Source organism: Aulostomus chinensis, chromosome 9 (genome assembly GCF_037954235.1).
Source record: "Aulostomus chinensis isolate RoL2024-O1b breed Wild chromosome 9, RoL_Achi_v1.0, whole genome shotgun sequence".
NCBI lineage: Eukaryota > Metazoa > Chordata > Actinopteri > Syngnathiformes > Aulostomidae > Aulostomus > Aulostomus chinensis.
Genome location: NC_141328.1, coordinates 17,475,737 through 17,685,972, shown reverse-complemented (window position 1 = coordinate 17,685,972; position 210,236 = coordinate 17,475,737). Strand labels below are relative to the sequence as shown.

The window sequence follows — 210,236 nt, the reverse complement described above, 5'->3', positions numbered from 1 at the left end:
CCAGAGAGCACAGCTAAAGAGCCGGATGTCTCATTAGAGGTAACAGCTAATTACATGTTGTAACTTTTTCGGAGGCTACGAGTGGATGATGAACAAGCGTATGTAAATACCTTTGTAAATGTTGATAGCTACAATGCCTGCGGATCTGCTCCCCACAACAGGAGCATTAATCTGGCTTTAATTAGTTTAAGTTTTCTTAAGGAAATTTTTCACTCTTGACAGAAAAAATATGTAGAACCTGCACGGGGCTGTTTTAAAAGCAGTAAGTGCCCTGAATTTGCAAGGTTTTATCTGGATTCATTGCCTCAAACAGTTGCCTTGTGTATCATTACCTCTCAAACATTTGTGTACCCAGACACATTCAGGGCCCTCTCTTGGTGTTGGCACAGCGTTCTGCGCCTTCATTCACACACGTAAGGCCCGTAGACTCAGGTTCTGACTAAACAATGCGCGGGGGGGGGTTTGCATTTAGCAGTGTCACAATGGGGGGTGGAGGGGGGGGGGGTGCTGCTGATGCAGATGGGTGCTGTTTTCAGGTTTCTCAACCCAATTCAGAACTGTGTCTTATTTCTGACTCTGAAACATACTTTTATTTTTGCGGGGAAACCAGTTTCCTGCTTGAATCCGGGAACTGTATCAACACCTGCAGGTAGCATAAAAAAAATGTTCCTCTCTCATGAGCATAACCCATGTGTTCTTGTTGTCTTTGGTTTCCTCTGCTTTCCTCTGCTCTGTTCTCTCCTTGATGATCCTAGATTATTTCATCGGGATTATTAGCAATGTTGAGTTTATTATTTTTGCCTTCCAGTTGTGCTGTGGATTGAGGTGACAGAGTTGTCGTGCTGTTGTCCAGATCTTACCTGGGTTCCCAAAGTGTTTGTTGCTAGTTCTTTGTCCCCTTTGCAAAGCTTGGCTTGGGTAATGTTGCAGCCAATCACGTTTTAATGTTGGCCTGATGAGGAGTAAATGGCGAGGGGGGGGGGGCTCTAATAAAGAAATTGGCTTTTTTTGCATTTAGTATGACGTGAAAGAAATTCTGGTGTTTTTTAATTTAGACTCGAGGACGCTAGCTATGGTTTTTGAATACGAATGTCAAAAATCAAATAACACAAAGCAAATTCAGTACCTGGGGATTATTATTTGAGTTTTATGATGTCACACTTCAGTGCTGCCTGTCATCATCACTTTTGCCGCTGAGTGTTACAGTAAAACTAGCTTGTACAAACATTTGGGGGAAAAAAAAACCCAACCCAGAATCCCACTCCTGCTGTGATCTCTCTTGCTGTATTGTGCCGTTTCCCTAAAAAAAAAAAAGTGATTAACATGGTAGAAACCTGGTAAATTGCTTTGTGGTCTCAGTGGCTCAGTATTGCCATGTGCAAAATGTGTTTTGTGCAAAAAGTGATTAGGGAAATGTTTTGATGAATGATCAGAAAGAACTGGACACAATGGAGGACTGGACTTGCTCAGATGTCACGGTGTGTGTGTGTTGGGAGGTATGAGCACTGACAGGTTAGATTCAGTATATTCTTATTTATGTTATATGTTTTATACCCATAACCTTTTACTTTAGTCATGATTGTGTATAGAAACATGTGCATAAACCCTTTCAGTGAAACACACACGCGCGCACGCACACACACATGCACACACGCACACACACACACACACAAACTATGCACTCCAAAAAAGTCAACCTCCAATGACACTAACAACAGTTATCAGCCCAGTTTCTAAAAACTGTGAATTGAGATTATAGAACAGATGATTAAAATGACCAAAGTTTATGAAAAGTCAGAAAAAAATATACATTTGCTTGGATTAAACTTTGAAATTGCGAGCTGATTGTATTCAGGCGTAATCGTAGATCAGATAACACATTCACTATTCCTTTTAGAACAAAGTGGAGCCTTCCCTATTTAAGGGAATTTTACCCTTCAAATGTAAATTTCCAGACAATTGAGATGTGAACAAATTTTAAAGGAATTGTTTAACATTCTGGGAACATGCTTATTTCCTGCCCCAAGGGTTCGAGGACTGTCTGTCTGCTGGGCTGTGGAGCCTGGAGGTGATTAGCATAGCTTAGCATAAAGGCAGGAGGTGCAAAACTACATCTATTTTAAGCCACACTCCTGCTCTTTAATTTGTACAGTATTGTAGCCAAGCCAAAACTTTCCTTGCCGACTTTTTAGAGAGATTTTTGAGAAGAATGGGCGGCACGGTGGTGCAGTGGTCAGCACTGTCGCCTCACAGCAAGAAGATTCCAGGTTCGAGTCCCGGCTCCAGCACAGGATCTTTCTGTGTGGAGTCTCCATGTTCTCCCTGTTCCTGCGTGGGTTCTCTCTGGTACTCCAGCTTCCTCCCACAGTCCAAAGACATCAAGAGGGGACGAGGCTGATTGATACTCTAAATTGACCGTAGGTGTGACTGTGAGTGTGAATGGTTGTCTGTCTCTATGTGTTGGCCCTGTGATGGACTGGTGACCTGTCCAGGGTGAACCCCGCCTCTCGCCCGTAGCCGCTGGGATAGGCTCCAGCCTGACCTGCCCCCACGCGACCTTTAACTGGATAAGCTGTAGAAAATGGATGGGTTTTTGAGAATAATTTAATTCAGCTCATGTAAACCTTGTGTTAACACACACACACACACACACACACACACACACACACACACACACACACACACCTCTCCTATCGAGTTCTTACCAGTCGCCACACACCATAAACTGCTCATCATAAAAAGTTGAGAAATGTTGGCGTTACAGAGCTTTTCTCTTTCCGGCTTGCATTTATTCCATTTTTATTCGGTTTACAGCTCAGTTTTTGCTTGACTGGTGGGACTGCGATTATCGACAGAGGATCCAAAAGAAAATGTGCAAGGCTCTAGAGAGAAGTTTGCCTCAAAGGCTTTCTGTCAGAAAGTCAGCCAGAAAGCCTTTGTAGCTCACTGCTGTGTGTAATTGATGTTCTAACCCCAAACCAAGATCTTTTTCTTTTCTTAACCAAGCAGTTTTGATGCCTGTGCCTGACCAAAAAAAAAAAAAAAAAAAGGAAATAAGAAACAAGTCAACAAATAAAAAAAATTTGAAGCCAACATTTCCAACTAGAATTTAGACTCTAGTCTTAAACATTCATGATTCATCACCTGACTTCCAAAATGTTTTCTGGGAGAAAACTTTCTGCCAGTCATATAGCATTTCTGGTATTAAGCTAACTTCTACCATCTGTGTAGTTGGCAACTTTAAAGTTACCATAAAACTCCACGTTTAACTATTACACCACCCAAAAAGTGTATTTTGGCTTCAAAGTACTCACAAATAGGTGTCTTTGAGCTCTTGAGAATGTTTTTTTTTTTTCCTCCTCACTTTTTTTGGGGACTCCAGAATGCAGAAAGAGGCAGCCATGTATACTAAGCTTCATGGAGACTGATTGCTAGCAAAACTGTCCAAAAAAGTACATTTGCAAACCCTAGAGCATGTCATTTGGTATAGTCCGCGTCATCTGCAAATAATTTGATTTGAGCTAAAAACAAACACCATATATAACATCCTATGAACTCTATAACTCTCCATTTTGGTGCTCATGAACGGTAGCACCAGGTGTGACCAGCTGGCGCATTCAGCTGAGCCAACTTGTTAGCGTAGGTACACAGGAGTGACAAACCGGAAGTGTTGCAGTTTGTTTTTAGCTCAAATCTAAGTGTTTGTGGATTGGATTGAGTACCCAACTGGATAAAGGAGATGTGGATTATACCGGATGATGCGCTTGAGTTTGTAAACTGACATTTTTGGACACTTTGGCTGTTGTTTTGTTTATTTAGCTTCAATCTAAATATACATGGCTGGATATGCATTCTGGAGACACGATAGAGAGACGCAAGAGGGGGAAAGTGCATCTTGGTGAGATAAAAACACGGTCTGTATACCAAGCTAGCTTACTCACCTCCCCCTAGCTCTGGTTCCATACTGACAGCACGCGCAGACATCCAGATCTTCTCTTTTACGCTGCAAAAGAAAGCAAACCTGTCTAGTTCCCAAAATGTCAAACTATTAATTTCATCTTGTAACTGCACATAATAACTGAGGTCACAGCGTTGACCGGTCCGTTTTTCTTCTCATCTCCAGGTGGTAATTGAAATCATCACACGGCAGCCAACCCCAGAGGCGCCGTGCTGTTCTGTTGTTGGTGTTAGCGTGAGGTGCTTGTTCTCCGCCACAGATGTACAAATTTATAACATGATTAATGCTACTTGATAATCCCTCGAAAGACAAACAAGATTAGACTACTGCCTGTTTTACAGGAGGAGGAGGAGGGGTTTTCTGAGGTAGAGAGATAGAGGAGGGACTTTCCAGTACTACTTTGCTACTAGAAATCCTATCAGAATTACTCGAAGGACTCTGTACTTCCGCCAAGTTCTGAGTAATTAAGTCTCAGAAATCAATAAAAATGGTGCAGCCAAACTGTAATGGGGTCTTCCTTGGCACAGGGGCAATGCCAAGACTGATAAAAGAGTAGTGTTCTGAACCTGATCTGAAATGTTATGTTTCTTGCTTTGCCCTTCGATCAAGATTCACCCTGCATCACCCTGCTGAAAAACAGCAAACAGATGCAGGGTGAAAAACACCAGAGGGTATAATCCTAATAATTGTGGCTGTCACTTTAATCCGTTGACGTGTTTTTTGGGGGTAAAACAAGACAAACGTGTATCAGAGTCCAGGACAGGAAGTGGTTGGTGTTGACAGGTGATGTAATGAATACATAGAGGGCTGCCTCCCCTCACCAAAGCCTGACACTCACACTGAGACACCCGAAAGACACAGAAACATCAGAAAGGTTAAAGGTAACGCTGTGTGGAGCAGAATCCTGTCTACATCACTTCTCTTGATAATATAAGGCGGCTCCACGGATTGACCATCTTTAAAGTCGTACGATATTTAGAACCGATGCGCGAATTTGGCTTGTTTATTGATTTTTTTTCATGTTTTAGCAAAGCGTTAAGCAAATGTAAATCATCTTAAATAGAAGCCAAAGGTTTAAGGTTTTTCTTTTTGGTTTTGTTGATTTTTTTCATGTTTCTATGAACAGTAGAGGCTTAGAAATTTAGGTTTCAAGAGAATTCTACCACAGCTTTTCCTCTGGTTTTTTTTTGGGGGGGGGGGGTGTTATGTTGTTAGGTCCCATTGGTTTAACAATAGAAATGTCGGACAAACTGTATAGTACTATTACTTGTTTGTGCACACTTCACTCTCCATTTTCACTTTGTACCTTTACAATGACTTCCCCTCATCCAGTTCTCCACCACTGCTGGGGTATCATGTTGTTGGTTCCATACGTTCCTGCATCTACACGATCTGAAGTAGCAGTGCAATTCACTGTAACGTGTTTCTGACCCTAGCAGGGCCCTGGGCCCTGGAGCTGAGTGCTCTTGGCCCCTAAAGTCCAGTTTGTTTGATGAGTGGGTTTACATGCAGCTAATTTAGGCTATTTTAATTGGACTACTGCTACTAGCCAGGTATACTAACGCTTCCTGTACGATGACAGTCGGACTAACGTGTCCGGGTTTTATTTATTTAGCCAGGCACGGTTCAGTGAACGGGACTCCACTGCAGCTCAGGACCCTCAAAATAAAGTTGCAAGAGATTCACAGCGACCGTTTGAGCTGAAATCCAACTTCTATTTCAAGAAGTTCAAGTGCTGTTTATCTCTCATCTAGGAATGAAAGCCTTTATTTTAACCTCCACCTCCTGTGAGCACCACTTCGGGACCCCTGCTCTACGGCTTCACTCTAGAATAGTTCATCTCTGCCACCTTCAGAACTGGTTTCAGGTCAGTTGTTTTGAGTGGTGTTCTCGGGAACAAACAACATCATGTGACAGCTGATGGGCGGAGGAGAGGAAGGGGAGGGGCTTGTGCTTGGGCACGCTATCATACCTCATGTAGCTTATTTAGCATTTGTACGGTGTTTTAGAGTGTCAGGGCATCAGTGTGATTATATGCTAGCATCGGTGTGGCTGTCAGGCTTTGGTTTGCTGAGCAGTGCAGTAGTTCAGTGCCTATACTAAATGTGAGGTAGTGCCTCGACTATGAACCCTGTTCTATAATAAAATATTTTGACTTGGTGTCTGATTCTGTATGTCCTGTGTACTTTTTTTTCTTTTCACCTCCCATCCTCCTTCCATAAGCATGACTAAGAGTGTGGAGTGGGACGGTAAAGACGAGGGAAACGTCCATTTCCTTTTCTATCAGTGAGAAGCATGAAGAGGCAACTGTCATCAGAAAAGTGTCACCTGATCCATAATAGATGAAGGAGACATCAAAGAGCCACTTCAAAGGTGGAGGATGCAGTGAGATCTTCTATTGAGAGGGAAAAATTTGAATGAGCATTTCTTTTTCTGTATTAACGACTGGATGTTCCTCTGCTACGGTCAACTGCCTTGCCAAATGAACTGAGGGAACAGGCCGTCTCTATCTCTCCCTCTCTCACACACACACACACACACACACACACAGAGTGAGTTATTTTGAATACAAGCTGCCATCTCTCCATCTTCAGAGGAGCAGGAAGACTTTTGACAACCAAAGCAGCCAGAATGAACTTTCTTGCACTCAGAATCCATTGAGCATCACTCACCTTTTCTCAGCTTCCGTAGAGATAAATGGTGAGGCACCGCTGGCGACTGTTGCTTCGCCTGTCTAGTCTTGCATTCAAACTTAGTTCAGTTTACAATGGGAAGAGCAGAAATTTCACTGCTCAAATATAAAAAGTCACAGTCGAAGCTTTAATTTCGTACCGAGGCGTAAAAAAAGCAGGCTCCTCATCTCCAGCCAGCGGTGACAACTGCTGCTGTTACCGGATGTCTCACTGAGTAAAGCAAATACTTCTGTAGGAGGTGCAATACTGCCCAGAATATTTATACTTAAGTATAATGTACTTTGACTTTTCTGCCCCAAAATTTCAGATTTTGTATTTTATTATACTGGCCATTCCATTTTGAGATTAGGGGGAGTTTAAGGTCTGGCTGGAGTCTGGTAGACATGCCACGTTTGGTATAAATATTTTAAGGCCCAGTGTGTAAGAGTTCTAGTGCCATCTAGCGGTGGAAAGAGAGATTACTCACCCCTCCCTAAAGAAAAGGCCCAGTAGGGGGGTCGCCTGTGTCCCCAGCGCTTGAGAGCCAGCAGTTTCAGGCACCTGTAGGTTAGGGACAGCAAGTCTGGGACCCCTCAATAATGCATCCTCTGAATTAATCACAAAGTTGGGTCTGGAGGCCAGCTTTGGCAAGCCAGATGTAATAAATTAACGAAAAATCATAAAAAAGGAAATATTCCAAATCACTGTTGATGTTTTTTGTGAAGTAAACTGCTCTTTCTACAAAATTGTTGTTTCATGATTTCATTAGGCGGTACATTTCATCACTGACACACAAAGGGAGAGAAAGAAGAGGAACCACAGACGGAGGCTCACAGACTGCCGTTAGCTTGATATATAAGCAAACATCGCTTAAGTAATAATCATAACATTCTTATTTCTGTGGTGATTTAATGAGTTTGTCATGGAGGCAACGCTGCAGTCCTGACATGAATACAAAGCAGGACAGAATTAAACCAGAAGAAATTCTTTTTACCCATAAATTTCCACATCTTTGAGGAATCCTGGCATGACATGGCATCCTCTATAACATCCGTCTACACGTGAAATAAAGAAAGAAATTTGTATCGTAATTTTCCAGGATGAATTTGACTTAACGAACGATGGGCGCTGTGGTTTGAAATCAATTTGACATTAATCAATTTTACTCTTAATATTCAAATATTTTTGAAGCTAATTTTTATGACTTTTCCAAAAACTTTTCCCCGACTGAACATTTTTCAAATTCCCTGACTGTTCCAGGTTTTTTCACAAACCCTGTCCGGCGAAAAAGCAGCGATGCTCACTAATGAGGCCGAAGACAAGTCACAGAGTTTTTACACACATTATAAAAACGGAAACATTAGAGACAGGAGAGTTCAGGTACCTGTGACCCTTTTCACCTTCTCTAATGAGTCCGCTGAGGGGCAGAGCTCACACACCCATCAATCCATATCCTGTCGCCAGTGTACACGGCCTACAGCTGAAGATCCAGTCACCTAATTGATCTCCTGACAGTCTCCCTGGTGTCAGAGCAGCGATGTAGTTTCTCTGTAACACGCTAAATCATCCCGGCTCATGTTGTCGGGTCGTCGTCATGCAAAACACCACCGCAAAAACTCTTCCGAGGTTTATTTATCTCCACTGCCTCGGAAAATAAATACGTGAGACACGTTTTTGATGTGTAAGACTTAATATTCAGCAGCATCAAAGTAACAGATAACCATGTGATGTTACAGTATTACAGTGCATCCTCATCGCTTTGGCTTACAGAACACAATGCAACACTAATGACTTGCTACATTCCTTCTGTAATCTGATGCTAAACAAAAAAAAGTGTATTTGCCTTTCAAGTATTCACAAATAAGTGTCTTGCACTCACAGAGCTCCTCGTTCATCAAGAAAAATGCTTTGTACATTGACCGGTGGAGTTTTGCGTCCAGCGTGAATTAGATAAATCAGCTGAAGTAACTCAAGTTTGTTGTGAGAAAAAGACATTTTGCCTACTAAGAATGTTGGATTCAGTCCCGAGTCAAGACGAGCGATGGGACACACAACCCAAGGTATGTTTTTTTTTAGTTTTTCTTAAGGTTCACTGGAAAGCAAAAGTAAACATCAGCGTCTGTGTGTGTATCTAGCTGGAGCACCAGTAAAGCCTAATTTTTCTGTACTGTTAGTGTTTGGAAGTTATTTCTTAATCTAATATTTCTCTGACTTTGACATAAAATGCTTTCTTTGTGTGTGTGTGTGTGTGTGGGGGGGGGGGGGCGCCAGGAGACAGTTCCTAGCAGCCAGCATGATTCCATACTTTCTGATGCGTTTAAATGAAATCAAATTCAGCGAGACACGAATTTATGACCAGATCTCGTTGTGCGCGCTCTGTGTTTAGAGGTGGGCACTGGGGCGAATCCGCAGCCGCTGCTACCGTTCTTCCTGGTCTGTCAGCACACAAAGGGAAACACGGGAATCATCAGTCTTCCCCACCGCCGTCTGCTACAGAAACCTGCAGGGCCATTGCCCACAATCCTCTCTCACATATACTCTTAAAACTCCGAAACTAAAAGTGCAGCATCATTCAGTGTTCCACTCTCAAAACTACAAACTGGGGGAAATCGTTCAAAAGCCTGATCGACCCGGGGGGTGGGGGGAAACATGTCCATACGGCAATTTATCACAGGGCTCCCCCCCCCCCTCAATACATTATTGATTGGCAGCTCTTAGTATTGATTTTTTTTTTTTAAATATGAATCATAATCAACGTCTTAGTCGGATTGTAAATAGGTGTCGCACAGCAGCTGCCACGCCGGGGCTGGTCGGTCAGAAGCTGACAGAAGTGGCGGAGAAACTTAAATCGCCTGGAAAATTTGAAGTGAACGACTGGAGGTACATCCACTTCCAGATGAAAAAAGAGGGAATAAAAAAAAAAACAGTTGGATGCAGAAAATGCAATTTTCAAACTTTGTCTCGCTGCCATTCGATATTCAGGGAGCACAAGCAACTTGCAAACTCACCTAGCTAGAAACCGTACCTGTTCTATGGCAAGATGTGGTGCTACACGTCAGCACCCACCTCCTACGGATGAAGAGACTCAGGACATGAGCAGAGCCTCATGGACGAAGATTACCTGCACGTTCATGAATGAAATCCGTACTGGTTTTGGTAAACAGCGATTAACGCATCGCAATTAGTCGTTTTCGAACTGCAAAGCCCGGGAGGCTTTGCAATTTGTTCAAGTATTCCCTTTTCATTTCTGAGTGGAAGTGAGCAGACGACAGCGGAGGAAAGATGCATGGACGCTTATGAATCCCAGCGCAGCAGGGCAATCAGTCAGAGTCCTCAACGCCTTCACAGAGTCAGTCCACGCCGGGGCTTCATTAAAGTCCAAAGCAGATCAACGCTGATGGGCTCTTTGGATACGGAAAGAGTCCCGGGACCCAGAAGTGAGCGGTTAAACATCCAGGTTCCCCCGAGTCAGCGGGATCTTCGACTGGTGAGTGGTTGACACTTTAACAGTAAGTATTTACAATTTCTGTTCTACGGACCAAAGCACTTCAGTAAGTACCACAATAACACTGCTTGTTTTTTGATTAAAAAAAACAAAACATCTAACAGAGATTATTTTGACTGATATCGTGATATGATTTGCGTTATTAGAGATAAATGTTCGTTTGGCATCACTATTCTCTCCAAACGAACATGACTTCACCATCCGGTGTTGAAGAGCGGGGGAAAAAACGTTGTCTTTTTCTAATACACTCTTATAATTCGCCTTTGTAAATGGGATATTCATGGGGATCCGTCATCGTTTTGCCAGGTGGAGGCTTCAGACATTTGAATTATGTCAGATGAACCCTATGGAAAACAATTTATGGTTTTTATCATGTTTTTGTTTTGTTCTTTTTAACCCATGACACTCCATACGTGTTTTGAGGACTAAAAAGAACTTCACCGACCTTCCACTGGTGCGAGCCGGAGTAACTCATGACTGACTTTTCACTGTTGGGTCGACTATGTCTTTGAAGAGTTGCAAAATGAGACTGTAAATGCAGAAGGAGGGGAAAGTCTTGTGTCCTCAGTATCAAAAATCACAAAAACTGGGGTTCAATTTTGGAGATTAGGTAGCTGGACAACACGTCTCATCAGCCTCTGCCCGCTGCAAAGCTTATCCTCGGCAATAATCTAAAATGAAATCCAAAAATCCCACCAGCCTTTGGTTGAGGGAACCTATGGTGATGCTAACTTCCAGGATGGCCGACAAATATGCCGCCGACATGCTCACGTCCTTTTACTGCTGCCCTGAGTTACGATCATACTCTTCCAAGAGCATGTAGTTTTAGTTTTGTCATCCACGCACCTCTTCCTCCATCTGTCACTTTCTTCCTCTTGTTCTTTGATGATTTACAGTCCTTCACCCAACCCTCCACAGCCTGTTTCCAATCGTTCTGGCAGGGCGTGAACGTCACAGTCCAGGAGGGGAGGACAGGAGCTAGGGCGCCCCCTGCTGCAGATTCCGCTCATAGTTTTCCTGGCAGATGCGGACCCGCTGGGTGAAGTAGCTCGGGTCAGAAATAGCAAGCAGGAGGTCGGTTTGGACCAGGGTGATGTCATAGAGCTCGGAGATGCAGGCTGTACGAGTGTCAGTGCCACCTGGGTCCAAGAAAACCTGAGAAACACACACACACACACACACACACACACACACACACACACCAATTATCTGCTGGGAAAACACCTTTTAGGGTTTACCAGATGAGTCTTGTTGTTGCTAGGTTACACTTCACATCTCGTCACAGTGAACATCAAGTATCTGTACTTTATAGATGTTACTGTGTGTGTGTGTGTGTGTGTGTGTGTGTGTGTGTGTGTGTGTGTGTGTGTTCATGAGAACATACTGGAGGTTTCCAGCAACAGCGGCAAAATCACCAATGAAGCAGCTTGTAGCAATTACGCCTCAAAACTGTGGAACACAGCAGGGCCGCCGCTCGCTGGATGTTCATAAAAGAATGCTCAAAAGTCATTTCTTTACTTTAGCCATTAGCTAGCTCTGCACTTGCTTTGTGCTACACTTTCTTAATGCAAGCGATCATTCTAAATGGTACAAAAGGTGCTGTAAAAATGAAAGTCTATTATTAAAAGCTCAATAATCAACAACTGACTCTAGTCGAGCTACTTCCTGGTTTGGCTCTCATCTGTGGTCCAGCAGAGGGAAGAATGTTCTGCTAGGGGCTGCATGTTCTGACACACACAAAATAACACTGAATATCATTGTGTAAATGTGATAGCAGTGACGAAGGCGGACAAGAGCGTGGCGTGCGGCGCGCGGTTTCACAAGCTTGTCAACAGGTTCGGAGAGGTGAGAGAACCTTGGGGTGAATGATTGTATCCTCATCGTTCTGTCGTATGTTGTCATCGATGAAGATGTGTTGAACGTGCTGATCGAAGGGGTCCACCCACAGCGGCTTCCCCCCTCGGATAGAGAAGTTATTCGTGAGCCACCTGAGAATGAGACACAGATAGAGAGGTGGAGAAGGGGCCGGAGGAGGGGGGGGGGGTCACCTTGACCTTGAGGAGTTTAGTACGCACCAGTCAAAGTGGTCCTGGAAGCCCCCCAGCCCCTGCGCTGAGCTCAGGTACTGGTACAGACCTCTCTCCCCGTCACGGGTCGACAGTCTGTCGTCGCCTCGGCTCAGAACGATCCCTCGCTTGCTGCAGCGGATCTTGCCGGGAGTCGTGTTCACACTCAGCTGAGCGGGAGGAGAGGGAGAGGACAGCTCAGAGTCTGATCTCAGAACCAAACCGTTGTCTATATTTCCAAAACATTTTAGAAAGACAATCGTTTATTTCCTATTCTTGATTATAAATAACAAAGAGAAAAAAAGAAGTCATCTTAAATTACCGGGCCAATGGTGACATTGGTGTTTGATGTTCTTTATTCTTTTTGTATTCTTAAGAAACTCATGACATCTGCCGATACTGACGATGCACCGATGTTATTGTGGGACCCTCATTTACGGTCCAACTGACTCGTAGACTCAGTCTATTCCAAAGTCTGATGAAGTTGTTTAAAATGACAACGGTGATATGGTTCTTATTTTCCCTCTGTTCTTCTTTCACTGAAACCTCTTTATTTGTAACACAGTAAAGTGAAATCTCAATTCTAACCTTATAAAAAAAGGTTATCGGTGTTTTGTGGTGGACAATATATTGTTTACTTCCGAATTATCTGTTTATTTTGCATGTTTATACTTTTTTTTTTTTAAATAAATGGGCAGCATCTATAGTTTAAGGCACTACTGGGCCCCACTGAGAGGCAGAGTGAGAGCATCGTCTAATTTTTAAGACCACTAATAATTATTTGCGGTCACCTTCAGCTCAGGGAGGTCTGGGAAGAGTGGATGAGCCCCCTGGGTCAGCACCCTGGACACAGCGCTCAGCACACGAGGTAGGTCAGTCCCAAACGTACGGAACAGGATGGCGAATTCCCGTCCTTCCTGAGCCAGGTCTTTGAGGAGCTGGAAGAAGGAGGGCAGGATCCAGTGATACAGTCGGCCATCTTCTCCTTTTATACACAGCTCTCGGTCTCCCTGCAGGGGACGGGTGCGCACACACACACACGCACATCCAGTCACTTCCTTCAATTATCTTAATCATGAAAATAATTAGTCGCTTAATCAAAGATCAAAATCCTCCTCAGTAGCAGCCATGTACATTTGTTGTTGTTGTTTTTTTTTACTTTTTTAAGACATTTCGTTAATTTGATTAAAATTTAATAGAAAAACGGTTCAAAAGACTCGGCCCAAGCTTGGTTACTACCAGGTGCCCAACTAAGGGCTGGGTGTTGGCTGATAAATCCAACAGCACGGCGAAGCCTTGGATCCCCAGTTCCCTGCTGGTTTATTTCCATGTGAATAGTTAAGGGGAACTGATACTGGTTAGGTTCCTCTCACCTTGCAGCCGGGGCATGTCTTTCAAAATATTTAAGGTGGTACAGAGATGTTGTCACAATATACAGGTAACTTCCTGATTTTATGTATTTCTTGGACAAAATAATATTTAAGATCAAAATTTGGACTTGTTTTTGCAATGAAACACTGAAGCAAGCACTACACTTTCATGTGACGTAGACGATCCCCTCAAATGTAAACGCTGTCCAGAATGTTCCACGTTACTTCAACTTTTGGGAAAAATGATGTTGACATGACGACTATGAGAAGGTTTAAGTCTCAGATCACAGATACACCTTATCGAAGGATCTTGGCGGCCGATCCACTCTCTCTTACTCGCCTTGATGTCGTCAGGCCAGCGGAGCAGTTTCAGGTGCTCATCCAGGACCCCCCGAAACCGCCTCCCAGCAGCAGAGGTGAACCCAGCTACTGCTCCAAACTGAGAGTAGTAGCTGACAGCGCCCTCGCATGGGGGGAGCAGCGAGGGAGAGTCACTCAGCCATTCCCACTTTCCTGTAAAAAGAGGTTCATGTGAATGCTTCGAAATGCAGAAGCTCGGTTCACAGAACATTACCTGGCTCGGCGCCGCAGCTGAGAATGTTTAATACATCACATTACTGGGAAAAAAGACGCATAAGAATGCATGATGACTTAAACTTGTCACAAACTGAACTCAGCGAGGAAAGAAAAATTCCCCCTTTCAATTTTTAAGGTGGAGGTAATAGTTTTGCCCCTTCTCTCTTCATTAATTTCTGCATTGACAGCCACATTTGTCTTTAACACAATCGTTCATAAAAACAGGGCTTTTTTTGCTCTGAGAAAGTGGTATCTTGTTAATTCAGAAAAAAAAGATTTTTTTTCTCATGCAAGATTCATCAATCCATCTTCTTCCGCTTATTCCTGTTAAGGGTCGCAGGGGGGGCTGGAGCCTTTCCCAGCATCAATGGGCAAGAGGCGGGGTTCGCCCTGGACAGGTCTCCAGTCCATCACAGGGCCAACACATAGAGACAGACAACCATTCACACTCACAGTCACACCTACAGTCAATTTAGAGTATCAATCAGCCTCGTCCCCTCTTGATGTTTTTGGACTGTGGGAGGAAGCTGGAGTACCAGAGAGAACCCACACAGGAACAGGGAGAACATGCAGACTCACACAGAAAGATCCTGTGCTGAAGCTGGGACTTGAACCCAGACAGTGCTAACCACTGCACCACCGGGCCGCCTGACCCTATGCTAGATGAAATGTTAGAAAGGAAAAGTTTTTTTTCACATTAAAATACAAAACAGGATTATTTCCCCCTCAGATGTCTCTGTAGTTTTAGACAACCAAAATAAACAAAGTTAGTTAGTTAGTTAAAGTCAGTTGGGTCTGCAACGACAGACAAGTGAACTTTAAAAAAATATGTAATTTAACGTTCTTTTAAATATTGGCATAGTAAACACGTGACATATGATTTAAGTTATAATACAACGTTAAATTCGGCACATGTAATATTCCAGTTCAAATCACCGCTGCCACATATTTGTTCAAAAGTCAAGTGGGGGGCTTTCAGTCCCGCCACTTCCACGGTGAATACGGCGCGTTCAATGAAAACAACAATGACTTTGTTTTATCACCTGACTCAGCGTGTACACACACACACACACACACACACACACACACACACACACACACACACACACACACACACACACACACACACACACACACACAAATGCCCCCCTACCTTGTTGGCTCATCCTCCCCCAGGTGACAGTGGTAAGGAAAGACTCCAGCGCGGCTACGGTCCCCTGGAGCGTCACGGCGTCCGACACCAGGATAGTGTTGTTCAGGTCCATATGCAGGATTAGTTTCCTACCCTGCGAGGAGTTGAACGGCAACATCCCCGGAGGAACTGTCGCCGGTTCCCCCTTCCTACCGGCTGTCTCAGCGGGGACATTCCCGCAGTTGGTCCCGTCGTGTCCCTCAGCTCGCCGGCTGCTGGCCTCCCCGACATCCGTCATGAACGTGAAACAGCGCGCGACACCTTGTTATTTTGAAGACAATTTTACGGAAACTTAAGGCGGCGAAGCTGAGGTGGTTGTACTTCCTCGTTCCCAACGTCGTTCTTATTCTTCTTCTGAGCGACGCCCCTGCCACAAACCCACGAGCAGGAGGAGGGGACAGCGCCGCCTTCCGGTGTTGGGTCGCCTCCACGGCCCGCGAGCTGCCACTGGGATAGCGCACGTGTAGTTGATCGAAAAAAAATGATGGCTCCGTTCCATTTAGCGTCTTAGCCATTAGCTTCCAGGGTCCTGGTCCGCATAAATGGAGTAAGGCTAACAGGAAAGTGGAGCTTTTTCTAATGAAATATGCACACATTTGGATACATGTAGTGAACTAAAGTGAACAAAATATGCAGTTCACATTCCCGTAGTTACAGCTTTATTTGAAAAGCCCATTTTTGGCATTCAACAATTAATAATGCATTAAAAAAAATGTTGGTGCCAATCGCTGTCCTGATGAAAAAAATCCACATCGCATTGTGGTACATAGGAAACTTTTATCATTTTTATACATAATTTATACTGCCATCATTTAAAAAAAAAACTATTAAACTTAATAATGGATATGACCAGGTCTTGTGCAGTTTAACAAAAATTAACTCAAAGTGGAAAACATAAATGCATATTTTCTATATCTTGATTTTAAAAAGCAAAATCTTGCACCATTCAGTTGCATACAACCTTCATTGTCACTCCACCTGTTTTTCCTGTCTTAAAGTGTGAATATTGTGATGAAAAAGGCCTATAAATTGAAAGAAAACACACTGTCAATGATCCTGAAAATTATTTTTATTTATATTAATCATTTATGTATCCACAGCAGCATTCTTAATGATCCCACTTAATATACGCAGTCCATTACAGAGGAGGGGAGGGCTGAGAATGGACAATTCACGCTAAACAGAAGTCATGAAATGTAGCAAAGGTTCATGTAGCGGGTTTGTATATAACGGGGGGGGGGGGGGGGGCAGGGGGTTACAACCTGTAGCAACATGCAGTCATGCACATTTCAGTTTATACTGAAGCCTTTGACAATCGCATCCACAGGATTGAATATCTAAAAAGTACAAAAAAAGGTGCTAAAGCAACAGAAGACTGATGAAATTTATAAAGCGACAAAATAAAGACAGAAAAACCCTGCGTCCTCTGTATTAAAAATGTAGGTTAGCACCCATTACTTTTTTTGTTGTTGTTGTTGTTGCTACAATTCAAATCCTGTCACACGTGGAAGAAAAAAAAACTAACCAGGCAATACGTCAAAAAGCAAACAAACAAACAAAAAATGTACAAATTACAATAATCTTCACTCCAAATCCTCAGATTGACCCTAAGAATGGATGGCAGGTTTGAGCCAGGGCTGGTCAAGGTTTAGCTGTGAGTGGAATCAGTGGTCCCCACCCCCACCCCCACCCCCACCCGAGCCACTAACACGAGCTCTGAGATGAAACAGGTTAGCTGCTGAGTGTATGAGTGGCTATATGGATTTCATGAATAGTACTACTTATACAGCTTATGTCTTCATCAGTGGGTAAGTACGTTGATGTGTAGTAGGAGTCTAGTGTAGGAGTGCTCATCTATATGTGCATCTGAAGGTCTTTCACAAGTGAGTGCAGTCAAGTTTCACCTCGAGATCTTCTAACATTGCACCTTTAGTCTGACACCTGAGCACTGATGTGTCTTTTAGCCCAGTAGCTCCTGGCTTATGAACGAATTGTGGTCACCGGGTTGGTTCTGGTTCTGGTTCTCCCTGGATCACCAGCTCTGATGGGGACTCCTTCATTCTCGGCTGCCACTAGTCCACCTCCTCCATGTTGCTGTAGGATGGCGCTGCACACTCCCCTGAGTGGGCAAAGAGGCCAGAGGGCACCTCTGGGGTCAATGTGGGCGGTCCTTCAGGATCCAGGTCTGTCCCGAATAGCGACTGGCTAGAGGCCTGTAAAATAAAGCAGCGTTGACAATAAATCCAGTTGCTTTCATTTTCATGTGAGAAACGCTGTTGAGGGTGAAAGAAGGAACATGAAGACGAGAACCAGGTGGACATTTTATTTCCAAAAGGAGTACAATGATTTCTGGAATACAGATCCAGACGTACCTGGATACATTACTGCAGGGAACTAAAATACATAGATAATACAGCACGAGCATCAACAAAGACGTTGTGAGTCTCCCTCCACTTCACTCATGTGCGGTTTCAGCCTTCATACAGGGTCAGCCAGTCAGCTACCACAAACTTTGGAAGGTTAAAAACAGCTGTGCTGGGAAGGTCTCCATTGTCAAGTTTTGTATCTGTCGATTCCCACTTCACTGATCTTTGCACTGGGAACCAGTAGCTTCCATATAGACTAGTTTTGGACGACATGAGTGTGATTGCATATATTTGAAACAAGTGTAAAGTCTGTCGGTGGAGTATTTAAGGCAAACAGGTCAGGCTGCACTGCCCCGGTACCGGAGGAGCACCTGGATTTCCCTGAGACAAAGACAAACAAACACACACACACACACACACACACACACACACACACACACACACACACACACAAACACACACACACCAGCAGAGTGGAGAACTCAAATCAATGGACAATTTGAACTCACGCTTAAAAGTTTAAAATAATCTGATTTCTGATCATTACACAATAAAATCGTGCACAATTTTTGCATTTATTAAAATATATTTGACTATTTTAGAGTCAAAAACAATATCATTAAATATTTAACAGGGCCAGTATCAATTTTTAACTATGTCCACGATGAAAAACTCTACTGCTTTCCACTGGGAACAAACTAAAACACATTCCAACACAGGCAGCTGGACGGAATCATCAATAATATCTATTTAACTTAGCTTTGACATGACTAAATTATTCATTAAGTTCCAATAGACTTTAAAAGAACAAAAAACACCAAAAAAACTGATGCTACTATGGCTTAAAAACTGTGTAAAACAAAAAAAAAGTTGAGAAAAGCTTATTTTTGCAGGAGAAGGGGTAAATATTACCAGCAGCACCCTTAAGTAGCTTCATGTCCTTTCAAAAGGCAGCAGTTTTTGTAGAATACACATTCGTCCATACTGCAATCTTACTGCTGGAATTGGAGGCATCAGCCTGTAGCCTGCTGCAATAAAACCAAAGAACTCCCAGTGTTTTCATCTGTTACCCTCCTTTTCTTGTTCTGCTTCTACTCCCTTGTTTTTGAATTCATATGCAGGAAGAAGCATTTGGATGATTGATGCAGGCTGATAATCTTGTCAAACATGTGATTTGAAAATCTGTTGAGAAGCACCCGTACCCAGTGGAAGCAAGCAACTGTACAATGCATAGAGGATATATACCGTCTGTGTGTGTGTGTGTGTGTGTGTGTGTAATCTTTAGAGGTCATATTCAGGAGATGTACATGGCAGGAAATGTCCGTTTTAAGTGCATTAGTTTGCCATGTTTATAGTGTGTGACGTAGTGCCAAATATACTTGCAAGGGTTAAATCATGTAAACTTCAAGTATGCAGAACTTTTTCTACTAAATGGACTTTTGGTTGACTCATTTAAAGGAGGGTCATAAAGGAACGCCAACGTTCTGGTTCATATGTTTATTTGTCTTCTTCTCCAAGAAGTCCAAGGGAAGTATTAGCATACATCTGTTATATGTCATCAATAAGATTAGACTCGAGATCTTGCTTTGTCCAGAGAAAGTTGGCCATGATAAGAAGCACCAGTTGCTCTTAAACAATGGTTTCATTTTGTTTTGAGGTTACGCATCAGATCACTGCGCTGAGTCAGCAGAGAAGTTCCAGGTATATGTCTGATTATAAAATTATAACATCTTGTGAATTTAAATTATTTCATGACCAAGTTATGCACAAACTTGGTTCTATTTATCAGGGCAACAAATGTCTGGAGAACAGTGTATCTGATGACTTTTAACAGAGGGATGCTAACACTTCCCATCCTCTTATTGTGCTAAGCTAACGTGGTCACCTGGTCTCTGGGGGTCTCAGAGACGAGGGGGATCTATCTCCTTGTCTGGCTCTGAAGAGAATGGACAACAAGCATATTTCCCAAAAAGCTGACATCGTTCCTTCGACTGAATATTCAAATTTAAACTTCCTCCTGCCAACTTCCAAGTCTTTCTCCACCCAAGCACGCTGTCAATCAGGCTCAGGTCCAGTTGGAATTGTACAGTAGAGGGTAGACCAAGTTGACCAACAGGGCAAACACGGCTGCTAGAGTTCCCACAACAAAATATCGCACACAGTCATCATCGGGATAATTGGACAGCCTCCGCCTCCCATGGCGTCGCCCTTCAGTTCTGTCTTCGTCTTCTTCATCTCTGTTCCTCTGCGACTGTCGCCTCCGCAGCCCAGAGCGAAACAGCCCGCGAGGGCCTTCGTCGAGCCCCTCCTCTTCTTCCTCTAGTTCCCGCCATATTAGAGAGGCCTGCGATTGGCGGAAACCGGGGTCAGCTTCTGGGAAAAGGCGTGGTCTAACAAATACTACGATTATGATTAGATACATTTAACTGATCTTTATCTCAGAGTTAAATCAACTGTGGTGATTAAAGAGCTAACGGCATGCCTTCCACTCATTGTTTGATTGACAGTTTGAAAGACTCGACCTCAGAAATCGGATGAAGGAAAAATGAACATTGTTTAGAAGAACAAAACAAACAAGCTGAGCCAATCAGAGGCAGAAAGCCCTCACAGAGCACCCCAAAGCCCCGCCCCTGCCCGACCCAGGATTAAAGCACAGATGAAAACAACAACATGGCCCACATCACATGAAAGACTTCAGTTGTACAATTTCATGTTGATTTTGGAGTAAAGATGAGCAAAATCAGAGGATAAACACTGCAGCATCCTGTCATATCTGTATCTGGATACAGATATTTCATCTTTAGAAAGAAGAAAGGTTCACGAAGACAGACCGTAAAAACACCAAGAGTGAAAACCATGCTCTCGTCTCCTCTTCAATGGACTCAGCAGTGCAAATGTTCAGGTGCATTAATATGGGATTGTGTTTCAGTTTACCTGCTTTAGCTTTCATTTTCACATGCGATTCCATTGGCCCGCTACTTTTGCAGGTAGATTTCGATGGAGGAGTGGAAAATTAGTTTTTGAAAATGTGAAAATCCCTCAGCCATTGACAAATATCACCAGTTTTGTATTGAAAATCTCTATCTCAGTGTCTGCAGCTTATTTCCCGTGTCAAGTTTTTCTGGCCAATAAGTGTCGTCTTAATTCTTCTTAGTTTGATATTACCGAGAATGTATAGATGTTGTCAAGATGGATGCAGGGGCGGGCAGCATGGCACGAAGGTAGAGTGGCCGTCTAGCCACCGAAGTACCCTTGAGCAAGATACTGAGCCCTAATTGCTCCCGATGGCCCTGCAACGCAACCCTTAACGAATAAGCGGTATCGAAAATGGATGGACGGGTGGGGATGGATGGATGCGATCACCATGGAAACAGGTCAGACGTGCAATTAGGTTGGATTTTTTTTTCAGACTGATCTGAAACGAATGTTCAGCCATATATTCACCGCTTTCTGCCAGCCTCATCCACAAACGTACCTACACGTTACCGTTAACACTGGCTCAACAAGCCAGACCGCAGCAACTAAATATTCCAAGAGGCTCAGGAGTTTTGACGAACTGAGGTCAACCAGCATTTCAGTGAAAGGTCTATTCATTATAACTGATAAGCTCTGAGCTGTAGTTATTCTTAAAGCATTAATCTGTTCCTTTTTTCCCCATGCGTGTCGAGTTGATTAACGGGGACAAGAAACACTAAGCATCAATTGTCCAACTGAGATGAGCTTGTTTTTGCTTCTGACAAGCTGCAATAGGTGTTAGATCCCTGCAGAGACAGATGTGTCTGAAGCTAACGACGTAACCTGCGCTCTAAGTCTGGTGGAGCCATCTTTGGAAATGAAAGCTCTCTCCGTTCTTCCAGCAGCAGGTTTCCTGAGTGATAAGGCGCAGACAGGGAGGATTTGTACTCTCTTTCCACTGATGGTAGTCAGAATGGTCACTGCTGACTGGCTGGCCTGCACACAGCAGTGAGTTTTCATCCGTCTGTCGTACAACTAGCCACTTCAGCTTGTTCCTGTCATTGAAAGTTTGTTGATGAAAGCATCACCAGGTCTGGTCCCAAGATGGAGGTTGGCCCTTAACATGTTGTTTGTGGCCTCAAAATAGTTCCAGCACAAATACCAAATCTCTCATATACACACACACACATGCTCTTTTTCTATCTCCAATTTCCTCTTTTTATGACTTTCAGCTCCAGACCTGTGTTTTCTTTTAAGAGTCATTTTTCTCAGTACCTCCTTCGCCACAAAGTTGCCATATTGCCAGAATTTCTGGCCACACACTAACTAACGTCAAGCCATTGTGTGACACCAGCACCACCGAGCAATGCAGAGTTCGGTGGTTGAGGAAATTTCACGTATTGCTGTGAATTCTTGAAACACTCATCATGTGGGGCCCTCCTTGAGGCACCGGGGGCCACCATTCAGGACAGGTGTGTTCCATCCACTTCTGGGTTCTTGCTCATGAGCAAAACTGTTCCAAGAGCACATCGCTGGAATATTGGTTGTTCATACCTGGAACAGGAATTTTTCAAAACTCTCCATTTATGTTGTCCGTCAATAACTTTTATATCTATCCTGTTTTGTTTTCCTTTGTTTGAACCAGTGTTTGTTTGAGGTTTGACTGGCATGCTTTTTAATGACATCATCTCACTGCACTCTCTTGGTCTACTGGGCGGACAGGACAATTACCACACCACCTAACTGTTTATCTCCATGAACAAAGATCTAATATCCCTTTAACAGTAGCGGATAAAAACGTGCATCAATTTCTCATATTCTTTTGCTGAATTCCTGAAAATTTGGTGCAACTACACCGCTAACCCTGGGAGACTCACTCACATTTACGCTGTTGTCGTCCTGCAACTGCTCTCCTCCCCTGAGACATCAGAGCCAGACTTGGGTTACACGTCACATACAGACACACCTCTGTTTTTGTAGGGATCCAGCATATTGGCAAACAAGCAGAATGACAATCTGAGCGGTCAGCGGCATAAATGAGCATGTCCCGTGAGATGGATTCATTCCCTGCTGCAGTACATTTGCAGTTACCAAACCCAGAAACAAGAGAAAACAGGACCCAGATCTAAAACGACTCCAAGCGTGCTTGTGAAGAGTAGTAACGCTTGTCAGGACTAAGTGAGAAGTCTTTGTGCTCAAGACACTTTACACACAGGCTTCTCTCACAGGACCAGCCAAATATTGCCAACTCCTCAGAGTAGAACACATAAACCGAATCACAGATGGAGCCCTTTTCATGATGAATCTATCTGGGAATAAATGATTTCATTATTAATTATTTCAAATCCATTGTTTGCAGCCAGTGTTTCATTAAAATCTTCCCAAAACACTAAAGCTCCCTCTACAACTGCACTGCAACACTCAACCTTTCAGGATTATCCTTTCAGTTAACGTAAACAGAAGCCTGTTTAGTTGGTTGTTTCTCAAAAGAACCCTTTAACCCAAAGGTTAAATAAAAAAGTCTGAATGTGTGTTAGCCAAAGGGCAAAAAAAACATCTTTCTAGTATCTTGTATTTGTTGCGCCCTCACCTGGCTGGCGGTAGCTCCCATGGCAGTGGGTGACTCAGCTCCCATGGGTCGGAGGAAGCGCGGTGGCCTCTCCACAGGGGAGTTTCGTCGTCTGTAAAACAGGACGTAGGCGTAGCGCGTCACCACCTGGCTCTCTTCCACCATGGTTACGGTACTGTCGTCAAACAGACGCCAGCCTGTTTGGGGAGAGGTTGTCAAGAGCGTTGTACAACGGAGAAGGAAAAGGCAGAATGACGCAGGCATCCTAACATACACATTAATACTCACCGACATCACTGCGCTGGCTGTTTTTGTCACTCGGCAGGCGAGCGTAAGCTGTGTAGTGGCCGCCTATCATCCCCCCATAATGGTTGATGACTGCATACAAGTCGTAGATAGGAGGGTGCTGCATCTCGTCTTTCTGACCGATGCAGAACTTACTCAGATCCAGATTCCTAGAAGGCAAGGTTACATCATTAGCGCCGCTGTGGCAATTGAAGAACACTGTTAAAAGTACCGTAGGTGGATCTCTACAATGTGTAGCAAATATAAAAAGGAACAGTGTAGAAACAAATCTTCAAATGGCACTCACTTGACAGGAAAGTCAACCATGTCGTTGATCTTGTCCCTCCAGATGAAACTCCTGAAGGAGAAGCGTTTCAGCTGGATGATCAAAATGTTGGGTAGACGCCACAGCAGCAGTTGCTTGGACGCCTCACGGTGCTGCTGGCACTTGGGGCAATACCTTCAAAAACAACCACAGGAGGGCATTTAAGGACATCGCTCCACGAGACGTTCTAGTGAGGAAGTCAAAGCAGGGGAATCTGAGAAGCAGTCGGTTGGTTCAGGTTTGAAATTACCACTCCGACATTCTCTCAGCGTTTAGAAACCTAGAGGGTTGTTATGCGTTTTTGATAATCTAACTCGCCAATTTGTTTTGTTTTTAAAAACAAAAGGCTATTTCAGACACACTATTAGAGCTGTGTCTTTCCTCTGGAGAAACATGTCAGGAAGATTGATAATCAAACTGAACGAGGTGTTGACGTTAAAATATGCGTTGGTTTAATATTACACTTTGAGCAGATTAGCAGACACATCCCTAGTTTACATGGCTAGGTTGTTTTTCTTACACTAGTACCTGACTATTGAGGGTTTGCTTTAATTAGCTGAACAGCCTGACTTTTTTATACCTTTGCTGCATCTCTTTTTTTCCCCGATTCCTGCCCGATTGTGCTCTCTAAAAAGGGGTAAATTCATTTAGTTTGGGATGTGCACATTGGCAGTAATTGCAGGCTGGGGATGAATGGGCAGGAAAAATACTAGTCTGGAGCAGCTCATTAAATCAGTAACTTATAGCAGAACTCTCAAAATTAGAAATTGTGACCTATGAAGGTGAAGATGTTCATTTTAATCTGTGCAAAATGAACACTGAGCGAGTTTTTAATTAGTGAGAAGCACTGAGCTTCCAAGTCATTTTGGGGGACATTGGTAGGGGATTGTTTATTATGAGACTCAGCCAACAGGACAAAAGCAGCAGTAAAAATGTGGAGACGACAATCCTGGACTGTGGGGAAACACAAAGTGTTTACACAAAACTGGGTTGAATTGTTGCATTGCTCCGATCCCTACCATGCCTCCTCAGGTGCCAGCACCTCTGGCTTGGTGAAGAGGTTGAGGCACTGCTCCAGGGTGAAGTGTCCAGCTCTGGCTGTCTCACTCAGGGAACCTGGATCTTCCTCACACTCCAGCTCCTTGGAGCTCACCAGGACGTACTCCTTCAGGCGCTCATTGTTTTTCCACACCAGTTCCAGGGTGGCATCTTCAGGGAGGCCCAACAGCGCGTCCTCTGCAGAAGGGTTGAAGGAGGAAGATGAAAGTAAGGCATCAGCACCTCCCTGGCAGTTCCAGACAATCCCACTATTGAGGAGAAAAGCCAGTACCTTTCTCATCCAGCCGCTGCTCCTTATTGTTAGAGTCTAGCAAAGCGATGTAGAACTGGCTGGCGTGGCCTGATGCTGTGTCATTTGGATGTTGATACCCTGTTACTGCAGCTTCAGAAATACAAAAGAGAAATTAGGGGTTGTGGAGGCCACGAGTCACCGTTTACTAAAACAGAGGTATCTGTATCACCTTCTGGCCGTACTGTCTTCTCACAGGATGTCTCTTTTTCAGCATGGGGGTCGAGAGGACAGCACGAAGTAGAGGAGATTGGCTCAGAGAATCCTGAGTCTGTGGTCTGCGTGGTGGAAAGTGACGTCTGGGAGGAGGAGAGAGGATCGGAGTCCCCGGAGTGGAGGACTGAGGGCTGGGCATACTCTGCCTGGGGTTCAGGTGAAGGGAAATGGCTCTCCAGCTCACAGTCACCTGCTCCTACAGTGTTGCCACCCATGGCCTGATCTCCAGGCCCAGGACTCTCAGGAGTACCTGCTGGCATGGAGGGCACATCTCCCCGACACTGAGGTGCTTCAGGGGATGTCCTACCTGACTGGAAAGGAGGCTGGAACACATTGACTGAAAACCTGTAGAAAGAAGTATTAGGAATATTATATAGCTTAGGACATTTGCTAACTACATCATTGATAATTGTCGCGCACAAACAGATCCTAATTCAAATCAAATACATAGAATAGTATTTAGTATAGAGACTATTTTACAATTTGTTTTGATTCTCCAAAACCCCACAACTACAAAAGGTGTATTTTGCCTTTCAAATACTCACAAATAGGAACCTTGAGCTCACAAAGATTCTTTTCCCTTCCTGTATCAGTTCTTTTGCAACTCCAGAATGCAGAAAGAGCCAGCAATGTATTTTTAGCTTTAAGCTAACAAAAGCAAAACCGTCCAAACGCTTCAATTTCCATACTCAAGTGCATTGTTCAATATAACGCTCAGTCACTTGAGCTGAAAGCAAACCAACTACAAAGACACTTCTGGACAGTTTTGTTATTGTTAGCAGTCAGTCAGCATCAATCTATGTGGCTTGACCCAATAAAAACACGATTGTGGCTTCTTTGTGAGAGTGAAGCGCAAGGCAACTGCCATCATTACTGTATGCAACAAGTGGCTACAGATAAAGTGAGTTGCTCTAACATTTAGATGTCTGGCCAGTGCTGTGTATCCCATGGTAACAGGCACCGATGACTGAACATGCGTACCTGGAGTAACCCTGCAGGAGCTGGGTGAGGCGGGTGTAGGAGAGTCGAGACTCTGGCACGCTAACCAACAAAGGCAGACCCACATACTCTGTGTTGGGTCGACACAGACCCTTATGATTGGGCCAGTGGCTCCTCTGACACAGTCTGGAAGGAGAAGAACACAGAATAGATGAGTTTTGAAAAAGTTAGGTTCTTATCTTTAAACAAGATAAAAGGAAGCTCAGAGCAACCCATTTCCACCAGTGATGTGTCAGTAACTTGCAAACGCCACTCACTGATTGCAGTAGCCCACACGGTAGCAGCGGGTGCAGCGTTTGAGCTTGTCTTCCTCAGATACTGGAGGCTTCAAGCAGGAGGCACACTTTGAGATGGGGATATTGGGCACCTGGAGTCTCTGTAAGGTGAACACACCGAGAGCAGGTTCAAGAGAGTTCATGTATGTTCCAGGAATGTATACGAGGTTCCTACAGATTTCAACGTGGTAAACTGAAGCCTTTTTTTTGTCTTTTTTTAAATCAAACCATCTTTATATTACCTGTTGCACCCGGAGCAATATGACCCTCTCCTTGGCCAGGTCTTTGGAGAGCACCTCAAAGCAGAGCAACATGTCAGAGGAGGACACTGTGTCCAGGGAATGGGACGGAAGGAACATACGCTGGAAGCGGTTTTTTGCCACCTGAGTGAAAGACAAAAACAAGTCCGACAATCAGTCCAGGTTTCAGGGCATTCCGCTCACAGTACTAAGGCCTGAATTGATGAAATATCTCACCTCTGTTAGTCTGAGGTTCTCTGGTTTGACCCTCACACTCCTGGAGATGGATTCCAGGACTTCGGCTGTGCTGGAGTTCTCTTTGCTCACACTCACCAAAAACTGGCACACAAACACACATTTAAGAGTTAGTCATATATAAGACATCTGACATGTTACACTGTAACTAGTTACGTTTCATCTCACCTTGATGGGTTTTTTATGAGGCTCCTTAGCAAAGAAGAAAACTGAGAGCACCTTTTGTTTCTGGGGCAAAGGGACAGGCAGGTAGAGGAAGGGGTCAAAGGTTATTGACACCTAAAGAAGGAAAGGGCAGGACAAGGTTAGCCATTATGCTGATACACATTGAGGTGCCAAATATTGAAAGGAGGTGAATAAAGAGAAGGTTATTACGCATTACCTTGGAACATGTAGGGCAGACGAGCTTGGATTTGAACTGGCCTTGGAAGAGGTCCACTATAAAGGAGTCATTTCTCATCTTATGCCTCTGCCAGGCCTCCTCTGCCACCACCTGCACCGGACAGAACAAACCAATCCACCAAGGTTTTCCGATGTCATGAATCTCAACACCAGCTTCTTCCAGATACCTTGCAGGAACCAGCTGTTAAACCACCTACCTCATCCAGCCGACCGTCAGAGTCCACCGTCTCCGTGTAGGGTTTGTTCTGTATACGGTTCAAGTCCTCGTGGAGTCCGTCCAGCAAGAAAGCCATGAACTCCTGCGCATCGTGCTGGGCGTAGCCTGTAAACTGACTGGCTTTGCTGGCCACGATTGCCTGTCATATTCAAAATAAATAAGACCATTGTAAGTACCCACACGTTAATATTTTTAACTTTTTACAAACATATGTGCAATGTGCAATAAATCAGAGAATGCTGTGTATGTACCTTGAGTTTTGAGGGCTGGAAGGCATGATGTGTTCCTTTCCACAGGGCCCTCAGCAACACAGCAAAGCCAATAGCTAGCCGGCCCCCTGTTCCAAGGGGATTATTGCAGTTGATTTCTGCCTCGAATGCTCGATCTGCAGGGACACAGTGCATACAGACGTGAGACCACCAGAGCCATTACAGCATCATGGTTGTCTTTCTGTGCAATGTTTGCCTGATAAAGTGACCTTGACCTTTCATCTCCTACATCTTTCTAATTCATCCTTAATCCCCAGCAGAGGTTTGTGGAAAATTTTGAGAAATATCAAGGCGTTCTATAGACAATCGTTGACAAACCATTAAAAATGTATCAACTGACTATAGGTACATTTGATTCAATAGACTTGTGTCTACACCTATAAACTTGAAACCTCCATTTTTGGATAAAGATATACTGTCTATTGTCTCATATTTACCATATAAATACACAAAAAAACACACTTCATCAGGTGCCATGTCAGAGGAAGTAGGTGACCTGATTTTGCAGCATTTATGCACTTTGAAATGCTTCAGTTGGATCAGTTGCAACATAATTATAGGTATGAAGATTAAGTTGATGCCCCTGTGGGCTATTTGGCACCAGTTTCTGGCATTTGCTTTAAAAGGTTGCAAATACTAAAGAGCATTAATCGGTTGTCGCAGTTATTGCACTCAATAAAATACACCCTGTTATATTTTCTAACATCAAAACAGGTTGTACAGCTTAAAAACCATAAATGCAAAAGACACTCACACCCATCAGTATTTTTTAAATATTTTTTACCGTGGAAGTAATCCCTGAGTTCTCTGGTGTTGGACAGGGATTGGATAACACTGTTCATGAAGCAGGTGTTGCCAAGGTTGACCAATCCTGTAAAACCGGGCAGGCACACCTTCTTCTCCTCCTCTTCTTCATGGCGCTCATTGCTGGCAGGAGGTGCATGGGTCATGGGCTGCACCATGCATGTAGGTTTAGGCTGAGACAAGAAAGATATGCATTAATCTTCACCTTGAAACTTGAATGTTGAAAATCTTTCACTCAACAAAACTTAACATTAACAGTGTCTTGAGAAAACAACTCACTGCTGTCACAGTGGGCTCTGGCTTGGTGATAGCAACATGTTCAGAGACTGCGCGTGGAGTCACAGTATCCAGACCCCCATCCTCTACTCTGGGAGAAGCCTTGGGGGTCTTTGGTTTCTCCTCGCCAACCCGTGGCGGCTCCTCCTTGGCTGGCAGGCTGTGCTGGCTGCTGCCTGGCTGGCTCTTCTCCATGCAGGCAGGGCTGGAGGGCACAGCAACCTTGGCGCCACCCACTGCACCTTAAACAGAGGAGAATGGAGCTTGTGGTTAGAAAATAAAGGTCAAGAACAACCTGAGCAAATCATGTATCAGCTCAGTAACTTAAGCAATCGACTCTTTGTTTAAGTCTACTGATTTGATAAGTGATCTTCGGAATGTTTTATCCCGAGACTCTGAAGTTTCCTGGAAGTACATCATATAGTTATAAATACTGGAGGAAAAGAGAAAAACTCTGCTGAAAAAAATGTTTGGTTGTATGTACTGGCTTAGAACACATTCACAAGGCAGACAAGGAAGGAACTAGTGAGGACAGCGCTGTGTTACATGTGTAGAACTGGCTGTTTATCACTAAAGTGGCCAGGAGTTTTATATTCTTTGTGGACCAGTGAAGTAAATCATGTTGGAGAGCTATTTTCAGTGAGTAATTCCACTGCATTTTGGCCTGATAGCCTGAAGCCATGTGTGGACATTTTCTAGCGAATTAGTTGCCAGATTCAGAGTGCTTTATTTTTTATCCCTCTTAATTTTTGGGCAACTGCGTGCGAGTAGCACTGTAAATTTTCACGGCGGGGCGTACAAACACCTTTCATTTTAACCATTTTGCAATTCATGAAAGAGAAAGTAGTTGACACTGTTGCCCTGGAGAAATCACAGGGCCATGACACTTACTGATGCTGAAAACACGATTAAGGCTTGAACATTTAGTTTTTCTCCCCCAAGTGTTTGTTAAGTTTTAAGATGCTCCCCTCCATTTGAGATCAGCTTGGATAGTGAATGTCATGACATAAAACTCCATCAACATATTGTAATCGTACAAGTAGAAGCCTGGCAGCAGACCTTGTGTTGCAGGGGCCTCCAGACCCCCCCAGCGCTGGCTGTGTCTCTTCTTCAGGGTGATGTCCAGTCGAGAAGGCGTGAAGGAGTAGCTGCACAGCTCTGGCTGGATCAGGTTCCTGGAGCACAGGACACACACGTTGACAGGTCGGATTCAAAGGCTAAACCAGCCTGATGCAATGTTCTGCAAGTGGCCTGGCAGTATCTACTAGTGTTTCAGTAATGGGACTGAAAATATTTAAACAGCACTGGTGACAACTGGCAACAAGTACCTGAGTTTGACCTGCCACTTGAAGACTGTGTTTGGTCCACAGTCTGAATGAAGCCGCAGGAAGTTAGCATCACTGCCAAAAGGTAAAGAAAAAACACAATACCATCACTGAATGGTAAAATGAGCCAAACTGCAGCACAACCAGATTTATGTATGCGCCGGCATCCAGTACCTTGTCTGGAAGATGAGGGTGAAGTCTTGTTCCCTGAAGATGACCCTGGCTGTTTCCCTGCAGATGCCTTTCATGTAAACGTTCACCACTATCAGGTCCGTGCCCTTCTCGTACGAATCATTCTTCACAAACTGCAAGTTCACCATCGACTCTGGGGCTGTTGGGAGGGGCCACGGAAGAGTAAAATGACTAAGAGCAACTGAATTATAGTCAACCGAAGAGTTAGAACTGCTACAGAGATCGTACGTCAATGTTAGTTGTGTTTTTGCCAATAGTACAAGTTATTGCAGTTGTTTCTTCTCTTGCACTTCATTTCAATCAAATGACAATCCAACACACATGCGTGATAATCCAATAATCCGTTAATCCTTCCCAAAACTGACCTTCCTGTTGCTTCATCTCCAGAGATGGCTCCTCTTTCGACTGGTCCCGCTTCTCCTCTTCATCACAGCTGCCCTGCCTCTGACTTAGACGAGCAGTCAGGTCTTGTTTGGCGGCCATGCCGACAACTTGCACTGAACCCACCTCTCTTGATCCAAGCTGCTGGCTGATGAGAGTATCCTGCACAGATTCTTGCTCGGCAGACTTTTTCTCTGGCTCAGAGTCAGTTCTATCTCCCAGTCTTTCCACGCCGGCCACGTCTGCTTGGTTGTTCGAGCCCAAAGCTTTGTGGCACTCACTTGTGCTAACGGGAGCTGCTGGTTGGTTTTCGCTGCCCTCTGCCGTCAGTCCAGACATGTGCTCGCTGTCTGAGGACTGATTTAGCTTCTCGGTCACCTGAGTCAGGGGAAGGAAAAAAAAACAAAACAAAAACGCAGCTTATTATTGATGCATTGCTTTGTCTGCCATACACTGACATCACCCAATATTTACCTTGTTGACAGTCAGCTTTTTGTCAAACAAGACAATATTCACTGACGGACAGTTCTGTTATGAGTCAAAGACTTCTTTGTTTCTGCCTGTCCAAAAAATGTCCTGGATACGGCTGCAGTGTGACCTTATCAATCGACGTAAAATGAAAACCTTGAAGCAGACAGCAAACACCTAGAGCCCCCAAATGGATCATCATCTATTATTGTCTGCAAGTATTTATGATTTATAACAAGATTCATAACAAGTGATGCAAAGACAGCAAAATGAGACTCGCTGCATCACAACAATAAGGTCAATAAACTCTCCAAATCCAGTGTCACAGCATATTTCAGGTGTCGCAGATTATTTCAAGTCCTATTTTGATGCAAAGGCCTGTTAAGCAGGAAGTCAGCATTAATGTGAAAATGAAAGTCACTGAATTCATTTCAAGGGCATTATTTTTCTAAGCACACTGTATTTTAGGTAGAATTATATTCATAGCTTCTTTGGAGTTCATATGAGGGTGAGTAAAGACCTCAATACTTTTTGTAAATTAGTAGTAATGTAGCACAGTAAGGTTAGCAAGCTAAAATGTGCCTCATATCTGAAAGTGCAAAAAAGAAATACCTCAATCCACGGATGCACGATATCAGCGTGCCATCGGTATTGGTTAACTCCGCTTTTTTAAGTACGTGCACAATATAGATGGATGGAATTCTAACCTTGGCCCTAAAACCAAGTCTTGACAATAGATATTCTAGTCCTCAATATGTAGCAAGTACAAGAATGCGCGTGCACACACACACACACAAACACACACACACACACACACACACCTTTCACTCTGACCTCCGGCACAGACGCATGCGTCAAGCTCCACAAGATGAAATGGATCAGTTATGAAACAAGCCGACTCGCGGAGAAAACATCACTTTGTGTGAGTGAAAGGAAAGGAGTGCGATTAATCGTGGTGGGTTTCATTTGTGTACGTATTCAGTCGACCAATGAACTCCACACAGGATGTGTATGCAGTTTTTTTTTTAGTTCCCGGTGCTTTACTATGGATCGGTTCTGAGGCTGTTTGACTCTGTGTGAAGGTTGTTAGCCCGTGTGAATAACTCATCCATCTGCTGCACACATGAAGGAATTATTCCCTCGTGTGCATCACTCCACCTATTGTGGTTTACATGATAATAAGTATGTCAGTATGAGATGTGCTGAGTTCTCAGCAGGAAAAAAAAAGATCCAAATCCATCCAGTAACACATTTCACAAATTTCACTGACTGTTTTTGCTGCGTGCGGAAAAAAACTGGAAGACAATCAGGTGATAGGAACTTACTCTGTTCTTTATTCCATGCCCTCTTCTCTTTTTTCGTTGAGCAACAGTAAATAAACATATAACTGTGACGACGCTCCGAACGTCACTTTATGGTCTAATAAAACAGACATTGATTCTGTTCTTGATGGCTTGTATCACAGTCGATGAGATGCTGTGTCCCTCCTGTGTGAAACTGTTTGATCTGCTGGTTATTTTGCTTGTTATTGATTTCCTATTTCACTTCCCACGATCCATTCATTATCATGTTAATTTCTACAACCTACACGACCTTCACCGTGGATGAACCGCAGCGCAATTCCTGCGTTCGTCTTGGGTTTCAGCTTTCACGATCATGAAGTGCTTTACAAAAGAGTGTTTAGCAAAATAAAATTGAAAGCAAAATTAGATTTGCCCGGAAGACTGACAGATATCCTGGTCACGAGGTGTAAGATCAGTCGCTTGAAGCTTCAGATTGGTGAAGACAGTACGTGCGGTGGCTCTGGTCCTTTTCACAGCAGCCATTTTAACATTTAGCAGGGTAAACACAGATGTAATTACAGTCCAATTCAACTCATTCTCACAGCCACTTCAGGGAGCCCACATGCACAACACCAGAGATCAACCACCTACTGAATAAAATGTTCATTACACCTGCCTTCACCCTTTTGTGACATGTCCAGAGTGCGTTTAAAAAGTTGAAGTAAGTTCACACCGGCACAGAAATGCGTCTGAGAAATGAGAATTTTGCTCACCTGAGTTTTGCTGGTATGGCTGGCAGCAGTGACGCCAACTCCAGGTTTATGTTCCTGGTCTAATCTCTCTACTCTGTTGTCTCCATCCCCATGTTTAGTCTGTGGGCTACGACTAGCGGACAGAGGTACTTTTGGAGCTTTACTGCTGGTCACTGAAGACTTGACAGTGCGTATGTCCCTGTCAGCAGGCGACGCAGACTCCTTGGTGTTGTTGGGCAGGTGTGCAATGGTGCGCTTGGCACTAGGTTCCTGAGGCTGCTGGTCGCCTTTTGTAACAGTCTTGCTGGCAGCAGCATCTCCACCTTTCACCCCTACAGTGTCTGCAGTGGCCTTGTCACAAGCCTGTTTGTTTTTCATGTTGCGCTTGACGCCTCGCTCAGCTTTACCACTGCTGCGCCTGGACTCGCTCTGTGCTGGGGAGGAGGGAGGCTGAGGTTGAAGCGCTGGCTGTGAGGACGACAGCTTGGGATTGTCTGATGACTCCGAAGCAGCGGTCCTTGTCTCCGGCTCCTTATCATTTTTGGTCTCTTGGGGTACTGCCTCTTTCTCCTTTTTGTTGGACTGAAGGAATGCACAGAGAGATTTTTTATTATTATTATTATTTAACCAGAGCTGAGAACCGAAGTACAAATGCCACTAAAATCCAGTGGTACGGGGTCATAATGATCTTATACCATGCAAAAATTATAAAAAAGAACTAGAACGATGCAAAGACTGCATACTGTCTTGCTGAAAATTACACATGACAATCATTGGGCCTTGCTACCAAGCTGTGTTTTAGGTGTCACTTGTCTAATTCGCTCTGTTACATTGTTAAAAAAAATTCGAAGTGCAGAGCCCCGCGACTTGTTTTGTTGGAAAAAGAAGACAGCAGGAACGCTGTTTGCATTTCCTGAAAATGAACCAGAAAAGACAAAAGACCCCAGTAAGTTCACATGGCAGCTCCATGATTTAAACTTGTGCTGACAACTGTGAAAGCCACAAATTTAACTTGACAAAGCACCTGAAGTATCTTTCAAAACAGATGGCCAAGTGAAATGCTCCTGCTAAATGCTTTGTCCCGTTATTATTAGGGAAACGGTGCCTGTGATTCTCAAAGCTGCTCCTTCTTCGGGCTGTCAGACCTGAGGAATCTCAGATAGCAGTTTCAGTTGAGAGGCAAATACTTCAAATGCGGTCCGAAGTAAATACACTTTGATGCTTTTGTGCGTAACAAACAGTGGGGTTAACCTTACTTGAAAGAAATGCAAACTTCCGTTAAAGACATGAGCGAGCAGACTTGCATCTGCCATCCTCCCAAGAGCCAGAGAAGAGGATAGATAACCTTCTCTCCTCTGTATGTTTCAGCAAAAACGGGCTGACCGCTAATTAGCGCCGCTAAGTGGAAGTGAATGGTAAGTTTTAGCATACCTCAGTGAAAATCGTCAAATTTTTAAGTTTCAGGATCTGGATTGGTCCAGAAGTAATCCTCTGCATCCTCTCTTACAAAGCCTTCAATGATTAGCTCTTCTGGTTGGCGACAAACATTTGATTGTTTTTGTTTTTGTTGGCCAGAATTACAGAGGTGCTTTGAGTAGCGCATGAAATCATGGTACCCAGCAGTTTTTTCAGGAAAATAGCTCTGATTATCTTTGGAGAAAAGAGCATTTCATTGCTTCTGACATAGGAATGCATACACTTTCTCTGCACTACCACTTATCATGCTAGGCTAACTGACGGTCAGCTGGTCTCTGTTGATCTCGGCTCCCGAAAGCAGCACAGACAAGAGAAGGATATTGTTCTTCTTGTCTGGCTCTAGCAAAGAAAATAAGAGTCTTTTTTTCCCCCAAAAGTTGTGTACTTCTTTAACATCTGAGACAAAAAGGATGAATTTCCTCTTGGTTTTTACAGACCGCATCTACAGATGTAGCATATTACTCTTAGGGATGGGTCCTGATATTTGTAGACTTGTGTGACTATTCCCGATATCTTCTCTTTCGTCTCGCCGTGACCAGTACACATAGTTCAGATTTGTGACACATTCAGTAACAGTTTAGCTGTTGTCTGAAAGAGGGCAGTAAGGAATTTCTTCTGCACGCAAGCCTCTCTCACAGCAAAGATGACGATTACAGGAGCCATCAAATGGACAGCATGGGTTTTTCTGAGCACGAGCAGCAAGACGGCACAGTTGTTCTGTGTGATTACTCGAGAGTTGCCGTGTTCCCCTACCGTCTGTGCTATCAGCGGCGGCGTTATTTCATCAGCCGAATTCAAAATAAAAGCAGTTCTCGGTAATTTATTTCTCTGTTTTTCCCGAACCCTAACTTCTTCGGCAACGATGTAGTCAGTGGGTAGTAGAGGACTCACCTTAAGTGAAGGCCAGATGTGAATTGGAATCTTCTTGTGCATGATGAGCAGCAGGAATCCTCCTTTCTCCTTGTACTGAACTCTGCTACACGAGGCCTCAATTTCCTCCTGCAACTGACAGCTCCACTGCTGTCCATCTGATAAAATACGATATTCACATGTTAGAGCGGAATTGGACTGACAAAATAAACTTTCACAGTAGAAAGATATGTAGCGAAGAATTAAAACTAGCTGGACCAAGAATTTAGCACATGTCAACGTACGTGGCTAACAGAGATTCTGTTTCACATGTCCCGATATCAAAGCCATCTGGACAATTAACAATAATACAATAATTCATCCGCTTTTGGTTTTGTTTCAATATGTTACTGTACCTGGGAAGCACACATGGCAGTGTGAATCACTGAAGGTTACGTTGATATCCTCGATCCTCTGCACCCCCTCCCCACAGCGCAGCCTGACGATCACTTGTTCAGCATTCTGCTTCCAGTCCACAAACACATCTGCAAAAAAAGAGAAAAAACAGTCAAGCGACCACAAAAACTACAGAAGGAACTTAAAAGAATCACTTTTTCCTTTTTACTGTGATAGAAAGTAGGGTTGCCAAATGTATTGATACCCAGATATTATTCAATAATTAAAAGTTAGTATTCGTGATGGAAACTCATTTGCAAATGTATCGCAAGCACTGCTACCAGGCAGTGGCGACAAACTCAAGTAGCGCCAGTAACTTGACAAAACACCTGAAAGACAGACACCCCACTCTTTACCCCGGATTGCGAGAGGTTAGTAAAGCTTCCGTTTCAACAACACTGAAGAATTAGGCATTAGTATGATCAACACTCTCAACTTTGCATTTTCTGTGGGCGTGAGATGTGAAAACAGGGGAGTTCGATTGTTGTTGTGCTGTAGGCTCTTCATTAGGGGTGTTGCGAAATTTCGCGAAATAAAAAAAATGACTAAATAAAATTCGAAGACGAAGACTTGGTCGGACAAGTAGCAGACGCTCCTTCATCAAACAAATCGGTTGTGTGGACTTATTTTGCCTTCCCAAGTAAAAGACAAGGCAACGGTGAGATAAACAGCATATATAGAACAAATATTTTGTTTTTTCAAAGCAAAGAGCATTTTATTTTGTACTGAAGTAACAATAACTTGTGTGTCTGCATATTAAGGAAGAAAATAAAGAATATTTGATTTTTGCATTTCTGATTTTTGATTTTCTTTCATCTTTATTTTGTATCGTGAGCCCTGTTCCGTATTTTGTATCGTTTCATGAGTTGACTATTTCATTGCACCCCTACTATTCACTGACAACTACTTTCCCTAGGATCAGCTAGGCTACATGCTACATACGGGCATATACTTCACCGTGACCAAACGTGATATCTAAGGGTGAGAAACACATGGTAATGCGTGCGAAGTGGTCAAAATGCGTGTCACACAGCAAATGTGTGACTTGAGAGCCCTGAATTATGATAAATGCCGACAGGCGCACACATTAATGTCAGACGCTTAATTAACCGATGTGTTGTGACGGTTGTTATTTGTATGTTATTTACTGTTTTTTTTTTCTAGACGGTATTAAAAACAATTTCATGCCTATTCTTTTGTCATTTTTTTCCCCGTGGTATTGAAAATGGTATTGAGTATTAAATTTTTCCCTTAGTATCGGCATCAAATATTGAAATTCTAGAATCGTGACAGCCTGAGTAGAAAGATTACACTCAAAAATATTACACAGGATGCTGCATATCTGAGCTAAATGGATTCAGCAAAACCTAAAGCCATAAATAAGAGAGACGCCAATAGGTACCATCTGGCTAATATTGTAGCACACAGCAAGAGTGCAAAACAACACACTGTCAGGCAGGACAAAGGAGCTCTCATTAAATAGCTAGCACAGAGCCATCGAATTTGTCTATATTTGCATGTTCCTACAAACAGGAGGCCTACAAGGGACTAACTAGCCAAACACACAAAGGTTTGTTCCTTCTCCTAAATCCGTGTGGCCGCTGCGCTCCCTCGCCATGCGCAGCAGCTCCAGAATGACTGCACTTAGGCAAGAGGTCCAGTGTGAGGAATTAACACTGGATTATTGGAAGAAAATGGAAGATAATGTGTACAACAGTGGCTACACAGAATGAACCCAGCCAGTGGGATGTCCCTCATGGTTGTGAACTACTATTCTGAAGCCTGAGCACAGCTTCTTGGCCTTCACCATCACCTGTTTAAACAGGCGGGTGGAGCTGAACCAGACGGAGGGGTGGATGAGAAGGAGCAGCCAAGTTCACCATGCATGACCACAGACATAGCCATTCTTTATTTGTTCACCAGGAAATTACAAACTCTTAAATCTCATGAAGGAAATCTACAAAACAATGCTGTTAAGGGCTGTGTTGTACGCAAATGAACTTGTTTCAGTTTTCTCTGAGATGTTTATCCCTCTCCCAGTTCTAGCTAACTGGTTGGGTGAGTCACAGACTTTGGTGGAACGCATTCAAGACAACTGACACAGCACCTAAGAGTGACCGGGACCTGGATGACTGGGAATGCTCTAAATGATCTAAACACAATGTGACAGGCTATGATGAAAACACTTCAACATCCACTCTGATTCCATGAGGACATTAAGTTTGTATCACCCTGAGAGAATATGGACACACACTGGCATGCACCCGCTCACAAATTCACACAGGCCATACCATCCCTCACATGCTGAAGGGGTCACACAAGAGCACCCAAGCACAGGCAGAATAGAGTGAACTCAGCAATCACAGAAGGGACATCTAAAATTAACTGTGACACACTCACACAGACACACACACACACACGCACAGTATTCTGTAACAACAATTTCATTAAAGCAAAGACGGCAGATTTTTACTTATAATGAACACACTACAAAGCCCCATGCGCTCACGCACACACACTTTTTTTAAAAGCAGACCATAAAACCTGAAACAAAAATACGCCCATCATAAAAATGTAAAAAGATGTACCATTTTTCATAGCGTCCACAATGTTGCAGCAGTGACTGAAAATAAAATATCATCCCTGAAGTACAGAGCGCATTAAATTCCCAGCTTGCAGAGGCGGGGCATGTGGACCTCAAGGTGCTCTCTCCGATTTGGATTTGGTCTACGACACAACTCAAGAGCCTCAATGCTCAATCGCACAATCTCCATCGCTCTCTCTCTCTCTCTCGCTCTCCCCCCGTCTGGCTCGCTTATTCGCTCTAGAAAGGTCAGAGGCAACACCCAATCCTTTCCAGCTGGTGACTGGTTGTATTTCCAGGAGAGTGTACACTGCCAGTGTACATTCCTGACTGGGGAAACACCATGTACACTGTCATTATATTAACAAAACATTATCTTGTTGATCTTCGGGATATTTATTAGGGATGGGTGAGAGTAATGGATTCCTTGCTGTTATGAGGAAACTCACAGGATTAATTAGGAACCTCAATTTTTTTATTTTTTTTTAAAAATCTGTCTACCATCAAAATCGCTTCCAGCACAGTGATCTTGCCTTCAAAAACAGAAGAACCAATGCTTTGTTACTGTTCTGGTGTCTTTCAGGGCTGGCCTGGAAAGCCTTATTCCAGTAGCCAGTTGTTAGAAGCTAAAACCAAACCGTCTCTCATCTGTGCTCTTTGATGTATCTTTACTCTCCTTACTCACTTCTCTCTTGGTTTTATGAATGTTACATTACCCTCCTACAATATGAGGCCCTGGAACCTTTAAATAGCTTAATCTGCTTGAGTCATCCATCAAAAATACATTAAAAAAAAAACACAAATATTTCTGAGTCAAATAAGAGCTTCTTTTAACTCCCTTATCTTCCTTGACATGATGAAAAGGTTTCCTCTTGCTTTCTCTGATGCAACAAGCTAAAGACTGTTTAAACCACGGCACAGTGCCAGCAAATTTGGGGAGAAGCCAGCCTTTTACTCCCTCTAGCAAACAATTAAAAAAAAAAATGGCCAGATGTCAAAAGTCAGGTGATGAAGAAAAGAAGAGAGAAATGAAAATGAGAAAATAACAGCAGAGGTGCAAGCTGCCAATGAGCCAGTCTACCTCAAGCCCAGAGTTTGAGAAAATGTAATCTGTAGCTCACTGTGATGATCCATTACACTTCATTAAAGCAGCCACATAATCTAATAAATATTCTGCCAATTATTGTTTTTCCATTCATTACAACACTTAGTTTTTCTTACCTTTCTTGACCTCTGCAATAACTCCGTCGACGGCTGCAGCAGCTGCGGCCGCTCTTTTGGCCTCTCTGCTCTCCTGGTTCGCCCTGTCCTTCTGCTTCTTCTTACTGGTACTGGAGGACAACTCGGAGCTGTTGTCTCTACCACCGCCGCCCCCTCCCCTCTGCTGATGCTGAGCCCCACCACGACGGCCCACTGTCCCACTACCACCACTGCTGGCCATCTTCAGACACTTGGCACTGACAGGCCTCCCGTCGCTGGAATCACTACCGCTGCTGGGGTCTGGATCTGAGGTGTGCCTCTTTCTGCCTGGCCCGGCTATCTTGGCGATGGTACTGGTTTGAACACTCCCAGAACAGATTCAGGAAGGGTAGTTGGGGGAAGGGGAACCTGAAGGAGAGGACAGAGAGAGATTTAGCCATGGAGGAGAAACTATCACAATATCAGTCAGTGCTCGGTATCACTGGGGCTGCACGATGTACCAGCTCAACATCGGTATCGGCTGATGTGTGCGACTTTGATGAAGCCTATAGATGAATGAGGTGGAATTCAACAATGTTATCTTTACTGGTACAGCACAATTAATCTAATAGTTACCACAATGTCAGCCAGTAAGATTGCATAACCAAAACAAAAAACAAAAAAAAGGCAGAAATTTAATGCAAGTAAGTGCGTACAACAGACTACATTTATATGAGTGCCACACTGCTGCTGTCTTTACACTGAGCAGAGATGCCTTCATTTTCAATAGGAAAACTTTTTTTTTCATCTATTTTAAACCAGTGATTTATTTGGAAAACGGTACTGCACCAAATTCAGCTCTGTATTGTTATTGTACATCAAATTTGTATGTTGCTGCACATTTCAAAACAGTCAGTATTCTCTGCATTGACTCAAGATACAATTAGTTGAGCAGACTGCAAGTTTCTACGATAATGGTAATTGCACACCTCTGTGAAATGGTGCAGCACTAATCGCGGTACTTCTGCTTCATGAGTGTCGGGTGGGGCGGGATGAAGACTATCACCTTTAACAAAGTTGATAAATACGCAATGTAGAACAAAAAAAAAAACAACATTCTCATGCTGCTTCTCAGGTGTTGTAGTGCTCCGATTGTCCACTCAGAACAGCTCTGCTTTGCTTACCATTAGCTAACAAAACATCATTAGCTTAGTTTACCATCAACTCAAAGTGTTGCAACCGCCAAACTGATGGGTTTAGCATACCCTCTACTGGACAACAAGGGAAATACAAGACAACGTTTCAAAGTTTATTGCTGCTCAAATGTGATCTTTTCACACCATCTTAAAATGAACTTTAAGTAAAAATTACAGCCCTAGCTATCATGTGTGGTTTGTATTCAAACGAACGCAAAAGAAATCCTGCAATGCAATGTGTGTTTGATTGACAAGTTCAAAAGTGTGAGTATCATCCAAATTGTTATTTTAAACACCAGTATCAGCCCACAGTCTTCATACTGGCGCATACGCAGTAATATCATGTGCAGTACCAGTGGGCAGCCATGATTACCAACTATCTCACTAAGTATAAATGCAAGGGATCCCGGCGAGTCTGACTGTGACTCAACAACCGTTGTGAGTATGCACTGATGATGTCCCAGAGAGGTGCAATGCCAAAATTTGAAGTCCGGGTTGGGTCAACAAATCAAAAAAGCTGCATTCCTGTCGCTTTGACATTTTACAGAAGCAGGTTAACGGGCAAGTTTAACATACTGAAAGTTAAAACAAAGCATACATTTACAATGCTATATTTATACATGTATATATTACTGTAGCCATTTTACCTTCAAAACAAAAGCAGCTTGTGCAATACTTTAGCATTATTTTGTCACAGTTGGCATTTGACAGCCTTATTCTGAAAAATTCTGACCAGCAGTTAAGAAATTGTTGTTTGCCTTACATGCAAGACTTGCACTTATGACAATGAACATCGTTAACATCAACTCTAGTACAGTACTTCCACCCTTATGAAACTTTACCTCTTCTCTATCCAGTGTGTGTGTGTTTTGCATGGCCCCTCCCACAGAGAAATCGCTCGTCTGAATTCGTAGCAAAAATGCGTCACACACGTCACAATAACTGGTGAGATAAAACATTTCAGATATTTTTTGCTGCAATAGCATAACAGGAAACATATTATCTTAATCTGTTCTTAATTTACAGCAGCATCATCATTAACATTTGGATTTATTAATACACAACTTCGCTAACTTTAAATCAACAGTTGTTTCAGATCCAAGACAAATGTGGTGTGTGTTGTTGCTGCCTGGACTGGATGGTGAGGAGTTTGAGGTCTAATAGTCCACGGCCTGATGTGACAGTCAGGAGTCCGATATCAAGCTATGTGCATGTGGCTTGATCACCTTTGATGTCACCGTGGCAGAATATTGTGATGTCACAGTTGTCAATAATACTGGGATCTTTACGGGAGATGATTCTGAATTTTGACTGCCGTCTCAATTCTCTTCTCCAAACAGACATTATATAAAGCAGTCAGCAGACAGACTTAACCTGTAGTTGTAATTAAATTACAGCGGCTCCCATCAGACAACGCTCTCCGTTTCGGTGCCGTTAGCTTGAGCCTGGTTAGCTAGCCAGACTGCGGAGGTTCGTTTACTTTACAGAACGAGTGTTTTGAGCAGTCGAGCCATCGTGAAGCATCCCCGTTCGCCTATCCGTAGAGTTAAACTAAGGTCACACTCGTGAGATGATGTCATGTCGAGCTGCACTCACCGTAAATTATCGGTTATATTTATTTAGTGCCGTTAATCCGTTGAGTTGACTCTAGTGCACTGTAAGTATAAGGTAAAAGATTTATGGAGGTTAAACGTGAACAAGGCGTTACTCCCACTCTCCTGGGTGTTAGCATCGTGACACCATTATTGTATACGAATGATAAGCAATGGCAATTTATTTCTGAATACATAACTTATCTGATGAACAGTCTTAATGACAAATTAAGAGCACGGAACAAACAGAACGACCAAACGCCCTTACTCTGCCTTCCGTCCGCCAGCAGCTACCCTTAAAGTCATTAGCCACATCTAAGCTAACATTAGCTGCTTCGAAGCGGATTGACAGGGCTACCGCTTTCACACTAAAACTACATGACATCTCGTGACGCCTTACGGCCGTTTGGGGTTACAGTACCAAGCAAATATTGACGCTAAACCGGGTACTTACTATGCTTTAATTTTGCGAGAAAGGAATCCTGTTTCTCGCACACAATGGCCAGCGACTCCCTCCGTTCCCCCTGCCGGCTGCTAAGCTCCTTCACGACTGCAGGCCTCTGTGCTCCTGCCCGCACTCCAAAACCCCGCAGTCCACGGTGCTTCTTGAATTTTCGCTCATTTATCCCGGACCCATTTCGGATTTTGTTAAACTAATAAAAATCAGTGGTTGAAAAAAAGACAACAGTTAAACAACTGTTCAGCCTGTAGGAAGCATTAGGCCTCAGTGGGACGAGCCCTACTTTGTTTAGAACAACAAACGCTGTTACCCCGGCCAAACCTGAAACGACGAGTGCACAATCCACTTCCTGGCTGGCGCGTTCACGTGATCTGTAGCTCTTCCTTTAGCCCCCCCCCCCCCCCCACACACACACACACACACTCTCACACTGTAATTAACTGCATATTTGCACTATTTGTGGACATCATTATTTATTTGCTTGCCTCCCACTCAGTTACATATGAGCACTAGCTTTACTTAATCTTAATAAACATTTATTAAACATTATAAACATTATTAAAGCACTTTATGACCCTTATTGTGAAGTAGATCATGTATCATAACACTTCACTCTAATCCCATAACCACACCCATTTTTTCATCTAACCACAAAGCTGAACACCATCAGTACAGGCAAGTAGTAGAAGTTGGTATTATTTTTAAGTCCATCCATCCATTTTCTACCGCTTATCTTAAGGGTCATGGTCCTACCCAGCAGCCTTTGAGAGTGAGGCGGGGTTCACCCTGGACAGGTCACCAGTCCATCACAGGGCCAACACATAGACAAACAACCATTCACACTCACAGTCACACCTACGGTCAATTTAGAGTATCAATCAGCCTCGTCCTCTCTTGATGTCTTTGGACTGTGGGAGGAAGCTGGAGTACCAGAGAGAACCCACTCAGACATGGAGACTCCACACAGAAAGATCCCATGCCCGAGCTGGGGCTCGAACCCAGAAACTTCTTGCTGTGAGGCGACATCGCTAACCACTGCACCACCGTGCCACCTTGTATTTTCAGTCAAGTAGTTATTGTTTTTGTTAATCAATGTTACATACTGCAAAAAACAAACAAATAAAACTTTAACATTGTGATTGATAACTCAGATTCTGAGAAACTACCAAACACTGGAATGGAACCAAACAACAGAATGAAGAATTCTCCAAAAAAACAGAACGTCGCAGCCAAATGCTTTCACTCAAAAGACCCTATTCTCTGCTATTTATCATATGCTGACATGTACAAAGATGAATCAGCTTTGGGTAACAACACCTGCAAAGATGCAGACTTTGTCAAAGGTCACATCAAGGACTCAAACAAGCAACAGGCAGTGTGCTCTCACAGTACAAAAATAGAAATAGGACATCTTACACCATTGCGGATGAACAAAGCTACAATCGGGTCATAAGACTGCAAGGTTAAAAGAGTACATCCAGCAGGGAGGGCTCATTGATCACACTGCAGGCATATATGGTATGCAGGCTCCACATCATATGCACAAATAAGCTACTTCAAAAAAAGACATGTTATCCCATCTTTATTCAAAAAACTGTAAACTGCATAACACAAGCTTGTTTTGGTATTCTAGCTTTGACAATGACAGTATTTGTCAAAATCATATGGCCGTGAACTGATTGGGGGTCTGAGGGTTCTCTTTGTAGTGTTTCCTAAAACAGAAATTGTCATGCATACAGTGCACAAGTAAACGTCCACAAAACTTTTATATTATAAGGCACAACAAAAAACTGCAGTTTACATATTTTCAAGTACTGTACTGAGTGTCCTTTGAGTGAGGCAACCATTACTGCATTTCTTATACATCAAAGTATATTTGAAAAACAAATATTCACAAATCTGTCTCAAGATTAAAATACACCCACCAGCAACTCTAAAGCTCAAAAACTGTCATTGAGTTATGGGTTCATATAAGGATAATGTGTCTTGACTGGAAAAAAACAGAGTAACTGCAGGGAGTCTGTATTGGTTGCCTAGCAACCAGGATGACAAAACTAGGAAGTCCGAGATATAGTATAGAGGTGCTTGTTGGAAGATGTTTTTAACAGACAAGGTAAAAGATCCTACTCGTTTGGGAACAATCATTTTGAAGCCTGATATTTTGGGAGCTGCCATGTTGATTTTGTTCAACCAGATGTGAGCGTAGTTGGACAAGAGGGTGGAGCTGGGGAGAAACGAAGGGTGGACCTGAATGAGACACAGACAGGTCGCTGAGATAACAACTTACCAATCAAAAAGTACCCATGAATATTTACTGCTAATTATACTCTATTGGAGGTTGAACAGAGGGGCAGTACACCTACGATCATTCTCTTTTAATAGTTATGATCGAGAGATCCATGGGAGTTCCTGTAGGGTGGGATCGGGTTGAAATGCTCAATAAAGCAGGTTTATGGCACTTCTGCATTCTGCAACCAGCAGCAGCAGCAGTGTCCACTTCTTTTGAACGGTCTACACATTTAACCTTTTACCTTTTTGTCTTTTCTTTCTTCCAGTCTTCATTCTAAACTAAGCTGTCTCCTAGCTTCAGCTTCATATCAAACAGAGAGAAATGAGTTAGCCTGTTTCCTTAAACATACAAAGCTCTGTCCCGACAACGCATTTAGAAATGATGCTAATTAATAATGAAATTATTCTGTCACAGAAATACACAGGGTTTGTTTCTCTGTACACAGGCTTTAGTCAGACTCGGTGAAGCTAGCCAGGTTTAGCTAGCTGGACCAAATACTTGTTTCACGAGTTCCATGCCAATGCATCTAACAGCTGTCAACAAACTGACCCTGGGGTAAAGTTAACTACAGAATATGGCGCTAGCACACAATATTAGCTTACACTGCTCTGTACATTGTTTGCCTACAGCCACCCTCAAACTCCTGGTAGAGGCGATTTGCAGAAACGTTTGCATTTAATGGCTTACATTAAAATGGTCATAGATAAAGCTTCTCGTCATGTTAAAGCAACCAGAACACAGAATAACTGAGAAAATCCTAATGTCACCTTTTTTTCTTTCAAGAAAATTCTAATCTTAGAAAATCCATGGTTCTAACTGAGAAGGCCCGCCCTGAACAATACACTAACACTGCATTTTGGCTTATTTGAAAATAAAATAAAAATAGCAGTAATTGACTCCTCATCACATTCACTTTTCACACAAAAGGTGCCGTTTTTAATCCTGATTTTAAGTCCCGACGTATCCAGATGTTGCGATTTCCTGCTACAAGAAGACACTGTCTACTGTACTTTAACTTGGCTCCTCTTGTGTTGAGCACAGCTCATAATAACCTTCCAGCAGCAACAGAGTGAAGAGAAAGATGGGATGAAATTATATCGACCCGCTCTTTATGCTGGTTGAAGGAGTCCCTCTAAATAGGTAAAAACAAAAATTAAATGTAGCCCTACTAACAGTTGCATGTCAATATTTTCACCCATAAATGTGTATTATTGATTTGTCGAGATTATATTATGTTTTTAAATTCAAATCACAATTTTAGAAAAACAGATACATTTCCAGATTCCAGAATAATGTGCACATAATAAAATATTTGATATAAGACAACTTTTACATCTTGGGTGTGTTTTTTTTCCACGATGTTAAATACATGAAGAACAATTTGCACATCCGTAAATATATGCAAAATCATTTGCAGAGTGATGAGGCAGCCACTCCTTCTGCTGTTAGGGTTACTGTAGCTGGAGGAAAAGGCAGGATAACACCAAGATCGACCTGTTTCCTTTTGACTTGGGGTTACTGGCACGTGTTGTAGATTTGGATCTGTTTATTGATGTCACTGAGAATGGCTTTCATCTTGTCCTCCAACCCGTCAAGCTGACGCGCTTTCCCCTCTAACCTCTTCTGGTTCTCCTCGTAGTTTTTCTCCAGCTCTGTTGGAACCGGGGATGTCAGGAAAGGTGACACAGTGAAGTTAAACTGGTATTTGCAGCTGCTGTAGGTCATTCTTGAGCTGACATTTTACTTGATTTAGATGCTGTTGGATGGAGATCACATCAGCCTGTCTGGAAATGTTTGGAACTAGTTTGTCTTAGATTGCTCTGAAATCTTTTCAAAATAACTTTAGGGGCTCCTCACGGATCATTTCTGAAACCACTACTTTTTAACTTACATATATATATATATATATATATATATATATATATATATATATATATACATATATATACATATATATACATATATATATATATATGTGTGTGTGTGTGTGTATGTGTGTGTGTGTGTGTGTATGTGTGTGTGTGTGTATACATACATACACACACACACACACACACGTATATATTTATTTCCATTGAGATGCCAGCAATACACAGTATGTATGTGGCTGTGTCTCCAGATATGTAGAGCCTGGATGATGATGATGATGATTCAATTCTCTATCACTCCCCCAAAGCCACCAGGGAAAATATTTGTCTCATCTTTGATTCAGGAGTTAAATGTATGGCTCAAACCCTAACCCTGCAAATCCACATTTAAGTGTGCTGATTTATTTTCCTCTTACATCTGGGAAAAGTGATATATCTCCCGTGTATAGTCATTATGAATTGTTGTTTTTGAATTTAATTTAAATTTTTTAATCTTGTGATTTGTATTCTGGTTTTATTCCCTCTTCAATACTCTCTTTTAACATGTTTTGAATGTTCTCTATTTGTTGTCAAGTACTTTGAGCTGCAATTTTCATATGAAAGGTGCTATACAAATAAAGCTTATTATCTCTCCATCCATCCATTTTCTACCGCTTATCCGTTAAGGGTCGCAGGGGATGGGGTGGGGGGGGCTGTCCAGGGTGAACCCCACCTCTCACCCGAAAGCCGTTGGGATAGGCTCCAGCCCCTCCACGACCCTTAACAGGATAGGCAGTAGAAAATGGATGGATGGATGGAATTTGTGAATGATCCTGTTGTGGGATTAATCAAGTTTATCTTGTCTAATCTTATCTTATTTCTTGTGTGTTCTAAAATCGGTAGTTTGGGTGTGTTCTACGCTGAATCGAGAGGTGAATTATTGATATTTTAACCTCTTCACCTTTAGTTTTTCTTCCTCCAAACTCCAATCTACATACACACACACTTGAACACACATAGTTCTGAATTAGCACCTGCTAGTCGCTGCAGTTTGTTCTGGGCATCTTTCAGTAGTTCTTTGGCTTCGTCCCTGAGGCTCTCTGCCCTCCTCTTGGCATCCTGTACAGCCTGGGCCTTGGTGCTAACCCGCTGCTTAACCTCATGGTATTTATCCGTCAGTTGACCATCTAGAATCTGAGCAGTGAGAACAGATTAAGTTTTGTGAGTATATGCGATGTGAGACAAAGTGTGCACACTTGCAGAGAGAGAGATACACACTTGCTTGGCCTCATTGGCCTTGTCTCGTGCCATGGTAGCTGTCTCTTCAGCTCGGGCTGCTGCCATGCTGTTGTTGGCACGTTTGGTCTTCAGGGCATTGATCTGCTGTCCCAGTGTGCCCAGACGCTCCATGGCATCATTCAGATCTTTCTCACTATTGGACGTCTCCGACTCAATCTGAGAAAGTGGCGTACAGACGAAATCAGCGTGTGTTTGAATGCACATTGAGCAACTTGAACAATATTTTAGAGGGTTCAGCACGAGCTTATAGTATCGTTGTTACTTGAGCCAACTGACTTGTGGAAAAAAAACAACAACTCTAAACTCAAAACAAAACATTTTTTCAAAATTGTGGAAGTAGAAACAAGCTCTGGTCATTTGGTCAATGTAAGCCCAATAGGGGGCTGGTCTGTTTAGATGTGTTTGAACTATGCTTAAAGTACTAAAATTTGTGAACTCAAAATGTAGCGCAATACACAATAAATAGGTTCAAAGCTGAGCTCACCTCTTAGTGTCTGCCAGTAGCTTGATGTGTTGTGTTTGGTTACCTGGGCCAGCCGGGTCTCGGTCTCCCCGATGTCAGCTTTGGCTCTAGCTATGGCCTTCTCTGCTGATGTCTGGGCCGTCTTAGCATCCACCAAGGCCTGTTTGACCGTCTCAGCAGTGGTCTTCACTCCCTCAGCATGATGCCTTACAGTTTTAGAAGCGATAAGTAAACAGGGAACACTCTTTATCAGCATAGTTAATTCATTCAAATCTGCATGATTAGGAGTTTGAGGGGAAGGAGGCAGACTCTGGAACCCTGTTCAGAATACCTGGCCCTCTTTGCATCCAGAAGCAGCTGCTCAGCCTTACGCACATCATCCTGCGTCTGTGCAAGGATGGCGTCTACATTGGAAAGGCTGCGAACACGTTCTTTGATTTCATCAGCAAGATGTCGGATCTGGAGGGGCGAAGCAGGGATGGAGAGCTCCAGCACACGGTTCGCCACTGCCTCAATGCTGTCCGGGTCCGCACCTTCCTCTGAGAGAGAGAGAGAGAGAGAGAGAGAGAGACAGAGTGAGAGAGAGGGAGTTATTATAGGAGGTTGGTTTAAGGGTTCATTTATTTCAATCCATGAACCCTGATGCAAACTCACGAGTGAGGAAGTTGCGGATCTGTTTAATGAGGTCTCTCAAGTCATTGTTGGAGCGCTCCACTTTGTTCTTGGTGGCTGCGGCTTTATCCAGAGCAGCTTGGGCTTTACTCTTTGCCTCCTCAGCCTTGGTCTTTGCCTCTGCTACCTGACACACAAAGACAACTCACAGTGAAGGACTTACAGAATATAATCAATAAATCTACTTTGTCTAGTGGTCTTTGCTCTTAACAACCCAGCTTTTAGATGTGCCCACTTTTACTCAACTAGTTTTGTCTATGCACGTGTATATCTCTCAAAATGCAGTAGCTGAATGTTATTTCTCCTTTGAGAGCAGTTGTGGTCTAACTGTCAACTACATGAAGGATGAGACAGGATGTGAATTAGTAGAAAACTATATACTGTTCATCACAAACTCCACTCAGCGCCAAAGTTGAACTAAAACATGGTTACTTCAGTTTACAACCAAATGAATCGTACATTTTTTTTAACAGACTTTAAAGTCACCTTTCAAGTCAACCGAAATCAGTGTTGTGCTCTCGCAAAGTCATTCTTTCCTTCTGCATCACATCTTCACACTTCCAGAATGCAGAAGCTACGTATAATTAGATTGACATTAATGGGGACTTCCGTCCAGCAACAGCAGAATTGTCCATAAACATTCATTTACAAACTCTCAAGTGTATCATCTAGTAGAATCTAAATCTTCTATATCCATGCATATGCTCTGCAATCCAAAAACATTTTAATGTGTGAGAAAAAAACACTAACTTTGCTCATGTTAATGAGCCCTGTGAGTTGTAGAATTGAAGACGCCTCCTCTAAAAAGGTGAGAAGCGTCTAGATAACAAGGGAGAGGAGTGTGAATGTTTGCAAGTCTAGCTCCTCCCCCATCCCCTCTTTATAGAGAAAACCTAAGAGCAGTGGACTGACCTCCATCATCTTGTCACTATTTTACCGGTGCATGATGGAGGATGTGGTCCCCTCTCGCATCATCAGCCTACACCAACATTCCTGGATATGTTGTGGTGTTTGCTGTGTGTATGTTTTATTATTTATAGTCCTTCTTCATTTTATTGATTATGGGACCTGGGTAATTTAGTCCAGTTCATGCCATGACTTTGGGATAACAATAAAAATTCTTGTAGTCGAAGTACAGTGACTACAGTTCCCATGTGCTCACCTGAGAGAAGAGTCCCTCCACTTCTCCCATAGCTTTGTTCAGCTGTTTCTCTGCATGTTTGGCTCTTTCCAGGGCATTGTCAGCGACTGCTACTGCTCCATTACAGTTCAGGCCTCCACAGTGTCGGTTTCCCTCATCGTCACGGCAACCTGCACCCCCACAAGGGCTTTCACCACAGGGAGCATCACCTGGGGCGCCACAAACCTGTTGGGACAGGTGCACATGTATTCATAATGGGATTAGTTTTTGTTATTATGAGTATGAGTGTAATGTTGCAGTCCAACAACATTCTTGTGAAACCATATTTAGCCAATAGTGAGTTAAAGTAAGAATTTTCTTGGTATTTATATGAATAAATCTCCCAAACATTTTTAATTAAGGTGGCAACAGCAACAAAAAGCTACAAACCAGATCCTGCTGTGTGTGTGTGCGTGTCTGTGTGTGCGTGTGTGATTCTATGTGTGTGTGTGTGTTCAGACCTTCTCATTGATCTTCTTCATATCCAGGCCCTGTGCTTTGGTGTTGAGTTCTCCTAGCGCGCGCTTATTAGCAGCATTTTTACGATTAAAGTCATCCTTCTTGGCAGAAATCAGGCGTTCTGTGCGACGACGGGTGTCTGCTGATTGGCTGACTGTGCTGGGCCTGGTGATTGTTGATTGATTGGCACGCCGCTCTGCATCCTGAGACTTGTTGTAAGAACTGCGGATGCTGTCGTATGCGCCTGAGGCAAAGGCAAAGAGTGGGGAGCTGAGTCATGTTGGAGCAAATTAGGAGATTCAGGCTGATGATATTTTGTCTTGGATGTACAAGGCGACTACAAAAGTGTTAATATCCTCTCTCTTTGCCTCACCTAGGAAGTTGGAGTTCTTTAAGATATCCAGTTGGCGATGTAGCTGCTCTGAAGTGAGATTTAGCTCTTTAGCCTCTCTCTCCAGAGCACTGAGTTCCTTGCTGGCCTCAGAGTTGCTGTCCTGGACAATGGTAAGGTCTCCCTCCAGGCGGTTCAGTGTGTCGGTGGTCTCCCCGATCTGAGCTCTACGGAACAAGACAAAGCAATTGATGGAGGCTGTTAATCATAATCTTGTTTTGCTTCAAAATACATTTTCTTACTAGTCATGAGATTTAAAATATCTTTGTATGGTACTGACAGCTGTGCAAACATGTGACAACCTGCAACCATGCAGCATAACTCAATGAAATTCAGCTGTGATGACTGGTGAAATTGAATGAATAAGATAAGATTAACTATCAGGAACACAACTGAAGTGACTACCGGCAGGAATGAAGACTGACAGATTAGAAATATGTGAAATATTCAAGAGGTTTAGCTCAGCAACCAGAGCTGGTGAATAAACTATCAGAAATGAGAGAGAGTAAAAAGCCTGAGATGGACATTTTTACACAGAAACTGTTGAAAAGTGATAGAATGCATCAGGACCTAAGATCTTCAATAAGCTCCATAAGAGTAGCGACGGCTGTAGCAGTTGCGTTGCGTGTGTTGACGATGCCCTGAGCTTGTGCCAGTTTCTCCTCTAGCTCTCTGAAGGACTTCTCATAAGGCCCAGTAAGCCCAGTGGTCTGAATCTCATGAGCTCGCTCTGCCAGACTCTTAGTGCGCACTGCCAGATCCTGTTGAGGAGACAGAAAGATTATGATTGTGTCTTTATTCAGCAGTGAACCGGTATTATGCATCTCCAGACTGAAGGCAAGATCATCCTCTGGGTGGAACTGCACCTGCACTATGCGATCCCAGTCCCCGAAGCACTGGTGACAGGGCTGGCAGTTGGGGAACTGGCCAGAGAAGCCTCTGGCACACTGATCACAACGAACACCTGACACCCCCTGCTGGCAGACGCAGTGGCCCGTCAGCCGATTGCACTGAGACGTCTCAATGCCCCGCCAGTCACAGTCACAAGCTGACAGGAGAAGAAAGGGAATGGAGTGAATATGGAAAAAAAACCTGCTGCTTCTGAACTGGGTTCCTGCTCTGGTCCTGTTGTTTCCCTGGTTGGTATCTGAATATCCTATTTACTGTAAATGAATTAGGATTTACGAATAAATAATATAACAGCACCTTTTTGGGAGTACTTGAGACGCCAAACAGACTTTTTGGGTGAGGTATATCTTTCAAATACTAACGTCCACACAGCATTGTGTCTATGGATGATAATATTTTGTTGGTTTTAACGGTCTTTCAGATCGGCCTCTCAATCTCAAGATGGACACCTGCGTAAAGCTGACTCCAACATCTCTGATGTGAAATGGTCTTTCTCAGATTTTAGTAGGTGCTCAATAAGAGTGCCAGCCAAACTTCATTAAATATGAATCCATTTTGTTTCTGTACTGAATTCGCAGAGATTTGTGGTCTGGTGTGCAGCACATCACACTTCTGCAGCATTAAGAACACCTCAGTTTTGTATAAAGTCCTTTTTCCTTCATGTTTCTACCTCTGCACTGAATCCTGGGGTCTCCCCAGTAGTTCTCCTGACAGTCTGTGCAGGTCTTCCCTCCAAACCCATCACGACACTGACACTGGCCAGTAAACTAAATGACAGAAAGTAGAAAAAGAGTCATTAGAGTCAATAAGTCACACTTTGAAAAAGAGTTCTGCTCTAAATGTCTCAGACCTCATTACAGGAGGAGGTGACAGAGTTGTTGGGGTCACAGCCACAAAGTTCACAGCCGTTTCCGCTGGCCAGGTTCCAGTGGCTGGGGGCGCAGTGATCACATGTCCGACCTATGACGTTTGGTAGGCACTGGCACTGGCCTGTGGCTCGTTGGCACACACAGTCCTCACGCTCCATACACTGGCTGCGCTCAGTACCCAGGAAGTTACATACGCATTCTGAAAGAGTTTTGTTTTTTTTTTTTTAAAAGTCATCACCCCGTTCTGTTTTCTATGAAAATGTGTTGCATTCACGCTTGAAAAATAATCTCACTTTTTCTGAATTAACGAGACACGTTTTTCCATGGAAAAAAGCATTTCTGCATTGTTTTACTTAATTTTTGATACGAAGTTATCATGGACAAAAGTGCACCCTGCTTTTTCTGAGATTAAAAAAAATCAGCAGATTTTTCAAATTCAGAAAAGCAAGGCCTATTTCTTCCCCCATATTAATCATATCTCATTAATTTGGTATGGTGATTTTTTTCCCCCAAGGTGAATGCCATACAATTGCACTGTTTTCAAATCTACTTTATTTTGACTCTACGCTTTCCTCTTTTCAATTAAGATGTCACTCACTCCTACAGTTTCGATGAGCAGCGTCTCCGAAATAGCCGCTTTTGCAGATGCCACAGCCTGGGCCCTCCGTGTTGTAAAGGCATTTCCTGCATTCTCCAGTCTGCCTGTCACACGAATCCATGTCGGACATGTCGATGTTGTTGTTGCACTGGCACGGCCGACAGCGTCCTCCTGGCTGAGAGGGGTTGCCATAGTAACCTGGAGCACATTCCTCACAGCGGGCACCTACATTTCAACAAAAGACAGTGAACAGACAAGAGACAAGAGAGGCATTAGAGATGACAGATATGATAATTGCATTACTACTTTAATTTTCATTTTGCTCGGTAAGCATGGCTGATGTGCTCGGAGTCTACAGGATATCTGCTGGTTTGTTTGTCAGCCAGCAGGATGAGCTGAACTCACCAGGCTGAATTTCATCAAACTTGGGGGAGGAGTGGAGTCATTCAAGTGTTACTTTACCCTCCAAGTACTCATAAATAGGTGCCTTGAGCTCACCAAAGTGTTTATTTCGCTCTTGCATCACTTCTTTGTAACCCTTGAATGCAGAAAGAGCCAGCCACATACATATTTAACTTGAAGCAAATGGCAACTGACCAAAACCACCCGGTCACGCACCAGGCTCAGAAAGCGTGGATTATTCTGGATGACGAATTTGAAACTTTGTAAATGGCCATTTGGGCAGTTTTGGTGTGATGTTGCTGTAGATTAGCTTCAAGCTAAATATATGTGACTGGTTCTGTCTGCATTCAGGAGGAAAAACCTGTCCTCTTGAGCTCAGGGAACCTATTTGTGAGTATTCTAAAGGCAAAATACACTTTTGGGAAATTGATAGCTTTAAAGTTTGGGGTGGGCACTTTCAACATAGCAGGAAACTTTAAAAAAAAACATTTCATTGGTTTTGGGGGAGGTCTGCGGTCTCTAAGCGCCTTTCCACTTTCCTACTTTGGAAACAAGAGATGTCGATGTCCGTGAGACGTCTGTCAGCAGGAGACTCATCATTATGTATTGAAAGCCATTGTAAGCTCATCCTCGAAGGACTGGATCTCTGCTAGGCTAGTGCTAAGATGTTGTCTGTAGACATTTCCATTAAAAGAAAGATGTTAGTCAAATAATTAGCTTAGTTACTAGTATCACCACTTCATGGTTTTGGTTAACCAGGTCTCATTAGTAAAATCTCATTAGTCTAACATATATGTCCTCACATTCTCTGAGATGAGCTCAGGTGCCCCTTCATCGTCACTCACTCTTTTCCAAATGTGTACATTTTCATTTAGAGGGGACGCTGTCACAATTTTAGCAGTAGCTCGAGAAAATAATTCAAATTAAAATCAGCCTCACTTCCAAGTTTCATCCCCTGATCCCTAAAAACCACAAACACACGATATCGAATAAAAAGCACTTGCTCCAAAATTCAAAAACTTCCCATAAAAGGAACTGTTTGGACAAAACACATCCTTTAAAATCATAAAATTCCAAGAGGCCATAAGCAACTTGGCTGAAACCAACTGTCATGTGATGAAAATTCAGTCAATATGCAGGCTTGAAAAACACATGAATAGTGGAAATTTTCTCATATGTACCAAGTTTCATATTTTTGTGCTTATTTTCACAATATTACGGGAACTTTGACACACTGTACCATCACGGTCAAGCCAAAGCCTGCCAATGATGAAGAAAACCCAAGATAAGGAACTTTTAACAACACAAACACAGAAAAGGAATGCTATTGATGTACCAAGTGAAGGACGCGGCTGCTGACTTTAAGTGTCTTGTAAAGAGAATTTAAAGGTCAAGGAGGCCAAAAATGAAGAAAAATTAGGCCGTACCAAAAGCCTCAGACACGATGAGGTCATTCACATCTTGTGTCGACTCAGGCCGTTGGCACAATGATGCATGCAAACGACTAATGACATGCAGTACTTGGAATGGGCCGGGACAGAAAGTAAGAGAGAGAAAGCACTGTATGTCAACAGAAGAGTAGGAAGACAACCTACTGGTATATAAAAAGTACCGACTGATCTCTGAAACCTAAGAGTCAACGATGCAACCTCCGTATTCAGGAATGTGTGAAAGGCCTCCAGTGAAAAAAATCTTCCATGTTTAGAATTGCAAAAAAACGTATAAAACCTCTGTCTTTCCCAGCGAGTTGATTTTCAGGGTAGAAAATTGACTTTGGTGGAGAAGACATCCGGAAAGTTAAATTCTAAGCTCATGCTGGTTGGAGGTCTGAGTCAGCGGCAAGGCACTCCTGCTTTCAAGCCAGAAGAATTCATCTTTTAAAGAACAGCTCATCGACAGATGTAGAGTGAAAGTACTTTTTTTTTCTTCAGTTTCCGCAGTTTGGCCTTTTTGGTTAAGTCTACCTGCCCCCTCAAGGATATGAGAGCAACAAGGAAAGACTGCTGGACAGGTATCGATTGGGTCGATCGGAAGGGATAACATCAAGTGCACAGGTGTGAACTTTTCTCTCTCTCTTGTTCAATATAGACACTTTTTTTTAATAAATTTGTTGTTCTTGAATGGTTTTCTGATTTTTGAATGATTATTGCTGAAAAATGCGTACCTGCTAATTCCCTTTTTTGAATACATTTCTACTTTTGAATCAGAAATTTGGACAGCCAATTTTTTATATGTTTTTTCAATGATGTTAAAGCCAAACTGTGCGCACAAACACTGAGAAGTTCTTAAAGGTTATTCTAGCCTCCCAGCAGAGTTTTCAGTTCCTGGGCACCACATCTAATGCCAGCATCTTTTAGAGGAGAGCTGCTGTTAATTATCGGAACTTGTTTAATTTGAGTATTTTAGACAAGTTCAATCACCAGGTTTGTGGGACTGGCAGTCAGAAGAGGGCAGTGAGGCGGCCAGATCCTATACCATTCCGAATTATTGTTATTCCAAGGTCACAGTGATTCCACTTGAAAAGCCAAGCTGAAGCTTTAAAAACCATACTGTTCGATACAATCAGCCGAGAATAAATATTGCCTCTGGGTCAGATCCTTGAAAAGGAAACATCTAAACTGACCCGGTTCAAATTTGGAACTTTATCCATGTCACGCTGAGCCTCAGAGAGGGTTGTGGTCAGCTAATTGGAGGGGAAATTAACTGGTACATTAGTGCGAAACACAGGCAAACACAGAAAGCAAGGACATTGTTCGATTTTTTTTTTTTTTTTTAAGCCAGGTCTCACACATGGGACGGGTTGCACTGTGGCGCAGCACCGTAGGTGGGAGGGGTGCTGAAGCCATGCATGGGTAGGAGGGCTAGAGTGGAGGGTACGGGTGGTGGGATATGAAGGGAAACTAAAAGGGAAGGAATGGCGGTGGTGGGGGGGGATCAACCATCATTACTCACGCTTAAAAATGGTCACACCGGAGCGTTTAACAATTCCTGTGCCAGTAATACAGGGGAGGGAGGAAATGACACAGGTTACTACCAGAGCCAAATGAGAAACATTCTTCGTAACCACTTACATCATTTGGCTTATCATGCAAGCTAGAAGATTGGAGTTTTAGTCCGTTTCAAAGCTGCTCAGGAGGAAAAATATACCCCACCTACCCCTTTTCCACCATGCACCAAATTTCAAACTATACCAAACTTAAAAGTGATACTTAACCCCAAAAAATCGTTTGCTTTTCAAGTACTCAAAAACAGGTTTCTTGATCACCAAGTGATGTTTCTCATTGCTGTTTCACTCCTTTGACTCCAGGATGCGGAGAGAGACAGCTAAGAAGCTAACTATAATGCCTCGGTGTTTGTTCACGGTGAGGCCGAGCGTGACCAGCTGGCGCGTTCAGTTGAACCAACGCGTTTGTGCTTGTGAGTTGAGGATTACTTGCCATTTTGTTTAATAATGATGTCATGGACTATACCAGATGATGGGATTGGAAGTTTATGAACAGACATTTTGGGACAGTTTTTCTGTTGTTTGCTATCGGTTCCCATTAGTCACCATTCGCCTCAAGCTAAATATGCTTTGCTGGCTCTTTTTGCATTCTGGAGTCACAAACAAGCGATGAAGTGTTGAAAAAAACGTCTTCATGAGCTCCAGACATCTATTTGTGAGTACTTGAGAAGCAAAATACATTTTTTTGGATGAAGCAAGGCTTTAAAATTCTGCTTGCCAGACAGAAATGAACGATAGCCGTATGTGTTTGATCTGGTTCCCTAGATAGCACCAAGGTTCTATGAACCCCCCGTGGAGCTGATTCAAGAAGCCGGTAACTGTAAATGGAAGAGGGTTATTTGTGTCAGACTCAATGGGGAACCTCATGAAAACACAATAAAACACTGAAAACTTCAGTTACTAAACGTCAGGACAGAATTTCCTGTTCGTCCATGGAGACATTTACCAGGTCTGAAGTCTGATCTTCATACTGGGAATAAATATCATTTAAGAGTAGCTATTAGTCAGTATGTGGTTTTACTGTAAAAATACAAGGATTCAACAGACACTAACAGAAAACATAATGTAATAAATGTCATGGCACGTCAATCAAATGTGACTAATGCCAGATTTCTGAGAGCCACATTTATTCTTGATATATATACCAAAATTTTGCATGGGCCGGTTAACAACGTCACCTCTCAGCAAGAAGCTTCTAGATTCTAATCCACCCCCTGGCTGTTGGCCTTTCTGCATGGAATTTGCATGTGTCTGCCTGGGTTCTCTCCAGGTATTCCAGCTTACTCCCACAGCCCAAAAAACATGCTCGATTAACTGGAGACTCTGAGGTGTGACTTTGAGTGTGAATGGTTGTCTGTCTCTATAGGTGAGCCCCACGAAAGACCAGAGACCTGGAACTTAGGAACATAAGGAACCAGCGATCATGGTAATCTATCAAGAACGGCGCACAGGCTCTCGATGGGGGGGGGGGGGGGGGGGGGGGGGGGTGTGTCAAACAAACATAATACTACTGTCCTCAACATTCAGGATGCACCACAACCTAAAGAAAGGCAGTGAAAAGTGACATTCTCTCAAATTTGAGGTGTGATATGTTCAAATAACTTCTGATAACTGCTTTTTCATTATGAAATGGCGCAATCAGTAGTAAACTGCCCGCTGCAAACCTGAGTAAATCATAGCGGGAGATTCACTAAGCCGGCTGCAGTTCCAGCACAACAGAGCTTTAAAGTGAAACTTCACTCAATAATTATATTTTGCCTTTTAAGCATTCACAAATAGGTGTCTCGAGCTCACACAAACTACTTAATTTTGGACTGTTGTGTTGTTGTCAGCCACCAATCACCATTAGCTTGAAGCTAAATATACTTGGCTAGCTGTCTTTGCAGTCTTGAGTCACAAAGAAGTGACGCAGAAGGAAAAGCATCTCCATGAGCTCAAGACACCTTTTAGTGACAACTGTAAACGCAAAATACTATTTTGGGTTCAGGATCACTTCAAGCTAAAAAACCTCCATGCTATTTTAGGAGATACTATGTTTACCATTCTTCCTAATGGCGAGTTAGCATGCTAACATGTTGTCAGTTGCACTAAATACAAACGCAATGTTCAGAATCTCCTAGGAAAATCCAACTCATTCTATTTAACATCATATTGAGTTTCTGGTGTGTTCCAACTGGATTTTATGAGAATTCAAGATCTCTTGGTTGTGTATTGTGAGTTTGAGTTTACTGTATCTTCCCAATTGCCCATTGCATCTCTCAGACAGCACCTGTGCCTCTGAAATTGATATGCAACTTTTAAAAATTTGACCAAAGTTCAGATGAGAACCAAGTAGATTCCTAAAACGTCAGTTAATCCCCCCCCCCCCCAAAAAAAAACACCTGTTAGTAAATTACAATGATGTTTTGGAAGAAGCTATTCATAATATAAAATAAACATACTTTTGGTTGTTGTTCAAATCAAATCCCTATTGTTAAATGACAGAACAAAGATGGTCTGATCAAGAATGGTAGTTTTATTTTGAAGAGAGGATGTACAACATAGATGGAAAAATTATTTCACCTCAGGTTGGTGAAAATTCTTTTTCTTTTTTTTCTTCTTTGCTCTATACTTCAGTGTTAGCAGTTAGCAATAGCGCGGGACTGCTATTGGTCAGTTGCGAGTACTTAAGTTTGACTGTGTACTCTGCTCTGCACTGCAATTTGGAACCCAGCTCAAGGAGAGATTGGTGTACGCAGAGTTATTTGGTTGTAATCCACTGTCTTGGTGAGTAAAGTATCGGTACATGGTTTAAGATCCACGGTCATTATTTTACATCCCGGGGAAGACAGGAGCTCTTAGTTTTTGAAAATGTCAGGGGTACACAAAGCCATTAGGGACATTCTCTGGATACATAATTTTTTTCAAATTAAAGGTATTTATGATTCCATGATGATGCCTCATAATCTTAGTGACCACTTGACTCCCTTTGTACCATCTCATCAGTTCTTTTTACATTTTTTATAGCTTGAGGCTTTACACATGTAAGATCAGCTCTTCTCTTGATAAAACTCCAGTCTCCTATAAGCAAGACTCCATTAATGCACAAGATGACTTCATAAAATGAACATTTCTATTTTGGCTTAATAAAACACATCAAAGCTCAACGAACGCTTCATTGATTCCAAACAAATGCTTACGGCTGACACACTTCATGCAGCGTTTTATGACTGAAGTCTGAAATCATGTGTATCATGACACTGTTCAGGTGTGCTGTCTGTTCAGAAGGTCATGTTTGGATTCTTACGTCTTCTGCAGAAAATAAATATTAAAGAATCGATTTCTGGGAGACATTTGCTACATTTACATGGATAACAATAATTCAACTCATAACCTTCTTCTAAACAAGGCAATATTCAAATTGAGGTGTTCACATGAATTTTTAAAAGAATATCTATCCTTATTCCCATTTCCATGCTACAAACCAAAATCTGACTTTTAACTGAAGGCCCGCCCATATTACATCCCTACTGCCTTTGTTCTATGTTAGGGTTTCCACAATTTTACCTGAAGCATTACCTGCCATGTTGCGACGGTCACAGTCGGAGTGTTTACCTGCTAACTGTGCAGAAAACTGTGCCACAGCTGAATGTGGAACACTAACTGAGCGGTTTGACTGTCTTATGTGTCATAACAATGCTGCAGCTAAACTCCTTTCGCACTTCATAGTGTGATAAAAGTGTAAAAATGTCTAAATAATAAATAAATAAGCAACTAAAATTGGAATGTCTTAACGTGATACTGGTTTACTTTAGTCTGATTAAGGCTAGAAAATGCTATTTACATGGCAGCATCATATTGCATTGGTCAGGTGTATATTAGCTATGTCCATGTAAACATAGTAATTGACTGTATCCACGGAGACGTGCACATCTGAACACTTCATCACTTGGAGAGGATGAAGAGCAGCAGGCACAACAGAAAGCCAGACAGAAGGAGTTAAGGACCAATGGAACAGGTAGGAGAAATATGAAGTTTACCTGTGTAACCCTGGTTACAATTGCAGATAATCTGCTGGTTGCGGTTGTCTTGGTAACAAGATGCAGCAAAATGGCGTCCACTGTTTGGGCCCTCTGGACACGGGCAGGGACGACACTGACCACCGGATACTATACCCAGGATCGGATTACCATAGTAACCGTTGGCACACCTACAGAAATGACCAGAGTTTATAAAAGGAAACAGAAGAGTGACACTGCAAAGTCTGACGAGGCGATAAACATGAGGAGTACTCCACAAACTACACAAATGTAATAACACAGGAATGTACACCATTTCACAAAATACTATTTTGATTTCTAGTTTAACGTTATCTTGTGCAGTTGTAAGAGCTGAGAACTGTAATTTGGCACAAATACCACATGAGGACAGTGATATTTACAGTAGCACAACCATACACAAGGTGTCACTGTGGGGCTGCAGTTGTGAAGCATGCAGTCAGACACACTCCCAGTGTTTTTATTGAACAAAAGAGCAAGTGTACAACTTAGAACATGCTAGATTGACAGCTGGCAGGAGATCTTAGCCGCATGTCATTCCCCATCTCTCTCTCACTCTCGCTCTCTCTCTCATTTCCTGTTATCGCACAAGCGTGTCTCTAAAAAAAAAAAATGCATCCAGTATAAGAATGTTGTGGGCACAAGCCTGGATTCCATGCCAGGTTTTGATTATAAGACCAAAAAAATTAGTTTAGAAGAAATGTGATCTGAGGATTTGTTTTTAAAGTAGTGAGGAGAGGGGTTTTCACAGCGACTAACAAAGTTGAAAAGCCACTCAGACGTGAAAATAGACAGAGGAATGTATTTTTCCATCAACACAACTAACTTTTATCCTCCAAAGCCTTTAAAGCTGTTATTCTATTTATAAACTGGCACAGCTCAGGCAGGCTGAGACATCACCTGTCACACTTGTCTCCTCCAGTGTTGTCCCTGCAGTTAATACAGGCTCCGGTCCTCTGGTCACACTCCTCAGCGTGGTTGTTACACTGGCAGGGTCGGCAGCTGGGGAAGCCCCAGTGACCTGACTGGCATCGGTCGCACTGCAGACCAAAAGCTCCAGGGCGGCACTGGCACTGACCTGTGAACTTGTCACAGAGCCGAGTCACAGAGCCCTCCAGGCTGCAACCACAGGCTGGACAGAGCAAGGATGAGCAGGGGAGTGTAGGATGGAGAAGAGGGCAGAGAGGGGGGGATGGAAAGAGATAGGTAATGCATATATTTCATTAAAGGGATTTGGAATTTTATTACAACAGACAGCAGAGGGCGCCAGAAGCACAGTAGATGACGACTTAAAGGTATTGTGCTGAAGGTGCTCACATCAAAGTTCAGAGTATAACACAGTATATCGTGTTTTACATACATACAGAATAATGTATAAAATGAGGTGTAAATCTATGACTTAACGGCTTTATTAGCTCTTGTATCGCAGAAAATACTTCACAGAGAGAGGTGGCAAAAGTACACACATTCATTAATCAAGTAGGTGAAGTCAAAGTCAAAAGTACTGGCTCTTAAATGTACTCAAAAGTATAAAATCATGTAAAACCTATACAGGTTACTGATTTTTCAAATACCCTTCACAACACTACACACAATTTCTCCTTGGCCAAGCGTCCCAAACTCACCCGTGGTCTTTTTTACGTCAGTTATATATTATTTGGCAGACATCTCCTTGTACTTATATAGTCACAAGTCCCCTGAAACAAATCTCTCGAAACTCAAGTAACAAACTTGATTTAATTATGTAAGGAGCAGAAAGCACAGATAATTGCGTTCAAATGCAGGGGGAAAAGTATAAAGTTGTCTGAAAAAAAGCCATTTGAAGTACAGACTTGTGAAAAATAATGAAATAATTGTCCTTTGTTACTTTCAAGTTATGCTTCATGAGTCCTTGGGAGGGAAAGTTGGTTATGGAAACTATAAAGTTACAAAATAGACCCCCAAAACATGTCTGGATCTAAATGGTGCAAGAGGTTTTAACATTGTATCTCACCGATGCAGCCAGAGGGTCCAAAACCGTATGTTCCGGGAGCACACTGGTCACAGCGTCGGCCAATCACGTTGAGCCTGCAGCGACATTGGCCCCCGCGGACATCGCACATAGAGCTGATCGAGCCCTGGGGGTCACAGTGACAAGCTGGAGAGAGAAATCAGCTGTTGTGAGATAACACAGATGGAGCAATGCCCAAAAATGACAAAAGTGTTCCACACATAAATTACTCAATAAATATGTTTGTACTCACGTAAAGCTCCATCATTTATGATAGCTGACATGCTGCTGATTAACTTAGCACAGGTGTCACTCATGAGTGGGCGGGTCACACTCTTTGCCCCTTCATGACAGCGGTACCGCTCATAAGTCTGCTTCCTGTTGTTAGAAGCCACATCTCCTGCATTGAACATCTCAATGGAAGAGTGGCGCGGCATCAAGGAGATCTGGAGAGTAAGGATTCAAGACGTAAAAGAGAGGCGGGTGTCATTAAGCGGAATGAAAAATACAATTTTAAAGGAAAAGAATACAGATTTTAAGGGATTGGAATTCATCTCACAGAGTCCACAAGCAGGAAAGCATTGGCAGCTCCGTTGAGGATTAGATTGGCATCTTGATAGCGTGTGAACTCAAAGCGGAGGGTGTAAGTCACGCCTCTCTCTAGACACACAGGCTGAGGAGGGACCACAAACCTGGAGGAAACACAGTCCTGACATTCAGCACTCAGGTGTGTATTGTGTGTCCAGTGTGTGTGTGTGTGTGTGTGTGTGTGTGTGTGTGTGTGTGTGTGTGTGTGTGGTGTGTGTTTAGAGCTACAAACCTGGCTGCAGCCGGCAGGGAGAGCGTGAGTCTGTCATCGTCCGGGATGGTGTTTCCGCAGGGGCTACTGGTTGGAATAGGGCCTGGACGGATGACTGTCACTCGCACCTCCTCCCAGTCCCTGGGCATCTATTTTGAACACATGCTGATTAGACTTTCATTCAAGTCCAGGTCATGCCAGGTTCCCAACATATGTTAGAATTTACCTCCGGGTCCAGGTCAGGCTTAGCTTGCCTACTTTGGTGGTTGTTGTAAATCATTTTTAGGGAAAATTAGGCATATTGTGCACCACAGTGGTGCAGTGGTTAGCACTGTCGCCTCACAGCAAGAAGGTTCTGGTTCAAGTCCCCGCACCAGCACGGGATCTTTCTGTGTGAGTCTCCATGTTCTCCCTGTTCCTGTGGGTTCTCTCTGGTACTCCAGCTTCCTCCCACAGTCCAAAGACATCAAGAGGGGACGAGGCTGATTGATACTCTGAATTGACCGTAGGTGTGATTGTGAGTGTGAATGGTTGTCTGTCTCTATGTGTTGGCCCTGTGATGGACTGGTGACCTGTCCAGGGTGAACCCTGCCTCTCACCTGAGGGCTGCTGGGATAGGCTCCAGCCCCCCTGCAACCCTTAACAGGATAAGCGGAAGAAAATGGATGGATGGATGGATGGATGGATGGATGGATAGTCATACTGTAGAGGCAGAGTTGGCATCTGTCACTGTCACCTTTGACAATTAAAATATTTTCTGTTCATTCTTGAGTCCCAGTGGATGTTTGTGGCAATTTGAAGCAATTTCTCTGGTGGTGTTTCAGAGATAAATCATTAACAAGAGCAGGTAGAACAGACCACCTCAGAAAACCCGATCTGTATGTCTGGAGCTTCTTTGTTGCTGGGGTTTGTTATCTACAAGACAGCATGTGAACGCAACATCCAGGTAGCCTCGCTAAATAAAGAACATCAAACAAAAAATTTCAACAGTGTAATTCACTGAAAAACAAAAGACCAAATACGTGGAGGCATTTCCATTAGTCCTCGATGCAGAAATCTAATTTGTTTGTGGTGTGAAATGTGGCTTAAACATGTAGGATGACATGAAAGCGCAAGGTCACGTGGTCACAGTTTTGCTAATGAAGATGAAGACCTGTCAGTCATCACCAGAAATAATCACAGTTCATTCTAATCGTAGGGCAGGATTATAGTAACACAAGGCCTCAGCTCGCAGCAACAACGCTGAGCGCCTCTGCAATACGTGCCACCTCCCCTCAGGCGTTCCTGAGATGCCCTCTTCATTTGAGGGGACCTTGATCTTTGGACCAAAAAATTTTCAGTTCATCCAAAAGTCCCAGCAGACATTCGTGTCCCAGAGATGTCTCTTTAGCAAGATTCTGACATCGGTGCGGAAGAACAAAAACAGAATGTCCATCAGTTTCCGACAGAAAAAACGTGCACCCATCCACACTCTGATACTGAGCATCATGCAAACATTCAGATTTAAATTAGAAATTTTAACTTTTTTTGGTAAATTTTGGTTTTACTGTGTTTTTTTTGTTTGTTTAATTGAAGTTTTGATTTGATCTGATCATGTTTGGAGTTTCGCTTTTGATGTGAGGGAAACTTGGCGGAAACCCCCAAGCTTCTTTTCCCCTCCTTGCACTGCCATTTTATGTGCAAATTTATCTAAACTAAACTAAACTAAAATAAACTAAAATCCACTTGATTGGGAGTGTCATCACTTGTAAGATAAATAAATCACAAAGGCTCTCTGCAACATTGTCATATATGATTTAAAGTTGACAAATATCCTAAAAAAAAGTGGAAACCAAGTACAGTCACCGTCTTTGGTCTTTATAGTCAACTTTGCAGGGAGGCTGCGAAGATTCTACATTGTAATCTGACAAACTCAACTGAGGTGCATTCTTCTTGTCGAGACGATTTCAAAGAAACTAAAGTCTAGTTATTTAGAGCCAGTTGTGCTCCTGTCTCATGAGATATGCTCGGAAAGTTCAGCATAGATGATAAACACACCCACCTGTGACTCGTAGCGGATAAGAAGGTCATATTCCATGGAGTAAGGAATGTTACTGATGATGAAGTCCAAGGTGCCACCCTCAGGAACCCGGGCAAACCCCATACCAGTCCATGTGGCGGGGCGACCCAGCTGATGCTCTCTGATCTCCACCGTACAGCCCTGATGATTGACAGATAGTATACCGTATTCTTTTGTGACAAGACTGACAACAGAGACTTCACACGTGTTGGCTTACCTGACCCATTTTGGCCAACTCAGCCTCATGAAGGAAGTGATCCAGAGCCATGAAGAAATACCCAGACTCCACCTGTGTGCACTGGCGTCCTGTGATGTGACTGCGGCAGCGACACTGACCGCTCTCCATGGAGCAGCTACAGAGAGAACACACACATATGTTTATATCACATTACCGCTAATGTTTAGCTACACTCACAGGCTGGAGTCAAACCGTCCAGACACACTGCGCTCTACTAGCCATTCGTTATGTCATGAGTGTTAGTATTTTATTACACATCAATCAATACTGCAATTATCAACCTCAGGGTGGCGCCAAAAGGATCGTGTAGGCCAAGCACCTGTGGTTTTGGTTATATTCATTACATCACATGTACAATCGAATGCGATCCAATACACCAGCTGTGCCTTTAATAGACATTCGACTTTGTTTATGTAAATCAAGGGCAGAATATCAATTTCAATAATAATGCATTCTGAGAGTCTGAGTTTGTAATCTGGCGTACTTTAAGCTGCACCAACAAGTCAAGAGTCAAAATGTACAGCTGTTTACAGATATTTGAGATTTTCTTTTCTCCATTTTGAAATTTTTAGATCCAGAATTTAAGATTCAAATGAGTCATGAGCCCGTTGGCTATTCATTTGAACTTTCTGACTGTTTTCGGAATACTGCTGTTAAAATTTTAAGTTTTAAGACCTTTCTGGCCTGCCAGACTTTGAGCTCAAACCAAGACATCTAAAACAACTTCTCATAATTCATACATTTTCTAACCCACACAGATAGCTTATTTATCAAAATGTGGATTGTGTACTCTTTCACCCAGCGTTGGTCTTATTGTGGCAAGACTTGTGGTTTTGCGAAGTACTCAACATAACTCTAATTGATGACAATGTTAAACTAACCTGAGATGTTCAAATGAACATCCAAGATGAAGGCAGTTTTGAAAGCTGTACTTCACCCAAAGAGTTCTACTTCAACGGTACTTTATCCAAAAAAAACCCACAAAGACTTTTCGCCCTACTTTATTCCTTATTTGTGATTCCAGAATCCAGAAAGAGCCACAGATGTGCTGTATATTCAACTTGAAGCTAATTGTGACTGATGGCTAACAACAGTGTACCTATTGATAAAAGTCAATTTACAAACTCTGAAAGCACATTCTTTGTTATAATCCACATCTTCTTAATCCAAATTTATGCTCCATAATCCAATAACACTTTGGTTTGAGCTAAACAACAACAACAACAACAACAACAACAACAACAACAACAACAACCAAAAAGAAACAAAACACACAAAAAAACACTGATTCAGTCCCAGTTGGCTTTAGTTTCAGGTTAAATATTTGTGGCCGGCTCTTCCTGCATATGCAGTAGGAATACAGAAAGTCAACTTCCTGTGTCACAGCAAATTATGATCAGAGTGGAAGTGCAGGCTATTACATCTGAGTACACTACTTTGGAGGAAGTAAGTGAAAGGCTCAAAGTGGTCTTATGCTAATGATGTATGACTACAGCGCCACTCACTGGTTGTCCAGGGCTCCTCCGACGTCACACTCACAGCCTCTGCAGCCATTCAGGTCGTGGCTCAGGCCCCAGTGTTCTGGCTACGAGGGCAGAGAGAGGGCAGAGTGAGCGAGCGAGCATCATTCCTTCCTTCCACCACTGTTGGACTGTCATCACTGAGTCAAACATACTGAATCCAGCCCTCTAATCCAGTACAACAACATTCACAGCTCTGAGGCGTATCGTTACCGTCAATGCAGGATTGCTGCCGTCAGCTGTTTGGCTGTTCACTTGAGTATACTTTGGCTGATATCTATTTTGAAAAGTCTTCAATTAAACATTTTTGGTTTCCAAATGGCTGTTATATAACAATTTGGTTACTTTAATATTGTATTTGGATCAATAGAGTGAAAGTCTGAGGGCAAACTATCCATCTACAGTGTTACTGCATTCTGTCTGTATTCTTGCTACTATCTAGAACACTGAGGCAGTGACGTCCCAAACTAGGCAGCTCTTTTTTTGCATGAACATCATTCTGTCTTTAATTTCGATACGATTTTAGAGCAGGGCTACATTAACAATGGTTGATGCTTAGTTAATTGTTGGTAAGGCTTAGTTAACCCAAAAAGTATTTTGTACCTTTCAAACACTCAGAAATCGATGCCCTGAGCTCCCAAAGTTCTGTTTTTTCCTTGTAAAGTACTTTTTTGTGACTCTAGAATGCAGAAAGAGTCTGCCACGTATGTGAAGCTGGAGACTATCAGCCACTGACGGCTACAATGGCAACATTGCCCCAGTAGGTCTGTTTGTAAACTCTCAAATTTGAATAATCCACAATCCTCATGCTCAGTAATACACAAACAACTTAATTTATGAAAAAAACAAAGAAAAAAGAAACTTTGTTTCTAAGCTCAAGACCCTTTTTTGTGAGTACTTGAAAGGCAAGAAAGCACTTTTTTGGGTGAAGTAAAATTTTAGTTAACCATTATCAGCATACTCTTGTTTCAAAGTTTTACCTTCATTCATTCCTTTCCTCTGCCTCACAGGGTTTATCATCCCACAGGATCCACTTTCGGACCCGGTCCAGGCCTAACCATTTTAGGCCTGTTGTAACCCACACCAACCGGACAAGTCTCAAATCCATGGACTAAATTTAGACACAGAGCCCAGGCAAAGCTCACATTCCTGCCTGCACTATTCCTGGCTGGGCAGGTTTAGGACAACAGGTTAAATTGTAACTAGACGCTGATCATCGAACATCTCGAGCTGCTGGACAGATCGAAACATAGGGGATAAATGGACCATGTTGTGGATATGTGAGGGGATGAGATGATACACTCGCAATTATATTTGATGTTGTTAAAATGTCAAGCACAGAAGTGTTCCTATCAAAGAGGCTCAGTAATAATGGAAAATAAATCTATGTTGTTGACATTACCACCAGTACATGAGGCTTTGAAAGTGACTGTCTCTTTACGCTCTCTTACCAGACACTGGTCACAGCTGCGTCCAGTGACGAGACGCTTGCAGAAGCAGTCTCCGCTGACTGGATCGCAGTGGGAGCGACTTGACACTGTTCCCCGGTGGTCACACTGGCAAGCTGGGTGAGCGTCAGAGCACAGGGAAGAGAGAAGGGGCGTCATTCCCACGAAATATGTGGGGTACACGTCCCAAGTACTGATCAGAATCTCACAAATCCAATCCAGATTCCATTCCACATCTTGTGCCATAACATAACAGAAGACATCACTGATCCATGTACAGTTCCAATAAATATAAATAAATTGATTTGGAATATATTCAAATCCTATAAGAAGTACAGTGGGGTTTACTACATCCTGAAGATGTAACATTGTATAGCAACAACAAAAACATTCAAGAAAAACAGCTGAGGTATCAGAATCAATATCAGTATTGGCAGATGAATCTACATTAAACTGAATAAAAGTATCGGAATGGAAACCATGTGGAAAAAATTGTTTACTTTTTGGGGATTTTATACATATATATGTATCAGAGAAATTACTGGTCTGTTCAGGGTAAATATGTTTATAATAAAACATTATACTTTCATTATAATGCAATGTGATAATCAGCCTCATCATACATTGTTACTTGCTGGGTGATACCAATTCATGCAGCACAGGTGCACTTGTTTTCATTGTAGACCCAGTTTGTGTGAGTTATGACATCATACTCACGTTGGCAGCCCTGAAGGTTGTCGGCACTCAGGCCAAAGTAGCCGGTCTTACACTTGTCACAGCGGAGCCCCTCAACATTCTCCTTGCAACGACACTGACCTCCTACCAGGCCCAGGGAGGGGTCTGTGTGGCTGTCACACATCCCCCCATTCTGAGAGCCGTCTGGGTCGCAGTCACAAGCTGTAACACAGACAAGGGGCCACTTGAGCCTTAATGTATCGAATGACACAACGGTACTGAACGCATTTGTGTGTGTCCATGTATTCATACACACACGATCAAATGCATGTTAATCGTTGATTTGTCTGTTTTTCAGTTTGTGTGGTCTCACATGTAACATATATATGAGCATATCTATCTATCTATCTATCTATCTATCTATCTATCTATCTATTTACGTTACGTTACGATACGATACCATACGATTGGTTATAATACGTCACAATGCCAAACATTAAGATATGATACGTTACGGTACGTTACGTTGCGATGCAATATTTTACTTGGTAGTCTATTAATATGTGAATAATAATTTGAGAAAACCCTCAAGACACTGCAGACATTTCCCAGTGGAACAAAAGTAGAACCGGAGAAATTGTACAACTAGTGGATATAGTGTGCTGGAGTACTTCTGGGTGAGAAAATACACCCTACTTGGAATCCTATCCTAAGCAGTGTGACTCTTGTGTTATACTATAAGATACGATACAATAACTAACTCATACATCCCCATTTAAATAAAAGCACAATATCACCTTGGAAAAAATGCATATTTGAACAGAGCCCACAATCTCACCAATGCCTGTCACAGGTGTAAAAATGCTAACATTATGTATGAATATGTCCTATGAAATTCATATTTGGGTTTGAGGATGTGTCAATGTCCTCCTAATGTGATATCATCTGCTTTTGTTAAGCGACTTCATCGTGAAATAACAACATTTGCTCTCTGATGTGAACTTACCGATGCAGACTCGTGGGTCCCTGATATCCTTGATAGGGTCTTTGTAGTAGAAAGGTTTGCACATTTCACAGTTGCGTCCCATTGTGTTGTGCTGACACTCATCACAGACTCCTCCGCTGACATTACCCGTGGCCAAATACACCGCCATGTCAAAATGGCACTGTGCTGAGTGGGCATTACAGTTACACTCTGCAAAGGAAAATCATACACAAGTCATTGCTGTGGTAGAATTTGTGACGCATCCATGCTGAACCCTGTGATTTTTCTACACTCACTCCTGCAGGCGTTAGTGTTGCGTCCCTCGGCTGGTCTCCAGGGAAGATCATTGTAGAAGTCCTCACACTGCTCACAGTTCAAACCCTTGGTGTTGTGGTTACAGACGCACCTGCCGTGAACCTTGAAGAGAGGCGAGGGGGATTTATGGCACCAATTATCAATGAGAGGAAACTAACTCAAGTTTCATCACTCACCATTCCTTCTATATCATTCGTAATGCCTTCGATCGGGGCGCACTCCGAGGCGTGGCCATAGCAGAAGCAGTTTCCACGTACAACAAGCTCATATATGGCATAGTAATACTTTTCTTTGATTTCAGGTCTGGGGTCCAGCAGGTTGTCTCCAAGTGTGTGCAGTTTGGTGAAGTTCACTCTCAAATTGGTGATTTTTAGCTGATCTGCAGGGAAAGACGAAGGATGAACAAAAAGGTGGTCAGATATCAACTGCAGTAAGAAAGTAAAGAATCAAAAGACCCCTTGGCAACCACCCTTCCCAAATGAACATTCACACATGACTGCACAAAAGCCCTTTGGCCCCAGCGAGCGGAAGTCAGGGCCAGCGGAGCATGACAGAGCTGAGTGTGTGGCAAAGCCCTACCACAGAAGTTAATGATCTGGTCTTACAAATGGTTTGTCCCCAGAGTTTTTGGACATTTGAGGAAGGTCTGTCTGAGAGGTTAACTCCTTTAAACCCCAAAGAACACGTGAAATGGCTTTCGCACTTAATGGGATAGCCCCATTCAAACAAGAGCTGCACATGTGAACGCTCTTGGCCATACTGGTTCTGAATGTAATGTACTGTAAGTGATGGCAGCAAAATCCTGTCTCAGCTGCAAATGTGCAGTCACATTCAGCAAAAAAATGATCAGCACTTATCTTACAAAATTACAAAACAAGAATATCACACTGCCAAATCTTCATTCTACTGTAGTTCAGTGTTGGGACACAGGAGTTGAGAATTTCTCCATTTATTTTGTGATTGCTTTAGATAGGATCTCTTCATGGCCAGTTCAGACAGAAGGAATAATCAATCTTCAAGTGAAGCTCAATATTAGTAAACCAGAGAAACAGGAAACTTCCTGGTTCAGGTTGTTATTCAGGAAGAGGAAGTAAAGCGGGTGGACACCTCGAAGTCCAGTCAATATAAAAGTAAACTGCAAGCCAAACACTGGAGCTCTTTACAGGAAGGAACACATCTGAGTGCTCCTAATATTAATCAGTGTATGCAACAGCCTGCTTTAGTTTGGGGGGATTTTGAGCCTTCTACCAAAAAAAAAAAAAAAAAGAAAGAAAAAAGAAAGAAAAAAGAAAGAAGTGAATCAATTAAGAAAAAAAATGATGTGATCCTATGCTATCACCTTCACAAGGCCAAAAACCTGTTTTGTGCAGTCACCGTGACCTTTGACTTTTGGACACAGCGATGGTTTCTATTCCCGTAGAAACTTTGAATTTGTAGGAAATCGAATTTGTTATAGAAAAAAAGCAATTTTACTTGCAATTTCAAGGGGTGTTACAAGCCTATCCACAGTATTAAAGTGTATCAACAACTTCTCTGATTAGTGGAGTACAATGTTACCACAAAAATGTTTACTGAACTTGCCAATTTCAGTTTCACAACTTCCTGTAATCATTTAACAGAATCTTGACTTTCCTGTCTGATGAGACACGTATTGATAATGTATTGATATTTTCTGTTTATGGAAAACAGTGACAAGTTAGCTAGCAACAATAACAATTGTAAGTGTGTAATGAAATACAGTTATTTCACGCAGTGTGGGCCAGAAATGCAGTAAGCAATGCTTGATGGAATCTTTGTATTTGTTTCTATTTCCATAACATCATCCATCCATTTTCTACCGCTTATCCTGTTAAGGGTCACAGGGGGCTGGAGCCTATCCCAGCAGCCTCCGGGCGAGAGGCAGGGTTCACCCTGGACAGGTCACCAGTCCAGCACAGGGCCAACACATAGAGACAGACAACCATTCACACTCACAGTCACACCTACGGTCAATTTAGAGTATCAATCAGCCTCGTCCCCTCTTGATGTCTTTGGACTGTGGGAGGAAGCTGGAGTACCAGAGAGAACCCACGCAGGTACAGGGAAAACATGGAGACTCACACAGAAAGAGCCCGTGCTCGAGCCAGGGCTCGAACCCGGAATCTTCTTGCTGTGAGGCGACAGTGCTGACCACTGCACTACCGTGCCGCCCTCCGTAACATCTTTTTGATCCAAATCAAATATGTTATAGTTGTGATTCTGCTCATTTATTTGCTTGGTTTCAGGCTTAAAGTGATACTTCACCCAATAAGTGTATTTTGCATTTCAATTATTCAAAAATAGGAGTCTTGAACTAACTAAGATGTATTTTTCCCTCTTGCATCAGTTCTTTAGGACTCAAGAATACAGTAAGATATATTTTGCTTGAAGCTAACGAAGACTGACGAATAACAACAGTGAAACTGTCCAGGAATGTTGGTTTATCAGCTCTCAAGGGCATTGTCCAATATAAAAAGAATAAAACTAAAGCTATGCTCCTCAGAAACAATGCCACAGACACATTCACATCATAGGGCTGTATTTATTTAAATGTTTTATCCTGGAGCGCAAACTGATGAATAATAGTAATAAAATAATAATCAGACAAGTGTGAACCAAAGACTGTGTGTACTTTCCAAAATCCCATTAACACTGAGACGAGGGAACCGGATGTTCAGCAATGATAACTTCCTTCCAGATTTTTTTGACTCATTTCTAACCCACGAATAACAGCTGCAGCTTAAAAGAGTTCTTCTCACAAAATGTTCTAACTCATAAAAAGTCAAATACCTCAGTTATGATCATCATTTATTTACAACTTTTAGCCGACTTTCCCGCTACTAGAAAAATTCCCCTGAGGGTTACAGTAAAATGGATGAAATATTTCATGGGAGGATTTATTTTCTGGCCCTTCCTAGCAGAGTTTATCTGCAGAAATAGAATCCCTCTGACAGACACGAGCTAATCCCTCCAGCTCCACTACATTTAAAAGACAATGTTCCCCCTCACACTGTAACAGAAGCCTGCAGAACAGCCCTGCAACCCAGCCAGCCATCTAACAGTAGCTTTCAGCAGGCCAGAGTCTGAACCTGACACTGATATTCAGCACATCACCAGTTCTGACTCTGCACATATACAGCTGACAAACAGCTGTTTCAGACATCTTAAATTCATTTGAAATGGCATCTATAAAGCATGCCTTTGAAAGAACATGACAACTTTTTGGGAAATACGAGAAAGTCCATAATTTTTAGAGTCAGACGAGCAGATAGAGACACCCTGAGACTCCCTGTGTGCATTACGGCCCACCAAAGCCCCCACAGGACAACTGACTGCTAGTTAGCTTAGCTGCAATGAATGCTAGCAGTGGAGAAAGCTTTCTCAGACATCATCAAATACACTTTTCAACAAAGCAGTCTTCGCCTGCATTAGTAGAACTAGTGTTGTGCTTAAGATTCTCTTTGAAAAAACTTCCAAAAATTACAACTGTACATGTTGTTATTTTAGAGTAAGATACACAACCGGAACTACTTTCCTGAGTTGGTGCAGTGATTTGAAGCAGCGCCTCATTGTAACTTCAGCCGATAAAACTAAATGTTTGCTAGATGTGCTGCTACTAATCAAGGCTGACTTTGTAAGGGAGGAAAAGGAGGATTACTTCTTGCCAAACCAAGATACAGATCATGATCTATTAGAACTAGAATAAATTCAGAGGAGGAACTGCAGGTTTTAGTAGCGGAGAGAGAAAATGAAAATGAACAATAACCACAGCTGACACAGTCTGTGCTACATTGAATACATTGTTAAATCATTTTGATGCATTTATTTACAATGACAAAAAAACTTTTCTTTGTCTCACCTCACACACTGTCCTTTCCGTTATCTGAGCATTTATTTGAAATTGAACTAACTCTTATGGCATTGTGCATCCTGGGAAACTGCTGAGTGAGCGGAACACAACCCTGACACGTTTCGAGTCCAACAAAAAACACGTGCCTGATGACGGCTTCATCGTGACCAGAAGTGTATCTATTGACCGCATCGTCACATTATGATAAAAACACAAACAAAAACAACAAAAAAAGGGAAATTTGCGATGCGCCACGCACTGACCCCCAAGTACCGATTGGCATGGTCAGCGTAGGAACATGGAACCTTCTTTACTTGGAATCAATCAAACACATTTTCATGCTGTATATTATTCCAAAAGGGTTCCATCGCTGAATTGCTAAGGCTGGATATGGTTCCAAGAGTATGGCTAAGGCCTGCCAATCCAGGAAGCAGAACATTTACAAAGCCAGGATGAGCAGACAAACACCGAAGGCTACGCTCAACAACCGAGAGTAAATATAGATTGTTCAGCTGTGAAGGGGTCAGGGGTCATCACGTGGGTCGGTGATAGTGAGATATTCCACAACACAACAAGACAACTGCTGCTGAGGCATTGGAAATCAAGCTCGGTTTTCTGGGAAAGGCTCTCATGTCCCGCCAGTCTAAACATGAGGGCCAGGACAGTGAGCCTGTGTGGGAGAGAGACAGCTGCTTTTCACATCTCTCCATGTCTTTGCCACAGCAGGGCCACGTTTCACCCTCCGGGACAGAGGTCGGTACAGCTGCATAGAAAGAGCTAATTGTGTCTGCTAGAAGGTAATTTACTATTCCATTCCATTAAATAACTTCGTCAACAGCTTCAAATTTGTTTGGTGTTTGTGTGGTAAGTGTTAATATTGGACTAGGGCGGGTGTCACATGATACGACACCTATCACGATACCTTGCCCATGAGCCCATGGGCATTAATCATAGGTAGATGTTACATCTCAAGACAAAACATCATGATATAGTTCAGTATCTAATCCCACTCCTACTATTACATGTAATAATGTATTTGGGGTTTTTTTGGTTGGTAGCACTAGTGAAACATACGATGCTAAGAAATGTGCCCACCTGTCGCCGTACTGTTCTGCCACACAACTCCAGCTCCCACGGTCATGTCTTCTAGCAAGTTTGTCTCCCAGCACACAAGAGAAACACCTGGCTCCTCCCCTCATCATTCTAAATCGAGTGCTAAAGCACGGAGGCATCAACGGCGCCAGTGCATAATAACTTTGGGTTACTTACGAAATATTGGGTATACACTGAAATAACCCAACAGGCCTCCCTTATGTTGCAGTACTTGCCATTTTTGTGTAGGTTGCTACTAGCTAGCTAGCTTCTGTTCTTTCGCAAATCGAGGGGGGCTTTGACAAACGGCAGCACGTAAGGTGTGGAATAGGTGTAACAGTGCTGACTGAAATAGTCCCTCAAAGGGAAATGACACCCACAACGTTGTCCTGGTGCCCCGACAAGTCATGAGGTGATATGATTTGGGCAGACATGAAGGAGGACAGAGAAAAAACAAGACAAGGGACAAGAATTTGATGTTTGTCGTGAAGTTGCATGTGAAGTTTTGAGATTTAAAAAAACCCCTAATTGAATCATGAAAACAACTCTACTGCGATACTACATACGACGATGAAGACTTCCCCGAGCTTTAATAACCCCGTTTCTCAACAAATATCCACAAACAACTCTGCATTCACTCATAAAAAGAAATATGTCGTATCAAACCCTAACCAGGTGTTATCCATCATAGGTTTAGCATTGTCCTGGAGTGTTAAACAAAGATATGAGCTTGACCTACTCTGGATGTTTGGGCTGTATGGATCCTTAATCCTGATGGCTGGATCCAACACTCTATAGATGACCTAAACCAGGACACACAGTTTATACACACATATGTTTGAACCATTGGAAAACTTAAAACAATGATAAAATAAAGTACTAAATTTTGGTACACAAGTCCACTGGAGAAACTGGCTGTTTTTTTTCGTATGTAAATTTGTCTAGCTTAGCATCAAGATGGAAAAAGCTTACGTGGCGACACACTGAATTTAAAAAAAAATGCCTATAGTGTTTTATTACCCCTACATAATACTAGAAAAGTAAAAGTAAAAAAATAACTTCTTTTAACGTAATCCAGTGAGATTTATCTCCCAAAATGTGAAACTACTGTCTGAAAACTGTTCTACATTTACTGTATACAATCAAAACCATCATATTAACCCATTATATCCAACATTGAAGCAAACCTTCTACTATTTCCTTGTTTTAATCTGAAAATTGAAAAACTTTCTGCAGCAAAATATTCTTACAGGGTTTATTCCTCTAACTAATCACTCACCTCTCCCTCAGTTGACGGCTCAATATCGGAATAGCGTGACTCACAGATGACATCATTTATGTTTCGCAAAGGACCCTGGGATACTCCAGGAAAGGTGGTGGCGCAGTCGTGTGAAAAGTAGCGGTATATCTGCCAGGTGCGGCCAAAATCTGCAGAGCGTTCTATCAACATGGCTGCCGGACGGAAGGTCTGCAAAAAAAATTAATTTGGATTTGGATGAAGATATTTTATCATCAACCGGTCCATGTAGGTCAATAAGATGTTAAAGAGAACTTTGATTCTACCTTGAAGGTCATGATGAGGTGAGTGAAATGAAACTCTGCTTCCAGATCCAGCTGGATAAAGACTGCCGACTTTCCTGGGAGAGAAAGAAAGAGAGAGAGACACAGAGATTGTGATTCATAAACCGCTAGTGCTTGTTTTCCATGTACTTATCATCATTTTCTCAGGGATGACAGACTCCTGGCTTGTGACAGTAAGCGATGGAGCAAAGCTGCTGTTTGTATGGTAATGACATCTTATCAGTGGAGGGTTTTCGGCTTGGCAGTGGAGCGTGATGGAAAACCCCACACATGCTTCCTGAGTTGTAGGGCTGCAACAACTCTGAGGGGCCACTTTACTCACAAAAACCATTTCACTCTTGCTGTCTGTGTTTGGTATTACGCTGTACAAAGCCGAGAGGTATTCCCCAATTGTTTTTTTCAAACAGATGGAAAAAAAACTGCATCTGCTCAGTTACATGTTTTTGCAAAAACACACACGCCAACTCACATCCATGTTTTTTCTGTTAAGATTCAGCACTCACATAAAATAACAGCGTAGATGTGTGTGCTAGATAGTACTTTTCTTGTTGAATTCAAAAAAACAACCCTTCTCTCGTTGTGGCAAACTGGCTGAAGCTGCACTAATAAGTATTTTTAGAGTACAAACTGAAACTGTTTACTTTGAAATGTGTTGCATGTAGATTCAAAATCATAGACATTAGCACCTGATCACTCAGCTAAACCGAACATTACAGGGGCTTTCATGTGGCTGTATGACTCACAGCTTTGATATTTTGGCCGAGTCATCAACCCCATTTCAACAGCAAATCTCAGCTTTTGGTGTATAAACCCTGTTAGAAGTAGACAGGCGTTAGACGTTAGCTGGTGAGCAGCTCGGATATTTAGCCGCTAAAGTAACGGCTATATGTGCAACACCTCGTTTGAATGAAGATGTTGAAATGTCCGCTGATAAGCCTGGAGTGAGAGGCTAATTTTGCTTCTTTTCAACATTTGCATGTGTGGAATATCAAAACTGATGTCATAGACAGCTACAGCATTTTTAGCTCACTTTTAGCCTGTTAGCTTGTCTTAGCATGCAAAGTGGCCACAGTCTATCTCAAATCTGCTGCAAAATTTTCAGATTTTTTTCAATGTACTATTTTTCAACATTAGAAAATGGTTAAGTTTTATACTACTCCCCAAAAATAGAATAACACATGCACAATTCAAATGAAACACAAAACACCAGCTGACATGCACAGGAAGGAAACAGCAGAGGGGAGGTGGAGGTGGAAAGAGAGTAGTTGAACAGCGAACAATTGCAAGTGCATTTATAAGTTGTTTGCGAGGGGAAAGTCACTCAATTTTAATGGATAAGACACACTCTCTCTCTCTCTCTCTCTCTCTCTCTCTCTCTCTCTCTCTATCACACACACACATACACACAGGCATGCACGAGGGCGCACACACACACAACTAATGCATGCATAAGACAAAACACAGCTGTTCCTCCATTTAGCTGACAATCACTCCTGCTGCTTAAAATGCTGCATGTATGCATGCAATCACAGGAAATGACCTTTCCAATTAATGAGCGCACAGTCAAACCACTGTACTCCTTTCCATCATGGAAACGCCACAAAGATGCCATGGAAATGCTCAGACTAAGAATAACCACTATACTTCTTGACCCCTTCTTCTTCTGTTTCTCTCTGCTCTATTCTGGACACCAACCAAACAGAAACACACACACACACACACGAGTGCGTGATGATTTATGCATCAGTTAAATTCTGCCCCTCTCCCCATCCTTCCTCCCATCCCTCGCTCTCAGTTTTCATCGTACGTCAGTTGTGTTTTGTCCTCCACTCGTCATCCCCTTATTTCTCTTTATGTTGAGAAGCCAGAGCAGGCCCTACTCTGTTATTAAGCCCATCTGTTGTCGGTCACAGGACGTTAGCCACAGCGCGTGTATGCGAGTGTGTATGTGTGAGTGTATGTGCAACCCGTTATTTATCGCTTGCCCCTCTATTTTTTCCATCCTTTTGATTGAATAACTTATACCTCAGGATACCCCCCCCCCCCCCATTACATCCTTTTTTCCATCAGGTCAAAAGATTCTGTCCTGAAATGAATGGATTTCATGTGCAATGAATGCACAACTGACTGAAGTTAAAAGTCACGTGCACACTGTTTATACAAGTTACAATCTAAGACAAAGAGAGTGTAATAAAAAAAAGTAATGTGTAAAATAAAACCATACTGTGTCAAATTACATGTCATGATGAATTTCACAATTGATTTAAAATCTAATGTAAGATAGAAAATACAGAAGTGAGGCTGATGACCGTCATTTACCTCCTCATGTTACAATTGAAGAAATTCAAACTCATTACATAACATATAAGTAATGTCAGTCTGTTGTTTTTTTGTTGTTTTTTTGGTGACTGTCAGTTAAACATGCTTGATTTTGCAGCAGGTTTTCTTAAAAATTCCAACAAATCTTTGGGTTTTTGTTTTTTTTAAAAATTTTGTTAGGTAAGATTCCAGAAACTTGCGAAATTTGAGATTTTTTTTTTCCTTGCAAAAAAAAAAAATTGCCAAGTTTGGTTTCTTTATTGTTTTCAATAATCCCTGCTTGAAGCAATGACATGTCAATGTAGGGTCATGGAGCTGATGCTATGGAATAGATGTCACTTCTAAAATATGGCAGCTCCCGCATCAATAAAAAATCCAACGTTTTCGAACTTTTAGTAGCAAAAATGGCAACTTTTAAAATACGCGACCCCCCGGATATTCCAGATGGTTTGAGTTAGATTGTATTAATTCACGTAATCGCAGAATCGCGATTTTTCTGAAGGGACTTCAATATGGAGCACAGCTTGATTCTATAAATCAGCAGCCTCTTTGTACCAATGACACCAATACTGATATACTAATTCTCCATTATAAGAGATCAGCAATGAGCCATGACTTCAACATTCGGCATTCAGGGTTAATCTTTGGAGCTTACTCTTACACAACTGTATTTCCACATTGGCTTACTGTTGCACTAATCTGTGAAGCTTTGAACAAAAGTCAAAAGGGTTTTCGGATATCTCTTGTGGGTTTATAAAGTTTCTGGTGTAATCCAAACAAGGATTTTAGAAAAGGCGTACACTTGTATACTGTAATACTGTTGGTTGTTCTTGGAGTTGTCTCACCATTCTCTGACTGCCACCAGGACTTCTTGCGGTGAGGTTTGAAGGTGGAAATGACATTCTCTATCCGGTGATTGATGGTATTGTAGACGGGGTCGTAGGCCCGTCTGGAGTCACAGTCGAAACACTTCTTCTCATCCTGCAGGAGGGGCGAAAACAGGTCAGGGTTATGTGTTCAAAGGTGAGAGAATTCAGGGGTTAATGAGAAGCCCAGAACCCCAGATAGAATTTGGAGAAAGGACCCGTGGTGACCTGCAGATGACTGACGATGCAGTAGTGCTCTTTCCTCCTCATCCCACATGTTGACGAGGCTTTCAGGTTCTTCTCTCTTCCAACCAGCAAGTCTCCCGTTGCTGGGTAACAGCTGCCATGGGCACAGCCGTGGCTGTGGTCGGGCTCCTGGCCAAATGCAGCAGCCAGGCCTGGGAAGTGAGGGAAGGAGGGAGGGGGGCGGGCAGGAAAGGAATTACAGTGAGCAGGAATCACCAGCGCAGAGTGGCATCATTCCCAAATACAACACCCAGTCAATCCCAGCTAACAAACCAAAATAACTATAAAAAGTGCTTTCATTGCTTCCTGAAGTCCAGGATGGGAAGGGAAACCTCAGGAAATACAAGCCTTTGTGAGGTTGGATGTAACATTTATTACAGGGGAGTAATTAGATACTACAGTGTGTCTGCCATCATCAAGCTGACATTGATACAATCCGTAACTTGACAAGAAGCCCAGACCAAGCATCTCTCAGTTCGACTTCATGTGACAGCGATCGCATCATTTCAGTCAGAACCCAAATATTGTGACCATGGTTGAGGTGTGGAACATAAAGCAACCGGTAAAAGGTACAGCTCATGCTGAGGAAGTTAGTATTTCTTTACAATGCCCCTCTTTTATCAATTGAACATAGAAATTAGTACAGATCTGAAAAGCACCTGTCTATATAGCTTAAAGGCTAACGACAACAAAAATCCTCCCAAAATATCCACACACACACCGTGATTAAAACTGAAACAAAAAATAACACATAATTAAATAAAAGTTGAACTAAATCACTTCTACTTCATCTCGACAAAGATGGGGATCTACTGGATGACCACTTCATAAACTTACATTTTTGACTATTTAGCTGTTGTTGAGTGACTGTTGCTGTAAACGTAGTAATATTTGCAAGATCACTACAAACATTGGAATACTGAAGCTGCTCTGTGTCTTCTAGAAGTGCAGATGCCACTCTTTCACCTATGTTAACATATGCTGTATTTCAAGCTTTGTAGCACTTTCCCCAAGTGGCAATAATTAATAAGAATAAATCAATGCTGATGTTGACTTTACGGCAGGCCGACCATCAATTATTTTGTCAGTTTCTCGTTGGTCATAGTTTGCTGCTCTCAGGAAAAACATTATCCGGTCTACAAACTCTCAGTACAGGCTGCGTAGGGGCCTAGCGTGGGTCATGCATGGCAGGCTGTGGGGGGGCTTATTGACCTGGACACAGGCACACCCCACAGCTAGAGAGCTACTGCTTGATCACGGGCTGACTCAGTGTTGAGACAACATCCAGCGGGAGAGGGATTATCTCTCTGAAACCCTGCAGGTTAACAGGCTCTACTGTCTGCGGGGGTCCCAAAGAGCAGATGTGACATGAAACCCCTTCTACCAGCTAAATTAGGAAAATGACTAATGCAGGGGATCCAGAGGTCAATAAAAACAACACTGGCTGGAAGGATTTGCTGACATAACCTGGTGTTGCAGAGGGAGATGCAACAAGGTATGTAACAGAATAGAAAGCAGAGTCTGAGCCTTTAGAGGCTCATCTTGATGTTGGCCGTGGTGTGACACAGCCCTGGAGCCGCGGTGTGACTGAATACTCCTGCTATGCGTGGGAGTTAAAATAAACCTTATAAACTTTCATGACAACCAGCAGCAGCCGTCACACATTCCAGAAGACATTTTGACACAAATTCTCCTCCTACATGCCGCTGAGACCAGTTGTCTGTGGGTGTTGGAGGAAATTGGCATGAGAGTGGAGCCCCAGGGGTCCTGCTGTCAATCTTTTGTACGTCCGCAGCAGGTGTTTCTTATCCTCCCTCTATTATGTGTCTACGCTAGACAGAAACATCTTGCAGTTCAAACTAGCCAATGCTGTGGATCACATTCAAGCTTTGGCAGATACACTCCAGAGTTCCCCACAAGACAAAATGATGAGTCTGCATCAGTTGGCTTTATGTCAACACAGGAGTACACACTATTGAATACACACCGCTTCAATAGAGCGGCTAGAGCCACTTACTAGTTAGGGAGACACACTGATAAAGACAGACAGCTGAGAGATTTGTGTTCTCACGGTGCTCTCTCTCTCTCTCTCTCTCTGTCTCTCTGAATGAGAGTTATGGTCTCTGGGCTCAATTCATTACTCTGGAATTACAGTTTATGATGAAATCATAACATTCAGTTATTGAAAGCCATAATCACAGCACATAAAACGCAGGGCTGCAGCAGCATGCTAGCAGTGCAGCAAGCTAACGAGCGTGGTCTCCTCTAGAGTGCTAGCTCATTGAGGTTTTGGTTTCTCTAATGAGGAATTATGGTGTATCATGTTTAACCACTAAAAATATATCTGAACTGGTGATTAATTTTAGGATGATTGGTGACGTGGGGCTGATGTCAACGGCTGTGCTGACCGCAGCTAGCATGCCTGGCCTCATGCCATACTCGTTGGGCCACACAACTTGCTGACTGTCTGCAGTCTGGCGGTCATCGCTGATGGTCCACCACCAAGAATAGCCTTACGTAGGTGAAACATGTCGGGGTTTGCCACCTACTTGAATGTGTAGTGGTTAAAGTTGTCAGATATGTGGGGTTCAGCAAGTGGGTACAGCAAATTTGACATGCTACAGTACTCGCTAGCAGCTGTGACCAATTAGCAATCACAGTCCACAACAGCTGAGATCATTATATCCACCATTTTATTTATCGCAACAGTGACCCCAACAACTTCCCGATTTCCCTTCAGCTCTCTTTACCCTCATCTTAGAGCGGTTTGAAGGTTAGCCTGTGCTTTATTTTACTTTTTTGGATCTGGTAACTTTAGAAAACTGTGTCTAACTAAGCTATTTTTGTAGCTATTTTCAAAAAAATATAGTATTTTAACAAATTACAATGATGATTCTTAAGCCTAAAATAAGTGAATGAGCTTGGCGAACAAATAAAAGCAAAAGTGAGTGAGGGTACTACAAATCCATGTGGAAGAGAACATGAAAATATATTCATGAAATATATTTTCTTAGTTTTCTTTTTACCACTGAGATCGAAATGCACTGAAAAAATCTTTTGTGTGTGTTTGTGTTCTGCCCCCACTTCATTTTATGTTTTAGAATTTTATGAATGTGACCAACCTTTGTCCGGCCGTTCGCTGACCACTTCCTGTTGTAAAGTGTCATTCTTACACTAAACTTTCGCATCTTTTGAGATCTACATTATGAGCTTTAAAAGCCTGAAAATGATTTTACAAAGCAGCAGATTGCATCTTATGTCCTTGGCAAATATGGCACTGCAGTCTTATTATGCACCAAGTGCCAGATGCAAGGCCTGGATGCTCTCTGTAAGTCTACACCCTCACTGGAGAAGGTAGACTGAGATGGTGCATTATCGCAGCGTGACACTGCTGTGAAGCCAGCAGCTGATAGACTGGCTGGGAACAGAGCGGAGGAGGACTTCACATGAACACACAAACATACACAAAAACACATACACAACACACACACACACACACACACACACACACACACACACACAGTGTCTGGAGGAAACCTATGTTTGCCTGGCATCTGGACAAGTCTCATGTCGGTGCCAGCTTAGTAAGCAGTGAGTAGATTTGAAGCTGGGTAACACACAGCTACAGTATGGGGCCCTACAGTGCACCTGCGTGTCTGTATATAGAAACACCCTCCTGAAACATGCCTGCATCCAGGCTGGCAAAACACACCAGTCACACAAATACACTGACTTTGACTTGAAGCAGCAATCCTGAGACATTGACTCAGACAACAGAGACCCCCTTACAGTACCTATACTGACAGTACAAATCAAGTATAAGGCAGCGTCCAGAGCTGTGGTATATTTACAAGACATATTGAACTGGCTATTAAGCTTGTGTCAATAATCAATCAACATTCCAATATGGCTGCTAGAGGAAGTTAGCATGGTCTGAATAGTATATAGAGCCCTGGAGAGACCATAGAGAAAGAGAGAAGAATACAGGGTATACAGATAACGACATGATATTTTTTTGCCTTAATTCAGTCATTTCATATTGTTGATCAAGTAATATTGTGTTCCTTTCAGACTAATGGAATGGAATAAAACATTTGGAACACAAAAACGTATAAACTGTGGGAAAAAACAATGTCTTGTGGACTCAAAATTGCTCAATTGAAGGCAAAAGTCCTAAAACATCTCTGTATATCAACAATGTCTGGATTTTTTCTCTCTCTGTGGTCACATCAGAGCTTCAAAAAAATAGAGAACCATGAGTTTTACGATAATTACAGTAAGTTACAGTTCAGACACTGTGACATCAACAGATATTTAGTGGACGTATTTACCAGCTAAGACAACCGCTGATAAAACAGGGCCAGATGTTGCCAGCTTATCTGTTGTTTGAGAGTTTTGGAAGTGGGAAAAAAACACAAACAGAGCAAAATGGGCGCGACACAAAAGACGAGTGTGACAGAAGCAGTACAGATGCCTGTGCAAAGACAGACAGAAGAGCAGCTCAGACACAAGTGGATATCTGGTCTGGTTTGGCACATACTCAAAACTAAAACTGTGTGTGTGTGTGTGTGTGTGTGTGTGTGTGTGTGTGTGTGTGTGTGTGTGTGTGTGAAAGAGAGAGAGAGAGACAGAAACAGAGAGAGAGAGGAGTGAAGCAGACGTCTGATGTATGTCTTAATCACTAGGTTTCTCATTGTCTTTTATCCCTTCGCTTTCCTGTTTGTGTTTGAATCCAAACAGGCTTCACACGTCTGTTTGCGTCCCCAGCTGAGCTGATATCACCGCAGTCCAAAAGAAGTGGTGGATGCCGTACTTAACAAAAAGTTGAACACATTCTGATACTTTAGGGGGCTCAAGGGATGGAATAACATAATAGTATTCAAAGAGTTACTACGTTGATCCCAATTCCTAAGGAACCTTTAGCAAAGTGTTTTTGAGCAACATACTGAAACACTAAATACTCCTGATAAGTAGGCTGGCACAATCAGTGTGTGTGTGTGTGTGTGTGAGAGACAGAGAAAGAGAGACAGTACTGTCAAGTGTTCTGCGTATCATAAAGGTAAAGCGCTACATAATAATGTGTGTATTATACTGTGTATTTTTCTTAAAGCACTGTTGAAGACACATGGTGATGCACATGAGGACGATTCTGCATCGACGGAATAATAATTGAGCCTACAAACGTTTGTTGTTTTTCCGCCTTCGGTTAGAAAATAAAGTTATAAAATCTTGCTTACGACCAGGAGCTACAAGACCTATAGCTGTGGAACCTGGCTATAAAGCTACATGCTAGGCTAACATTATGGAGACAGAGCGGAGGAGGGCTGCTAAGTTGCAATAAAGCGCCTGCAGTGGCAACAGTATTTGGTCGGACTGAGGCAGCAGCAGCCAAAAACCTAAATTTTAAATAATCTATGCCACTTATGCGTATGTGTGCGTGAGAGCGTGTGAAAATGGGTGATGGAGGAGAGGTCAATTGAAAAAGCGCTCTGGAATTAAGTGCGATGTCTGATTTCCTCCTGTCCTCCGTAGCCATAAATGGAGAGGCAGGGAGGAATGCTGGCTGACAGCTGAGAGAGGAGTCGGGGGTGGTGGAGCTGCTGCTGCTGCTGCTGCTGCTGCTGCTGCTGGTGTCTGTATGAGGGGCTCTCCGCTCACAAAGCGTGCTGTTCAACCAACCATCAGACTGTAAAAAAGCATGCATGCATCGTATTGTGCAGCTACCTTAGCTTCTCGTTGCCTCAAGACAAAACTTAAGTTGTCTGCTGTTTTTTCACACACACACACACACACACACACACACACACACACACAAACACACACACACACACACACACACACACACATATATATATATATATATATATATATATGGAGATGATGTTACCAGCAGGGCACAAACTAGGTAACAGACAGCTATTCTAGGGTGCGTGATAACATTACAGCCATGTTTAAAAGAGAGTCAGATCTGACTTGGCGCCAACAAGTCTTCCACATGAAGTAATGCAGTGATACAGAATGTTGAATCCAGTCTGCAGGAAGATGAATTCCACCGTGAAGGTGAGCTCTCCTTTTATCCCTGGCTTTCATCTCTGCTCTGCCTTCAGCTTGTTCACCACGCGTCACAGTAAACACACAGTAAATCGCATTCAGACTTTATTTCATCTCCTTCCTAAACAATGGTGGTTATTTGTTTCCTGCATGGTAGATGACAGGGAAAGTGACAAAAAAAACTTTTTTATTATTTTGTTTTTACAAAATCTGTATTTTTTTATGCATAATGTCTCAATTAACATATTTTCATTTTTTGCAGTAATATTGAGTGTGTTTGTGTGTGTGTGTGTGTGTGTGTGTGTGTGTGTGTGTGTGTGTGTGTGTGTGTGAGGGAGGCTTCCATGTTTTGGCTGTCATATTTATTAAGAGTTAATACACTCTGATGAGATGAACTTTCCTGTAGCTCACGACATAAAATATCGCGCCGCATGTTACAGTGACCTTTAAGCCTTGACTACAAAAATATTGTTAGTTCATTCTTAAGTCTCGGCGGGTGAAGAAATTGTTCCTGGGGTGTTCTTTTGAGGTGACGGTGATTTTTTTTAACATCCAAATTAAATGACATCCACACGACAAATTCCACTCAGACTGAGTAGAGCGACTAGAGGCTAGACACTTTTTACTGTCACATCTGCCAGTGTTAACACCCACAAAACAAAGACAAACAATGAAGTGGACACACACACACACACACACACACACACACACACACACACACACACACACACACACTTTAGCTCAACAGAGGCAGAGTTAAGAGAGTGTAAGGAAGGTTACACTTAGACGCCATGATCCAAACACACGGCCAAAAATATTTAATGACAGTCTGATCCAGTTTGACCTGCACTGATCTAGAAGCAGCCATCACTGATATGTTTAGCCCTCATTGTCATCATCATCATCATCATCATCATCAAGCAACAAGTCCAGTCACAGAAAAGTCAACATCCCTTTATTTTTAACTCATCCAGGCTAATTAGTTTACATTCTCTCGGTCTCTATCTTCTCTTTGCTCTGGAGCACGGAGCTGATGAACGGCCAGCTCCCACAGCCAAACATCCAGCTGTTCTTTTCTCCACAGCAGCTCCTACTCCCCTTTCTGACCCGCACTTCACCTCCATCACTTGCTCTCCCTTCCTCCCTCCTTCTTCTTCATCATCACCAGCACCCGGGAACTCCCTCAGGGAAATGGCTGACAGTGAATCATTGCATACATTCTTTCTTAGCTTTTTTTAGAGGCTGCAAATTTAACATTTTTGCATCACAACATTCTGACTCATAAGTCTTCCCCTCCTCTAAAGTTGAGAGCGTTTAGCGTCTGGCTCCCAAAGGACTGAATCATATACATCCCATAATATGATTCAAGTCTGCTAATGATTCTATCCTTCACCTTCCTCCAGCTAGATCCATGTCATAAACTGGGAATGGGCCATGGAAGAACCCAGAACATTTTTTGAATGGACCACGTTTTCATTTTTTTCTTATTTACACTTTGACATCGTCCTCCTTGTGGGTTTACCAGATCCATCGTTCAGAAACAGCTTTGGAACCATCAGTCCATTTTCGACTCTTGCTAGCAAGCAGTTGTCCTTGGGAATGTTGGTGTTTCTTTGTAAGATGGACATTTCTGTGCGTTTTTTTTTATTACGATCCATCTTAACTGTTACGTGGCCCTTTGCGGCATCACTTTTCACGTTTTAATGTTTTATTATGCACACACCACAAACAATATACTACCATCACGCGATCTCTACACAAACCCGACATAATACAAACATCCACAATGAATACAAAAAACTCGCGGCGATGCTAGAACAAGCTCCAAGAAAAGGCCAGAAATAATGATAAAGTGACGACTCCCAGCGTCGCTAACAGCAAAGACACAAGAAGAGGGAAAAAACAAGAAAAAAAAGAAAAGGAATCCATTATGACTGGGCATAAGGCGAGTTTATACCTCTAACAAATACATCAAGAAGGCAGGAATTTTAATATTTCACTGTACAAAAGGAAACTGTTATACCTGGATTCATGGTCAATGTCAGTTCTCAAAACTTCACACGTTAACCGAGATGTAGTTGGAAATCGATCAGTCCGGCGTTCCGCCGATGTTCCATCGGTTTCGCTGTTGTTGAAAATTAACGCTCTAAAAATCTTCAACCTTTTGGCCAAAATGAAAACAACAGCCCTGTGATGTTGTTGTTGTTGTTGTTTTTAATAAATATCTTGATCTAGTGTCAGAGAATCAGAATACGACGATGATCTTTAGCAGCCAACAGCATCTGGCTGATAAAATTAGATTATGGCGTTGAGAATTCGTCCTCGATATTCCAACTGCATTTTCAGCCTGTTACATCTTTTCTTGATGCTTACAAAGTTTTAGAGGTTTTCTGTCAGGGTCTTTTGAAGCATTGAAGAGTGTTTTCCTCTCCTCCTAAATGCCAGCCTGTCAGGGACGGGCCCTTGGCCCTAAAAGGTAATTTTAATTAAAACTATCTAAAGGGCGCCCACGTCCTCCAGCGGCCTCTTTTGCTGGACACAGACCCACTTTCAAGATGGAATCACATGCATTCTGTGTCTTCTATAATATATAGTAAGTGCGCGTGGAGAAGAAGCAGGAAGAGAAGTTTTCTGCTCCCTCTCGCTCTACGGAACACGGTTCAAACAGTTCATCAGTTCTAGACCTCTGAAACTGAGATGCTCAAAATAATGCTGGCGCTCTTTCATCAATCTTTAATATCTCACGTAATAAATCTGAGGAGCCAGGGAAGGAGCGAGGGAAGAAGACGCCAGGTTAGCCAAATGGATTACAAGTGTGTTTCACGCTCCTCAACTAAGAAATGGTGATTTGTTTTTTAATCCTCAAAGATGGTAGAGGAGGGATGTTGCAACCTCCATAAATAACACGCAGGCTTCTACGCACGTCGGTCTCTATGAAAACATTCAATCAGTAAAACAGACGAGTTGAAGCGAAGGCGAGCAGGATTGGCAGTACATGCGCTTCACATGCCTGATAAGAACAAACATCATTCTGTTTCAATCCAGCTCCCCTCTCTCCTCCGCCGCCCACCTGTTGCTGGTGAGGGTTGTTCCATGGAAGAGATTCAGACGTCTCTGGGATGAGACAGGAATGCGACCTCCCTTCCTCGAGGGACCGACTGCCTCCCGCTGCCAAGGCTTGATAATTTAACCGCCTGAGTTATGAGGACCAGCATCTGGAGGGGCTGACTGAGACCCTCTGTTCGACACTCAGACTGACTGACTCAGGAACAGCTGAGGAAGAGTCGCGGACCAGGACAGGCCAAGACTGGGTATCTCTTATGGCTGATCAATAATGGCCTGACATGGATTTAATCACACATATATAAACAATATACTCCACTATTAAGCAGTTGTAACGGGTCGTGAGTCAGATGTTGCAGTTTGATTTCATCTGGCTCTTTCAACTGAGACTTTTATCACCATATTGTAGCGTCAGAAGGGGAGTGTGTTCACCTTTAAGAAGGTTGCTGGCAGGTGGACACTCGTTCTGCGTAAACCGGAAAAGGAGGGTTGGGGGGACACGGGTTTTTGGGGTTATGTGGAACCTGTGTACCCTGTTTTCGGTCTCGGGACCAGCCGTAAATAAAAAAGTGTTACCACCCAGAAGGTCGTTATGTTTCCGGGAATAACGAACCGTACCCGACGTTACAATATTATTTTTCGAGGTTTATTTAATTTAAGCTCGTAAATCCTTGTGTTCATTTATGCAAACATATGAATGTCTAAATATTCATTCGTCTATTCTTTAAAATATATGTCTGTTTATACTGATAATCTTGCTTAAAATCTACAGGTCCTACATATTAAAAAGAAGTGTGATCGTTCGAAACTGAAATTTTTACCAAATAATTCAATCATTTTATAAATAATCATGAGCTATCTGAACTTATTTGTTTTTGTAAATAATTACCTGTGTAAGCGTAGTACAGCATAGCGCAGTACAATATGGTATATCTACGTTATTCTGATTGTAATACAAGTACCAAAAATGGCTCAAGAACACTGAGTAAAGACAGTATGTACATTCTCTGCACCGATCCAATACCACAGCACCCTGCTACTTCCTACTTAGCTGAATTCTTCTTCTAAGCTCTCTGTTTTATAGAGCAGGGAAAAAGAAGAATTGATTGGTATGTGGCATTGGTCCCCGCCAAATGTCAGCTCTCTTGTAAAATCCCGCCAACGTCAAGGCTATCGTTAGAAAGGCGAATGTAGACGGACATGGATGCATTCATGTTTTACAACCTGAGCCAGGCGACACAACAATGATAACATCACATCAGGTGCATACAGGAGTAGTTCTAAGTACAGTGAAAACACAGGTATATCAGATCAGTGCTTGGGTAGGGAGAACATCTCTACTGACTGTAATTCTGCTAAGATCAGCTACGACAACATTAAAACGCTGATCAGGTACTCCTGTCAATGTAGAAATCAATTTATGTGATGAATACCTCCTCACTGCAGCATCTCTGCTCAGAGAACCTTGGATTCTGTGAAAGAACTACGAAGTGCAGAGGATTGTTGTGATCCGGTCAGCTACCGGGCCACAAAGACCAGGCCGTGCTGCCTCAAGTGCTGCTAGAATGCACACTTGGCCAGCAGATGTCGAGTGCAGCCTGTCGGTCAACCACTGTGTCCATCACTTGCGCAGGCTGCGGAGAGTGAGTTGCTTTGGTTAGTGATTACGACGTTGTGTGTTTGCCCTGATGCTGCGCAGCTGTCGGGAGCACAGATGTGTTCTCTGTAGGTGCTAATCAGAGTTTGCCATGAAGGAAATCTGGCTTCACTTACAGGGAAAGTTCAGAGAAAACTACAGGACACGTGGGACTTGTCATTAGATTGTGTGATTACAGTGTGTGTGTGTGTGTGTGTGTGTGTGTGTGTGTGTGTGTGTGTGTATGTGTGTGTGTGCGTGTGTGTTTGTGACCTGCACTCTCCCTCACCATTCACTCAACCTTATCAGGCTAATGTGCTAATCTACGAAATAGTATTGTGTCTACAGGAAACGGGTGCATTTTCTCTTTCAATAAAGTTGTTTCAATGCAATGAAACCTCTGCGTGTCCAAAGGTAAAGGTCATGCACTCTCAGGGGACTTCTGTGTGTGAAGTCATCTTTCAAAATCAAGTTTTAAAACCAACTCTGACAAGCGGCAGACACGATGAGAGGGAAGTACTGGTTCAGTTTGAAGTTTTTCTGTATGCTGCATCATTGTTGCTTCAAATTTACATGTCAAAGTCAATGTAACAGCCAGTGAAACAACTGCAATGTGTTTAGCAGTTTAATCAAGTCTGATTTAACCATGGAATTGTGTTTGATTGTACAATTAGGTGTAATGATAACAGCGAGTCTTTCTGTTAACATCAGAGAAAGGATCTTGAGTAACTTTTATTGCTCTTTTATCAAAAATCTTCTGGTTCAATGGTTTAACCCCCGAGGATCAGAACAGTAAAAGAAGGCAAAAGATCATCTGCCATCCACTTCAGTTCCCAGTGATGTCTTCAGGCTGCCATTATCATGCACCTCATAAATCATGTAATATTGACTATTTATGATCTCTTATCTACTTTATTTTATTGCTATTTATTCATCATATCTTATTCATTTAATCTGCTGGTTGTCACTGACCTCTGATGTCTGATTTGTGGTTGACACATCACATTTGCAATATTGCTTGAATGCTTGTGATCCACTAGGCAGCAAATGAATCGTCCTTGTTGGGCTCAATAAAGTTGTCTGAGTCTGAATCTTAACAAAAGTACTTAGATAAAATCAGTCGGCGTAAGTATTCACTAAAAGGGCTCACAAGGTCATTCCTGCCTCCTGTATGTCTTTGTGACTCCAGGATGCAGAAAGTGACAGCCACGCCATTAGCTTGAAGCTAATGTTGACTCTGACGGCTAACGACAGCAAAAGCGTTGAAACACATCAGCTAACAAACTCAAGCGCATCTTCGGATATAATCCAAGTCTTCTTTATCCAGTCACATTCTCAATAATACATACACACTCTTATATTGTTACCTTCCTCATCCAATCTTGGCCCTGAACAGTAAGTAAGGGAACAACTGGTTTCTGCTAGCTCACTTAACTTAGCCGCTGGCTTAAAGCATGATGTTAAAAAAGCATCAGTCGAGGGTCCTAGATGTGTTCTGGTGGTGACCTGTCACTTCAGGTGAACAGTATTTAAACAGATTTATAAATGATGCGCGTCGAAGCCTGGACTGAGGAGCATCAAACACATTGACTAGACGGACTGAGCAAACGGCAGCAGATGAATAAGTGCTGCTATTGTAGCTGAGATGCTACTCCAGCAACATGTTACAGTACACTGTTAAAACCAACACCATGGAGGCTTTGAGGAATTCTCACGTCACCATCATTCAAATACAGGTGACCTGGAACATATGTGACAGCTGGCTTGTGTTTACAAGCCAAGAGCTTTTATTAGACCTGACTCTATGTGTGTGTGTGTGTGTGTGTGTGTGTGTGTGTGTGTGTGTGTGTGTGTGTGTGTGCGCGCGCGCGCGTGTGTGTCTACGTGTGTGGGTTAATTACAGAGCTACAAGGTTAACCAGCCCTCTTTGTAGCCACAGGTAAGCTAGATGTTTATCTGCAAAATATCAAGATGATAACTTAGCGATTAATTACGCCCTTCTGTTTCTTTTCCCCCCTCCCGTCTTTGTCTCTACATCCATCATTTTGTCCGTCTTTCCAGCCCATCCTAACCGCCGCTTGTCTGTGATTAGATAATTAGAGGTGTGAAGACATCTGAGTGCTTTTTAACAAGCTTTGCAACAGAGCCTGTTATTAGATCCGGCCTCTGGCTTCAAGCAGTAAGACGGTAAAATGTCAGAGGTAGAGCGAGTGGACACGACACAGACATGGAGCACAACCATGGGACCGACGAGTCTCTGCTGACCATGATGAGGATATAATGATGTCACAATCATAGGGGGACACCATTGGTAAAGAGGAAATTAGAGAAATGCAGTGGGAGGGGGATCCAAATGCAACCCAGAGTAAAATCATGCACTCTTTTGGTCCTTTGCCTTGTTGAACTTGTCATTGGTGTAATATGTCTTCAAATGCTGGATAAGACCTCTGGTGTTAACTCTTAGAAACTAAAAACCCGGTACACTGTGCACATTTACTCATGGGAAAAATATTGCCCAATGGCGGACATTTCGCTCGCTCCAGTTAGCGTCAGAGCAAACGCTAGCTACAAGAAATCAGTCGCGTCTTCTTCACTGCCATTAATTTAGTAGGTGCCGATGTTAACGCATCGCAGAAGAGATTTCGAGGGAAAGAAAAACAGTGACTTTGTTCAGGTAAAGCTGCATTAAAGACGTAGTCTGGGATCAGTTCATAGACTTGAGTATTCGCAGATACAAAATCCAGCATTTTGTAGAAAGGAATGTCATTTCAATGGAGCTGAAAGACGACGAGCACAGATTGTTTCAAAAGTAGCCATTTACCCTCAGTTAACAGTTTAAAACTGCTACAACTTTGTTCAATCAACAGACTACAGCCATGTTTTCCAACATTTCACCAAATGTGTTCCGTCTCTTTTGCACTTCACGCAGACTGTTTACGTGGATGCAACCATGGCCCGCTCAAACGTGATTGGTCGAAGCTACTCAAACAGAAACCAGAAACTTCCCTGTACCAACATTTTCTCCTTTGCTGCCAGACTTTGTATTTATATGCAAAAAAAAATCTGTTTCTAGTGATGAATTTCTCTCCAGCTATATCATATGGTGTGATGATATTTGGACTGACGTGTTCAAGTAGTGCAGTTCGAGTCAAACTAACACAAGAGTTGGACTTTTCCTTTCTTTACTACACGAGCAGTCATACGTTAGCATGCTTATTCAACCGCAGTGGCAGGACCTCCGCTCCACTCATGTTCCCGACTCCACCAGCCTGAGCCTTTGTTTTTAATGAGATCATCTCCATTTCTTATTCCTCCTCCCTACCATTTCACCCCCCCACACACCCTCCTTTATCCCCACCTCTTCTTTTCATCTCAAAAAGCCCCTGCCAACGGACCAGGAAACCTAACTCACCGTCCTTTCATAGAAGCCAACCTGTTCCCTCTCTCTCTCTCTCTCTCTCTCTCTCTCTCCCCCCACCCCTTCCCCCTATGCCTAAAAGTCCTTCTCTTTCCCTCTCTTTTCTTTGTCCTCTCTCTATCTGAGCCTCTTCTCTCTCTCTCTCTCTCTCTCTCTCTCTCTCTCTCTCTCTCTCTCTCTCTCTCTCTCTCTCTCTCCCCCTCGTTCTCTAATGACAGTGGTTAGGAGGCTTTGCTGCACCATTGTTCGGCTATCTGCCCATTTCCGGAGGCTGTTGCTTACAAAGACTTCGCAGAACATACTCTCTCGCTCCCACAAGCCTCACCTGCCCTAAGCTCTCACACACACACACACACACACACACACACACACACACACACACACACAATCCTTCAAGAAAGGTGAATTACTGAGGATTTACTTTGCTTCGTGAGACAAACCCTGATCCTCTTTCATGTGCAGGTTTCCTTCCTTTCTTCTATCTCAATCAAGGAAGGAAGCGTCTTTCCTTGGCTCTAATGAGGAGGTGGCCCATTCCTCAGCCTCATCATGTCACTTCATGAGAGGGAATTCAACTTTTTTAGTAGCGGTCCAGAGGCAATATACTCTGCCGTTTTATTACAGTGGTGTTTTACCATGGAGGTTTTTGCTTATTCGCTTGAACAGTTCCAGCACACAGACACACACACACACACACGTGCGCGCCCGCGCACACACACAGACACAGACACAGACAGACACACACAACTTGCCACACAGGAGAAGAATGGAAAAAGAAAGTGAAAAGAATCTTCTACTCTCTCCACTACACAAACACACACACACACACACACACACACACACACACACACACACACACAGCCAATTAACCCTCTCTGACCCTGAGGGGGTTTGGAAATAACCTTTGACCTTACAGCGTCTTCTGAGGGGCGTCAGGAGTCTGAAAAGACATCTCTATATCTATGTAATGACAATGTGTGTGTGTGTGTGTGTGTGTGTGTGTGTGTGATTTATTACTGAAACACACCCTCTCCACCCATTTCTTTCTCGAACACTCTCTGCTGACCCCGTCACTCCTGCAGATCTTTCTGTTCAAAGTTTGGTTCTTCACCAAAATCCGTGGCTGAGTTCTACTTTTCCTCCCAGGTGGCGCGACCATCCACAGATTTAGTCAGGTGTAAGATGCAGCTACACCAACTCCAACATCCCACATCAGTAAAACACAAGAAGGGCTGATTCCTTATTGACTACCACACTGACTCGAAATCAATTTATTTTTCAGAAACAACAGATCTACACTCCTTTTCCACTACACACACCAGCACACACACGGATATTTGGATATTTCAAACCTGGGTTAACTTGATCCTGCTCCCACTCCAAATATTCCAGAAGTTGGAAGTCTGTTTTCTGTTTTTTTTATTTTATCTACTACATTATCTTAGATACTCAACAGAAAGGAGTGAACGGTCTTGTCAAAACAGGATCAGTGTATCATATTGGTAGCTGCAGTAAAAGCAACAGGGAGGACAGTGACGGTGCTTCTGCTGTCTGCTGTTGCTTGAACGGAGACAGGTTGACTTTGTGGGTGAGGTAATTAAAACGTCACAGTAGTACCTGCCGAAGCTTTCATCCCTTCACGTATTGTTAAAAGTGGAGCTCCCACAGCTCGTCATACATGGGTTTGATGTTTCAAGCGACGAAAGCCGCTCGTAAATCGTTTCTGTCACTGCCGATTGGTACAAAAGATGATAAGTAGCCATGTCTACTGCAGAGTCATTTGACCCAAGATTGAACACAGATTAAAGTCATTCCCATTACAGACAAAAGCCAAATGTTGGCAAGTGTTGGCAGGTTTGCTTGAGTTACATGACTCCAAAAAAACTACAGCTCCTCCCCCTGCCCTCTCCTGTGTTTCCTCTCCATTTTTCCCTCAAAAAAATATACAGACAGAAAAGAAATTGATATTACTCATCATTTCAGATTGGAAAATCCAGTGGCGTGAGCCCGGTCTTGGTCACTTTGGACAAGGAAACCAAAGGAAGGGTGCCACAAATGTATTGGATGTATTCACTGAAGCAAAAAAATCCAAACTAAAAAAAAAACCTTAGGAGGGACGTGAAATAAAACCTGGCTACAACCAACAAGCCTGCACCAGCGATGATGTCAGAGAGGAAGCAACCGGCCTTTAAGCGGAGCAACGAGCCCATTGTCCTCTAAATCCAGGGAACAATACATGAGGAGGTGTTTTATTGAGGGTCATTACTCAGTTAGTCTTAAACTTACTGACAGCACGCACGCACACACACACACACACGGACACACACACACACACACACACATTGATTAGATTCATGCAGGGGTAGGACAATACTGCTTAATTTTCTGAACTTAGCAGTGTCAGCCCATCTGACAACAATGCTACATTAGAAAAATGCTGAAAACCAAATTGCAAATGTTAAACTGGTTTGATATTAAAGCTGCATTGTGTAACATGACTTTTTTCCTCAGTCGATGTGAGGGTCTAAGGGCAGAGGATGTTGTTATGATGCCATGTGAAGCCCTTTGAAACAAACTGTTTGTGAAAACGGGCTCTACAAATAAAATTGCCTTGCCTTGAGGCTCCTCCATCATTACTTTTTCGTCTGTAAAACTGATGATAAATTGTGAGAAGCGCCAACGTTTCGTGAAATGACTCGCGTTGCTGTAGCGACCCGAACCTTTTAGTCAGTTAAAAAGAAAATATCAACGTTAGCTGTCATCAGTATTTATGAAATGCAAATTGGCAATGATGTCACAACCTACATTCAACCAATCAACGTCTAATAGGTGGGTTTAAGCTACTGATCAGACACTGCACGTATTAACAGGTCTGTTTATTTTCAAGTCTCCTTTCTTCTGTCAGCTACACACGCACACACACTCGCACACACTCGCACGCACACACACACACACATACACTTGCACACACAACCCGGAGGGGTGTCAAGCAGTGCTGTAGGTAAGAGAGAAGTGGCTGTCTCTATTTGCGGATTCAGCTGGGCTGTTATAAGAGGACCATAAACAGGGCGACACCACCCAGTCAGACACAGACAGAAGGAGTGGGGGGGGGGGGACAGAGAGAGAGAGAGAGCGAGAGAGAGAGAGAGAGAGAGAGAGAGAGATGACCCCCGAGACCTAGAAGGCACCAGGGGCCCTAAAACAGAAATATCAGCAATCTTATCTCTCTCTCTCAGCAGGGAGATCCTGGGGCCGACACTGCATCCACCTTACATACAGCAGGCGACTATTTTAAATGTACCGATAGGTTTCCTGTGAGAAAACTACACCCTGAGGTTCATATCCACTTAGGTAAAAGAAACGGAGAGTTTCTTTTTGTATATTTAGCCTTTGTGTTGAAGAAACAACTCTTAATGGCCATCCTCCCCGGAGCCAGACATGAAGCTAGAACCCTTCCTCTCCTCTGTGGTGCATTAGGTAGCCAGGACCCACCACTGTCCTCTAGTTAGCTTAGCACTATGAATGGTAGCAAATGGGAAGTGTTAGCATACCTCTGTCAGAACTCATCAAACAAATACGGGTTGGGATCTTCTAGCTGAAGTCGATCTCATCCTCTCAAAGAATGTATGAGCAGCAGCAGTCAGAAAATATCTGTTTTTTAAGTCACAGTTAAAGTTGCAGTTATGACTGCATCCTGCAAATTTGTCAGAAAAAATGTTCAATTTGTGATTCTATAATTACAATATATCTTAATTTCCAATTATTTCATAACGAATCTAATGCCTGTTAACACTGTTTACTAGAAAAGTGCATTCGTTGACTCAATGAGGTATGCTAACACTTCCCATCCATCGCCATTTACTGTGCTAAGCTAATTAGCAGGCTGCCATTCTCCAAGGCGTCTCAGCTCCCAACAGATGAGGTAAGGGCATCTGTCCTGTTGCCTGTGGAGGATGGAAGACTAGCAGTGTTTCAAAAAAAAACTGTTGACATGTCCCTTTAACTTCAGAAAGTTCTGTGAGTGCTAGGATTTGTTTTTTTCTTGCTGTGAGAAGGAGCAGATAGAAGGACACACCTGTTGCATGACTTCTATATGTTAGTAACATATCAGTGCAGTGACCTTGTGTGTGTGTGTGTGTGTGTGTGTGTGTGTGTGTGTGTGTAGGGGGGCTCCACTGAACCACTTCTGAGGATTTTTTTCCCAGTAGGAACCACGGGTTAACTTCAAAGCCCCCCCCCCCCCCCCCGTGTGTGTTTGTGTGCGTGCGTGCGCGCGCGCGTGGAGCGTCTACTCACCGCAGACGAGTAGAAGCAGCAAGACTCGCATCTCGGAGCGCGCATCCAGCTGCGGTCAACCTGCGGCCCTAAGCAGGAGATAGTTTGTTAGCTGGGGATCACCGACGGACCCAGACAGCCGGCAGCCTCACATCGAGGAGGTTTTAAAAAGTTAAACCACACACCCCGTGCAGAGGAACAGGTCTGCTTCTGATAATTAAAACTTATCGAGTGAGTTTTACATCATAAATACAGTCGAGCAGGTAATCATCATCACTCGTCTCACACTGCAAGTTTGTCTACATTCGCGAGTAACAAAGTCTCACCGCTCGGCGTATTCGCTGATATTTTCCCGGGGTCAAAGTGACTGAGTCTGGCTGTGCTCTCCCTCCTGCACCCGGTCCACTTGCTGCCGAACTGCTCTGCGTTCACCCCGAAGAGAAGTGCTCTACCCCTGCCTCTTTTCGCTGGAAGCCCTGGACTGGACTCCCGGAGCGGAGCAGAGTTGCAGGCTGGAGGAGGGGAGGCAGCAGAGCGGTCCCGCTAGGGAGGAGAAGGGTTCGAGCCCCCAAGTGGACGGTACGCGGTATAGTTAGAGGGGCGGTTCTACTATGCTACTTTAGGGGGGCCCTAAACATATTCACCTTGTCTATGATGATATTTTGATTACTAGAGAGTTACATGAAGGGGAAAAGAGAATTTCTGTTTGTCAAGAGTGTTCAAACTCTTTGACATGCGTGAAAGAAGCGATATTAGACATTAATCCAGGGAACTAGACTGTAATAGCATCAGTTTGCCCCAACAGTCTCAGACAGAACACTCCATGAACTTATTAGCATTCAAACTTTGTTGTTATTTAATTAATCTGAGCTACAGTGACAGTCAACCATACTTCTATCATCTGCAACTTGTACAGCAAAAAATGCCACCACTGCGCCACCTACTGTACTGGAATATACTTTACATCTGTACCTTATTTAGAGGTGTTCAAATGTGAGTCTAAAATGCACCATTTAAAATATTATTATTATTATTAATAATAATAATAATGTTTATGAATATTTTGCAATTCGATTCCTGAGAATTTGCTGTCACTGTTTACAGAAGTGTTTACAAAAAAACCTGTTCAAATCTCTTCAATGCAGAAGTTTGGTGGTGACTCATAAAAAAATGTAGGAGGACACAAGTTGACTCATTTTTACAGTTCTTGAGAAAAGCGGGACGCGCGATGGATGGACTTCAACACCAAGCTGAGTTCATTCCAGTTGGTTTCCGAGTACCGGGCGTCTCTGAAGGTCCCCATTCATGAGGACAAGAAAAATGCCTACAGTCAAAGTATCTTATATTTCCCGCAATGCAATGCAGTAGCATTTCTCATCAGACCTGAGCAACCTGTTGTGGCCATCTTCCTTGTCCATGATTCCACTTTGGAACACTTTTTCTCTGTGAGTTGTGACCCCGGAGTGTTAAGGCTAACTCACCCTTGGGGACGACTGGAACAGGACGTGTTTTAAGAGTTTGATGTGTTGATGTAACGTGTTGCTTCCAGAACAGATGGCATTATGAGATATGATCCATCAAACCCGATGACATCAAGGCGATTCCTCACCCAGAAAGTTATTTTTCCTCTCAGGTACTAACAAATTGGTAATCATGAGGTGTTTCATCAGGTCACAAAGATATGTTTTCTCCCTCCATTCGTCCAGAAAGCAGAAAGTACCAGCCATGTCTATTTAGCTTGAAGCTAATGGGTGACAATAGTCAATCTGTCCAAAAATATCTGGGTATAAACTTTCAATTGCATCATCCAGTATAATCCACGTCCTGTTTATCCAGCTCTACGCTCAGGAATCCACTTATACACTTAACAACTATTACGCTCCAGGTTTAGCGCTCATATCATTTAACCGCCCGCTAGCACATTCAGTTAGCTCAGCTCGCTCACAGACTCACTGATTTTGCTTTCTCCTCATTAAGTGTCCTTTGATTTCTTAAAAGGCATCATATTTATCTAAATTTTTCTTTTTTAGAACCTCGATAAATTTAATGTGCAGGCTACGAGAAAAAAACGTCAACAGAGATGGGATTGTGATACAGCAAGCTTTGATATTAACCCCCGAGAGAAATTCTCTCCTACGTTTCAAGCATAACGATTCTCCAGGTCCATCACTTGGCATGTGTTCAAGCTTCAAATACATTTTGGTAGATGATCTGATTTCTCCGCAGGTCTAAAAACCCACCACGTGTTTTCCTGTGAGCCCCTGTGAGTGTGATAGTGGGAGCAGGAATGCGCGCTCCCTGCTGGATAGATTAGTTTCCCCCTGATTGCCCCTCCGTGAGCCATCCATGCACACATCAGCCTCAGCCAGCAGGTGACTGGGACACTTTACAGGGGCAGGTTACAGTTTTATAGCGAGAAGTTTGCGCTGAAGGTTTCAAAAATCGTATTTGACAAATATCTCCTGTCATCTTCTCTTTTTTTCTTCTTTTTAAAGTGTTATCAAGATGCTACATGCTATTTAGGGAGGACATACAATTGAGAATACTCATATATATACAGTATATATATATATAGAGAGAGAGAGGCACACACGCACATTATAGATAACTAGAACTCCCAGAAGTGGCGACAGGTATATCCAAACATTTTCTTGAGCTTCTACTTAAATCTAAATATATCATTAGGAGCTGTTTCAACTGCATGTCTTCCTCAGGGGCCAGCACGAGCCGACTGAGTCACATGATTTCAAAATACACAGCCTCCTATTGGTCCATCTCACCTGTTCTCTCTGTTGAAGAGCCCTCTCTCAGTGACACTGAATAAACACCTCCACTATAGGGAGAATCAGTCCAGTTTGAAAAAAAAATTAAAAATTAAATGACTGAAAATTTAAATGAAAATACTGAAAATATAACTAAGATAAATCAAAATGCACTTCCAGCATTTATCCAGTAGATGGTGGTCATAATCAGCATATCCAGGACCACAACCACTTTCTGAAAAAAAAAACAGCAGAGGGGAGCTCACAGTTCAAAACACACACGCACACACACACGCATGCACGCACACACACGCACGCACACACACGTATTCCCAGAAAGCTTATTGATGAACATAAATCCAATACTGATATATGAAAAAACACAAAAGTTGATCAATGATCTACATGCCCTGTGCATTTGTTCCAATCCATTGTGATGACAAGTGGTTCAAATGGGAAAACGGCTGGCAACACTCGGGCTCGTGAAATTTTTTTAAAAATTGTGAAATTTAGGGGGACATCTGAGGTAGTCTGTCAGATCTCAGGGGTAGCCAGAGCCACCCTGGACACGCCTCTATCTCCCCCCACAGCCAAACATCACAGGTTAGCATGACAATAAAGATTCAGACCAGATTTTGGTAGTTTATTAGTTTGTCCTGCTCTGGCCCATTAGGAACAGGTCCGGGTGTTGCACAGGTGTGACATCATCATCCATTTTAGCAGTTGAGATCCATCACAGGTTTCTGTTATAGATGTCAAACCAGTGTTGACAGGTCTGATGCGAATCGCCAGAACGGGTGAGTGTAGTACATCGAGCAGGTCACCGTGCCCTGATGAATAAATGAATAAATGAATGAATCATGATTAACTGACTTAAAAACAAAAGCCCTGCAGGAGTGTGTCCAGTCAGCAGGAGAGCGTTAGCTCAGTGAGCAGAATGAACAGCAGGTGAAGTTGATTAAATCGATTGTTAGGCTGCAGCGTTTGAGGCTGACAGATGTGCCTGTCTAATTTCACAGCAGCCGTTTTCACAGGCGAGATAAACGTGGTTAATAAAATGAATGCCTTGTTCTATTAATTGTGTGCTGTCATGTCAAGTGAAGCAGCAGAGGTCTGTCCCCCCCTAACTGGAACAGTTTTAATTCGTGTCTAGTGTTTTGATCAAAACTAATCAAGGTGCTACTAGTTGCGCTTAGAGTACTTCAAGTTTTACATTTTGCACTTAATATAGCACTTGTTCAATCCCAGTACATGTGTCAGAGTACCGTGATCAAATAATACTTAACTGCAAGTTGAAATGGCTTAATCAAATTTCTACACAAGTTAAAGTACTGGAGTAATTGCTTTCAACAATTCTCAAGTATTTGAAAGTAGCTTTAATTTTCAATGTCATTTGCAAATCCTTGTAGCTCTCTGAAACCACTACAGTAAGTCTTTCACCTCCCAAAAAGTGCAATATTAAGTGTGACAAGTACAGTATTTGGTGTCAAAAGTATAGTATTTGTCTTGGAAGCAAAAAAAACAACAAAAAAAACCAACCCACAAATATTTACTTGAAAATATACTTAAACAGTACCAAAAAAGCACATTCTGTCAGTTTCAAGTACTCACAATTAGGTGTCTTGAGCTCGCAAAGACGTTTTTCCTTCCAGCATCACTTCCAGAACGCAGACAGAGTCAGACATGTATATTTAGCTCGAAGCTAACGGAGACTGACGGTTAATAACAGTGAAATTGAACCTGGATAATCCATGTCCTGTTTACCCAGTCATGTGCTCAGCAATCCACAAACACTTTGTTTTGAGCAAACAAACAAACAAACAAACTAGAACCCGTCCTGTTCTGTGCTACCGTCAACAAGCACCAGCAAGCACAGCCACATTAAATTGAACCAACTTGCTCGCTATCATTCCCGGTAGCGCAGATGTAAAAATTTTGTAGTTTAACAAATCATCGTACAAACAAGACACTAAAATACAATCAATCATTTTATTTTTCTGCATCAACACACTGCAGATTGAATTTAGCTCATAAGAATATTTGTGTATGCATTCATTAAATCAGGAGCTTATTCTGTAATACAATAAACATAAAATTTAGTTTAAAAAAATCCGATATGTTCCATATTACTCTTTTAATAAGAATTTCAAGTTGTAAATAGCATTCTAATGTTGTCAAATTACAGTAAAAAAAACCCACAATCTTAAAAGCACATTTGGTGGTGATAAACTCTGATATAATTCTTCTGTTTATCAAAACAATTCTATGAATGAAATTGTTTTAATAGCTTAGAAATGGGAAGACCGTGGAGTCAAAACGTAGTCCAATACATGGGCACAGGTTTACTAGAACACAACATGGAATGTGTCAAACTTGAAACACCAGTGAAATAACTGGGCGACCGGAGCAGATGGAGTGTTTCTGTCCCGGTGACAGCATCAGTAGTCACCAGTCTGCTCTGGACTACAGCAGCAAAAGGTCAACAGGAAGAGGTGACCTCCTCACACACAGTTACTGTACTTCTGCACTTGTTCCCGGATGTCGTCTCGCACTGCAGTAGCATTTTCTTTCAGTTCGTCCAGAACCATCCGCTGTTTCTGCATCCGCTGCTCGTTACTCTTGAACTTCTTCTCCAACTCTGCAAAAAATTAAGAAGAAGGACGAGGTAGTATTTGTGCCAGCGTACAGTCCAGGACTACTGCTGCTTGAAATAACACTCAGTGGTAACACTTTACCATATGGGCACATTAATGCTTAGTTAACTGTTATTTATCAGTAACGCATCTATTAACTTTTCATAAAGTTCACTAATAAATGGTTAATTATGCTTAAATGTGTAAACTTTGATTTGTCTTCTTGACTGGCTCTCTTGTCTCTCATGAGCTACTGAATTTGTAAGCACTAAATGTTACCTGTTTTTAAATGCAGTAGAAAAATATAAAAAAAGGACAATAATAAAATAAAAGAAGGCAATGAAATGTTTAGGTCTGTAAACTTTTTCGTTCCTGTTCTTGTCATCTCTCTGTCGTGCCTTCAGGAAATTGCTTCATATTTGACCCAAACATCCACTCGGTTTCAAGGCCGACCGAAAAGGTGATGGTCGCCAAAAGGTGAAAGGTCAATTTCAATGTCGCCTCACATGTCCATCTTTGACACCCGTACTATTATCATTAATGTGATATCTCTCGAACGCCTGGCGTGAACGTTTTTGGCTCAAACATCCACTGGGACTCAGGGATGACCTGTAAGGATTTTGGTGGTCAAAGGTCACCGTGACAGGCGCACATCATGGAGGCTCTAGTTCATTATTACGTTCAATGGGGATTCAAATTTGAATCCGTCCCCTGTCTATCAATCAGTCAGGAATTCAGCCTGATCCTGGGTCAGTCCCTGTAGCGGGTGTGGAACCCACTGCTGTACTCACTCCTGAGCTGCTCCATCCCCTTGTTGGCCTTGTTGAGGAGGTTCTCGGCCTCCTCCTTGATGTCCTTGGCTTTCTGGTTGATGTTGGTCAGATTTCCAGACTCACCGCCAAGAGACTCCACCTTCTTCTGCAGTTCGCGGTACCGCTTCTCTGTGTCATTGAAACTCTGGGAGATGACATAATATTCACAGCACTGGTGATTATACTGGTTTTCACCCCAAAATTTGTTCTTATATGATATAAAGAGGATCTATATTGTCAAGAGTGGGTTTGCAGATTTTTTTATTCAACGATAATACCGATAATATTAAATCTTTTCTTTTTTTTAAACTGAACTTAGTGGTGTTCCTCATCTAGGATGAACCTTCGTTTACTTGACCCTGCCCACAAAACCACCCACCCACTCACCTGGTCCAGTGAAGATGCTAGGTGTGTTGCGTTGTTAGCAAGAGCTTTAGCGTCCTTCGCCATCTCCCTGTTCTGCTCTGTCTTGTTCTTCAGGGCTTCCACACCCATAGAGAGGTTATTTAAACGCATCATGACTTCCATTTGCTTCCCTTCCAGCTGAGTCAGCTTCTCATCCACCTGCAGACCAATATTGGACTTAAAATTAGCAAGGATTTAAAGTACAGTCATTCCCTGTTACCCAGGAGAGAGGTTAGCATAATCAAGCAAATGGGTACTGGGAACTGCTGTGAAGAAATGGGGAGGACGTTAAGGATTGTGGGTATTGTAGTTTGACTGGTATGTTGTATGTATCAGTGTAGTGCATTTTAATAATGACTGATGGCTCCATAACAGACAGATTAATGTGTACAGATGCTCTATTTTCCATTGAATGCAACAGTTTACATGAAGACAATTCAGTGTATTTCTTTAGCGCCACCCTCAGTACAACTGGCCTACAAAGCCAGTTGAGGAAGTTTGGCTGGACTTCTGTGGACTTCAGTTTTGTTTATTTTCATGCATGGTTTTCCTTAGAGGAAAGGAGAAGATCGGTAAATAGGAACAGTCAGGAATGGAGAAACGAAGCACGCTCACACGTCTATACCTCACTAGTAGCGTTCCTTGTACTGTTCAGGTTGTCCAAGGCCTCCTTCAGGGCGGTTCTTGCTATCTCTACAGCCTTCTCGGACATATTCAATGACCGCTCTGTGTTAATGGCTGCATCCTTCACATCCTCTGCTCGGCTCCTGCAGTAGCAACAAAGGTTAGACAGGACATGTTACTATAAAGGTCCTCAGTAATGACTAAACTGTTATGAATGTGGTCATAACCATCGTCCATCGTCGTCTTCCACTTATTCCTTACAAGTAAGGGTCGCGGGGGGGCTGGAGCCTATCCCAGCATCCACGGGCGAGAGGCGGGGTTCACCCTGGACAGGTCACCAGTCCATCACAGGGCCAACATACAGAGACGAACAACCATTCACACTCACAGTCACACCTACGGTCAATTTAGAGTATCAATCAGCCTCGTCCCCTCTTGATGTCTTTGGACTGTGGGAGGAAGCTGGAGTACCCAGAGAGAACCCATGCAGGCACGGGGAGAACATGCAGACTCCACACAGAAAGATCCCGCGCCCGAGCCGGGACTCGAACCCGGAACCTTCTTGCTGTGAGGCCACAGTGCTGACCGCTGCACCACCGTGCAGCCCTGTGGTAATAACATTTTAATTAATTCATGTCCGATCAAACGTTTGGGGAAATGCATTCATTTTGCAAGCCACTAAGCTAACAAGCAGTCAACAGGTCTCTGTGGGTCTCAGCTCCCTCACACACCTCTGAGGAGAGAAGGGTCACTATCTTCAAGGTTGGGGTGGCGGGTGGTTAATTTAGTGATAAAGAGTATTTGCCAGGAAGTTAGCATGTTCCCTAGGAAACCAATGTAATATTTTAACACGAAAACAAACTTACCGCAGTGTTAAAAATCCTGGGTATGTGTCTGATCCCTCTCCAAATATTTGGAGAAGATCCACATAAGAATATGGTATGATGACACGCCATCATACCCACTGGTAACAGTGGAAGGGCAGTCATTCACAATGGGGAGTGATGTTTTCATGCTGTTTTTGTTTTTGCTTCAAGCAAGACGTCCAGGATGTGTTTACTTGCTTCATGATACAGGCGCCTCACGTTGAAGCAGCATGTTCCATATAGAAGCAGTGGTGTGCAGCACACAACGTGAACAATACACATGAACATAAAGGATTCTACAAATTAGGGCGTTACTCTCATTACTATGTGAGCAACATTGTCTTAATGTCTACACAGTTTGTATTTAACCTTCAACTTGCATTTTAATCTATAACAAAAGCTCCTCCTCTCAGATGCATCATGGGAGATGATGGAGAGATGCACTTACTTGGCATCTTTAGCCTTCTCCAGCAGCTCCTTGGCGTTGGTGATGTGCTGCGAGGTTTGGTTGATGATGCCCTCGACGTTGGTGAGGTTGGACATGCTGTCCTTTATCTGCATGATCATTTTGTCCACAGTGGTCTTGTTGAACGGCAGCTGGATTGACAAGACCTGCAGAGCCACCTTCTCTATGCTGTCTGGGTCTGCTCCCTCCTCTGGACAGCACAGGGAAAGCAAAGTCAACAGAGAACTAACAGTGAAAGCATGAAGAGTGTTTATTTCGCTAACTATCATTGTCATACCTGTGAGGAAATCTCTGATCTTCTTGATGAACTCTTTGAGTTTCTTGTTGGAGTTTTCAAAGTGGTCTTTCTTCCTCTGAGCTTTCTCCAGCGTGTTCATGGCCTGGTTCTTCACATCCTGTGTCAGAGAAGCTACATCCTGGAGCTGGACACAAGAAAACAAGAAATTCTTGTCTCCAGTCACAATAAAAGACACAACAGTATAAATCACAAAAACTTCCAGAAACCTTTCTGGCCACACCCTGCAGCTCATCGATGGCAGCGTTCAGACTGTTGGTGGCATTCCTGGCGTGATTCAGGGCTTCTAAAGAAGAGCTCACAGTCCCGTTACATCCTTGTCCACCACACGCACGCTTGCCCTCATCGTCCCGGCAACCAGCACCACCGCATAGACTGTCTGAGCAGCTGCCATTGGCACTGGCATTGCTATGACCACCACACACCTGCAGGGGAAAGCGTGGTATTATTATTATTCATGAATCACTACACACATACTCCATAGATGTATTTTACTGGCAGGCAGCACCCCTAGTGGGTGTAGAGGAAATTGCATGTATCCATGTACAGCTTTAAGGAATTTAAATTACATATTTTTCTGCTCGACAGTATAAATTCATGCTATTCTGCCATAAATAAAGTTATAATGACCCAAAAATTAAAATGTAGAACCATAATACATGTGGTAAATGCACATAAATGCCTGAACTGAAAGAGGAACTGCTTAAATAGCCCCCACGATGCTTGAGTCAGACTGCTGTTGCCATGGAGAATCAGCTGACTCTCTTATTGATTGCGCTATAATTGACATGTACGAGTGTCAGATAAGAGCTGGGCATAGCCTGGCTGCACTCCCAGGTTACACTTGATTCGTTGGTATTTCTCGACACGTAGAACAGAACTCTGTGAACCGCATCTGCGACGTTGAAGCAAACATATAGCAGTTTGAATTTCTCATTCAAATTTATTTTCTGGAGTATTTCTGACCCATTGCTTACTGATACTTTAGTCGATATAATCTCTGCATCACCTGAAGGCAGCTGGATAGTTGTTTGAACTGCTTTTACCTTGATTCAGTCAGAGGAAAGCAAACTTCAACCTCTGGTACCTTGTGACTGAGATGATGGACTGCTTTGTCCAGGTCATGAGCTTTCTGCTGCAGCTCTTCCAGCGATTTGTTCTGAGCTGCCATGTCACGAAGGAACTTGTCTTTACTGGCCTCCAGCAGGTCTTCGGTACGCGAGCGAATGTTTTTAGACTGCTGTACAGGGCTGACAGGACCGGACACTGAGGCGTTGCATTTCCTCTCAGCCTCTACCGACTCCTTATAGTACTTCTTCACTTTCTCATACTGATCTGTGAGGGAACATGAAGAGATTATTTGTCACCTTTCCACGACATGTTTTAGCGGGAATGACATGAACTAGAGAGGAGTGTGAAGATGAAGTAAAGAGGGAGTTAAGCAATTCACTGTCAAGAAAAAAAATAACTTTGTTACAACTTTAAAAAGTCATTGAATTTTCAGTTAATAAATTCAGTTAATAATTAAATATCATTTGAGAAGACAAGTTGAGTTAATTTAACAAATACCCGCATAAAATATAACTCTATAGATAAGGACAATGTTACATACATGTAAAATATGCACGAGGCAACATATGAGTTGTGAGAGTGTACATGTAAGGGCATGTTGTCATATTGTGGTTCCACTCTGGTACCTCTTTCAGGGTTGAAGGGCTTCAGTTGTTTATATGAGTTACATTTATATCTACACGCTATTTAAAGATGGCAACTCAGCAACTAACTTGCACATGTCTGAGGAGTACCTTTGCTCGAAACGTTACAATAAAACCCTTCAACGGGAGCTGGTGAGCGGCTCTTTATTTCTTTCCACTGATCATTTTTGTGTGCGTCTTATTTTTACATTCATTTGACTGACGTTTTTACCTGCGAATCCTGACGTGAAGTAGTCATCCATCTGCTGCCGTTTGAAAGCAACAGTGGCGTTAATGTCCCTCAGCTCTCTCTCCAGGTCACTCAGCGTGCGTTTCAGTGCTCCTTCTTCTGCCGCTGTTGTATTTAGCTCTCGTGTGACACCCATCAGACGCCCATCAGTCAAAGCAATCTCAGCCCTGAAAAACACACACACACACACACACACACACACACACCTCTTTCACATATTTTCTCAGCAGTTAGTAGAAGGAGACAAATCCTCCACTAAGTGGAATCTTCACCTTAGGTCATCAATACTCTGTCCAATCAGCTGATGGATTCTCTCACTGTCCTCCAGACTGATCAGATCCTGCACCTGCTTCAGTTTCCTCTCCAGGTTTTTGATGCGCGTGTCCGGGACTCCAGGGGTGACGCCACTCTCCAGGATCTTCTGTGCGGTGTACTGAATGTGTTCCAGGTCTCTTTTGATCTGACATACTGCATCATCCCACAGCTGGAAGCACGGGTGACACTGAACACATGTAGGGAAGACGCCAGTGAAGCCACGAGCACATTCATCACAGCGCTTCCCTGCCGCTCCCTCCCTGCACTCGCATGCCCCCGTTAGCCGGTCACACTGGGCCATCTCTGATCCCAGTGGATGGCAGTTACACTCTGGAAGGAAGGAGAAAGGGAGGGATTTAAGAAAGAATTGCCAGTATAAAAGATTGCTGCCACATTTAGATGAGTATAATAATTATTTGACCTGCAAGGGAAGGGTCAAGAAATTCCTGCTCATGAGCACTGGCTGTCAATTGTGTCTAAGGTGAGTTACCTTGACACTGCACCCGAGGGTCACCCCAGTGGAACTGCTCACACTCAGTGCACTGTTTTCCTCCAAAGCCAGGGCGACAGTGGCACTGGCCTGTGAACTGTTGGTGATTGAAAAAGACACTTTGGCAAAAGATACGGAAATGGATTGGTAGAGATATCAAATAAATGTAGAACTTACGAAAGGATGAAGCCTGATAAAGTGATGTGTCACCAAAAAAAAAAAGTACGTTCAGCCTTTGACGTGCTTATAAATTGTTGTCTTGAATTCCCTTACAGTTTTTTCCCTCCTGCATCACTTGTTTATGACTTCAGAATTCAGAAAGAGCCAGCCGTGTATATTGAGCTTGAAGCTAACGGTGACTGATAGCTAACAAAAGAATATGGTCTTACGTCGGCTTTATCCAGCTGTAAGCTCAGTTCAGTGCTGGTTCACAGTAACCAACTCACGTGCCAAACTGGAGTTATCGATTTTTTATTGTACATCAAAGTGTTTGTGAATTAATGAGCACACGGCTAAAGAAGGATAAAGAAGATGTGGATTTTAACACGTCAGGAACTTGAGGGATAGTAAAATCAATGTTTTTGGACAGTTTTGCTGTTGTCAGCTGTCAGTCACTGTTAGTTTCAAGGTCAACTTACATAGTTGGCTCTTTTTGCATTCTGTAGTCACAACGAAGTGATGCAAAATGTGAGCTCAGGACACCTATTTGTGAGCGCTTGAAAGGTAAAACACGTTTTTTGGGGTGAAGTATCTCTGAAAATTTTGTTTCATGCTTCCTCACCATGTTACAGTGGGTTCCCAGAGCATGTTGTGGGTTACAGCCACAGGGCTCACAGCCTCGGTCCTGACCGTAGTTCCAGTGGTTTGGTGCGCACTGGTCACAGTTATGGCCAGACACATTCTCCCTGCAGGAGCAGGCTCCAGTCTGCCGGTCACAGTGACACTGTCCGTCGCTACAAGCAGACTGGATGGTGCCAGCAGTCACACAGGTGCAACCTGAGACCAGAAAGAGATGGTAGATCATCTTCAGCCCTCACACCACAAAAAATGAGGAGAAACTAATAGTTCGGGAAAGATGATCCCAAATACAAAAAGACATTAAGCAGATATGACTATCACTCACGCCTGCAGTCATGGGCCAAAGCGTTGCCGTAGTAACTGTGTTGACAGTGTGCACAAGAAGGCCCGTCAGTGTGATACAGGCATTTGAGGCATTGGCCTGTCCTTGGGTCACACGACTCAGGGTCCTGAGTGTCGATGTTGCCATTGCACTCGCACGGGAGGCACTGTCCGCCTGGATGCTCTGGGTTACCATAGTAACCAGGGGCACACTGGTTACACCGTGATCCTAGTGGAGAAACAAGACAATGTGGCATGATGACTAGCAGCTCCAAGATGTGAGACATGAGTAGATGATGAACACAGTTACTTAGCTCACCAGTGTAGCCTTGTCTGCAGTTACATTTAATCAGGTTGGAGGTGAGATCTGCCTGGCAGGAGTGGCCGTTGAAGTGACCTGAGCCAGGGTTACCGGGACAGGGGCAGGGCCGACAGTGCTCCCCTGAGCCGAGCACCGGGTTTCCGAAGAAGCCGTCCATACACCTGAGACATACAAAGACACGATACGAGCCATTTTTAGTCTCAGCCTGATCACCAGGGACCCAGTTCGGGGAAGTCTTACCGTTCACAGAGGTGTCCTGCTGTGTAGTCCCTACATTCTCTACACTCCCCAGTTCGGGGGTCACAGCTGTCTGCGTGGCCGTTGCACTGACAGGGCGTGCAGCTCGGGAAGCCCCACTGGCCTGGTTGGCAGTCGGAGCACTGGCGCCCGGTAGCTCCCGGTCTGCAATGGCACTGGCCGGTGACGGGGTCACATTGGTTGCTTATTGAACCCTCTGAATGGCAGTCACAGACTGGAAGGGAGGCGGTAGTTCAGGGGTTATTCACTGAATTTACGCTGTTAGTTTGTGCTTTTAACTGGGATGAGGAGTCAGCTGCCACACCAAAGATGGCAGTAACAACAAGTATAATAAGGCGAAGATATAACAAAAATGCTAATGATGATGCTATGCTACTGTGACATTGTTAATTAACATAATTACTTTCACATCCTATATTTACTGAAAAGGGGATGAATGTGAACTTTAAATATAATTCACCTGATGAACAAATTATAAATTCAAATTTGGTTTCCATGACACCTTTCAAAAACCAAAGGCTGCTTTATGAAGTCAGGTGAACATAAACTAAGAAGGATATAAACAAAAATTAAAAATTTGTATTTCAATTATTTGCCCTGTGAGTCTTAACCACAACGTAGCAACAGGAGCATAATGTAGCAGGATTTTGCTGTTAGGCGCCATGACTGAGATATTGACTATTAATGGTGCTGAGTCAGGTACTTTTAATTATTATGGCTGAGGCAGTACAGGATTGATGAAACTTCTGCTGTCCATAATCAATCAATGGACCACATTACTATGAATAATGATGATCATTTTACAGATAATGAAAAGTGTCATTTCTGCTTGGCAATCAATATATATGCATGACTGAAAACATATTCAGATCCAGTTACCTACTAGTAATGGATTTTACTTGTGTCAATTTACTCCGAAGGACATTAATAGCAGTTAATTCATGCATAGGTATGTATATGGTTGTTAAATAACCATTATTTAAGCATAATCCACCATTTATTAATGGTGAACTTCATTATAAAGTGTGGAGCGTGTCCCTGAATTAACAATCAAGTTAACATCATCACTACATGATGACTAGAAATGTATGTTAGCTTTTAACTAAGCATTAATCATCAATGTAAAGTGTGAACATTTGACCGACCCAGACTCACCAGTGCATCCATTGACCCCAAAGCCAGAGGTTCCTGGTGCACACTGGTCACAGCGTCGACCCATCACGTTGGGTTTACAGAGGCACTGACCACCCACCTTATCACACTCACCGGTGAGAGACCCCTGGGGGTCGCACTGGCAAGCTGGATACAACACCAGAGAGAAAACTTTTAGCTGACATGGATCCACCTTGTTTAGATCTGTGATCGGTTTTGGGGGGCTGAACTTACGCAGGGCACCATCATGAATGACGGCTGAGATACTGCAGATGAGTTTGGAGCACATCTCAGCCAGAGCCGGCATCGGCGTGATCATAAAGGAATCCAAGCACATGTAGCGAATCATCTCCTCTCGTCGCTGCTCAGCCTCAGCATCGTTACCTTGGAAACCAGGAAGCTCGGTGTATTTGGGGATCAGTACCAACTGATGTGGTCAAAAAGACAAAAATAAAACAAGGAATTCATAAAGAAAGGATTAAAAGGATTCGGACAACACTAGTCAGAGATAATGAAGCCATCTGAACTTTGTTAAAAGGTTATTAAGAGTGCTGACTTTTTTTAGAAGCTCATCCCAAACTTTGGATGATCCATCATAGTCTATATTTTCCCACCACTAGAGGGAAACATCATGGCATGAAACTATGAGCAACCAGACTCTCTGCTCCTAAAATCAGTCGCTTGTCCTCATTGGTGTCACTTTTGATTGAGACAGTTCCTCCGATGAAGCATGAAGCAACAAAGCCATAGTGCTGCCACTTTCAAAGACCTCTCAAAGACAATGATGGCGGCGGGCTTGAACAATGACTCACCGAGTCAATGAGAATGAAGGCAGTGAGATGCCTGTGTGAAACCCCATGACGCTGGAACCTGATTGAAACCACGTAACGATTACTTGGTTCAAAACAGAACGGCCTGGGCATCTGGATGTATCTGGAGGAACACAATACATGCAACAAAAAAATACCTGTTATTCCAAAGACACTTAATTTATCTCTAATTCCTAGGATCCATGAGGTGAACTTTGATTATTTAGAGTAGCTGGCAGAAATGGGGACTCTAAAGTGGCCCAACTGGGGTTTTGGGACCTGAGAACAATTCTCATTGCAAACATTACCATTAAAGAATCATTTGATCACATCTGTTTGGTTGTTGTTGCCACAGAATTTAAATCAAACCACAGAGAGCAGCAGCATCAGCAACACAACCATTTGTTACAGTATAATCTTTGGTCAAAGTGAAGGACGACAGATCAGCAAATCGGACTCTGAATGAGCATTTTCCAATGCTGCCGTCGTCTTAACAGCTAGAACTCATCCACATTCGAAATGGGGGGCGGCGGCAAACTAGATACCTTACAACCAAAATGAACTAAAAACTAAATTATTGCAATAGCATTTATATCAGAAAGGACTTTGTGATATTTGTCATGTTCCCTTTAATATCTATTACCAAAGATATTGTATCAAATATCAACTGTTTTAGAGAGAAAAAAACAGAAACTTCCAAAAGTAAACACAGGGTTTCTAAAGAAGGGGAATAATCTATTTCCTTTTAATACTCTACACAATGAAATAGTCATATTTCATTGGTGTTCATTTGTATGTTCGATGAATAAAGAGCACCCACTGTTTATCTCTACCTGTGTTTGGCTTTCATTCCTCTGTCTGTGTTTTGAGCTCACTGTGATAATTGGTTTTGGCTGATGGATCAACAACAGAGACAAACGGAAGGAGAGCTACGGTCCGCTGAGACGGCCGGATCCGAGCAGAGACTGTTCTCTTTGTTCCAGATGAACTGAGGCTCTGAAAGACTTTTCGGCAGGTCGAAAGCGAACAGTCTTCATGTTGAGCTTCATGTTTGTTTCCTAAATCTTATTTCATGCTGCCTCTATTTCTCTACACTTTTGATATTAGCAGCAGGTCCTGAGCAGAAACTGAGTGGCCCGGCGGTGCAGGTTCAAGGACTTCTCTGCGTGGAGTTTGCATGTTTTTCCTGTGTCGATGTGGATTCTCTGGACGCTTCGGTCTCCTCGCACACACCAAAAACACGCAAGTGTGAATGGAGGCTACTGGCTGCACGTTAGTCCTGTGTGTTAGCCCACATCTGTCACATTTTGACTGCAGCCCTTCTCGTAGATAAACAGTAAAGCAGAGGAATGCAGTTATGTACTGACTCTGTAACAGAATGTGATATGCTATTCACATCTAAAAACATTTAGATGAAGGATTTTATGGTTTTGTTATCTTCTGTTATCTGTTTTGTTATTATCTTCGTTAACTGAATTTCGGGTGATGGCTGTATCCTGAGCTATGTGATGACACATTTTCAGGAAATAAAACACACACAAAAAAATCGGCTGTATCAGTTAAGTGGTGTATGATTTTGTGTAAAACAAAAAAAAAGTCGTCTGCACACTGTGGCTCTCTCTGAGTGTCGTTCACTGGTGGATCCACAGGTGATGCTGCACATCAAAGGAGCTACAGCGCGCAGACTTTTCTTGTCAGTAAGTTGTTCTATCGTTCTATCTGGTCCAGCACCTCTCTTAATTTCTTTCTTGATATGCACAACTGCTGTGTATTCTGATTATTGCACTTCATGCTCATCTTTTTTTAATTTATAAAAAATAATACACAGTTGAAGTTGATTTCAGAATGTCATTAGCTGACAAATATTAGCTGTTCAAATATTTGAATACCTCTGAACAAAAATTCATCCAGACACATGAAGATGGAGATATCTGGTGAATGTCCCTAAATTTCAGATGAGATGCTGTTGCCTCATGGGAAATGGAGGATCCACCGTGTTGCTCTCAAAACTCTGCTGCCAACCTTTTATTCAGCTGATACTCACAAAGGCTGTCTGGTATGTTTGTCTTCCTATCAGTGAATCAATAGTAAAAATACCACAGGGTGCAGTGGAACACGAATACAAATATAGATCTGACTCACATGGCGTGTGCAAGCCAGGGCAAGTTGAAATGACAACAAAGCAATGATGCAATCCTTCAAGAGCTATAAAAAAAAAAACCCAAACCATATCAAGATTCCGACAAATCCTTTAGGGACTTGAACAAACATAGAGGCCCCAGTCGCTCTCTCACTCACACACAGACACACACGGGTTTGTGCAGGAATCCTTCTTAGGATACTCCATGGACTTCTATTTATACGGACAGTCTAACCCAAACCCTAATCCCAACCAGTTAATGCCTAACCCTAACCCTAATACAACTTGAATTCATGTGTGTGTGTGTGTGTGTGTGTGTGTGTGTGTGTGTGTGTGTGTGTGTGTGTGTGTGTGTGTGTGTGTGTGTGTGCATAAGGACTGGTCCCTGGCTCCCATGACAAAAAGAAAGGTCTTCTCCAATACGTAGGTACCACCCCCCCCCCCTCAAAAAAAAGTTAACAAACACACAGACACACACACACACACACACACACAGAGTGTTTTGGTACCTGTTGCGATGTGGCAGGGTCACTGTGTACAGCTGTTCAGTTGGAAGGAGGTTTCCACATCGGAGACTAGATGGCAGCTGTTCAGATGTGATACTAACTATGGCCTCCCAGTCCTCTGTAGACTACAAACACACGCACACACACACAACACACACACACACACACACACACACACACACACACACACACACACACACACACACACACACACACACACACACTTTGTTCAAGACTGTCACTGAATAGGCAATTACCGGTAGTCAAAAAAACAAAGACACACCTCTGGTTCATAGCGGATCATGATGTCATACTCCATGGCATAGGGGATGTTGTCGATTTTAAACACAAGGCCAGCACCATCTTTGACACGGGCAAAACCTGGTCCTGTCCAGGTCACCATGTGGCTGGGGGTGTGCTCTCTATGAACGACCCTCACATCCGGCTGAAAAATACAGGCAAATATTCATTTGTTCCTGCTGAGATTAGAGCTGCTCTTTAATCCCATCATGGTTTAAATCATGAAATATTCAGTGACTGAACTTTTTTGTAACATGATAAATGTTGAGGCAGCACGGTGGTGCAGTGGTTAGCACTGTCGCCTGACAGCAAGAAGGTACTGGGTTCGAGTCTGAGTTCTGAGTTCGGGATCTTTCTGTGTGGAGTCTTCATGTTCTCCCTGTTCCTGTGTGGGTTCTCTCTGGTACTCCAGCTTCCCCCCACAGTCCAAAGACATCAAGAGGGGACGAGGCTGATTGATACTCTAAATTGACCGTAGGTGTGACTGTGAGTGTGAATGGTTGTCTGTCTCTATGTGTTGGTCCTGTGATGGACTGGTGACCTGTCCAGGGTGAACCCCGCCTCTGCTGGGATAGCCTCCAGCCCCCCCATGCCACTTAACAGGATAAGCGGTAGAAAATGGATGGATGGATGATAAAAAATTAGGTTGGGATAAGAACATTCCAGTGTAACATTCAAGTCACATTTGCTTATTCCACACAATCATGGAGCGCATTGCTCTTTAATGGGAGTGTATTTGAAGGTCAAATTGGCTGATGATGTCTCTTTGATTCTGAATTTGCTCTTAAGTGGATTGAGACATATCAAAGTTTAATAAGTATCATCTTGATTAAACCCTTAAACCAGTAACTCCCTGTTTTCAAGCACTTGAAGACGCTTTATTGTTTCACCACAGTGGAAATGAGTAACCCTGACCGTGCTGAGTTTAGATTCGAATAAAGACGATAATAAAAGTCCCTAAGTGAGTCAAGCAAAATCCAAATGCACCTCATAAGAGTGCAGACTGTTATGAATCTGTATTCTGTGCAGCCTAAAGAATGAAATTCATTCTCAGTCTCTGAGTTTTCACTCCGAGGGAGCCGACTTATCTGCAGCAGGGTAACCATGGAACATGAAGTCTTTAATGATCTGGTCTGTTTTGGATCTAAACCGGCTGGTGTAGATATCACCCAGGAAGGGAAGAGTACCCCCCCCCCCCCGCCATGATACACTCTATTATCACCCTTTGCAGTGCTTTCTTGTCCCGAGAGAAGTCATCAAAGGAGGCAGTGACACACCCTGAGAGCACAGCCTCTACTGTTGCAGCGATCAGGAGATTTTCTCTGGACTCAATTATCAGCGGTCTGAACCCATTTATTCAGTTCAGCTGTCTTTTGGCATTGAACCATTTTCACCTTGCAAAACACAATTTCTAAATCTCACTGTCGTTTCTTTTTTTTTTTACTTTTGGACAGTAACTGTCGCTCTCTATAACACGTTTTGACCAGTGATGCATTTGTGATGTAAAGGTGAGCACATTTACCAGGAGTTGGACACAAATCAAGCAGAAGTGTCATGACTACTACTTTTTTGCTACGCCGCAAAAACTCATCACGCTTTTTACTTACGATGTGACGAAATCAATAAATAAAAGTAGAAATATGAAAAATGGACAGAAACTTCTCATAGAGAGAAAGATGAAGGCACTGTGATGTGCTTCTCAATTAAAGTTTTTCCACAATCACTGGCGAATTTCACGAAACCTTCTACACTTTTCTCAACATTTTCAGCACAAATCTTTAACCTATGCACAACTGGTTTTGCTAGAAGAGCCTGATTTCGAAAACTGGATTTTGTGTTTACAGTTTTGAGAAAAGGGTTAAAAAGCTTTAAGACACGCGCCTTAATATTTGGGGAAAAACATTTCAGAACCACCTAAGATGCCACAACTGCTGCTTTGCTTCCTCGTATCCTCTGATCCTGAAGTCCACTGACTCCTCAGCCTCACTGTTGCCTTTAATCAGCTGTCAGTGAATCTGACCATGCTGTTGGAGCTTTTATGTATGTGTGTGTGTGTGTGTATGTGTGTGTGAATGTTTAGAATGTTTTGTTAGGAGCGTGACTTCACCACATAACCGTAATGTGACAGCACACTCGCTCTTAGGTGCAAAAATGTCAAACTGAATCACAGCAAATCAAATTCATCAGTTAGTGTCCTACTGTTTGTTGAAGCTGGCGGATACGTCTCAGCGCTGCCCGGTGTTGTTGGGAGTTGGTGAGGCGACGGTGACGCCGGTGTCTCCTCAGCTCCTCGCTCAGTTGCTGAACACAGTCGGTCTCTGCCTGAGGCCGAACTTTACCCTGAGAGGAGCGGAGAAGAAGAGGAGGAGAAGAGGAGATTCTTTTTCATTCCCAAAGTGAAGCATTTTCAATTCTCTATGTTTGACCAAAAATCACTCTCCCTTTTTCAGTCAAGATGTGCATTTATCACCTCATGATACACTCTGACCACCGGACCTTCAATCAGGATGATTTCCTTCTAAAACTAACAAACAGGCAACCTCACTTGTTGGTCATCAAGTACGTCCATGCATCTGTGACTTACTGTCTAGGACTGTGAGTTTCCTGGTCTACAAATACCAGAACAACTGAGCGAATCATCACCTGCAACACATGATAGGGTTACGTTTCTATGACAACAAATGAGTTATCGGATCATCTGTGTCCGTTTGCGCGGTTAGCTTTTAATGCGGCTGTTTTGTTGCAGAGTATTTGTGCCATTCGCAAAAGTTAAATAAAAAAATATGGATTGTTTTATTTTTCTGGTAACAAAACCTGACCAGCAACCTGAGTTTTATTTCGACATTAACTCGGTCAACTTCCGGGTCACTTGACTCAACTTTTAATATCCCGAAGGCAAGAAAAAATAGACAGACAAACTCGGTTTGTTATCTCACTTTTTTCCCCCTTTTGCTTTAGATTCAGTAATAAAAAGAGAAAAGAAGAAAAACAATTTTTTTTGCTTCTTAAGCAAAATTCAGAAAAAGACACGCCACTTCCCTTTATTCAGTTAGTGGTTCGACCTAAAAAACAAATGGACAAAAAGCACACAGATCTCAGGTTGTGCATCTTGTTGCCTCGTGTACATTCACTGCATTTATTCTCAGCCAGCGGGAAACAGAGAGAGTCATGCTGTCCTGAAAATTCTGCTGAGTAAAGAGAGAAACAAAGAACGTGAGGGTGATACTATGTTTTCTGTGTGTGGCTGTGTGTGTGTGTGTGTGCGCGTGTGTGCGTGTGTATGCATGCGTGCGCGTGTGTGTGTGTGTTTCATGGAGCAATAATGAGTTGTGACAGGTTGGTATCTATGCAACTGTCTGGCGTGTTTATGGGTCACTTCAGCTGTGGAGCTCTGCTACGCTGACTGCCTCCTCCAGATACTGTGTAACTCTCGCCAGTGACAATGTGACGTAGTTTAAAGAGTGAAATCATCAGAAGTGCTGGTAAAATATGAGGAAGCTCGGCGAACTGCCAATCATACAAACCAGCGATCCAGTATTCTACGCTGGCTAAAGTCCATCCACTGGTCTACAGTGGATGGAATTATTAACGGCTGTGGTAAGAGTCTCTAAGTCAGGGTGATTTTTGAATGTGGTTTTGGTTAAATGCATGAAATAAGAATTTTAACAATTTTCTAAAAAGAAAAAAGCTAGTTAATGTTCATCCGTGGTGCAGTTGCTTCAAATTGTAATGTTAGTTTTGTAATTCAGACAATTGCATTCATTAAAAGCAGTGTGTTCAACTTTTGTTGATACGCTCATTTACAGTATCAGTTATGCGTGTACAGAGCAGGGAGGCCGACGTGTTTTAGGCTGCCGCGGCAACCTCACGTGTCAAAGAAACATCCCCTCTTATTTACTGTCTTGCATTGTCAACTTTTTAACGATTTGGATTCAATACTTGGCTTTTTTTTTTTCCTCTCCCAACATTCCTGTAGTGGTGATGTTGTGAGAGGGGTCTGCCTGAGCTTGCCCACAGGGCTGACTGGGCAAGTAAGCAGGAGGTCCCTTTAGAGGGGAGCAGATAGATGAGGAGGGTAGACAGGCAAGCAGAGGAAAGAATGTTTGGAAGCGGGTAGACAGAGATGGGAGTGGATAGAGACGCTGGCAAGAGGGGCGACTGAGAATGATGGAGAGCTAAGATTAGTCTATGACAGCAGGAACAAGCTTGTCACAGTCCCTGAGTGGTCCGGGGCAGGGGTCGGGGGGAGGGGGGTCAGGGGGGGATAAGGGATTAATAAAATTTGGTTGCCTCAGGAGATTTGAACAGCAATAGTCATGGGTAACCAATGAGGTATGACATCGAAACCTCTCATTTGCGGTAATTTTACATGCATCCTGTCTCGATAAGCATCTGACAAGACAAGACAAGTCCATAAAAAAACGTTTTATTGTAGCATGACAACAGTGAAATTGGTTACAGACCAAAGATATCTGTCCCGAACGAGCCGGTTCAGAGGGCCGGCTCTTTTCAGTGAACGAGGGTCAAATACTCTGGCTTTTTTTAAATCAATACAAAGTCGGAAACACACTCATACACTGGCTGAAAGTGATGTTGATGTCCTGTGTGTGTGTGCGCGTGTGTGTGTGTGTCTGAGCAATCAATCACATAAGACGCCAGATAGAGGTGATACCGTCAGGTAGGAGCTGGGGGGCGGGGCCAAGAGACAGCTCAACGCAGCAAGGACGCACAAAACAGCAAACAAAGATAAGCAACAGGCGCAAAGGAATTTGGACGGTAATAAACAAACTTATATTTACACTATACCAAGAGCAAAAAGAATCTGCTCTTATTGCTGAACTGAGCCCAATGCAGCGGCTTGTTAAAATAAAAAAACAGAATTGGCGCCACTAATGCACACCAGCAGTCTCTCCATTTATGAATCCTTTTCATTCCTTCCAGATAGAAGTATGATAGCAATGCAAATCCTACATTTTCAGTCCTTAACTTTTCAGTCAGTCTCACATGTAGTCGATGATGTAAAGAGAAAAATGACTTCATCCAAATGTTCCAAGGTGTCAAAACAAACTATTTTACAGTTGGCCTTGATCCATCACTCGATGAGCAACCTTGGTCAGACTTTATGGTGCACACAGTGAATATATTGCGATATCCTGCGGTCAAAAAAAAATACCAACAATGATAGTCATTGTGTTTTATAGACGCATTGCTGTTGTTCAGTGTGAAGCTTTTTGATGACCTCACGATTCAAGTAACCCCCTCCAGGGGAAATGCTTATATGTGAAGCTGCAGCATTGAGAAATGTTTGTATTATTACTTCAGCACTAGTGGGGCTTCAGTCCTCCTTCTGTTCACACTATCTTCATAATGCACAGCTTAGTGAACCGCAACACGGACAGGGAGGGGACCTGTACCCATGGAGGGGTCTGAGTCCATTTGGAGTGTTCACACAGGCGCAAAAAACGCTGAATCACTGGTGTGAGTCATCATCAGCCTACACAGCAGGCTACGATGTCTAGTTTGATCCCACACTTGGGTTTGATTAACCACAAACTGAGAGAGTTGGTTTGTAACCAGACCTCTTTGAGGAGGCGGTCCAGGTCCAGTTGTTTTGATCAGTTCCTTTGCTGTACCCACACCTGCCCAAACGAACCGTACAAAGAGAACAAACTGACCAGATCTGGATTCAAATGACGATTTAGGGGCGAAAACCCTGAATGCACCCTTCCATGAGCGTTGTGACCTGAAATGTGACATTCTCTGAACCATGGCTGCGCTCTCACCGGCAGAGAAGGGTCGCTCGGCGAATGTCCAACGGCGTCTTCGGCTTCATATTTGTAGTAGTCAAGCGGAGCACAGAAATACCCAGGCTGCACCTCCGAACACTGTCGACCAATCAGATGCCTCCTGCAGTCACACTGTCCATTCTCCATCATGCACCTACAGGAGCAGATCAGGAAAATCTTTAATGGTGTAACTGCAACGGACGTTCACCTCTTAATATCAAAAGGATATTTTTGAGCAAACAATCAATTTTAAAGATCTTTACCGATTGTTGAAGGCTCCACCGAAGTCGCAGTCACATGGTCTGCAGCCGGCCAGGTCATTGCTCAGTCCCCAGTATTCAGGCTGAAGCGACAGACGTAAACTTCAATACTGTCATTCAACTCTCTCTTACTCTGTAATGATGTTGCCCTTTTGCAGTCAATGCAAATATAGCAACTTTATTGTGAGAAAGACCAACAAAAACGAATAATGAATAAAGCCGCTGCCCGATGATTGAGTCTGGGGCTCGGGCATCACCCAGGAGGACACTTCAGCAGAGATTTGAGGTCAACATGGAGATTTGTTACTAGAAAAATGAATAAAACCAAATAAAAAGTACACTGGCTTTACAGGAAGGAAGGAGGGGTGAATGGATAAATCCTCTTAAGTCCTTATCTAAAATAATCAGAATCAAACCAGGTAGTTTCTGATTACCTGGCTGCAGCTTTACTTCTTGAGCTAAACGCCTCTCTCATGCGAAGGTATCTCTTCTACATGACACCATTTTATATATAACCCCAATCCCTTACAGAGCCAGGTGAGAAAACTTGACATCAGTCTTGACCCCAAAGTGCGTTTGGACCCTAATTAACAGCCATATAAATGATATTTGAACAGGAACATCTCCATTAGCAACAGACTGGAGCAGAAGGGTTGTTACTAACCAGACACTGATTGCAGTAGCGACCGGTGACGTATCTTTTGCAAGAGCAGTCACCACTGATCTGGTCGCATGGAGCTCCCATCATAATGATGCCACGAGGGTCGCAGTTGCAAGCTGTTGGATATGCAAGCGCGCGCACACACACACACACACACGCGCGCGCACACACACACACACAAACAAAATAAGACATTGTCTTAAGATGTGAAAGACGATGATCAAACATTGGGTCGACAAACAAACTACTACATACGCTGACAGCCCAGCGGGTCGTTCTGGCTCAGTCCGTAGTAACCTTCTTTGCAGTCATCACAGCGCATGCCTTTAACGTTGGCTTTGCAGCGACACTGGCCTGAGATCATGCCCATGTCCGGGTCGGTGTGACTGTCACACACACCTCCCTCCAATGATCCGACAGGGTCACAGTCACAAGCTGGATGTCAAAGGTCATGTGAAGAATGTAAGGGAAGGTGGAAATGATGTAACAAATTACACAAATGAATGATTAACATTTTTAGGTTTATAAATTCTTCATACAAAATAAAAATGACTCACCATTACAAACTCTTGGGTCCCTGATATCTCTGTTGAGGTCTCGATAGTAGAAAGGCTTACACATCTCACAGTTGCGTCCCATGGTGTTATGAAGACAGTCGTCACACACTCCTCCGCTTACGTTAGCCGTGGCTAAATACACCGCCATGTCAAAGTGACACTGGTTTGAGTGGCCGTTGCAGTTGCACTCTATAAAAAAAGGGAAGCAAACAGACTGCTTTTTTCATGAGACAATGCATGTGTTGCTCCCCACCCCCAGTCAAAAATGACCCTGTCATAAAGATTGTATATCATTCCCAAATTCTGTCTAATTCAATCACTGTTCAAATATTCTTCATTACCCCAAGTTTCATACTGCTCTTTGGAATTTAGGGTCACTAGACCTCATTTACATGAAACTGTATCTTATTTTTGAGTTTAAAAAAAAACTTTTGAAAGGGGTCAACTATTGAGCTGATGACATCATGACAGTCAAGATGATGGTACCAGAAGGAGCAGCCTCACGTCACTTAGGTGATATCATGAGGAAGCAGATGCAAATCATCCCGTTTAATACCAAACACATTTGAAATACATACAGGTGACCCCCCCGTGAGTCTGTTAACAGTTGAGGAGTCCGGAACAGGGGGGTGTGTGTGTGTGAAAAAGTCACATGATAAATGATAAAAATGTGTGCGTGTGTGTTCCCACCTCGGCAGCTGTGTGGGTTATCAACCTCAGCTGGTCTCCATGGAAGGTCGTTGTGGAAATCTCTGCAGCGCTCACAGTTCAGGCCCTCTGTGTTATGTTTGCACACACAGCGACCATGGATCTGTACACACACACACACACACACACACACACGTGCACACACGCACAGCGTGATTAGATGATCAATTTTTATCATTTCCTGCTTTGTGTCATTGAAACGCGTTGCATAGTATGTAAAAACAAGAGGACATTTCTGTTATTGTCAATCAAACATCCAGATCTCTTGTCTTGATCCAAGTGTGTTTCATCCCACAGAGCCAACAGTAATGGCTACAACTTAAATAATTAAAAAAAAAAAGGTTTATACCATGCCCCTCTCTCTTGCATCGACTCCTGGCACTGGTGCGCACTCTGAGGCGTGTCCATAACAGAAGCAGCTCCCTCGGACCACCAGCTCATAGATGGCGTAGTAATATTTCTGCAGGACGTCAAAGCGCCGGTCCAGCAGGTCATCTCCCAGGGTATTCAGCTTTGTGAGGTTGATGCGCAGGTTAGTGATGCGCAGAAGTTCTGTGGGAGTATAAAAAAAAAATCTATATCCTGTTTCAGACAAAACTAGACTGTCGTTGTAGCCATGTTTGTCCTAAATGACCAGCAGTCTGACGAGTTTCTCTTTAATTTTTTTAGAGTCTAAAGAAAGGTTGTTAATTGTTCTGGTGTTAGAATTTCATTTATTTTTTAAAATTTTATCTTTTAAAAAAAGACTTCATGATTAAACTGGCAAAATATGTGCAATTGTTGCATCCACCAAAACATGTTTTATAAATATACTGTTTGTCCAAACTGAAAGTGAAATTTTTGTTTGCTGAATTCCATTAATCGTTACCGGTGGCAGCCATATTGGATTATTAGTATTCATTTTTGAAGGGAATTATTAGTATTTATTTTAATCTTATTTTTTTCCAAAATCTTTAAAATATCGAAAGATTATACTTTTTTTAAATTACATGTTATAATGTACAAAAAGTCGGTGTCCTGATTACCTTCGAATTCCAAGTTGATGGAACTTGGGAAAGCAAGTAGAGGTAATCTGATAAAAATTCAAAACAAATAAATTTTTCCACAAAATTAACTTGACTTGTCTTCTTAAGTTCCATCAACTTAAAATCCGAAGGCAATGGGACACCAACTTCATAAAGGATAGGTTTTATTTTCATGGCCCATGCCCCTCCATGGATTTGACTATTGCAGCTGCATGCAGGCAGGGAGGGACGGCTGAAAGTGAGGGTCAGCGCGTTACGATGCAATGCTGCTAATGATAAATGTTCATTACTAAGAGTTAAAAATCTCATTGTAAGAAATCCCACAAAGGATGACTTGACTAACCTTGAATATCCAAACTGTAGGGGTCTTTCACGTGAATGGCGGGATCCAAAACTTTATAAATCACCTTGAACACAAAACAGGGTTTTCAACTTGAAATGAGATTATTCGTGTGAAATTAATACTTTTACAAAAAAAGAAATTAATTTCTTACAGCTTTAGTTAAAAGACAGAAAACAACAGTTGGGGCTTGAGTCAGCTAGATGAATTTTTGTTTTCTGTACAAACCAGATGAAGATCATCACAGCGTCCTTGCATAAAAAAATTCCTTAATTTTTCCAACGCGCTGATAGTTCAATATGTCTCAGAGCTGAATATAAATGCCGCTGCTAGATGTAGAACATGCTAATGTTAGCTTCTAGTTAGCAACCAGCATTTTTAAGACACACAAAAAGCTTTGAAATTCATGAGTGCAGTATTTCCTGATGTATATTTGCTGTAACACAAGACATCTTATCCTTGTGAGAACCACTGACCCGATTTCAGGTATTTAACATAAAAAAACCCACTGACTGTCAGTATGAGGGAAATGGACGTTCAACAGAGCTAATTTGCTTGGATTGTGAAGCACTGTTAAGAAACAGGCATTGTAACGGCTCTCTTTTTCTTTTAAATAAAGGATTTTATAGCTTCCTCCTCTTACCTCTCCATTGGTGGAGGGTTCGATGTCAGAGTAGCGTTCTTCACAGATTACGTCGTTGATGTGGTGCAGGCCGTTGGCTGGGATGCTGGGAAAGGTTCTAGTACAGTTTGATGCAAAGTAGCGGTAAGGACGCCACGTTCGTCCAAAATCAGCTGAGCGTTCAATCATCATGGCAGCAGGGCGGAAGGTCTGAGGATGAAAAGTGAGATTTTTTTCTTCATTTGCAGATCCTATTAGTGCTTTTCAGGATTTATCTTATTAAAATGGGACATAGCGGTGAGTTTTCTTCTCAAAATGTATGCGATTTACGTGTGATCTTTCCTTCCATGTTTGCTTCTGTAACAGTGTATCTGATGGAATGCAGCCGCTGACTTTCACAACAAACACACACTTGCACAAGTATGCACTCTGACATGCTTAAGCCCATACAGGAGAGTCCCCTTTCAAAACAGAGATCCGCAAACACAAACACGCTCACTGTCACCCACATACATGCAAAAAGTGTGTGTGTGTGTGTGTGTGTGTGTGTGTGTGTGTGTGTGTGTGTACCTTAAACTTCATAATGAGATGTGTGAAGTGGAATTCAGCCTCCAGGTTCAGTCTGATGCTGACACTCTCCTGTCCTGTGAAGGAAATGACTGTCAGTCGGTAGCATAACAACACAATTGTGCTACAGTTGAGCCTGGAACTTTTTCCATCTCCTTTTCTGTCTCTCACTCAAAAAATGTATCTGAGGCCATAGAATTACACTTCAGTTGCTTTTTTGTCCAGACGGACTACATGACATTCCTAAGGTGTTCTAGTTTAAACTTACAGTTAAAGCATTACTTCACCCAAACAGTGTCTTTTGACTTTAAAGTACTTGTGCTCAAAAGGACGTTCTCCCTCCTGTGTAATTTATTTGGCACTCCAGAATGCAGGAAGAACCAGCAATGTATATGCAGTTTGAAGCTAATTCATAACTGATGGCTACTAACAGCAAAATTGTCCAAAAAGGTCCATTTACGAACGCTCAAGTGCATCATCATCCAGTATAATTAACACCTTCATATGCGCAGTATTCCAGAAAAAAAATCGATTTAAGCAAAAACCAAACAAGTTGGTTCAAGTGAATACACCTCACTCTGTGCAACCCATTTCTGCATTCTGGCACCACAAAAATATGATGCAACAGTGAAAAATGGTAGTTTGTGAGCCTATTTGTGAGTACCTGAAAATAAAAAAATGACCGATTGAAGTATCATTTTTATGACTGTGGAATATTTTGACAATTCATAACTTCTTTACAATTATGCATTCTAAAAACAAGGTCACAAACCCATTCAACACACGCGCAACGCACGCATACACGAATGACAATGCAATGAACGCTGACAATATCTTCATGTTCCGTCACCACCGAGGACACACACAGCCTACGTACCGTTGACAGACTGCCACCAGGTGTGTTCTCCATTGCTGTCCATGAGGTAGATTACATTTTCGATACGGTGGCTGTTCCTGTGTCGGTACGGGTCATAGGGACGCTGAGAGTTGCACTCAAAACATTTGTCGGATTCCTGTTGAGAAGGCAAACACAAGTGTACGCACCGTGAATGATGGAAAGATTCTCTTTGATAGGTTTTCATAAAAGTGGACTAACAGGGCTGATGGATAAGACAGTGCAAGTAAATGGTTGTGCAGTGATAAATGACGGTTGCTGAGGGACAGGAGTCTGGCACCTGAAAATATAATTCCTTGCTGAAAAATTATGTTAAAGTTCCAGGAAGCTGAAGAAGAGGAGGGGCTTGAAGCTGAGGGCATGGGAAAGATACAAGAATGTGAAAACCAAAGCCAAGTTAAGGAGTCCGGACGAAGTGGTGTGCTTGAAATGTTAGAAACAGAGGTCAGATAAAGGATAGGCGCAGGTGATCGAAGTGAGTAAGCAGTGGAGAGGGTTCTCATTGGGGTGAAGCACAAAAAGGAGGCCAGTAGAGAGCTCGGAGATACTGAGAGAGGGTGAAAAGGGGGTGCATGTGAGAGGGGGACCATGAAAAGGGGAGCTGTGAGCAGGAACAGGGCTCAGCAGGCAGATGAGGGTGGGCTAGTACAGAGAATCAGCAGTATCCAGGGCAGCGCTTCTTAATTAGGTTGTTGTCAAGGGTGATTAAGCTGCTAACAGCAACATTACAGAGCATGCTGGATGTGGAAGTGGGTGGGCAGGAGGCAGGGTGCATGTTCAGGGCTTGGCTATGCTTGTGACTTAAACGAGCCAACTGTAAAATGTATTTAGGGTACATAGAAATACAAAATTCAGCCAATGCAGCTGTATTTTTCCAGCTAACGCAACAATGACCGTAACAGCAGGAACTAAAATGAACCAATGTTGAATCTATAGGCACAAACACATTGTGCTACATTGCTAGCTAAATTTAGCAAGCAACACATTAAAAGCCTAAAAGGAAGTCAGAGTTGAATAACTGAAGTATCAAGAGAGAGATAGCACGTGACAAAGTGAGAGTGAAGTTCCCAAAAACTTGTGGCATAGAATGTAGCATGTGTGTACCGCTAAGCAATGAAACGATAATTAAGAAAGATATTTCCTGAAAATAAATATCAAGAACATGCCTTGAATATTATATTGTTTTTTTAATGTTCCAATGCAACATACTTTTAACTTGAAAGCTGTCTGTGAGCTGCGAAACAGGAAGTAGCATGGTTTGTTTATTGCAGCCAAGCTAACGCGCTAGCAGTGGCTCGTAGTAGATCGTTGCAGCTTAAGGTACAGAAGTCCCTTCTATCGCAGATCTCAAACATTGCAGCAACATGTGTACAGACAGACGAACGATTGTGTGTGTACGACTTATTTAATGTGACACAGTTTAGACATAGGTGCAAAAAACAGTACATCCAGGGTTCATTTTGATGTATAGAGCGGTACTGACAGTGACAAAAAAAAGACTACTAAAGTTTATATTTAGGAGTTCACTGAGAAGTCCATGTTCCATTATTTGATTATTTAAATTTGCATTTTCACACTGCTACTTATTTGTTATATTGTTTATTCAAATAGTCGCACATGTGCTGCTTGGGAATGCATGATTTCTGGGGTCCATACGGTAGACAAAAATAACAAGAAGCTAATTATGCAAAAATAAAAAATATTTATTCTATTTGAATCTAATTCTAGATTCAAATAGAATAGAATAGTCAAATAGAATTCTAAATTCAAATACCATACTCAGACTTTCACGTTTGTAGAAAAACAAAACTTGAAAGTTTATGTTCATGCAATCCGGCTGTGTTGATCTTTTCATTCGAGGAAACAGTAAGGCTTCATTTGGTGCTTAACTTGTGTGGCTTTAAATCTCTCTCTCTCTCTCTCTCTCTCTCTCTCTCTCTCATTCTCACTCTCTCACACTGCTGAGCTCTTAGGTCTATCCTATTAGTCAAGCCTGGTCAGATCAACTAGAAGGCTTTCTATCCAACAAAACACTGATGTAAGTCTAATGTTGATTTGAAAACACTTCTTTGTCACACTACAAAAATAGTACACCCACCTCACACTTCCCTTTCTACTCCCCTTCTGATTCTGAAAATGATATTTGTCTGCCTTAAATAGAACATCTCATGACTCTCGTTGTGGTACCCACTCCTTCCTTTTTTTTTTCATCCCTCCTCTTTGCCATGTCAGCTTGTTGAGAATTACAGTTTTAGTTCCACTCAACCAGGTGGGTCTAGGGCGCAGTCTGGGTCCCCTTTAAAGGTCCTCAACACAATCGGCTTAGCGGCAGCCCCTGAAATGCATCGCTTCTCCTGGGATATAACTGTGCAATCTGATCTCACAGGGGATGACAAAACAAGTTTGGAGGATCTTTGTCAAACACGTGTGATTGATGAACTTCTGCTGAGGGAGTCATGTTTGGTGTGGGCCTCAAAAGTGGTTGCTAACAGACCCCGCTATGGGCCGCACCTGGATTTATGGTGTGACAGGTTGTCACAATATCCTGCCCACTACAGTGGTGAAGGGGCAACGGCATTCAGAAAATGTCACTCATGTTCACCTGGAAGTGGGATATTCCTACCCTGAGGGACAGAAGTACAAGTACATACATGTAGATACAAAAACATGCATGCATGTGTACAGATGCAAGACTGCTGAGCATGTCAGAAGTCACGTCACTTAAAGAAGGGAGAAAAACTGCACAGGTTTGGCCACAACATGGATCACATCCTGGTTGTTGGAGCCATAGTTGTCCCAGTACTGATTTTGATTCTGCATATCAGTTTTGATCTTATAGGTTCCCCATTTTATTCCAAAATTGTAAAAAAGAAAAAAATAGGGGGAGGGTCTAGATGAGAGTGATGTTGAAATTGCAAAATAACTCTTCAGTGTTAACCAAGGATTTGAAATCGTACATTGACCCGTGACACTCTACTTTGGCCTGCCTTTCCTTTAAAACCAGTGACAACAGTGTTTCGGTTAATACCGGTTTCATCTTTGGGTTAAACTGTGAGCTAAACATTCCTGGTCATTTTTTTTCTGCTGAGATGCCTCATCAGTCTGTTAATGATGAATTGTTGCTGTTTTTCCTTCGCTTCAAGGGATCGCTGATGAAGCAGCTCTGATTCATCACAAACTGAGGTGAAACTGAAGCTCGACGGCTCTCATCGTCTTCTTGTGCTGCCTTCAGTTTCTTTTAATCCTGGTCTTCTCCTTACTCAGTGTCCTTTTGGTTATTTAAGATAAGTACATTCTAACTCAACTCTTACGGCGACCTGACATAGTGCTCCTATGGCAACTGCTGGGCCAGCGCGACTCAACATTTGTGCATGTCTGTTTTAACAATAGGAGACAGTCAGTCAGTTAGCCCCTGACACGTTTCTAGCTCGGCCCGGTTCCTGAGTCTGTTGACTTAAATACAAAAACTGAGTTTGATTGTACGTTTAAGGCTCATTCATTCAGTGCGTGGTACTGACAGGGTGGGCAAACATTAGGAGGTTGTGTTCTTGGAAACTAGGCAATCAAACAAACTAACAAATGAAGATGGATGGGTGGCGACTGGGGGGGGGGAGATGGATGAGCGCATGAAAGAAAAGAACAAACAAACCATTGCATTTTTCTTTGCCCTGATGACAGGTTGCCTTGTATTGGGGTGGAGGGGGCGTGGTTGGGGTTGGGTGGTGAGAGATAGAACGGGCAGGTGGGAGAGTCAAGTCCAATAGCCATGAGAAACTCTTCAAAGTTATAGAAGTGACTGACAAGGCCACACGGGGGATGATATTGTGAATCATACGCAATATACCGGTCTAGCATCTTCATGTTAGCGTGTGACTGAATGACCTGCAGGTGGCTGACGATACAGTAGTGCTCCGGACCATTCAGGCCGCAAGTAGAGGTTGCAGTGAGGTTGACGGCACGTCCAATTAGGAGGTTTCCCGTAGCAGGGTAACAGCTTCCGTCTGTGCAGCCGTGAGGGCCTGATGGAAGGTCCTGCCCAAACACACTCAGAGCTAGAAACAGAGGGGAGAAGAAGCATTGCCATCATCATAAAATGCTAGCTTGAAAATAAAAACAAAAGGACAAAAAAAAAAATCTCAATTTAGCAAGCCATCAAACAGGTAGGTGAAGATTTTTCGACTTTACCGGCACACAAAATGCCATGCAGGGTTTCTACTAGAAAGGTTGTTGGGCCCAGAGCAGGGGTGGGGAACCATGTGCCATGGAGAGCCGTGTGTATGCAGGTTTTCCTTCCAACCAAACACTTCAACAGGTGATTCCACTGATTAACACACCTTCAGCCACAGAAGAGTGTTAATGGTTCCCCACCCCTGGCCTAGAGGAAGGAATTCCCTCTAAAAATGAACATACTGTAGCTGGCCAAATTTCAACCAATGAGGGTTTTTTTGAGATTCGAGTGCTGATAAATAGGAGTCTAGAGCTCACGAAGATGTTATTCCCTGCCACATATATTTAGCTTGTAGCTAATGGTGACCGATGGTGAACAACAGCAAAACTGTGCAAAAACACGTGTGTAGAAACTCTCGAGCGCATCTTCGGGTTTAATCCACATCTTGTTTATCCAGCTTTATGCTCAGTAATCTGCAATTTGATTACAGCTAAAAACCAACTAACTATAACCTTTGAGCGCGACCAGGTTGTGCATCGGGTTGTAACAACTCAAAACAGGCTTCAGCTATGGTGCTGCATCTACTGCTGTCCCATGGATGTGGGTATAATTTTTTCAATCATTTATCTGTATTTGAGGAAGTTTGGCAACATATCGGATGCGAAACTGCCATATGTCTTCTGAACCAGGAGGGAAAGAACATATTGGATACACATCCCCGGAAGACACATCTACACTCGACGTACCCCATGGCGAAACTCTGGGTACCTCTGGGGGTACTCTAGTTTGGGAATCATGACAGTAAAATTAATGATGTTAATGAACTTGACACAAATCCAATATTTTAACAAGAACAAAAACTTTAACGAGCAAATCCATGCCCATCAATACAGCATAAAATAGAATAGTTTGTGTTGAAATGATCTGATGGAATTATTGTCAGCAGGATGTAACTAAATAAACTGATCATGTAAATTTTTCTTTATTTAGTTTTCTTTACCTTTCAAAAATTGTGTATGATAATAATCAATGTACTTTTTTTGGGGGGGGGGGGGTGTATCGAAATGCTGGTTTCTGCAATGCCAGTCTTTGAATAACCTCATAGTAACGTCACAGTTTTAATACATTAGAACTCAACAAGACCTCTGATGATGGTTCTGATGATGTTTCGCACCACATGTTGTGCTCTTTCAATTCTCAACCTCAAAGACAAGGGAAACTCTGAATGTCGACCCAACCGGGGCTGTTTTTGACCCTTTTTATTCCATAGTTTCTGATATTGTCTCATCTGGACAGACACGTTTTGTGCATCACCTAAGTGTCAAGTTCAGCTTGGTTCCTCCACAGCCTTCAATTCAAGCCTCCATATCCTACTTTTGCTGATCTCATCTCAACTCTCAGCTCCCGTTTAACTCATCCTCAAGTTGTACTCTTCTTCTGTAGCTGCACAAATGCTAAGGTAATTGCCGCACTATAACGTTTAGACACTGCCTGACATTCTGGAAAGTAATTGCTTTAATGGACTAGAGTTTCCTGTTCCCCTCACACAGTGTCCTCTACCCATACAAACTCTCTCTCTCTCTTTTTCTCTCTCTCTCTCTCTGCATCACTGCTCTCGAATATTAGTTCTCATCAGTGAGAAAGAGAGGGACATTAAAGAGAGAGAAAGTTGGAAATGAGATAAATAATAATATCCCAGGATAGACTGAGTCTGGTTGCCATCAAGACAGGAAGTAGAAAATATGTAGTGGTTGTATGAAACAGTCAAATAAAAAATTCAAGGCAGCATTAAAGGGAGGTTGAGAGATGTTGAGGTAGATATCCGAGGGCCTTTCATCCTGTTGATCTACTCAAAAACAACATAGCAGCAGCATGTCCAGGCATGATGGGTAAGACTCGGACGGTCTCAAGTGGAATCATAACTTCCTCTTGACAAAGCATGAAACAGATGAAATAGTAACCATGAAACGCTCTTAAATCCTCCATTTTTGTTCTGTCTAACGGCCCCACACACGGTTTATTTCAAGAACTGCTACCTGTTCAACACAGGAAAGAGACCAGGAGGTTACCATACTTGTGCTTGAGGAGAGGTGCTAACATGACGACGTATCTCCTGCATGTTTCAAGAGTAGAGCTGCAGTGGAGTCGTGGACTGGTCCATTAATTGGTGCTGTGCTTTCATTTGACCATCATCTCATCGTTTGTGCAAATTCTGTGTTATTTCGGGCGTCCAGGATGAATCCATTATTTCTGGTGGGAAGGTTGGTACTTTTAGGAAACTGACAGAATCAAATCGGTACTACCGAGTACCAAAATGTGTTAAAATGTTTAAGGAGTAAACACATCTGGATCTGTACTGTCTCTAGGTGCATGCACGCACACACAAACACACACACACACACACACACACACACACACACACGATCTAAACCAATCATCCCATTAGTGATTAAATTAGCGATTTTTATGCGTACTCTTATTTGTTAAATAAAGAAGGACCTATTTCTATTTTCAGAGATACAAAACTCCTTTGTTTCCTAACAGTTGGTACAGTCCTGCTGCACCGCTGACCTCTACTTAAATGTCTTGGCTACAGTTCAAGTCAAAGATTTAGCAGAATGAGATTTTCTGAATTCCTGTGAGTCGTTAACAAAGCCTGGCTGAGTTAGTTAGCCATTACTAAACATGCTGCACAATCAGTCTCTTTTGTTATTCCATTGGATTCATATCGCATATTAACCAGAGGGAAGACGGTTGTATAATATAGATGTTTTTGCATGTAAATGGATGAGGAATAAAATCAGTGCAGACTTTTCCCTGTAATTCTTCCCCTTTATTCGAGAGAAATGACAACCTCCTCTAAAGTTCACACTTTAAGCAATAGGATTTCATTTTACATCTATTCTTGTATTGCATATGTGTGCAACTGTGTTGTTTTGTTTTTGTAAACCTGATGACTTTTATATTTTAGTGCTGAAAATAACTTAATTTTCTGTGACAATCAACGAGGGGAAATGACTTGAAACTGAATTATCAATTAACCCCCTCGTCATCCTCTCTTGATGTCTTTGGACTGTGGGAGGAAGCTGGAGTACCGGAGAGAACCCACACAGGAACAGGGAGAACATGGAGACTCCACACAGAAAGATCCTGTGCTGGTGCGGGGACTCAAACCTGGAACTGTCTTGCTGTGAGGCCACAGTGCTGACCACTGCACCACCGTGCCGCCCTAGATTCACAGGCAATATGATAATGGTGAAAGATAAGAATGTGTCCACAATATAATGATTGTGCTATGCTGCACATTCACAGCAGAGTTGTTTTCTGTTATAGTTTGAAATAAAACTACTACAAACTACTCTGCAAAACCCTAATCTGCCATGTTTGTAGTTTTGCAACTTACTAGCTACAACTTCTACCCCCCAGCGACCTCTCAGGAGGGCCGACCGTTAGGGTATACTAGAACACCATCTGATGGAACCATGAAAGAATGTACACAGGGATGCAAGATAATATCAGCACGTTATCGATATCAGCAGATATCGGCCATTTTTCTTAATATATGGTATCGTCTATCTGCCGATGTCGATATCGTCCAGGCAAATCAAGATTAGTTTCTTCATTTATGCTCATTGTTTTTATATATGACAAAGAAACTGAGTAATGGGCTTTACCAAATGTTTTGTAAATAAGGAAAAAACATACTTTTTCAAATTCATCCTGATTATATGTTATACAGTATGAACAAAATGTTTATATCACATAAACTTGATTTTAATACGGAAAATATCGGCATTAGCAAGTATCAGTTAACAGCGAAATTATAAAGTCCAATTTTGTGCATCCCTAAATCTGAATTAATCAAAATTGTATATAATGGATCATTAAAAGTACAGTGCAAAGTGGTGGTTATCAATAAACAATAATACTAATTATAAATGTAAAAATACTTAATTTTTTCCTGTTATGGAAATTAGTTTTAGTCTTCAGATACTCATGAATCAGACTTAAAATGAAATTTGGAAAAAGGATCATGACAAAATCCTGATCCATAACAACAAATCGCAATATATTATATATTTATATTTTATATACCCTAATTCTGATTACTGCTACTGAATATTACCTTTCATTTTCACAAAAAGCCCTTCGTATCCTTGTAATCTGCCCTGAGATTATTAGGAGGATTAGGGATTAGGAGTTCTGCTGCTGTTTACCCTTGACTATGGCAGCAAAGTAGGAGCAGCAGATGGCAGAGTGTGGCTGACAGCCAGGTGTTCAGATGGCGTCCAACTCCACCTGGTTAACTCGCACGCACGTGTGTGTGTGATTAGAGAGTTTGTGTAACACGTGGCAAAGAAACATATATACACTGACAAAAATGGAAGTAAATACACCCTGAGGTGTCCAGTCTCCCTCTGGATACGGCGTCATGACAGGAATGCAGCGGCGGAATGGAAAATGTTATTCATTACAGGAAACATTCCAGGTGTCACTGTGGATGTGGAAGGTGCAAACACACCTTTAGGATCTGCATGTGTAGGTCTCCCTCTCTCTCTCTCTCTCTCTCTCGCTCTCTCACACACACACACACACACACACACACACATATACCCACAGCCTGAAGGGGGGATATGGGACACGTTTCGTGCATGAGGAGGAGGAGGAGATAGGTTTGGTGAAAACGATGACACATTCTTGTCTGGTGCTGCTGTTCTGCTGTGTATTTTATCTTCCTACCACATACCACTGTTTGATCAATAACCAACAGCAACACTTTAACTTATTGAACCTAATCAGAAACATATCTAGCTACTCTAGTATACTTCTTACTTGATGTTATAATGACTTATACCAACAATTCTGTCTGAAATTGTCCTACGACATGAATGTTCCCTTGAACACCTCAGAGTCTTAAAATTGCTAATTTTCCAGTGTTTCACATCCCTGACCAACTTTGAGAATTGTCCACCCCTGGTCCTGAAGTCAGGGGGCAAATTTCTTCCACTGCCTGAGCTGTGAAGCACTGCAAACCTCACCTGTAAATGATCTACCTGTTGGGAGAATACCACCTCATCCAGACCTCATACTTGATGCATTACTGGTGTTTTTCCCCTTCACGTGCATTTCTTTTGAAATTTTCACCAAAAGGTGCAGGCCTACACAACAATATATTTTGTAACTGTGAGTGCGTCAAATTATACCTCCATTTTTAACCCCCCCCCCCCCCGCAGATAAACTGATCTGACTAAATTGCCCGCAGGATATTTACAAGTGCCAAATTCAAGCGACTCAAAACAGCAAAATATGTATTTGGTTATGAAGGAAAATAAAAACAAGCTGCACAACGACCTCGTTTTAAACTCGCTCTCTCTTCCACACGTGGTTCTGTGTTAACTGTTTCTCAATTGAAGCGTCCAGTGAATCTTTAAGCGAAGTATGGAGACGGAGGTCTTAAAGGATTACCTTCAGTCGGACAAGTCAAAGGTCAAAGTAATTGTTCTTTTGTAACAGCAAGTAATGGCCATGTGGCTGCTGAATTCTAGAGACAAAGTTTTTGGCAATATCCGGAAGGACGACGTCAGCGGTTACAGTTAAGGGCTCGCTACATCTCGCAGTGAAATAAAGGGTGTTTCCATCTTCGGTTTTCTGCATTTACTCTTTTTTCCAAGAAAAAATAAAATCCTTAAATGATCAGAATTGAGGACGTTTTTGAAAGGTTCAATCAACCTTTTCCAAAATATGTTGTTGTTTGTTAGCATGGTACTGTGAACACACACACACACACACACACACACAAACACACACACACACACACACACACAGTAGCATTCAGTTAATGTGTAAAACATTAACTGGATGACCTCAATCGCAGGTGACCTGGGAGAGGCGAGTATGACTGTACTGTTAACACTGAGGACAAGAATTTCTCTTTCGGGCTCCTGAGAAACACAAACACACCTGGTGACAAAGGTACGAATTCAACCAGTCAACTGGAGCCCAGTTAACTGTGTGTGGTGTATGTGTGTGTGAGAGTGTGTGTGTGTGTGTGTGTGTGTGTGTGTGTGTGTGTGTGTGTGTGTGTGTGTGTGTGTGTAACTTTGTAAGGGCCTTTTCTGCCTCAGATCCAACACTGCTGTCAGTAGCCCATCATTTAGTTCACATTCCACAAATACCAAAGACCGACTTTTAAACTAAGTCGTGCTGGACTTGCTTGAATTTAGCTTTTATGCAGATTTGTCTTCTTTAGTAATACAGTAATCCATTTATTCTTCTTTAACAATGAATTACCAAATTTTGCCTTTTCAGTACAAATACAAATACACAAAACACTGACCCAACGTGTGTACACACAACCTTGCTGCCAGAAACCCAGCAAATCCACAGGTGAACATATTACTGCACTCGGCTCCTTCAGTTCTAGCCTGCGTTAACGTCTTGTCATAGTCAAAAATGAAGAAATCCCCATCATTCCGTTCGCCCACTTACCTTAAGTCTCATGTAACACAACTCTTTTGTTAAATGAAAATATGAATACATTAATACACTCTGTTAAAGGCTTCAAAGAACTCCAGAACCTCCTACTGTCACTCACAGGACAGTGTCATGTCTCTAAATGTTATACTGTTTACTTGCATTCTACTCCTCTATGCAGGTCTGTGGTCCGCAGGGTCACTACAAGCACATTTCCTTACGCCACACGTACCACCAAGTATGGACTTGTGTGTCTTTTACACTTTTCTGTGTTCCGGAGGTCTCATTTGTGAAACGGATTACAGGATCCACATACTAAAAGTAGTTCCCTTTCTAAATCGAAGTCCACCTGGTCCACAACGTGGATAAGCCTCCCTCTGCACGCCCACATCCCACCATAAACGGTCAACACAAAGCTCCTCACACATGAGCCTGGTGACAACTGAGATGATAAATGTGGGCCCATCATAGAGTACTTGTATGTTTACAGCAATCAGAGTGAAAATGATACTTTGCCCCAAAATATTTTTTTATGTTTCAAGTACTCACAAATAGGTTTCTTGAGCTTAGAAGCGTGTTAGAAGAGTTTTTTCTCTCCTGCGTCACATCCTTGTGACTCCAGAATGCAGAGAGACCAAGCAGCTGCAGCAACAAAACAACAACAACTCTGAGCAAGTCACTCAACCTCTTATTGTCACCTCCACCGGGTGTTTTGGTATCTAAGACATAGCGACAGATATTGACTGGCCAGTCAAGTTTGAGCTACTTAAAAGGGGGATTTGCAACCATGTAACTTTTAAAACATTTTTTCTTCTATTCTACTTCATGTGCAAAGTTTCACATTATTACTTCTCCTCCTGCCTTATCCAGAGCACCACGCAGTGATGACTTCGGCTGAACTCACCGACATAGCTGTGTTTGCTTTCATAAAACTTGCCAGTGAAAGAGTGACAGCGGCCTCCTGTCAAGCTTTTTTTCCATCCATCCATCCATCCATCCAAGTACCTTTCTGAAGTCTATCCATGAAGGTCGCATGAAATATAGTCCCTCCATCTGGTCCTGGGTCTGCTACGTGGTCTCGTCCCAATTGGATGCGCCTCTTCCTAGGGAGGGTCCTAACTAAGTACCCAAACCACCTCAACTGACTCTTACGCAAAAGAGCAGGAGTTCAGATCACTGAACTTCTCATTTTATTCCTCAGTGAGCTGCCAGCTATCCTCCCTAAGAAACCCAGTTCAGTTGCTTGTAGAGTAAGGACTCGCTCCCGACTCAAACTGGACCATCCACCATTTTCCCGCCAAGCACTCTTGGCTTAAATATAGAGGTGCTGAATCTGAATCCATGCCCACCGATCCTGTCCATGAAAATAACAACCAGGATCGGCGATGAGGGGAAGCCCTAGAACAGGCAACCAAACTACTACAGTGTTAAAGGAAGCTGGAATTTAATTTCATGTTTTCACCTTTTGCCTGCTACCATATATCATCGCAGCCTGTTTGATTTCACGGAGTGTTTGTGCAGGATTAAATCACCAACTACGCTGAAATCGAGGAACACATAAGCGAATCAAGCGCAACATAATTATTGTTATTATCATTTAGGGTTCTTCCACCCCCCTCATCATTTTGACTTCTCTAAAAGCTGACATCAACTCAAAGACGATTAAAATTCTCTCCACTGAAACTTTCTACTTCCTGTTCCCTAAAGTAAACAAAAACATCTGCGGTTACAGCTCAACCCTGTGATTAGCGTATGTGAAATAATGACGGAGGATTACGCCTAATGACAATGTCGGGGGGGGAGTGTGTGAGGATTTCCCTCAGCTATAAATCAACGACAACAAATATGACAGGGATGAGGGTTTTGGAGGGAAAACTTGCACCACAACACCTTTTTTTTTACTAAGGTTTAAGTATTACGCAGCCAATGGTACATGCTAGCCTGCTACTGGGAGTCAGCCGGCAAGACTCGGTGGGTCACCAGTATCCTGACACCTGCCATGTGCCTTGGGCAGTCCAAACACACAAGGAAGGGCATATGTGGCATTTAGAGTTAAGCTGATTTTTGTTTGGTTTTACTTCTCAAGTCCAGCGTTCAAGTTTTAACTTGTTCGATTTTATCCAAACTGGCTAAACAAGCATTTTTCATTATGAAGTATAAATGATTGCCTATCCAGTGAGTCATGTGACTTGGCTACAGTGTACACCCAATCAATCACGTTAAAAGTCCTAAACAGATATATATTTGAGGTGTCTACTCACCCAGCATGAGGAGGATTAGATACACAGCCATGATGGGCCCCGGGATGCCTGGACGCACGGAGCGCAGGCTGTCTCTCTGGCTGTAACAGACACCAATATGACAAACTAATCAACACAGCATTGATAAAACAGCTCAACATGATTTAACGAATATATTGCTGCACAACATTTTTCTTTATCGTATTCTCTTTCTTCTTATTCATAACTCACTGTGTAGAATACAGGTTGGTCACTCTTAAATTTGGATTTTACCAAAAGAGAGAGTTTAGCCAGCTCACCAGAGATTTTAACATGCAGGGGGAAAACTTGACATGCTGAACAGAAAATTAATTATGCCTCCCGCCCATGTGTCATGTTCGGTTTAAAATAATAAATTACAATACTAAAAGCACTGATTTTGTTCTCTCAGCTACTGGAGGATCCTGCTTGTACTGTGGCAAGACACCCAGCTTACAAACATGCTCTCTGAATGGCAGAGGACACTGTGAATGTGTGCATGTGTGTGCGTGTGTGTGTGTGTGTGTGCACCTCTATGGACATGTACAGGCAAGCACATGCATTCAACTCACAAGCTAAGCCAACCTGACTTCTAATTCAAATACAAGTGAGAAAGAGAAGGTGGACTTGACTTTAGAAAAGATCGCTTTGGCATTTACTTTATAAATGGTAGAACCACTCGATGGTCCGACAAATTTCGGATTGAACATCTGTCACCAAATGGTAAAGCAGTTCTCTTCTGAAAAGCCTTTACACAATCATCTCGACATCCGGAGGTCCACATGGCCCCACACTACCGCTGTCAACCAAAGAGGAACCCAAAAACATCTTGGCGGTTGACTCGGCGGGTGCATTAAGCCATATTCCAACATTCCCACCCAACAACAGCGAAGCAGGGTGATCTTGTACCATTTAGGCAGTTAATTCATTTGTGAACTTTGGAGAAGAACTGCACAATTATGAGAAAAAAAAAGACGTGAAAATATGTTCAAACCTTGAATTATAAATGAAGAACTGTGGTGCTACCATCATTATCTTGATGAACGTTCCTTGTTTTTATATTTCTAGACTTTTTGGAGGATGAAGGCAGGAATGAGGAGAATGAACAGAGTTCAGCTGACGGAAGAGGTGATGGACAAGATCAGAAAAGATAACGGGGGGAACGCGAGAGCAGCAGCTCAGAAGGTCAAGTTGGAGTGGAATTTTTAAGGAACATTCTTTCACAGTGGTTGTTCACTTTTTTTCTTTTTTCTTTTTTTTTTACCAGTGAATCTCCATGATTTTTCCACGTTTTTCGGGATAATTTTCATCACTATTCATTCTCTGAACACTCTCTGTTTACGTGTGAAAATTAAACCCAAAGCCAAACTGACTCCAGCGCATTTGACTAAAATCAAGGACAAGCTACGGGGTCTGATACAAAACACAGTGCCTACTCTAAATTAACATTAACAAGAAGAAATACTCTTCGGTTGATATGATCTGAACCACACATTATACAATACCTTTATTTGTGAATCCCTTTCCAAGACTTATCCAACTTTTTTTGACGTTATATATATGAACTTTTCAGCGTCAAGAAATGGCTATTTTCATAATTCCATGACATTTTCAGGTTTTTTCAGAAACATTGACAGAGGAACACGTCCACGACTTCTACAAGGTCACATCATTTTTCTTTTTTGTCACGTATTGGTCGTGTTTGACTCGAACGCTTTGAAATTATTGAGCTTCTATATCATTCGAGAAGTTCAGAGGTGAAGCGAGTAGCAAAAACCAAGACAAGAAGACCATGAGATGTCAACCTCTCTGTGATACAGTTCATGTAAGATGAACAGGTCAGTCGGAGACACTCAGATGAATGACTACAATGCAGCTTGAATAGCAAAGATGAGGAGTTTTGAAAAATATCTGGAATGTTTTCATGCTCTGATTGACTGTTGTTACAAATCTGTCATTAAGAGTTTAAAGTTTAGCCCCCGGGTGACCTGCGGCGCTAACGCCAGCAGGAGGTCACAATACATTCATAGATGACGCACATCAACATCCGAGAGGAGAAACACAACTTCTTCACGCTCAGAACTGATTGAAGCTTCATACTCACGCAGCCTCGGCTCACCTCTCTCTCTCTCTCTCCTCTGCGCTGCCTGGTCGCAATCACTCACTGGGTGCCGGTTTCTTTTGACAGTCAGTGTGTGGATTCCCGTATCCTGAGTGTGCACATGTCCAGGCCCCGGACCCCAATGTGTATATTTACGCGTGCATGAACATGTGGTGTGTATGTGCACCAGAATGTGTAAAACAAACTTGAAAGTGGAACTGACGGCAGCGATGTAAAAACAGAGGGAACACCGCCGGCCAATGAGAACTCAGAATGCGTGCAGGACCCCCTTTTGCTTCATTTCTCTCCTCCCTCCTGCTCCCTCCGTTTCGCCCTCCCTCGCTCCCTCCGGCTCGTCACTGGGGCACTGGGGTGAATGGACAGCTATTCTTATTCTAATTCCTCTGTCACTCTATGGGCCACTGGCTGAAAGAGGGGAATGGTCTCCAGGCTTTTGGAATGCACCACCCCTTTCTTCTGGACATGGAGGGAGACTGAAGGGCGAAAGAGACAGAGAGGAGGCCAGAGAAGGACAGAGGGAGAGAGAGAGAGGAAGAGAAGGGGGATAGTTAGAGATTCTAGATAATTTTCTAGTGAGACTGACAGGCACAGAGTGATAGTTTTGGCTTTTAGGGTAAAATTCAGTGCAACATCTCTCTCTCTCTCTCTCTCTCTCTCTCTCTCTCTCTCTCTTCACGTCTCTACCACGTGTAGAACCCCTTCACACGGCAGGAAAGCGTCACCTTAATCACCGCACTGCAATAATTCTTGTGTGCAATAATTAACTTTTTCTTTGCACCGTGAAATTTATCGTTTGTGGTTGTGAACTTCACCCTGCACGTGTTGTTCGTTTTGGAGCTGATTTAAGGAAACACGCAATAATTGCGATGCAGCCGTATTTGTGCTGTGCTAAATAAATATCTATAATCCTGAAAAACTTTCACTTTCCGTACTTAGTGATATTGTCTATTCTCCCAAAAAAAGCATTCTCCCTAAAGTCTAGAAGTGCCGCGACCCTTATACTGGAAGCGGTATAGAAACTGAATGGATGGATCTAGGAGTGTGCCCTTCAACTACTCACAGATGAGTGAGCTCACGAGGGTGTTTTTTTCCCTCCTGTGTCACTTCTTTGTGACAGCAGATTGCAGAAAGAGCCAGCCGCGTATGTTTAGCTTGAAGCTAATGGTTACTGCAGGCTAACATCATATTTTTACTTCGAACCATCCTGTTAAATTGCTGCTCCTTGTGCAGTGAGACAATAATACTTTACGCACCATAAATATACATATAATTGTACAATATTTTATGTGTATCTATGAAGAATTACTGCTGAACCGTGTGAATTTCCCCATTGAAGGATCAAATAAATTCTAAATTATCATGGGGGGGAGAGTTTATGTCAGCTCATAAAAAACTAGTTACAAGTTGTTGTTTTTTTAAAAAGCCACTTTTTGGGTCAAGTATCTTTTGAATCGTCTTTATATTTAGTCCTGTTTCAGGAGGATAAGAAGAAAGGAGAACACGTGTGCAGGAGTTCAGAGGAATTTGATTCAGCTGGAGTTCTGCGGAGGTTAAACTCTATTCATGTTGCTGAATCAACTCGGGCTCTCTGTATAAGAGAGGGAGATGGAGGGGGGAGAAGGAGAAGAAAGATGCTGCCATGTGTGGGTTATGTTGATGCATGGGTGTGATTCAGGAAAGGCAAAAACAACAACAACAACAACAACAGCAACAAAACGTGCTAGAAAGAACAAAGCAGCTTTCACATTCACTGCTTTCTGCTGATGAGAACTTTAACCTCCAGTGAAGAGATAATGACACAAACCACAGCTTCACACATACACACAGACACACACACGCGCGCACACACGCGCGCGCACACACACACACACACACACACACACACACACACACACACACACACACACACACACACACACACACAGAGCCAGGCAATAGAGTACCATCATTGGCATTGACATGTTTAGTAAACTACCAAAGAAGACAGACGTTAAGGAGAAAACCAAATAAGAACAGTTTGACCGTACCGGTTTTAACTTTTAACACACACACACACACACACACACACACACACACACACACACACACACACACACACACACACTTTCAAACACATGCACACACTAAAAAAAAAAAAAAAAAAAAAAAAAAAAAAAAGATAGCAGACAACCTGTATAGACAGTTCATGCCGCCTCTGTAACGTCTGTGCTACAAAGCTCAGGAATCTCACAACTCCAGCCCAAACAATCTCTGGCTCCCATATCCTTGAACACAATAACATGATAAGCCTGACTCTGTCCCTGTGTGTGTGTGTGTGTGTGTGTGTGTGTGTGTGTGTGTGTGTGTGTGTGTGTGTGTGTGTGTGTGAGTGTGTGTGCGTGTGCGTGTTTCAGACTGTGCAAACTGCAAACACGCTGCGGCTGAGACACTATTGTTACAGTATTGTAAAACAAGGCAGGTCTGGAAACGGGAACTGCTCATTTGGATGATCTCATGGAAGAAGCTGCTTCCCTCTTCCACCGGTGGCGGCTGCTGCTGCTGCTGCTTCGCCGCTGCTGACTCAATGAAATGTTGCCTCCAGCAAAAAATAATTGCACAAGTCTTCCATGTTGCTGAAGTGGATATGCAGACACAAGCTCAGCAGACGGCAGACAAAGCATCAAAGCCTTTTGTTGTTGTTTTATTACCTCATATGACCCAGTTCCTTTTTTTATTACAGCACTACAGTAGGTATGCAGGAGTTTTTTTATATATTAGCGTAACACACCTTCGCGCCGCATTGAATACATCTTCAGAAAAAGAAAACATAATGAGAAACATACTTCCAATAACAAGCTCCTGCAATGAATATGTAACATGAAAACAATGCTTGTTTAACAACATCAGGTTGTGCGTGATGTAACAACCCTCCAACAAATTCAGAAAATGTCTAGAAAACAGTTAACACTGGCAGACACCGACCACCCAAACACAACATCTTCAACTAAAGGGATTAAGGTTAATCATAATGTCAAACAAGGAATATCTTCCTTACATAGGCAGATCATCACCTGCAGAGCCAGAGGCAAATCTTATGATACGGCGTCTGCAATTCATGAAAGTTTACGAAAATGTTTCTTAAAAGAGGTGATTCTGTTTCCGGAGTGTAGAAAAAATAAAGCTGAAATAAAATGAACCTACTTTCTTTCATACCGCCATTGTTCAACACACACAACCTATCCCCACATTGTGATTGTGTAAATAGACTCATGTCCCTTTATAAGTAACACAGATACACATTCCATGGAAAGTGTGTGCGCGCCTGCATTCCTGCTCCGACACAAAGACATTTTATGATCTGTTCATTCCAACAAAAAAGACTCCAGCGATGTCATTTAGGTTTCCATTGATGTGTTCTAGAAATCAATCTTTAACTAAACGCAGACGGTCACACCTGCAAAAACAACAAAAGGCTCATGCGAGGGCATGACCAGACAGTAGCCAGTAACATGATTCCATCCAGCTTCACACCAACCGACCAAATCACCACAGTCAAGTTTGGACTAGATCCTTGTACAATCAGTAGGTAAGAGGTGGAGGTGAAGGTGCCACGCTACCTTATTCAGTCATTCATTTTCGCAAAACAAAAAAGAAGCAGCGTGTGGGGTAATCTGAAGGAGGTTTGCCACTTATTCGTGATGCATTTCCCAAACTTGCCTCCCACTGACAGACATCCCACCATTCAAGCTACCAAATGTGACACATCAAACTCAAGCAAGACAAGCTGCAAAGAAAATGTCTCCCCGTCTTTCAAATCCATATACTTAACCAAAAATAATGTGCTTTTCCTTGGAAGTATTCACAAATGGGTGTCTAAAAATAAATAAAGATTTTCACTCCTCTATGTCTTCTTGGTGACTTCAAAATACAGAAAAACAACCGCAATGTACATTTAGCTTGAAGCTAATGGAGACACCTGTAAATAGACTGCTAATGGAGACTAAAAGTGACAGCCCTACTGGAAACTAGTGCATTTTCCCATTTTATACACTTAAAGACAAATCAAAGACAACATTTTTCTGTGAATCTCTTTCACAGAGGTCTTCGAGTTAACCACCTAGATATTTTTGACTGGTTTCCATGGCTTAATATGCGTACACTCTGGTAATGGCTTTGCTAGCTAGCAGCCTGACAACACACTGGGCTTAATGCTAATGTGCTAATGTAAAATGATTCTCTCCAGCTTTAGCTACGACTGTACCAAATTAACAACAAGCATCCATCAGCTATGAGACCGATACCCTACAAATCTGTGTGGTCGTGGGATCCAGAGAGCAATTCAGTCAGCAACAACTGTCACTAAACACATTCAAAAAAAGCTACATGGATATGAAGGAAAATAAGCTAGCCAAGCCAGACAAGCTAGCTCTGACTGTTAGACAACTTTTGCAAATAAAAGCTCCATCACAACATAACAATTCTTTACTCATGAACCAGTTAGTAGCTGGGTGCGCAGTATCAAATTATTAGCTAAAATTATTAGCTAAAACAGACACTCGTAATCTCCTTCGCAATATCGTATGCCTCCGCCATGTTTACCCTTTAACCTTTCACCGTTCCAGTTATGTTGCATAATGGTTGAGTTCCAGCGCAGTCAAATTTAAAGAAATTCCCACCAAGCATCCCAAAGATACGGTGTTAATTATGAAATGTGACAAATACCATATGTATGTGAGGTGACAGTGACCACCAATCATCAAAATCTTTTTAAATCATATTTGAGTCCCAAGACGTTTGCGGCAAATTTGGAGAAGAAGCGTTCCTGAGATATGAATTTAAAAAAATAAAAAGGGGTGCGCATACATATTTATGGACAGACGGACAACCTGAAAACACAATGCCTCTGGCCTTTGATCAGATGTCTCTCGCCTGAGCCTGGAGTGCTACTGAGTCACACGCCATAACTTTATAGATGAAACCAAAATCAAGTGATGGAGAGTTCACATACGATGTCACCAAACATGTCGGCAACACAGACGCAAATGTCAGCAACCACGAAACATCAGTTAACAGAAATACTTTGGATTTAGCGGTCAACGAGAGCATTTGCAGCTCCAGATAAACTTATGTGCACGTATGTTGTAAGTGTTGACAGTATCTGAATAAAGTTTATTGTTACATCTGCTTCCATGAAACAGTGTTTTGTCAGTTCTCCGAACACAGAGCGGAGTGAAAGAGAGGAAAAGAGAAGTCTTTTTCTATACTGGAGGTGCAGATGGTATGTTTGGAATAAAAGATATTTCCTCTCTAATTTGACTGTTTTGTCTCTTTGTGGACAGTAAAATATCATTCAAAGGTTTGATGCACAAATTATATTCAAATAAGTTCAAATCATAGTGTCGTTTCGAAAAATATTTCAATGCCATTTTTAGATAGCTCAAAAGTCATGTTTAATAAAAAGAATAGAATACCATTTATCATCTAAATAAATATTTTGATTTACCTTCTCACTATACTTTTTCTCCCTCTGATGGTTAAAGATACCACTTGGGGTTTTGAGGGACTCGAGGATCCTCTTAAGCCTTGATGTTAAGAGTTGATCTCAGCAGTAGGGCAGCAGGGGCCGGCCGGGTCCTTGAGCTGATTAAAGCTAGACTAAGCCTATACAAGGACCATGGGAACCTTCTGAAACCTCCATGTCTAGAGACCTTGACATGATCTGATAAAAAAAAAAGAAATTACATTTTTGCTTTCAAAGTTAAAGAAAACCACACAGTTCTGTGCTGAGGCTCTCCAGATTGGTGAGAGAGGGCACTTCGCTGAATCTGAAGAAAATGCTGGTCAAAGACGTTGTGAGAGATTTCAAGTGTGATATAAGGGGAATGTAAGAAAAATACTATTGTATCAGTGATGCTCTCCGGTCTGCCACCCCCCCCCCCCCCCCCCCCGCCCCAGACTGAGTATCATTCATTTCAGCTCAAAGAATCTGAGCTCTGCTCTCCATTAATCAGTGCTCCTGCTTAATCTGCAAGGAATGTGTGCAACAGTGTCAGAAACCTGCCTCCAAGCTACAAGTGACCCACTGAGCAGCCACACACACACACACACACACACACACACACACACACACACTTCTAAACTTCCCTTATCCTTCTACCTGTATGAGACAACTAACTGGAACTGTCGGTTGAAAATGTGTCCTTTAGTAAGATGTAACTGTTATATGGGTTCATTTGTATCCTCATACATTCAAATGTTTCCAGAATGCTCTTTAATTTGCACTTTCTGAATGATGACAATTCGTTTTTTCAAGAGAAAAAAAAAACACACTGACGTAAATATCTGCTGAAATCAGTTGTAAAATATCAGCCCCCCCCCCCGAAAAAAAAAAATCCAATATCGAGCATCCAGTCAGTTTATTAGATTTATGTTGGAGGAGTTTTAATGTCTAGCTAACGGTCTGAAATCACTGTGCATTTACATTCGTTTGCAAAGCTTTCCAATATTAGTTTTATGTGTCCTTAACAAACAAGCAGTTGAATTTGTCATGACAGCTCAATAAAAGCAAGATGCTACTGATTTTCACCGTTTTATTTTCGGTGACTCTTGAGTTTATTTATTTTTTTTAAATTTTAATGAAAAAGAAAAACATCTACTAATTCAATAAAACAAGTAAGCCAATAAGTCCAGCACAAAGTCGGCTAAAACGACATTAAATTGACAAATAACGATGGTGTTGGAGATAAACTCACTCTTCAGTGGATATTCAATGCGCCTTGCGGGTTATTACGGTAATATCTGTGCAAGCTTGGTTAGCAAAGACGGGAGAATAAAGAGTAACGTTAGCGCTCACCTTCTCAGTCTGACTTGGCTCCCCTCTCCTCCTCATAGATGTACACCCACACACGCTTACACACACACGCACACACACACACTTCGCCTCACACACTCCTCCAAGCGCCGTCCCGCACTCTTCCTGAATGAGCTGGCTGTCCGGTTTGTGGAGGTGCAGGAGGAGGAGGAGGAGGAGGTGGAGCTCACCGGTCCGGGTGAAACAGGCGCAGGTGAGCCCCTTCCACGGTGCCGGACCCCACCCAGTCTTATCAGGCCAAGCCCACTGACTGCTCTGGGGATTACTCAACTCCAGGGCTGTAAAGGCAAATGCCCTCCACCTTCTTGCTGAACTTCAACTTGACTATGCCAACAAAAGGTAGCGAAGTGGGACTTCTGTTCTCTCTTGGAATCTCACTTAATTTTCCTCGATTTTTCTCAGTTGGGACAGTTATAAGAGACTCTTTCAGAAACCCAGATTTTTAATATTTAAATCAGCCGATGTGTATCATACTGAGGCTGAGATTTAGCTCAACTCTTCCGCCATCTTCTCCGGGACTTCCAGTATTGTGTCTGACGGCGTACGCTAATGTTAGCCCAGCTAGCCCAGCCACTGTTGGAGGTTTAGGACAAAAGCAGCAGGAGATGTAGAACCACTGATCTATGGGCTCTAATTATACAATAATAGTCCAATAAAGGTATCCAGAAAATAATATTAGACTGTGCACTTCACCACGGGCCTGAAATTGCCGTCATATTTCCCTCCATTCAACAGAATGACGGGAAGAAATTAGCTGAAGGCCCAACAGAAGGATAATCCATCTTTGTCTTGAAGATGGAATCTATTCATTGCATGCTTCTGTAACCTTATCTGTTAACAGGGGCCCCGGTTTGGTTTAGGGCCTTTAGTCTCAATTACTTTTAATTTCACCCATTTGTTCGTTGAGAAATGGAATGCATGGTTGCAAGGTTGCAGATGTATGAAAGGTTTTTGATCCTAATTGTCTGGTGTCATCTCATGATCTTCCAGGCATCTAAATGAGCCAGTTTATGATACTTGCTAATGTTTTGATCCATGACATTCTTTCTTTTATGAAAGTGGCAGTACATTAATCTATTGCGGTCTAGAGACAGAAGTGTGGTGCAGCCTTGTCTTGGATTACGGGTGGGAGATAGTGGGATAGCTCATCACAGGCAGGATTTTTACCGAGGGAATTATCAGGAGATGATGACAATCTCAATCGCCAAGCTCATTATGTGGAGCCAGCCGAGTCAACCGATACATATCGCGTATCCCCAACTAGCAGCCACCTAATACAAAGTCTGTGTGTGTGTGTGTGTGTGTGTGTGTGTGTGCGTGTGCGTGCGCCTAAGGCCATCGGACACTGCTAGGAATTCTGATTTCATTAATAAACAGCAATTTTCAGGTGAAATTAACTGAACTGCAAGGAGAGGCACCACATTGGATGAGTCGCTGTTAAGCCCGCTATCATGAGTCGACGCCGGTTTGAGACAGTAAAGCCCGGGAATGGCTGGAATCCATAATTATCAGCCATTTTCTGCTGCAGTATTCTCCTTTAATACAGACATGATGCTGCAAGTCGGAGGCCTGTTTTACAATACTGTGTAGACAAATGACAGTGATCGACACAAACAGAAAGAGGGAAGCGGCTCAGCAGCGTCAAGAAAAGTCAGGCGAAAAGCACAGGGGAAAATGTGAACTCTAGAAAGAGACATTTCAAAGACAAGACACTTAAGTGCTTTGCGGTTGGAAGGAAGGCTGTTGTTAAAACTATACTCTTTGGACAAGGAAACATCTGGGGGGGGTATTTTGTTCACGCTCAGAAAGTGAATTCTGCTGAATTCAAAGTTGACCCTTTTCTTTGCATTCTCCTCATGCTTTAGACAGCTCTCTCAATCGTTCACACCAATCCATCCATCCATTTTCTTCCGCTTATCCTGTTAAGGGTCCCAGCTGCTTTCGGGCAAGAGGCAGGGTTCACCCTGGACAGGTCACCAGTCCATCACAGGACCAACACATAGAGACAGACAACCATTGGCTCTCACAGTCACACCTACGGTCAATTTAGAGTATCAATCAGCCTCGTCCCCTCTTGATGTCTTTGGACTGTGGGAGGAACCTGGAGTACCAGAGAGAACCCACACAGGAACAGGGAGAACATGGAGACTCCACACAGAAAGATTCAGTTTCCGAGCCGGGACTCAAACCTGGAATCCTGTTGCTGTGAGGCGACAGTGCTGACCACTGCACCACCGTGCCGCCATCTCTTTCGTGGTAACTGTTTCATACGTCAGTGCTGTGTGCGTGCCAGTCGTCCCAGCTGACTCTCATTTCGGCGCTACAAAGACATGAGAGACAGTGGTAAACCTCATATGAAATGTTGACTTAAGGCTGCTCTTGGCTCTTTTATCCCAATCAAAGGCAATCGTTCCTGCCGCCAGCATCCCAGGACACCAAATCATTACAAAATTCGCCGCCATCTCAGATGATCATTAGTCAGTTTTAGTCACCCAAGTAAGCTCGAGGTGCCCACGCTCAGCTTGTCCCCATGTTCTGAGTTTGTTGTTGTTTATTTCAAAGAACTCCATTGCAATGAATGATCTACAACAACAGGATGTCACAGGAATATAAAACGCTGAACTAATGAGACACAGATGTGCTCCAAAAGCTCGACAATTTGAAGGCGCAATGGATGTGTTATCCCATGAAATGCATCGCTGGAATTACACGAAAATGTACACAATGCATCATCCGCCATGATTTTGTGCCTTTGCGTTGACTTTACATGTCATCTAATCAGTGACTTGTCCAGTAGCCTCTCAGCTCCACTCCTGCAGGAACCGGTCCTCTGGCTCCAGTCAGTGAAGACCTGTGTGGGTCATTTTAAATACATAGTTTAGTTTTTACTCATAACCTTCACAAGAATCCCAATAAGCCTGTAGTACCCACAGAGCCTAATTACAAATAAGGAGCAGTGTTTCTCCCCTATTCTTATCTTTACGGTAATATTCACTTCATTATACGCTTCCTTTTCTGCACCTTTGAGTCTACGAATTTAATTACCGATTCCAAATGTCATTTTCCCTCCATGTGCTGAGATTATTAACGTTCTTGAAATATTTCTACTTTATCCTTTGTATGGTAAACTTTGAACATTTTGAAGACCTTGAACAGTTGGAATGTATGCACTCAACAATGTAATCTTCAGACTGCGCGGCACCGTGAAGTTTGTTTGGAACCAAAATAACAAAACATAATAAGCGCCCACACCGAGGAGACCTGCTCCTCATGTCCCAGCTGGTGTTTGCAGACACGAATCCGTATCCTTGCACACAACACTCATGAACAGTGAATTCTGAATAGATTTTCACCCAATCCAGCTTGCAATGGGGCAGTGGAGACGGCTGCGTGTTTCTCCACAACAGTCTCCGCCGGCGTTAAGCGAAGCAGGGTTACGCTCCTCATTTACATTTTTTGAAAACATTTTTATAATATTCCTGCAAAGAAAGTGGGGCCAGTAGTTTAGCAAGCGGGCCACCGGTCCAGGATGTAGCAACACACGTTGGACTTCAAATCTCCACTGGTACTCTTTGACAGTTTTAAGTTGTTTTTTTTTAACTCATCAAATTAAGATGTTCTCATTTAGATATGAGGTAAACTTCAATATTACTCAAGTTACACCACCAGTTTTGATGTATTTTGTCAATCCAATACCGCTCATGTATTTGTTTTATCCCCCCCCCCTCCAAAAAAAAAAAACAAGAAAAATCACAAAAAAACTTCTGATTAACCCAGGTTTTTTTTTTTTTTTTTAAATCAATCTCAGTGGAGGTATTTGGCTGTGGAAGAATTCCTTCGGTCATCAGGACCCAAGTGCAGAGATGGTAAGCAGACTGGACTTGATGAAGCTTGAAGGTTTCATTTACAAAAACAATGACAAACTAAAGTAGTACAATAAACTTAAAAAAAAATGGCATTGGGAAGCAAACAGGCTATAAAAAAAAATCAGTGAAGTGATGTGGGGATCTGACACAGAACTGAGTCAACCAAACTAAAAAAAAGAAAAAAAACGAGTGTGTCAAGCAAACATAATAGGGCCTGAGCCCTAAAAATAATCTAAACCAATGACAACAAGAACCAGGTGTGAGAACATGAGGTCAAGACGCTGATTGGACGAGAGGCACCGGGAGCAGAGCCGTGACTGACAGGACTGACAACAAAAGAAAAAAAAAGACGAATGTAAAGCACATAAAGACACAGGAGGGAAGTGATTACAAAATAAAACAGGAACTGAATTAGAAAACAAGAAGCACAAGTTTATCCATCCATCGTCATCTTCCGCTTATTCCTACACATTAAGGGTCGCGGGGGGGGCTGGAGCCTATCCCAGCGTCAACGGGCGAGAGGCGGGGTTCACCCTGGACAGGTCACCAGTCCATCACAGGACCAACACATAGAGACAGACAACCATTCACACTCACAGTCACACCTACGGTCAATTTAGAGTATCAATCAGCCTCGTCCCCACTTGATGTCTTTGGACTGTGGGAGGAAGCCGGAGTACCAGAGAGAACCCACGCAGACACGGGGAGAACATGCAAACTCCACACAGAAAGACCATGCAGACACGGGGAGAACATGCAAACTCCACACAGAAAGATCACGCAGACACGGGGAGAACATGCAACCTCCACACAGAAAGATCCCGTGCCCGAGCTGGGACTCGAACCCTGAACCTTCTTGCTGTGAGGCCACAGTGCTGACCACTGCACCACCGTGCAGCCCGCACAAGTTTATAATATCATCCAAACTGATTCCAAACTTGAAGTCCATGACTAAAAATCAAACACACCAACACTTTCAATGTTTTGGTAGTGGTATGATTGATTCATGATTTTAAAAAAAAAAATCCATCCATCCATTTTCTACCGCTTATCCTGAAGAGTTGGGGGGGGGGGCTGGTGCCTAATTTTTGTCATTTTCTGAAAATATTTTTTGAAAAAAACAGAAATATGCTCATTATTTGGTATCATTTTCTGATGTTGACACTATCAACTTCAGTAGAGGGAGCTTCAAACTGAAAATACCCTATAAATTATAATTACGCTAAGTTTACTCCTGCCTCATATAGTAATTCTGAGTTGTAGGAATAAGAGTTTAATTCTGTGATTCTTTTTCAATCAACCTTTTATTATAGCAGTCGCATTCTTACCACAGCCAATTTTTTATCACCCTGGTATTAATATCTTCAGTGTTATATTGTGAAAGCAAATTTTAAATGTGACCAGATCTATATATACATCTATTTCAAACTTTGCCCTTTGTTTTCTTTTACTGTTTATCAAGCTCATACGAGATGTACTGCTTTTTTGATAACAAGGAACCATCAGCTGTGTGACTTTGATTTGTTTCTGCCCTGAAAACTGGCTGCAGCTGATGTCACTGACCACTAGAGGGCAGCAGAAACAAGTTGTCATCACTGCAACAACATGACACAGACACTGGCATTTAAAAAACACAAAACAGCTACTCACAATCTTAACATATCCAGAAGGAGCAAAAATATCCTTTATCCCATCCGAATGTCCTAGATTCATTTCTTTAATTTCATACTTGTTGCTAGTTTTAATTAAATACAACAACAACAACACATCTTTCTCCTTCCTCCAAACTCCAGTGGGGCAGCAGCAATATTTAAAGCGACCCACTGAGTCTACTTGATGCCTGCCACCATGTGGATCCACCAGTTAGCCTGCACGGTCCACCCTAGCTGCTCACACTCGGTGATTTGCTGGAGGAAGTGCTCCTTAGCCTCTGCCTCGCTCCTCTCCTCCTGGAGAGCCTCCCGTAGGTAGCGCATGTCCTCTGCAGCGCTCAGCTCTGGGATGCCAGTGAGTAGCATGAGGGAGAAGAGCGTGACCAGCAGACGGGAGTGTGAGCGTAGGGAAAGATACGCTTGGGTACAAGTGTCCTAAAGAAAAAACAACACATATGAGAAATAAAGATGGAAATATTCATTTAAACTTTTGTACATGAGAAGGATTCATGTCATCCATCGCTAGCAAAATGCGGTTGCTCGTGCTGTGTTCAGCTTTGCTTAAACTACCAGCCACACAGGGATATAAAACTAGCATAATATACAAACAATTAATGCCACTGTAAAACAGCACTTTGTCACACTCTCAACACTAAATAGATACTTCACCCGAAATGTGTTATTTGCGTTTCAATTACCTACAAGTTGGTGCTGTTTTGTTGCTGTAGCCGTTGTTAGCTTGAAAGCCATCGGTCGCTATTAGCTTCAGGCTACATATCAAAAAGAAATAATGCATCAAATGTCTTTTTGAGCTCAAGAACACTTATTTACGTGAACTTCAGAGACCAAAAAAACCCCACGTTTTTTCAGTGAAGTAATGCTTAAATCATGAGTGGGGTTTTTTCCCTTGGATATTTTAAGGAAACAAAAGTAGTTCATGTGGCACCTTAGGCATAGAATGCTTACTAGGACCTTGGCAGCTGTCACCGTTCTTATGGGCCTGTGGCTGAATGGTCTTAAGAACCCCATGAAAACTGTATTTCTACGCGCGCTGCTATGCCGTGAGGATTGTTTTCAGTTTGAGAATCTATTTCAATTTGTTTGAATCATAACCATTTGTACAGTGGGGTCCATTATCACTCAGTCATCAAGGTTTGGATTTTAGTTATTCATGCAAATTTGTGTGAAAGAGTAAGATTGAAAAGTTAAACAAATTTTACCCATTTTGACTAAGGAAGAAAAACCTAAAAGTAAAAATTTATAGTTACCCAGCCTAAACCATGACTTACACCTGCAACGAGTGGAAGATGTGTGCGCATGATAGAGAATATCAGCATGAGATACATTAGGGCTCCAAAACTTTCATCCTTGTGGGTTTGTTCCCATTTTAGGATTGCTGGCAAGAATAAATCATCCTTTTCGTAAGACGATTTCAGACTCAAAGACTCAAAGAATGGCCATGGCAGATTATCTGGCTTTTTGGCCGGACAAATAATGTGAAAGCGAACCGTAGTTTCTCCCCAGCGGGTCATCGCCGGCAACCTGAGGTGTAGTCTAGTGTCACATCTAGATAACACACCACATGTTATGCTGAACTTGGAACTTGTAGGTGAAGTTTTTCTCATCTCTCCCTCGTGCGCTGGCGTTGTCAGTATGTTTTCCTGTGTTTTTTTTTTTTAAGTCCCGCTGGATAGGGTACGTCATCCCCACGCCCCATAACTCAGCGTCAGAGTGAGCAGACTGTTCAGATCGAACTCGCTCCGACAAAAAGACTAGGGTTGAAGGAGGCTAAATTGGCGTTGCGATTTTTCCCCAGCCTGTGATGCTCAGTGTGACAAAAATACGACTTTCGTGGCTGTGTGAAAAGGGCTATAGAAGTATACTATCACCTTACACATTCATAATCAACTGTTCATACCCTGAAGCGTTGAAAGTAGAGGCTTTTGTGACCTTTGACCCTCCCCATGACATACAGAAAGTCAGGTGTCAAGACAAAAGGTACACGCTCCCTCTTCATGCCGAGGAAGTACTTCCTGTTCCCCAAAATGTGACCAAAGTCAATGTGAAACAAGTTCCCTAGAACAAAGAGGAAACACAAGAGAGTGGGTTTGATGAACCATGTGTGAGAGCAAGTTACAGATGAAACGGAAGCAGAACAAATGCAGTTCCTGAACAAGGATCTGTGGTGTACCGTTACCTTGGTCTGTGATCATGATGTTGTCATTGTGGCGATCACCTATGCCCAGCACGTAGGTGGCCACGCAATAACCAGCACAGGACTTCACAAACCGCTCCACCATGTTAAAATGCTGCAGTAAGCACAAGCATGTATACATTCGTTAAATAGTTAATGCAACGCTTTAATGTAATAACGGTGTACAATAGAGACTATGCTTTTCCATCCATTCTCTTCTGCTTATTCCTGTTAAGGGTCGCGGGGGGGCTGGAGCCTATCCCAGCAGCTACGGGCGAGAGGTGGGGTTCACCCTGGACAGGTCACCAGTCCATCACAGGACCAACAGACAACCATTCACTCTCACAGTCACACCTACGGTCAATTTAGAGTATCAATCAGCCTCGTCCCCTCTTGATGTCTTTGGACTGTGGGAGGAAGCTGGAGTACCAGAGAGAACCCACACAGGAACAGGGAGAACATGGAGACCCACACAGAAAGATCCTGTGCCCGAGCCGGGACTCGAACCCGGAACCTTCTTGCTGTGAGGCGACAGTGCTGACCACTGCACCACCGTGCCGCCCGGGCCTAGACTATGCTTAAAAAACAAAACAAAAACAAAACTAGAGCTTTCATGCTGTAGTTGTCTGATCACATTTATATTCATCCAGCCTAATAATATATTTTATTTCAAATATAATTCAAGGGAATATATGAAAGAAACAGGTGTTTTTCAGGAACACCTTTAAATTGACCTTTGAACTTTCGGCAGATAATCTCATCGATTCATCATTTTCAAGCTGTTACGCATTTTTAGAAATATGAGAATATTCTGCTTAAGAGTTATGTGTCTGATGTTTTTTTTTTTAAGGCACGAAAGTCCAATGAGCTTTAGAATTCTACACAAGATTTACTCCACATCCTCACACTCTTTGAGCTCTCCTAGTGTTTATGTGCTGGAAGCTCAAAGTTGGTCATTTTCATGCTGGAGCAGGTTTCACTCCTAAATGTGTTTTGATTTCTCAAATCATGCGCTTCACGATCATATCACTGATCACTGGTATATTTTGGCAACTTTTTCAAATTTTCATCGAGACAATTTTTGAATAAGCCCTGAATGGAGCGTGCCTTCCAGATATTTAGTTTGAGTAAGGTAAGAGCGTGTACATAATACTCTTATTATAGTGTGCAGCCAGGGCAAACCTGAGGGGGGACATCAGGAAGGCCAAACTGGACTACAAAAATAAAATTGGGGACATCTTCACAGCAACAACTCAAGGCAGGTGTGGCAGGGGCTCCAAAACACCACTCATTACAAACCCAAACCAAAAACTGCAGATGGAGACCGTGCACTAGCGGAGCAACTGAAGTGCTTTTTCGTTCGCTTTGAACAAAAACAGCTGCACTACAGCCACCAGCCGATGGCAGCTACACTCTCACTGACAGTAAATGGCGTCCCTGATAGGGTGCTGAGGGACAGACAAGCTCACAGGGGTCCTCTCTAAAATATTTAACCAGTCTCTTGCACAAACCACCGTCCCACCCTGTCTGAAGTCCCTAAAAAGATCCCCATCAGCTTCCTAAACGACTTTCGACCAGTGGCTCTCACACCTGTTGTCATTAGGTGTTCTGAGAAACTGTTCTGAAGTCACACCATGCAAGGACATGAAATGGAACCAGTCCAAACATAATTTTGTTCTACTGTTGTGTAATGACTAATGAATTCTGATGACTCACGATTTCCTGGAGTGGACACTTGGACTTGAGCCACTCAAACAGAGCGTCGTTTCTGAAGGCTCCAGTCGTTCCTCCCTGGCTGCGCTGGACTGCAGCGATGGTTACTGCATCCCTCACAATCTCAATCATACCTGTTGATGAGACACATGATTTGTGGCGCGTTGTTTGTATCCTGGATATTATTTGTGTCAATGAACCCATTAGATGTAGAATTTTTTTTTCACCAATGTGCCATTACAATCCCTATTTCCTATCCCAGCAGCTTTCGGGTGAGAGGCGGGGTTCACCCTGGACAGGTCACCAGTCCATCACAGGGCCAACAAATAGAGACAGACAACCATTCACACTCAACAGTCACACCTACGGTCAATTTAGAGTATCAATCAGCCTCGTCCCCTCTTGATGTCTTTGGACTGTGGGAGGAAGCTGGAGTACCAGAGAGAACCCACACAGGAACAGGGAGAACATGTAGACTCACACAGGAACAGGGAGAACATGGAGACTCACACAGAAAGATCCTGTGCTGGAGCTGGGGCTCAAACCTGGAACCTTCTTGCTGTGAGGCCACAGTGCTGACCACTGCACCACCGTGCCGCCCAGTTTTAGATTTAGATTCAGATTTAACATTAAGAGTTACGTTTACATTCAGATTCAGATTTATCATTTAGATTCAACATTTAAATTCAGATTAAATATGAAGACAACATTTTGCTTTAACGGTTCGATCTAGATTTAGATTCAGCATTTGGGTTAACCATTTACCATTTAAATTTAGATTTAACCATTCAAATTTAGATGTAACATTTTGATTTGATATTAAATATACTTTTGAATGTGAAAGTATTTCTTTTTAGCAATTTCTGTCTTAAATGAGTGGAAAATGTGCAAGATATGAAGAAAATGAACTAAATATTGAAAGTATCGGTTTGAACAGCGTAATTCAGTTTTTACAGTGGTTGTTTGATTGAGTCAGTTGTTAAATTTATTTTTGAAACTTAACAAGCAAAATAGATTTGGCTAACTGGGAATATTCTTAACATCTTGTGACTGATCTCTTTGAGTTGCTCCGCTGTTGATACCTATGTTGTGTCCCGTGGAGATGCAGCCGTATGGTACAAGGTTGAGGTCCAGAGATTTCTCCTGCCAGATCGAGTCCATCAACATCAGTGTCTAAACAGAGAGAGAGCGATAGTCATGTCACCTGACAATGAGTAATTAAAGTAAAATCACAATTGCAGTGGATAACAATCTGGCTCACTTGAATGACAAGCATGTCCTGTCTGAGGTCGTCGCCTTGTTTGAAGATGATTCCGACAGGTGTAGCATTGGTAGGTGACGGCATGGGAGAGAACTCCAGCCACAGCGGCTTCTTCTTTGATGCCATTACCTTGCATTTGTCCAGCTGGATTAGGAGGAAAACAAGTAGAAATTAGTGAATTCTCAACAGACTTCTCAATAGGAGTGATCATCTGTGACTGAATTATTCTCTCCGCTCATTTTCTGTCAGAACTAACGGAACCGTACCCCTGTAATCCTGACGAAACTGAATTCACACAAGCGACAACAAGCAACCATAGTTGTATATTCAGTCATGTTTATTTAATTCAATGAGCCATTGTCCAATAGTTACAAACAATTTGGCAGCGGTGTTACTGGCCCTAATTATTTCAATAAAAAGCACTCAGAGCACGAGTCGGGCTCACCAGGATCCTTCCCACTTTGACGCGAGGATCAAAGGGCAGCAGGAACTCGTCAGGAAGGTTGGTGTTGCGAAGAAACTCTTGTAGCCTAATTGGAGCTACAATGATAGCAAGATTATATATGTAAACGTAACAAAATTGCTCTCTAATTAGGAACAGCATAATTATCAAGCAGATAAAAGCCGTGCTCATTCAGTGACGCTTTCATGACTGAAAAAAAGCTGAATGCAAATTCAACATCTTTGTCCAAGCACATGTTCCACTATTGTTAGTCATTAGCAGAGCAGCAGCATATACATGAAGGAACCCTACCACCTGGCGCCGCAAATCCCCTGCTCATCGCTGATGAGCAACTAGAGTGGGTATTTTTCGAAGCTCAGGGTAGACTTATTGCATTTATGACATTCTTAAAAGGTGTCCAGTGTGATCCATTTAGAGTGACTAAACATTTAGAAATCGAACACCCACTGATCGAGTCCCACCTGCAGGAGTGAGGTCGGTTTTGTCCGGGTAGAGTTTCTTAATCATTATAGCAACTTCCTGAAGGGCCTCCACGGCCTGGACCTGTTGGCTGAAGCTGTCCAACATGGCCTGACCACAGCCCAACACGTAGGCCTCCAGTATCACAGCCATACGCTGACGGAAATACGGACACCCTGCCACCTCGCTACGGACATACCAGAAGAAGAAGTGACCGATTCTTTTGCTCTGTGGAGAAAAGAGGAAATAGTGCCACGTGGAGAGAGTCAGAGGGCGAGCTGCGAGCTGCAAGGGGAGAATTTTAAAAGTGCAGTTCATTTAATTTGTGAAATCGGTTTCGGCAAAAATGAATGGCCAGACTTGTAGTTAATAAAAGGAGAAGATTCTGTTTAAAGTCCCAGTTACACTTGACAATTCAAATTATTTCACACCCAATCAATAATTTGGGCCTAAACACACTGGACAACAGTGCCAAGAGTGAAAAGTAGTGGATTTAGCCTTAAATCCCTGTGACACAGCACCGTCACCATGGTCGTATTTACTGTATGCACTCCAACTGCTGAGCCACTGAGCCTATTTCTGTTGTAATGTGATGTCATTATAATATTTACATTTCAATATATAACTATATGTTTATTTATAGGATGCACTAATCTCTCCACACTTTCAAAACATTCAAACAACAGACCCACAGCGTTAATGTGGGGAAATGTCCAACAAACTCAAAGATGTTTTCTTCCTTACATCCCAATGTTGGGAACACTGACTATCAGGATGACTCACCCGCAGGGCTCTTCGGATGAGGTAGCGAGCCAGGAAACTGTCATGGTAAGGTTCCACTTTGAGAGTCTGCGTGAATAAACAGAGGAGAAACCACTTAAAAAAAAAATCAAACCTCATAAATCTCCATGGAAACCTGAATCCAGTTTAGTACAAAAAACTTTTCTGACAGCTGCCTCTTTTTAAAGTAACGATTTGTTTTTTTATGTTTATAATACGGCCAAAGCAGCGACGTCATGAAATTCCCAGTGGATCTAGACTCTGTGGCTGAGCCGTGGATGATGGTCACACAAGAAATTCAGAAGTGAATTTCAAGCAAGTGTACATTTTTATTCCAGTCAAAACAAATTTTTGTATTTTTTTCTTGATATGTTGATAATATCCGACCACAAGGTTGTGCCAGAGAGGGTGGATTCATACCTACACTCACCTTGGAGGTATTGTGGTGGTATTACTGCAACATGCATAACTAGGCACGCTATTCGAAGGGTATACTCACATTTTTGATTTTGATCTTGATTTTTTTTTTGGCCTATCAGAAGGGATATGAGCTCACTCTTGACTCTCACCCAGCAGTGGGAACACATACCTGCACCAGTTGCAGCAAATACTTCAGTACATCGTCATTGGACAGGCTCTCCAGTCTCTGGACTGCTAAGCTCCGGACCCTCTCGTCAGCGAAGTCCATGCTCAACAGCTCCAGGGCAACTGTCACATCCAGTTCACTGGGGTCCAAGTTTTCCAGTAGCCAGTGGACATCTTCAACTACACCGCGGTTCATCCAGTCAATGCTACGAAGGAACTGGGGAAGGTTGGAGGCATAAAGAACACTCTCCTCCCTGAATCTTTTGAGGCAAGCCTTGTCTGTGCAGCTCCCTGGGGATGAGGATCTGAGGGTTACGTTGCCATTGAATTGGTTTTGGATCGAGTCGACACGCAGTGAGGAGGAATCTGTGCTGGGTGAGGCAGATGGAGGTAAGGGAGAGGGTGCAGGGGGAGGAGCAGGAGATTTATTTGATGACATGGTGGAACCTTGCGAGAATCGGCAATTTGGGAGAACCACAGGGAAGCTGTAGTGATCTAGAAGGAAGCTGATAGCCATTGAGTCAGCCATATCCAGGTTAGTAGCGGTGGACAGCTTGTCTGCCTGGTAGGTGACGGCCTCTTCATCCAAGTCAGGGTAAGACCACATGTGCAAGGTGTAGGAGCCCTGACTGAGCACAGACCTACAGGGAACAACACAAAAATCATGAAAAATTTGGCAAAATTTAAAAAAAAACAAAACATCATATTATTTAAAAACTGTACCCGGAGAGAACCCACGCAGGCACAGGTAGAACTCCACACAGAAAGAACCCGTACTCGAACCGGGGCTCGAATCCAGAACCTTCTTACTGTGAGGTAACAGTGCTAACCACTGCACCACCGTGCCGCCCCCGGACAGAAATGTTAACTTATTTTCTTTGAGGTAGGGATCAAAACTGTAATTACAAGTGGATTTTAGGCCCAATTATTTGAGTCATTACTCCATCGCACACAAGAAAGGTAGAGATAGTTGTGTTCTGTGACCCTTGGTTCTATGAATATGGCCACAGTCCTATTGTACAGTATGGCTTCCTCCCCTAACAATGACTCACTATCACCTCTTGAGGAATAAAGTAATATTACATAGATATACATCAATGAATATAATGGTGTTTTGACATGAATTATTTGGTTTGTAAGTAGATTTCTTTTCACAATGCAATGCAAGTTCAGCTGGGAATAAACACTGACAAGACATGGCGGAAAAGGTTGTTACATATATGCATTTTTACCTGTGATCAATAAGAAGAAGATTGACAAAGTAGAGAACCTTCCCCTTCCCTTTTTGCAGGTCGGCCGCTTTATTGACAGAAGACGTATTGACCTTTGTGTCTCTGGCTAAGGTGGCGCCGTCACTACCACTGGCATTGATAGTGAAAGCAAGCTTTGCTCCCCGCGGGAGATCCCTGAGGAGAATATCAAAGTTCAGCCACTCATTCCACAGGACTTCATCTGCGAAGGTTTTGGGAAAAGAAGACACTGACGACAGAACCTTGTTCCCGTAGATTATAGAGCATTCTACAAAAACAGACTGAGGGTATTTGCTTGGAAGCTTTGGGATGTCAAAGCCAAAAAGTTTGACTCTGAGGTTTCTGTTGCAGTCCCACAAGGATATCATAAAAATGTCTTCCAAATTCTTCCCTTCAAGGCTGAGATCTTCATGTGAGCTGAGCTGACCACTGAAACCATCAACAGACGGCCATTCCACGAAACTGACAGTCTCTTTGACCAGCTGGGACACAGGAACCACAGAGAGGTGGAGGTCTTGATTGGTTTTCAGGCAAAGTCGGACCCACTGGAAATCGCTCAGGGAGTTGTTGCCTGATAAAAACTCCTCCCTCCCTGAGACTTTTAATACTAAACTATCAGATGGGACATCATACTCCTGGTCCACCATTACCTTTCTAAAAATTTGCAGAAGAATATCAGGTGTTGCGCTAAAATCCACCTGTATGCTGAAGCTGATCTTGCCCATGTAATGGAAGGTGACCGGGAGCTTTCTGCTCAGCTGGTCCTGTAAGTCATTCGGGACAGGGGCAGTTGTTATCCAGGGCTCTGTGGCGTACAACTTGTCATCCCGCATCCTTAGCTCTTGTTTCCTTGGAGATGCCAGTTTCCTGCGCGTGAACGTGAGCTCACCAAGTCTGTCAGATGCTTCCTTCTCCAGGTCATGTCCAATCAGGTAAGCTAGAAACTTCTGTTGTTCCTGCTTCTCCATAGAATCAACTGCCACTGGCGGCTTGACCACGATGTGCGCTGACAGACGGCCGCTGTTGTCGCATGACCATGGAATGTCTAATGTCCTGATAACCTGACAGTCATCATACGCCTCGTACCAGTCCTCTCCCCTGGAATATAGTAGAGTGTATTTCTCCGGATCCAGAATAGCAAGTGGGTCTGGATGGCAGTTCTGCTCCTGCACCTGAAGGCACAGAATCAAACACCTTAAAAATACTGCAGCATTTATTTTAAGCAAGTATTGTTTCAGACAAGGAGTCATCGACCATACAAGATCTACTGATTTGATCAATTTATAATATTAAAACACCAACCAGCTTCACCTAAATATCCATCCTCTGAACTCTTCAATTTTGACACGTCATTCAGTTTCGATCATTTCCAATAGCAAACATTAATCTTGTAGTTTTTAAGATGAAGTACATGTATTCACACATGATGAGAGACGCGAGGGGCAGCTGGGCGAGTGAGACTGGCCGACTCACTCATGGTGCCACTCTGGGGAGAGCAGCTGTACCTGGGTAAGCCCTCTTTGCTAGATCACACCGTCCTTTTAAAACCCTGCTTAATAAAAGAATAGACAAATACGTCATATGAAAAAAATTTAATTCTCTCTCTTTTTCTGTTTTGCAGGTTGCAGCTACGTGCATAGCACCGCTGGCCCTTAGATCACAGCGCAGGCGGTCACAGAATACAGCGAATAAGTCACTCGTTCTTCAAAAGAGACTGTGCACAGAAAAGGCTGGATCATTTTATTATCTGGTTTTAAAAGTACAAGCAAGCTCATGGCTTTACGATGTTTTCTGTTATAAAGGTGATTTTAAAAATGGCTGATGTGATCAACTTGCATTGAACATACCGTAACTTACATGAGTTTAAGATGCTTTTTGTTTTTTGTCCATTGTCGGTCCAATGCATGATTCTTCTGCTCACATTGAACCAGATTGAAGGACAAGACAGGCAGGATACACTCCCTCCTTCTTTTTTTCCCCCTCCTTCTCCCACACTCCCTCCCTCCCTCCCTCTTCCTCTTCACGTAGGGATATGTAGTAAAATATATAATTCTTTTTTTTGCCGTTTTGTCATCGTCACTTGAATTCACTTATATTTATGTAGTTTATCATGAATGCAAACATTTTCTCTCTATCCAAAATGTTACATGACAAAATGTTCACAAGTGTACACGCACAAATTCCTGAACAGAGGAACACTCCCTTGTTACACGTCAGTAACAGCCTAACTGTCAAGTTGCCATGTGTCAAGATTTGGACTTTTGAATTACCGGTAGTTGCATGTGAATCCAGGTGACAGGTGTGTAACGAACTCTACGGACACGGTTTCAAAAGAAATGAGTTGGTGGTTTTGACTTTCAGAAACTGAAAAGGTATTTTTTCACACAGTGACCCAACAGACCGATGTACCATCTGGATACCATGAGTACAACGTTTATATTTTGTATCGTTTTGTATCGTGAACCTGATGAAGACACAAGAGGAAAACTTCTGTTCACAATATCTTACTTGTATTTTTAGGAATAGATAATCCAATAAAGATGCAATTCAGCTACCTGGTGAGTGAAATCTTTTAGTAATGAATTTCTTACATATGAAAAAAACAAAAACAGGTTATTTTGCATTTCTGTCTATGAAGGAGTGGTTTGGGGGAGTTACAGGGTGAACCCAGGGATTAAAAACCCAGATCATTAAATAAATCTTCCTCTGATAACCCCATGTTCCCTCATCCCTGGGATTTTCTTCTCCTTCAACAAAGAAAAAAAAAAAAGAGACCAAAAAGTAATCAACAGTTCAAATACACCTCTCATCACCATCCCGAAATCCCCAGTATGCTGCCTACCTGCATGCAGATGCGCAGCCGCAGCTGGTGGACGCTGCACTGCGCAGGAAGGATGACTGACACCGTATTGACATCGTGATCCTCATCAGCGGACGTCTGCGGTGGTTCTGGACCAGCGGTCTTAAACTCACAGAAGAACCTCAGATTGTTCTCAGAGCAGCTTTGAGTCGACATATGTGACGGAGAGTCCCCGGCTTGTGGACCAGCAGGTACATTCAGGAGCAACACGGGATCCATTGTCGAGCATTGGACCTGTTAGTAATGAATAAAACTGCACATGAATCTAACCCTGGATTATGTTACTGCAGTGTCCTCACAGCAGGTGCAGCTCTCTAAGCCTGAGTGAGTCTACCTGTTTGACTGTGAGTGTTTTCTCTTTCAGTCATAGCCCTGGGACTTCCTCATTCTTTTTACTGCAGTTCCTAAAAATTAACACAGAAGATGCATTAACTGCAGTTTAAACTAAGTGGACATCCTTGTTCCCTTTTTGTGACTTTACTGATAAACTCATATAGTGCTTCTCGACAGGTCTAGGTAATAAATATCTGGCACCTGATTTTGTTAGAATTGTGGTTTCTCTTGGTTGGCTTCACATTAAAAAAAATAAAATAAATAAGCAGTCCAACAGTTCAAATGGAAGCAGTGCTGTACAGTAGGTTTGGGAAGGCACCAAACCTGTTTGAGTTGTTTGTGAGCAAAGAACCAGTTTGAGGTCAGACAGAATAACTGGAAGTGTATTCACATTCCATTACATGTTTTATGAGGTACCAGCATTTTACAGAAAACCAAGTTATCTTTAACACACCAGTGACCACTTTATACATATTACAGCAATATTTCACCCAGATAGCGTGTATCTTGGCTTTTAAGTACTCACAAGTAGGTGTCATGAGCTCACAAAGATGTGTTGATTCCCACCTGCATCACTTGTTTGTGAAAGAGAGCTAGCCTCGCATAGCTAGCTCAAAGCTAATAGGGTCTGACGTCTACAATTTTATTTTCAGTTATCCACAAACTCTTTAACACCCTTCCACTTGGGTGCTTTCCAGCAAGATGCACTTGAGAGTTCATAAATGGACATTTTGATACATTTTTGTTGCTGTAGCTCTTCTATCAGGAGCTATTAGTCATTAGCTTGAAGTTAATGGCAAATGGCTCTCTATGCATTCTGTCACAAAGAATTAAAACGTGAGGGGAAAACATGCCTTTGTAAGTTCAAGACCCTACTGCTGAGTACATGAGAGCACAATTAAAAAAAAAAAAAATGCGCCACCATATCATGGTGGATTACAAAAAACAACATCACCTGGTATGGATGAAATGAGGTCAAAGGGAAGTGCAGTATTACTGCAAAATATCTCAGAGAAGTACCTCCAGAACCGGAAGTACTGCGGTTCTCTTTTAAAAAAACAACAACAAAAAAACATCCAAATAATACATGTCTGTGTACAATAATTTGCTTCAAAAATGTAAATCCCCTTCCAAAATGTGAGGGCCTACTTTTTTTCAGCCTGGAAGTTAAAGTCTCCATGGGTCTGCAAAATGCAGGGTTCACCCTGATTGCCATCATCTGTAGAAAAACGTGGAAGTTATGCAATGAATGAACTGCACAATTGCTTTGTGACTTCCACATAACCACAACTACATTTGCATGTGTGCGGTTTTTATGTGATGACATTTACTGTTCCTGATAACCTCTGTATGTCAAACAGATGTGATGCAAAACAACTCAGATCCAGTCTTGACTACTGAGTCAGCAGGAAAAAATAAAAAAAAAAAAAAATCAATAAAATAAAAAAATCAGGTCAATATCCGAAGGCCTTACAAGAAAAGAAAAGGCTGAAACGCTGAGACAGGACAGCCCACAACTGGCGCAGACATGATTAAATAAACTGAAGAAGGAAGACGACGAGACGCAAGTGCTACGCATTAGGGAGGCACTAGGTAATCACACCTGAGTAGTGCACACGAGGGCAGGGCCTGAAACAAGACAGCAACAGGTGAAAACCAAAATAAAAGCACTAGACAAGATGCATGGGGAATGAATGAAAACACTACAAAGGAACATAACCTTTGTGGGAGAAGGTGATGTGGTAACCACTATTTAGAGACATAAATGCTTGAAAAATGCATCTTAAATGTCTTAATCTTGTGCGAATGATGAGTTTGAATGTTTTGGGAACTTAGGTTTGAGTCACATTTGAGCGTACTATAAAAGTGTTTTTTTTTTTTTAAAAACATATACGGAGTAAATGAATGAATTGATCTCATTTAAAAGGCAACTGTTGTCCCCAACAGTCAGAATCCATGAATGTGCTACAGATATGGACAAGTAAAATTTCATCATACAGAAATTTACAGTTTTTTTTCTCTAAGTCCAAACAGAATTAAAATGTTCCATATAAACACCTCAATAAGAATACAAAGGCCCGAATAAAAGGAAGTTTCTAAGGGGAATGAGTGGAATGTATACTTAAGCATGTGTGATTGGATCTGGATTGTCTTGATACTACGATCTGGACATCTATCCTGTAAAGATGAATCTCTCATTTATATAAAATAGATTTAAAAAAAAAACATATGAAACAATCTGATGACATACAAGTTATTTTCCAGTGAAATTTTGACACCTTCACACAAACATCCTGGTGGGGAGGTCCTGCCTCAGGTGGAGGAGTTAAGTATCTCGGGATCTTCTTCAGGTGGCACAGTTGTGCAGTGGTCAGCACTGTCGCCTCACAGCAAGAAGGTTCTCGTTCGAGTCCCGGCTCCAGCACAGGATCTTTCTGTGTGGAGTCTGCATGTTCTCCCTGTTCCTGTGTGGGTTCTCTCTGGGTACTCCAGCTTCCTCCCACAGTCCAAAAAAGTGCAAATTGGGACTAGGTTAATTGAATACTTTAGACTGACCATAGGCATGGCGGGGAGTGTGAATGGACTGGTGACCCATCCAAGGTCAACCCTACCCCTTGCCCGAAAACTGCTGGGATAGGCTAAAGCCCCCCTGTAACCCTTAACAGGATAGGAAGAAGAAAATGGATGTATGGATGATGGGATCTTGTTCACAAGTGAGGGTAGGATGGAGCGGGAGATTGATAGGCGGATTGGTGTGGCATTCGCAGTGATGCAGGTGCTAAACCAGTCTGTTGTGGTAAAGAGGGAGCTTAGCCAAAAGGTGAATCTCTCGATTTACTGGACAATCAAGTTACAACCCTCACCCACGGTTATGAGCTTTGGGTAAAGACTGAAAGAACAACATCGCAAATACAAGCAGCCGAAATGAGTTTCCTCTGCAGGGTGGCTGGGCTCTCCCTTAGAGATAGAGTGGGAAGCACAGTCATTCGGGAGGGACCAAGGGTAGAGCCGCTGCTCCTCCATGTCGAGAGGAGTCAGTTTAGGTGGTTCAGGTATCTGGTGAGGATGCCTCCTGGACGCCTGCCTCGGGAGGTGTTCCAGTCATGTCAGACCGGGAGGTGGCCTCAGGGCCCACCCAGGAAATGCTGGAGGGATTATATCTCTCAGCAGGCCTGGGAACGCCTCAGGATTCCCCCAGAAGAGCTGGTGCACGTGGCTGGGGAGAGGACAGTCTGGGCTTCCTTGTTGAGGCTGCTGCCCCTGCGACCCGGACCCAGATAAGCGGAGGAGAACGACGATGATCCTGCAAAATTATAAACTAAATTCTGCCTTTCAATCAGTTTTCAATCTCACTTTTTACAAGACACCATACACACAATTCTTACAACCCAAGATTATTCATGTGCCTCAACTACCACTAATTGTCTGAAGACGCTCCAACTACATGTGGTTTTGAGCGGCAATGTTTCTGAATTATGAATGGATTAATGACAACAGTTCAAACTCAAAGCCTTCAGTGGTACACAGATTAACAGGTATAAAAGGTAAACTGTTTAAACAAGAGCTGAGCAGAGAGGCAATGTCCAAAAATGTAGCCTAGTCAAGGCAAAAGATTCAGGCAAAACACTTACATTTGAGCAAGGGGAGCATAGGGATATGTAAGTGGAGAGGCCCCAGAATTGATTCCTGAGGAGCTCCACCTGTTATTTATGTTCACTCAGGTTTATAATAACCAACTGCCATAAGGTAGTCCGGGTCTTTGAAATATACTTTGATTCAAACAACTGAAAATAAAACAAAAATTGTCCTTTTTGTAATTGTTGTTTATTAATGAAACACCATGACACTGTAAAGACATTTAATAGCTGTAGTATTCAGGACAATTTCAAGGAATCCAGAATTAAGACAGCAACTGACTACCCTACTTGTACATCAAAGGATACTACACAGTTAAAAACATTTTAACCAACAAGTCTGTATGCAAGGTAGCAGTAGAAGGCCTGGTGTGATGATCAAAAATTTACCGGGTCAAAGTCATACAGTTGCACTGTTCAGGTGTGTTGAAGTACAAAAGTAACAGTACAATTTACTTGTACATTTGGCATTGAAAGAATAGTTAGGACCTGACTTGAAAGGATTCATCCTGCCAGGTGATAAGGAATTTTATCTGGTGTCCTGTTTGAACTTTCTTGGGTCTCATCCGCGTAATTTGTCTGTAAGGTGAAAACCTGGTCTGACCCCAGGGCCTTGACCTGGGCCTGCGAGTGAACCTGTGGTGCCTTTCATAATTCTCTCATAATCATCAATTTGTTGTCATAACACTTACTGATAGTGAAGCTGACACTCATGACGCCAGCGTTGTCTATATGCAGAACTGTGTTTAGACAATGTGAAGGTTACATTTGTGCAGGACCTTCCAATTTGGTATTACTGGTAAGTGCCTGACATTACGTGTCTGACTGTTTATGGGGGTCAGACACGGACGCTCTGGTGGAGCTGACTCAACCTCATTTCACCCTCCAACCCTGTACCTCGGCCGTTGCTGTCCAGTCACGTGTCAACTGTAAGCCATCTCTGAGTCTCAAGCCAGTTCCTTGTGTCTGACGAATTCCCTCATCACACAAAATTCCTCAACACCAGGAAAGGATCATCACGATTGACACGCACCACGAGACGACACAACAATAAAAGGAAGTAAAACAATATCAGCACAAAGAGGAGACACATTTCAAAGATCAGCCTGCATATTAACACTCATATACAATAAACACTTTCAACATAAAACAGTAAAGGATTAAACAGCATCCAACACAGGCAGTGAAAGCCCAGACAGGGTATGAAAGAACCCCACCCCCAACCCCTCACTGCAATGAGTTGTGTGATGTGCATTACAGGTATACTCAATAAACAAAAAACACATTATGGAAATGCAGATAGACAGGGTGTTAATTAGGCGTGCCAATAAATAGGTTCCTTATCAGCATAGAATACAATCATAGATTGCTTTGTTTACCTGATTTTGTTAGAGGCTGGCACTGTAATCTTATGTTTCGTTTACGTTGATCTCCCCCGGACAAGGGGACAGAGTCTTTCTGTCAGGCTTTCCTGGTGCTCATGCAGCTTTTTGGTTGTATGCAATGCTACATCCATAATTCGCTTGGAACTTAGATACAGACAGGAGTCTGAAGAAATTGTTGAAGAGGTCCACATGTCCTTCATGTACCTGAGATCATGTTCATGTTCCTGATCAGCATTGAAGGTTTTCTGACCAAGAGAAAAACACAAAAAAGACTCAATGTCCTTTGAAGACACAACAGCGAACACAGAGCATCACAATAAGCAGAATCACAGCAACCAAACCAAACCAAACACCAGCAGATAGAAAAGAGTGGGTTTCACGGCAATGTTCTTCATTCACTTCGCATGATCAAAAATGAATACAATTCAAAAATGAGTTTGAAACACATCATGGTTTCGGTGGTGGATTCACATACTTGTACAGATTTTGGGGGGCTGTACATTGTAGTGCTGTTAAACTAATATACTGTGAGGTACACAGATGCTAACATTTGTGCATGTGGTGGCAGAGATCTGCTGCTGGGGAAAGTTTAACAACACCACTGATTAATTAATAAATCAGTCAGAGTAAATCAAAATTGAATGTCATTGTCATGATGATGAGGTGGGAGGGTATATTACGGGGCTGTAGTATTCTTCCTCGAAACCTGTCTGTTGAGTTGTGTAAATGTGGAAAATGGTACCCTTTAACTCCACTATCACAGCAGAATAGAAACAGCCTCCATCACTGATAATAAACTTTAATTTTTATTTCCATGCATGTAACTCCTCCAGCAGTTTCTGCCTGGTGTGACGGCAGTGACAGCCACATTGTGCAGTACTGACATCTATTGGCCACAAGTAGCACTGCATAAACTTGATCGACGAGTATGTGGGGCTTTAAGTAAAACCAACAGCTAAATTAAAAGAAATGAAGTGAATATGGAGCCCTGGTTTGATCAGAGAGATATTTTTAAAGGGCATGGACTGAAAAATAATACAAGAGATATAACTGATTCCCTCAGTGTAGCCATTTTTTAAAAGGCACAAGGTAATAACCTGTTCCAATAAATACTAAATAATAAATTTGAGGGAACTGTCTAGAAAATAAACTGAAGTAGTTCTATCTCGTGCCTTCAAAATAATGTTCTTTTTCTGAGTGATAAAAACCGTTCAGCCAACAGCTGAGGGACCTGTAACTGGTGGGCTCGTTCTACTAAACTCGGTTTGAGCCGTGACGTCTCCGACTCTGTACATCTCTACTCCGTGCGCAATCTGGTCATTCCAGCTCGTGCACCACCGGAACCGGCTGAGCAGCGCCTGTCTCATCTCTGTGTTCCTCAGCCCGTACACCAGCGGGTTGATGCAGGGGGGGACTATGAGCATCATCAACAGGGACATGTGCAGCACCGCAGCCATAATGGAGGGGGTTGGCTGAGGCTTGCTTACACCTTCAAGCTGAGGGGACATGTCCATCATGGCCACGGTCCCCTCCACCTCCCACAGCGCGTCCGAGGTGGCTTTAAGGAGCAGTGGCAGCAGCTGCAGGAACAGCATGCTGCAGTAGAACAACACCGTCTTGCGCGCCCTGGTGTTGACGGCGTTGAAGGGGATCACCGCGTTGCGCGCGTCCTGGTACATCCTCACATAGGAGAAGATGTAAACCGAAAAGCACAACAGAAGAGTGAACGATCCCGTCAGTTTACGAAACACGGCAGAGACGCGGGGGAACCCCAAGTACTGCTCCATGGTGTCCGGCTCGCAGAGCAACCCGCTGGTGGCATACTTGCTCCTTTGACCTCTCCCCGCGTGTAGCAGCACCATCTGAGTGGTGCTGATGAAGAGAGAGTAGACCCAGATGACGCTCAAGGAAAGTCGCAGACGGGCCGGAGTGAGAATGACCACGTAGTTGATGGCGTGACACACATACAGGTAGCGCTCCAGCGCCATGCCTGTGATGGTGCCCAAGCTGCTGAAGATGCTGACGGTTCCAGTGAAGAACTGCACGTAACACCAGGTGTTGAAGCTCATCGTTCGGCGTTGGATGAGTGAGTGGATGATCGTCGGACCTAAGGTGACGGTCTGCAGGAGGTCGCTCAGAATCAGGTTCTTTAGAAGCGCGATGCGCGGTTCCCATGAGAGGTCCTCAGAGCGTCCGAGTCCGAAAAGTGCCAAACCGTTCACCAAAATAGAAATGATGGTCAGAAGTACAAAAGCACTAATGAGCATAGGGACAACTTGTCCGTATGGCAAGAGATGTAGAAAGAGGCAACCAGCCGCGTCCAGTTGCTCGTTTGCGCGCGGCTCACTTCGGTTTTCCGCGCTCAACCAGTTGCACTGCTCGTCGAGATCGTGAGCCCCCGTGGCTGTCATCGCAGACGCTGCTGGCGTTTTTACAGGAATAAGCAATGGAACGGCTTCAATCATTCATTAAACCAGAGGCGACCACGCAGGTGAGGGTGAGGGTGAGAGAGAGAGAGAGAGAGAGAGAGAGAGACAGAGACAGAGACAGAGACAGAGACAGAGACAGAGAGAAATTTTAAAAATCCCTTTATTAAAACTCTAAAGGGTGCAACTTTTCAGCCAAAAGGCATAAGAAACCCAACAAATAAAAAATGAAACACAAAAATAAACAATACAAAACAATAAAACCAGTAGTCATTTCCAGTTGTTCCAGTTTCAAAAGTTTGCCATTTTCAAAAATTACCTCTGTGTCAGTCTGCAAAACTCAAAATCCACCCTGAGCTGAGCCACCAGCATCCCAGTTTGCATCAAAAGCACAACCTCTGACCCCTAACCCCTCACACGTTTTTTTTTCTCAGTTTCCAAATAGCTAACTTTGCCAGTCCTGAAATGACATCAATTAATGTGTGTACAGATTTCTTCTTTGCAGAGTAGCGTGGACCATAGATGAAAAGACAAAATGGAAAATGCTCCCCTCCAGCCCTGAACCATGACTGTAATTGGCTGAACAGCCCAGCCAGTCTGGAACACTAAATAAACAGATGATGAATTGTTTCTGTTTACAAGCAGAAAGGACATCTATCCCCTAAGGATTGAGGTGCACCAGATACCTGTTCGTAGCAAAGGCCCCATGTACAATCCTCCACTGGAGGTCACCCGTCCATTTGTCAATGGGGGGTTTGTACAGGGCCTGCCAACAGCCCCTCGGAGACGATCCCAAGCCAAAAAAACTGTCCACTTTGACACCTTCACCCCTGTCTGAAAGCGTGGATTTAAAACCTTCACACTGACACGAAAACACCCAACTCTGAGGTCTGTAAAGACAGGAGACATATGGCTTGTCTTTGACTGCAACTTCAGCAGTTCTGATGCTGCCATCTTTGCTTGGTAGGAGGTGGGTTACCTTTCCTATAGGCCAAAGGGCTCTGGGTAACTGGGAATCAATAATCATCACAATAGAGTTTAACCGCAGCTCTGGTTTGTGCTTTGGCCATTTGTGTCGTGTCTGGAGGAATGGTAGATAGGATTTGGTGAAGTGTTTCCAGAAATGATCAGAGTGTATTTGTCACAAAAGATACGGATGTCTCAGATAGTGGTAGGATGGTCCATCTCTTTGGAGGTATAGCAGCGTGGGATTGGGATTTGAAGAAGACAATAAAGCTCCTTTTCCCAAGAATTCCAAGCTTTAAGAAGGTCTTGTGGAAGGCACTCTGTACTGCCTTTCATCTTCTCTGGTGAGATTTGGAAAAGAAGGACCCTCTAACTTGTAGATGTGTGTTCTGCCAGCAGGGAGTGCCAAGTGTCTCTGCTCTTGGTGAGAAGCAGAGGAGTGGAGAACTAAAGGAGAAGATTGCCTCTGCTGAGTGGAATAAGAAACTAAAGGCTGGTCAGGGTTCACTACTGATGGATTCAAAGGCTGAACGCATGGATTTGGCAGTGCTGCGGGAAAACTGGAAAATACTTGTGGTGAAAGAATTGGCCTCGGTAGACCATTTGAAGAAACTGCGGTATCCAGGATCAAAAAGTTAGGCATAGCAGAGGAAAGTCCGATTTGGATGAATGTCTTGAAGAGGAAGAATGAGCGGGTGATGATCTGTCTGTATGATGCTGAATATCCATTGTTGTGAAGATTATGAATGGATCAATCAGCTCAGCATCATCCAATCAGGTATGTCCCCTCCTTTGCTGATATCCACATGTCCTTGTTCCCTTTGTTCGTCATCCTGTAACCCATGTGTGTCTGTTGTATGATTTGTGCATATTCTGTCCGTTTGACATGCAGCACCGTTTGATTTAGCTCCAGAATATTGGACTTCATAGTCTCTCAGATGCGTTGGAGGTTGGGTGCCATGGCCTGAATGGCGAGGATTGTCTTCTAATGTCTCAGAATCCATAACAGTCACGCTCCGGTTAAAAGGAACAGATTTATAATAGGAGGGTTCCAGGATTTTACCTATCGTGATTTAAACCATCAGGGTGGTTATAAAGGAGACTACGACAACTTGAATCCACGCTCAACATATTTATTTAATAATGTGGACAGTAGAAGTGTATGGGGGGAAAAAAACACATGGGTCTATATCTAAAAGAAAAGAAATACCAGATTGAATGAACATGTATTTTTTCTCATATCTTTAAAAAGGAAATATTGTTTCATCAAAGTTAAGGATAAATTATGGTGCAAAATAAACTTCTTACCAATTCTGCCGCCCTGTGTAGAAGAGAAAGGATGAATGACAGACAGATGTCCACCATATCAGGAAGCAACACAAGAAGCTCGTGGGTGAGTGAGAAGAGAATATTTGTTCATATATCAACCCATCTTCCAAAAACTGGGGTTTGGTTTGCAAATTTTAAATCCCACAGTACAAAGACAACATTTCAAATACTGCACAAAAAAAATGTAATTCATTTTTTCTATTAATTCCTAATCTATGATGTGGTGCCAGGAACTTTTTTGTTTAACCTCTGTTGCATCGCCTCTTCCCTGAACAGCACCTGGGAACTGAGAGTTTTGACTGAACTGAATTATACACAGCCCCCCAATAGCAACACTCCAGCGCCCCTCTGTGGAGGGTTTTGAACCTCCGCTGTCAAACTGACAGCAGCACGCAGCTGCACAATTATATCAATCAGAAATGTCATCTTTTCTTTCCGTCTATAGGCCCTGAAACACAGACAACACTATACATTTTATGACAGCAAAAAAAAAGTTATTTTTATTTTTTTTAAAAAGGCTCATAGGGTTCCAATCAACACTGCTCTGACAGTTTTACTATTAATCACGAATGATTCTCCACTTGTAGCTCTGCAACAGTTAGTACAATTAGTACAATGGGGCAAAAAGTGGGGACACGAAATGGACAGACAGAGAGGCACAAAAGAAGTAAAGAAGGATGGAGGCTAAGTGGGTTGCAGGGGGTGGAGCGATGGAATACCTCCAGCCTTATATAGGATGCGTTTGCGTAGAGGCTTCAGCTGCTCCCCCCAGGGAATGTCCAGGAATAGAAGAAGGTAGATGGAGAAAGAAGAATAACAGCAAATATCACTTTTAATAATAGTTATGTTCTACAGTCTGCTGTTCATCCTCACCAAATCTCGTTTTTTTTTCTCTGTCCTACCAGATAAAAGACCTGCTGAAAAACAACCATGTAAAAGCATCAGCTGGTGCTGTCAGTCACGCATCGTACAGACGCTCGATGAAGGAGGTGACATAAGACAGACGGTATGGAACCTGAAGCTGCAGTCTAGCCCATGGGGAAAGATGGGGTAGACAACTGAGAGGGGTGAAAGGAGATTAAGATGGGAAGAGGAGACGAAGTGGATTAAAATGCAAAGAATAGCAGAAGAGTGAAAGAAGAAGAAGGAAGAGGGGGCTAAATGTGTGGTCTGTGAGGATAGGGGGTATGCTGGACATTTTATAGTTCCTGTCAGTTACGCAAAAGGGAGAGATAGGAAGAATCCATTACATTTAGGAAGGGATGCAAATTATGTGGCAGTTGCAGAATCGTTTTTCCCTAAACAATGCGAGGGAGCACAGTCATTGTCATATACTGTAACTGTGTGGAGAACGGCTTTTTTTCAAGCAGGCCACAAAGACAAACTCAGCTGCAACACTTCTGTATCAGCTGATGATCAGCTGTTCCAAGCCGGCCCACTTCAGCTGACCACCCAGTTCAGTCACCTTCCATGCATTCCACTGGCTCATCTGATTCCCCTCCATGCACTCTATTGGCAAATGCCATTCTAAGCATCTTATTTTAAAATGTTTTCAACTAGCAACCCCTCCTGCTGGTGCTGCCTGGCAACCCTATGAGGGCCCTGTCAGCTTAGCACACTGACTCAAAGAAACGCGCCAACTTTTGGTAATATATGCCGACTGTCCATCATTTTTAGAGTCAGACAAGCAGCTACATACCCTTCTCTCCTCTCTGTGCGCAACACGGAACTCCACTGGACAGTAAACTGAGAGTTGGCATAGCTGCATTGGGCGCTAACAGTGAGGCTTATTGCATGAAATAAAAACAAAACATTTTTCAATTTTCAACTTTTTTATGATAATGATAAGCACAAAGACTTTCAGAAAAAGTTTATTTCATGACTTTTGATAAGGCGTCTGCCCCGGTGCTAGTATTAATGGCAGCAAGGCTAACCAGCTGTTAGTGGTAGTTTGAGGCTCTGTTACACACATACACACACACACACGCACGCATGCACACATACACACACACATAGGAGAAATGGGTTTCTATCTGGCTCTAAAAAGGATGAACAATAAGCATTGTGAGATATGTGAGTTCATATTCATGTCGGTGGTGTAGTGGTTAGCACTGTGGCCTCACAGCAAGAAAGTTCTGGGTTTCGAGCCCCAGCTCCAGCCCAGGATCTTTCTGTGTGAGTCTCCATGTTCTCCCTGTTCCTGTGTGGGTTCTATCTGGTACTCCAGCTTCCTCCCACAGTCCAAAGACATCAAGAGGGGACGAGGCTGATTGATACTCTAAATTGACCGTAGGTGTGACTGTGAGTGTGAATGGTTGTCTGTCTCTATGTGTTGGCCCTGTGATGAACTGGTGACCTGTCCAGTGTGAACCTTGCCTCTCACCTGAGGGCTGCTGGGATAGGCTCCAGCCCCCCCCCCCCCTTAATCCCTCCAGCCCCCCCAACACGAGGTGTTGTCATTTCATTGATTCATATTGATTTTGATCCAAAGTGGCCACAGACTAGACCACAATACAAACACTATTCATTCATCCTGTTTCTGTTGTCAGACAACAGCAAAAAGAGGAAAACTGAAATGAGACCACTCACTAAATTATATTGGTTGAATTAAAGAACAGCAGGTGTGATATCAGAGAAAACAGGGCTGACGGACATTGACTGATAACCCAGCAGCAACCAGTGGATGCCGGCCAAAGATGATAACCTACTGTAAAGTGTACCTTTCTCACAGAAAACTTTTGCCAATATTCGAATTAGCCGATAACAGCAGAGCAATATCACCAAGAAGGCAATGTTTTGGATCTGAAGTCAACAATAGACATGAGTTCAAAGTTAATAATAATACAACCTCATAGACATCAACCTCTGAAACTATGAAGACTGGTTTCTGGTACTAAATACATTCTGGAATGAACTTCAACACAACACAACAAACACAACCAAAGTTAGAGTTGTTGTTTCTGAGAATACCAATGAGACACTGCTCAGGACACAAATAGCAGTGAAACAATTGACACAATACAGAGCTTCACTGCTTCAAATTCCAGAGTGTAGACCAGGGTCAGCTGAGAATCCTACATTCTTTGGTTTGTTTCCAGAAGTTGAGTTGGTGGTCATAGGTGGAAATTAACCAGAAGCTGTTTATTTATGCAAGAATGCAACTATGGATGTTGCAAATGTAATTAAGACAGGACAAATTGGAACATGAATAATAAAACAAGTACAAATTAAAAGTGACACCCATTTCCACAGTTATGATGTAGGTATGTGATATTAAATGAATCTTCTAAACTGGGAGATAATTATGGCTTTTACAATATTATTATATCGTACTGTCTAACTTAGTGCCATAATCAGGCTAGATTATTGTAAAATAAATGACTAGTCTGAAACAGTTGCTGTGTTGGAGGCTGGACTCAAATTTAGAGCCCACAGTTAGGCTAAAAATGTAGTATGAGATGATTTATTAAAAAGGGCTGCACAGTGGTGCGTTTTTGCACTGTCGCCTCACAGCAAGAAGGTTCCGGGTTCCATACCTGGCTCCAGCATGGGGTCTTTCTGTGTGAGTCTCCATGTTCTCCCTGTTCCTGTGTGGGTTCTATCTGGTACTCCAGCTTCCTCCCACAGTCCAAAGACATCAAGAGGGGACGAGGCTGATTGATACTCTAAATTTGACCGTAGGTGTGACTGTGAGTGTGAATGGTTGTCTGTCTCTATGTGTTGGCCCTGTGATGGACTGCTGACCTGTCCAGGCTGAACCCCTCAGCTGGGATAGTCTCAAGCCCCCCCCCCCCCCCCCCGCAACCCTTAACAAGATAAGTGATAAAAAACATATACTCCATCCATCCATCCATTTTCTACCGCTTATCCTGTTAAGGGTCGTGGGGGGCTGGAGGCTATCACAGCAGCCTTCGTCACAGAAAGATCCGAGCTTGAGCAGGGGGGTTGAACCTGTAATCTTCTTGCTGTGAGGCGGCTAACGACTGCACCAGCGTGCCGCCCTAAAACATATTCTATTACTGTATATTCCACCAATTCAGTGCAAAAAAGAAAAGAAAAAAGAAAGGACATCCATCCGATCCAGGTGCATTCATAGACCTGCTCCTAACATGTTGAGTTCCCCAACATAAATGTTCACTACATTAAAAGGAAGGCAGTGTAATTTCTGTCACAGTTCATTCATTCATCATCTTCCGCTTATTCCTTTCTATTAAGGGTCTGCGGGCGAGAGGCGGGGTTCACCCTGGACAGGTCGCCAGTCCATCGCAGGGCCAACATACAGAGACAGACAACCATTCACACTCACAGTCACACCTACGGTCAATTTAGAGTATCAATCAGCCTAGTCCCCAAATTGCATGTCTTTGGACTGTGGGAGGAAGCCGGAGTACCAGAGAGAACCCACACAGGAACGGGGAGAACATGCAGACTCACACAGAAAGATCCTGTGCCCGAGCTGGGACTCGAACCCTGAACCTTCTTGCTGTGAGGCCACAGTGCTAACCACTGCACCACCGTGCAGCCTCTCTCACAGTTATCAAACATAAAATCATATGCATAGTCAGTCTCTTCAAACAATCTCCTTCCCTTGTCAATGCACAGAATTTAAAGTTTTCCATTAACCTCTCTGTGAATACCAATGCACCATTAGAAAAAATGCACACTCTTGCACCAGGCAAGGCTTTAGCAATATGTGGAAAATGTAATAAAAAAAATTAAAACTGTAACAAACAAAATGTGAATATGGTGCTTTATTCTTATTCAAGTGACCAATAAGTCACTGACATCCTGTGATTTCTTTTATGTTTGATGTCTGTTTGCATGAATTGGCTTGTTTTTTTTTTGTGTGCACATTATGATGAATTTAACACCTAAACAGATGCTAACATGTCCCATGTCTTTAAGGACAAACACAGTGCTTAATTTGTAAATCATAAGGTGCCAGAAGGCTGAGTACATATGACAGCTCAGGGGTGAGAGAGGGGCACAGGTCCGGGATCGTATACAGACAACAACATACAAATAACCACTTGTCCTGATGTGGGACTTACAAGCCTCCATTTCAAATAATATCAATAGTATCAATGTTAAGACACAATTCACAGTTATTTAGCCTCCTCTGCGCACCACAGGTGAATGGCCACATCACCACAGGTCGAACTTAAAGTCTACAGTCAGCAATTCCTTTCTCAACAGGTCCAACTTGTAAAACAAACAAAAAAAGAGCTCACAATAAATCACACAAATCTTCTATTATTATTATTACGGTAGTTAAAGATTGGCACGGCGGCCTATTATTAGACGGTATGCTCACCATTTAGTTGTCCAAGACACCCCACATCACGTTAGACCCGGCTTGGCTAGCTGGAGGTGAACCTGGCTAGCTGGAGGTGAACCTGGCTAGCTGTGGCGGCGCTAGCCTCCTGCTGTAGCCGATTTTGATCGTCAACATGACCGCTGCAGCTGTCCTCGTCGCCGCTTGTGGAGGCTTTTCTGACTCGTTTTAAGCGTCATGCGACTCTTCTTTCTTTTTGAAAAAAAACAGCAAATTTAACTGTCTTTTTGACATGTTGGCGTTGAAATAGTAACTGTTTATTTCCTCTCTGCTTGTTCCTCACAGGCGGGGAATTTCGAGATGTAATTTGTTTGTCAGGGGCGTGGTTTGTTGGCGTCAGTGCATCAACGGATCTCCCGACTCTTTCAAATGACGTTGAATCTTAATAAACAACATGAAATTCTAAGGATTTGGTTTGTAAATGTATCTATGCGCATTATTGTTGTATTTTAAACATTTTTAAAACGTTTTCATATTTTCTTTTAATACAAGAGGTACCGGATCTGCCCAAATAAGTACCGGAACACAGGGAGGCCAAAATTCAGAGGTGCCGGATCTTGTTCCGGCAGGACAAACAGGAACACTCACACCGAAGTGACTTTTTGTTCAAGATTTAAGAGTTTACTGTTCCACTAATGAATCCTTAAACAAAAATGAAAATAGGTCATTTTACATAAAATACATCCAGAACTTTGACATTTTTATGGGTCTTAAAATGGCGGTTACGAACAAATGACTATAGGAGACTACAGAGGTTGGTGAGGGCATTAAATACCAAAAACATAAAAGTATGAAGAGGAAGTGATGTTTATTTCTAGCGATAATTATGAAATGACTGAGGCCCCAGTTTGGACAGGGTGCAGTCCACCAGGCTATCAGCCAGCTGAAACACTGGGATATAATCGTGTGGTCGCAGCCAGACAGGGCTGGGCTTTGTTGGGGACCAGCCCCAAAGATCTGGTCTACGCTCACACAGGGGGAGATGAAAGTGTTGGTGGTTTTAAGAGGGGACCAGAAAGGGGAATGAGATTAAAAGATCAGAGCTGTGAGCTCGAGTCAACAACAGGGTTGAGGAACCGGTTCCCAACAGGGCCATAACACAGGCATACAAAAGATCCCACAAGAAAAAATAAGCGTTCTAGTTTTGTCCACATATAACAGCCTCCCAAGCCCCAGAAATCTAAATCTGTAGTACATTTCAGTCAAAAACCCAAGAGTATTGTGGTTTAGGCGACATGGCTCAGAGGTAGAGTGGGTGTTTGATTTTCACTTCCCCCAGTGAGGTGTCTAAGTGTCCTTGTGCAAGATATTGAACCTTCATTTGCTCCTGATGAGAAGGTTGGCACCTTGCATGGCAGGCTGCACCATCAGTGTATGGGTACTTCTAAGCTTTGACCCTGATGGCTTGCCGAAGGTTTTGGAGGCACAAAAAAAGACCAGCTGTCAATATCCGGACAGCTGATTTACTTCATCAGGTAAGGAGCATCATCCTGGAGCATCACCCAGGTCTGTCCTCACGCCTGCGTATGAGTGGAGCATGAGAGTTGACCCAGACCACCAGCTTAAGTTCCCACAGAAGATCACTTCAACTTTTATGGCCAGAACCTGTGGTCCACCTCTGATAGAACCTGAACTCACAGTCTCATTGGAGGATGAAATGGAGGCAACCTTTTGAAAGGAAAGAAGGGGAAGTACGGTGAGATGAATGAAGCATGTACAGAAGCAGGATGGACGGCATCCACCTTCATTTGTGGAGGGTTTCGTCAGAAGATTCCATCCATCGACTCCGGAATGATCAGATCCAGACAATGGAAGACACTCAGGGAACTGGCTGAGGAGGAGGAGCAGGCTTTGGGTCAAGAGAGTAGATGCAAAGTGAATCAGGCAACAATCTTGGGGTAATGTGAGGGAGACATCTTTGAGAAGTTCTGGGATTGCAGGGTCAAAACATCTGTTAAGGGTGACTGCAAAGGAAGATCCTGCAGCTGAGCCAGTGGCACCTGTGGCGTGACATCTGGCAGCTGTGCCACGTAGGTGACGAAACCTTGCTTCCGTCCAACTTTTGTTTGCCGCAGTTTATTCTCGGCAATGATCCACTGTCCAATGAAAAATCCCTCTGGTTTCTGGTCAAGGGATGGCAATTACCTCAATCCTGACTCTCTGGATTGACATGCTAATTACTGTGAAGTGTGAAAACGCAATAGATAAAATCGTTAAAGAGGGGTTTACAGCAGTGAGAGACATCCAGTTGCATACCGCCAAAGTTAGAGAAAGGCCATGTCTGACGTAGCAAGGACTGGGATCAGGTGGATGGATGGGACTCTGTGGAGGGAGAAGAGAATCCGTGCAGGCATGGAGGGAGGTGTTAATCTTTGAGTGTGTGTGTGAAATGTGTCCCGTACAGTATGTGAGTGTCCAGCAGCGTTGAGATGCCCCGTTGATCCACCGCCAAAATAACGTCCAGCTGATGCCTGCTCTGTTTTCTTTTTCCTTTTTTATTTAGATAAATGTCACTGAGCTTATCTGTTATCTAAATATGGGGGATCGGAGACTGCGCAACACAAGGGGATGTCCATCAAGAGATTGTAAGAGGCCACAGGCAAAATTTGATTGGCTGTCTGTTGTCTGAGGAGGGGTCTTCCTGTTCTGTAGTAGGATGAAAGGGTACTTATGAGGGGAATAAAGTCGCAGTTGTATCTGAACTGTGGTGAGAAGTCTTTGCTTTTCAGCTGTCTGTTGTTTTCTCTGGTGTCGTTCCGACAGAACAGCCGGCCACCATGGTAAGAACCCTATCAATGACAGACGACATTTACCTCAAATGCTTTTTTTTTTTTTTTTGAGGATTTCTCACTTTCTATTTTCAACTGGGGAGAATGACATCAAGACAACTGAAGATGAAGAGAAGTATTTTAAGGAAAAATGAAAGCTCTTCTGCTCAGCTGCTCAGTCTCCCTCCAGGTCCTCATCTGTAGCACAGCTGGATTATTTACTGGATGTCAAGACAGCTGTTTTACTCTTGGGATTTTTACAACTGAGATATTAATGAGGTCGATGACGCTATGATACTTAAAAATTCGTTTTATTCCCGTGACTGGCAAATTAACAGCGGTCTCCTCCTTGCTGTCTGATGTGATTCTACTCTGCGTTTGTATTCAACAATATTGTCTCTGAACTCCGATTGATATTTAGATTGCAGTGAGCGACACTAAATATAGAAAGCACACAGCTGAGTAAAGTGAGAAGACATGCTGCCGTGCCCTAACTTAGGACTTTCACCTTGACAAAATCCCTTTCAAATCCTCTCCCTCGTCTCGCCTTATAAATAACTTCAAAGGGTATGAATGAGTGAGCCCTGCAGTGTTGCGTGACCTTTCGTGTGTCAACATGTTGACAAGTGACTGTCAAGTCCATAAGAAAATTCTCCGTTTAATATTGCTCAACAACGTAACAGTGTTTTTGCACTTCCGTTTTATGGATTTATTGTTGATGGTGCAAGTTCAACCTGCGACGCTGTAGTCTCGGTTCATAGATATATTAATTTTCTCAAGTTCCATTGAATAATCTGGGAAGAACTCACTGCAGACATATGGTACAGGATAACCAACAGGCAGATTTAGAGTTTTTCTTGCCTGCCACCTCTGGCCAGGCAATATGACCTCAAAATACCACTATTATTCTAAAGTCGTACCTAAATTAATGGTAAAGGAACGCACCAGCTTTTTGGGGAGAGGAAATTTTCCATCCTGCCCAGAATCAGACTAAACGATAGATATCCATCCCTCCTCTCCGCTGCATTCGAAATCCACAGAGACCAGCTGAGCGCTTGTGGGCCTAGCGCGGTAGAAATGTTAGCTTTGTGTAAATTCAACAACTAGATCTGCATTTGTGCAGAATTAATCCTCCTCATCCTCACCTTACAAAATCGGCCATGATTAGAAGCAGCGGTCGCTCGTCTAGTCCGCAACAAAAGTTTGGTTTTGTTGGCAAATATTGCGGTTTTATCAAGAAAGTAGTTCTAACAGATGACAATCAGATTATAATGCAACAAGAATTGGCAAAATATGCCAGTTTGCATTTTGTATATCCATGCGAATTGAAAATTTTGAATTTTGGGCAAATTTGCTTGAGACTTAACAGCAACAGCTAGCCAGATTTAACATACTCCTTACGTCAAAGTGGTCCTGTTGAGTCAGGCAACGGACGACGAGCTAATTGTCGCTTGCCGTACACACTCCAGTGTTCGTGAACCACAGCTGATATGTTTAACCACTACCTAGCTAGAACCTAGCTAGCGGTAGATTTCCCCGCCTTGAATCTAATCGCAGGTAATCGCAGATAGCAGGGACCGCAGCAACTCTCAACTTCGGCCCGTTGGCATACAACTGACCAATCGTTGTTGAGGTTTGGGAATGCAGCCGGCTGGATCACCTCTGGGGGTTCTGCTAATATGCTCGGCATGTTGCTTTCGTGAAAGATCATTAGTTTTTTTTTAATCTTCATAGGCTGTATTTCTCTTGCAGGATCTACAGTTTAATGTAAATATGCTGAGAAATTAAAGCAAGGAAGAACATACAAATGAATTCTTTACGTTTGATTTATCAAATGTTTCAAATTCTTGAGCTCAAACTTTACACATCTTGAAATAAACATGTCTTGTAAAAAGAAAAAAAAGTTTAAAAAGTTCCCTATGCAGAAGAAAAAATAGAGTGTATTTCTTGTAAACAAAAACAATTATTAATGTTAAGTCATTAATACACTGTGAAAACTCATCTTAGGAAGTGACATTAGCAAGATGAAGTTGCAGAGAGGTACCTAATGTCTGTTTCAATTTATTTTCATGTCCTACTTCTAATATAGAAACAGATTTACAATCACTAGAAGACAGGAATCAATTCACAGCATTTTAATGATAACAATAATAACAACCCGATATAAATGTATATAATGTAGTAAAAGAAACAGAAATTTTAGATTGTTTGCCAGATGACAAACCAGTGAGCAGTCAGTGTGTGTGTGTGTGTGTGTGTGTGTGGTTTCCTGTAATCAAGCCTCTTCTTGTGTTGATTTAATAATTTACAAAACCAGAGAGATAAACTTTCAGGAATAACATGTGCTCACTCACCCCCCCCCCCCCCCCATTCCCTTAATTAAGCCCACTGATGCACAAAGCGACGCCCGCTCCTTCCTCACTGAGGAGATGATTGCAGGTCAGTTTATTCTCTGAATACAGTCTCATCAAACCGTTGAGTTGTCAGACATGAGCTCCAGAAGTGGTTATGGCCTTTGATTTTTGAATTTTATTTTTGTTTGTTTGTTTGTTTGTTCATTTTCCTCCAGAGTTCAAGGCCGCATTCGACATGTTCGACACTGACGGAGGTGGTGACATCAGCACCAAGGAGCTGGGAACCGTGATGAGGATGCTTGGGCAAAACCCATCGAGGGAGGAGTTGGACGCCATCATTGAGGAGGTGGATGAGGATGGTGAGGCCAAATTATACGGTTCCATGCAGCCACTTTCAAGCCTCTGTTCATTCAAGCCGGTCCTGGTCCTTTAACAAACACAACTTGATGTGAAAATGTGAACTTTTTTTTTTTTTTTTGCATTTTAACAGATTCTGGATTTAACAACAAACATTTTTGTGTGTGTACGGGAGGAATTTCCCAACCATTATTATAGGCAGAGTATTTAACGTGTCTTAACGCATCCTTGTTTTATGATCAAGCTAGATCTTGATGGGCCTGAACAAGATTTTATTTGTGTTGTTTGTGGCCTCAAACACACACACACACACACACACACACACACACACGCACGCACGCACGCACACAAAATAGAAATGAAAACAGGACTTAACAACAAATCTCTCTCTTTATTTGATTACTAAATGTGTTCAAATTTTACAAGTTAAAAAATGACTAACCATGACAGAGTATGATTTCGGGGGGGGTGGCTTTTTCACAAAAAAAGAATCAGCAACTCAATGTTCCATGTCCAGCGAGTCTGACAGGATCTATGAACTGTGGGTAATTTTTTCATCCTTACTATCTTCTTGTTCTGACCTTCAGTTCCAGAATGAAATTTTCTTTCAGGGCCTGCCTGATTCATCACTAAGGCTTCGTTCAAAACGCAAGCACATCAGAATTGTTTGTCAGATCAGTCTATTCAGATCTTTTGTCTGTCCACACCGTTATTTACAAGCGATGAAATCAGATGAATACCATTGTTTGTGAGCGATACAAAATCCACTTTGAAATCTTATTTTAGCGTCCAACCTGTGACGCCAAGTGTGGTTGAATCAGATTTGTGAGATGTAGTTTGTCTTAAATCAATCTACATACATCAGCACAGAAACGTGACACAATTTCTATTACATCTGCGAGCTTAACTTGGGCAGTCACACTGATTGTGCGGCCTCCTTCTAGCTCTCCCGACCCTTAGAATAATTAGCCTCGTCCCCTCTTGATGTCTTTGGACTGTGGGAGGAAGCTGGAGTACCAGAGAGAACCCACACAGGAACAGGGAGAACATGCAGACTCACTCAGAAAGATCCTGTGCTGGAGCCGGGACTCGAACCTGGAACCTCCTTGCTGTGAGGTGACAGTGCTGACCACTGCACCACCGTGCCGCCATGTAACAAAACACAGAGGAAAATACATTTTTATGTCTGTAGGTGATAATTCGTGTGCATAATTTCCTGTTTCAATGATTAAAAGAACCTGAATTTTTGGACTACAACTAATATAGAATCATATTACAATAATTCACATTTTTAACGAAAGTACCAAGAGTAATTTGTCTTGAAAAATCTTGTGATTAATTCAAGAAAAAATGCAGAATCCGTCCATTAATAATAAAACAGCATACGATGATGATTAGAATGTAGAATTGCATTGATACACACGCTTTGAAGATCAGGGACGCTGCATTAACATACAAACTACATACAAGAGAGCAGCTACAAATAAATTGTTGTGAATATCACCTCAAAGTAAACCCTAACCAAGGTTTTCTCTTCTTTTTTTAGATAAATTATGGCTGAAATAGCCTCTTGCTATTTTTTTTTAACATCTTTTCAATGATTTTCAAAAATCACCTTGCTACTCTGGGGGGGGGGGGGGTCCTGACACCATTTTTTTTCTAAAAACGTACTAATTTGTTGATTTTTCCAACCTGAGCAATCTCTGAAATAGTAAAAAAGAAAGGAAGAGATTTTGTCCAGCAAAGATTTGATGAGAATCTTTTTTTTTTTTTTTTTTCCTTGAAGGGAGGACGTGGGGAGACAAGCAAAAAAATCCAAGTTGCGGTGAATGTGAAGCTTCCTTAACCCACCTGACTCTCCCTCCTCTGTCCTTCACCTCCCCCCTCCTCAGGAAGCGGTACCATCGACTTCGAGGAGTTCCTGGTGATGATGGTGCAACAGCTGAAGGAGGACCAGGCAGGAAAGAGTGAAGAGGAACTCTCCGAATGTTTCCGTATTTTTGACAAGTACGACACCAAGCGAACTGACTGGGAGCTGAATGCAGACAGCGTTACACTGTGACCTCACCCAATGAATCCTCAGTGACCTCTGTGATTCTTTCTAGAATGCAGTCATCATTTATTGATTCATAATATCTTCCAAAGACAGCAGAAGAGTCTCACAGTTGTACTGAGTATTCAAATTTCTCAACCCTTAAATATTTCTTCCAGTAAGGCTTCTGTTAGCAGGCTGGAAAGTAACTAAGTGCATTTACTCAAATAGTGTTCTTTAAGTGAAACTTCACCTAAAAAAAATGTATTTTTCTTTTTCAATCACTCAAATAGGTGTCTTGGAGATCAGGTTACAATCCCTCCAGGTGTAATGCTTGTCTTCTTTATCCAACTGTATGCTAAGTAACCCAGAAACACTTTGAGCTAAAAGAAAACTGCAGTAGTTCCTGTTCAGTGCCTGGTCACTGGAGGGGAACCGGCGTATTCAATTGAACCATCTCATTCAGGCACAGAGGTTTATGTTTAGTTTGTATTTCGGTCAAATCCAAGTGTTTGTGGGTTCCTGAGCACACAGCTGGATAAAGAAGGCATGGATCCTGTACCAGATTTTGCACTGTAGAGTTTACATAGAGATGTCTTTAGACAGTTTTGTCGTTGTTTTGATGTGGTAGCTTTTAGCCCTTTTCAGACAGAGAATGCGCCAAATTTGCGGTTTGCCGTCTCGTCTGTGTGAAATGGAGGCGTAATATTCCTCTTTCCAAAAAGGCCGCCACTTGTGTGGGCGTAAACATGTGACTTGACATGCAGCATGTAGTTGCACGCGAACGGTGACGTACAACATATACGTTGGGAGAATATTCAGTCTGGCAAACCTGGACGTGTCCCAGTCCAACCTCATTCTCCCGCTGCCGCTGTTGTGGTCACAGACCTGGTGGTACTTTTTCGTAAGTTTTTCAACTTGCTGCTGACCAGTTCCGTCATCAACCAAGCTCCTCTGCGACCTTTTCATACAACAAGCCATCCTTCACAGTCTCGTGAGGTAGTTATATCCATGTTCCTCTCGGCCGTGATGGTTAGCAGCTCCCTGATCTCAGCTGCTCCCCAGGTCCTGATCTTGCTGGAGACGATGCGTCAGAAGAATATGTAGCCCCACGACAGTCCATAAGTTTCAAAATAGCAGTTCGCCGCTCTGGCTGCCAGCAGGGTAGGTGTTGACATTCTCGGAGGTGTTTGATGAAGGAGAACCGGCGTGCCTTATGTTTGCGAGTTTGGTTCATCATCGACACCTCCGCCCACCTCAAGCTGAGTCGGCACATCGACGGCTTCGATTTACACAGCAATGGAAGCGGCAATAAATGTACCCTCAGAGGAGGAATATTGCTGGGCTAAAACTGAGCCCCATATTTGCCGCACTCCGTCTTAAGACTCGGACCGAGCTGCAAAAAAGACGGGCAAATTTGCGGCTCGGTGGCCAGTGTGAAAGCGTCTAATTGTTTGTCATGTTTAGCTTCAAGCTAAATATGACCGGCTGGTTCTTTCTGCACTCTGGAGTAACAAAGAAGTGATGCAGGAGAGAAAATGTCTTTTTAATACACCTATTTGTGATGACTTGAAAGTTAATATACAATTTTTGGGAGAAGAATCACTATATATTCCATTCTGAGGTACTGGTACTTGTGTAGTTCTGCTACTGCTTCGCCTAAATCCAGATGGGAATATTGAGTTTATGTGATAACGTCACTTGAAAATGTGACAGTGTGGTTAGGACAAATTTTTAAAAGCTCACACATCAGAGTCAAGGTCAAATTTTTGAGGTCTGTAAGATATTGACAGCTCCGCCAAATTGCGTCTTTTTTCTCTCTCAACGTCTAAACCTAATTTCATGTCAATGAACTGACCAGATTTATCTGGTCCATTTCAATTCGCTTCACCAGCAGCAGCTCAAATTTAAACCTATGGCTGATACACTGATGCTTCGCTTTTAATAACCTAATTTCATGGATAATTGGAAGAGCTTAGACAGTGTGTTCAAATTCACAGGAACTGTGATGGCTTCATTGACCGGGAGGAATTTGGAGATATACTCCACCTTACTGGAGAACCTGTTCAAGAGGAAGACATCGATGAGATGTTTGGGGAATCTGACACAAACAAAGATGGAAAGATTGATTTTGATGGTAAGATTAAATGAGTGGCAAGCCTTTATTTCCAAACATAGACTGCATGGCATCTATTACAAGGTGTTCTTACAAAAAATATACAAAGCATCCATCAGGTGACCAACATCCAGGGTAGGAACATTTGTAATTTGGTGTAATTGTCACGTTGTGTTTCTTACTAATCCAAATTCAACATCTTCCAATCATAATAGTTTTCCATTTACACATAAAATTTTAACATCTTTCAGGGCTGATCGACTGGCACCAGACGTCCAGATACACAACAACATTTTTTTCGCAGTCTAGCTTAATGACTATTGCATATACAAAAGGCAGCCTGTGCTGGATATTAAAATAGAAATGACAAATGTGTCTGTAATTGGCTGCATTCTATTATTAGACATATAAGTGGCTCTCTCATGAAATGGTAAATGAGAAGACTGACTCACCCCCCCCCCCCCCCCCACACACACACACACATACTGACACTTTTTAGCCTAGATTAGCATAAAAGCTGATGTCCTTTCACACAGGGACTGGAGATTATGTGAAAGTGATGCTAAACCATTCTTTTTCTGCATCTGTATCTGGCAGATGCTGGCATCACAATTATGTTAAAGTCAACTTTGCTCATTCATTGCTGGTTGTCGTCACACTGGATCTTTTCACTAGTTTCATTCACACTGAGCAATCTGCACCATCCATCCATTGTCTTCCGCTTATCCTGTTAAGGGTCGCGGGGGGGGGGGGGGGGGGGGGCTGGAGCCTATCCCAGCAACTTTCAGGTGAGAGGCTGGGTTCACCCTGGACAGGTCGCCAGTCCATCACAGGGCCAACACATAGAGACAGACAACCATTCACACTCACAGTCACACCTACGGTCAATTTAGAGTATCAATCAGCCTCGTCCCCTCTTGATGTCTTTGCACTGTGGGAGGAAGCTGGAGTACCAGAGAGAACCCACACAGGGACAGGGAGAACATGCAGACTCACACAGAACTCACTCACTTGCTGTGAGGCGACACTGCTCACCACTGCACCACCGTGCCGCCCGTACCATGTCCAAGCATCTCCAAAATTGTAATCCTCCAAAGTCTGGTTACCGTACCTGGGTAGTGTTCTATGACCCTAGAACGGTTTACAGACGTGGGCTTCGGCATAACATGTACACAAATATGCAAAGCATTAGCCAGGTGGATAAAAAATAGTCCAGATATACAACAAGCAATGTTAGAGTGGGATTAGAGCATGAGAATATGATTTATGGGCTGTTTGTCTTTCTCCTGTCAGAAGCTCACTCAATGAAACCAAATAGTAAACGTACAGTTTGAGGCGCGAGCTTGTCCCCTTTAGGGAAGGTGTACATTATCGACTGAGAATGGAGATGGTTTTCATTTTCCTCATTTTTCTCATGAAGCATTGAGTGGTGATTTTGTTCTTTCTTCTTTGTCATTGTTTATTCTTTCAAGTTGATACCAGTCAGGATTCAGTAAAAAGAAAGAAAAGAAAAGCGTGTCTCTGACATGCTTGGCAGAGCCTGACTAAGTTGTTCTTCTGGTCCATCCATCAGCTTCTGGTGGTGTTTTGACTGATTGACTGTTGTTTCTCTTTCCTTCTCTAGAGTTTCTGAAGATGATGGAGAACGTCCAGTAGTGAAACCCAGCTCTACATTCCTCGCTGACCCTCCCTCCGCCTGTCGAAGCTCAGAGAAAAACATCCAAAACAATTATGACTATAATGTAGTTTTGGAGACATCAAAATATATGGAGTGCCTTCGACCCTGCCCCCCCCCCCCTTCTCACATGAAACCCCGGAGCTTGGAGAGTATCTATAAATATCCGTTCAAACCTTTTAAGACGAAGGCGCGTTCCCCTGGCCTCCTCCTCGCACCAGCCAACCAGCTGTCCCTTGGCAGCTGCTGCTTCTGTAGAAACGCTACACCACCTCGTAGCTCTAACTCCTCCCTCCATCCCTCCTCCCGTCCCTCCTCCTTCTCCTCGCCCTTTTCTGAACTACCCCTCCACCTTGTTCTGTGCCTACTAAATAAATCAACTTTCCCTCATTTTACATTGTTTCAAATTATTCTTCCTATGTCTCTTTTGCTATTTCACTCTAAGACTGCTACATTAGCACCGTCTGCTTGCTGTTGAATTTTTTTTTTTGGATAGAAACGCACAAGATTAGCTGCTCTTATGTACCTCACACACTCTCCCTACGTCACCGATAGCCATGCTTTACACACGCCACAACTGATCTTATCTCGCTCTTCCTGGCCACAACCTCACACTCGCTTAAATACGCCTCCGATACACCAAAATTCCTGTAAAGAGAGATCTGCCACATCTGACGACATCTCTGCTTTCCGAAACTCTCTGCCAGTGATGGTCACACAGCGGTCTCCCAGCACAGAAATCAATGCTCATCCCTTGCGTGAAAGATGCAGCCATGCTGAGTTGTAGTCAGGTCGGAGACATGCGTGTGCAGCAGATGAGATCATTGTCCATCTCTCTGGGAAACGCAGGTGTCCCTCTGAGTTTATAACCTACCGCCTCCCTCCAGCTCTCAGAGAGCAACACCCGGTTGCTTCTCCCTTCAGCATCACTGCTCTTTCTCTCACCTCGCTGGACCCTCCCCTCAGGAACCGCCCGCCTTATAAGGAGCATCAGGTTGTGTTTATCAGGCGACGTATCACCGGTGTGACTGCCTTCGCTGCCTTCTATTCAGGGCACAGCTAAAGAGGAGGAGTTGGATTTTTTTTCCTGGTTTTGAGTTTCACACCCAGATTGAAACGCCATCATCACAAAGCCCTACTTTAAAATCCGCCCCCCCCCCCCCCCCTGCCACTGTCTTGAGGGCCCAAACAGAAATGAGTTTGCAGTGTTGAGCTGCAAAATCTGTTTTAGTGTTGCTTTTTAATCCGTAGTAAATTTCGGGAGATCAACACTGAACGTTTCTCTGGAGTATCATTTTGGTTTTCAGTATGATTCATGATGCAGTCACATTACAGCTCATAATCTCACCGTGAACAAATCCTCTTGACACCCTTACACTGCACCTGCACCATTGCACTCGCCTCACCTGCTCACATTATTCCATAGCATCTTTACTCTTTCATGGAAATTTTCTACTTTGTCCCGGATCAGGAATGCTTTGAAAAATTTTACTTCTTAACCCTTCAAGAAACAAGACCTTTTCCAAAGTGTGATTGGCTTGCCTTGGCCCCAGAACCCTAAAAGTTCAGGAGACTAAATCTGGAGGCCTGTGAGAGCCAGGGGGCGGGACCTGGCTGTCTCGTTTAAAGTGTGTGAGAACCTTCACTTGACGTCTAGTCTCTCTGTTGGGGTGCACACGGATTGACCACTCCTTTGGGCTTTTTTTTCCTTGGATATTTAGGGGGGAAAAGCTAAAGCGCAAACATGGTAAGACCAATTATTTGTCCCAAATGATCAGCTGAAGTATTTTAAATTCGGAAAAAAAAGACACTATTAATCTATAATGAGTCAGCCATAGTTATGATGACTTTTAAAAAATAAAAGCATGTAAAAGTCTGACTGAAAAGTTGAGAAGCATGCTCTCTCTTCTTTAAAGTTGAAATACGTTATTTATTCTCTTCCCTTTACAATTGATTTTTGGAAGCAATTGATTGATTTTTAAAGATTACAAATCGATAATTTGATTGCATTTAATCAGATTGATAATCAAGTATTATAACTATTCATACTTGACGCAGTTCTCTGGTGGAGACCGCTTTAATTCTTGTTGAAGATTAAGACTGGGTGTTGATGGGGGGGCCGGGCAGGCGGCAGCTGGTAAGGTGCAGATTCTGCTTAGGTGACAAATTCCCAGGGATTGGATGTCTGCAGGCCATATACAGACAGTCTAATGTGTTGAGCCTGAAATAGCAGGACTAATTCTCAACCAGCTCAACAATCCTTAGGAGACTTAACCACTATAGATCCTGTCACTCAGGGCTTAAATAATAATAATAATAATACAATAAAATAAAAAATGAAAATTAAAACTACTGGAATAATGAGTGAAATAATGATGAGTGTCAAAGTGACCAAGCGCCCACTGTTTTCTTCCAGACTGACGCGCAGCAAGAGGCCCGCTCCTACCTGAGCGAGGAAATGCTGGCTGGTGAGTCCAAGCTAGAACAGCAGGAAGAACGTGAACTGAAGGAACTACTGATGCTATCACTGAAAGAACTTGAACATTGTAAATTTCTTCCTGTAGAGAACAGAGCCGCCACTAAAGACAGGAATGCTGCCATTAAAATGTTCATTAAGTTTACACAAAGGCTGATTTGCCCGTTTTGTGAACTACAAAAGGCTGATTTTAAAATTGAATCTCTAAGCTTTACTGCCCCTGACAGAAAAAATGTAGGTTTCGGTTTGTTTGTTTTTTAAATTTTAATATGTTTAATATATTTCCATCATCTCTGGGATTAATAAAGGATTATATTACTTTAAAAACTGAGACAAAACGTCCAAAAAAAATTCTCTTGTGTCTTCAGAATTCAAAGCCGCCTTCGACATGTTCGATACCGACGGTGGCGGTGATATCAGCACCAAGGAGTTGGGTACCGTGATGAGGATGCTGGGACAAAACCCGACAAGAGAGGAGTTGGATGAGATCATCGAGGAGGTCGATGAGGACGGTGAGGTGTTGTTTCTGACGGAGAAAAAGAGGATTCATTGCGTCATTTTACGCATCTAACAACTCCAATGCACGCAGAGATCATTTAGGCCCCACCAGCATGTGAGCCCCCCCAACAAAAAAGAAATACACCATTTTCCATATAATTTCGGCTGTAGACTCCTCATATATTTCATATTTTCATTTCGATCTTACTTTGTTCACTGGCTTGCCTATTGTGTCTCCAGCGTAAAAAGTCTATACTTTGAATTCCCTGGTTGTTATGGGGAAATGATGAGGGCTCTGTTTACTCTCAGGCAGCGGCACCATCGACTTTGAGGAGTTCTTGGTCATGATGGTGAGGCTCCTAAAGGAGGACCAGGCCGGCAAGAGCGAGGAAGAGTTGGCAGAGTGCTTCCGTGTGTTCGACAAGTACGTTAAACGGACGCAGTCGATCTTTCTGTTCGTCGTTACGTCATTCACGAACAAATCCCACCATTATTTTTTTTTCTCGCGCAGGAACGCCGACGGCTACATTGACAGAGAGGAGTTCGCCCTCATCATCCGCAGCACCGGCGAGAGCATCACAGAGGATGAAATCGATGAGTTGATGAAGGATGGAGACAAGAACAACGACGGCATGTTGGACTTTGACGGTACGTTTGTGGTGGTGATGTATTTGATGGTGGGTCGAGGTCGATACAAAATCATTTGTTCTTCTGATCTGATGCTAACAACACAACCAAAGAATGGCTGCAGCTTTTCTCTGAAGTAACATGTTGTGACACTTCCTCATCCGTTTCTTCCTCTTCTCCAGAATTCCTCAAGATGATGGAGAATGTGCAGTAAACCCAGAAAGACTCATGGACATTCCTCCTCACCCCTGTGATCCCCGCCCCCGCCCGTCAACACGTCCCCTCCTGTATCCTCTCAGTCATCCTCAACAGACAGCTAGGGCTCCTAGTGGGAGTGGGTGGGGTTGCTGGCTAGGCTTTACCACCCCCCCCCCCCCCCCCCCAAGTTTGCTTGTGAATGCAGACAGCCTAGGGATGCTGCGCTGACCCTACACTCAAGAAGACGATGCTGCACATCTTTGACAGTATTCACGGAGTTAACATGTCATCAGCGACCCCCTCACGCCCACCTCCCCTCTGGCTGATAAAGATCTCATCTAGATGTAGTCTAGATAGAACGGCAGCCTGTTACCTGCTGCTTAGACCAACTCAAACACTTCACTGTACAAAGAAGGTATTTGCTTGAACAGAATAAATGAACTAACATCTGGTCACTAGTAGTCGGTGTGTCATATTCACAGTCTGTATAAAATTTTGTTTTGAGGAATATCAATAAAATGTTTGTTTCTTCTTTTTGTCCTTTTTGTTGAAACCACAGTCATTTTGGATCACCCGTTCAGACACTATTAAATACCTAAAAATCATGACTGGTGGTTGACAGCAGGTATAAAATATTTGTTTGACAAAACTGTGACAATCTGCTGATTTTGATTTGTGCTGTTCATGTTAAACCCTGCATATCACTGTACAGATCTAAGAGAACTATTTAAGTAATCTTCAAAGCATATTTGGCAAAACAATGTCTCCATTACTTTATTTAAACAGTCCAAGGCTGTATGACATTGCTTACTGATCATTCTTACCGTGTTTGTAAAATTATGGGGAGAAAAATAAAATAAAAACATGAAACTGCTAAGTTATTCAAGACCGAAGAACAAGCGTATACAGGAAACAAATGAACAACAAAATTCAAAAGAAAGACAAATAATTTTGATTAGGCGAGTGTCAATGTCCCAGCAAGGGTTTATGAGCCGTAATTAGCTTCGTCGAAAGCTTTCCGGGCTCTCTTCAGCTCCTCGTTCATGGTCAGCAGGTCTTTGACGCGAGCGAACTTCCGGGGGTCCTTACGGATCAGGAAAACGATGTCCTCCACCTGGACGCGGCCCTGGCGTCCTATGGACATGGCTTTATGGGTCATTTCCGTAATGAACTCGATAACCAGGTCCTCCAAAATGTCTACGGACTCAGTGTACGGGTTCTGGTCGTCTCCAAATCCGTACATCATGCACCGGAGCTCCTTGGAGAAGAGCCTCTTTCTCCTCCCGTGGCAGACATCCACCCCGCCGGAGCCGTCGTCCAGCTCCTCGTCGAAGCCAGGCTCGTCCTCCTCATCTGCCATTCTGTTGGGAAAAACGAATGTTTTAACTCATAAGTAGATTTCAATCACCTTACAAATAGATAATGTCTCTACTGCAGTCATACAATATAATTGAACACACCGCAAATTACCTTTATCGGTCAGCGAACCACAACAACACAACGACCACTGATTTTCGACAACTTCCGCTTCCACTCCCTCGACCTCGGAAGTGAATCGTTCACACAGTGAGGTAAGGAAAATACTGCCCCCCTGTGGTGATATTCCTCCAATTCTTCCGCTCAGCGTCGTGGGCGATGTGGATTCCGAATTTTCCGAGGTCAAATTTAAACAGCTAATCCTAATGAACAGTTTAAAATCACGGAGTCAAGGAGTTCATAACGTGGTTGCCACATAGTCGTGGATGTGTACTCTGTCACCAGTTCCAGAGGGAGGGATGACGTTGGAAGGGTAACAGCTGTTCATTTATTTTTTACAAAGACTCCTCTAATGAACTTAGATTAAAATAGCAGGTAATAGTTGTCGAATTGTCTCGTGTTAGCTAAACTAGTTAACCAGGAAAACAACTGGACCTGTCAGTGACTGTTGCCTTAGCTAGTTGCTGTACAGCTGAGTTTATTTTCTTGCTAATATTAGCACTGAACCGAAAATTCTGTCAGTGTTTAGCACTTTTCATGGTAAAAGTGGTAAAATTGCGAGCTGACGTGCTTTAGCTGCTAACTTAGCAGCTTTTCTTATCTTAGATTACTCTCTACTTTATCTTTAACATGTGACGGAGTGATAAATGAGTCGAGTTGTCTGTGTGCTTTGTCCAGATATAACACTCAAACGCTAGAGTCGGCTCTAATCTTCCATTGCACTCGCCATTTAGGGACCTTCTCTTGGACACATAAAGGAGTATTCATTGAGTTCTGAGATGACCTTTCTACAATAGCTGTCTGTACCGGACAGCTGACCCTGGCAGCTGTGTATGGCGTGCCCTGTCCAGTTCCTCTGTCGGACGTCTCGCACCGTGGGATTAGTTCTCCTCTACTATACCTTCTCTATAGGCATCACCTTCTATAACAAATGGCTGATGAAGGTAAATAAATGAGTTCGTCAGTTATTGACCTGGTTTTCATTATGTAGGACATGTTTAGTTTTATATGAGATGATTAAAAATCAACAAAGCCATGTTTCTTTCTCAGAGGTGAACCGGCCTTGTCTCTCTGTCTCTCCCTCTGTCTCTTAGGGCTTCCACTACCCCCTCTTTATGACTTTAGTTCACCTCGCCCTCAACTTTTGCCTGTCAGCTCTGACCCGTCAGGCCATGCAATGCTGGACAGGGAAACCCCGTATTCTTCTGAGTTGGACAGATTACCTTCAAAAAGTGGCTCCCACAGGTGAGTTAGCGTGATAGCACGGAGGAAACCAAACAATTCACAAGCTGGACCGCAAAATTCAGAGAATTAAATAAGGGATGATGCGTTACCTGAGATCACACAAGTTGATATTACACTGCTCAGACTGCAAAGATTCGTGTAAATCAAACTCTTCTCTGAATTAGGTTCGTAGTCATGGAAGCCATATTTCATTTACTTTAGTTGACTGACTTTTCAGCCTCATCGCAGATTCATAAAGATACGTTTTTCATTAAAAACATTGAATTGTTTTGCACTCACTATGAGAGCGTTGCAAGGTTGTTGTCTCATGCAAACCTGTGCTTCCTTGTGTCCCTTTCATTCAGCCCTCGCAACAGCTCTGGATATCGGACTTTCCAACTGGAGCTTCCTCTTCATCACCATTAGCTTGTAAGTGTGAGAAGTTCCTATTCACAGCGCTGACAAACATCCATTTTCATGGTGTGCTATTGCTTCATCCTTTTTTTGCATGGGTGTGTGTGTGTGTGTGTGTGTGTGTGTGTGTGTGTGTGTGTGTGTGTGTGTTTTTTCTCCAGGTACACTATGACCAAGTCTTCAGCAGTGCTTTTTATTCTATTTTTCTCCCTGGTCTTCAAATTGGAGGAGCCGGTGAGTGACATTGACGGAATCAGGGGAGACGAATGCTATCTGCCTCGTGTTGGTGGAGGCTAATGTGATAGCAGTGAACCCTGTGCACTCCAAACTAAGCGATATCTGGATTCAGTAGTTGTAGAAAGTTCAGCAACTTTTAGTAGAAGTATGATAACAAGACTTGACCTTTAGCGTCCCGTTTATTGACTTTGAGATCTTGCAGATTTAAACCATCCATTTAGATTTCTCTCAGAAGATTGCTGTGTTTTCATTGCAGTCAGTAAAATACATTTTTTCTGTGACTTATCTCACTGTTCATTAAATCTGTGGATTGATGGTTAGAAATGATAAATTGTTAAATAATTGAACAATAAAAATATGGGAAATACTATCTGTAAGCATTAATTTGACAGTGATTGTCGATCTGTAACTGCAGGGGAAATATTGAATGTTCGCAGTCACTTTTTTTCCCCCCTTCAATTCTTTATTCCTGCTCCACTTGTTCACTTTCTATCCTTTTTCCCTGTCAACCAGAATCCATTCCTGATCCTGGTGGTCCTGCTGATCTCCAGCGGTCTCTTCATGTTTACATTTCAGTCCACCCAGTTCAACCTGGAGGGCTTTATCATGGTGCTCCTGGCGTCCTTCATAGGCGGGATCCGCTGGACCCTCACTCAGGTCCTCATGCAGAAAGCAGAGCTGGGTCAGTGTTTAGAAGTTGCTGGGGAACTGTGAATCATAAAATGTGGTGTAATTTGATTGCCGTTGCTTAGCACCCTCATTCATATGCAACCGTAAGCTTCCACACGAATCATCCCTCCATGAACCCATGAGAACTAATCGAGCTTCCTTTGTCAAACATTTGAAAGGAAGCGCTATACTGGGAAATTACATTTACTTTTAACTTTTGCAAGAAGTTAAACGCCCATTTAGATAGTCTAACTAGGTAATCTAAGACAATTTAAACTGTGACACCATTATTTAAAGTTGTTTCATGGATCACTGAGACAATTAGGAGTAGGTTTTTGTTTTTTTTGGGGGGGGGGGCTAGTTTTCCAAACTTCTTCTTCACGTTTCCTCCTCCAGGCCTCCAGAACCCGATAGACACCATGTACCACCTCCAGCCTCTCATGTTCCTGGGCCTCTTTCCCCTCTTCCTCTATAATGAAGGTGAGATGTAACCGACTTGTCTGTTTTCTCTCCATACGTCAGTGATTATACTAAACCTAAACGTGTACATCTATGCATAGAAAATGTTTTATTGGGAATTACGGACTTGTTTAATCATTTGACCACCTGCATCTGACATCTTAATGCCCCAGGTATTGTGGGTAATGTAGTCAGCAGGAATATGCAGAATAAACATGACATGCTTCTACTGAGCTGTCCCTTCATCTGACAGTGCTGTAGGAGTAAGGATTAAAGGGATCAGGGGATGTTGGTCTATTTAAAAGCCATCTCAAGACTTACCTGTTGATCTAGTTTTTACTTGAATCGTATGCATTTTACCTATTTATGTGCTTACTTTCCTTTTTAGATTTATTTAGTCCAATTTTAAGATTTATACTCTAGAGGTTTTTTTTTTTAATTTCTGGGTTTAATCATTTTAATTTATCTTCTCTTTTTTTTTAATAATTTATGCAGTTTTACTTTTACATGACCATTACTTTACTTAATTGGTTCTTCTTTCATTTTATTATTTTGTCCCTCTTTTCCCTTACACATTCAACCACTTACTCACATAAAAACCTCAACTGTTATATTTAATGTTCAATTTTAATCACATATTTTTTTTGTCCTTCCTGCTCTAGTGTTTCCTCATTGTAGACAGTAGTTACGGAGTTCTTGTTTTTGCTTTGTATTGTATTTCATTGATTGTGTGTGTGTGTGTGTAAAGAACTTTGTATTGCATTTTGTATGAATGAAAAGTGTGAGACAAAATGAAATGTTACCACAGTGAAACCTCTCTGTTCTGGTTCCCTCCCTCTGTGTCCAGGTCTGAGCCTCAGCACCTCTGACAAGTTATTCCGGGAGACGGAGCTCTCGCCCCTCCTGTATTCTCTCTTCCTACTGAGTATTGGAGGCTCACTGGCCTTTGGTTTAGGCTTTTCAGAGTTCCTGCTCGTCTCCCGAACCTCCAGCCTGACACTTTCTATATCAGGGATCTTTAAGGTGTGTTTCGATTGTGTTTGAATTCAATATTATTCATGAACCGGCTAACCTAAGTTGAATAAGAACTCTCGAGTAAAACAATCCAGTACACAAACTTGTAAGTAGAATATTTGAGATCTGGAAACAATGCCCTCATTTTCTGGATTGAGCAATGATTCAATTTGATTTGACAGGTAATATTTTCCATCCATGTCTTACACATTTCTTTGCTCCTGTAGGAGGTGTGCACCCTGCTGTTGGCAGCAGCTCTGATGGGAGACAAAATGAGCACGCTGAATTGGCTGGGATTTGCTGTGTGTTTGTGCGGCATTTCATTACATGTGGGACTGAAGGCATATTATTCTAAAAGTAAGAGTACTTTCAACTTTCTTTGTTAATTGTATTCATCGATCCCTCCAGACATGTGAGATGTCATGAAAATATTCTGCATTGAGCAATAATTTGTTTGACAAATTATGTGTAAAGAACATTTTTGGGAAATGGGCTTATTTGCAGTCTTCCCTTCAGAGTCAGACAAGAAGAGAGATACCCTTCTCTCCTCTGTGCATTAGGGAGCCGGACCCCCAGAGACCTGCTGACTAGTTAGCTTTGGAGCAAACATTATTATCTTGGTGTTTCTCAAGGAATCTATCTTGGTCCCCTTCTCTTTCATATGCTATCACACAGTAATACCAGGGAACACAATGTGAAGCTTTCAAGCTTCATGGTCGCATGCTACAACTGCAACAGCTATGGATATAGAACTTGACGTCGGGTTAGCTTAGCACAACGATTGGAACTCAGTGGGCCATATAGTGTGACGCTATCACATGATACTTAACATATAGAGCAGGTCTAGAATGAAAAACATTCCTTTCAGCAGACAGACGTTAAGTAGCCCCAGGCTCTATGTGGGCGGGCATCTGTCTCGACCGTACAGGGTGAATAACATACTCGAGCATAACACCTACAATAGAATATCAGTATTAATACAGTTCTAGTACTGATATTAATACAGTACTGCTAATTGTTATAGAACTTGAAACCTATTTATTTACTAAAAAAAACAAACAAAACATCAAAACCTCCATTAAAAGGTGAGGGAGATGGTGTGACGATCCTGCACCCTGTGTGAGATCTTAAAGGATGTCTGCTTTCTCCCTCCTGATGTATTGTAAATGTCACAAGGCATTTTATGTATTTATTCATTTTATTGATCACCAGTTGTTTTACCTCATTTTACGTTCCACACTTGGATTTGCAAGTGATGCGTGACCTGGGCATTAAAAATAAATTTATCAATTAATTGCTCGAGTTTTAAGACACTGAAGGATGTGGTTTTTATTTTTTTTTTAAATGAGCTGTTTATGGTTATAACAAGACACGAGTGATGGTGAGCCTGGTATGGAGAAGGTTGGTTCTGTTGCATTAATTTTGAGGGCTCATGAGCAGGGATTGGAATGATGATAATTGTATGAGATTCTTTTTTTTTTTATCCCCCCCCCATCAGATAAAGGACCCTCTTTAAAGCCACTTAAAAGCCCAGAGCTGGAGTTGCCCTTGCTGCGGCAGAACGGAGATGATGAAGATTCGGCTGCTGAAGACGAGGAACAAGAAATCACTCTGCACTGACGTCGCAGGATGAGCCAGTGTATCGTCATACTGGCCCTCCATCAGATAGTTTCCACACTGATATCAAAGACGTATTTCGGAGCGCCACACTGACATCAAAGTTGTATTTCTGAGCGCCAAAACACAGGGCCACAATGACAGGGAGCGGCCTCTCCAGCTCTATCATGCATGTCTCCAGGCCGTGTCGTCACTTTGAGCTCTGCCTTAACTGTGGACCATCATTGTGACAAAAGTTATGATCTTTTGCCTACGGGGAGCTAAAAAATATGTAGCTAATACATGTAAGTGTCAACAAAGTATGATGGATGGAAAGAGGGGGTTAGACCTTTTAAAGGGATAGTTAGACATTTTGAATAAGTTGTTTTTCTTTGCCATATACAGAGAGATTGGGAATATATTTCTCAATCTTGTTCCAGAAACATTGTGTGTGTGTGTGCGCGCGCGCGTTTATGTAACATGATTGCATTCTGTGAAGGTGGGTGGCACAGGCGCCTACAGTAAAAGCTCTCATGAAAGTGAAGAAAATGTGTAATTATGTTATCAAGAACGTTTCTCCCGTTCCCGCTAAAACAGCGGTTATCCAACTCCATACTTCATGATTTCCGAACATTTGAATACTTTAGAAACCATCGAATCCATAGAAGTCTCATTCAACCTTAAAGGTCTGCTTTATCATACAATATTTGAGTATGTCTTCAAAGATAACAACCTTGTCAGACTGGGAGAGAGCGACCACTGAAGAGAGACTCACTCAGGTTTCCTCTTTGTAGTTTTGAGGTCAGAATTCTCCGCCGGGCTGTTTTGGGCATCCCTTGTTTTCACACTCCAGGTGTTGGCCATCTCAAGGCTACTTTAGGAATTTGGTTGAGGTTGATTGTGATTTTAAGGCTGTACGGCTTTAGATTTCCGGATGTTCGGAAGGCTTGCAAATGGGCTGCAAGCTCTCCGAGCCTTATACTGATGTCCTCGCTGAATGCATCATCATCATCATCATCATTACTGAGGAGACTCCGATTCGAAGCTATTAAATACAATTTGTTGCAGAACAGTTGAGCTACTTGAATAGAAAAGTTTCATTCTAGCAGGTTTAAAGTACCTTCATGTGCCTTGTTAGTGTCACAGGAGAGTTATTTTCTATAATGATTGAGTTCTGGACTAATGTGCTAAAGCCCTTTCATCTGTTGAATGCTACTTAAAGGGGAAAAAAAAATAATGTTTTGAATGTTGTGATTTTTAAATTGTAGCAGTGATCATAAACTGACAAATAAAGTGAAAATGTGATTATTTTTGGTTTGGTTTTTCCAAATTTAGTTCATTATCATTCCTTCCCTTGCAGCTTTTTTTTTGGGGGGGGGGGGGGGGTTGAAAGTGTAATATATCGGTCCTGGGGGCTTCTAGTGAAATTAAACAACAAAAGAAACATGGTTGATTAAAATGAACAATTAATACGGGATCAACTCAAACAGTAGAGTTTAAAATTTAGGCATTTATCTAACCCCTACCCAGCTATGCATAACACACCTCAATCATACCTTTTCCTTTTGTGTTTGTCTCCTTTCTTGTTAAGATTAACCCAGATTCAAGATACTGCACTGACATGAGCTCTGTTACCTCTGAAGTTTTCTGCGTTGTGTGTTTGGACAATGCTAAAGCAGGTCTGTTTTGAACTCGTGAGGATGCAGAGAAGCTCAGCCATGTCTGTATCTGGACTGGACTGGACTGGACTGGACTGTAATTATCAGTTTACTGGTACTCTATAAAAGTTGAAGCAGAGAGCTAATTACTGTTTTATGTAAAGCCCTAAAAGGTCGGGCGCGTTCTTAAATCACTGACTTATTTTCAGTCCTCTCAAGTGCTTCGACCTAGAACTGATCTTAAAATGTCCCCCCCAAATTAAAAGTGGATGGTGTAAAGTTAGCATAGCCATGGCAACCGCTAACTGCAGTTGAATTGTACCTGCTGTTTTAGATAACTTGATTAGAAAAATGGTCTCTTTCAAGCCATCGTCTCACCAAGGGCACCAAAATGGCTACAGCTCTGCTCAGAAGATTTCTGCTAATTTTATAATAAATATTGTGGCGTTTTCTGCTCTCTGAGAACCTCTCTGATTGTGATTTAATCATAAATTGAACGTAATTGCACCCTAGAGAGCAGAGTTCTACTTAAAGAACTACATTTCCATTGATGCCTTAAGAGGCCCTTCCAAGAGCAGTGATGTGTGCATTAACATGAACAACAGACCCTTCTAACTGGAGCAGGACCACAATTCATGTTATTAATAGTTTTTCTCATTTTTCTCAGTAAATATATTTCTGTAGGACAGCTTGAAGTCGCCTCCTGTGTGGAGAAACTAGTTGCATGCAATGCTCAGGAGTGATTTTGGCCCATTCTTCCACACAAAACACTTCAAATCTTCAAGGTTCAGTAGACCTCTTCTATGAACCCTGACCTCTAGTTCTTCTCATAAGTTTTCTATTGGATTCAAGTCAGGTGATTGGCTGAGCTGTTCTAGCAACTTTATTGTCTTTCTCTGAAACAAAGTGAGGACTTCCTTGGCTGTGCGTTTGGGATCATTGTCCTGCTTAAGTGTCCACCCTTGTTTCATCTTCATCATCCTGGTAGAGGGCAGCAGATTTTTATCAAGAATGTCTTGGTACAGTTCTCCACTCACTCTTGGTTCATTTATATGAGGTTAGCTAGTGCCGTATGCTGAAAAACAGCCCCACACCACAAGGTTCCACCTCCAAACTTCAGTTGATGCGGTGTTTGCAGGTGAGGTGCAGTGCCCTTTGACCTCCAAACATGCTGTGTATTAAGGCATCCCAAGAGATCAATTTTGGTCTCCCCTGACCAGACGTATCCTCCCACTATTCCACAGGCTTGTCTAAATGTTGTGCTGCAAACTTTAAACAAGCTTCTACATGTTTTTTCTTCAGCAGTGGAGTTTTTCGTGGTGAGTGTACATGCAGGCCATGGCTGCTGGGTGCGTTACTTAGTGTTTTCTTTGAAGCACTTGTACCTGCTAATTCCAGGTCTGTCTGAAGCTCTCCATTAGGGGTCCTTGGATCTTGGACAACTTTTCTGATAATTCTTTTAACTGAAATCTTGCGAGGAGCACCTGGTTATGGTGAAATGATGACCCTATTATGGTCATAACAGTGCTCACTGGAGCATTCAGAAGTTTAGAAATCCATCCATCCATTTTCTTCTGCTTATTCCTGGTCAGGGTCTGGGGGGGTGGAGCCTATCCCAGCGGCTTTTGGGCAAGAGGTGAGGTTCACCCTGGAAAGGTCATCAGTCCATCGCAGGGCCAACACATAGAGACAGACAACCATTCACACTCACAGTCACACCTACAGTCAATTTAGAGTATCAATCAGCCTCGTCCCCTCTTGATGTCTTTGGACCGTGGGAGGAAGCTGGAGTACCAGAGAGAACCCACACAGGAACAGGGAGAACATGCAGACTCACACAGAAAGATCCTGTGCCCGGGGAAATATACCCCCCCCCCCACACACACACACACACACACATACATATATATGTATATATACAGTATGTGTGTGTGTATATATATAGGGCCTATGTAAAAACATTTTCATATCCTTCAGTCCTTATAATTGCCTGTGGTTCCTCATCAGCAGCAAGAAGGCACCTGGATGACCTGCATGGCTCCTGTGTAGCTTGTTTAGCCTCGGAGTATGGCCACATTCCAACACAGCTGTTTAAAAATGACTGACGCAGTTAAAATTCAATTATCATGGAAAATTAAACCACGTTTGCCAAAACCTACGGGCCGCTGCCACATCTTGCCTCAGCCCAA

The 210,236-nt window shown here is 42.8% G+C and overlaps 9 protein-coding genes across 21 annotated transcripts; 3 read left to right on the top strand and 6 right to left on the bottom strand.

Annotated features, from left to right (window-relative positions):
- Positions 1–7,572: 7,572 nt before the first annotated feature.
- Positions 7,573–15,680, bottom strand: LOC147256136 (uncharacterized). The gene is made up of 6 exons (XM_086214039.1): positions 15,301–15,680; positions 13,912–14,084; positions 12,993–13,211; positions 12,211–12,371; positions 11,991–12,123; positions 7,573–11,290 (listed from the first exon to the last, which is right to left on the bottom strand). Exons 1-6 carry the CDS (start codon positions 15,575–15,577, stop codon positions 11,114–11,116), a joined length of 1,140 nt encoding a protein of 379 aa, XP_086070165.1. The 5' UTR covers positions 15,578–15,680; the 3' UTR covers positions 7,573–11,113.
- Positions 15,681–16,379: 699 nt separating this feature from the next.
- On the bottom strand, positions 16,380–43,683 carry usp19 (ubiquitin specific peptidase 19). Of its 6 annotated transcripts, none has more exons than XM_086214034.1 (27): positions 43,327–43,683; positions 42,123–42,222; positions 40,127–40,513; positions 36,282–36,410; positions 35,908–36,044; positions 33,562–34,122; positions 31,022–31,415; positions 30,639–30,795; positions 30,468–30,539; positions 30,199–30,314; positions 29,143–29,381; positions 28,844–29,036; positions 28,042–28,175; positions 27,771–27,929; positions 27,554–27,664; positions 27,340–27,450; positions 27,154–27,255; positions 26,920–27,060; positions 26,660–26,778; positions 26,385–26,528; positions 25,360–25,748; positions 25,170–25,280; positions 24,859–25,075; positions 23,822–23,974; positions 23,518–23,684; positions 23,251–23,426; positions 17,574–20,049 (listed from the first exon to the last, which is right to left on the bottom strand). In XM_086214034.1, exons 3-27 carry the CDS (start codon positions 40,344–40,346, stop codon positions 19,771–19,773), a joined length of 4,731 nt encoding a protein of 1,576 aa, XP_086070160.1. In that variant the 5' UTR covers positions 40,347–40,513; positions 42,123–42,222; positions 43,327–43,683; the 3' UTR covers positions 17,574–19,770. The 6 variants fall into 6 exon arrangements, with proteins under 6 accessions (XP_086070163.1, XP_086070164.1, XP_086070160.1 ...); XM_086214035.1 differs by lacking the exon at positions 43,327–43,683 and adding an exon at positions 42,877–42,894; XM_086214037.1 differs by lacking the exons at positions 17,574–20,049; positions 42,123–42,222 and adding an exon at positions 16,380–17,552 and having other exon boundaries at positions 43,327–43,682.
- Positions 43,684–43,820: 137 nt separating this feature from the next.
- Positions 43,821–100,643, bottom strand: lamb2 (laminin, beta 2 (laminin S)). Of its 3 annotated transcripts, XM_086214032.1 has the most exons (36): positions 100,523–100,643; positions 100,218–100,285; positions 81,736–81,905; positions 81,487–81,622; positions 78,305–78,378; positions 78,021–78,209; positions 77,481–77,544; positions 71,958–72,160; positions 71,763–71,883; positions 71,488–71,676; positions 70,524–70,703; positions 69,810–69,922; positions 68,344–68,423; positions 66,818–66,953; positions 66,583–66,741; positions 64,563–64,690; positions 64,302–64,434; positions 63,996–64,188; positions 63,746–63,889; positions 62,653–62,884; positions 61,735–61,904; positions 57,664–57,699; positions 54,310–54,534; positions 53,693–53,910; positions 53,513–53,609; positions 52,800–52,981; positions 52,504–52,694; positions 51,916–52,100; positions 51,545–51,786; positions 51,066–51,269; positions 49,886–50,030; positions 49,563–49,770; positions 49,296–49,437; positions 48,748–48,924; positions 48,504–48,663; positions 43,821–47,274 (listed from the first exon to the last, which is right to left on the bottom strand). In XM_086214032.1, exons 2-36 carry the CDS (start codon positions 100,246–100,248, stop codon positions 47,138–47,140), a joined length of 5,394 nt encoding a protein of 1,797 aa, XP_086070158.1. In that variant the 5' UTR covers positions 100,249–100,285; positions 100,523–100,643; the 3' UTR covers positions 43,821–47,137. The 3 variants fall into 3 exon arrangements, with proteins under 3 accessions (XP_086070158.1, XP_086070156.1, XP_086070157.1); XM_086214030.1 differs by lacking the exon at positions 57,664–57,699; XM_086214031.1 differs by lacking the exon at positions 57,664–57,699 and having other exon boundaries at positions 100,218–100,277; positions 100,523–100,606.
- Positions 100,644–104,933: 4,290 nt separating this feature from the next.
- Positions 104,934–151,844, bottom strand: lamb2l (laminin, beta 2-like). 3 transcript variants are annotated; one of them, XM_086214029.1, is made up of 36 exons: positions 151,690–151,836; positions 144,840–145,330; positions 142,739–142,818; positions 133,718–133,887; positions 129,818–129,953; positions 128,944–129,017; positions 128,395–128,583; positions 127,755–127,818; positions 126,736–126,938; positions 126,369–126,489; positions 125,679–125,867; positions 125,377–125,556; positions 125,125–125,237; positions 124,464–124,543; positions 124,198–124,354; positions 120,614–120,754; positions 118,398–118,559; positions 118,118–118,239; positions 115,472–115,592; positions 114,894–115,086; positions 114,663–114,806; positions 113,490–113,721; positions 113,247–113,410; positions 112,932–113,156; positions 112,590–112,804; positions 111,809–111,905; positions 111,276–111,648; positions 110,986–111,170; positions 110,147–110,394; positions 109,269–109,484; positions 109,042–109,186; positions 108,747–108,954; positions 107,434–107,575; positions 106,791–106,967; positions 106,383–106,548; positions 104,934–105,596 (listed from the first exon to the last, which is right to left on the bottom strand). In XM_086214029.1, exons 3-36 carry the CDS (start codon positions 142,767–142,769, stop codon positions 105,460–105,462), a joined length of 5,520 nt encoding a protein of 1,839 aa, XP_086070155.1. In that variant the 5' UTR covers positions 142,770–142,818; positions 144,840–145,330; positions 151,690–151,836; the 3' UTR covers positions 104,934–105,459. The 3 variants fall into 3 exon arrangements, with proteins under 3 accessions (XP_086070155.1, XP_086070154.1, XP_086070153.1); XM_086214028.1 differs by having other exon boundaries at positions 144,855–145,330; XM_086214027.1 differs by lacking the exon at positions 144,840–145,330 and having other exon boundaries at positions 151,690–151,844.
- A 4,816-nt stretch (positions 151,845–156,660) lies between these two features.
- LOC147256132 (phosphatidylinositol 4,5-bisphosphate 3-kinase catalytic subunit gamma isoform) lies at positions 156,661–184,391 on the bottom strand. Of its 3 annotated transcripts, XM_086214026.1 has the most exons (15): positions 184,179–184,391; positions 174,138–174,388; positions 169,125–169,194; positions 168,773–169,024; positions 165,913–167,102; positions 164,685–165,321; positions 164,099–164,164; positions 163,318–163,543; positions 162,839–162,933; positions 162,394–162,537; positions 162,215–162,305; positions 161,136–161,266; positions 159,423–159,534; positions 159,144–159,301; positions 156,661–157,660 (listed from the first exon to the last, which is right to left on the bottom strand). In XM_086214026.1, exons 4-15 carry the CDS (start codon positions 169,007–169,009, stop codon positions 157,403–157,405), a joined length of 3,345 nt encoding a protein of 1,114 aa, XP_086070152.1. In that variant the 5' UTR covers positions 169,010–169,024; positions 169,125–169,194; positions 174,138–174,388; positions 184,179–184,391; the 3' UTR covers positions 156,661–157,402. The 3 variants fall into 3 exon arrangements, with proteins under 3 accessions (XP_086070152.1, XP_086070151.1, XP_086070150.1); XM_086214025.1 differs by lacking the exon at positions 174,138–174,388; XM_086214024.1 differs by lacking the exons at positions 169,125–169,194; positions 174,138–174,388.
- A 2,434-nt stretch (positions 184,392–186,825) lies between these two features.
- Positions 186,826–195,909, top strand: LOC147256131 (troponin C, skeletal muscle-like). The gene is made up of 6 exons (XM_086212709.1): positions 186,826–186,979; positions 189,352–189,406; positions 189,537–189,680; positions 191,571–191,685; positions 193,711–193,847; positions 195,451–195,909. Exons 1-6 carry the CDS (start codon positions 186,977–186,979, stop codon positions 195,480–195,482), a joined length of 486 nt encoding a protein of 161 aa, XP_086068835.1. The 5' UTR covers positions 186,826–186,976; the 3' UTR covers positions 195,483–195,909.
- A 1,255-nt stretch (positions 195,910–197,164) lies between these two features.
- Positions 197,165–200,093, top strand: tnnc2.2 (troponin C2, fast skeletal type, tandem duplicate 2). The gene is made up of 6 exons (XM_086214021.1): positions 197,165–197,248; positions 197,918–197,969; positions 198,346–198,489; positions 198,785–198,899; positions 198,987–199,123; positions 199,285–200,093. The coding sequence occupies exons 1-6, from the start codon at positions 197,246–197,248 to the stop codon at positions 199,314–199,316; spliced, it is 483 nt and encodes a 160-aa protein (XP_086070147.1). The 5' UTR covers positions 197,165–197,245; the 3' UTR covers positions 199,317–200,093.
- Positions 200,041–200,933, bottom strand: taf13 (TATA-box binding protein associated factor 13). Of its 2 annotated transcripts, none has more exons than XM_086214023.1 (2): positions 200,761–200,857; positions 200,041–200,661 (listed from the first exon to the last, which is right to left on the bottom strand). In XM_086214023.1, exon 2 carries the CDS (start codon positions 200,658–200,660, stop codon positions 200,286–200,288), a length of 375 nt encoding a protein of 124 aa, XP_086070149.1. In that variant the 5' UTR covers position 200,661; positions 200,761–200,857; the 3' UTR covers positions 200,041–200,285. The 2 variants fall into 2 exon arrangements, with proteins under 2 accessions (XP_086070149.1, XP_086070148.1); XM_086214022.1 differs by having other exon boundaries at positions 200,043–200,661; positions 200,771–200,933.
- Positions 200,890–207,689, top strand: LOC147256128 (solute carrier family 35 member H1-like). Its single transcript, XM_086214020.1, has 10 exons — positions 200,890–201,089; positions 201,511–201,720; positions 201,871–202,021; positions 202,366–202,429; positions 202,576–202,648; positions 203,165–203,333; positions 203,717–203,800; positions 204,627–204,802; positions 205,021–205,150; positions 206,292–207,689. Exons 2-10 carry the CDS (start codon positions 201,610–201,612, stop codon positions 206,411–206,413), a joined length of 1,080 nt encoding a protein of 359 aa, XP_086070146.1. The 5' UTR covers positions 200,890–201,089; positions 201,511–201,609; the 3' UTR covers positions 206,414–207,689.
- Positions 207,690–210,236: the final 2,547 nt, after the last annotated feature.

What these genes read in the sequence shown, in the direction of transcription:
- LOC147256136 (XM_086214039.1), bottom strand. Translation starts at nt 15,577, where the DNA reads ATGACGGATGTCGGGGAGGCCAGCAGCCGGCGAGCTGAGGGACACGAC. An exon ending in GGGGAGGATGAGCCAACAAG is followed by an intron (nt 14,085 to 15,300) that starts GTAGGGGGGCAT and finishes CTCTTTTTACAG; the next exon opens with GAAAGTGGGAATGGCTGAGT. An exon ending in CAGACCTCCCTGAGCTGAAG is followed by an intron (nt 12,372 to 12,992) that starts GTGACCGCAAAT and finishes CCTCCCGCTCAG; the next exon opens with CTGAGTGTGAACACGACTCC.
- tnnc2.2 (XM_086214021.1), top strand. An exon ending in CGAGGAGGTCGATGAGGACG is followed by an intron (nt 198,490 to 198,784) that starts GTGAGGTGTTGT and finishes GTTTACTCTCAG; the next exon opens with GCAGCGGCACCATCGACTTT. An exon ending in TGCTTCCGTGTGTTCGACAA is followed by an intron (nt 198,900 to 198,986) that starts GTACGTTAAACG and finishes TTTCTCGCGCAG; the next exon opens with GAACGCCGACGGCTACATTG.
- taf13 (XM_086214022.1), bottom strand. Translation starts at nt 200,660, where the DNA reads ATGGCAGATGAGGAGGACGAGCCTGGCTTCGACGAGGAGCTGGACGAC.
- lamb2l (XM_086214027.1), bottom strand. Translation starts at nt 142,769, where the DNA reads ATGGCTGTGTATCTAATCCTCCTCATGCTGG. An exon ending in CGACCCGCTGGGCTGTCAGC is followed by an intron (nt 125,238 to 125,376) that starts GTATGTAGTAGT and finishes CATATCCAACAG; the next exon opens with CTTGCAACTGCGACCCTCGT. An exon ending in CATTCATGATGGTGCCCTGC is followed by an intron (nt 114,807 to 114,893) that starts GTAAGTTCAGCC and finishes TGTTGTATCCAG; the next exon opens with CTTGCCAGTGCGACCCCCAG.
- LOC147256128 (XM_086214020.1), top strand. Translation starts at nt 201,610, where the DNA reads ATGGCGTGCCCTGTCCAGTTCCTCTGTCGGACGTCTCGCACCGTGGGA. An exon ending in TCAAAAAGTGGCTCCCACAG is followed by an intron (nt 202,022 to 202,365) that starts GTGAGTTAGCGT and finishes CCTTTCATTCAG; the next exon opens with CCCTCGCAACAGCTCTGGAT. An exon ending in GAAGGCATATTATTCTAAAA is followed by an intron (nt 205,151 to 206,291) that starts GTAAGAGTACTT and finishes CCCCCCCATCAG; the next exon opens with ATAAAGGACCCTCTTTAAAG.
- usp19 (XM_086214034.1), bottom strand. Translation starts at nt 40,346, where the DNA reads ATGGCCAGCAGTGGTGGTAGTGGGACAGTGGGCCGTCGTGGTGGGGCT. An exon ending in CGTGTGGGCTACTGCAATCA is followed by an intron (nt 26,529 to 26,659) that starts GTGAGTGGCGTT and finishes TTCTCCTTCCAG; the next exon opens with ACTGTGTCAGAGGAGCCACT. An exon ending in GAAGACAGTACGGCCAGAAG is followed by an intron (nt 25,281 to 25,359) that starts GTGATACAGATA and finishes GTATTTCTGAAG; the next exon opens with CTGCAGTAACAGGGTATCAA.
- LOC147256131 (XM_086212709.1), top strand. An exon ending in TGTTTCCGTATTTTTGACAA is followed by an intron (nt 191,686 to 193,710) that starts GTACGACACCAA and finishes TCAAATTCACAG; the next exon opens with GAACTGTGATGGCTTCATTG. An exon ending in TGGAAAGATTGATTTTGATG is followed by an intron (nt 193,848 to 195,450) that starts GTAAGATTAAAT and finishes TTCCTTCTCTAG; the next exon opens with AGTTTCTGAAGATGATGGAG.
- LOC147256132 (XM_086214024.1), bottom strand. An exon ending in ATTTGCTGCAACTGGTGCAG is followed by an intron (nt 164,165 to 164,684) that starts GTATGTGTTCCC and finishes TTATTCACGCAG; the next exon opens with ACTCTCAAAGTGGAACCTTA. An exon ending in AACCGACCTCACTCCTGCAG is followed by an intron (nt 162,934 to 163,317) that starts GTGGGACTCGAT and finishes CTATCATTGTAG; the next exon opens with CTCCAATTAGGCTACAAGAG.
- lamb2 (XM_086214032.1), bottom strand. Translation starts at nt 100,248, where the DNA reads ATGCGAGTCTTGCTGCTTCTACTCGTCTGCG. An exon ending in GGACCCACGAGTCTGCATCG is followed by an intron (nt 70,704 to 71,487) that starts GTAAGTTCACAT and finishes TCTGTGTTACAG; the next exon opens with CTTGTGACTGCGACCCAGAC. An exon ending in AAAGAACTCCAACTTCCTAG is followed by an intron (nt 51,787 to 51,915) that starts GTGAGGCAAAGA and finishes CCTTTGCCTCAG; the next exon opens with GCGCATACGACAGCATCCGC.